The sequence below is a fragment of the Accipiter gentilis genome, chromosome 4, assembly GCF_929443795.1.
Source record: "Accipiter gentilis chromosome 4, bAccGen1.1, whole genome shotgun sequence".
NCBI lineage: Eukaryota > Metazoa > Chordata > Aves > Accipitriformes > Accipitridae > Astur > Astur gentilis.
In genome coordinates, this window is record NC_064883.1 from 40,473,748 (window position 1) to 40,762,105 (window position 288,358).

Consider the following 288,358-nt stretch of genomic DNA (forward strand, 5'->3'; position numbering starts at 1 on the left):
GCCTGCAGAAACAGATGCAGTTGTTTGCATCTCACCTGATACAGGACTTTAATCTTCTTGTTTCAATCTCCCTCTTGCTATTCATTCTCCTCCAGTATGTAGGTTCTGTTCCTCTCCTACAAGTGTTTCCTGATTTTACTCTTCTGTCATACAGCAGTACCACTTTTTCACACCAGGAGCTCTGCTTCGTTGCAGGATTTTAGTAGTTCATGATATTAAGCATTGCCAGATCTAGCTGCTCTGTGAGTAGGGAAGGGCACTGGAAAAGAAGGAGACATGACCCTTTGCTTGGCCTCAGTCTGATCATGTCACCCCATGCAAGTGTCGTGTATTAGTAGTGCTAAGGGGTTGCTACAGTCCTTTCAGCCATTTAGCTTTCCACCAATTCTCCTGTTAAATAAACACCTGATGATCTTTGTCTCTAATTGTGGCTCAAGCAAATGCCCCCTTCTCGGGTTTGCTCTTAGTTTGTAGGTAGGGACCTCTCACGGCTAGCATAAGGGCATTTTAGGACTTTATTATTATTCTCTGTGTGCTATTTTGCAAAATATTTACTAAGAAGCCACCCTTCTTTCAGTCCAGTTAGCAGCTGTCATATATTCCAGCTGGGAGACCTTTCCACATTGACCCTGTCGCTCACCCTTGGAAGTGTGAATTCCTTGGTCTGTAGAAGTGGATATGACCTTGACATCTGGTTTTTCCAAGCAGATCTTTTGTATCCCATCCCTTCGTGATTCCTGCGGGCAATTGCACTGTATCAATACTTCCTATTGTCTTCCACACTTTCCCAGCGCTTCTGTGAGCTTCTGACCATGTCCTCATTCACTAAAACAAGACATTCCTGCTGCTTGCTTCTGTTTGTTTGACACTCTAAGCTGATTGCTGAATAAGGAGTAAACAGCACAAATGGGAAGTCGATTTGACTTAAAATAACATAAATTGAAGGCTTGTTCTCTGTGGTCTCCCTGCAGTGCTTACTACCCAGAGAGCTGAGAAGACTGACTGCTTTCAGTTGAAAGTAATTAAGTTGGCCCAAAATGGGGACCTATCAGTTACAAAGGTAAGGACTATTTTTTTTTTCATATTGGTTCCTTTTCTTTAATTTGCTTTTTATCCTACATGTATCTACTGAGTTTATATGCATCTCTAGTGTTAACTGTTCATTTTTAAGACTCTGAAGTCCAGGAACTTTGCATAATAAGACATAATAAAAATTTTAATTGAGAAAAAATTAATAATCTCAATGAAGCTACACTGACTGACACTAACTAGTATCTGTTGGGAACTTCTTGGCTTCAGTGTGGGTAGCACCTTTATGTTCTAGGGTCATCTCTAGACATTTGTGGCTTCTAAAACTCTCCTGATAAGATTTTAGACAATCATCTTAAGAAAAATGATACAGTTATTTTGAGATATTTCAAAACAAAAGTTCTTTCTGACATGAAATTATATCACCTTAAATCTTTCCTTACTGTCATTTGCACGATTTTCTAACACTGTTGGAGAGATTTAAAGCTATTCTCCTGGCTTTAGAATCTCAGACTGAGTTGAAAAATGAAATGTGTTAAATCTGCACTTGCTACGTTATAAATACATACTTCTTTTGGAATTCCATTGTTGCTATGGTAATGCACAATCTGCAGTCTTTAACTGGATATATCCATCACCATTCATGTGTCAGAATGATTTGCTAATAATTATGACCCTTGGTACCTTCATCATTATACACCTCAGTGCAATGTGAAGAGAATTCTTCCTTGCATCACTCGTTTTCTGCTGAAAACAGTAGTAGTATAGTAGGACGTTATGTTTGCCTCTTCCTATGGAAGTGGTCTGCTGACAGGCCTTGAAAAGACTGAGGAGGAACTTCAGTTTTGTTTGCACAGAGCCCAGGCATGCAGGGAAGCCAGGATCTAACATTTCCATCCCCTTGGCACAGGTCCAGGATGCAGACCTCAGATGACTTTCTTGCCCCGAGGGCAACTGGTACAGCAAGGCTTGTAGTAAAACTCTTATCTCTGGGACAGAGCAGCCATGTCAAGCTTCCTACTGGGCATGGTCCCTGACCAGTGTTAATTCCTGAACCATGCCTTGGCAGTGTCTTGGAGAGTTGTAGTTAGCCTGAGCCAAAACTCTGCAGAGACTGTGAACAATTTAACAATATGGACAGTCACAGGACAGTGTTCGGGCCCGTGCCCTGACACTGTTTGGTTTGCTAGTGTAGATGAAAGTACTGTTTCTGAGCAACCTTTCCAACATGTCACCTTTTGTTCTGGGGAGGTGGTGTCTTGGATCTGCATCAATGCACACTTCACACCTGCTCGTCGTGCTTGCCTGTGCTCACCTTACATGGAGAAGCATAAAGCTAATTTCTGCAGCACCTCAATTAGAATAGCTAGCTGGGGATTAAATACTGTGTTGGCATTGTTGCAAGCAAGACTAATTTGGAAGGACTCTGCTCTTAGTACAAGAGAAATACAATTTATGAAAACAAGAAGTTGCAATTCACCTCTCATGCTTTTCTGATGTTTGGATCTTATTGCTTTTGTGTTGTGATATCCATAGGTCCTGTCAAGCTGTGTAGGCAAGCAAAGTCTCAGTGTGTATTCTGATCCTCTGGAAGTCATTGTGCAGATGAGATTTCATATCATTCTGCAGTTTCTTCCTTTTTTATTCAGTGCTCTGTCTCATCCATAAAAGATCACCTTCTCATTGGTTCTCCACACATAACGTGATTTCTGGTGCTCTGCTGTTATTAGTTAAAACCATGTGAGGAAACATGTTTAAAATGTTTTGTGCAGGAAATACTCTTGGTCAGTGCAATTTTGCTTTCCCTAAACAGAGCCTGGCCATTGGCCTTGGGCAGAACTCAAGTGGAGGAACACTGCTACAGGTATGTTCTGGGACACCTTGCCACCAATACTTTGCAGCATAATAAATTTGAAGCTGAACATGCAAAAATTATTTTCTTTGAGATCTTATGGACCATCCTGGAATTGACTGCTTATGATTGCTTTTTGGGAGCTTCACCTCTTTTTACATCTGCACCACCAAGCAGTAACAGGCTGATGTTTTGGGGCAGCCTCACTCACTTTGCTCCAGAAAGAAAGCGTTGTTACTGCCTACTGTACTGTCTGAGGCCCAACACACTCTATGCCAAGGGATAAATTCAGAGATTACTGCACAGAGAAGGCTCACAGAAAGTACGTTTGTAATTCTTCAGCACTCTGAATTCTTCCCAGTTCACTGGGAAGAACATCGAAGTATTTTCAGATTTTTACTGCTGAAAACACTTTTTGTTCTTGTGCCCACACATATCTGATAGAACTATGCCTCTGCCTCCTTTAAATGCTCTTTTAGCTAATGTACTGCATTACACATACTGTTGGAAAAGAAAATGAAAAGCAGACTCCTCTTGAAGCCTATTTGTACTTCTCTGTATTAATTTGCAGGGCTGACAAAAATTGCGCTATATGAGAAACAAATATCATTCCACTGGTTTTGCATATAATCTGCTATATTAAATTTTGATTGAGGTTATCTGTCTAACTTGTAGGCCTATATATGTAAATCAAAAGCATTAAGTATTGTGTCTGGCTAACAGCCAGAAAGTCTGAATCACAATCAGTGGAAAATACAAAAGAAATTTTCCCGTATCAGTAAGGAGGAAATTAGATGCTTTACAGGGCTTTGTCCATTTCTTCTGTGATTGTTCAGTACTAAGAAAAGTTGAGGCTGAACAGCATCATTCCAGTTAATGGAAATTTTTTTGTATATAGAAACCAATATAGAAAAAAAAAATATTATCTCTGAAGGTGCTTTGATGATTGGAAGGCTCTCTGGGCACTCAGAAACAAGAGAGGTTGTGTGAACCTTGAAAAATCAGCTTCAAGGTCTTTCATCAAGCTGTCCTGATTCAGAAAAGAAGATGTGTTTTTCATGTTTATACCTAATCAGGTCTCCCAGACACTTACTTTCTATGCAGAGATGACACTGAGTATTATTCTTATTTTACACTTACACTGTAGTCATGTAAACGAGAATCTGAACATACCTGTCACCGTAGTCTACAGTACAGTGCTGGCACTAATGCAAACCATGCGACGGGATTTGGGTCACACCATCATCCACCCATCTGAATTACTGTGGTTGCATCTGTTCTTGTGGTGTCAGTATTATGGAATATGTGGGCAACTGCGGGAGGACTATGGCTGTAGAGCCGTGCAGATGGGAGATAGCAAGGCAAGCATTGCAGATGGTGAAACAGGGAGCCTCTTGCCAATCCTTGCACCGGTCCCCATGCGAACCATACTATGGCTCTCTACATACCAAATGAATCCTTTGCGTGGGCCTACTCATTTCAAATGAAGACTTCTGAAACTTTTTGATACCCAGGATCAATTGTCAAGCTGCACAAGATCTGCAACTGAGACACTTTCAGGAAAGAAAACTCAAAAAACTGCCCCTGCCTTTGGCTGTTTGGAGAGAAATTAGCAGTCAGATTAAATTAGAGAAACAGCCTAGAAAGTTCCTGTGAAACTGCTTCTCTCTCACTTCCTCTCCTCTGTGTTATGGTCTGGATGAGAAGACATCTCACTGACTCAGTGCATGAATCAGTGCAGCAGCTCTGGAGTGACCAGCACATCAGCAGAAACAGTGTCAGCAAGAGGGAGAGAGCTGTAGGGCGGAATGGCTCAACCAGAGCATGCTGCTTTAAAACAGCACCATGTGCTGCAGGGCTTCAAGTGACAAGAGCGAATTTATTTCAGTAACCACTCGTTTACTAGAAGGCGTCTGACAGCCTGGAGAGGAAGCACAGCCACCTGACCACACAACCTCTCTCCTTCAGCGTAAACTTCTTCTCAGTCTTCGCTGCTGTTATGCTCCTGGGGACCTTCTGGGGACCAGAAGTTCCTCTCTCATTAACCTCATTATCTCACCTTACTTCAGCAAGTTAGGCTTTCTTGGCAGGCTTGCAATTTCCCCTGCAAACTTCCCCACAGAAGACCATTTTAATTGCAGTTTTGCTGCAAAAAAATGCAATTTAGCTGTCTGCAGGTATTTCTTCGTGCTGACTATATTCTGCTTGACTTGAAAACTGCTCCCTGCACTGTGCTGAGTGTCAGTGGGTAGCAGGTTGGAGTGTGAGTATGGGCAGACAGATGTAGGGGTGGGTATCCTCTCTGGCCTCTACAGAAAAGTCTTGTACAGGGACCACTGCATCCTGATACTGCATCATGTTTAATTACATTGCGCTGTTGATTAAGTTAAGGAGCCCTATGCAGCAGGGTTGAATTCAATCCAATAAATACAGTGAACAGGAACCGAACAATTGACTTCATGCATGCTCAAGAAACTGAGCAGCAAAGTGGAGAACAGGGAAAGATGGAGAATAAGAGGTGGAATATGAGGCAGAGCAGAAAGGGGCAGGCAGAAAGAGAACTGCAGAGACCAACATGGACAAAGGTTAGCATAAGAAGAAAATAAAAATAGCTGTGATGAAGCACGGTAGGTGCTGGGATACCAAATACAGGTAACAGCCAGGCAAGTTCTTGGCCATCCAGATTTCAAAATATATTGATTTTCAAGGATTTGTCTTTAAATCCTGGAAACATTCTAAAAAGGTTTGAGAGTCCCAAGTAAGAACATATGTATACACATACATAAGATATAATGTGGTTGATCTGAGAAATTACAATATTTATCCTGGTATAATACAGGCATTATTTATAGTGGGAAAGTTAGTCCCCCAAAATGGGGCTTCTGCAGGTTTTTGTGGCTGCTACAGATTGTATGTGTGAAAAATCTACATTAAATGCTCACAGTAAGATTAATATATGTCATCTGAAGAGAAAGAACAAGAGTTATTTTCACATATAGTTTTTTCTGTAATAAAATAAATGGGTGCTTAGCAATATTACTAACAACGAACTTTAAAGCATTAGCAAAAAATGCTGGGTTTAATAAAAATTTTAAAACCACCAGCAACTCACATAATTCTCCCCATGCACCACTTTCTTTAGACACACTTCTCCACTTAAATCTAAAGACGTTAAAAAATCTCTATATATTGCATGTGAAATTTCAGCACAAAAGTTAGCTGGTGACATATTATTTTACTTATGACAACTACAATCGATACAACCAAGGCTCAAAGCAAAGTTTTATGGCTATTTTATAAACTTAGGAATGTACTTTGGGAATTTATCATGGAAAAATTGACTCAACCTGTATTTAAGGAATAACTAGGGCAAGCTCTGTGATGGGGTGTAGCCCAAAATGCACATGCTACTTCTGCTGAGTTACAGCTATAGCTTGGTAGTGGGGAGCACTGAGGTGGTATTAGGCAGAAGCAAAATGTGGCTGGTGTGTTTGAGATGGTTTTCTGCTTTCCTACCCGAGGGTGCATGAAACCTCTAAGTACTTAGGGTGATATTCTCAAAAGTATTTTGGTACCCATTTGTCTGTGAAATTAGTAATTCAGATGCTTACATGCCTCTGAAAACACAGTTAGTAGTCAAACTGACAGGATTTAATGTGGAAAAAAATAATTTTAACTCTCGTTAAAAGTATTTATGATGTTGCTTGTTCATATGATGGCTGCATTTGTCCCCAAAAGATAAAAAAAAGGATAAAAACATGATGCCTTACTGTCTGAAATAACTGGTGATTCCTTTATTTTATAGCAGGGTCTTATTAATGCTTGATTTTATGGGGAGTCAAGCTTCTGAAGTCTAGCAGCTGTAGGATGATTTTGGCTTTGGGATGTTGGTTTTTTTTTTTTAAATATGTCTCTAATCCTCAGAGCTGCAATGAAAAGTTTAAAAATATGACTGGAGGATCAAAGGTCGTATTTTTGGGATCTTAGAGGATCAAAGGAGAAAAATAAGAATAACCCCACATTGTGGTATTATTGAAGTTAGAAATATGCTTAAGGCTGTATCATGTTGGGGGGGGGAGGCTGATTCATGGCGGTTTTTTAGGTTTGGGAATTTGGCCATACTGACATTATGTTACTTCCTGAAACTTATTTTACATTATCCACCATTATTCATATAAATAACCTACAAGAAGAAAAGGAATGAATTTAGATTTAAAATACTAAATGTGGAAAATAAATTATAATATTGTAGGAAACAATTCTGCATAAATAAGGGAATGGATTGTATATATGGTAGATTTTATTCCACCTCATGTTTGTTAATTTGCCAGGACATCTGCTTACTTATGATACCTAGTGCTAAAATCCTTCTAAAGAAATTCTACCTCTTTTTTTCTTTATTTTTTTAACTTTCAAGACCGTACTTGCGATGAAAAATGTCATGACAGTTTTTTGAGAGACATGTTCAGTAGTAATTTTCTCACTTCTTGATTCCAGGGCTCAGTCATTCCCATATCCCTTGTCAGCAGCACTTGGTTGGCAGAAGAGTTTATACAAATGTTGGGGGAAAGTGGCTGTTGCAGACCAGTTTCTCTTTTTTGGGGGGACTCCCAGGCTGCCCCAGGCACCATTTACTGTCTGGGGGAATTCTGCTTCCTCTGGCCATGTGCCATTAATATTCCTTTCTGATGCGGTGACAATGTTGTTAACCCCTGCGGTCTCATTTCTGGGTCTGTTTCCTTCCATGACGTCCTGTAGGAACATATAGGACAGTTATACATAACATTAAAGAAGAGGGTTCATATTTTTATTTGATTCTGTATGGTTTTAGAGAAGTGGCTACTGACTTTGTTAAATCCTGAGACTTCCATAAGGAGGGAAGTAAATCTGAATTCTTTTATTTCTTGAAGATAGCCATCACAGTCCTATATTTTTTTCAGAAGATAAGAAGATTTTCATGGAAAACACTTCCCCTTCTCCCCTCAATGCTTATAAATCATTTTATCATAGAATCCTGTAAGATTTGTTAGAGGTAACTACGGTGCAGACTCTGTGAATGCATACATGCACAGCTTTGAACCCAGTGAAAATCTGTGTTTAAGTGATGTGATCAAAGGTCTGTGGCTGTAACGGGTTTGGTCCAATTCTCAGATTCAGACAGCGTAAAATGGTGTAGAGATTGTCCAGGGAAGAAGAGTCACTTTTTTTTTTTTAGAACAAAGCCTCCGATTTTGATGCAGAACGTCTGTTTGTTTCTATGTGTATGAAAACCGCTGGCTGTTTTAAGGCAAAGACATCTCTCTCTCTCTTTGCGGTCCAAAAATCTCAGCCCTGAAAGCCTGCCTGGCAGCAGGGGTGGCACTGGCATGGGTTTGCTCTGTAGCTGCAAGGCAGCGTGCTCTGAAACACACCAGCAACCGGCGCAGCCACAGGTGAAGCGGATCCTGAAAGCTTTTCGTCTTCTGATACTCCGTAACGCCAAAATCGTTTCCCCGCGGGGCGTGATCTGCCTCTTTTCGCTCGGCCGAATTCGCGTTTGAAGGCTTTTTGGAGGGAGGGAGCGGGAAAAAAAAAATAATAATAGTAAAAAAAAATCTATGTTCAAGAGCGGACCGGGACCCTCCGGGGCTTGGCACAAGTTCCCTGGCAAGCAAGGAGGAGGGCAGCGCTGTGCTTTTGCCCGGCGGGAGTGAGCCTGGCCGGGACGCCGGGCTGGTCCCCCCGCCCAGCGCCATCCCTCGGGCCGCGGGGCCACTGCAGCAGCCGGGCTGGGCCGTGCAAAGCCGGCTCGCTCAAGGCTGCTGGCTGGCCCGGGAACGCTTGCGGGGACCGAGGGGGGAAATATCCCTCCTTTAGGGCACGACCGCGAGAAATCCTGGGGGAGGGAGGGAAAGGAACCGCGCCGCCTTTGTGCGTTTTTGGCAAGGTGAAACCCAGCCTTTTCGCCCATCCCAGTGCTCCAGCAGCCCGGGGGATGCGGGCACAGCCCCAGCTCCTCTCCTCCCCCCTTCCCCCCCCCCAAAAAAAAAAAACCCCAACAACAAACGGGGGGAGCCGGGGCGGGGGGAAGCGGCCGGGAACACGCGGCGGGCTGCGGAGCTGGCCGCGGAGGAAAGTTGTGTCGTGCTCGTCGTGCACTTCCTGGCGAACCGGCCGGGGCTCTCGGCAGCGCCCGGGAACCTCCTCCCTCCCCGGCCGGGCTCCCCGCGGGGCTCCGCCGGGCAGCGCTCGCTCGCCCTCCCAGCTTTCCGTGGGGAAGCCGCGCTCCCTCCGCCCGGCCCGGCCCGGCCCGGACCCCGCGACCGCCGGTCTGCCAGGAGCCTCGCCCGAGCGCCTTCCTCTTTTCGTTGGTTTTTTTTTTTTTTTTTTTTTTTTTTTTTTTTGTGGCGTTTGGGTGTTTTGGGGGTTTGTTTGGTGTTTGTTTTTTTTTTTCTTTCTTTCGGGGGAGAGTGCGGCCGGGCTGGGCGAGGGGAAGGAAACTTTCTCACCCCCCCAGGATGCTCCGGATATTTTTGAAAGGGCGGAAGAGTGAGAAGGCAAGCAGCGTTTGTAAGGGCATCTCATGCTCTTGAGAAGGTCCCCCCTGACACCTCGCTGCTGGGATTAAAGGCCGGAGCTGGAGAAACTCCTCCCCTTCCCTCTGCTTCTCCTATCCTCCCCCCTTACCCACCCCCACCCCCCCCAATTTCCTAAGGCCATTAAAAAAAAAAAAAAGAAAAGAAAAAAGAAAATAAGGAGCCTGGAGTAACTGCGGCCGGTGGGACGGTGGGGAGAGGTGGAAAAGGAGCTTCCCTCTCCAGATCCATTGCCCAGCACCACGCCTGGGTGAAGGGATGGGAAGCACTGCCATGGACAAGAAGAAAGATGCCTCCAGCAGCAGCAGCAGCAGCAGGAAAACATCCAGCCAGAAGAAACTCATGTTGCGAGTGCACATCCCCGTAAGTGGCTCCTGGCTCTTCCTCCCCTTCGGCAGCTGGCGTGGCTTGGGCGCTGGAGCATGTTGTTCTCTGACATGTAGTGCCGCGAAAGGCAGGGAGAGGTGTTTCCTGCTGCTGAGGTGTGGAGTTTGGGGGATGCTGGGCTGAGGGGTGCAGCCTGTGCAACAGGCAAGCCCTCCACATCTGGGGTGGGTTGGAGCGTGGTGGGGTCCTCTGGTCTCTGCCCCCCGTGCGGTGCTGGGAGCTCAGGGTGCAGTGTCTGTGGCACGGAGGAGCGAGGATAACTCCGGCTGCACCACTGCTTCCCTGCCCTGGGCTGTGGGTTTGGTTCAGTATGTCTCATCCAGTTCACACACAGGCTCATGGTACGTTTAGCAAAAGGTGTGTTCCCCCCCCAAATGCTGGTCTCAACATCCCCGGGTTTGGCTCTGGGAACTGTCCGTGCCTTGTGGCTGAATCAGTGTTTAATCTGACTCTTCCCTCTCTCAAAACTAGTCCACATTTGAATTTCCCAGGGCTGGGAAGCCCAGAGCTCTCTCAGATTTCGACACAAGCAGTCTGTTTATTGCTGAAAGAGCAGGGACAGTTGTACTGCTGTGGTGGAGCAGACCAGCGAGCCATGCAGTCTGTTCACCGACTGTTTTGTTTTGTATATCCGCACTATAAAGAAACACGCAAGAAACTCTAGTATATAGATACAGAATAACCTCAGACCAAAAGTTTCTCTCTATTCCCAGTGAGTACGAAAAGGCTGGCTGGCTCTCTCTTCAAGAGTTTACATGCCTTTCAAAACTTTGATTACTGTTTTTCTTTACTATTAGGATGTTCTTGTTATCTACATAACCATTTAGTTTTTTATTCTCAGTCCCGATGTGCTTTTGGTTTCAGTGCTTCTGGCAAGAAATGGCAGAGTCCCTGTATCTTTTCCTGTGCAATCTGTTTTGGCTTTTTTTTTTTTTTTTTTAAAAATCTCATTATATAAAAGTGGGAAACAGTCCTACACGTGTGTCTGCCAGTTCGCCAGGGAGCAAAAAGATATTTCTGGTTCTAAGTTTTTCCTTTGTTTTAGGGAAGAATAAGAAGTCAAAGCAAATTTATTAGGTGTCTTGAGTGTGTGGAATAAAATGGAGGAGAAATACATGTCTCTTCTGCAGATTTCATTTTTCTCTGGAGAGGAATGCAAGCCCAAGAGCTTAAGCCAAACTTCTGGAACTCTGAGTGCATTCAGTACTAGGAGAAAAGGGTCTGTTTCTGCTAACATGGGTGTTGCCTATGCATTTGTGACTGGAGTTTTTAGGCAATAAGCTTTGCCATGTTACCAGTAGTACTACTTCACAATAGGGATGTAAAATACCAAAAAGATAAAATGTACCACACCAAAGCGCCACTCACCCTGTGCACCTTGTTCCTTTCCATCCTGCTCGCTGCACTGAGTATGTCATCTCTTTCCATAGCCCCCCCCCCCCCCTCTGACTCAGTCTAGCCAGGAACTTCTGTGCAGCTGGATCTCCACCTCTGCTCTAAGAAGCCACATTTTCTGCCTGCTGAAGAGCCATAGGTAGTTTGGGAGATGCTGCAGTTGCTGCAGGATTTTTTAGGATTCATCTGGTGCTTTTGAAATACCTTCTGACCACCAGATAACTCTGACCACACTAGTACTTACAGCAATTTTCCCTGTTTTATGGTTGTGAAGCTAAGGTGGAAAAAGTGCCTAAGTAACTTGTTCACACTTAAGCAATATTGACAGAGGAAGACTAATGCTTTTTCCTAATTGCCTCCCTAAGCTTATAGACAACCTTTCTTCATGACTGTTTCCTTAGTTCTGTCTTGGATGGACCATCATTAGTAGTGGGCCATAATTTTTCATGTTCATTAATCTCTTGGCTTCTTTGCTATGCAGCTTGTCACCTAGGTAGTGGTAGTTATTCAGATACAAGCCTGCAAATGCCTGATATTACTCTGAAGTCAACATGAGTTTTATTGTTCACCCAGTTGGAAGCAATTCAAGATTTGGTAATAAGATAACACCTTCCATCCCTCCTCTCCATCCCCAAAATATGATCCTTCTGTTCCATTCTGCATCATTGTAGCATAATGCATCATTGTAGCATTCCTGAAATGGACTATTGGGCTCAGGATCTTTCAGGTTGTACCCACATTTTTGGTGGTTTTCTGTTATCTGGCAGAGTTTAAATATGACTGTGCTATAAGAAAGAACATTTTTCTCATTCTCCTCATTTGACAGTGGAATCTGCATTTGAAAAGATCCATTTAGACTGTTTTTTTTTCTCTTTCATAACGTTTTCTTGGCTGTTGTTTTGAAGCATCGTTCCTATTATTTCAGTGGCGCCTGTCAGTGTAGCTGTAGTTGTCAAGGGAGCTTTCACCAGACAGTAATTTTTATTTTGTTCATCCTCTTCTTTGTGTTGCTGTGAGATCATGTTTATTGCTGAGACATGTAATTCTTGCTCATTGAGATCTTCAAATTAGGAACAAGAGAAGGACTAACAAGGTCTGAGTAGGAGGGGAGAGAGGAGTCAATTCTGAAAGAGAAAGCAGTGGGACAGAAAGGTACTGCTGTGGTGCAGGGTATCCTGAAACATATTTATTAGTCATGTAGAAATGCTGACTGAAAAACTAATGACAAATATTGTGCAAAAAAAAAAAAAAGGTGAATAGTGCAAAATACGCTACAATTAGGTTAGAGGGTTGTGGAATAATAGGCATGTCTGAAAAGAAAGCTGTATGCTTTTCTTCCCTCTCGCACATATTTTTATTTTTTGGGTTTGCCTGTGACAGTGGAAAAAAGATGTATCAATTTAAGAAAGCTGGTTTTGTGTCTTGCAGCACTCCAGGGCATTTCTCAGGTACATCTTTCTCAAGCGAGAACAAGACATGATACAAAAATTCTGGAAACACTCTATTTTCACCTTCTTTCTGTCCTCATTCTCCTTCAGCACAAGTGGGTGATGCCCAGCCCTTGCTTCTGGGAATAGTGGTAGACCACTAAGTTCCTGCCAGTTGAGTTTCCTATCTGCTCTCAACTTGGTGTTCAGTAGCCAAGAGTAAAGTCGAGGCAACTGTATTCTGTTAGCATGGCAGGGAATTACTTGCTAAATTGTTGCACCAATTGAACAACTTTTTGTTTTGTTTGTTTGTTGTTTTCCTTGGAAATACACAACTGACTAACCAACTAGTAATTTCGATGGACCATAATATAACTGCAGGAGCCTTTGTAAAGTAGAGGTCATATATATATATCACCCTCTGTCTTTCCCAGCAGCACATTCTGAACTCTTGAAATTAGAGATGCCTAAATGGAAATTTCTGGTCCAAATACCTTTGAAAGCTGCTACTGATATGAATAGAAACCTTTGCTCTCTAGATGCATCACATCCGTAATATGAAGACATTAGCATTATAAAATTCCTTTTTAAGCCATTAGAAGTTAATGCTTGCACATTGCTTTGAACATTTCAAACAGTCTTTTCTAAGATGGGACGCAATTGTCTGCTGAGTAGGAGCTCACAGCAGTGAGATCAGTACGTTCTTTTGTCATTTTGCAAAATTGATCTGTTCTAATGTTAACATTACCATTGTAATCCCATGTTGCTGGAAAGAAAAGGAGAGATTCTGCTCTTGCTTACTTTGAATTTCATCTGGGATAATTCAGTCAGTGCCAGCAAAGTTATGTTGTATTTACACTAGTGCAACTGAGGGCAGACCCTGTCTCAAGAGCTTCACCATGGCAAGTGCCAAGCACCTGGTGCTCCCAGCAGGTGGAAATTGCAGAACCTTGGCACTTCCTTGGATTTTTCCCAAATACATCACAAGGTGACTTTTTATTTAAATGAACAAAGAGATTTTTTCACAGTATGGACAAAAATAACATCTGCAAATGAATATAAAAACATCTTTCAGTTCAGTGAAGTGTCTGTTGCCTCTGGTACTTCAGCCCTGACAGCAGAGTTGGTGCACTAGAGAGATGCTCTTGGAGATTATGATCCTTTATTTTCAATGTCACGCAAACAAACATCTCTGCACACTTTCTCCCATTTCTTTATCAACCTCTATGATTTTGAACGATCTCCTCAATGTGCAAATTTATTGCTGTTTCCAGGCCTGTTGTTACATTGGGATGCCAGGCTGAAACATCAGATGGCTTCAATATTTCTAACCCGATAGATGACAATGATGTTCTGACAGCTAGTGTTGGCTCAGGCTCTGCCCCTCCATCTTGCTTTCCACACTTGCAGTCATTAATGGCTGCATGCCTAATAAATCACTGTGAAATGATTTTGTTCTGTCACAGTTTTTTTGCAGGGTGCTTGTCTCCCGGTAATTGCTGGGTGGGCTGATGAGAATAGCATTTCAGTGTAGGGATCACTTTAGGAAGCTGCAGAGGAGGATTAAGCTGGTCAGTTCTTTCAGAGGAGGTGAGGGAGTCAGCTTCCAATGTGATCTAGGATTGAAAAAAAAAATAAATTGTTTTCTTGGGAAAAGGAGGTGGGGGGAGAATGAGACAGAGGAGAGAGAAATGTTTCCCTAAAATTAAATCTGCAACTGTCCTGCCCCTTGCTCTCATAGGGCAGACTCTGAGTTGTCCTGAGCCTCTGTGGCCTTGAAGTTTAAAGTTAGATTCCTTCCTAAAGGGCTGATCTATTAAGGGTCTGAAGGGCAAGTGGTATTTGCTCAGGAGTGTTGAGCTTGCACTTTGAATCTACCTGAAGGAAAAAAGAAAGGATTTATGTTTGTAGTCATAATAGCTGCCTCTGTAATTAAGGAAGTTCTTAGTCTCTTTGCTTTTAAATCATAACACAAACTGATCATCAGGTTATTGAAAAGTACTGCTTCTTTAAAACATCACTTTTTCTGGTAGGAAATTCTGCTCCTAAATGGTCTCATCCAATCTCCTTTATTTATACCTGTGAGCCTGTGGAGAATGTGGGCTCAGAAAAAATATTAATTTCCTTAGAGGAATAAGTCATGAATGTGGAAGGAACCTCACAGAAAGGTGGATGGTGAGACTTTTGGCCTCAGGGAATGTTACTCACACCATGCTTATACTGGAATTACTAAAACAGAAGAAAATGTCATGCTCCTAGGGGGATCAGGAGTGAAGCAGAAAGTAGTGATCTCCACCTGGGAGGTTCCAGTGCCTGTTCACACATCTGCAACATTCAACTTATGCCCAATTTCACCTGGGCACTACATTGCATTCAAGGGAGCTGCTCAGATGTGACCAAAAGCAGAATTTGACCCTGAAGACAGGATTCAACAACCATTTTGTTGATGATGTATGGACAGTCATGGCAGTAGGTTGGTGTGTCTGTGTGCTGGCTTGGCAGGCTAATGGGAGTAGAAAGGAACCAAAACTGAGTCAGCATGGCTGTTTGTAGACCAAATTGTGGACATTCATGTTGAGTGAAATACCGTGTTTAATTCTCATCCCTTTGAAAAAGAGCTGAATTTATATCAAAAGACATCCCATGCATAGGAAATAATGAAAGAGCAGAATTGGTTACAAAAGAAATGAAGCATCAAGGAAGACATCAGTAGCAGACAAGAGATGCCACAGAATATGTCTGTCTGGCATAGAAATAGCCCCTTTGTGGGCGACGTTAACCTCGACTGATCATCAGGCTTTGACGATTAGCCTGCTTTCAGGGCCTGATCTGGTTGCAGAGGACTGCTGTCTCAGTTTGCTACTATTGCTTGTGCTGTAGACACGCTGGAGAAAGTGTTATGGCCTAACAAATAGGGAGAGTTATGCATGTCTTCAAAGACAAAAAGCAGCTTGCATGTATCTTGAATGGAGTATGTTTTTTCTCCTAGAAAGGAGAACTTATGTATACACGTGAATGTAAGATGCCATCAATAAATGTATTATTGATGGTTTGGTGATGTAGTGCTGTGCTACTACTAAACTATTTCTAGTACTAGCAGTGAGTTGAAACAGTGATGTGTATGACAATTTCTGCTGCAGAATCATTTTTGTGTTTATTCTTTAGGTAGTTGTAGAAACTGGAATATAATGCTTCAGTTTAGTGTTTGCTTCTGTAACACTGTCTCTCTTAAATTGCTTGCATATAACTACATATGAAATTGTTAAAGCGTGAAAGCATTATTTACATGGTAGAGAATCAAAACACAACATGGTACTTCAGGTTTCGACACTGAGGATTCATAGAATAGTATACAGCGTCCTTTAAATTTTCATATAATTTAGCATGACAGTAAATTACGTTATGTAAGCGTGACTTAGTGGGATGCATAGCAAATGCATTGCAGTATGTGTTTCATGGTTGTCATTTATATCGCACTCCGTGATTGTTCAGACCTTATGGTCATTATTGCAAAGGGTCCCTGTGACCTTCTGCTCCAAAACCAGAACCTAAGTCATAAGCTGAAGACTTAATCTGTTTTTGCAGCCAGGGTGATAGAGCTATATGCCTTTTTTAAGCTGCTGGAGAACACATTCATAGATCTGGAGTTTCATTAGGAGGAAGTGTGTGCATTAGAAGCATTATCTGCCATGGTATGAAGCCTTTATCATCATTTATTTACACCAGGCATTGTGTGATTTTCAGTCATCTTTTCACATCAGTAATGCTGCTGGAACAATGAAGATAAGAATATACTCTGCTTCTGCAAGCTGAAGAAAGAAAAGCTATCTGAGTGATCAGAGTGCTGGCTTACAGTACTATGAAACACAGGATTTTCCTGCTCAGTTGTAGACTTATTCGTGGTATTTTGTGAATGACTGATGTTCAGATCTGGTTTGTGGAAGCTATGTGCCTGTTGATTCCTTTAGAAAAGTTTGGAAACTTGTTTTCTGTGGAATTAGAGAAATCAATACTTGTTGAGATAGATTAGGGGTAAAATTTGCATCCAAGCATGAAGAAATATTTCAATGAAGACAAGCTCTCCATAGAAAAGGTATAGTTGTAAGAATGTGATGAACTAAACAGGTGCCATTAGCATTGTCTATAGCCTGCCTAGTGGAAGAAATGGATTGTTACCTGCATGCCACTTATTCTGAATGGACTCCACATGGAAATCGAGAAAGACACCTGGAATTATGCACAGAATCCTGAAGCGTATCACGACGACTCTGTTTCTGCTACCTAGCCATAATCTTTGACAAGTTTCCACAGATTCAGGACTGTTCTATGCCTTTAAATAGTTGTGCATTTAATATGTTTGCTAAGCCCGTATTGTCTTGCTTTTGGTGATATGGCCTTTAAAAGGTGTAACTGCTAACAAGTGTTTTTATAGAATCATGAAATAGTTGAGGTTGGAAGAGGCCTCTGGAGATTGTCTAGTCCAGTCCTCCTCCTGACCCTGTGGTCAGCTAGACCAGGTTGCTCAGGACTGTGTCCCATCAGATTCTGAGTATCTCCAAGGATGGAGACTGCACAACTTCATTGCTCTGAAGGAATGCATTTGAGCAAGTGAAAGCTCCTTGAAACTAAATACTGTTCAGCCACTACACAGGCACACTGAAATTAACTCCACAGTTGGTTGGATCTTGTCCCCACATCTGGGGATTGAATTGGATTTGGTTATGTAATGTAGAGAGTTCTGGGAGAAGCATGCTCTGAGATGGGAGTTGAAACTGAAGACACGATAGTCCCAACAAAGCTTGCGGAAGAAAGGGACAGTAAGGAAGAGATTTTGAAAGGTGCTTAGTCAGTGTTATCACAACACATAATAGGAGTTTGCCAGCTTCTCAGTAGAGCATTGCATCTTCTGGAATGTGGTTTTCATCATGTATTGTCATTCCTTTTGCATAAATTAATTAGAGGGGAATTTGCTGTGACTGAGTATTAATCATGGCATCTGTGTTGGAAGTGTGATCTAAACCAAGAGGCATGAGGGAAGACAGTTCAGGGATAAGAGCAGTAAATCATCACCTAGCTGTCTGAATCTCTATCTGCTATATTGCCTGAGGTTGGGCAGAGGAGAGTCCTTGATGTAAGCTTTGCATTGCTGAAGGGCTGAAGCTTGAGGTCCACAAAGAAGAAACTTTTAAAGTATCAGTGAGCCACATTGAAACAGTGAAACATCTTATGGGATGTTCTTTCCATCCATGACTGAACGCTGTTGAACTGGATGTCTACGCATGCATAAGGATACATATGTTAGTAAAGACAAACTCTCTGAAGAATTTAAAGCCTTCATAGGTGTTACAGACTGGAGGCCGGCAGAGGAAACGATGTTGTCCCTGCAGTACTAATGCTCAAGTAGATGGTTAGAGTTTAAGCAACTTGCCTCATGTTGTACAGGAGTGTGACAGTTGGACTCATGAAGTCTTGAGACCTAATTAATTTATCTTAACCATAAGCCCAACCTTCTTCCTATCTTATTTGTCCCATAAGGATCCATGTACAAGCTCAGCCTAAGTCAGCAGTGATGGAAAATATTTTTCCGTTTGCGTTTTGAAAATACCTGCGAAGTGAAAGGATTCCAGTCTAACATCTACAGACAGTCGTGCTGTGTCCTAAAATAACACTGTTAGGACTCTTGGCAGTCTGATCAGGAAGACCAAGGGTTGAGGTTATTAGATAAATCAGAGGAGACTATATTAAATTCCAGCATCAAAGGTGGTACTTCAATGAGTGTGCCTACTTATCACACCCTCTATGTGGTTCATGTGGTTGTTGAAAGTTGTGAAACGCTAGTCTTTTTTTTTTCCGAATAGCTGGTGGCACATCAGTTGTAGAGCTCTTGAAACAAGGCATCTGGCATCTGCAGCCATTTAGCAGTCATCTATAAACTTAAGCTCATGAGGTTTGGGACATTTGAAACAGCACTTGACCAGCCACCTTCAACCTACAGCACCCTCCAAAGAGTTTGCAGGCATCCTGTCTGCATTCTGTACTCCACTGACTTGTCTTGTCTTTCCAGTTGCTGGAGCTGGGCTTTCCCCAGTACTGCTGCCAGCTAGTGCAGGAGAGAGAATTCCGGCATGGTCTCAACACTGTTCTTCTTGGATATTCCTTCAGCTAATGCTAGACCAACTTTACATTTTTATGGGGAAAATGGAGAGCTTCTGCCATCTGAAAAGTTGAGCCAACATTATTCATAAACATAAGATTTATAGCCTGAAATGAATGGGAGGTAGAAGATGTTATTCAGCTGTTCTCTTTGCCCTTTTATTTAGCTAGTTGATGTTAAAGGTAAATACTAATTTAATAGACTTCTTTTAGTTGGGTGATGATTAATTATACATTTTCCTTATATTTTTTATGTTTTTGAGAATGACTGTACGCGCTCTAAGCTATGCAGATGCAGGAGGGTACATGCCAGCATTTTTCTTTATAAAGTAATACCAGTAGTTCAAAAACCGCAATTACTTCAATTCCTTTTTTTCTGTATTGTGTACTTAGAGTTCTGGCTCCTTTCACTGTGGCAGACCTGTGGAGGCATCATCAGTTGGCATGCAAAAGTTGCTGTTAAATTAACTCTTCTGATTTTCAGCTGAAACACTGAAGTCAGTAAAAGAGGAAACATGCCTTACTTAACCATGTACAATAGTGGGCTAGTCTCCATTACTTAGTAAGAAAAAAATGTTTTTCACCCAGTATTCAGCAGCTGTCCTGGTAGACCTCAACCAATAGTTAACAAGGCAAAGCAAGCTGCTGTTCACCAGTTGGCTTTATTAACAGACTATGTGTATCCTCCTATCCCACCGCAATGCTGAATAAAACATGTTGTCTTACAATGCCTTCTTAGTTAGCCAACATGCTTTATTTTCATGGTGTACATTGTCAGATAAAACAAGTGAGTGGTAACTTGGTAAGCCTTGGTAATTCATTGACTTTTGATGTCCATCTGTCTATAATCTGAGATCCAAAAATCCAAGAACAGATGACTCAAGTTTACTTGAAATGCCATTCACAAGATTAATCCTTGAGAAAAAAAAAAGGTGTTAAGAAGCCTAGTAGTTCAGAGAGATGGGATTTTCAAAATAATTTAGGTTCCTTTGCAGTATTTGAAAATGCTACTAGTCCACTTGCATCAGGATGTCCTTAAATACATTTGAAAATTGAGCTTTACATCTTTCAAGCTTTCAAGTTGCCATTCTTCCCCCTCTGCTATTTACACCTGTATTACAAAACAGAAGCTGATTTTCCTAATTTTCCACTCCCAATAACATTCTCTTGCACCTGATACATAAAATGGAGACCCCCCCCCAAAAACCCCAAGTCAGAAGCTTGTTTTTTATGGAACAGAGATTGAAAGTAATACTAGGAAGTAATATGGGAAGAGATAAATAGCAGCTGTTCTCTTGATGATAAAGACTGAAACTAATACTGATACTTAGTACAGTGCAATCCATTGTGACACATGATAAAGTCTATGTATGACCTTATGTTTGACTGACAGTGACCAAGTATTACATATGATAAAGACTTCAGAAAGAAATTCCTTTTCTGTTCCCTTCAACTTTTCAATGTAATTTGAGAAAAAGCCGCAATCATTTAAAATTTGAGAGGATTTTTTATTTATGTATTTTTTACCTAGTTTTTTTACCTATTTATGTATTTTTTAACCTAGTTCTGCTAACTGCTGTAGGCATTTAATGTGTTTAGACTCACTGTGGATAGTTATTTCAAATTACTTTCCAATATAAATGTTTTTAGAGGAGAAATACATTTCACTGCCATAATCTACATGTACTTTTTGTCAGCATGTTTATGAAGCAGAGGTATTTGGGTTAAGAGGTATTTGGAGTTCTGCAAGTCAGTGTCAATATTGCTTCGTGGGCTGCTGCTTCTTGAGGTCACTGGAGGAAGACAGGAGGACACAGGGGAGCTCCTCAGGTTGTGAGAAGCTGAGGGGGTAACCAACCGAGTTTTTGAAATTTCTCCATGCATATCAGTTGTAAAACAAGCTTTTAGCTTTTACTGTATTTGAGTTGAAGTAACTGAGAAAGAGGCACACATGTAAAAGGAAAAGCTGGTAATACCAATGCCAGTGATCAGTATATGCACTTTAATAGATGAAAGTTGGAACACACAGGCTGAACATCTGGGGACATATGTCTGGTGATCACTTCTTGGAGGAATGGTAAAATCTAATTTCTCTGGACTTTAGCAACAAAATGAGAGGAAATATTGAGTGGACACTCAAAGGAAACATCCATTTTCAGAGAAGATATTTCTAAGAGTTCATTTCCAGAGAGCAATAGGTACCTTTGATTATGTTTTATGGTCTTGAATGTTCTGTGCACTTGAGTAGGTTAATTTAAAAAACATGTAAGGACACAAGTGCAGAGCCTATGTGTGTGAAGGGAAGCTGCCCTGCATGCAGCTGTTTAATATAAACTGAATAAATTCAGTGTGTATGTACAAGCTGGCAAATTGCTCATGTTGCAGAGAAATGAACTGTGATGGAAAATGCAATAGATATTTAATTATTTCAGAAAAACCCCACATTATGAATATGCTTCTGCCTGATGTTAAAACATCTGGATTTAGTTTCTAGCTGTACTAAGATTCTTTTCGATTTCATATCCTGTGTTTTAATGTCACAAAACAAATAGAACAACGAGCTGACTTTGCATCTTGACCTTTAGGCTGTTTTTATTTCTGGTGGGATTTGGGTTTTTTTCGTTTACAAGACTAAGTAATTTAATGTCCAGTCACCTGGGGTATTGTGCTAAGAGATTAATGCATATTAATTTGAGTCCTACTGTCCCAGATAGTTGTAACTAGGACTGACTTTCTTCCTTGTCTCTGTCTGCTTCCCTGCATACGGCTGTTGCTGTAGAAGGCCTCCAAGTCATGTCATGTCAAATAATGCATGGTCTTCAGAGCTCACTGGGGGAGAGAAAAGTCTGGGAACAATGTGAACAGGCACAGCCAGGCACTTCCACTAATTGTTGATGTGGACGATGGAATACAAAAGCAGAAGGAGGGAGGGGGGAATGGAAATGTGTCTTGGTGTGGAAACGACTGTATAAAAACAAATATGCCTGGGCTTGCTCATTGGGAATGTACATGTTGCACGGGAGAACTCCCACAACAGGAATCCTCTGCTTTCGTCTGCCCCTGCCAGATAATTTTAGAAGGTTTCTTTTTTTTATTTATTTACCTCTAGAGGCTTTCTTGGCTGTTTGGGGTTGTGGAGTTCAGCAACCACAAATTGTAAAAGGTAGTGGCAATTTACTGCCAAGCTAGCTTGAAATTATCTGTGAATTTTTGGTTCTAGTTATTTGGTATTGCCTAAATATTGGGAATGGGAAATTTAAATGAATTAATTATTAATGTAACATGCTAGTGACATTTAAAAATATATTCTGCTGAAGTGGAGTTAAATATCTAAGTGACTCTCTTCCATACTGTGTCCTCTAACACACAGCAGGCTGAAGTGCTTTGCAGATCAATTATATAGAATAAATAAAATAGAATACAGTGACATATTTGGGTTTTTTATTCATAACAAAAAACAGAATTTCCTCTCAAGAACTGTTGTGCTGAAATATCTACATTGTGTTTTGCTTAAACTCTGAAAAAATCAGGTAAAGACAATGATGAAGGGATGACCATTTGGTAGGAGGAGCCTGAATATGGAACATTTATCCCATAGGATGGGAGCTATATGAAATTACGAGCAATTGAAAATGAAGTTAATAAAGTTAGTGAGATTCATAAAGTAAAATGAGGAGATCTATGCTTTATCACACAGTGGAACTTCAGCTACACAAGGAAAGTACCAGCCCATGCTGGGATTCATAATCCTCTGGAGATGAAAAAACTCATTATATCAAGGAAACAGAAAACACAGGTGATACACAGGGCACCTGCATGTTCATCTATGTCTGAAAGATCATCATACTTATGCTGAAAAGGAGGTATTTCTGCAGTGAAATGCAACAGCTGCAATTAGTAATCAGCACGATGCAACACGATTGGTAAAAATCCAAATGCTTACTTTATCCATTTACTAAATGAATCGCAAATGTCTAACTGAACCGAGAACTATTATGGAGGCAAGAGGAAAGGGAATAGCCAGCAGAAACACCAATTTGTTGATTATATAATGGACCTATCATTAGTAACTTGATTATGCCAATGCAACTGCTTTTTCACCAAGACAGATACTTGTTCCTACCAGGGCTGATTGATCTTGAAAAGCAGTCTGATTATGCCAGAGTGTGTTTTAAATGGAAAATGATAATAGAGTTAAGGAAGATGGAAAACTATTTACCCTAGAAATATGATTGCTGATAGCATTGCAGAAAAGTGAGAATGCAGAAAGATAGGATGATTTATCCAAGGAGTTAGATTTATCCCTTTTTAGTTAAAATTATGTAAATTCAGTGCTGTGAAAGTTATCACGAGGACAGCCCTGAAGACGGATCATGGCTCAGAGCGCAAATCAAGTTCATCATATAAAATTCCGCACAGCAGTCCATTGTGGTGCTTCTATTTTGACAGGCAGGATTGGCCTTCCAGCAATTACCACTGAAGATATTTACCATTGTAGTGTGGAAATCTGACTTCCTGGCACTGGGCTGGGAACTTCATTTCACAGCGATCTCCTAAACATCTTTGCTGACTAAGACTGATTTTGAGTATGTTGCCAAAAGATCTTAGTTCCTCAGTCTTCTTCCAGTCTTCCAGTTTTCACATCAGATTTCTCTTTATTATGCGTTCCTATTTTGTAATCCTGTGATTTCTGAAAGCCACTGTAACCACCACGCAAAGAATCCCCTAGCAGTATCCCCCCAGCCAAAAGCACTAGCTGCTATCTCTAGATAGAGTTTCTAAAACCCACCACAACCACAGAATACAAAGACCACAAAAATCAGTGTCACAGAGTTCCATGTTGGGCCTTTATAGAAAGGATTTTTAGGTTTGTTTACATCCCCGAGACATAGGTAGACATTAGGGATGAATATCAGGTTTTTCAGAAATTTTGATGACTTTGGCTGCCCATGGGTGGGATACTTCATGCTAATGGGAGCCACAAGGCTCCTGCTGTTTCATGGAGGATACCCCTCAATACAATTAGCATTTTAGGGGATTTAAAGAATATTTTTTTGCCATAAGTGACCTGTTCAGCACAGGGGAGGGAGCAGCTAAGCCTGCTGGAAGATTTCCAGCTGTACAAGCTGCTCACTACTAGATATGCTGGGTGTGAATGTAGTGTTACTTGCCTCAGCGGGAATATTTTCCTCGTCATCACTGAAACTGCTATCATCCGTGGGGTCAGAGCTGGAAGCACCATTTCTGCGTGAGATGAAAGTGTTAAGAGTTCGTTATGGCTCTCTGCAGGTTAAAGGGATGGGAGAAGGAACTACCTAAAGCTTGTGAGTGTATGAAGTATAAATGAGCGAAGTATGGTGTACTGGTAAATACCTCGTCAACGGATACTGAAATATGAGGGTTTTTTTTCTATTTTGCAATAATTCAATTTGACAAATATTTAAGTTTCTTCTGGATGCTCTGCTGAGAGCTTTCTCTCCTTGCAGACAACTTTTACAACACTGCTTACCACAAATCTTACCACATTTAACAGTGCAAAATGCCTGATAAAAGTGGTCTGTAATGGAGATGGGGGAGTGAAACCAGGGTAGGCTAATGCTATGATTCCCCCTCTCTGCTATTCTGATTGTGTTACAACTGTAATTCTGTAGCTGTGGCTTCTTCCAGCGGTCTAAACAGGGAGGCAGGTAAGAGGTTGAACTCACTGTGAGCCAGAAAAAGTACAGTATCTCTGTGAGTATTGGCAAAGTGCCCAGACCAGAATAAATAAGTTCAGCCTTTCTCTTTCACATCCCCCTTGTAGGGACAAAATAGAAAAAGGCCAAACAGCATTCTGACAGACTGTATTTTGTTTAAATAGAGGCCTGGTAACTATATGACATCGAGACAGTTATAAGGCCAAGTCCTGTACTTTATATGTATTTATAACAGTCATTTAAATAAAGTATGCCTTTGTGCACAGGCTGAGGATTTGTAAATTCAAACTGGTTTATGTATGTTTGCATAATATATGAGTTTTTTATGTGTGGTACATATACTTGGCTAGATTTGTTTTGTTGGAGTCTTCATGGTGATTTAGTTAATGTTGTTTTCTTTTTTGAACATTGTGTCAGAATTTATCACAATCTATTTAAGAGAAAAAACCCTTCTTTTATCTGTCCCAATTTGCACACAAGGCCAGTTCCGAGGAAAGCTTGACTTTTCTGAGAAGCTTCCAGAAGTTCCAAGAAAGGTTCATTTCCATCTGGTAATTAATTAAAAATAGGCCTTAAGAAGTTCATCTTTTCCTTTCTAGGATATTCTGTTTTTCAGGCTTTTCAGCACTGCTGTCCATGAGTCTGACTGTGTGTCATTTTACACAACTGCTCAGAAAAGGATCTGTGATACCAATGGAAGGACAGGACTTACCTCCATTGGCTGGAGCTGGAGTTCTTGGTCTGGCACATTGGTTGGGCTGCACAGGAGATTATAACTTTGGGAAGGAAATTTAATTATACGTTCTGGCAATAGCCTTAAGATTTTCTTGCTCTTGACTTTTTATTGTTGGGAAACTAAATGTAAAGCAACTGTGACTGGTGCAACATATTTGTATATTTTATGTGTAACTTCAAAGCAGAGCGAGTACGAATGTTCATCTTGGTTAAGTCTTTTCCAAGTATTTGTATTCATTAAGCTGACCATAGAAATTCAGTCAAACATAAACTCAACTGTTGCTGGTAATTCATGATTCTATGATTCTATGATCAACAGATTCATCTAAAACTTTGTCCAGAGCTTTAGTTTCCGAATCCGGTCATGAATGTCTCATTTTCTCACCAGGCCAAAAATACACAGTCGATTTGGTGGTTAAAGCCAAGTCTAGCCAGACTGCGAGCAACAGTGTAACCTCCTAACCACAAGCTTGCTTTATCTTGGATCCAGCTGTGCTTCTCCTTCCACATGTCACAACTGTAGAGGAAGAGGATATCCTTGAAGTCTGCAACATGGCAGTCTTGACCCTAACAGACCCTAACACCCTGATGGCTTTGTTCTTGATCTTGAAGGGAGCGTGTAGCCCAAACCAAGCGCTCACTCCCCTGACCTTCTGGCAGTTACTTGGCTGGGTACAGAGTATGTGGAGTAAACTCTGGAACTGGTACAAACCTTCTCAATATGAAAAGCTCTGAAGGGCTTTAGAAGTTAAGTTTTGCCGTACATGACTGACATGTAGATAGAGCTGGGACAGAGATCACTAGGTGTTTCACTGGTGCTTAGCAGTACTACGAAAATTTATTCAGGAATTCAAGAAAATTACTTCATCTGGAATATCTGATAAGGAGGACTTTGCCAAAAAATGCAATGTGTGGAACGGAGTTTGGAGTCAAAATTAATTTTCTAAAGGAAAGTGTTGCAAGATCTTGAATGGACACAAGTGGTTTACTTTTCTGTGTCTAGAGAAAAACATGGTTTTCTTCATTCCATGTAAACTCAAGCGCCTCTGTAGCACTTTGCCTGCCTGCACTGGCCCTGGTTTGGAGGGGTTCCTAGTGAACCAAGTAATATCAATGCCCTAATTACTCTGAATCTGAAATGTAAAATATCACCAATCATTGGACTGTCAATTCTCAGGTACAGGCAAGATCCTGATATTCCCCAGTCTCATCTTGTTATCCATATGCTATTCAGTTTATCCTCTGTAGATCGTAGCTCTTATCGTGTAGATAAGTGTAGATTGTACAAGTGTACCCTCTAATGTCAACCTTCTGTGCACTCAAGTTTTCACTTACACCTTAAACAGAGGGAGACGTGCTTTATTTGAACTTGCCAATGAAGTGGACTCTTGGAGGATATCCAGGTTTTTATTGATGGGGTATTTGATCCAAGTATTTGTTTTAAAACTCTCCTCAAATGAAAGCCTGGTAAGAGAGCCAATATAATATAATAACCCTAATGCACTGCCCTCCTCCATCTCTCTCCTTCTGCAAATTTCAAAATGTTTAGGAGAAATGGTTGAGTTAATAATACCCATGTTGCCCTTGAAGTATCATTATTTCTGATTTAAAGCTTGGGAAGCAAATATGTAACAGGTAACTTGCCCAAGTCTATAGCAAGCTGCAAACTAGAGTTCAATGACTCCCTAGTCTTATATATGTAAGCTAAAAAACCCATCATGGTTAAAGTCAGACTGTTCTAGGTAATTTAGCACTGGCAGATGTCTTGGCCTACTCTACTCCTGATTCTGCACTGACTCTGTATGGAGCTTTTCATGTATAAGATCAACTGTAATGAGGGTCCCTTTGGCCTCAGCAGTTTACCTGTGATGAGGTCTGCCGCCAGACTCCAGTGTCAATAGATTTACTGCCTTCACTTGTGGATGAAGTCAATTGAGGCAGGATCAGATAGCACCATGAGCCTATGGCTCCCCATAAAACATCTCTTCTCTGCCATTCATTGTTGTTAAGGCTGATGGAAATAAGCCAGTGTTAAATAAGGGGTGGGAAAGTATAGCCTTGCCTTAAACTGAGTACAGCTGCTCTTTTGTTACTCGAGTTGTATGCAAGGGCAAGCAGTGTTTTGGCATGCTCTTGGCTCCATAAAAGCACCGCTGACGGAGCAACGGAAGTTACTCCCACTATTTTAAAAGACAGGTCACCAGACTCCCAAAGTTACAGCAGCTGATGCCTCTGGAGAGCCGGCTGTTCCCTAAGCCCTGGGGAGAGCTGAGGAAGAGCATATGCTACGAAGGACGCCCTCACCGTGGGAACTGTGGTTTGAACCTGGAAAGACAGTGACAGATGAGCTCAGCATTCTCCCAGTGAGGGTCTGTTTTCCTAGATGTGATAAAAGTAGTCTTCCAGGTGGCTGAGACAGGTGAAAGTAGGGACTATGGTGGTGGCTGGTCAAATGCTTGAAATACCAATGCTGTATATTTCTATGTTCCCTTTCCCATCCATTTTCAGAAAGTTTTTTTTTCTTTTCTTTCCTTTCTCTGTCCTGTTTTACTTGTAATTTCACTTTTAAAGCTTTTCCTTCCTCTTTCTGAGCTTCTCTTTTAAATCTATTAAAAATAAATTTCTTTCAGATTCACAGAAATAGCGTTTGCTTGCTTGTTTGTTTTTCCAGGCTATTCAGTAGGTTATGGAGATAATTTCTGCTTGTTGGTTAGTTTACATAGGTAGGATCATCTTGATTCCCTTTTGGAGTCATTATACAGCTCTTCATTGAATCTTGGGGCACTTGAGACTCATGTATAAGCAGGTGATATGGTTTTATGAGTAGTATCCCATGTTTGTCATGTGTATATGTATATGGGTGTGCCTGTATACGCCCATATTTCCATGTGTATTTTTGCATATAATCCTCACAGCACAGTTGATGTGAGGTTTTTGAGAAGGACCAGAAGCATGGCATTAGGGAGCAAGGACTTCTTATGACAAGTTTAGTATGTTTTGATGCAGTTTTAGTAAAAGAATATGGTTGGCATACTCTGAACACTGAAAGGGTCACTCTCTGACATGTAGCCGCATGTTGTGTACCAGTCTCTTTCCAGATTTGGAAAACAGTTCAGAATTAACCTTTCTGAATCATCCTATATTTTTATGTTCACATTATATGTAGAATGACTGCTTTCCAGATGTCCACAGCCCTTCCTGCTCTTTCATTCATTAGACAGCTGAACTGTTTCTGTTCTGCAGATCTGTCAGCTATTGGGTCTCCACAATAGGATCAGAACTTCTTAAGCCTAGAAAAAAGTGCTATAAATAATTATTATTCCTTTCCCTTCTTGCTCTAGAAGATGCATAAAGCAAGAAGGAGCCTTCTTTAACCTGCCCTTTATTTCCATTTCCTGCTCCTGTAAGGAAAATCCTGTAGGTAGCCCCCTTGTATCTTCCCTGTAATAAACTTCATCAGTCTGAAAAGTAGTGATGTTTCTTGTTCTCATTAAAGCTTTCCTCCAGAATTTCACTCTTTTTCCTTCCTAATTTCTAACTTAAACTTATTCACAATCCGTTTCCATTTTCTAATTTCACCCACAAAGTGTCCTTTATCTCTCTTCTCCCTTGTTGGTGTTTATCCACTTTATGTAACTTTGGAGAAGCATCGCATACACTCTCAGCTGTGAACTGTGAAACTAAGCAAGCCAAGCTCTTTTAGTCACGTCTCACAAGAGAGACTCTGTGTTCCCCTCATTGTCAAGATAATAGTCATTTGGTGCACCTGTTCTGAGCTGAATTAACCTTTCCTGAGCAGATGACCAGAACTGTACACATTATTCCAGATGAGTTTTCACAGTGCTAATATATATATATGGTATTAAAGCTTTTTATCTGCTCTGGAGGCTTCCTGGTGCATTCTGTAATCACACATGCTTTATCCATAGCAGCATTACAATGATAGCTCCTAGTTAACCTTTTGAGACAGTTACACTTCAGTTTGTCTCTATTCAGCTGTTGAATGCTCAAGTTTTAGACAAAATTATAGTCTATAAGTACATAATTTAGGGATTAAACTAAATTCATTACATTGATTAAATTAACCTGATTTCTGTTCCTCCACTCATCCAATCCTTCCTGTGAGATATTCTGGTGCTTCTGTTAGAGAGTGAGCCCCGTGGGTTGGTATCATCACCAAGGTGCCTGGCTTAGCTTAAAAATATTGAGGTTGTTTACTTAGATTTCAGTAAATTGTTTCATGGAAAGATTATTACTTCTCTTTGCACTAGGGACTTGAAATTCCTTGTTGTCCCCCATGCTGCCTAGGATGCCAGCAAGAGAGCGTTCAAGAGGCTCCTCCTTACTCTCCGCTCTGATAGCTGACGCTTGAGTGGCCCAATGTGGCAAAGAGAAACAGCAAGAGGATGTACAAGGGGTAACAGAGGGTTTGCTGTGTACAAACTAAATCTTGGGAGAACTTACTAAGAAATTGAGATCCCTCCCACAGCTGTCTGGCTTATCACTAGGCCGGAGTTGGGAGAGTCTCACAGAGATGCACAAGACAGAGCCATGGGGTAACCTGTGCTACCCCACAAGACCCTAACAGATTTCATGGTCATAGTGACAGGGATAGATCTTTCTGATTCAATATTGTAATTTTTTTTTAATTTGACAAATAATTTATTTTTCTAACTTTGCCTTCTTTATCCTGATTTTAGCTAAAACTTAGCTTGAAAAAAATGTACATCTGGGGGGAACATCTGTCAAAGTTTGTTGAATTATAGCCCACTAAAACAGGGGTTATGTTTGCTAAGTATTTGTGTAGCATTTGCTGTAGGTTGTATAGCCTATAGACCTCTCTATAGTTGCAGAACTGTGAGTGAAAATAGATCCGTTTCATGCAGGAAGACAAACTAATTATCTGACTAAAATGTTAAGACAGTATTAAATGTGTTTAGTTAGGGCTACTTCTGTCATCCTTGCAGCAGTAGTAGCTTTAAATTTACAGTAGAGTGATTAGAGCAAGCGGATGGGGTAGATGTTTGGTGGTTTGGCTAAAATAACATGACCTTTGGAACTAAGCCTGCTTATACGTTGGTCTCCTTCTGTTTAGGGTAACCTGCTTTTCACACTTCTTTTATTGACGGGGTATATAGTGCTTGAAAGAAGGTGAGCTCATTTGAAGTAGAAGTTGCTCAGATTCTGCTTCAGGGTCTTCCCCAGCTGGCTTTAGAGGCTGATAATGCTTGGAATAATTTTTAAAGCTTTGTTTCCTTTTTCTTTCTGCTATATTTTATAAACTTTTCTTAGTCCCTGCTTTCCAGTCTTACATCCTTTTTTAAAAAAATTTTCTTTTTGCTATCTGTTTTCTCTAGTCTCTTTGAAGGGTGTGAGCTGTCCTTTTTCAGTGGTGATTTTCAAGGGAAATAAAAGGTTAATGCAAGACCTGGGCAAATAATGATTCGTTTCCAAGGGTGCTACCAGACGAATTGGCTTTCAGCCGCATTGTGTGCTGAAAAGTGAGGACTTACAATTGGCTAAAGCTGACGGTGGGGCTGGAGCAGCTGTGGTATAGCAGGACGGCAGAAACTTGCAGAAACAACTGGTTTCGTTAAAGCTGAAAAAAATGTCGTTTTTCCCCCCTTCTTGTGTAAGTAAGTGCTCTGAAGGTTTTCTTGTGCTGTTAGATACCTACTGAGATGCAGCAAGATTTCAAGAACAAAGCTCTTTGCATATATGTAAAATAATGTAGTGAAGTGTTTAAGTAATTTATTTGGTAATGCTTATGCTTTAGTAAGGATTATTTTTTTTCTTTTCCTATGGATTTAGTGCTTCTAGAAAAGTTGCTGGATTAGCAGCCCTGTAGTAGTCCATTTATGCAGAGAGCAGGTACTGCCTAGCCCCTGGCCTGGCATTGCCTTTGGCTTACCTGCCAGTCTAGATCCCCTTGAGAGAACGCTGATGTCCGTTTCAGTGTCTGTTCACCCCGCCAAGATCCTGTGGATGTCTGAGAAGTTATGCTTTGCTGAAAGCTGTGATAATTTTATGTTGCAGAGTGTGGACCATTTGAAATTCAACCAAGTACAAATTCATCTCGTGGCAGTGAAGCTGATTTATGAGGGCACTCTCTGGGAGGGCTGCGTGGCATTTGCTGTGCCAAGGGAACTGTGTCTCTCTGGCTGGTGATTCTGGAGAGAAACCAGCTGCTGCTCTCTCAACTATTATTCCTACCAGCTCCTCTTTCTGCTCTGCTGCTATTAGGACCAATGTAGTTCTACCAGAGAGGATTTTCTTCTGGGAAAATGTGTATTTTATACTATCACCTAGAGTCCTTTCATCTGTGCTAGCAATGTTACTGCTGCTTCCCCTGGGGCTGCAGCACATACCCTGAAATGCGTCAGTGTGTCGCCATAAATGCTGAGCGCTTCGTTGTTTCCTTAATCCGTGCTGACTCCATCATTTCTGGGTATTATCAGAAAAGTGCTCACCTCGGTAGCAATTGCGTATGGTCCACTGGACTTCATGTTCTTGCCTGCGTCATCACATGAAGTGGTGTTAGAACTAGCTAGATCTTCTCCCCAAAGAGAGGAGAAAACAAAGGGGAAGGAAGAGCGTAAGTGGGTCTTCTTATCAGCAAAAAAGAGGATTTGTTTTCGCAGACTAAGCTGCTAATGCTGAATGATACAAAGAAAGAGGTAAGAGAGCTGCTAAGACTTTGAGGAGGGTTGCGGGAACAAAGTGTGCTCTCCAAGAGGGATACAAAAGACAAAACAAAGCAAACCCAATGCAGTTATGGAAAGAAAAAATAAGCCCCTCCAAGAGGAAGCTTAGCAGAGAAAATGGGCAGCAGTCAGCAAAGTTATGATGTCTACATCAAGGAAGCCAGGGCCAATAGATGCTGGTGAAGGTCATCCTCCAAGTAACAGAGATAAGATCCGTAAGCAACAGAAGAAAAATTCAAGAGGGTAAGGGGCCTAATTTTCCTTACTTTCCTCCAAAATAATTTACTATAGCTGCACTGCTTGGAAAAGTTACTGCATCAGGATAGGAAGTTCCCATATAAACTCCCCTGGCTTCCATTGATTGGTAACAAATAAGTTTCCAATGCCAAAGGTGAAAAATGTCTTCTACTGATGTTGTAGTTATTTCCAGAAAGAGGAAGAACTATATGAAATACCAGAAAAAGATATCCAAGCCGGAGTGTCTTTCTCAAAAATAGGTACTGAAGGACCAATAAATGGGTTTGAGTATTTAGCTGGGAAGCCTAAATCACTTTCCCAAAACATTAAAAGCAAGAAAAAAAATCTGCAGTCTGATGAGATTAGGTGAACAGACTGAAATAGAGGTGGCAGAAAATCTGAACTCTGCTCTTTGTTAAGTACGCAATGGATTACCCATGGAAAGAGAAGCTCCCAGTAAAAGCTGTGATGAGATACCTTAGTATTCCTGACAAATCTGAGAACTTCATAAGAGTCAAACAGGATGTCCTGAGTATTGTCCAGATCTTTGATGTATGAGTGGGACATGGTGAAAAGAGCTGGTGGAAAAAGCAAGACCAGCTTGCTTTAGATATTCACTAGGCTTTCTGGAGTTGGTGATGTCTGTTAATAAGCCATTTTACCTCATTTCTTAGCTTTACCTAGTAATAGTGGAAATGGAGATCTGAAACAGCACAGCCATACACAGGCTTGTGTATTTTGGTATTTCCCCCAAATTAAGCTTATTTTAGTGAACTGAAATTTTAGCATTTTAGAGAAATAGAAGTGCCACTGATTCCTGGCATGATCTGCCCTTGCTTCTTGCAATGGGTTTTGCTATATTTGCCATCTGAACTTCTCGTGAGCTGGGCAACACAAAGCAGCGCTGCTTCAAAACACAACAGTCGACTTGTTATTAGTAGCTTGTTTGTTTGTCCTCAGGCCTATTTATAAAAACAGCCCCAGGCAGGGAATTCTGCCAGCAGCCCAACCGCTAAACAATTACAGATCTTTTCTTGGAGCAGTGTGTTCAAATCTATGCAATAATTCAGCAGTAAACCATAGCCCCTGCTCACACCTGTGTGAAAGTAGCCATTTTTGTGTGCAGCACTTTTTTTTTTTTAAATAAAAACACAGTCTCAAAAAGTACCCATGTTAATGCATATAAAAATGGAAAATTTAACTTACAGCCATCACTGCCAGTTTAGTGAAACCAGGCCTAGTAAGATATGCAGAACTCAAAAGAAATTCACAATGGTCAAATAAATATCAATCAAAAACTATACATAGGCTGCAAACTCAGACAAGGAATTCAAGGGACTGGTACTCACAAAGGGCCAGGCTTTCCAGCTCCCTCTGGTTAGGTTTAAGCAAAAAATAAAAGGAAACCGCTCTATGAGGAAGAAGATTCATCTTATTTTGAAAGGACAGGATAATATCTGGTTTTAACAGTGGTATGATACTTCACAGATTTCAATTCATGACTGTGATAGATGGTTGATTGGTTTTGCATGGTTAGTATTGCAATGCAGATGGGATGCACTCTTTAATTAGTGGATGTAGAACTATAGGGACCAAACAATAGTCCCTTGGTGGCAAAAATATGCTAGAAGTAGAAGGAAGCTTAAACATTTTGATCTGGCTTTTGGTTTTGTTCAGACTGCTGTAACAGCATAGCAAGAAGGTTTTACGAGAATAGCGTGTTAAACAACAGACAGTAAACAAGTCTAGTAAATCTTATGAAAGTTGGGAACATTCAAACGAGACTTTTGGGGGGAAGTCCTCTCCAATGGAGATTGCAAACTTTGCACAAGGCTGGATCACTTCTTGGTACAAAGTACAGAAGTCATGAACCAGAACATCTCTGCTTGGAGAATGTATATTTGTTAACCAGATTGGTTGTATTTCAAGGGTTTGAAATGTTCTTTCTGAACTTTAAAAATGTGTCTGTGCTTGCTAGATGTGCCACAAAGTTTTGACAGTTTTGCATTTGATTTATAACTTAAGCCTTAAGGAAGACCTAGAATTTGGGATTTAACCCCAAATTGCTGTGGAACTTGTTAAATCTTTAGGTATTGGGTTTTTGAAAACTGTTATTTTATTGTCATTTTACTTTATCCTTCCTTGGAGGGAAAACAAAGCAAACCTGCCTGGCTGCTGCCATGGAGAGTTGTGGCAGGGACAATATATCCCTCAGGTGACTTGGGCCCAGATTATATAAATACACCCTTGAAACATTTAATCCTTCCATTGATGTCTGAAGATTGAGGCAAATACTGAACTAGCTTAAAAATCAACTGCTGTGCATAGGACAAGAGTTGGAAACTCAGAAACCCTGTCTCCTTTTCCTGTGTACATATATTTCTGGAAAATATGCTCTATAAAAGGTATGACGGAGGCAGAGTCGCTGCACCTTCAGCGTGTACAGCAAATTGGAGGGATATGGAGCACGGATGGTGGAAGCCCACAGTATCGTCTGCTGCTTCTCCTACACAGCAGCCTGGTAATGTGAATGAGAAAGACTGTATTTTAGAATGCATACTCTGTCCCTGTTCACTCTTCAGGTTAATGAAAAAAGACTAAAGATGTCAAATTTTGGATGCCATGGCTCAAAAATAAAGTCATCCGGTATTGAAAAGTGTATATATGTCTTGAATTAGGAGGTGAGGGAGTTGGAAGGAATCCTGTAGCATTTGTATAGGCTTTTTTCTTATGACTTCTTTACTTTGTCATGTGCAAGCTAGTATATAGTCTTGGACTAAGGAGCATATGCAGACTCTAACAATAAAGTATTAAGTTCTGCAAAGTTAGGGACCTTTTTCTCCACCCTCCACCCCCCTTTTTCCTTGTCTTCCTTGGAGTTTAAAAATGGGGAGCTGAGCAGAAATGTAGCTCTCAGTCTCAGTTCCTCCTTTTTGCACAGAGCCCTTGTTGGATTGCCCCGATCTCCCTTCCCGACAGATTATTCAGCCACTCTTGTTTTATATAAAGGGTTAAGATCTGATGATGTTGAAACCAGTCTCCTGTTTACAGTCATTGCAGAACTGTAGTATGGAAATTTCCATCTGCAGCAAGATTTAAAAAAAAAAAAAAAAAAAAAAAAAAAAAAAAAAATCCCTGCTGATTTTGTGAACATTTAGATCCAAATAAAGAAATAGTGGCTGAATCAAGCATATTAATTCTGATTAGCACATACAGTGTGTTCAGCCAAAGCGGTCTAAGCTAATAGCTCCCCATACTCTGATGAAATTAGCTTGCTCTGCTACTACAGTCGGCAAAAGTTTTCCAGTGTCAGCACAGGAACCACAGTTTCACTTGCAGAGGTACCTGAACTGCTTAACTCTGATAATCTTTGTATTGAGGTCTTCTAAAGTGCAGTGCTTCCTTCTTTAGGGAGATATGATCAAGGTAAAAATTTATTGACTTTGTAACGATTGCTCGCAGTGGGTTAATTTTTCTTGTTATTTGGCTCTTTCATCTGTTTAGGCCATGGCAAGTGCAAGGATGTTGATACTTTTGGAGAGTAGAGTTCATAGTGCAAGATATCTGTGATAGATTTATGTCTATGATTTGATTGTTTCAGGAAGGAAAAAAAGATCTGTGGATCCTACAGGCCTTTTGAAGAAACTAGACAGTTCCTTAACTTCTCTAAAAGCAAGACCTGTGCTGTCTCTATTTCACACGCTGTTTTTTACACATTTCCAGGATTACAAGGGGTGTAATTTCATGTAGAAGTTGTGTTGGATTTTCCATATCAATTCTGAGCATGCACTAATAAAGCACTTACCTCCCTGCAACCACAGCTGCCTTTCTTGCTCCTTCCACAGCCCAGCGGTGTAACAGTCATGTAATGTTTGCATTGGGCACAGAAGAGTACACTGCTTATATTTAAAACACTGAAAACTTTAAAACTTGGATTGAAGATACTGATATTTTCTATTAACACCTGAATTTAAATTATTGTTGCTGTGTTAACTTCCTGACAGCAGCAGATAACAAAAAGCAAACTTTATGACAAAATACACAGTTGTGAGCTTGGGAAGAGGTTCTTTCCCAAGTTGATGCTTTTCAGTTGTGTACTTGTAAGGTTTGTAACTAACTAATTGGGCCATTCTGAGAAGGAGCATTTGATATGTTTGTGAAACTGTATTGCTGGTCTGTGTGCTGCTGAGAGGCAGGAATCGACTGATCCCTTTCTTGTGGGCTCTTTGCTTAGCGCTCAGTTGAGCACTCTTGTACGCTGGCTAGTGAGCTTGGCAATCTCAGGATCTTCAGGCTGCTCTAAGTGACTGCGTTTTTTCATGAGAGCAAAATGGAGGGTGTTCCACTTCCTCCTATTTTGCTTTTAGGACAAGTTATAATTCATCTTCTCTTGCCTGTGTAAACCCCAACCCAAAGTTCTGCATAAGCAATAACAGTCAAGGTTAATAATTCAACACTAGAATGATTTATATTTTCAGGGGCCTTTACAAGCATTACACAGCTAACTGTCACAACACTTTTGCTGTAAATGAGTGTTATGCTCATATTTTAGCTGGGGAAACCTCTTGCTGAAGTGCAGAGCTGTGTTGGAAGTACAACTGGTGGCATTGGGATGGATTCCAGCAATGCCTTTTGGCAGAATAAGGCGGGATGCCTTGGGTTTACCTGGCAGGGGAGAATATATGATAATGCATAACCTCTATACTTGCTGGGAAGAGCAAGCATCCCCAGACAGCATCCAAGGAGGCTGTACCGTGTGTGTTTTTAACTGTGCACTGCCAGCTGCAGATGATCTCCTCTTGGATAGGATGGAAGATGGCTGGGTCTTTCTCTGTTGCCGTGTTGATTATGTGTAGAGGTGTTGGCCTCGTGCTTGCTAGCTTGGTGGTGCAGGGCACGCTGGAACAGTCAAGTGGGATTTGCCCAGGGGAAAGAAGAAACACTGTGAGAGTCGGTGTCAGAATTTATTTTTAATCTGACTGCCTTTGGGCTGCCAGTCTCCACATGAAACATTATCTGTGGCACAAGGAACACTTCAGTGATTGCTTTTAGGCTGTTTTTTTGGTCATGGAGTTGTTCCCCTGGTAGCGTCCTTGTGGTAAAGGTAGGTGGACATTAAAAAGAATGTGGAAGTGCAGATGAAATTCCAATGTAAACAGTATTTCCACCTCAGTGCTCACCTGGGTCTCACAGGCACTGCCCTCGTCTCAGGGTGCTTTTCTAAAGGATGCTCTGCAAGCTACTGTGTATCAGGATAACACCCTTTTGCCATTACTGAAGGTGGACCATGGTCTCTCCAGCTTCACCAGTGGTGGGGAAGGCAGTGGAATGGGAGGAAGGTTTCTGTGTTCCTTGATATCCCTAAAGCCACAGCTTGAAAGAACAGAAAAATCTGTTTCACAGCTTTTTTTCCAGAAAGTTCAATTGGTTTTGCTTGCATACACAGTCCTTCTAATTTGTATAGAGAGAAAAGTCTACAGTGGAAGAGAGAATATCTTAAAAATGAGACAAAACCCACACACAGCTCTGGGGGAGGTTGCAAAAAGTTTTCCAGGCTTTTTTTTTGGAGAGAGATGCACTCATAAGATCCATCTGGGTCTGCATGCGTGGGTTTGCATGGTGAAACACGGGCACATCAGATTAGAGGTGAAATCCTGGCAGTGGTCAAGCCAGTGGGATTTTTGCCAGTGATTTTAATCAGAGCCAGAATTTCACCCTAGGTCTATAATCTTGTGTAATCTCCCTTTGAAGTCACATGGATTTTTAACCAATGTCTTATACAACACCAAAACAATTCACTACCCACCCAATATTGTCTGTTTTCCTGTGTAACCAAAACTGAATGTTCCAATTGTGTTTTCCAAAAACTGAGTTGATACTGAATTAAAAATATGGTAATTTTTTTTCCTTTTTTGAAATATGGGGTGTTTGTACAGTCACTTCGATGGTGTGGGTATATTATTTCTTTTAAAACCCTGGTTTGACCTCTAACTAACCATGCTTTAAGCTTGAGGTTGGGATAAAGATTTATGTAGATCCCTTCCAACCTGAACTATGCTCTGATCTTATGGTCCTGTTTTGGATGCTAGAGAAATGCCTTTTAGACTCATCTGCTGGTTAAGAAACGGATAGGCTGCTGAAAATGCAGTTCGTCTCCTTAAAATGAATATAATTATCAACCATACTTCCAAGTAAGAATTTCTGAGTTTAGGTTCATACCTCTGCATATTTGGGGCCCTGTAGCTAGGGCTGGCTCTACTGAAATCTAAGAATATTCCATCTCCAGCTTACATGGACTCAGAATTTCACTCTATCATCGGTGCAACCTCTGGGGTTTTTAAGACTGCAGATGTGTTTTGAGCCTGCTGGGCTAAAAGAGAGAAGGTGAGATGGAAACACTTTCAGTACAATAGTAAAATGCTTCCGTGTCAGAGTGAATTAGAGCAGTATCACACAGAAACTTTATTTTGAGGCCAGAACTCCTGTGTTGTTTTGAAAGGGATTGTTTCTTTCAGATCATGAAAGACTATGAATCTTTGGAGGTTTTCAAGACAAGACTGGCTAAAGCCCTGTGCAACCTGGTTGGAGTTCACTGTTGACCCTGCTTTCAGCAGGAGGTGGGACTAGAGACTTGGAAGTCCCTTCCACTTTGTGCATGATTCAAGATCACAAAACAATTCAAATCTCCTTGAATAAGCATTGCTAGATCCTTGTCAAACACGGACTGTAAGTTATCGGGTGATAGTACATCAGATGGTCTTTCTAGTGCAGATTGTTTTTAACTTCTGTACTCATGGAGGGCTGATAGCTAGATTTTTGCTTTAGATTTAAATTCCTCATCAGATGTTCTACCTGTAATTAATGTGTTTGAGCCTTAAATGCCAGTTACGTTCAGAATTGGAGATCACCAGTGGAAGGGATACAACAGGTCAAACACAAGTGCTTGGGATTAATGGAGAAATTACTGTATAACATTCCTTGGCCTCTGCAGAAATCCAACTACATGGCAAGAGCAGCCTTTGAGGGATTTATGAATCTCTCCTTGTTGCTGGTTGCATTAAGGTAAAATCCTGGTTATTCTGGGTGCCAGGCCATATGTAGACATACAGTGAAAGAAAAATTTTGCTCAGAGGAGTTTATATTATTTGTGGTCAAAGCTGAGGAAGGGCTTCAACAGAAACAAACACAGGAGAAATGACTTACTAGAACTCAGAAAGTATGTCAGTGACAGTAATGACTTAATTCAGTGTCCTGTTGACTTGATTATGCAATCATCCAGGATTTAGGAATTGTAATCTACATCTGGGAAGATTTTATACTCCCCAACAACAGCATCTTATTTCAGGAGTAAAATTGCTGTTGACCTAGACAGTTTTATATACACAAACTTTCATTTGCAAACAGTTAAGGAAAAATTTCTGGCTATATTAATTCATCTGTATTGTCAGTTTAATAAGTTACCTTTTTCAACCTTATACCTTGGTGTTTTGCGTTTTGTTAAAAATAATCGGCTGGCAGTTCCTGTTTCTTTGTGGCTTCTTCATTTGCATGATTTTTATCTTAATCATTTTTTAACCTTTAATTTCCTTTCAATTCTCTCCATCTTAGAAGAAAAACCTCTGCCTTTACAGATCAGTCAGGTTTGAATGAACTTGCAAGTATCGGTCTCAAGCTAAATTTGCTGTAAAGCACATCATTTTAAAGCTATGAGTTTTCTTTGGTGAGGGTTAACTTCATATTACTTTGAGTTGAATGTTCCAGCCTGGGAATTGTTTAAACTGGCAGATTAAGAGGTTAATGAAGAGGACTGTCTAAAGTACTTAGGAATGCAAGGTTTGCAATAGCAGGTGAAATAATTTGTCAGTTAAATCTGGTAACCTGCCTCCAGCAGTTGTCAGTCTCTAATGCCATGGTGAAAATTTGTTCTCTTTTCTCAGCCTCCCTTGTACAATTGGGCTGGTTACTTGCATAATGAATTATAAGATAACTGTGGGAAAGCATAGATTATGTTTTAAAAGAATAATTAAAGTCCTTACAGTGCAAATTTGACCCATATTTGGAAATTTTGATTTTGGTACAGAGACTTTCAGACTGTAAATCTGGTTTTTGTTCTCAAAAAAAGTGGGACAGAAAGCTTTATCCAGGGCCTGTTCTCTAATTTCTCTGAAGTACCGTGTTTTTCTATAGAGGTCAATATAGTTCAGAGAAAAAAAAAATGAGTTAGGCTTGGTGATGTCCCCGAGGACTACTTTAAGACAATAATTGGAAAACAAGAGATGACCAGAATTAGAAATCAGTGGATCAAAATTTGTTTGGTGGAAATAAGGCCCCATTTCTAAATGAGATGACCATGCTGCTCACTACCACTTTCTGGCATCCAGCATTGGTAACCAGAAAGTTAAAATTTGCATCTGATATTTGGGCAGTTGGGGTCAAAGGAAGAATGTCCTGCTTTCATGACTGCCAGCCTGCTATCCTCCACATGCCTGACCTGTCACCACCCTGGGCCTTTCTTGTCATCATCCCGAGCAATGTCTTCATCAGTCTGGGACAGAAGGATAGACATATATAACAGTATAATTTCTTTGTCTAGCTCCTGAACTCTACCTAAACAGGAAGGTTTGGGGTTTTTTCACCCATCCCTGTCTTATTTTTTGTTTCCAGAGCGAGCACAGGCTGTAATCAGTCATGTGGCTTTTCTTTTTCATCATGACTGTCAGCACCTGAAGGAAAACCTTAAATTGCCAGGCACTGCTGTAAATCGGACAGGTTGCTGCATGGCTGGTTGGGCATTGTGTGATGCCTGTGCGTCTCTAGCTAAAAGCAAAAGGAATAAAGAACTATGCTGAAATGAAAGCTTTTCATTTTTGGCTGGTTCAAATTTGCTTTCCTCACTTCTGCACTCATAATAAAACACTTTTAAAGATAGTGTTTATTGCTTTGACACTAATCAGGCCAATGTTTCTGTACCTTGAAACTCCAAAACTTGCTTAGCTATTAAATGTCATACCGTGCCAGGGTCATATTTCACCCTTGTACTCTCAGCACCTATTTATTATATAAATATTATCACAGCAAGCCCACTATGGTGGAACGGGGCTTTCATCAGCATTTCTGCTTTCATCAGTGTTACCCAGACAGCATATGAAGAAAAATCTATAAGCAGCAAAGCAAACAAGGACAATGGTGTGACTTGGTTTTACAGTACAGTGACAACTGGTTCACCTCTCCCAACTCCAGTGTGCATCTTCTCATGGATTATAGAGCTGGTTGCCGAAGGGTGTGTTGGCTGAGGAACATTAATGAGTCAGGACACTTTTTGCTCTTGAATCTGTGATTGACTTTATGGGCAGTCTTTGTACTGCATTCTCACTATTAGAAAACTGGGGAGTGCTTGTGTATTTTGCAAGAACACCGAAATGTAGCTGAAGTGTTTGGTGTACAGTTTGTGTGGGATTTTAGCCTTGTTGGAGTGTAAACATAGAATAAAAAAAAGACCTGATCAGAAAATCTGCTTGACCTGTTTGTGAGTTAAACTTTGTACCTTTTCTGGAGCTCTCTTTCCCGAAAGTGATCCCTGGGTTTTGCTGAAGGGAAGGTGCAGTTTCTGCCAAAATAATGCCATGCTTCTGGGGCCAAAGAATAGGGAATTATGCAGACAAGACAACTTGAGAGATGAAAAGGTTGGCACCTATAGGACCTTGCCCATTCACTGTGGGAGCAGAAGACTGGCTAAAATGCACTATCCACCAGTCTCAAAGTTCTGAGTGTACAGGGAAAATGGAGTCGATGTGATTGAAGGAACAAACAAGAATGGATAACATTTGTTCATGCACTTCAGGGGCTATTTTCTATGTTAATTATGTAATTTGTTGAAAACTACGGACTTTGTATAGAATCCTGTTTGTGGAAAGTTGTTCTCTAGCATGAATAATTTGAATACATAAGCACTGAATGAAAGGGGGAAAAAATGGTTACAAATTTTGTGATTGTAAGAGTATGTTGAAGACTATAGCATGTGAGAGAGCTATTAGAGCCACTTAAGAGCAAGACTATTCAAATATATATTTTTCTTTCCATTTGTGATATGTGGTGAAGGGAGCCAGGTCTAATGTTATGAAAACTATATTTAATTCCTGCTGTGCATCATCAGACAACTCATAATTGTATTGTCTGTTGTGGGAGAAAACAATTGAAACTAGAATGGGTTTGGCCATTGTGAAATCAAAGCCAAGGTCTTAAGCCCTATCTCTGTGATGCACCTTCTGGAAGCATTTGCTTTCCATTCTGGATCTTAGGAGATGACTCAGTCCACCCTCTTGCACTAAAGCAGGGTAGGTGTAGCTAGACTGGACTGAGGTCATGGATGGCCAATAGGTCACACAGAGCCAGCAGGACTGATGAAAAGAGGGAATGCCTGCTTAAGCAGCACATGGTGCTCCCACAACCAGCTCTCTCATCATGGTCCTGCACACAGACAGATGTACACGTTGAAAAGATGCCTCTGCTGAATCCACATGGGAGGAAGAGATGACGCTACGGCCTCCCTCATCCAAGACCACCCTTTCCATGAAAGTGGAGTGTGTGGGACGTTACAAAACTCAGATCCAGCTTCCAAGGCTAACAAAATCAGGCCACCTCTAGCTAAGCTCTTTTTGACAGCAGCATGTTCTGCAGCGTTCCTTGGTAGTCTCTTAAACTTTGTTGTCATCTTGACAGGAAATTATCCTTAGTGCCCAACCTAAATCTTATTTCCTGCAAAATAAATTGATTTATTTTTGTTCTTGGCTTAGTGACCATGGAGACTATTTGTCCATTGATGTGTTATTTCTTGTCTTCTCTTTCCTAGTCTTGAAACCCCAGTTCTATCAACATATAGACCATATTTGATAATTCTCCTCTTGTTCTCTGGACTGTTCCATTTTGGGGCACTGTGTTTTGAAGAAGCTCTGGACAAACAAGCTACAGAAGGGGACTCCTAAAAGTCTTATGAAGTGGAAAAATTGCCTCTAATGCTGTCTGAACTCTCTTCTAGTATACCCGTTGTGACATTTGTCCTTTTTTGCAGCAGTTTCATGTCACTGACTCATCCTCAAGTAGTTATCCTTTCAGCAGCCCAGCCAATAGCCACCTGTTCCCTGCTTCATATTGAGGCATTTCCTTCCTCCTTTCTCTGGCACTTTGTAGTTTATAGTGTTTCATTTCATGGATGAGGACCATTTCTCAGTTTGCAAGATCATACTGGTTGCTGTCCCTAAGTAAAGCTCAGAAACCTCATGCAGTCTAAATGAAATTATTTCATAATTATTATGAAGTATCTTCTCTAATCTGTTATCCAGGTAATAAATAAAAGCACTGCTGACAACCAGGCCAACAGTAATGCTATGCAGGAGTCTTCCAACCTTAGTGGCAAGCCATCACTAGTTACTAGTTCCCCTTTTGAGGGCTTTTTGAGAGGAGGCATTCTCACGGTCACTTTTATCTATACCTCATTTCTCTAATTTGGTTATGAGAATGTCCTGTGTGGCAATCTAAGAAGCTTTACAGAATTCAAGGCATATTGTATCTGCTGTTTCTTCTTGGCTCAGAGACTGTTTACTGCTTCAGTTTAAATTAGATTAATTTGTGATTTATTCTTAACCTACCCATGTAAGATATTTATCTTATTCTTGTTTGGGTAGCTGCAGTAATTCATTGGTCCCCCAAAAGAATCTTAAATTATAAAATAGGGTTGTGCCTCCTGCTCTGTAATTCCCTCATTTGGATGTTGAAAAATACCAGTCAGAAAAAGAAAAAACTCCAATGCAGTCATATTTATTTTATATATATATATTTTCTAATACATATTTTTGGATGCTTTTGTTTACTGCCTGTGTACAAATTGAGAAAAAAGACTTAAAGATTTCCTCTGCAGACCTTGGTGGTCCCACAGGTGACTATGGCTATTATTTGAGTGGGTAGAAAGTGCTTCCCATGCTGGTGGAGAGCAGACCGTTATTTCCTTTGATGACAAGAATGTTTGAGAAGCTTCTATACACAATTTTTTTTCTCTCTCATTCTCTCCCTTTCATTAAAAATGACCGAGCTTTGTATTATTGCCAGTCTAAGACTGTTCTATCATGTAACACCTCATACATCTCTTGAAATAACCCCTGGTTTATGTCTGCTCTGGCATCTTGCAGCATCTGTGTGTAAACCATGTTTTCTTGACTAGCTTTATTTTTCAGTTCTTGTGTAATATGCATGTGCCACTTCTAAGCTTTCACTGGGTCCAGGTAAACAGAGTAAGGGTCTCAAAAAGACAGCCTTGTCTGTTAATTTGGGACCTAGAGAGGGTCTGGGATGTGGAAACAAACCTGGAGAGGGGCTTTGGTGGGTGGTGGGGAGGACAGCAGCCTCGTGCTAAGCAGGTAGGCAAAGAGGGCTTTGTGGAGCCCAAATGTTGCTGTGTGGTCCTTCCCTGGGTTGATTCTAGCTATTTGTGGTAAAAAACCAAACACAATACTTGGCTGTTAGTTCAAACACTAGTTTAACTGTATGTGTTTGTGTGTGTGAGATGTGAACCGCTGAGCTATCCTGCCTCTGAAAGTGGAGCCCTGCTGCTTGAGAAGAAAGCTGCTGTTTCCCAAAATCTCCTGGTGTGTTTTTGCCATGTTGAACAAAGAAATAAGGAGCATGTGTACATCTTCATCCCTCTGGGCAGCTCTCAGCCCTTAGTGAATTGCAAGCTTTTCTTATAGTTTTGTTTGAAGTCCTTAATTCTGTAACCATCCCTAATCCTCACCTCACCAATTACCCAGGTGTGACCACTTTTACTCACAGAGGCAGCCCTGTTAGCAATGCTGAACACAGAATATTTGCATTTCTCTAAGAAAAATCGCTGCAGAAAGAAGAATGCAGGTACAAATAAACTTCCTTGGGAAAGCAGCATCAGTGTAGGCAGTAAAGAAGTTGAAGTGGAACAACGCAGTAAACCCAACGTTGATTGGATTTAAGGCTCTAATTGCTTTCCCTTGTACATGAGTCTCATATCTGTTGTTAACTTTAATGAGACTTATGTGCCAAGCCTGCGAGCAGAATCGGTCCTTAATTCATCTCACTGCCCAACTGTTTCATTAGAAAGTATTCCCATGTCTTTCTGTTGAAATTTCAGTTGACAGTATTGACACAGGCACAGACCTCGCAATGAGGAATTCGCTGCGGTGAGAAACGGTGCCTGGGTAGATCTGAGACATGTGCCGACTAGTGCGTCACTAAAGATCAAAAGCTCGTTAGCTCCTGCTCGCTCCTGCAGTGGCTCTGGGTAAATGACTTTCTCTGTTTTTCTTTCCTTAATTTCTAAAAAGGAGAATAATTTGTCCTTATCTCCTCAATAGAGCTATTGTGAAGATGAATTAGAACGTGTTTGTAGAACTCTCTAGGCGTGAGAAGTTTTATTTGCATGTTATTGTGAACTCCACTCCTTATTAACCCGATCAGCATTTCTCTGAACTTTGATGTTAAACTTTGGCCTACAAATATCTTACGCAATTCTATAAGAGTGACTACTAGGTGAGCAGCTTCACCAAATTTTTGTAGTGGCTTAGTGAGTATACTTGTAGTAACGATCTCATAAACCCAGGATAATTGAAGAAGAACCCACAAATCAGTCGCAGCCTGGAAAATCCTTATTTGTGACCACTTTCTGCCTTCATCTTTGTAACATTTTTAATTTGTTGCTCTTCATTTTCATGCTAATTTGCCCTGTGTGTTGCAAAAGCTACTTCAGACTGTTGGCAGCTCAGGAATGGGAGCAGACCTGTCACTCCTTGGCAGCAGGTGAATGCCTTGTCCCTTGAAGAGCCATCCAGATTCATGTTTTCCAGGCAGCCAGCAGTTCAGCCAGGCCTCTTGGCTGCTGAGCTTTTCTGGGGGAAATTCCCAACTTATTTTCAAACTTCTGAATAGTATTTTGGCTTCAGAATTTCCTTCTGCTCCCACCAACCCAATGGTTTGCCTGCTGGGCTGCCTTGCCTCCAGAATTTAGACTTCTTTGGCTTGAAGGTGGCATTATTCAGGAACTGCTCAAAAACCTTACAGCCACATAGGGCAGGCAACAAAGAGAACCAAATTACCATTTTAAGGTGTTGAGGTACTTGAGGAAGGTCAGATGTTTTTCCTGAAGTCTTCTTAGTTGCTGTAATTGATGTAAATATTTCTTTATCTTTATGTAAGATGTATTTGTGGTCAAATATGTTCTCGGATATCAGTAGGGAAACATGACCTGTGGACATTGCTGTTGTTGGCAATATAATGCAGGTTCTGGACTGCTATTAGTATTAATACTATATGGTATTTGTTAACAAACAGTACTTGAGAGTCATCAGTTGTTGGGAGGTCTGCTGTGGGTTGTTTGGGGCTGATTTGGCTCGTTCACCATCAAAGCTTAAGAGCCTTATCATTTGGGATAACATTAAATTGTGTTCTCTAAACTAACCCTGCACTCTTTCAACTGAAACAATTATTGTGAGTTGAGTTGGCGATAGCTTTTTGGCAAAAAATTTTATTTTTCCACTAACTACAACACTCTGTTCTCCGAAGTGAAACATATTGAATTATACATGGACTGTGAATCATGTTTTCCTTTTCCTATACTCTTGCTACATTCCTACTTAGAAAAATAAAGTAAATTACAGATTGTCACTTCCTTTTGTAGATCTTACAAGAAGTGTCTTCAGTCAATAGTATAAATCTCAATTGTTCAACCTCTGGCCAGTAACGATGCCTATAAAACATTATGTGGGTGCCTGAAGTGTTTCTCTCAGTTTGGACTGTTTTTGTGGATATGGATGGTAAGATTGGGGGTTTGCCTTGTTTTTCTCATATATAGCTTTACTGGGGTGTTTGGCTAAAACAACCGTCAAGAGTCAGGGAGGTTCTGAGAGCATTTCTGTAATAGCTATTGGCACGTAATATTGGAGCAAATGATAAATGTGGTCATTTCTGAATGGTTTTGCTCTGTTGGTTTACATCAGAGTAAACGGTGGATGGGCATATGTTTTTGTGAGGACCGATTCAACTGGTTGGGTTAGTTTTTCATCAGGATACAGAAGGGACCCCTAGAATCACTGGGAGATATCCTAGAACTGCTCTAGCACTCTGTGGAGTCCCTGAGAAGACTCTGAAGGCAGGAGCAGCTGGGATGCCACCGGCAAGGCCTGACACTTGGCTTGCATGGAAGCTGCATAGGGTTTTGTTGCGCTATTGGCAGGCTCTAACTGGAGGTGAGTCCAGCTTAAGTAGCTGATAACTCCATGAGCTTTTTTTGGTCCTTTCAGCTTTTCTGTTGGTTGGTCTAAGAGATGGACTGGGGACATGTGCTTGTTTGGGAATGCCTCTGTGTGGGCTCCTACTGGTGTGTTGGGCCAGGGTGCAATTATCTTCAAAGCTTTTCTTCTGATAGACCTGTGTCTGGGGAGCAGCATGCTTCAGTTGATCTTGTCCTCACAGTCCTCTAGAAGTAGATGTGTGAGCTTGAGGTTTTAGCAGAGGTGGTGATAAGAAAGACTGAGATTAAGCTAGATAATCCTGACTTTCAGCCCCTGAAGGACAAGACACAAATTTTACTTCATAGGCTTCAGCTACACTGGAAAAACACTTAGACTGAGAGAAGATGCAATCATGTTGGAATATGTGCATTTTAGAATGTGTTTGTGATAAATTGTATCCTGTATGTGAAGCTAGAGTGTGTGCCTAAGAGATGGGGAACTGATATCTAATGAGGATGAAAATTAAACGCTTTGTATTTTATATGTGTGTTAGCTGGCAGAACAAAATGATGAAAGGACAGAAATAAGAGGGAGTGAAAGAAGTGATAATGAGAAACACAGGCAAATGTGTTATTGCCAAAGTTAGCCAGCTGAATTGATAACAGTGTATCAATAGATTAGCTAAATAAAATTAAGTACTCCCTAAAGTTATGTGCTTTAGTAAATTGCAGTGCACCATAACCAGATGAAGCCAGTTGGCATACTCACTATTGGTTAAGGCAATGATGGCATCACTGATATAATAACTTCCTTTCATATCTAAAAAAAATCCTGTATGATGCTGCTTCAAGAAATCTGCTTTTCCACTGTAGGGAAAAAAATATGTGCTTGCTAATGGAGTAACCTAAAAGAGAAGACATGTTCCCAAAGTAACAATACAATTTCTTAAATAATTGAGAAGTACTAAAATAAAAATAAAAATCAGAATAAAAAAGTTCTGTAATATACCTTTTAAAAGTTTGTAAGAACCATGAGAGATTTATAAGGCAATTGAAATATGGGGGGGGAGAAAGAGAAGAGAAATCAAAGAAAATTGATTCCTGATTTTGTCTTGGGGTCCTATTCTTCTCTCTGCAGTTAGCTGTTTTTCTGTCTCATCTTGTTCCTCCAGTGCAAGCAACAAATCAGAAAGTTTTGGTCAGAAGAAATAGCAACAGAATATCAAATTCAGTTGAAATATATTAGATGTTAGGACAGTTTTGTGATGATGCACTGGCATTATCCTAGGAATACTGTGGGGTTTTTCCAAGGGCATCTGTGCATCCCCACTTAGGGGATCTGGCATGGAGCTGTGAACTTCTTATTGAAATGTTGCACAGTTACAAAATCAGGCCTAAAAAGCTGAGGTTCCTGAGATGGCTTTGATTTAACCTTTCTGCGTGTGTAATGCAGATAGCAGAAAACTGTAACTCTGCCATTTGTGAAATGACAGACCTGCTTGTTTCTGACTCTTCTCTTGTTTTCCATCCCTTATATATCTTGCCCCATACTTTCTCTCCTTAGTGTCCATTCCCCTGGATGTTCTCCTAGCTGCCATGCCATTTTTCTGTATCTCTGTGTTCTGTTCTCTTGCTTCTATTCATGTGGACTCTTTTTTATCTCTCCACGCTGTTCTGTTATTTGCTGCCTTCTCTTGCCCTTACTTTTTGATTCTTACGACATCTCTGTGCCTCTTTTTCACTGCTATGCTTTCTAGTCAGGCTTCGTCTTCCTCCTCTTTGTCTGAGATCAGCAAGGGAAGCATAGAGAAAAGATCTTTTTGACATCAGTTTCTGTACCTGGGACTGCCCTGATCACAAGAGAGGCGAAGAGCAATTTAGAGGTAAGTCCTGGCTGAGTTCTGTATCCCCAGATTGGGATATGCAGAGTAAACCAAATGTTACGATATTTTTCTCTTGCAGTTGTCTAATAGGTATGTGTGAGCTATGGTTCTTTCTCATTGAAGATTTTTAGCTTCTCCTTCTCTGAAATGCATAATTTGTTCTAGCTTTGGGTAGATCACCAACATTAAACATCTCAGTTGTTCACCTGACAGGAGAGGGATTGGGACAGACTGCCCTTTGGTGGCTCTGTGAAGGTCCACATAGCCCATCCCTGCTGAAAAAGATACAGTGTCCCCTTGAAGGGGGAAAATTTAAGCTTCTGTTCCCTTTCACGCTTAGGCTCATAGGCTCTTAGGGCTTGGGTTTTTTTCCGAAATAAACTGGTAAGCGATAAATCGTCTGCATCTTTTTTCTTTCCTTTTTTTTTTTTTTTTTTAAGCTAGCTGACAGTTGATTTCCTTCCTCTTTCTCTTTGAAGATCTGAACTCTTCTTTTGTAGTTGTTTGTTGAACTGTTGGCCCAAGGTCTAGTAGAGTTCTCAAACCTTCGCAGCTCTGTGGTTACAGAACATATAAGATCTCAGGAACTGCGAACTTGTGCCAGAAAGTAAACAGCTATAACAGCAGTACAAAGAGCAGGGTTTTCTTTATTCTTTTGCACACAGATTGGTGCTATCCACATCAGGTTTGGGGCCTGAATTGCTTGATCTTGTGTTTGAAATGTCAAACAAAAATTGTTTGTGGTTAACATAGTGTGAAACATTCATGTGTCTCCAGTTGTTCTCTTCACTAACCTTTTCACGGTGCTTCAAGCTTCCTCTTTGGTCCTCACAAGTTACATAAAGATTTTTCAGTGAGTTTGAATTCCTCAAGCGCAGAGAAATAGGAGGCAGAGAAATCAAGCTAGACTGGCCTCGCTCTCATTGGCAATCTTGCCTTGCTATTGTCTTTCAGAAACTATTTGTTTGATCATATTTGTCTTTAGTGGTTGGGAAAACCAGCTCTGGGGTTGCTTTAGTTGGCAAAGGTACCAAAGGTATCAGTAGAGAACATGTTGTGCATTATGTATGCATGGTGCCTTTTTATTGGCTATTATGAATCAAAGAGGGTTTGTATGAATTTCATTAGATGCTTCTGACTATCCCAGTCCAAATTAATATATAAGGATTTTATATAAGCAAACACAAGATGTGTTGAAAGAATATTGGTAAGGTTACAAAGTCAGCACCTCAAAAGTTAGGAAATGTTTGGATACAAGTAGCTTGTCCATCTTAACGCATCTGTAGAAAAGAAAGGACTTTAAGATGGCCCTGTATAAGCCTGTAGCCTACCGTTGCAGTTGTGCTAAGGTACCCTGCAAGGCCTTCAGCTTCCTTGTTGGTACATATACTGACATTGGGCTACCAGCTCCTGTCCTCTTTTTGAAGAGGGTATGTCAATCACAAAGAAGAATAACGTATTTCCTGCAAAAGGATGTCAGGCAAATTGAAGTGTTCTCCTGTAGCGCACAGGTCGTGTAGAAGCTGTGACAGATGTCAGCCCTGTGTTTTCTCCTCTGTTGTTTCAGATGGCAATAAGGATCTCTGTTTAGGCAACCGAATGCCATCCTTCATATCCATTTACTATCCTGAGTTTAAACACTAGGTCATATGTAGCCACGTGTGGTGAGACACCTGAGCTTAGGTGTCTTAATCTTAGTTGATTCTTGCCCATAACGTCAAATGACCCAATCCTGTACCTTTACTTTTGTCAGGAGGAATCGATTCTCTTTAATTTTTTGGAGGGGGGCAATAGTGAACACTCTTCTGCCCATTCCCAACAAAGCTGTCTTGCTCCCATCCTGTGCTTCAGGATGCGCTGTCTCTACCTCATGACTGCTTCTTAATCCCACTTTCCATTCTGTGGATGTCTGAACTCAGTTTCAATCCCCTTGCCCAGCAAGTATTAGATTCTGTCCTCTACCTCTCAATCCCTTGCTCCTTTGAGATATTTCCAGACACCATAGCTGCTTACTAGCTAGTCTGGCCAAATTCTCTCCCATACTCCCTCTCTTCTTTTGAGGATGTCAGTTACTCAGTCCCACTGCTGCCAGTGCTTGTCCAGTATAAGTGTCAAAGTCCCTGTATAAAGTAACTGTTCTCCTTTTTGTAAGGAGAACAAATGTTTGCCTGGTGCAGTCTGCCCTGCCAAATCAAAACTCTTTGACCCAAACCAAGGAGGAGCTAGAAATCTCCCTCTAAAATTCACCAGGAGATTGTTTCTTATACAGAAATGACATATTTTCTGCAACATTTTTTTTAGAAATGGCTTTAATATTTTGGCTGAAGTTTTCCCAGCTAGTTCCTGTTTGGAGCAGACGCGGCTTTGGAAAATTTCTGCCCTTTCTCATTACAGTTTGGCAAGGCTTAAAGGCAACTTAAAACAGGTTGTTAAAATAGGAATTGCCAAATAGTACATTCAGATGCAATCCCTGTTTTGAGCATGTGGCTGTAGCTGAAGCCTTATATCAAGTTTATGACTTTTCAACTAGTTTTGTAAGGTATTAGAGCCACTGACTTGCTGTGGAGCTTTCTGAATAGCTGACACAGGAACTGCCTCTTTGTGATTTTTATAAACTGAAGAAGTTTAGTAGTGGGGTAAGATTGCTACGGACTGCTCTGTATTGTCCTGTTACCTCATTTCCTCAATCGAAAAAAAGATGAATTTGGCCTGAGAGTGTAGTTTAAGCAGCTGAATGTTTGTGGTTACATCTGGAGGAACAAGCTGATCTGGTGGTTGCTTAGAACAACAAATGGAGTGTCTTAGAAAGATCTGTGTGCAATGGCACTTGTTGCCAGTGAGCATATTGTTGTGGGTGTGTATATGTGTGTGAGAGATGGAAACTTGAAGATACATCCCTGAAGTGCTGTGCTTGCTTTTTGTTCAATGTGAATGACTCCAGTTCTTTCTAAGAGGTGCTCATCTGTCAGCATTGGTACTGGCCATCTCCAAAGGTTTCAAGCTAGAAGGGTCTACAGAACATTATTACACCCTATACACAGCAACACACAACAGTCCACAGCACATTTCACAGCTTCCAATAGCAAGGCTTAGACCTGTCATTAAAATCAAAAGCCACCACCATAATGTGCTACAGGAAAGGGACTGGAGTAATCAAGAGTTCTGTCAGCTTTTTACTTTGAAATTTACTTTCCTGGCAGGAAGAATTTGTTAGATAAATTTCCCAGGTGGCCCTGGAAAAGGGACCACCCATAAAAAGATGAAAAACAACCAAACAAAGCACTTTCATATTGGGGCAGGAAGGAACAAAGAAGAGGAAATCCCTTCTGTCCCAAACCCCTCCATTTGTTTTAACCTTGAGCATGTGAATCACCTCTTCTTCTCCCAGTAATCCAATATTCAGTCCATGCAAGGACATAATGTTTGTCCTTTCAGTACATGAACCTCAAACTCTAGCACTAAGTTAAAAAACCCTATTTTTGTAAAATTGAAGTGAGAAATGGATTCAAGAAGAAGGTTAGCAATGTAATAAATTAGTGGACGTGGCTAGTGTTCAGCTTTCCCTGGATGGCTCTGAATCACTTGTCTGGGCAAGATGTCGCTTGGACAACCACAACTGAAATTATCACAGACAGATTAAGCAAAGGCTAAGAGATTTTTGGGGATGCTGGCTGGGCTAGCTTTCAGCTGGGTGTAGTCTAGAGTCTGACACGATACCTGAATCATCATTGACTGGAGTAGATGTTGGACTTGGACCTGGGGGAGGAAACTCCACTGTGGAAATGCACTGCTAATATCTCTGTGGTGGTAGGAAAAAATAAAAGACCTTGACATTCCTGTAGACGGCCACATAGCATCGTACTGCACTCCTGTCTATGCTAGAAGGTGCCCTGGATCACTCTTTGGACAGGATGTCTGTTAGGAACAAGTTTTACAGAAGAAAGGGGAATGGTTATTATTCTTGCCTAAAAATAAGCACAGTATTAAGCTTCATATTACATTTAAATATAGTCCCAGTCAGTGGTCACTTCCTTCCATGCCCTTGAAATCAGCATTTGAAATGGTGTTTTCCAGGCAGTTATAGGAGTTTAATTTTCTTTTCCCAGTTCCTTTCTGCTTCCCTTCCTCTTGCCCTAGAGAAAATAAACCAAAATAGCTCTGTATCTACTGATGCTTGAGATGTTGTCACTGTATTACACAAAAATCTGACTTCACAGTCTAGCTTCCAAAAGCAATGAAAAGATTATGTTGCAAAGATCAAGGTAGAGATATTTCTCTTACTCCTTTCACAGACATAGTGTCCACTGATAAAATGTAAGTGGAAGTCTGTACTGAGGGTCCTAAGAGAGGTAATCAGGCTCTAACACGAAGGAATGAATTCTGTAGAGAAAAACCTTGCATAAAAAAGCTTTAGCTGAGGTGGAACACAGTTTATTACACATGCCTGTGTCCTGTCAGAGTTTCAGCAGGAGGTCTCCAAGGACCTCCTGGAACTTGTTAAACATGGGTTTTTCAGGAGCACTAGACTGGAAGGTTGAAAGACTGGGAAATTTCTTTTCAAAAGCTGCTTTGCAATCAAGAAGAGAGGCAGTGGTCCTGGAGAAACAGGTATCTCCAGCTGTACGTAGATGGAAATGTTTATTCTGTTTCAGGACATTATAACTGGCATATTATGCCACACACCATGTTTTCACTTCAAGTGCTAGGAGGGGGCAATCGAGGAGTATTTTGTAGCTGTGATTTCTCCTTTTTTTTTCTTCCAAAATAGCTGACAACTCGTGCATTCTTGAAAAAAAAATGCTGCTAATAATACATGCACATAGTAATTAACATATTCTAAAATAAATAAAATTCTCTTTTCAGAATATGTTGATGAACTGTAGGGGAAGATTATGTTTGGCAGGAGCATTGCAGAGGTATCAAACAGCGAGGGCAAGGTTGAAAGACTTTCTGGAGTGCTTTGCATAGCCCTCAGCCACTATCTGTTTGTTGATAAAGATCCAAAGGTGATATTTGTCATACTTACTCCTAGTATCATGGCCAAATGGTCCCTCAGGTTCTTTGATGCTTCCTTATTTAATACCATATTATTATCTTTATATCATAATCAAACTAAATGATACTTGTTACTGTATAATGTTCTGTTAAAAGGTGATTTATCTGAATAGCATATAGTCTAAAGAAGCAGCAAAGAACAACCAGGAGGGGAGAAATGGGAGAGGTGAGGAAAAAGATCCTATATACAGAAAAGTTGTGAGAACAGCCATTAATGATTTTTCCTTTTCTTGGTAAATATAAATAAAGAAGAGTTGTGGTCCTGCCTTCTTGTTCTAAATTGATACCCCTGCATTTTGCAAAAGTAGCTGCACAGCCTGGTGTGGAAAAGTGATTCTTGCTGATAAATCAGTGCAGTAAATAAGACCTGCCAGACTGAAGCACACTTTTGCCCAGGGCCATCCGGGAAGTCAACTTCGAGATTGGGGCTGGGACCCGCATCCACCACCAGCTGCCTGGTCCTGTTGGAAAATGTGTATAGACTCATAAACACTAGAAAAGGAAGGAAAAGACATTTTATCAAACACATAAGAATGTGCTTCAAATTACTGAATGTTGCCCAAGAAACAAGATTTCAGTCTCCAGCTTTCAAAACAGATGATCTTGCTGTTTATGGGACTTGTTCCTGTTCAGAAGCTAATCTAGTGCTGACAGCCGGAGGGAAGCGGTTGGGCACTTGCAGGGTGATTTCTGTAAGCTCGGCAAGCTTTTAGACATATGTTATCCAACACAGCACTGTAACATAGTGATTAAAACAGATGCAATATAACGAAGTGGCTATGAGTTATGGAAATGCCAGAAGGTTTTCAAGATGTAACTGGACAGGGTGCTCAATAATCTCCTCTAGGCTCCCCTTCCACAAAAGATTGGACCAGATGATCTTTCGAGGTCCCTTCCAACTTGGGCTATTCTATGGCTTGGGGAATGTTGAATCAAATTGGTTAATCTTTTAAATTGATATGACATAATTTAATATTTCGATTGCAGCCTTCAGTATTTTTGCAGCATAATTGTAGTGGTTGTTTTTGTTAGAAGTGATGATAGATACGAAAGTGGGATATTTCTGCTAACTTCTGGTTTTCTTCAGGGCTGGTTCTTCAGCTGTACTGCTTGATTTCACTGAAGTGAGGTGCAGCTGGAAATTAATCTCAGATGTCTGCAACCTAACAACGTCAATGAAAATGTTCTTGGTGGGATTTTCATATCGGCACACCTTGTAATCACAAATCCTATCCTGCGAGAATTAAAATAAGTGCCAGGAATCTTCTATGAAGTAGGTTGACTGGGTTATGTCTGTAGATAATGAGAAGTAGCTGTTGAGTAGTAAATTGAAAATGGTGATGCCTGAAAGACAGAAGCCCTTGTAAGCAGAAAATGAAAGGGCCAGATGATTCGGTGATGTTAGTAGGTTATTTGCCAGATGAGATATTTGCCGGTAGAGATGTCCCCAATTTGGTGCAGTAAACAATAAATGATAGATGAAGAATGAGCAAGAATGTTGAAAGGGAATTTCAAAGGGAAAAGTCTCAACTAGGCAGCCAGTCTATGCAACCAGTGGATTGGAAATACTGCTGGTACCCTGCCAGCCTCTGGGCCCCTGCTAATTTGAAAGGTTTTAACGTTCATGTTTTCTTAATCTTCACACATAGGCTCAGCTCCCCAAGAAAACACTGACAGTACAATTATTAATATCATGGTGTGTCCCTTCCTTAGGTAGGAGGATGGGATTTGAACTGGGAAAGGAATTTAGTAACATTTCTTGAATTGAGCCCTGCAGTACAATAATGATGCATTGGGCCAGTTTGCTGAACAAACGTGGCAGGTTTGGGGCTTGTGGTGCTGCCCCTAGTTCAGACTGGGGTGCTTGGGGCATGTCTGGAAGCCCAGGTGTCTGTGGAAAAAGACTTCAATGTGAGGAATCAAAAAACTGGTGCTTCGTTTGTGGGTTGTAGCTGTTGCTGCTATTTCATCTGTGAGTTTAGGCCAATATTGTGTCAAACATACTAAGTTTAAAAAAAAAAAAAAATTTCTTCCAGTTCCATGAAAATGCTCAAAGTATGTTAAAAAACATAAAATTTAATTCTTCTTAAACAAACCTAGCCAAGATTTGATTGAGAGACCCATTAGCCTTTGGGGCTGCTGGAGTTTATCTAAGCGGTGGCTGGGAATAAAACATGGATACCCTGTCAGCCTCAACCACAAAGCCATTTTTCATCACTTAAATATAGATGTAACAGGGAGTATGGGCCATGGGAGGTGGGAAGACCTAAAAATATTCACATGCAACACTAGCTTTTATATACGTATCTGTAGCTATATATATAGTGTATATTTTCAGATAGATATATTTATTTACACACATTATTACTCCTGTTGATCAGGATGAGGGTATGAATAAGACAAATCCAGTGACAGATTATACCCTTTTCTTTGCAGGGTGTAAAGTTTACAGCCTTTAAAAGGCTTCCCCTTTTAAACTATTTCATGAACCTTTTAAGTGAAAAAACCCTTCTTTTATGTATGCCTTAGTGACTGCTTTGTGTGTCTTAGCTTTAAAAAGAAAACCAAACCAAACAAAAAACCAAAACAAAACCAGAATACTAAAGAAACAGACATAAGCTTTTCTTCTGCAGTGATCATTTATACTTGTATTTGATTTTTAAAAATTGTGTTGGTTATTTGTTGGGTTCTGTAAAATCAAATTGCATTCACTTTTCTTTAGGCAACTTTTGTTTCTAGGATGTATTTAAAGTGCTCTTGCCTGTGGTCAGAGAGTTTAAGAGCATGCTTTTCTTTCTGGTGGGGGTACATTATTTTAAATTATTACTGACATGGCAAAATTAGGAAGTAAAACCTAAACTCTGTGTGTGCTCTTATTTGTTTTTTTGTTTGTTTGTTTTATTTTTTGTAACCAAGTCCCTGTGGTGGAAATCAAACATTTAATCTTAAAATAACTGCACTCTCACCGGGTGCATCCCATATCCAGAATTGCTATTTGCAAGCTTCTGCCTGTTAAATAAGCACTGAACTTTTATCATAAATGACATCTATTTCAGACCTCATTACCACATGGCTTCCTTCCACTGTGCTAGCGGATGCCACAATAAAACAGTGGGGCTTTGCCTCCAAGCATCTTGCATCCTTTTGGGGAGGGAACGTGGCTCTGATGAGAGGTCCTTGAGCTCCAGCATCAGCAGAAGGGAGTCGAGTGCCCCAAGCACCAGCCCTTTCCTTCATGGCTGCTCTGCCAACAGCCCCAGCCCATGCCAGAGCATCCTTCCCTGAGAGCTGGGCAACCCGCAGGTGTTGTGGCAGCAGATGAAACAGCCTGGCTCTCACGTAAGTGGTCCATCTGTATTCCAAAAATCCTTGCAATCATCTGTAGTTACAGTCCAAAAGTCTGAATGCTCTTTTCGATAGGAACTGGCATAATAGTGTGGATGTAACTATTCCTAAACTGTTCATGCCAGTCTACAAATGTCCATGTTGCTCGTACCCATTACATTCAGCCCCCAACCACTGCATGTCTCTAAATGAAAATGAGTGGGTAAAGTGGTTTACTTTATTTTCATTAAGTTGACAAATATGTTTACTGCATTCTTTATGGTGAATTTGTGACTCTGTGTCAGGTTTCTGCATTGTAATATACTTATTTAAAGGTATTTATTTTTCTGGCAGTGCTGACCTACTTTAAATGCTGCAGGGTGCTGTTACCTCCATTTTTTTCAGCAGCTGGTACCAGCAAAGATCTTTGTACTTCAGCTTCTAAACCTCTGATGACATTTTAACTGCTTATTACTGTATGTAGGCAGCCACTTTATCCTTTTGTAGGTGGGCTCTTGCTTCAATTCGGAGTTAATGGTTACTATTTATTGCACAGTTTAAACCTGCGTGCAGCAAAGTTGCTACGTGCTTGTAGTGCTTTAGAAAACCCAGAATCCCCAATGTGAAGAACATACTGTCCCTAGCCAGGCTGTGCAAAGGTGTGAGTACGTGGGTAATTTACCTGTACCCTGGAGCCACGGGGACAACTTAGATGAAATAACATCCAGCGTGACTAAGTCCTAAGATGGGTGACAAATAGTCATGAGGTTCAAAGAAAATAAAACATGCTGTGCAGCGTGCAGGAGCATCTTAATTCCTGGATAGTTGTGCTGTGATGTTATCGTAGTGGGATGTTTTCTTTTGGGTAAATAATTAGTGCTCTCCAGAGAGCTGCAAAGGTGCTGTAGCATTATGTGTACTCAGCCACCAGCTCTAAGCCAGGCTTAATACTATAGACAGTTCACGTGTGACTGGTTTTATGTGGAGCTAATTACCATCACCTTTTTCTCCTTGCTGCCTCATTGTTCCACCCCATTCCCCTGGCTTTTTTGGCACTGACTCCCCCATCCTCCTTGCAGCTGCAGCCCCCAAGAGCAGTGCACGTTGCTGAGTGGTCGAGCACGAAGCAGCCTGAAGGCACAGGGATCAAGGAGGCAGCAGCAAAGCTGAGGCATCTCTGTTCGTGCTGCTCTTGCCACATCCTCATGAATTGCTGGTCCTTAGAGGTCCCTCTCCGGGACCAGTGAAGCTGAAAAGGCATATTGCAGAATACACGTTTCATGGGTCCCAATAAAGAGTCTTGGGTATGCTCTCAAGATATACAATGATTTTTTTGCTGAAGCCCATGGTTGGAGCTCTTACTCTTAACCCACCAGCTCCTACTCCCATGTGGTTTTCTCCCATTTCCAGATGCTGCAGTATCATCCTTCCTCTGTTGTCTTGTGGGACTATTTCTGTTCCACAAAGGGTGTTTCTCAGCCAAACCCTTAAGGGGTACACTAGAAGCAGGATAAGACCCATCTCCTTTCTTTCAGGACTTTTAAAATTCAGTGCCTTTGTTAGAGAGGGAAAGCGCTGGGCTCTGTGAGCTGGCCCACAGGGTGTAATTCAGGTCACTGATCACTACCCTTGAGTTTTACACAATTCTGAATCAAAACCTCCCGGAGCATGGGCTGATACCAGTGTTGCAGTCCCTCTGAATGCCTTGGGCAAGGCTGAATGAGGGACCACCAAGTCTCTGATATTAATTTTGCTCTCCAATTTATTCATCCTCGGAGATCAGGACATCTCTGAGGGACTTTACCTCCGTCATAGAGGATTAAAGTCCAAAGTGTCAGTCCTTCGCTCCGTGAGTTATTGAACACCATGTCCTAGCCCAACCCTCATAATTCTCCCCCATCACTCGGAGACCTCTGCTGATCCCAGACACAACACAGCTCTGTGCTGGCACCTCTCCAGGAGTGCCTCCAGCCTCCTCCTCCCGACCATGATATAGGAAAGAGGCTACATCCCTCCATCTGCGTAGCTCTAGACAGGGGGACAAGGTGGGAAAGGCAGTGGGAAGGGTCAGTGCGGAGCGGGGCACAAGGCTGCTATTGTGCAGCCTCCAATACTGTCATTTTATGAACACCTAATCATTTCAATATCACTTGCATTTGAGTATATATGTAAATACAGAGAAAAAAACCAACCCTCTGCTCTAGTCCTGCTGAAGAACTAGATGTATTAATTCAAGCATGCAGATGTCTTGCTTTTGGTACCCGAGCTGGCCAAGGCGTCTCTGGCGCAGTGTGATCCACCTTCATTGCAGAGGCTTGCAGGGTGCTCCCTCCCCCGGGAGAGATGGGTTTGGTGTTTCTCACATGGTTGCTCTTCTTCTGGCTTGTCAGCAGTGAGTCAGGAATCCCAGCTATTCGGTTCATTGCTTGGTAGATCATGCTGAAAAATTGCAAAGAAAAAACTGTGATTCTTTGAGATGATAAAGGAATAAACTGTGGATTTTGTTCTTCATGGGATATTTTTCTCCGCTCCGCTCTCTTTCCATTTTGTACTATCTCTGCCACCCTGATTGCCAATTTTGCCTGATTTGGGGGGATGGATGCCACAGTTCATCCCTAACTCCTGTTCTTGGGTCTTAATGCTTTTTTTTTCTTATATGCCCTTTTCCAACCTTTGCAGATCACAGCTGCCCTTTGCCAAACATCAACTCTTGAGAGACAACTTTGGGTGTCCTGCTAAGAGCTGGTGTAGTTTACGGTGCAGTTCAGGAATTTTCTCTCCCTGTTTCATCTTTTCCTTGGTCTCTGCTGGTGTCCCAACTGCTGCTGTGGCTTTTCCTGCCCTTCAAGGAGTTGCTTCTCTCACCTGAGCATCCCCCAAGTGCATTGGCTTCTTGGCTGCAGGCTGCTGTGGTGCACATCTGTATTGCGTGTCACTTTTGGTTGCTGCTGCCTGCACTCAGTAGGAGCGGGGATAGGGCAACCCTGAATATGATGACTGCATTCCTTGTAAAAATATGAAAAATCTTTCTTAATTATGCACTGAACAAAAGCCCTGCCCTGCCATGCAGAGCTCTGGCTCGCCATGTGCTTCAGTAATAGCTATATGCTGCCGTGTTTCTGAGTGGTATCTTCACAGACAGTAGCTCTATTGATTTCAAGGGACTGTTTGCCTAGTAAGAACAAGGAAACTATAATGAAAGCAGGCCCTATGAACTCATCTAATTTATGTAGTACTTATAAAACCACCAGATCTTTGTGGAAAATTACAGAATATAAATAATACCAACCAATAGCCAGGCAGTTTCAGTATCCTCTGGGAAATTGTAGAAGATTGCTGTACTGCCAGTTTCAAATTTATGATACTTCAGGCTTGTACTTGGACCAAAAAGATGAAATAGAGTTGGTGTTTTGGAACAGCTCAAGGGAATTGTGCAGGAATTCTGTTCAACCAAATCTGACGCTGATTGAGGGTCTGGCTCTGAATTTTTGCAAACCAGAACTGTGAAACTCTTCAAATGGAAAAACAAGGTACAGCTGGTACAACACTGACTCTGTTTCAGTTGAGCAAGTAATTTTGTAGCTTTATACTGGTGAAAATGTGGTAGTTGTGAATCTGCTTTCCTCCTGGTTTGGTCTTTGGGCCAAAAGTGAATGTTTGATTCACTGCCAAAGGCACGAGTGGGTTTTGCTGGTTTTTCTCTCCCAGCATTACTGCCTGGTAAAGTGTGAAAATCGTATGGTCAGTCCAAATATGTGAGTGATCTAGAAGTGCTCCAAAACAAAATCTTTTTTAAAGACATGTAGTTATAAACTGAATAATAACTGCTGAGCTTGAAATGCAAAGACTTAAGAATCTGAAAAAAGACATTTTAAATCTGAAAAGTTTATTTGCATGGGATGTAGATTATAAAAGGCATTTTGTGGAGGCTTATACATTGTTCTTAACATATAAAGAAACAGTTGGAATTTTGGATCCCTATTCATAGAGACTCCTAGAACTTGTCAATAAGGTACAGTAGAAAACATAATTTAATGACTTTATTTGGGTGATTTTTCATGTTGCACCATCTTGTGCAAGATGTTGTACACTAACTCACCGCTGCTTTTTGTCACCAAGGCTGCTGCATTTGAGTCCCGAGCCTTGGCACCTTTGATCAGAGCAAGTGCACATGAAATCCCAATTTGAAACCAGATATTTATTTAGAAATCAAGTTGGTTTTTCTCAGATCTTCACTAGTTGCCTAGCCAGCCACATCTGAGCACAGGTATTTGAACTGGGACTATTTCAGTCATAAAAGAGGTTTTAATTAACTAATAAAGAATACATCACTATTTACAGAAATGTGATTTTGACACCTCAGGCCTGTAGATTCAAGAATAGCTTGGGCTTTTTTGGCAGGACACATCAACATAAATGTGAGTAGTCATTAAATAATGGTAAGAAAGGACAACAATAAAACCCCTCTGCCTATTTTTCATCCCAGAAGGATGAAAGAAAACAGCACATTATTCAGTGTTTTTCGTGGATGTCAGAAACTGGACAGAAACCAAAACTTAGTTCAGCAAATATTTATGAAACGGTATCTAAACCATTAACTGTTCTGCTTATCTGAGATGTAGTTGTGCAATCTGTTTCTCCTGCTTCGTGCTCCTTATCCAAAGGTGGGGGAGGAATAGGCATGTTTTTGAGGTAGAATTTGTGCCAAATCAGACTTTGAGACCAGAACCGGTTTTGCAGATTAATTTTAAAAAAAACCCAGCTTAATAGGTCTGGGTGATTCTTGAAATTGGCTATATCAAACTGAGCCCTGTGAGTGATTTGAAAGGGATGATTTAGGGATATGGGACATTTTCCTGGCTGTTAATACCCCTTTTATTCAATCTGATCTCTAATCGGAATAATCCTTTAAAGTTAGCTATACAGGGAAGCATTTGAGCTGAACCTTGTTTTGCAGTCTGGCTTGTAGGAGAACTTCTTTTATTCCAAGACGAATGCAGTCTTCCCTTTTGCCCTCTCCAGGTCAGCCACAGATGCCTTCCTTTCTCCTACAGCTCAAGTGGGAGAGACACAAATGTGTTTTGCTTCCTCCAGCTGGTTGACTGGTTTCTCTGGTACCCCTGAAACAGAATTTAAGAGGAAGCTTGTTTATTTTCTTAAACTACTTGTATATTCTGCATGCGTAAAATATTCATTTAGCTGGGGAAAAACCTTCTGAACGCTAAATATTTGTTCATTTCTCTGTTAAAAAGGGCTGTCACTGAGCTTGTCTTAAAATAGTTCGAGTAATAGCTGCCATTTGCAAGTGAACAGTATGTACCATTTTCAGCTTTTTTGCTCCAAAGGGACTTGTTTTATCAGATGCACTTAGCACGCTGAGGGAAGGGAGGGCAGCGGCCTTTTCCTAGTATGTGCTCTCTGCCTGGCACACGAGGGGCATCAGCTGGACATCACCTCTGTTGCTACTGAAGAAAAACTGCCTGGCTTCAGTGACATTTATTATTTGATTTATACAGAATTAAGGGCAGTGTTGGTTTTACCCAGTTGCAAAGGGGTGCAGGATCCTGTGACGAATAGGATAAATAAATTGAGAGTGATGCATAAGCGAAGCCCACCTCACTGTAATGATTTAGTGACTAGTAGCCATTAATTAAAGCAAACCCTCCATGTTAAAGAGTATTTCAATATATCATCACAAATGTTATTTTGAAATGGCCAAGAAAGGATTGGCAATGCTTCATGGCTCAGGATCCGGCCACCTGTTTCTCCAGAGAGGTGTCAGTTCATTGCAGGAGTATTTTGATGCCTTTTGTTAAAATATTGGAAGCTGCGGAGATGATCTTTCTGCTTTTTGCCTCCGCGTTATCTTTGTTCTACCAGAGGTGACCTCATCTGTGGCAGCTTTCGATAACGTCTTGGCCAAGGATATGGCCCCATGGTCTGGGGGGGTGATTTCTTTGCCAATAAAGGACACTGCGAGATTGCTTGGTGGAGTAATCAAAGCTGAACGTGATTATAAAGAGGGATTTGTCAAATAATCCTTGATGAAGAAGAAAACTTAGATCCCCACCGTCCCTCAACTCCTAGTGGGAGAGTTTGCGTTGCTCTGCTAGCACTTGCTCACATGATACCCTTTCAAAATCTCTGCTATTATCTTTACTTTTAACAGTAATGTTACACTTTGTGCTCGGACACTGTGTTTTCCCAGTGAGGTCTTTATAATAAATTACAAAGTCAATTAAGTCTTCCTCTGTTCATGCTGCAGATGGGAGAACTTAAGCCTGGAGAAAGAATGTCACTTTTGTACAGCTACAAAGTGGACTTGTGGTTAAGTGGGGAATAAGGCTGTTATGGTGCAGCAGATACTCCAGCAGTTGAAAATGCATCTGCTGCTCTGTGCTGCCTTCCCCCAAGTATTAGATACTGATGCAGATGCAGCCTCAGTTATCTGAAACTTCTGCTATTGAAAACAGGATCCCTTTTTCTTCTGATCCCATTAAAAACGTCTGCGGTTATTTGAACTCTCCAACTTCCCCGGTGTACCCGCGACATTTAGCTAATGCACCCAGTACGGCGCTTAATTACCTGCTTGCACCATCCGTGTGCGTCGCTGGCCCCCGTCAGAGTTAATGTGGCAGGTTGCTGCAGTCACGTAATCGAATCCTGCGATGCCTAAAGCATTTTTGGCAGGGAGCCTGCAGCGAGGGAGAAAACCGTCGCCTGCCTTCTCCTGAGTTACCTACAGCTCCTGCCATCCTCTCGCAGTGCCGCGATGGGAAGGAGGAACACACCCAACCCTGGTCCCCATCTGTTGCAGCATCAGCTTCAGTAGCAGAGCCCGAGATGTTTAAATGCGCTTGCCTTTAGGGAAAAGCTTTGAATGCAGTTCTTCAATGGACGTTTCCAGCCAGACTGCAGGATTTTTCAGAGCTGTAAGTCAGAATGGGGCTCGATTGTCTGTGGGTTTCTTTGCATTTCTTTTTTTTTTTTTTTTTTTTTTAATTTATTTATCTTAGCAGGGGGAATAGGTTTTGCATTCATTTAGGTGGATGCCTGAGTGCACTGCAGAACTCTGCCGAGAGGCAGGCATTCTTCGGGCTGTGTAAGAAATGCATGTTTCTCGGGTATTTGGGGTTTTTTTCATCGTGTTTTGTCTCTTTTGTATGCATGGCTGGTACAGGGCTGTTGTCCTGGTTTTAGAGCATTTAATTACAATAGATATTCCAAGGCTGAACAAAATGTTCTTTTATTTAGTTAAAGAATGTAGCTTGGGTTTTTTTTTTCCTTGTATAACTTTTACTTAGTGTTTTGGAAAGAGAGATTATCTTTTGGGGGGTGTTTATTTAATTTCAGCCTAAAACCATCTGGTCTCTGCATCCTGCAATGCCTTGTTTCTCATACTGCTCATCTCAGAGCAGCCTGAACTGCTGGGCAACTAATTGCTGTGGCTAGTCATTGCAAACCCCAAATCGCAGGTTTTTAGGAACTCCTGTTTTGCTTATTGATTTTAATTTAATATTTGATGAGATTTGTCAGGATAAAGAGGCATATTATGGGCTTCATGCATTCCTCTTGCATTTTTCCCTTTCCACTACCAGAATTAATGCTGAGCACATGCAATTAGCGCTGCAATTAATGGACCTGTGAGATAATGAATGTCTAATAATAACAAGGCTGACTCTTTCCTGGGATCAGACCTGAAGCCTGAAGGGTTTAAAGGTGCTCCGTTAGTGGGGTGATGGGAGGGGTTTGGTGAACAGCAACTGAAATTTATTCTAGTATAAGATGCAGGGTATTTTGCCAGCATCTTGTGTGTTTTGCTTGTTGGTCACTGTGTTTTAGCTGCTGTTAAAGGCCACAGGAGAGATTAGGTACCTGCCTTTGGGGAAGAGATTTCACCCTCAGCTCTATCCCCTGTATGGGCTGAAGAGTTGGGAGTCTAGGAGAGGCTGGAAGGCAGAGGCTGCACTGACTTTGAGCACCCTGGGAGGTGAGAGAAACCTGAAGTTGCCAAAATTGGGAGTCTGTGGGGGCAGGAGCATCTGTCAGAAGAGGGAACGACGGGCAGGAGGATGAAATGGATCCTGCTGACATGGGGCCAACCCTTGATCCAAAGGGAGGCAGCAGGAAACCCAGCAAAAGAGGACTCTTTTGCACTTTAATTTAGTCTATTTTTATTACTGGGAGTGGAATAAAAATATATTTATTCTGAAAAATGCCTCAGTTTGAAATAAACACACCCACCCACCCACCCCACCAAAAGCCACTCCATCAATCTGTACTAGGATGTCTGACACTCATCAAGAAGAAATTAGGAGAATGAAAAGCAGTATTGTTGCAAACCTTTAAAGGCAAAGGACAGAGTTGGTGGAAATCACCTGTAGCCAGAGTTTGCTTCAGGCAGCAAACAGCCACTGGTTTTCCATCACGAAGAGAAAATCCCTGTGTCATTTCAGCATGTTTGGCCACCCAAGTAGGTCCAGTGACAAGCTGATTTGGAGCCAAGAAATATTTAATCATCTTAAATTTAAAAGAAATGGCAGTTAAAATCCTGTAAGAGCTTGTTGTTATGCCTGTATACACACGTTATATGATTATATATGTTTGCCATATATATTCTCCTATATGAGAGCATGTTTTATATGTGTGTAAAAAAAAAACAATGATGCCCTGTCAGATGAGCTCTGCACGTCTACATCTGGGAGGACATAGTCACCGGTGAAGTTTGTTTCTGTTTCTCACTGTAGGTGCTAATGCTTTTGCTTTTAGAACTGATACATGTTTTGATAAACTTATCATCTTGGTCTGATGTAAGACACTTTTCAAATAGGTATTTAATGACTTCTAGTGCCTGATTGCAATTCTAAGTCCAATTTCCATTCCTAATAGAGCTCAAAATGAATGTTAATAAAACTTGGATTTAAATTCTTACTAATAGTTGTACAGCTATTCAATATGTAAGGATAGAAATCAACATTCTTGATGAGAAAAAAATAAGCAGTATTTTTTTAGGGCCTTATAACTTGCATGAACTTAATTTTTGGTAGTGAGGAAAAAAAGCAGTATTTTTCTATGAAAATAAAAAGCCAAGCAAGAATAAAAAATTCTAAATCAAAATTTCCTGCTTGTGGATTTAATTCACCTTGAGAAAAAAAATTGGTTTGGTTGTCTTTTGCTTAGTTTTGTTTCCTGCTTGGGTGCTTGTTTGATTTGTGGGAGGTTTTTGGTGATGCTCCTTGTCAGGGTGGGTGTCCGTACCAGGGTGAGCCGCGGGCAGAGGCTCTCCCTGCACCTTGGTTTGGTAATTCCAGTGTGAGCTTTATTTTTTTGTGACAAATGGGCTTGGACTGTCTGCCACATGGCTTGGAGCAACAGCCAGTTATAAAATGGCCTCTCCTGCGCCAGGCTCATACTCTGCCCATCTGTCACCATGTCCAGGGTGTCCTGCTAACTTGGAAATGTTTCCCACACTCTCCAAGCAGGATCAAATGCTTCCTGACACATTTTGATGCACAAACTGCCCGCCAAATCAAATGCAGATTTGCCTGTTTCAGCTCACCAGTGTCTGCTGGGTTTTAAAACCATTGCATAGGGCAGAAATTACTTTTGGCAACATGTATATGTAGATATTGAGCCTAAGTTTTCAGTTGGATTTACCTGAATGTGTGTTTGTCTTTTCTCCACAGCATGTTCAGGTAGGTCCATTGTAATCATGATGCTTAAATGGGCACATGAAGAATAAGATGGTTAAAATCAGAACACTCTTACTAGAGGACCCAGAAGTGAATATGGCTCATTCGTAAGGCTTTTTTCCCTGCACTGGATCTAAACTAGGAACAATTTCGGGGCGGGGGGAAGATACCAATGAAAGCCATAGATAGCCCTTGAAAGAAGCCTGCAGTTTATTTGGGGAAATATCGCCTTAAAATTTTAGCGTTACATGTACAGTAATTAGAAAACACTCAGTGTGTGTTATTTCTGTCCTTCCCTTTCCATATGAAGATTATTTCCAAACTGGACCCACTGCAAAAACTTATTTTCAGTGATGGCTATTTCAAGTGAGAGTGAGTAATCCCTTTGTTGTGTTCTTCCATTTGTCTCATTGTTCACAAGATTTTCCAGATCGGTAAATATTTTATCCATCTTTCTTCCAGAGATGGTCATTTGTGTCTTCTAACACCTTTTTCTGAGCAGAGCTGTGATGCTTTTTGAAGCACATCCCTTGAGACAGCCTTAATGAGTGCCCAGGAGTTGGTGTGAGGAGGCCTGGAAGTATGAGATATACTATCCCTTGGACATTTCCCTTAGATCATGCCAATTCACTTAACAAACATGCTTTCCTCAGAGGTTGTATAGCCGGCCTGTTTTCTTAAAATTTAAATTCTAGTTGTTTCAGTTGGACACAGTGGTTCCTTCATTTTCACTCCAATGGGTGCTCACCCCATCAAAGAGGTCACCCTGTTTTCTACACAGCAGCCAAAACTGTGTAAAGAAAAGGTACATCTTAGTAACACTTAGAAATGCCAACAGAGCTTAGGACCTCATTGTGCTGCCCATTGTATGGATGCCTACAGTGTGTCTAGACTGCAAGCAAAGACATGATTGAAGCTGGGCTTAAATTAGCCCGTCTGAGTCCTGACACCCATACAACGGCGGGAGCGAGGAGCTCAAAGTGAGCTAAATTGCTGGGGTATTTACTCAACCTCCCGTGGGGATTTTGCAGCCTACGCTAAGCCGTGTGTTGTCATGGCTACTCTTTTATCGGTGCTCTGTGGAGCTGGGTGAAAGTGAGCTGGTGTAAACCATGCTTGCGATTGCCATGTAGACATGCCCGTAGTAAGACACAATCCCTTGTCTGGACAGCTTGCTCTCTAAATAGAGGACAGAAAGGAAAAGAAGTTATTTTATTCCCACTTTATTGGTAGTAAAGGGGGAGAGATAAGAGGCAGGGTTCATTTATCCTATGTTGAATCAGCCAAAGTTTAAGCAAGTTGTCCAGCCTCTCCCATACCAGGCAAATGGGAGCAAATTGCCCATTGGAGATGCTGGCTTTTCCCTGTTCTCTAGGCTGGACAAAAAGTGTGGGGTAGATGAATAGTGTTTTGCATGGCTGAAGCTAGGTGACAGATATCCCATCCTTGATGGCTTCCCAGAGGTAAACCAGAAAGCCAGAGGACAGGCAATGAAAGTCTCATCACTTAAGTCCATCCATGAAGCTATTCTGGACTGGATATACAGTTTGTAAAGCAGTTTGGATTCCCACAGGATGAAAGATGCAATGTAATTTATTAGTATTACATGGCACCGCTAGCTGGCAAAAATAATAATGGTACCAAATCTCAGCATCTCTCAGCTCAAAGCCAAGGGTGAGACCTGAAAGATATATAAGCTGGATTTAGGACAGAGTACTGTACTATGAACGTCATAATGTTTTCTAGATGATCTCTCAGAATTTGAGCTTTATTCTGTCCTTGAGGGCTTTTTATGTTGCCAGCTTCAGCAAAATGCACCTTTAAATATGGAGTTCAGGGAGTGAAGAATGAAGACATCCATTCTTTTGGGAAAAAAAAAAAGTTTAGCCTATGAAATAAAGCATATTGTATATATTGATCTCTTCTTACACGTGGTGCTAAAACTGTAAGAAAAGCTATAGCAAAGTGACTGTAAACTTTGTAGATGTGAAATTGTTCTCTGCAGCTGCAGAGTGATGCAGGAAAATGCATCAGAAAAGCATGAAGAGGGGAATCTTCCCTCGTAGTGGGCTCCATGTGTTGTCCCCTTTGACCTCCTATTCAGGTCTTCAGCACACCAAGCACAGAGCCATCCTGTTCTTCCTTTCCTTGCCTAATTTCCTTTTTGCTTCTACACTTTTTTTTTTTTCTTTATTTGAGGGGCTACTTGATCAGAGCAGGTCCCTCACTTGCCTGGCTTTCCAGCTATAAGCTTTCTTCTGATTGTTAAGATTATTCACGGTTATTAACTGACAAGAATGTAAAGAGGAGGCAACAGGCAGCTGTTTTGCTAAATGCAGTGAACTGCAAAAAAGAGTTGCAGTTCAAGTATTTATAACAGAGATTTTCCGCCTGGTGTGATTTTTAGTCATATATATGCAAGGGAGAACCCTGCAAGTCCGTCTCGGATAAGGCCATCAGCTGGAGGTTTTCAGTTCTGGTTTTGTTTTGTTTTAGTCTTACTTGAGGAAATGTTTTTTTGAAGAGATTTGGCCTATAGATAGTGGAGAAAAACATAAAAAATGTAAACCACATTGACTTTTAAAGTAGCTGAAGTGTAGAGAAGATTTAGAAAGCCTCATGATGATCCTTGCTTTGAATCCCCTACAGATTGCCCCCATGCTGCAGCATCTCACGTGTTTTCATTACATTATGGCAAAATCATCTTTTGCTTCCTGCAGTTCTGCTATTTCACTGTTGCTGAAGTTAAGTTTTATAGCAAATGCGTGCTTTTCTCTGCAAATACATTGGGATCCTGTGTCTTGTTTATGTAAGACAGCCATATAAGTATTGGAAAGCAATTCTGTTGGCACTGAGTATGTGCTATCTGAAGGGTAAGATTTCCAGTCTCCTGCAGTCCTTCCCTATAGTCATGTCTTTTTGTTGTTTCTTAATTCCCTCATTGCTCACCTGACCACATTTTCCAGGTCTGAGGTATGTTATCTTCTCCTTTCACCTTGTGTCTCTTAAGTTTGGGTGCTTCTTGGAGGAAATGTCTCACCAGAGAAAGGTGGTCTTCAGCTGAGCACCCAGGAATAGCACTTAATAATGAGTTTGTGTGTGGATCGTAGTGTCACAGGGAATATTGAGAATTTTGTTTTCCTCCCTGACTTGCTTTCTCTGCTCTTCTCTCACTTTCTCTTTTATTTTTTTAAAAATGACATTTTGTTATTTACACATTTGCTAGATTGTCCATCTGCCGTTGTAATAAACATGCTGCCAGTCACTGCGCTGTGTGGTTCGTGGTGTGAAGGAGCTGACAAACCAGGCTGTCGTGTGCATGGGGATCGTATTCAGGCTTTGTCAGAGAGCCCCTAATGTTGGTCTGGGATTTAGTGATGAGGTGGAGAGCAGTACCCTTCATCAGAGCATTTCCATACAGATCTCTGGACATTATGAACATTAGAGGGCTCCAGGCAGAACTGATTGCATCCCATCCTAGGCTATCTGTGCTCAGCTCATCTGCAAAGGCTGAATCACCAAGAAGATACAGTGGTGTTCCCTGGCAGGAGAGCATGAAGCTTGAAAGAAAATTTCATTTTTTTCGTGAACAGCGTAGGAATGTGTTCTGGTGATCTAAGTCTGAGATTGAGAACAAAACAAAAAACGATCCACTGTCTCTTGGCCGTTCTTGTTGATGAACCTTGTCTACAGCCTTAGAAGAAAAGAGGTGAATTTGCTGTACGCTGCTGGACATTAATGCTGTCAGGATCAGTCAAGAGGTTTAGAAATGAAGAGGGGTGTGCTGGAGGCTGCCGGTATCCCATGATCAGGATAACTCAGGAAGAACAGCTTGGAAGACAGCTGTTTTCAGGGAAATTTCAAGGACTTATTGGTTTCATAGCTCTCTTTATCCCCTTCCCCTTGAAATTCTTAGTTTTAGTAGCTCTTTTGGGCCATGTGGTGGCAATCCAAGCCAGGTGACCCATGGGTGAGAACGGGAGAAGTGGCTTCAGTAGCTCTTTAGTACTGTTTCTTGTTGCAGCTGAAAGAAATGCCTTGAAATTACATGTGGGCTGGTTTTCTTATGCAAAGTTTTCGTATGCGGATTTTTTGATACAGGACATCGAATACTCACCAGATGGATGGGGATTTTCACATACTGAGATCTGGGTTAGATTTCAGCCAGCCAATACTCCCTAACTTTTTAGATTATGCATCTTTGGGACTGAATATTTCCCATTTCTTCCAGGCACATCATTTAGGCTGATTTACCCTCTGTTACTTCAAATCTGATGCTGTATCCATCTTGACATTGAAGTGCGCATAGCTGGTCCTGCACAGTCACCTGGGTGACTTCTGGACCATGCTGCCTCTTGCATCTTCATGCTGCGGACAAAATCAAGCCTGTATTTCTCATTTCTACCATCTCAAAACTCTCCAGACCCACTCAATCATTCTTTTTTAATAGAATAGTCTTAAAAGTAATAGCAAACAAATAAATTGGAATAGCCTTGTGAAGTACAAAGCTGGCTTGCACAAATCTAACCAGCTTTGTACATCTGTTACTGCCCACTCCCATTGAGTCATACCGAGACTTAGTCACCAGCATGCTCAGTCTCACAGTACGACTTATATATCTGTCTCCAAAACACATGCTGCAGTCTAGATGGTATGGGGGAGGGAGAAAAGCAAAGCAATGAGCAACCTACTCCTAAAGGAATAAAGCAATGTAGCAAGTCTTATTATACTATACTATGACTAGTATATCAAAACAACAAAAACAAAAGGACAGAAATTCCTGTGCATGTCAGTTTTGAATCTTTCCTTGTGCAATAATTGAGTGATTTGATATAAATCCTCAAAGGCTTCTAGAAAGGGTTGTTCTCAAAAGAAGAAAATTCTCTATTCAATCAGAGCTACCAAGCTATGCCCTCTATTCCACAGAGTTCAAACTTTGGATTCTGCTCACAGGCTATTAGCATTTTTAGCGTATTTGCTATTCAGAGTTTTACATAGGCTTGTAATAGGTACAAATCCAAGATTGAGCTAGAAAAAATCTGCTGGGGTGCAGACTGAGCTGAAAGAAACCATTCACAACTAATGTTAATAAAAATCCTGACTTTCTTTGTCCTTGGTAGGATAGTTGAAGTAGTTATAGCTCAGTAACATTAGCAGAGGAGGAGACACTGAGAGCCCTGTTAAGGTGTGATGCTGAGGAGTGCAGCTTTTAGCAATTTTTTGTAAGATCAGGGCTTTTGTCAGCACTCAGCTTAATTTCTCTGTATCTTGTTTTCTTTGTTTATTTTATTAAAGGAGCTGTCTCCCCATCTTGAAAAGCTGTCTTAGTAAAGTGTCACCTCCTGCTTGAGTTATGTTGTAAAAAGAAACTGTAATGTCTGGCAGGCATTTCACATCCTTAAATTTGGTGCAATCCTAGCGCATATATAGAAGTCAGTGAAGCAGAAAAATAATATCTCATAGGTGACACCATCAGTAGTCAGGACTGCATGATGCTACCTACGCTAGGACTTTGAAGTTGCTTATAGCTGAGGAACCCAGTCTCTCAGCAGAGACAGACCGCAGGGCTACCGTGAAACTGTTCTGACCTGAGTCACCTCTGAAACATGGCCAAAGAGTTGACCGTGTTCATGGGACATAGACCCACCACCGTGGGCGGAGATTTCACATGACCATGTTGTTCATGGCCATGCCTTGCGTTTGAAGGGACAGTTGCAAAGGATGGCAGCAGGGAGCTGTTTGTGAAATATTCTTTTGATACCCAGCCCTGAAATTTTGGACCACTGTTGAGCAGGGCCATAAAAAGGTCCTACTTCCACCCAAAATACCTTGGAAATTGGTCTCTGACCTTTCAATCACAACATGCCCCAGAGTGCCTTGCTGGCTCCTTGGCTTCAGCCATCGCAGAGAAGCTTTATCAGCCTAGCTGCCAAAGTAGCCTTGAAACAAAACAATAATTTAAAAAGTATCCTGTTTATTCTGTGTTGTTTACTGGATTCAAGGCTTTAGTGGTCTGTTATTTAAGGTTGCAGCCTGCACAACAGAATTGCTGGAAGCCCTCTTCTGACACCAAGGTCTCCAACTGCAGCAGCATCCAGACCAGCATGTCTGGGCAAGCCTTTTTGGCAGGAATCCTCGCCAGTAAGAAAAGGAACAGTGAAACTGGCTGGAAAAGGTGAAAAATGGCTTGGCTAACCAAATCTTGCTCCTGTTGCTATTTGGCTATGCTATGCCAGCCAATATATTTGCTTTCTGTATCCTAAAATGTGGTTTTCCTTCCTATTCTCCAACACAGTTCTGAGAAAAGGTTGTTTGTTTTCCCAGAATATCAAAGAACAAAAATTTTATTCTTCCTTCTTTTTACATAATCCTAAGTATTCTGATACAAGGAATAAAAGGAAAGGGGAAGGAAAAAGAGCTGGAGTTAGGATAGATCACCCTCTAGATGTAGGGGTAACCAAGACAAGAATCACCTTAGTGTTAGTCTCACCTTTGGAGGAGAAATTAGTGTGAAGAATATGTAACCTTCCAGATTCTGTTCTCCCCCCACGGGGAAATAGGGAAAGAAGGGGTAGAGAAGGTAAGTGTGCTTGCAGACTGTATTATCCTGACTTATACCCTGCAAAAACTAAAGCAGCAGACAAGCCTATTAACTACAATAAAGTCAATGTAGTTGCTTTTTTAGATCCATTAACCTCCTGTGCTATCAATAAGAAAAGTCCTGGAAAATCACCTGTTGAGAAGGTGGTGTGGGAGATTGCCTCCCCAGGAGGGAGCCTGGCTGGTAGCGGGAGCACCGAGCCGTGGCTTTGCTGTGTCACTGCTCTGCTGTCCTCTGGAAAATGCTTTGATGTCCCTGGGGCTGTATTCTTCAGCAAATATAACAGGACCTGCCATGATAACCTCTTATAAATAAAAGTGGATTGAAAACAAAATAAATCTGAAGCAGCTTTGTGGCTGTAAAGTAAATCTAAAGTGCTCAAGAGGTCATTTTTTTTCTAATTGGGGATGGTAGGAGTGATATCTGGCTGTCAGACGGCGCTGAGCGATGTGAAGGACTGACTGAGGAATAGGAGCATGGCAGGAAAGCTAACACAACTTTGCAAAACAGACTGCATACTCTTAATTCCAGGTTAGCAGCGCTAGGAGCTACAATCTCTGGCGGCCTTTGTTTCTTACAGGGATGATCATAGGCTGTGGTCTCTACAGAATTTGTTTATCTGAGGATATAACGCAGGACTGATGGATACAGGGAGTGATGCTGTTTGTTCTTCAGCCAGGGCTCTGCAGTCTCAAACGAGAAGCACTCTTCCTCGTACCAACACATCACTGTATGCCTTTGGCAGAAGTTTTTTAAATGTCTCTCCAGAACCATGTGATTTTCCAGGACACTTATTCCAAGCACAGTAGGCAGAGCTGGAGAGCTGTCTAAGAACAGTTTCAATCCCAGGTTAATGGCAGAGTGAGCCTTCAACATGTATTAGTTGGCATAAGATCAGAGCAGTCAGATATGTGATAAGAGCTGAGGCTGCACCATTGGCCCGTCAAGAAGTACTGTGGTGTGTTGCAACGCTTTTGGAGTTGTTTTGTTGTGTTGTTTTTAATTTAAAGAGTTGCTGTATCATGAACTGCATCGTCACATGTACTTCTGGATGAAGAGGAACACAAGAAAGAAATAGATATCTTGTCTGTATTCTGCAGTGATACATGCAAAGAGAAAATAAGCATCTAATATTTCCTTGCTTAACCAACAGATTGGAATTGAGAGAGCAATATTTGGAGCCTGGCATTTGATATATTTTTTTTTTTTCCTTCTGTAAATGGATGCCTTTGCATATAGAAAGTGAAAGATGAAAAAATTGTTAGGTAGCAGCTACAATTACAGACTTTATCACAGGACTAAAAGTCCTAAAATTATTATCCTGTTTGAAATGTCCTCCAGCCCTGTATTAACAAAGGAGCCCTGTCTCCTGCTGTCCAGAGAGGTATAGCTCCAGTTATTTCTGCTTACAAGTAGAGATCTCCTGTTCTGCATTTAAAGACAGATGAAATAAGCATATCTCCATCATATCTGAGAGTTAAAAATTAGAACAGAGTTATCAACTGGGTTTCATGATATTTTTAGACTTTAGAATTTAATAGATACATGTTTTTAAGCTTGGAATTGTAACTGGGAACTGAAATTTAGCTCCTAGGAAAACAGTTGTACCTACCTACCCCCTCCTGTTTTTGAGGGTTTCTGCTCAAAAGAAGTTATGGTTTCTTTCCCAGCTGTTTCAGGTTTCCTGAACAGCTTTTTCAACTCTGATTACTAGATGTGTGTCCCCTTAAAGCCAGTTTCTTCCATCCAGTCTCCAGCCTTCCCAAACAGCAGGTTTTCTCTCTGTGGATTACAACAAGTAGCAATATAGGGCCGCTAATATGTGGAGCTCAAAAGAGGTTATTTCCTTGATTTATTCCATGGAAAATGGCTTAGCCCACATCAGATTCCAGCTTCTGCACTACCGAAGATGGGTAGAGGAAAATGTTGGTAAATCCTTTGGCTAAATTAAAGTAAACACGAGGGGCTATGTTTTTGTGTAACTTTCCATTAGGCTCTTAAACTTCTTCACAGAGATCCTTCACTTCAGTCTTGCAGTAACATATGAAGTAGGAATAATAATCCATTTATTGACAGTGTTTATAAATGCCATTTATGGCTGAATAATTTTTATATGGCGTATGTAAGTCATTTTGTCTTAACTAATCAAAAGAATAAGCAAATTAATAGAGAAGCTTTTCTTTAAGGTCCTGCGGTGCCTGGTTCAGCCTCTGTCAAATCTTCATAACAGTGAAAATCTAAACCAAACAAATTGCCTCTTCTTTTGGTTTTGAGGTGTTTGCTTATGTTTTCATTTGCAAACAAAGGTGATGTGAAACACAGATGCCGAAGCAGGGCAATGAAGGTGAAGTTACATAGTTGGGTTGGTGCTTTGTAGTTTGGGCCTTTGTAGGTAGTCCCCATTGAGTTTGCACAAATAGAGCTGGGAGCATACTAATTTGTCATGAATACTTTGGTTTGTGGCCTAATGATTTGGGGCCAGCTTGGCCAAGCCTGGCTGCTGCCAGGTTTTTTTTGTTGTTGTTGGGTTTTTTTGGTTTTTTCCAACTTGGCATGAATTACTCCCATGTGCTTCAGTTCCAGTAATTCAATATTTTGTTCCTTATTTTTGTTGTTCGTTATGTAACCAGAATATTTTAAAACACTTGTAAGGATTATGCCCGAGTTACACATTTTTGAGCATATTTTGGATTTAGTATGATTACACAATGTGATGTGATTAGACCTGTGGCTGCTCTGAATTCTGAAGGCAAGCAAGCCTTGCAGACTTCCCAGCCGGTGCTAATTTTTAATTAAACTCTATTTAATCTCAGATCAGGTTTATGTGAAATTGCTTTTTATTTATGTTTTCAACTATTTTAAATGAGATGCAGATGTGGTGGTAGAGAAGCACTGAATCATTACTTGGAAAGGGTGATGCCTTGCATCTGGGAGATTCTGTGTTGGGGAGGTATTTCTGACATTTAGATCAAGATTTGGGATCCAAGACTTAGTTTTTCAACACACAGCATTAGGCAACCCCATGGTTTTGGTCATAGAATTACTCATTATCTACTTTTTTAATCAAACATGCTAAACTTGACACTAATGTAATTTCCTTATGCATGTAGAAAGGAGCTCTAAAAACCCCATGGCTGGAACACAAAGTATCATAAACAGAACAGACGGCAGGAGGTAGAATATAATTGCAGTTTGTTTTTGTTAGTTAAAGATGAGCATGTGTGCTTTTCTTACGGCTTTATTGTCTTTAGTTGCTCAGAATTGGGTTCTCCTCTCTCATTTGTGCAAGTGAATCGGTTATTTCCTCCCCAAGCACTGTGTTTTTGTTTTCTCCCTCTGTTATATATGTTACGTATTTTTCAGAAGATTGACATATTCTCATTCAGGTTTTGTTTATTGCCATAAATACTCTTTAAACTAAGATTATACACCCCACTAAAGGCAAGATAGGCCATTTGCGGAGAAAGTGGCTGTATTTAAACTGTAATTTCCCATGAATTTTTCTGTGGGATTTGGGTACCTCCCCTTGAAAGTTTTAGCACAGGACTTTTGACTTTGGCTGCACAGGTGCTTTTTCATGGTGATGTAGTGCAAGCGCTGCTAAAGGCTCCCTATTCACTTGTTACTTATATCTGCCATTGGTTTCACAGCCAAAAAGAATGATCAAAGCCCATGTTATTGCTTACCAGTAATCGCTATGGGTAAAGCAGTGGGCCCTTTGGAAATAAAACCACGGGCTACAATCGTGGGATAGTCTGATGGAAGGAAGAAGACATTAATATAGGACTTCAATTTTTCTTCTCTGTCCTGGCAGGATCTCAGCTCATTTGCCATGCCATTCTTGGACGGTGATGTGGAGAGCACAGACAAAAATGCTTCTCGCAAGGTAGGATATTTCTAAAGCTTCACTTTCACCGTAGTGTTTGAGTGTCTTGGTGGTAAACACAATTTATTAGCCTTAAAAAAGCCTGGGATTTTATCTTTCCTGCCATTCCGTTAACCTGTTGAGAGTGATGCACTAAGGCAAATGCAGTGAATTTTGCAGACCCTAGCATGATGGTGCTTATGCAGTATAACCTGTAAACAGTGCTAACCTCTGGTGATATTGTTTTAAATACTGCAGATGCGTGTAACACTGTTGTAATTCAATGAAGTGATATTGCATAACTGTATTCTCGAGAATACAGTTAGCTAACAAAAAAAAGTTAGCTACAGAAATACAGTGCCCAAACAGGTGTCCGGGGATGTCGGTATGTTTTCCTAGAATTGCCTCCGGATGGTTGCTCTCTGGTTACGGAGGTTTTAACTGTTCAGTGTCCTTGTTCTATCTGTCCTTGGCATTGGCAAAATGAGCTACCTTCATTTGCTGAAGCCATAACGGTAGGGTCTTCCTGTAAACAAGGTGGAAAGGTTCCTTCTTGATGTGGGATTAACTCAAGGTTATCCTTCTGGAGGCATTGCTATGATGTGTTTTTCTGATGGCCCACTATTAAATTAAACTAATACATTCACAGAGTTTGCATGCTTTAAAATGATCAGGCGAGCATATTCAGTGGATGACATTAGGGATGGTTATACAGCGCCTACACAATCTTCAAAGTAATAAAAATTGTGGGTGGGATCTGTCATCTTCAGGTCCCGGCCTCATCATTTTCACAAAGCGTTGAAGTACAAGCTGGTCTGCTAAATGTAAGCCTCCTACCAGCCAAGTTACAGGCTTGGTGAAGAGAGGTACTCCTCCGAACAGTAGATAACCCCAAAAGCTGATCTATAGCTACGCAGCAGACCAGTTGGACTTGTCACAGTATTTACAAGGCTGTGGACCTCTGTGAAGATCAAACCCGCTACAAGCCATTTGTCAAAGAGTCTGCAGTTATAGTTCAAGGCAGGTGAAGCAATAAATATCTCCTTAGTGAAGCTAATCTGCATCTAGAACAATAACTTAGCTTTGTTGACAGCATGAGTTTCTATCCCTTTGCACCTTGCAGCAGAGGACAGTTGTTTAAAAAATTTCTGCAATCCATCAGTAATTGCATATATTTATAACATTGGCCTTGTTCTTTTCTGCATTGGACGACTTAAAACTGATGTAGGAGTCACTGATGCAGAGGAACTCTTGTAGATGCCAGGGAAGCTAAAATATACAGTGTTACCAAAACTTGCTTGTTTGGAGGGTTTGAATAAAGTGAACAATGTGGTGGTTTTGGAAAGGGTTGTCATGCTGGAAAAAGGCAGGGGTTTCTAGCTAAAACTTGATTTTTTCCATTTATCACCTCCTTTTCCCAAAGAAAGGTGAGAAAACTGCATGAATCTCAGTCATGAATAAAAAAATACACCAAAGCTAATCTCGCTCATGTGTAGTATTACATTATAGTGTTTCATGACTTCTCCTTTACCATTTATGAATCCCCTGTTTTTTCTCTTACTGGTCTTGGGACTCTCTTTTGATGAGTGCTAGTCGTGGGAGAATTGGAAGAACATTTCAGTAGTTGCCCCTTTTTGCAGGCTTAGTAAATGCTGGGTTTCTTTCCCCAGGCTTGGATCAAGTTCTGCTTATGGAAGTGCAGTTAACTTTGGAATAACCATGCAACTGGGGCTTAACATCTGAAATTGCATTTTTAAATGACCTTTTTGATTGAGTGTATAAGACCTAGAGTTTTTTCTAACATAAGACTTGGAGCTCTGTTCAACATCCACAACACAGTGGTAAGAAACGAGCTGGCAGTGCCCAACTTCTGATAAGAAACAGATCATCTAATAAAATCCATTGCCACACATCTCATCCTATATATCGTTTTCCTCAGTGTGAAGGATGGGATCTTTGCTGCTATTGAATAATGAGTAGCATTAGACTGCAGTATTTATTTAATTCTAAAAGTTTGCCAGTCACTACTGATGCTACATAAAGAAGTCCCCAGGTTACTCTTCACTTTCAAGTGAGATGGTTTTTCTTTGTTCAAGTTTGAAATCACAGTATGGTGTGAAACTTTTGTATACTAAAAGCCAGTATTTCATCAGTAATGTGTCTTTTCCATTCACCCATCATGTTGGAGACAGGCAATTCATCAGGGATGTCTCTCTTCCTGCACTTAACTCTTCTGTCGCCTGGGCTATAGATTAAGGTAGAGAAGAGTAGTTCATAACCCATCTGTCCAATCTGCCATTAATTTAATTCTCCTGTTCTTTGTGAAAGGCTTTTAGAAACTGAATTAACATTTTTCACAGAGATCTTCAGCACTTTACCATGCAAGTGTCTCTCAATCATTATCCTGTGATGACAATCCTCATGACATAGCTAAGAAACTCAAGTGCAGAATTATTTGTTCAGGTTCACATAGGAATTTTTTGGCAGGGGTGGGAATGTGACACACATTTCCTGAAGTTTAGCCTTAATCACTTCTCATTAACATGGCTACTATTATAAATGATGTATTCTTTCCTTTATGACCAACGGCAGGAAGGGGATAGGGATACTTTTCACCTTCCTCTGCTGAAGATGGAGAATGTAATATTCTGAAGACTCTTGCGTAGAAGTTCTTGGCGTGATGTGATGGAGAAAGGTAGCTCTTGTGCCTGTGGCAGGTATTCTGGCCCTTCTTATTGCCTGAAAAAATGCCTTAATACTTGTGCTGGTAGCTTTGTCTAAAACAACTGGTAATGCTGATTGCCCCATGCTCAAAGCTAGGACTCTCCAGAAATGGCTTGAATCCTTGCAGAGAGACCTTAGAGGATCATTAAATACAGCAGTATAGACAACTAGGAGCTGAGAAGCAATTAGATTTACTGGATTTCCTTGGTCTGGGAAAAGACGGTGAAAGAGGGGCAGTTTAGAGGCCTTGAAAATCATGAGTGATGTGGAGCATCATTCAGAAAATAATTCTGGTACAGTGTGGCAGGGCAGCAGTCAAGGATGAGTGCCCCTCTGCACTCAAATGGCTCTATGAATTTTAGAGGTCTTAACACCTTGAATTTTTATAGATCTTTCATCTAAAATGTAGGTTAAAGGATAAGGTGTGGAAATTACAGGAAACCGACAACCGTTGCTTTCAGCTGAAAGCCCAGGATTGCGAATGATTAGAGAGAAGAAAATGACACAAGGCGAAAATTGTCCATGGGGAGGCAGCTAGCAAATTATAGATGGAGGAGGGAGGAGGAGGAGGAGGAGGAAGAAAAGAAGTTTGAAGAATGATATTGATCCATTCCTTTATGGAAATAATAGAATCGTCATAAAAATATAGAATAAAGCTTGGAATAGAAGCGCGCATTAAAAATTATTTTCTCTACATGGGGAAAAAGCTGATGAGATGTTTATCTTAGATGACAATGGTGACTCTGTCCTATTAATGACTTAAGTGTATTTAAAGCAGAAGATGCTAAAGCTAGACATTTTAAAAGTAAATCGAAACAACTCTGATAAAACACCCTTGAATGAATTGGCAGACCTTTCTCTGACTAGTGCCGATTTTGAATAAATCTTGGAGCAGAGATGAAGTTCTGAAAGACTGCAAAAAACCCAAATTACTGTGTTAATATTTACAATGTTTGCAATTAGGGTAATTTACAGGTTTGTCAGTCTAACATTAGTCCTGGGCAAAACAATGAGATATCTAATGTTGAATAGTTAATGATGCTATTATAACAGACTCATTTGGATTGGAATGAATGGTAAACAGTTCTTATTGAACAAATGCGGGGAGTTAAATGAATTATAAATTTGGTTGGAAAATGTCATAGTATCGGTGTCATGTATATAAAAAAGTAGCACAAGACATTTTGATTTAAGAAACTGGAATGATACTGAATAAACATGGCGCCTATTAAGTGAATAAAAACCTGGCTGATAAAATAAATTGAGACTCATCAGTGGAAAATTTTGTTTCTAGGCAGACAAAACATTCTGTTGCTACACTATATCATACTTTATCAGTGACTTGAAAGAAATACAGGCTCATTACTGATACAATTTGTAGTCTATACAAAAATGAGGGGCAAGAGAATAGTAAACTCTGAGCAGGAAACTCCAATGTAGAATGACCTGAATCACTTAAAACATATTTTTGCAAACAAACAGTCCATCTCAGTTTGGCCAAACTGTGATCAGTTACACCTAGGAGGAAGTAATGCAGACTTTATTTTTGGGAAGTCTGTCACAAAGCCTTGATTAGATTTTGAGAATAGCTGTAGGTAATCAACTGTACATGGATTCTGGATGTGACACGGTGGTTAAAAGATTAGTTTGGTTTTTGGATGTACGAACAAAGGAATAGGGTGAAAAGTAGAGGGTTTGTTACAACTGTGTTTGGCACTGACTCACAGTTCTGTTATCAGTAATGCAGGAAAGCGTTGATGAACTAGGATCAGAAAACATCCGAGGAGTGACTCCAATATTAAAGGACTTCAAGGAGCGCTTTATCCTGCTTCTGGTCCCAGCATTGTTTTTGTTTTGTTCAGTGACTCATGGGAACTGCACGAGCAACCCCTGGAACAGGGAGGAGAAGCAAAAAATATGCCATTTTTAGCCTCCCCTTCACTCCTTTTTTTTTCCCCAGTCTTTTAATTATCCATTTCTTTATGAGCAGTGAGGATGGGGAGCATGTCCTGGATGGTCCCACAGCCTTGGCATGGGGCACCTACAGTGGATGCAGTGAGCCTCAGGGCAAAGGCACATAGGACAACCACTGCACTGTCATGTGCATGGCTCCTTCCCACCCACTGCTTTAAAATAAATGCAATTAAGGTTTAGGAAGTGGACAGGGAGCCAGCCCTGCTTTCACCTTTCTTCAAACCTGCTTCTGCCTTTGAGCAGCTCTGCTCGCTGCTGGAAGCCTTACCCCGACCATCCATACAGCAATGCAGAGCTCTCGGAGCCTGCCAGAGCAGCCAGCCGCATCCCATTGTATTTTAATTTGGAAAAGTGTCATTGTACTTTAGTTTTGGGAAGTGACATCTCTGATCCTGTAAAATATGTTGTCATCTCAATTGTAACTGCTCATGCAGAACCAAGGGAACTAGTGGTGGTGAATGTGACCACATGGTGCCTGGAAGAGTAAGTCCTTCATTACCTTTCAGTCTAATGAAGTCAGCTCTTGTGTTTCTGTGAGCTCTTTTATTCCAGCAGCATGAAAGAATCATCCAATTAACTTTATCAAAGGGCTTTTTTATTGAGATTCTGTGGAAGGGCAGGAAACAAGTAAAGACGTCTATCTGGTGTATCGTCTCTAATTGTGTTTACTGTCCCTGTCAAGGATGGTGGGAGGTGATTCCTTTTCTGTTACTTGCCTGTCAAAAAACTTTTTAAGTGAAGAGGCAAAATAAAGGTCAAATAACTCACTGTTGTAAAAGGAAACAGAACTCAAATGCTCCATAAATATCCTAACTATTCGGTGTTGGAGAAAAAAGGAATGGAGCTTAGGAGTGTTTAATAACTTTTGCTTAAAGTCAGAAGCATTTTGAAAGGCTGTTTAGCTTGAGCCCATTTGTATTCCAGACAGATTATTTTTTCTGACTGTTCTGAAAAATGACTCTAAATTCACCAGAAACTGAACCAGAGCCAGAGATTTTTCAGGGGGGGGCATCCTCTCGGGAAGGCTGTGTGCCCAAGAAAGGACCTGTTACTGGAGCACCCTAGCAGGGGAGCAGAGGACATGGGTGTGAAGAGGTGCGGTAGCAGGGACACGGGCGATGCCTGGGTTTCCCCGGCTCCGACAGAGCCTCTGCCTGTGCATGGTCAGGGTCTTCTCAGCAGAGCTTGTTCATTTTTCTGGGCACATTGCTTTGACAGGATGCTTCTCTTCCCTGCAGTTAAGTGGTCCTGAAATTCTAGGTTGGGAGCAGAAATGGCTTCTTAGAGAGGACTTTATTTGGTAAAACAGAGGGATTAGATTTTCAGTACAAAGCATGGGAAAGAAAACGACACTATTGGGAAAATTTTTTGCCTGTGAGTGAGAAGAGGCAGAACTGAGATGGTGTGTGGACAAAAAAAGACTAGTTTGTGGTGAAGTATGAATAGTTTGGTCTCTTTGGATATTGCATTGGGGATTACCATATGGTAATGATTAAATGTAGGACACTTTAATCTTTCTTGTAAAATAAGATGAAAAATTGCAAGTCAGGTAAGAAAATAGATGAAGGGAAAGATGGCAGCCTGGTATTGAAAGCGTTGCTGTTGGGTGGAGGGACAAAACTGGCAGGGTTTCTCCAAGCTCGGTCCTCAGTCTTCGCTAGTAAGGCTGAGACAAAAAATAGAAGTATACTAACCAAATCTGTTGATGATGCAAAGAGAGGTGTTTTCTTCATCATAGGGAAGGACCTTATACAGGAAGACCTGGATGACCTTCAGGATGGATAATTCTTAACAGCACAAGATACAAGGTTGTTCACTTGGGGTATGTCAACAGGAGCAATAAAGAAATGAGGTCAGGGAGCATTCTCTTGGCCCAGAGATGAAGGGCTTGGACACAGTCCTGTTGCAGAGCTGAACTCTTGCACCCACTAGAGCAGGGTGGCCACGTGCAACCTGGGACTGTCCCTGGCTTGTGCTCTGTCCGAGCCCAGGCGGCACCTGAGGAGTGCTTACAGCACAGGCTAAATCCCTGTCAGATGGTGAGTGAGCAGGGAAGCTTTAAGGACAAGTGCTCAGTGGTTTGAGCCTCTTTCCAGCTGTTTTATTCACCAGTATGGGGTAGTCTGGGACTGGTAGTGGTTTATGTTGGGAATTTGTCATCTAGGAGTTTGTTGAAAATGAAGGTGTGGGTCTGCTGGTCCGTCACAGGGTGGCTCTGAGCCATTAATGTGCGTAGCTGGGAGAAAGGAAGAAGAGATTAGGAAGAGAGAAAGATTCCCCCATCCAGGTGAAATGACAGGGACCGCTTTCAGAATGCTATTTCTTGTGCTTAAATCTTCCAGAGCTGCCCAGCTTGGAGCAAGTGCCACAGTATCACTTTAAGTTTCATTCCAAAAATTGAACATTAAGATGTCAAGCACTGTAAGATATGTCTCATTTTGTTGCTTTATTTTCAACAGTGGCCGGTTCTGGATGTATTTTAGAAATCTGTCTAAGATCATTTGGTGTATACAACAGAGCAAAGTCTCTCCCTGGTCCCCAGCTGAGGATCCTTTTGTGCTTTGAAGCATGAAAACTGGTAGTGTCTTAAAGCATTTTAGGATATATTTACTCAGTGCTATGTAAGGTAACCAGTTTAGCCTTGAACAAGCGAAGTCAGTTGCTAGAAACAGCACATCTGATGCAGCATGGGGCTGTGCTCGGTTGCTTAACCTCACTGGGGAGCACACTGCTGAAGGCAGAGGGTAGGGTTGCATTGGCACTATTACCGAGCTGCCAATTTAGCCCTATTCCCACTGCACTGTTCTCTGCAGACCTACAGTCAGGAGCTGACATTTCTCTCCAACGTAACCAGTTTTAAGGTTTAAGAAGTCTAAGGTTAGGCATAGAGCTCGAAGATCCCATATATGCTCTGCACAAAGCCAACACAGGGAATGTTTTTTGTTGGTTGGTTGGTGTGTGTTTTTTTTTAATTAGTTGAATAGTCTTCATACTTAGAGGAGTTTTTCAATTTGTTTGATTAGACCTTATTTGTGCATTGACTTGTATTGTACTTCCATTGTGAGTTTGGATTCCTTATCTCCAAAGGCCAATTATCTGGTCAGGGTCAAATAAGCCATATCGCCACATGCATTTATTAGGTATGTTCCCTATTTATGCCCATTCTCACTGCTTTTCCTGGACCAACACAAACTGATGTACAAGGTTTATTAATGTGAGAAACCAGGGTGCAATACTTTTTTTTGCTGCTACAGCTCAGCTGGAGGAATAGTTATCTTTCCAAAGCACATGTGGGAGTTTTGTGCCCACCTGCCTGTTGTAGCTTCAGGAAATGAGTCCAAAAAGCATGAAGAACAGGCTGATAATCCATCTAGCTGTGTAACCTGCCTCCAGCACCACTGCCAGAGTCATCACACCAAATCTGCATAGGATGGTGGGATTTATTCTACAGCAGAAATTCTTCCCCATTTCCAGTTGAAGTATGAAAATTAACATTGCCTTGTGACTTTTATATATGCTGCGATAACTGTTATTGCTGCTGATTTTACTCATAGAAGCACCTAACCATCATTTAAAATTCACAATCCATTAGCCTCAAATAATATTCTAAGAAAGCGATCCTGTTGTAATTCCCAAAGCAAAATCACAGGTATTTATCCGCTTTGATGGTGGGTGTAACCTGTGTATAATTAACATGTGGAGCGGCTGGGGAAGAATTCGATGTAGTAATTTCCTTTAATTTAGTAGCATGCACATGTGTATTTAGCAGCGTGCCCCTGGTGCTCCAACAATTAGCTGATTCATCTGCCTGGTGTGATGGAGAGAAAGCAACTGGTTGTGATTGCAATAAATAAAAACATCCCGCTGCTTCTGCTCAGAATTTGAGAACAATTTGCTTTCATGTCTGAGTTGTGCGTACAAGGGAATACTGATGTTATTTGACAGATTGTTGCTTGACACTTTACATTTCTAGAATTGCTTTAGTGTACGAGGATACCATAGTCTTTTAAAAGTGTCTCCTAGCAGTGTGTCGTTATAACCAACCAACCATGCAAAAAAAGATGACATGAAATATTAAGGGTGGCACCAGAATGACGTCCTTCTCTTGGCTTTACAAATGTCATAGCTTGTCACTTTAGGAAAAGCTATAATGAAATTGCCATCCTGGAAACAGTCCTAAGTTATAGTCCTAGTGGCAGATTTGTATTATGATTTAAATGAACTTGAAAATATTCTTACTCCCCAGTTGCAGGCAGTAGATTTGGCAACAGACCTCTAAATCGCAATGCAAAAGGAGGTGCTGTTGCACTACTTGGTTGTTTCCTGAACTGTGTGTTTGTGAAGAGAATGACATATAAGTAGTCTCAGATGATTTACAGATGATATTTTAGTAAAGTTAATGAGCTTTTATGAAAAAGCTACCACTTTGGGACTATTTACCCATGACAAAAGTGCTATTTGTTTATTAATTTACTTATAGCGTAGTTATTATTCCAGGTCTCAGTCAAGGGGTTGTGCCCTAGTATTCTTGATAAACACTCACCGGGAGAAGGTCTGTGTGGCAGAAGACTTAGAGTGGGAATAAAGGAGATACGGTCCTCATGGCAGAATAGATACGTAATATGAAATGAGTTTTCAAGATTGCACACAGAATCCATGACAGAGCTGGGAGGGAAACGGGAGGCTCAGACCGTGGCATTAAGCTTGAAACACTATTTTTTTCTTCTCTGATGGTTACTGTCAGAGTGTTTGGTACCCAGTGCTTCAGTTAGAATTGATTTATCCTTTCCAAAAATTTCTCCTTGAGGGCAAATGCTCCTCTAATTCTTCCGCAAAAGGTCAAGTATATTTTTGAGGTATTTTTGCCTATGTTGTCAAAAATAAGTGTGCAGGTACAAAAAGCGTTTGTGCATCCTGCCAGACATCTCTGTGCTGTGCAGGGGGAGCACAGTGCAGAATTCAGTGGCTGTCCAAGGCTGTGCCGTGCCAGCACGTCTCTGTGCCCCTCTTAGCGACCCACACTGTTAGTGTCCCTCTCCAGACCACGTACTTGCCTTTTAGGTCAGAAACCTTCCCAAACAGGAGAGCATGCTCTCTGCAGGCCCTTCTGCAATTCCCATGGAGCAGGACCCATTCCAGCTCTGTCCCATCCCGAGTGGAAAGAGGAGCTGGTCCAAAGTGCATATGCAGGAGACAGAAAGGATTATGAGACGTTGGATCCTGTGTTATGGAGGGAGGAGGTATTTGGCCATCGTGCTGCTCGTACATATTTCTACAAGTGATTTGGAGCTGTGGCTAAATGTTATTTTGAAAAGGGAGTTAATTGCATGTGTGTTTTAAACTCAGCTGACCATTTTTAGCTGGATTTGTATACACAAGCCCTTCACAGACCCAAAGGAAGGCATACTTACCTATGAGGCTTTCATTCATCTCTTCTTTCATCTAAGTCATCCTAATAAAAGATGCTATTTTTCTGTACAAAAACTCCCATGGTAACAACGCCCATACCTAACTAGACTGACTAGACTAGACACATCGGGTGACAGGCAGAAGTTGCTGTCTGCTCCGTACCTCCTGGTTTGTGTTGTGTAATTGGGAAGAGAGGAGCAGGCGTGCAAAGGGCTTGAAACTCGGCGGCACGCTTGTCGTGGTTTAACCCCAGCCAGCAGCTAGGAAGACAATTAACTCTACCCCAGCTGAAACCAGGACAACGCTATACCCATGGGCACATACACCGTGGCCTTTGCTTACGCGTTCCCTGGAGACGTGAAACCCACCACTGCCTTTTGCCAGGAACAGAGCTCTTCATTCATGAGAAATGCCCCCAGCTAAAAAAGCAGCCTCATACCCACAGAAGTACTTTGTGCATCCAGAAGGAAATAAACCTTACGTATAGCCCAGGCACAGGCAAATCCCACAGAGGCTTTGGGTCAGCTTCTGTTAATTGTACGTGGGGATAATTTTATCTTTGCTCCTTTTCTTTGTTTGTTTTTCTGGATTTTTATCCCCCCTCGCTGGGCAAGCCCGCACAGTGCAGTGCTGTGTTGTGCACAGATATTCAGGCTAACTGGAAAGCCAGCACAGGTTCCAAAAGAGATACAGCTGTTAGAAAGGTCGTACCCAAGCTCCGGGACAGGGTAATTAGCAGGAATGTAATCGCTCTAAAATGGTTCCTCTATTTTCGGGACCGGACTTGCAATCCCACAGTTGTGGCTGTGGCTGGCATCGCAGAGACCTGTCAGGCGCTTGGGAGCTTGTGCACTGTGCTGTGTCACATCATGCGATGGAGATTTAAGTACTGTAGACCGGTGCTTAATTCGGGAGGAAGACTTTGGGGCACTATGTTTCCTTAATGGCTATCATTCATTACCTTAAATAAATTCATTGCCAGTCATATTTCAGTTGTCCAGGGAAGGAAGAGGGATGTATGGCAAATAAAAGCAAAGAACATCCTGCATTATATGTGTGAGAATAAAATGTATGCACACATGTTGAATTTTTTTGTGAAATTCAGCGTGTCCTTAAGAGCAAGGGGCAGCATGGAGCCCCAAGGTGGCACACACGCATCTGCGTGTCAGTGGAGGCAGGCGCTGGGGAAGGTGAGGTCTGGCTAATTCACCACCTGAATAAACAGGTTTTGACTGTATTGAGACAAGTTCAGAGATCCTGATAGCCTGAGCTGAACTGAATTAATGGTGATTTTTTTTTTCTTTTTTCTTCCTTTTTCTCTCCTCCTCAGGTGGAAGAAAGCTACTCTGCCGGAAGTCCGTCAAAAGGCCTTTTCTCAAAAGGGCTCCAGAACCGACCTTCCAGCCCTGTTTCTGCCCCTGTGAGGTCCAAACATAGCCCCGGCTCACCCAAAACAGTGTTCCCCTTCCCCTACCAGGAGTCTCCCCCACGCTCCCCACGCCGAATGAGCTTCAGTGGGATCTTCAGGTCCTCCTCCAAAGAGTCCTCCCCCAATTCTAACCCGTCTACCTCTCCTGGGGGCATCAAGTTTTTCTCCAGATCAAGAAAAAGTAAGAAATTGCTCATGTTATTTCAGGAAGATACACGGTACCTCTGGGCTTGGCCCATACTTTACCTGCGGTAGTGAAGTAAGTGCAGATGAGGCATGTGCTAATTGTTCGTTATCGCTTTCACTGACCATGTGTTTTGGGTTTCTGACATGCTGGCCATTAGGGTATGACCTCTGCAGGGCCGTGGATACCTACACAAGGCTGAGGAGGGAAATCACGCTTCAAAGCTTTGCTTAGAAATCCTGTATCCATGTTAGTGGGAGTTTTCTGGGTGGTTTCACTGAGGCTGGTTGGACGTCAGCACCGGGACTTGAGAACAGCTAGAGATGTTCATGGGGTTTGTGGTAGAGATGGGCACAGAAAGGATGTCATCTCGGGAGCTAAGGGAGACTCGCTTCTGTAGATTCTATAGAGAATTTCAGCTGTTTTTTTAATTGATATTTCTTTGCCCTACTGTAGGAGGGGAAAGAGACTTTTACTGGATAGAAGTAAATGGTATGTGTTTCCAGTCAAATGACCATTAAGGGAGTGTTTGAGCTCCTCTGTCAGAATATGAAAGGCATCATAGACCTCCATGGTTCAGAGCACCTGCCTGCTTTGTATTGGGCACAAATTTTACCTCTTCAGCAGCCCGTGGGCTAATACACCATTAAGATTCAGAAATAAGCAGGGTTCAGAAAAGGCTTTGATTTTAAAACTTTCTTGCTGAATAAAGGTTCCCAGTGCTGGTCTATAAACCAAACCTGGTCTACCCAAGGGGTTAGTGGCTATAGGCAGGGGACAGAGTCACAGGGGAAAGAGAGGAATAATATTTTGCCACTGGGGGTGCTGGATTGTCAGACCACAGTGAGTTTTCCTTCTGTGAGCAGAATAAATAACTCCATGATAAATTGTTGTCAAATCTTCTGTGACAACATAGATACAGATTTAGTGATGCATATATCTGTGTTTGGCTATATGTTTCCTGCAACATACTGAGAGCTTTCAGTGACTTTTAAATAGTGTAGAGGGACCTTCTTGTTTTTCTTCATCAGAGTTTCTCTTCAAAACGTCAGTTTTAGTCAGAACAAGTAATTCCATAGTGACTTTTGTGCACAAGAACACAGCTATACAAACCCATATAGGATTTTTCTTTATGCTTATCAGAAGTTCTGTTGCAGCTTAATTGAAATGGCATCTTTTCCAGTCCTTGCCTCGCTCTAAAACACCTTCAGGAGTTTGAAAGTAGCAGAGTCAGTGTTTCTGAAGGACTCCAAGTAGACCCCAAGCATCATTTCTATTCAAGGGCATTTGTTCTTCTCTGCTTTAAAGTTCAAGTAAGCTTTTTATGTTCCCCTCTTTTTCAAGCCTCACAAAAATTGACATCCATTTAGGTCCATAGGTTTAAATATTACATAGGCAATATGCCGCTGATTGAGTACTCAGAGAAGGGCTCACTGCTGCGTGAATAACAGCAATATACACTGCATAGCAAAGCCATCTTGTGACTTTTTAAGGGAGTTATCCAAGCAAATAGCACTGTTTAAGTCCTAGCTAGGTACAACAGAATATTAAATAAAGGAATCTTCCAGTAGTCAGCAAAATCCTTTTGATAAGGTCACATCACTGTCACAGGAACAGGCTTGGAACAGGGCCACGCTATTTTTGAGCTAACAGAAGATACCCATGACCCTGCTGCTCCAAAGAGGGTTGCAGGAATTGCACTGGGCTTGGGTGTTCGTGGTCTTTTGTTTTTCAGGCAGGAGGGACAACATCTTGGAAATGGTGTGATGATTAAAATTGCTGTTTAAATGGATAACTCTTTCCATTCTGCAGCTTTTTGCAAAACAGAGCATTTCTTTCCAGGTGCTTTCACATGATTTAGCTCTCTTACAGAGAGACTAATGCAAATACATACCCTTCACTACCATGTTAAAGTTTATTTTATTCAGAATGTGCTAAACAGGGATCGGTAATGAATTATGCTCTCAGGGTTTACTATATTTAATTAAATTTTACTGAGTTTTATTTAAGAAAACCTTTTCAGAACTTCAGGAGATGTGTGGATTAGCATTTCTGTCATATGTAGTTTTTCACAAGCAAAATTTTTGCATTCTGGTACTTTGCAAATAAAGAATAACCCTATGTACTACAAAACACTAAGTTAATTGGTTACGTCCCACTCAAAACAAAGTCTCTGTGGCTTGAACAGCATTACCTGAGTGACAAGACTCCTCAGATGCTCCTCAGACTAGCTATCTCAGATCTTTGCACATACACTGTTTTGAAGAGCTCTGAGAAGAGCTAAACCAGCATGTGGTTCCACATTTCTGAAGTTGCCTAAATGCTTCACTGCTCAAAATTGTCACAGCCTACGTGATTAAAATCCCATTTTCCCCAGCAGCTTGGGATACCTGTGTTAAAAGTGAATGGGACTTAGGTTGCTTTGTCAGTTCTGAAACTGTGAGTGCATTGAAATCAGATGGACTTGCCATGCTTGCCTGCCTTTACATCCCTTCTGGTGCTGGTTTAATAGTATTAAAATGAAAATTAGCTGTGTGCTGGGCTGCACTGGGAGGACCATCACCAGCAGGTCAAGGGAAGTCACCCTCCCCCTCTGCTCAGCACCAGTGAGACACATCTGCAGTGCTGGGACCCATTCTGGCTCACCACTACAAAAGAGACAGGGTCATATTGGTCCAGCAAAGGGCCAGTACATTGTTCAGGGCCTGGGGCATGTGGTATGAGGGGAAGAAGAAGAAGAAGAAGGAGATCTTTTTGCTGTCTTCAGTTACCTAACGGGGTTACGGAGAAGGCAGTGCAAAAAGTGCAAAAGGGCAGGAGGCAGAGAGGGGAACTCCAGGCAGGTGTAAGAAAAATGTTCTTGATGTGGATGATATGGCATCGGAGCAGGGATCCAGAAGGGCTGTGAAATTGCTACCCGTGCAGATTTTGATAAGTCAACTGGACAGGGCTCTGAGCACCCCAATTTAATGTTGAAGCCCTGCTTTGAGCAGGGAGGGGTTGGACCAGAGAGCTCCAGAAGTCCCTCCCAGCCACGGCTCTTCTGGGAAACTCTGCACTGGAGTCTTCCCTTTGGGTTTATATCAAATCTGTATTTTATCCAGGGAATCTGCAATTAAAAAAAAAACACCACCAGATAAAAGTTCACAGGGGCTTAGGGGTTTTTTGTCCCCCACTTTATCTGAAATGAGTCTGTGCTGCACTCCTTTCCCTATCATCATGGAGCAGTACGTGGGGGAAGTATATGCAGCCTTTGTTTTAAATAACATAGCCCGTCTTCTCTCCACTTCCTCCTCCCACGCATTGTTCAAAACACAGACTAACCTGTTACTCCGCATATTCCTTGTTTTTCTTGGAAGCAACTTCTTCCTAGCTTGTTTTCATTTTAAAGGCTATGTGTGGTATTTGCAGCCCTTTCTTTCCCATATAGTTGCTCTTTTCCCAGCTAAGTTATTTTGCCTTCTGAATATACACAGTTTAGGAAGGGCATTAATGGTTAGGGTAGGACAATATTAAAACAGAAAGTGATTCGCAGATGTAAGGCTTAAAACATTTTCCACGTAAGGCTGGGAGTTTAAACCTTTTGCTCATCTTTAATATTTTATCACTTGTTTTGGCAATAGCCGAAAGCTCATCTTTGTGACTTTCCCCTCTGGTTACCCCAGTTCAGCATCTGGTCATAACCCCACGGCTCTGATCTGACAAAAGATTGCCCTTGAAAGGAAAAACACCTTCCCACAACATGTACTTGGCTGCCAGCCACTTCAGGTATTTTGTAAGTACAGCTTTGAAACAGTAAACTGCTGGCTGGGGCTTTGCGTCCAGCTTCCCACCTTTGAAAAGGCAACAAATCCACCTTGGCCCCCTCTGGAAGAGACTCTGCGGGGACCTTTTTGGGTGAGGTGTGTTCTTGGCCATTGGTGCAGCCCCTTCAGTTTGGGAAGTTCACCACAGAAGAATCCAAGACAGCTCTTTGCGTGCTGGGTTTCTGTATGAGTGCTTGGAAATGTAATTCTCGGCTTTTTAATTTCTTTTTTGTCTGAGAATCTTTTTGCAACAGCACTGTTAGACTGACAATGGAGAAGTGAATATGGATTTGGGGTGAATTAAGCTTGGCTTTGAGGTGGTGCAGATGATTTGTCGATGCTGCCCCCCCCCCACTATGAAGCTTGGTAGATGCAGTCCCACCCAGCGCTGCCCACCTTACACCGCCCAAAACCAGGTGCCTTCTGCAAGCGGAGACTTGGCTCTGTGAGATGTGGAGCTCAATACCGGGGTTTTACCCATGAGTATAGGCACATGAGCAGCCACGGAACACTGAACAATTACATTTTAATTATTTGTAGACAATTAGATATGAAAAAATGAGTAAATTGGAGTTTTCTAGTTTTAGAATAGCTCTTGTGACCTGTAGCTGGCAGGATGCTTCTACAGAAGCTGACATTGATTTCCTAGATGTTTTTCAGGGACAACAGGAGCAAAGTATGAGAGAAGAGGTACAAGCTGAGAAAAGTGACTTCAAAATTGGCAGCCTTGTGGAACTGCTTCCAAGTTTGTCTTAGGTTTGCTCAAAACTGCATGAACTGCTCTCCCGAGGAACAGCTCGGGACCTGATGCTTTGAGATATTATTGAGTCTTGTCTGTGAAGGGAGTGCATTTATCCTGTGTACAAATTTACGTGAGAAAGTATAATGCTAAGAGAAAGAAGAAGTGGCACAAATCTACTCTCAGTAAAGCAAACTGAGGTGATCCAAAGTAAATGCAGGAGGATGACCCTCACTGGAGGAAAACACAATTCAGATTACACTTTTCTTGCATGAGCTCTCCCTTCAGAGCCAATGCATAAACAAATAAATGAGGAGAGCTTTATTTTGCTGAGTGGAAATTAGGGAGCTACCCCTGCAGAGAGGCTAAAATCAAGTACCCTGAATATTTTATTAAAAGTAGATGGTTGTATGAAATATAAGTCATTAAAATGTAGCTTTTTCCATGGGGGTGAATGCCTCATTTGAAGGACAGCAGGGCATTTTCCAGTCCTGCTTCGCCTCCCTAAAACATCAGTTCAAGTAACAGCAATACTCATGACACATTGATGGTGCTGCCGGTTTTAACAGCAAAGGAAATCAATTAAAAGGTTTCAATTGACCTAAAGCTTTGAATTGCAGTGGGTGGGATCAAAAGATAAATTTAGCTCAGAAGTAAAGGTTGTTTATGAACTTTGAATCGAATATTAAGCAGCTTTCAAACACCTTGAAGCGGGTGGTCAGATTTGAATCACAGTGAATTTGCACTATATTTGAGGAAGGAAATGTTTTTCAATATAAAGTTTTAATTTTCTGTTGTCTTTTAGTACTTTTTCTCCTTCTAAAATTCAATATTATTAACTGTGGTGCTCCAAAATAATCCATAAGGAGGGCTCTGGTGCTCCAATAACAAAGGACCAGAGAGTATTTTTTTCAGAAGACTGTGAAATGCCATACAGAGAGGTTGTCATATTTTATTCATTCTAATAATTTATTTTCTTGGAGAACATCTTGTGGTTAGACTATGCCCTCTCTAAGAAAAGCTTATTACTGTACTAATTTTTACCCATAGGTGGAGCAAGTAGCTCTTATTTGCAATAGCCCAGGGAAGAAATGGGGAACACTCTGTAAGGTTTCATGTTGCCACATTCAGCTCTGCTCCCCTGAAGGCCTTCTAAGTGTGGCTGATCTGTGCTAAAACTTTTCTTCAAGCTTTATACTGAAATTCATTTCCCCCCAAGATTTTACTCCATATTTATGACATTTAGGTAACAACTTGCAGTGGAGTTTAGTCTGAGACAGGCTGTTGTGGAGGGTCAGCAGCGAGGCAGAGGCATTTCATTTACCATTGGCTCAAGCTATTTCCCACCATTACTCTTTAGAAATACCTTTCCATGACACTCAGTGCCATGTGATGGGATGTCCTTCCTCATGCCAGCTGCTAGAGTCTATATTTGGATTTTTCTTTGTTAAATCAACATATTCATCCCATAGTCTTGGACACTCTCAGCCTTCGGATCACAACTGTAGAGATCAATCAATTATAACCTGCATCAGGATGCCAAATAGCTGAGGCCACTTCCATCTTCAATTTTTCATCTGTGTTCACAGTCTGCCTTCTGAACGGGGAGGCAGGTGGGATGCCAGAGGGAAAGGTCATGAGGCAGCTTTGATTTGTGGCTGTGACTACCCTCGCGATGCAGGATGAGGGGAGCAGGTTGGGGAAGGATGGGGCTGCGCCGTCCAGGTTCACCTTGGGAGGGTGGCGTAGGCTCTTCCACCGTCATCCCATAAAACATAGGAAAGGAGCAAAACCATTTCATTTGTCTTGCTCTATTTTCCAGTACTGCTGTGCAAAAACATCTAATCATAATTTTTCAAGCTTACTTTGTCCACAAAGGCAGACAGGGGAACCGACACTGTTCCTTTCGGTCTCATCTACACTAGAAAAATGTTTTTTTGCAGACAACATGTGTCAGCATGGCTGCAGCTGAGCTGATACCACACACAGCTTTGTATGACCAAAGACCAGCCACATTCAACACCATTTCTCCTGCCAGTAACTGACATCTGCTGTCAGCAGCAGACGATTCTTCTGGCTAAAACGTGCCTATGATGATTGGTCTTAGTTTATTTGGAGATATCTTTCAATGAACTTCCCTTTTCACCTTAGTTTCCCATGGTCAGTGTTATCTGCATAGGTGGAGTACATTCAGTATGCTTTTATATTCTTTACTACTCTTTCTAGGCTAAAGGATTTTTCAGACTATCTTCAAATTGCTAATGATTTAGAAGCAATGATGAAAGATAAAAAAAAGGAAGTTTTTCAGTCTCTAACTTTCATCTGTAGGGTATGGGACAGACCTGTGACCACATTCATTCCCATCTTCTATCTCTATCCTGGGGTTTAAACTATGGAACATGCTATAAATGATCAGACTTTTAAATAACAACCAAGTTATTATTTCTTGTGATGTACAGGCAAGACCTTAGTTTTATATTTGCTCTTTTAGAGACTGCTGCTGGCATGCAGGGGAAATTGAAACTACAGTTTGAACATCTCTAAAGGCTGATGAACCCTGCTGACCTTTCACTGCTGGTCTTCTTTGTGTCCTTTGATAAGAGAGGTCTGCGGGGCAGTGCTCATGTGCAGGTGACTGTTCCACCACAGGTAGTAATGTAAGCAACAGTAAAGCTAAAGAGTTTTGAAGTCTCAAGCTATCTAATCACAGGAAATCATTTGGAAATAAGTTGTGGGGGATTTTTTTGTCGTTGTGAGTTGTGGTTTTTTTTAAAACTATCTGTAGTTTAAAAATCCAGGAATACATGTAGGAGAAGATTTTCAAACATATTTATGTGTCCATTTTCCGCTTAGAGCAATCATTTCAGAAATTTTTCCCTAAGCAAGTATTTGGTTATAAGTGCTGGAGAATTTGTGTTTATTTTAGTGGGTTTATTCACAAATTTAATGTTAAGTACATTGCTTTATCTGAATCTTAGTGAATGCTTGTCATGATCCCATTGAAAATGCATTGTGTATCCAAGCTCTTTTGATATGTGGTTAGTCTGAAGTATTATTAATCACTCAAAGTATCAGATCCAAGCTTTACAGATATCATGGGTTCTCAGCTTCTTAGATAAAGTGCATGGAAAATACCTCAAAAATGGGCTGAATAAATGTGATGAATGTTGAATCAATTGGTTTTCTGATCTGGAAAAAATATGGAATGAAAGAACCTGATCACAAGGCAGAAGAATGCATGGTTTGGGGAATATACTGTATGTAGTAGAGTAAGTAAAGTACAGTTAAATCCCAGGCTCAGTCCAGCAGCCTGTAACTCTTATGTAGCCCTTGTTGGGTCAGTGTGAGTTTTGACTGAGCTTGGACTGAATGAAAACACTGATTTTAAAAAGAAAATAAAACCCATGACAATGATGGTAAATCATTGTGCATTGTGAGAGTCAATAGGGTGAGGTGTTGATCACTCTCGTGTCCCGATTTATGGGCTTTGTGGAAATCAGCCTTTGCTATATGCACCCTTTGGGGCTGTGAAAGCATCTTGAAGGAGAGCCCTGGTGATAACCAATTATTAGACTTGAGAGGGTTTTAAAGACTTCACACAGACTCTGCTGCTTGCCTGCATGGATAACTAGATTTGTTCCCTGGTTTCACTTGTGTATTTTGTTTTCCTATTGACCATAAAGCCAGCTGAAGATAACATTCCCATTCGTATGGGAAGTAAGCACGGTCAGACACCGCAGTCTCATAGCTGAGCTGGTATAAGCCATCATGTGAGCTTCCAGCATCTGCTTTAGTGCCATGTCACTTCCAGCAGTCACTGGCAGAGTCATGAATTGGGCAAGGAGAGCCTGTAGCATCCATTTTGATTCAGTCAGGAGTTGGCTCCGACCTTACAGCAACTTGGGTAGTGATCATCCAACTATGGAGTCATTGTTGGCCCATTTGGTCTATATAGCAAATTTAAACGCAGGTTGGTTGTTACTGGGACGAGGAGATGTGGAAAAGCAAAGAAAATATCTCCTACTATAAAGCTCTGCATGGTGCCAGGTTTAGGATTTTTTTCCTCATCGCCATACTAAGTCAAATAAATACCAGTCCGAATTAGAAGGTCTAGCAAGAAGCCTTTTTGTACTTGCAGTTTGACAGAGGTGAAAGGGCTATGGAAATGGTGTAACACCAATGTTATGTTGACGTCACTGATCTAACTAATTCCTATACTCCTAAATCTGTGTAGTGGAGCTAAGTCTTTCCATGCTGCTCTCTAGTTGACTGAAGTAAGCTCATGATTCCTTTGTCAAAGCAAAGGAGAAGATGCCACTTTTAAAAATGAATTGGTTTAGGTTTTTCTATCCTAATGTGTTAATTGATTTGGGTTTTATAGTGCTTAAAATAATGAACACATCAGCTGGTGAAGCTGGAAGTCATGTTCTTAGTTGAAAATAAAAAGACGACAGGCAAAGTCTTCAACTCATGTCAGAAAATGGGTCTTGGGTCTAATTTTTGGACACTGACCTATGAATAGTTCCCATCCCTCAGAACCTTTAAAGAAATTCGTTTGATAATATGTGTATCGGGAGCCACTAACTGTTATTGCAGGTGCTTTGATAATCCAGCAAAGCTTCTGACCAGCTTCCCTGGCACAGTGTGGGAGATACTGAATGAAGGATGACACCATGCAAAGGACCCAATTCAGGTTCATAGAAGCATTTTATTACTCACAAGCACACACATGCATGTTAGCTGGAGGTCCATGCTCCCCAAAGTTTGCACCATTTTTGGATTTGCAGGATGGGGATTGTAAAATGCTCGGAAGCCCTGTCTGTGCTGTGCCAGCCGGTGTATGAAATGGTTTGTGCTGCTAAGTGGGTGTGTGTGGATGCTCTGCAAAGTAAAGCGCAAAGGATGGGGCAGCAAGCTGAGGATTCATGGTGGGTACAGTGTGAAGCTGTGGTAAGCAAAAATGTAGTGAATGTAATTTTGAGAGTAATGTCCTGAATAGAGGCCCTTCTGAAGGGAAAATTTTAGTCTGTAGTGTCACCTGTACACTACTAGCAATAATCTGTAACTTGTATTCTCTCCAGATTACATTCTCTTTGGTCCACTTTCTGGATGTTAGAACTTGTTATCCATCTGAAGAGCTAAACCAGCATATCTACAGAGCATTGCTGGAAAGGTCCAAATGTCGGGAACTAACTGATTTATGACAATCCTAAAACCAGCAGTGGTGGTTGACAAATGACAAACCTAAAGCCAGCAGTGAGCTTACAAAGGTCCCTGTGCCTGGGATCCCCAGGATGGATCAATAGACTTAACTGCCCTCCCCTCCCACCAGGGATGGCTGGTTCTAGCATGGGGCACTAAGTGTTTAATGGAATCTAAATTATCTTATTTCAGCTTTAAAACAAAAAAAAAAAACCAAAACAAAACAACACAAAAGGTTGTGGATTGTGTGTAGGTTTGTGGGTTTTTTTCTTTTTAAAAGCAATTGTTTTCTTTCTCTGTAGGCTTCTGTTATGCCCTTTTCTGGTAGAGTTCACCCAGTATTTGAAGACTCTGTCTTTAAAAATATTCTTGTCTTAGATTATGGAAATTATTAATCTGTGTGTACTTGATACACTAAACAACTACTCAGAATCTTTAGTGATCAACCATCAAAACAGCTCAATTTCTTAATTAAATTATTTTGAAGCTTGCCTTGGGGTTCCTATAAGCACACTTTATTGGTAGGCAACTGCGGCAGTTTGCAATGGGATTTCTTTGTAGTTTGCTTCTTGCAGCATCTCCTGCTGTTTACGGCTCTCAGAACCTGAAATGTAAGTGCAGCTTTGAAAGAACCGCATAGATGTGTGACACAGGACTGCGGTGACAAGGGCATGGGGATAGCTACGCCAGACAGTGCCGCACTGTTTAAGCCCAAACTGCATCTCCCTGGGAGCTACTATATGACTGTGAAACATAGGTGCCCTCCTGTGGGCATCCTGCTGCTCCTCCTTGCTGTATGGAGAGGCTGGGATTGCCTTGCCTGCCTGGAGATGCTTTGGCTTAGGTTTTGAGCAGGATGCTGAGGACCTTTTATTATGCTTTCTTTTTCTTTTCTTTTTTTTTTCTTCTAAACCCATTCAAACAGCAGGGAATAAAACATCCCTCCCTCCAACCTGCATAAGCAATAATTTTGCAGTTGTTCAGGAAACCAGCTTCTCCTTTCCTCATCCCAGGAGGGTTTGCCATTGCCCTCAGGTCAGGATATGGCCCTCAATATCAAGATAGACATTTAACTGCGTTGACAAATGCACAAACCCTAATGCAATTCATTTTTGGCTGGGGAAGGCATGTAAAGGTAAGCCATTAATCATATACTCTTCAACAAACACTGTAATTTGGGAATCCTGAGTGTTTCATTTCAGGGTCACTGTGAATGTATCAGCTTCATCGCCTGCCTGAGCTGGGCAGAAGGTTTGGTGTCAGATTTGTTTGCTTAACCTTAGTATAAGGTTTCCATAGCTCTTCATGTTCACGGTCTTTCCATGGAGCTGTTTAATGGTGAGAGAACTGTGCTTGGCAACCTGAGCTGTAACTCCAAAAGGATGATGCTGTTTGCAGTTATGCGGTTGCTCCAATTCCTCTCACACGCCGACGTGCCCCCCATAGTGCCGAGCAGCCGAAGGCCAAAACTGGCTTTAATCCATGCAAAATAAAACATCTAAACGCTGTGAAAGTCAAGACTTTCTGGAGGGGGGGTGAAAGAATTGCACGTGAGCTAATGCGTAACACTGGAACAAGAGTAGCTACAGGTGGCAAATAGTGCCCATGTTATTTATTCTGTGTTTAGCATTTATAGTAAGTGCCTCCCCCTTTGTGTTTGCTAGAGAAGGGGTGAGCTTGGCCATGCTAGGTACACCTTGAAGGATTTCTGAAAGACAAGAAGCACGAACAGTGGCTGAAACATGTAGCCAGGTAATAAAAAAGGGGTTTGGGCATAAGAGTCCTCAGCGGGGCAACACTGGCCTAAGCTTGTTGGGGAGAGCGAACCTCAAAAATTAATTGATGTGAACATTTAGATAAGCAGTTAGCTGAATTTTTTCATCTTTTAGAAGAAAGTATTGCTCCTTTCAGCAAACCTAATTAAAATGTGGCTTCTGCCCTGCGAAGATCAAATTCTGCTGTATTATGTGTATTTAAACACATCTGATTTACTACATCTGATTTTCTCAGAGTGACACAGGAAGATTTGACCATTGGGCTCTGAACACAGTGGAACAATTTCCAGACTTGGGTGCCTGAAGTTAATAGTATAAATCCTTGCTGAGATACCTAAGCCAGTTGACTTGAGGAAAAAAAAGGACCTTCTTAACAAAAAAAAAAACCAAAAACAAAAAGAAAGAAAAGAAAAGAAAAAGAGAATTAAAAAGGAAATATTTTGGCTAATGTCAGCAATATTTGCTCGTCACTCTTATGAAGGTGGTGAACAATAAGGAACAGTTTCCTATGTGGAGATCTAAGTTTTACTGTGTTGGGTTTTGTCCTTCAAAGCCAGAGGAAAGCCCTTACTTCAAATGCAGTCAAAGGTACTCTCATTGACAAAAGCCTAATTATGAGCCTTCCCTCCTCAAAAATGTAAATACTAAGTAATGAGGATTATCACCAATCTGACATCTTGTACATTCGCTGGCATTCACAGAAATCTTTCAAGCAAACGGTGGGGATTAGCGCAAACCAGTTTGTACAGCTGTCTAGATTTTGTTGAATCAGAAGCCCAGTCTGCAGAAAAATATGTGGATTATCAGCAAATTCTTGCTTGTGGTAAGGGAAAACAGGCAGGGAGAGATGTTCTGAATTTAGAGAAATGGTCAGAGGCATGGCTATGGGGTAACAGATACGGGCTTTGCTGCAGGAATTAGGAACATTTTTCTTTTTCCCTAGTATTCATTGTTGTAGAAACAAAGACCAAGAAAGAAACTGAGAATTTAGCATTTTTCTTAATTGCATTAATGTATTTAATTAATAGCCATCAGTTTGATATTCCTTTGTGATGGGCCATGATTCCTTCAAGTTTGTTTAACAAAAATGGACTTACGCTCCAGTATTATCCAGACCACTGGGGCAAAGAATGTGTAAAAAAATATTAGAGTATGAAAATGCAAAAAAAATTTAGCATGTCTTATTTCTGTGTGTTATATGGAACATCTCCATGTAACAACCGTAGCACATATCCGTGCAGTCAGATAAATCCTGAAAGACAAGACCCCCCTGGATTTTGGGGGGGGGGGGGGGGGGGGGGGTGGAGCTTCTCTGCAAGGGAGATGCCATCAGGGAGGCTTCTGCCTCATGGTGATTTTTCGTTTTTTCCTTTAGCCCCAGAGTTTAGGGGTGATATGAAGGGAGGTGAAATCTCAGATATTTTTTTAAGGGAGTAAGCCCTGGTGGTAATTTTAGGATGTTGGCTACTCTGGGATTATCCCCAGTTTCAGAGGATGGTGCTGGAGGAGCACGTGGCCATTACAGAGGGTGAAATTTGGGGTGAGGTACCTCATTACATGTGGCTGTGGCAGGTGCTGGAGAAGCTCTGGGTGGCTGCAGCCACCTCGGTGACCCAGGAGAGTTTGTGTGGCACCAGGGAGCCACAAGTTAAGAGTGAAAATCCTTGGGAAACTGGCCTTAGGTCAGCTCTTGTTCCAACTGCAGTTTCTTGGCATGGGTTTTGTTATTAAAGACACGTCACTGCAATTAAATCACATTACAGTCAAACAAGCTGCTGATGAGCGCTGGTCAGAAGCCACGCTGCTGTTAAACTGACCCATCATTTTGGGATGAGCTTTGAGGCAGAGTGTCTGGAGCTTTGTTTGGGGTAGCTGGAAGCCACTGTGTCAATCACAGGAAGCCCCCATAGCCTCTCTGTTTGGAAAGGTGGGATATGGAGAGAGTGAACATTGTCAGTGGAAGAGCTTACAAAGCAGACAACTGTGCTGTAGAATGGGAAACTTAAATCTGCTGCATGCAGCTGCTTCCCTAGGGAGTCCAGCTACATACCCAAGGAGCAGGAATGCCAACGGAGCATGGAACTGCACCAGCTGTGCTGCATCTTTCACCATAGTTTGGCTCTAGTTTAGCCAAGAGAAGGTCTAGCTGCCCTAGGCTGGGCTGGGAGTCTCACCTGTGCTTGGAAAAGAAATTTGGAGAGCATGATTCTCAGGATTCACAGCATCATTTTCACTCTTTCATTGCATTTTGTATTTAAGAAGAGGTGTGCAGCTGGGAGGAGGTGAGTTTTTCTCATGCACTTGTGTGTGTTCAATGTGAGCATCCTGGCACTGCCTCCATGCATCCGCTTTTGCATCTTCAAACCATGCAAGTGCTCTTACGGCTCCCAGCCACAAGAGGCTTAGGGAAGGCAACAGCAAAAGGCATCCTCACAAAATGAGCCTGTTGAGTCATCTCCACCCTTCTTTCCACTGCCTACCGCTTTGTCCATTCCAGTTTTAAAATTGAAGAGATGTGATATTTTTTAAGGGCTCGTTTCTGCTTCAAGCTTTCCGTCTGTTTTTTTTGACAGCGTCAGTAGTTTTCCACATAAATTTTTTACCAGTGATTAAATTGCAGGATTGGGAGTGCTACGACAGAAAGCTGTCTTCTCCCTGCAGAGCTGTTGAAGCCAGCACAGTGTCCAAAGTCTGATGTGTGCTACCGCTGTGATGAGAGGGGAAACAGAATTATGCTGTGTAGATGAACCTCACATGTTCACTGCTTTGTGGTTGGCATCAGTTGGAAGGAGTTAGGAGGTTGCGGTACGTGTTCTTGTTGCGTTCAAGCTTTGTTTACTCTCTTGAGGTGATGCTGTCATGATGTTTAGTGTTACGATATGTGGATTTTTTCTGGAGGAGCAATTGCAAGGAGCAGGAGAGTATGCCCTTTACTTCAGTGTGGCTAAACTGAGTCACTCCCCAGTGCAGAAAGGCTCTGTGGGAATGGGGCACTGATGTTTGGGATGGGATTGCTGAAGCAGAGAGTTCGATGCTTGCATATGCAAAGCCTGTGACATTATTAAGTAAATAAACCAAGTGGCACTAAAGGAAGTATCTAAACAGCACATCATTTCCTTTGGAAAATAACCCCGCAGAGTGCTGATATCTGCTGCTGTGGAGCACTGGGATAACTGCATTGTTCCTCACTTAGGAACCATGTCAGGGACCAGACTGGAAAAATTATCTGCAGTGGATTTTTTTTACTTCTCTGTCATCTAGCTGCCAGGAAGAAGAGTTTAGTGCTGTATTTTGTATATGCACTTTGGTCCTGTTTCTGTTTCTGCCTGAAGATCTCTCTCAAGTCCTTCCAAATTCTTTACCATAAAAGATAAAACACTACAGCACTTCACTAAATGGCATCCAGAACTCTTTCTTCAAACATTAAGGCACAAGTCAGATTGGAAGCAGGACAGCAGTAAGGGGAAAGGCTGGGGAAAATTTGCTTCCCTTCGGAGTAGCTGGATTTTTGCCATCAGTGAAAACCTGGAATCTACCCACTGTAACGAAAAATTAACAGGTGCTTAATAATGCTCTTTTTTCCCAAGACTCCATGGATACCCACCAGTAATGATTTACTGTAAGCACTCCATGAAGAGCAATGTTAAATCTTCCTGCTTTCTGCTTTGGAGGTCACAGAGAGACAGCTGAGTGAACTTTGGCGGTGGCAAATGCAAAGCATAAAATACTGTCACTGGGCCACAGTAAAGAAGGAGCCAAGTCTTAATCACATAAACAGATTCTCATATACTTCCCCCATGCTACTTTATAAAGTGCTTATATAACTGAAAAGTTCAACCTTGGAAAAAGAAGGCTAGAAAAACATTTTTACGGCTTCTTATTTATGGCTTTACTACGGTCGAGGAATTAGTTTGCGTTTTATAAAGCCAAAAAAAAGAGGAGGAGAGAGGAGGAAGGATCTGAATAAGGAGAGATACTTGCATGGCACTCAGAGTATTAAAGAAAAACTAAAATCCCTAGGAGTTACTGCTGTCAAATGCAGACATGCAGGCAAATCCTCAGTATCCAGGCAACATCAACATTTTCTGTTAAGCTATTGCCAGTGCCACTGACAGCTTTTGCCACTTTATGGTCACATTAAAAAAAGAAAACGCCTGACATCATTGAAATTCTTAGAAATTAGTTTCTCATCCATCCAGCAGATGTGAGGCTCAGCAACACACAGCACATGCACATCTTGCAAAAATTCAGAGGGAGAAAACCTTTGATGAGTTCATGGCTAGGAAGGTGTGCGGTTCCTTGTTTTTCTCTCAACCTGGCACTTCATTTCCCCTTAAGTTTCTTATTGTCTCCCTTGGACACAGATGCTTACTGTGCATTGAGGAATGGTTCACATTTGATTAAGCCATTTATAAGCAACTTCTGCCACTGCACTATAGGTTACAGGATTAGAGGAGCCTCCACCTCTTCTTTTGTAGTTCTTTTTTGCATAGTGCAAAAGCCAAGTGGCTAAATGAGGTTAGGAACTTCATTAATATAGTAGTAATGTTAATATATGAAGGGAAGAAGGCCTTGCATTTGCAGTCTTAGAGGGGTAATGTGGGACTGTTGGGGGCAGAATCCGTACAGCCCAATGGGCTCAGTGCCGGGACGCTGTAGGGACTGTGCTGCAGGGTAGGTAAAGAAAGGACACTGGTTTCCTGTGTCCGCTTACTGAAATGCAGGTATTTTTGCACGGGATGTGTTAATACAGCAAAGCTGAACCTTTTCTTGCAGCTGAGAAGTTAAAATTGTATTGAGGAGACAGCCTTGTTCTTTGCTGTGGCCCAACACAGGGAGCACTGAGTGCTCTCCAGGCACAGCTGCATGTTTTGTACTCTTGGAGCAAAAGCAAAACTGTCTTTCACCTTGGGAAGTGCCTTGTGACAGCGGCCGAGAAAAGGTCAATAAGACACAAAGAGCTTCCCAATCATTAAGGTCAAGTAACACAAAAATCCAGTAAAACTTGTTGCTAAACATGAAGATGTTTAGCTCGCTGCTTGCCAAATAGCTAAAGCACATTAGGAGGAGATGCAGGGGGAGCTGCTAAGCTGCAGAAAGTCCTTTGGACTCTGCTGGTGCCCCATGCCTTCCCTCCCACCCCAGATTTGTGCGGGCTGTGGTGTGGCAGGTTTGTGCAGGCAAGGAGTGTAAAGACCGGGGCAGGAGCATCACCCTCTGCTTCCAGCTCCCCCAGAGCTTCGTGCGCGACCCTGAGCGGATCTTCTCTGGGTTTTTGTGAAGTTTCATTAATTACTGTAGTTTAAGACTGTGAATTTTGTAGCAGGTGACTGTAAGTAGGGAGGGCTGAAGGATGCAGGGGGAATTTGAAGCGACTGATCTAGGCTGGTGATGCTGAGGGCTGTGACTCAAAATAAAGACCATCAGGACCTTCCTTGTCAGTGCTGCGCTTGATGCAGGAGCTCACGTTACAGCTTTTAACACATTGTGCAGGAAAAAAACCACTCAGAAGTTAATATAAAGACTTCTTGAGAAACTCCGTTTTGCTGACAACGAGCCTGGGTTTTGCTGCTGAGGTCAGTGGGAGTTTGGTCTCTTGGGCCGAGGGTTGATGCTCTCTGCCCTGCATTTGTATTGCCCCACTCCAAGCAATTCCTGAAGACACAGGGGGGTTGCTGTTTGCCTTTGAACACATAGGCTTGTAATGGATGTTGGCAGCAAATAAACAGGAAGGAAAACAAGAAACCTGCGGTCACCGTAGGTCTTTGTTTTCTTTAAGATTTTTAATTATCTTTCTGGTTAATAGGGGTAGAAAAGGGGTTGGTCTAAGCATAAGACACTTGCAGTGTGGTAACACACAGTGTCTGAAGATGGCTTTTCATCTGAAGCTCTTGCAGAGATGATGTGAGTTATCCCTGGTTGTGCAGGTAGCCCAGTAGCAGGGCTGAGAATAAAACCAGAATCTTAACACCATACTCAGCCCCATTTCAGTGTTCCTTCCTCCCCTCCTCTGCCCTATGGGTATTTTGTTATGACTGCAAACAACCTACCTGGTTTACAGCAATATGTAGCTTAGAGCAATAGTTTCCATTTGTGCCTATTAGGACAGAGGTTTTAATATTTTTTGCACCAGTGACATGCTTGCTTGTCAGACTTGCTAGGCCTTATTGCTAGCTGCCAAGGTGGTAACAGAGTATTTTTTTTCCACAAATATGTATTATGTAATAATAACAAAAGCATTCAGTCTGTAACACTGATAGGTTTTTACAGGCTGGTTTAGGCAACCTTGACTCTGAGAGCCACAATTGCACCGGGCTGCATTATGGAAAGCTCATAGGACTGTGTTAGAAATGTGACGCTGAAAACGGAGACACCTGCGTGAACGACTAAGGATGCAGGATGCTTCTGGGGCAGACCAAGAAATTCAAAAGTTGGGCTTTGTGCTGTTGGATATATCCAGAGCTCTGTAACTGTAACACTGAATTTCTGCTTTGATTCTTGATGTGGAATTTAAATTGATTAATGATGTTAGAGCTACTTGGTAGAGTGCTTTCTACTTTAAGTACTGAAGCCACTGCAAGATGCTGACCTTTGACAAGGTTTGGGAATCTGATGGCACTGTACAACAAGTTCTGGTTATGTGTGATACTAGTTTAGATAATTTTCAAATGACTTTACAAGGTACAAATAGTAGTGTAATTTGCCCAATGCATTGCTAAGCTAAGTCACCACTAAAAGAGATTTCATGGTTCCAGAAGTCTCTCCTCAATTTAAGGCTTGACGTGTTTTGAGGAAGTGAACTGGGAAAGATGCTGGCTGCAAATTGTCAGCCTCAGAACTGTTTCGAGCTGGGATGTGCCTGAGCACTGGTACCTGCCCTCTGATTCACAAGGGCATCTTAAAACCTAAATAACCAAAGAAGCGTTGCACAAGGAGTTACCGTGAGGTTGCCTCTTCCACACGGTCTCTGGCTTTCAGGCGTTCCCCTGGAGGACATAGTTGACAGCCTTTAAAGTCTCTTCCCTTATAAATAACTGTTGTGAAAAGGTTTCAGACTCTTTTTTCTTCTGCCAGGTATTGTGTGTGCAGACTGTCAGGGCTGGCTTTTCCAGGAATATTCTCTTACTGCCTTGTAGCTCCCAGGTTTCCAGCCCTTCTGTCATCTAGGCATAAAGACTCAAAAAGATTTCTCTAGTTCATGTCTGTGTTGGTCCCAGCCAACCCACTGGGATTTTTTACACAATCCTAAATATAACAACTCTGAACTTCATAGTGCTTGGTGTTTTCACTTGCACAGTGCACGAACAGGGAACTTTTTACCATCCAAGCCATCCCACATGGTCCCTTGATTCACTTCCATCATAGGCTTGTGGCTCCCCCAGTTGCAGCAGCTTCCCAGCTGGATGCCATGGATGTGTCGGATGCTTTTTTCCAAGTTACCTGTCTGCCAGTTACATGAATTGGTAGAATCATCAAGAAATGGGAAATATTGGGGCTTGGATGGTTTCTAGCTCATTGTAGCCAGTAAAACAGTGCCAGCTTTCCTTTCCATGTCCACTGTCTCCTCCTTTGTCCTTTCTGTACCCTGGCAGATTGCTAAGGTACCTCTGTTACCATCTCAGTAATCTTCAGTAAAGTTTCTTTTGCTAACAAAATTGCTATGTTTAATCTGGGTACAAAAAATCTCCCCTCCCCCCAATCAAACCAAAAAAACAACCTGGAAAGAGAAACCAGAACGATTTTGATTGATTTCCCTTCCAGACTTCATGTATGTGATAACAAATGTTTCCTCCTCTATACTCCCATCTGCTCTGGCAGATCTTCCATAATCTGGGCGACTAATTCTAGTAATCTCTTTGGAGCTGGGGCATGTGAGACAGCCACCTCATGCACACGGTGGTTTAACACAGTGTGAACAATATGTCATGTTCTTGCAAAGGAAGGAGCAGAGCTGTCGAGTCCAACAGACCTCCGTCTTGTTCTGTTCCTCACTGCCCTCGTGCCAGCCTGCTGCATGGGGACTTTTGGAAAGTCACTTCTCTTGTGCAAAGAAGCTACAAACCGTGGTATTTACCTCCCTTCTGCTGAAGATGAAGAGGTTCTATATGAGATCTAGCTGGTGGTGTTTCCCTACATATTTGTCTTGGGAAGTTAACAGAGCTAGTTTGCCAGTTGTTCAATTATTATGACATTAAAGTATGCAATGTACTTGAGTTTATTCCTTTGCTTACAACTAACGACACTTCAGAATCATTACTTCGTAGGCAAAGTAAGGGTAGAAGATGAAGATAGATCTTCGGGGGGGGTTGTGTGTTTGGGTTTTTTTTTTAAAATCCCTTGTATTGTTTCTTAACCACCAGATGAAGGTGCACTGTATTTGCTAGAGGTGGCTTGAACAACTAGACCAAGGCTGCAATGCAAAGAGGCTGTGCAGGGGGTTGGATTTCAGTGCAGTGCCTGTCTGCACACAGTGGATTCCTCCCTTTCTATTATAATCCCCTTGCTGGAGCAATCCCACTTGTAATGACAATGCAGTGTTGGGTGATCCTTTAGGAATTTCCCCTCTTGGCATTACGCCTGTGTTTAGTTCATCAGATTGAGATCCGGTCCTGTACGATGTCCTTAGTCATTCATGTGAACACAGTGTCGGTGGTTCTATAATAAGTATTTAAACCCCTTCCTATGGATACCCCAGCTAGTCATTGGGATTCTGTGAGCTTTGAGCTTGAGTGCAATGAGCAATTCAGCTCACCCCTGGTGTAATGCTGCAAGACCCTGCTTTCACTGTCAACAAAGTGACGTTTGCAATAGTTTATGGAAGACATCCATTCTGTGTAAACACCTGCATTAGATACCCCTATAGGTATCCTGAACGTAGACCTCAGGCTCTCCTGCACCATCAGAGCAGCTAAGAGCGGGAGAGGCACACATATGCAAACTCCTTCACCCTTGGGGTTAGGAGTTCATGGGGAATGGTTTCTTCCTCTCGAAGTTGCTGCTCTCTTGCAGCTGAACCAAACGAGGTCCCTTTTTCATCACTGAAGAACAGGAGCGTTGTCAGTGAAGTTGCTGGAGCCAGGAATGAGAAAGGCTTCTCAAGTGTTAGCTAAGCATTTAGCTTTTCAAGGTGTGGTTCAATTTTCTCTTCAGTCAGCTTTTTGGTGTTGTCTCACATGTCTAATAGGATGCTGCTGACCACCATGTCTAATTTTATGTGTATAATATATATAGCACATATGTCTTTATTATATCCGCTGTGGCATAGGAATGGGTCATTTGTGGGATGACCATCAACCCCAACATTGCATTATCAGCATTTTTTATTGTTAGGGAACACTTAAGATTATTTTCAACCAAGAATAGCAGATAATAATAATGATACCAAGCCAGGAGAAGAGTCTCTTCGTTGTCATATTTTGTGCCTAAGCAAATTTCTTGGCTTTTGCTGTCAGATTCGTCTGCTTGTTGTGGGGAGCAGAGGGATACAGAACTTGAAATTACATTGAAATCTCATCATCCCACCTAGATTTTAGGATGACAGCATTGCTTCCAACATGAGTGTTTGTCACTGAAATTGTATTTTGTGATAACCATGTTGACGTGAATGTTAAAATTGCAGTAAATGTGTGTGAAGCTGTTTTACTCCTAATGCTCCTACTAGCTAATGAATTGCAAATGTATGGCTGTGCAACGAAGGATACTCACTAGGTTTGTATAGGGTTGACATCTGAGGACAGCTGAGGATTGGTGCAAACCGTTGCTGATTCACTGAGTTTTCCTCTTCTCTCCAAATAAATCTCCTAGGGCAGAGTCAGCGGAGAACTGTATTTCTGTGGACTCATGGTGCTCTGATTTTTAGTCTCTTGTGTTTGGGGGTGTTCACTATGGGATAGTGATATCAATTTCACTCTTCAGGTACTGGCCACCCGTAATGTATCACTTTCTTAAAGTAATTTTTGGCTCATTAATTTGCTGTCATTCATGTTGCGACCCATTCATTGCTGGTTGAAAGACTTTCTTTAAACTGAAGGGGATATTTTGTTCAGCCCTACAATGCCCATTTTAACTTTAACATCATTTAATCTGTTCCAATCTTCCATGAGAAGTGAGGAAGTGGGAAAGAAAGAAGAAGAAGAAGAGGGTGAAAAAGAGATTTGTGATGTTCCAGTGAATTATATCTCCTTCTCAAGGTTTTGTGGATGGATCTGTTTGAAAGACTTGAGAGAAGCAAGAAAGAGGAGCAAGAAGAGATGAGAAAAGCACAAGTGGAAAAATGCTTCTAAGGAACTTTATTGCCTTTGCTATTTTTTTGTAATAGCTACTGCTGAGATGTTTTCCTTTAGCTGAGAACTTACTAAATTTTAGGAGTCGTGTTGTCACACCAGACATCCTGTACTTGCTGGATCAAATACTGTTTTGCTGTTTTGAGCACAGCCAGATTGTGATGTATATAAGAATGGCTCAATTTTTCACATTATGAACTGAAATTGCTAAAGAAGTGACTGCTGGAAACATATGCACCACAGTTTATTAGTAGGATGTGGGGAGATGATAAAATTATCATTTGGATAGGATCATAGTCATCGGTCCCAGCTTATGGGTCTTTTGGGGTAGGTGCTCTGAGCCTGAAATACAGTGTTTTTCTTACTAGAAATCACCAATATGCCAACACTACCATCACTGTTACTCCTATTACTGCTGGTTCATATTATAAGCTCTGGAAAGGTAGGATAGAAAAACATCACAAAGACGCCAGGATGTAATTTCTAAGTAATTTGCCAAGAGTTCTGGGGAATCTAGTGTGCACCTTTGGGACTGCTAAAAAGAAGTAAAATTAAACTTTCAGATTTTTCAAAACCAATTTAGTGCCAGCCTGACAGCTTCAGAGATTGGAATCTTTCTTAATGCACAGTGAAAGCAGCATGAAGTAGTATAAAAAAAGGGGATAAAGACAAAAACTTATTACAGTGAAACACTTGGTTATGATTATGGGAAGTAATTGAGCCCAGCTTGGAGTCATAAACTTGCAATTCTTTTATGGGATGTGAGCTGGACTTAGACCAGATGGAGAAAGTGGTAGTTTGTATTTCCCTTTGAAAACGCAAGCTGTATGCTCTGTTCAACCAGCCTGCAAATGGTGTTTGGGCAAAACAGGCTTTTTGTTATTGTGCGTTGCATCACTTGTAGTCTTGAGTGGGGTTTTTTTTAGAGCAAAGATCTCTTTTACATATTTATTTGCGTGCTATTTTGAAATATTTTCCAAGTTTTCTATTTATATATAATATGATTGCGGTTTAAATCAGTCTGGTGTTGTGAGGCTTGTAAGCATGTCCCGGCACCACTGACAACGATGGAAAATGTTTAATTTTGCCAACATCAGTCTGTAGAATTTAAAAGAGAAAATTAGAAAAATTCCAATTTAGGGAAATTTTTAAGCACAACAAGGCAGAGAAATGTGATCCATGTAGAAATGCAAACGTGATTCATGCTTTACCTTTCTAAGGGTGGATCTGAACTTTATTTCTCTGAGCAATGACAAAAACAGAAGGAATTTTGAACAAGGAAATTCCCAGCAATGAGGAAAGCGAAATACTTAGTTCTGCTGATTTGCAGTCAGAAGCCAGTTGAAGCATTAATTGTCATTAAGGGGATACGTATTCTTTTTAGCCTTCTTGTTTAGCACTAAATAAGCTCTTTAATTTCAAGGAGGGGAGTATTGTTTTTTCCATTTTCACACCAGAATAAACCCTGATAGGACTAACTGGTCCCCGTTGCCTGCCCTGCACTCCGCTGCTACATTTGTATTTCAGGTTAAAGCTCCTGTCAAAAAGTCAAGTGAGGAAATGGTTCAAAATATCAGCATTTAAAGTATTTTCACCATGGCACAGAACTGACACCTCTGTGAGATGGATGAATCAGTTTGTGTTTCAAAACTCTGACATCTGGGTCAGACAGCCCATGATGGCTGCACTTGGTTGGTGTGGTGGCATTTCCCCTATTTCCTATATGGTGACCAAATCTGGACACTCAACCCCTAATTCTACCTCATAGAACAAATCTTCACATCGCATCCAGAGACAGGAAGATTTTTGTTATGTTTCTGCTTGATGAGTCACGTTAAATCACTGGGGACAGGTACAAAAGGTGGTTTTATCCTGAGCAATGAAGAACTGAAAAGCAAGAAGCATCATAAAGAAGGAACCGGGCCACAGATGGGGCTTTTTCAGGTTGGATTGCAGATGACTCCTGCAATGAGACTCCTCTCCTTATGTGACCCTGTGAATTAGTGAAAAATGCAGTAGAAGGTGGTTTGTCTTTTCTACTTTATGTACTCCAGCCTCCCTAAAAAAAAACCCAACAAAACAAAAACCCAAACAAAACCGGTGGTTTAAGGGGATGGAGGGCTGGGATGAGCAGGGGAGGACTTTGCTGGGATGGTTGGGCACACAGGCAGCTGATGGGATAAAGGCAAGAATTAGTGTAAGGGAGATTCCCAGGAGATGTGGGTGGTTTTTTAGCTCTTGAGCCTTTTTTAGGGTCTTTTTTGGACTTGACACTAGGTCATCAAAGTAAAACTGTCAGAGAAACAGGTGACTTGGGACAAGAGGGTGGTGGGGCTGGAGGCAGCTTGGTGAGTTGTCAGCATGGAGGCTGCTCTAAGGCCGTGAAATGGCTCAGGTCCGGCCAGTTTAGCACATCCAGCAGGACCAGGGAAGGATTTCACACTCATACACAAGTGTTTGTTTGCTCCTTCCTCCCAGATAATTTTATTAAGCTGCCCAGTGCTTGGTACCATTCAGAATGAGCCTGTGTATGGTTTTTGGAAGGGGATGGTGTTATTCTTATGCAGCTCAAGAAACATAATATGCTATAACTAATTTGGGAGACTTTAAAGTAGCTTGACAAGAGTCCATTTCATGGTTGTTTGGAAGGGATTTGTGTTTTCAATCTCCAGAACATAGATGGCCCCAAAGGAGCTCTTTGAAGCCCAGCTTTTTATTATTAGTTTTATAAGATCCTTCCACTGGAATCATTAAGAAGATGTAGTATCTGGTGTAAATGTGCTAGTATCTGTTAGACCATTAGCTGTGGGAGACAAAATGATCATACTCAAAGTACTTAGTGCTTTTTTTAACAAATTACTGTGAAAGTCAGTTCTTAAACAGCATTTCTTTTTCTGGTAGCTCTGTGCAGAAACATTAGGGTCTTGCTGGTTTCCTTAATAAGGGGAAATGAGCCCTCCTGGTGCAACGGGCCTGCTTGAAAAGGTCATCAGTGACTATTTATCCTTGGCCTCTATCAAAAAGGGGGCTGTTTCTGTGCTGAAGCAATACCAATTCTTATCTCATTAAAAAGGGATTAAAATTTTTTGGTTTCTGATGACATTGAGTCATTCCGAGCAGTCCTTTGGCCACTGAAGAATGAGGAATGCTTCTTCTAAGGAGGGGAAACTTGAGGTCCAGATTGCATTGGTGTTGTAGGCAGCGCTTCTTGTGGTTTTGGCCAAGTAAAGACTGGAAAGGGAACTGGATAACTGTCTTCAAATATGTCAAGGGCTGCTCCAGAGCAGAAGGGAACAATCTGTTCTCCGTGTGCACAGTGAATAAGGCAAGAAGCAGTAGGCTTAAATTGCAGCAAGGAAGATTCAGTTTTGCTATTGGGGAGCTGGTTTTCAAATGGGAAGGACTGTGAAGGTCGCTGCTCTCATGGAAGTAGGTTGAGAGGTAGCCCATGAAACGTACTTACAGGGAGAGCCAGAGCTTGTCCCACTATGGCTACTGTCTCAGTTGTGGTGGCATGAGCGTGGCAGAATGAAGGGAAGGTACAGTGAAGATGAAGCTTGCAGAGGTAAATGTGGTGGTCACACACGGCCAGATGGGGTGTGAAGAGCTTGACACTTCCCTACAGCTACAGTAAAACAAATATTTAAATAACACTGAAACTTTCCCCTGCCAATCCCTCAACATTTCTCATTGCTCCAACTGCTTCTCCTCTGCACTGGGTGAACAATGAGCCTCAAGCCTCAAGGGAGGGGCTGGAGAAGGGGCTTTCCAAAAGCCCTGTGCCAACAGGCTATTTTATGTAAAAGATTGTTATTTGGTAAAAAGCATGGGGATCTTCACTTGCAGAGCTAAGACAGGGCCACAAAGATGGGGGTGAAAGAAAGTAGGAGGACAAGTCAGGAGGGGAAAGGTGGGGAACAGCCTTAAAGTAATTATTGTGGTTCCTCACTTCGATATCAGTGAGAGCCTTGTCTGGAAGATAATTATCTTGTTAATAATTTGATTATTTTGGTCACTAGGTGGAAGAAGAAAGGTGCCCTTTGTACTGCCTTTTTCCACATTCTCCATAGGGTAGACTGAGGGAAGTCCCTGGTAGCTGAGGGTGGCAGAAGATCCTGCTGTCATCTCTGCGTCTTCTCTTGGGGTCCCTGAAATCCTGGGACATCCTTGCATTGATGCCTTGGAGGCAGCCATCTTTCTGAAAGACCAGACCTTGTAAGGAATCTGTGTTGATAAAGGTCTCTTCTGCGGTATTCATGGCTGTTCTTTCTTTTCCTTTCTAATGATATTAAGTCCCAGGACCAATCATGGGCACAAAGAAAAAGGCGTGCTTCTTTGTAGAGGAAAAAGGTGATACGACCTTCAGTTCCCCCCCAGGGATTAAAAAGATAAGACTCTCATTACTCATATAGGGTTCTAATTTTGAAAAATCTGAGCCTCAAGTTCCAGTGATGTTCAGAGGAAAGGCTGGTGCTCTGTGACTTTAAAAAAATCTTTTGATTTAACAGAACATTTACTGTAATTTTAGGAAGGTTGGCTATGATAGTTTGACCATGCCTTGGTTTGTGCTTGCACCCCTTTCCAGCTGCTCAAGATTTCGCCCGTGCTGATCAACCCTTTCCTAAAATAAACAGCTCTAAATGTACAGACTCAGAGCCTAACATAATACACCCCGGCCGGTTGGGATGAGCAACAGCCCTGTGAATGTTTGTCTCATTGAAAAGACCACGAGGTGGATTTCAATTGTGTTACAAACAGCTGTCCCGGGTGCCTTTTGCTTTGCAGATGGCAAATTTGAATGGAGCAATCTATGCAGACCATATAGGTATGCGTAACACAGTGAGGGCATGTCGCTAGAGAAAGTCCAGCTCATCACTCTGGTTACGGTTCCAGAAAGTATCAGCCTTCTTTTTATGAATTGGCAGAACCTCGTTCCCATTAATCCATTAGTCATTAGTCACAGAGGGCCGAGCGTTTCAGAGCTCATCAACAGGCAGCTGGACTATGCTGTCGCTGCGAAGACCCAGCACACATGAATCAAAATAGTTGGGTGATGTCATGTCACAGTGCAAGTGTGCCCGGGACGCTCACTGCCAGGAATTGTCTGTCCAGGGGTGGTTTCCTTTTACAGCCTTTTTAAAGAGTCATCATGCCGAGCTGCACATGACAATTCCCTTCAAGAGGGCTTGTGGCTCCTTTGCATAGTTAGTATTTTTTGAACGAGGGAGCTTATCAGGTGGTTCCTGACCTTTTCCGCATGAGCTGATCCACTGGGAAACGTTGCTTTGGTCTCAGAGGCTTCTGACCACTGACAGATAAGAGCTCCGGGGCTGCAAGCTGGGCAGACTTTGAACTTCTCCCCGTGTTTGCAGATACTTCCAGGCGAGTTACTGTATGCTGGAATTAAGACTGGAAGTGCCTGGCGTGTGAGGTTTGGCAGCCTGCTGCGGAACGGCTTTCCACAAAGACCACAACCAAGCGCCTCGGAGCTGAACCGCCAGCGAGCTGGACTTTTTTTGCAGCCACACGGTCTTTCTGGAGCTTTATTTTCTCATACCTGGGCGTTTGGTGTAAGCGACACCTTGGCTTGCCCCTCGTGCTGCTTTTTTTCTTCAGTCCTGGGCATGACCGACAGCTGCTGCCACACGAGCGCATGCTGCAGCTCATGAAGCGTTTTGGTAGCTTTAGAGGGAGCAAGAAGAGAAAGGAGCAGTGCAAAAGCTCGGAGAGACGCCAGTCCGATCCTCGTGGCCTGTTCGGTAGGGACCCTCTGTGTTACCCATCTAAAAAGGAGGGACATTAGTCTTTGGGAGAGGGCAGCGAGTGGGGGATAGCAAATAATTAAGCAACAATTTTGTGCTTCCCAATTTCATTGACTGAATCGTGCAGTTGTTGTGTGGAGGTTATTTCTATGTTGGTTTGCACCAGAGATGAACATCTGAGCTGACACCTGTGACACACATCAGATATAGCCTTTAGGAAAAGAATGATGGAACAGGAAGCTTTACAGTAAACGCTGTGAAATACGTTCAAAAGGGGCTGTCGGCTAATGTTACTTTAATTGAAGAATAGTAACTAAATGCTAAGCTAGGGCTAACACTGTATATTGAAAGATTAATTTTAAGTAGAGAAAAGTTGCATATCAATCTGATAAGTAATGCATTCAGAACCACCTTTCTGATACTGTGGTTACCAATATAATTGTGTTTGAGTCGCAATTAGGGACCATTCTCTCTTAATCAAAAGCTTTTCCTGGTCACTGAGTATTAAGTCTAATACAGGTGCTGAGCTGTGTGTGTCAGAGAGTATCTATGTATCATATAGGGATTAGCTGGCCGGGAGACAATAGGTTTTCCAACAGGATCTGGCTGTTTTTCTTAAGGATAGTGGAGAAATATAATGTTTAATGCATTTCCTGTATGGACTAATGGTAGCTGTTTTACAACTCTGTGACTCCCCAAAGACTATGAGTGCTGCCGTTGCTGAGAGATTCTGTCCTGTGACTAAGAGGCTTAAAACTGATGTTACACTGAATTAGCCAGATAAGGCACAGTTTAGAGAGGCTGACTTGTACAATAGGCAAGGCTCTTTTTTACTCTTTATTAGTCAGGAGTCACTGTGTTAAATCCAGCAGAATGATGAAGGTATGAGTCCTGTTGGACCATATGGATGGTGTGGAGAGGTACATCCAGATTTAGTTGTGGGGAGTGGCAACTGATGGATGGGTGGCTGCCCAGAAAACCTGTTTTTCTATTATTTAATGTTTTGCAATTTATTTAGTGGTGGATTGTGTTGTTTTTAAGATGTCCTTCTGGCAAATGCTTCTCCTTTTGTTCCTGTTTTGTACAGTTAAGTGTTTTTAAATCTAAGGTACTGTGCCTTGTTCTGCATTCTCCTAAACCCATCTGAGGGTTTTTGCTGGAGTGGTAGTAAGGTCAAGGTGATGTGAATTAGATAAGACCCAGGTCTTTGGAGTTTCACAGTGTCAGCAAAATGCACAAAGACAGATAAAGAGAGTTTATGCAAGAAGACGGTAAAATTTAGATTACAGATTGCCCAGATTTAAAATTTATTCCCAAATTTCTAATTAAAACCCCTAAATTCTCACCTAGGCAGAAACACCCATGCGATTTGTTGACTGAGTGATTAATGGCACTTTGAGCCACTAATTTGCTCTCTTCTTGTGGTTTCATCAATGAGATGGGAATAGCTAACATCTGCAAAAGGATTTGCTGCTGGAAGCACCAAACATAGTGTTGCAAGTCTGCTTCCTCAGAGTCTAACTCTAAACCCCATCCATATCTTCCTCCACAGAGAAAATTATTTGTCCTGCACCAAGAGTCAAAATAAAAGCTTTACATTATTTTCTAGATTTAATCTGTATCTTGTAGCTATTAGGCCTTAATAAACACTTTCTGAGCAACTCTCAAGGGAACCTCGGGTGCTCAGCAGGTTCTATGATCAGTATCTAGTGGCATCCAGGAGCATTGGTAGCAACCAGACTTGGTGGCTCATCAGGTTCAGTCACAGACTGGTGCATCCCATTTAGTTGCCGTCTACCGTCAGGGATGAGAAATGAATGACAGCAATCCAACATTGGCTTTCCCACCCTGCTCTCCCAGGGTGACCGTGCTGCCATTGCAGCCTCCCGGTTGCTGAATGAGCTTGGATTGTATTCAGAAAAGAGGTGGAAAAGGAAAGAAGAGGAAAAAATCCCCTGATGCCCCAGAAAGGGGTGCTCTGTCACCTGGACTACTTGAATCTGGAATTTCGAATTTTTCGTGGCCATCTCTGTAAGTGTTTTAAGGAAGAGTCCTCCGGTTGTTGTAAATAGGATTGGGCCAGCACAGCTTCTCATCTTACCCAGGGTAGATACTGTCAGGCCACTGCAACTGAAATGATCAAGTAGTACATTCTTCTGTGTATCAGTTGAGCTAAACCCCATCCTTCCTCTGCACCGATGAAGAGGTTCGCATCCTGGTAGAGAAGTGAAGGTTGGCATTGCCGAGGATGGGCATCTTTGTAATTCCCTGGTTTTGGAGCCTTATGGTCCTTTTATGCCAAGTGAACAGCAAGAGGAGACGTAAGTATGGCCAAACAGAAGCAGAGGGCGCACAGGGAGAGGAAGGAGAAATGCATGAACGAGCACCAGGAGCAAATGAGAGCAGGGAAAGCTGTGGGGCGAAGGCAGAGAGCCCACAGCTTTGCTCCAGGAGAGGAGCAGCCAACAGAGAGACCTCAAAGCTTGAGCTATCCACCAAACAGCAGGGAAGCTGATTTATGCAATATGATTTTGGCAGGGCTGAGGACTGGGATTACCCAAAATTTCTCTGGATCACCACCGCAGACTTTCCTCCTTCGTCTTGCAGTTGCTCCTTGCCTGTGCAGGGTTGCTGGCCACTTCTCCCCCTGCTGGGTCTTGCTGCAGCCTGGTGTGTTGTAAATAGATAGGCTCTGTGGCATTTCTGAAGGGGACAACTTTTTGGCCCCAGCGAGGCTAATTGCTCTGCCCTTTAAAGGACACCATCTATTCCGTGAAGGATTGAATGACACATGCAAAAGGTATAATGTTAAAAGTGTTTCTTCCCTACCCGAGCCATGAGTGCCCAGCGAAGAAACTGCTCTGCAGCACACGTGGCTGCCGTGACCCCCGGTGCTGCCTTATGCCCAGGCGTTTAGCCTCAAACCACTCATTTTGGAGGCTTTTAGCTGCCTGGAAATGCCGAAGAGCTTCTCCTTGCCCATGCTGCTCCTCTCAGGGGTCTTGTTGATGTGGATTTTAATTCACAGGGGCAGAAACTGAGCCCCGACAAGCTGGCTCCGAGGGGCTCCAGACAAACCTCAGTGCTCCTCCTTGGCCCCAGACCTGTCCCACCTGAACAACACTCTCGAGGACAATTTCCCTGCCAGCTGTTTATAATTTAGGGGCAAATTAGGACTAAATTAGAAGTGAACCTGCTGAATGACTCAGACCCCAATACGTACACGTGCAAACGTGCTTTGACCCCCCCATGTACACGAATCGGGCAGTCCCAGTGTGAAGGGCAGGGGCTTGTCCCCAAGTCACTCCGTTATTTGCTGTCGCCACACTGGTGGCACTCAGTGCACGTGTTTTATCCCATGTCCCTGCTAACTGCTGTGGGGTTGAGGGCTGCTGAGTCTCTAGATTGGATCTGGGAGGTGCCATATTTTAGAGTATCTTTAAATACTCGAGCCAAGGGGGAATGTCTTCCTCTTTTGGTCAAAAATGCACAGGTTGTCTTCCATAGCTTGCCATGGTCCTTCCCGGACACTTGGAGTTGGGGGTGAGTATGGATCATGTGTCAAGCGGAGAAATCGCACTTTTTCTTCCCGACAGCGGAGATGTGGCAACTGCATCAGAGATCACCACGTGGAGTTAACATGCCATAGGATGCAACCAGCTCAGACAGCAGTCCATGGGCAACAGCTTTCAGCAAACCAAAGAGCAGGCAGTTCACAACCTCTCCAAGTGCAAACGGAAACCCAGGGGATACTTCAGCCTGGTTCACGTAACTGTTTATCAGCACAAGCCAGGTTGCAGATAGTTGCACTGAGAAGAGGGACAGAAAACGTGTGGGAGGAGGATGGAGAAGCAATTGCGAAAGGAGACAGGACTTGATCTCCTGCTCATCCAGTCTGGGCAGCTGTAGCTCATCCAGCGCTTCGCCCCAAAGTGGGTGATGCTGCTTGTGGGAGGACCGGAGCTGAGATACTTATTTTTCTCATTCTGGTGGGATGTTTCTGTTATGAAGCAGTGGGGGAGAAACCATGGCGAAAAATATTTCTGGAGAAATAAATGAGAGTGAGGGGGTCGCTGCATGTTCCAGCAGCTGCCGTAAATGAACTGAGAGAGCAAAATCCTGTTGCTCCTGAAAAGCAGCTTAAAACCACCAGCATCAGAGACTGCATATGAGAAACTGAGACCGCTTTGGTTTGTTAATAATTTTCTCTACTGTTTTTCATGCTCTGTTGAGCTGACAGTGATTTTAGAAAATGTGCAGCCCTGGCTGATCAGTACCAATTAATCTTGTACTACAGAGAGCTCTGAGACCTGGAAGCTGTGAAATTTCTACAGTTGGTTGTCAGGAAGGAGAAAAGTGGTGACGAGTGTGATGAAATGTTTGAGACTTTTTATTTTTCCATTTTCTGCTTCCTTATAGTGACTGTGCTGGTGCTTTCTGGCACATCCCAGCTTTGTACACAGCTTCAAAGTATTCTGAATGGGGGGAAAAGGATGGTGCCCATGAAGCAATAGAATCAGCAAGGTATTTTCAAGCAGGTACAGGTAAATTCAGATAGTAATAAACCCCAGAAAACCTCCACTGATTTGGTGGATATTGAAATGGAGGTACACCGAGCAGAGTGCTTTGCCCTGGACTCTTCCCTTGCTCCCTTCTTGGGGCAGAGTGCAGCAGCACTCTTCCTCTGCATCCTTCTTTGTAGACTTAAAGAAGCCTACAGACTCTTTACACTCACACTGAGTTGTCTGAGAATGCAAATTCTCCAAGTAATTTATTTTCAAATAAAGTTATTTTTGTCTGAGGGGCAGGTTATACATGTGAAAATACAGTATGTTCTCTTGAGGCACAAATTTACAGATCAGTGCTGCAAATGAATCTGCCCACCGACACTTCTTCCCAGTCCTGCTCCAGGCAGCTCTGTGTATCTTGTTGCAAAGTTTGATCAAAAATACTAATACTACTATACATGACTGAATTACTTAGCATTGACGTGCTGTTGTCAACAAAGTGGTGGGTGAGACCAGCAGGGCCAGCCTCCCTTTTGGCAGGCTATTCTACAAACTGTACAGGTTTTCCGCAGGGAGAGCTCCCATCTGGGAGGCGTCCATGTGGTTATGGTCCTTGTTGGTGCTTGGGGGTGCAGGTAGTTGTCCCTCAGGCACAGCAGCATCATAGATACTTCAGTTTTTTACTGTCTTAAGGATACTTTAATTCTGCTATTCAATTCTGCTATTTAATTCTGCTATTCAAATAGTGTCATTTGGAACACCAGGATGAATGTTATTCCTGAAAGACAGAGAGAAACTAAAAGCAAATCTTGGGATTGAATCTAGGCAAAGCTGTGAAATGCAACTATGCGGAGGGGTTCATTGAGGTGGAAAAGGAGAAACTGAGACAGAAGGAAGCTGGGCACTGCCTGCGAGCAAAAGCGGATGCACACACTGCCTGTTTCTGAAAGCAGACAATATTTCTGTATTTATCTGTATTTTTTTCCATCCTTCAGTTCTGCTACCTTCAGGTATCAGGTCACTTCTGATATGTATATAAGGCTGGAAAACTAGCTTAGTTACCTTGTGATATAATTAACTGTCATCTGATTCATTTTTGAGGTGAAAGAAAATAGTGTCGATGAGACTTGCATACATGACATTTCAGCTTAAAGAATGCAGCCTGGAGTGTCTTCATGCTGAATGCTGGAGGGTTGCAACCTACATGCCAAAAGTCAGTGGAATTCCTGGTTTCCGTGCATGATCAAAATTGCACTCTCACCCTTATTGCACCCTCACCCTTACTGCACCAGGTTTTTTTCCTCCTTCTTCCACTTGTACTTGTCAAGGGCTCTGACTTTCAGAAGAATATCTGTATGAGAAGCTGTTATCCTAGACTGACTTCCTACTTGATTTGAATGTGCTAAGCTAGACCACAATTTATTTATGCTCCCATGCATCTATATTACAAATCCTGTTGCCAGGCTTTAAAAGCAAATTTCAAGCCCATATCTGTTTTCACAGCCTAAAATTTCACTTGACAGTAGCATTTAGGTAGGTGGGTACTTTTGTTTAATTAGAAATCAATGTTTTGGACTATTGACTCCTTGCTCAAAGTTTCAGTGAATTGCCCAAGAGTGCAATTTCAAAGATGTTGTTAAGGCAGTTTGTTTGTCAGGTTTATTGGATCAGCAAATCCCAGGAATTACCAGGATTCAGCTGTTTTCTACTTTCACCTTTATTCTTGTCCAACCTAAAGCAGTTCAAGAACTTAAAAGTGCTTGGAGTGGTGGGATTTAATGCCTCAAAATTGTTTTAGCCATTTTATTGTCATTACAGAGTCATACTGAAACAGAAGGCTTAGGTCTCGAGAGATGAAGGGTTGCTCTGTGAGATATCATTGAGCGGCTGGCAGGCTTGGCTTAGAGGCTTGAATGCTCCATGCTGGAAAGGTCACACAGCCTTACTTGGTTTAAGGACAGAGCCTAACGCTGCATCACACGTTTGCACTGAAGAGTTCCTGTCCTGTCCTTTATCTGCTCCTCCTTAGATAAAGTTGGGGCAATTTAGCTGGAGGAGGCATGATAGGATTAGCTGACATTAATTACGAGCATCCTGTTGTTTCCTCAGAGTTTTTTCCATGCATCTGAAAACAGCTGCTTCCCAGTGCTGTGTTCTCCGTGGGGTAACAAGGACCCTTTTGACACGCTCAGAGCTACAGTCACTGGATTGTTTAACAGATCCTGCCCATCTGGCCCCACAGTTTTATTTCAGTCAGTGCAAGAATTACGATAGTGTACACAGGATTCTTGCAACAATCCTGCCTTTCCTGACTGGCGATGCTCCTGGAGAGGAACAGATAATTTGTGACATCTCTGCTGCTTGTATGTTGTATAATTAGAGATAACAAACAAGAATGGACCAAGAAATCCATTTGAGAAATATAGATGAGGGAGAAATGAGATGGAAAGTCAACTGGAGACATGAGGGAGACAAAAAGTTTGCAATGGAGATGTTTTTGCTGCAATAGTGCCAACAAACATCAGGTGGCTGTTCAGAGGTGAGGATTATACCAACCCCCTTGAGAGAAGGACTGAGTTGAAAGGGTGAGAAGCTGGAATAATGCTGACATTTCCCAAGGGATGTACCTGAGTTTAGGGATGGTCAACACCCAGGGATCAGTATGGGGACTGATAATGTTCATTAGTGACATGGATGGTGAGGTGACCCTATGCAGCAGAACACGCTGGGCACTGAATGACTGTCTCCCAGTGAAAAGGACTTGGGGGTTGTGGTGGATATAATCTGGAAAATAATAAAAAAATGTGCTGTTATCATCAATAGGGTTGACTACATACTGGGCTACATTAGGAGGAATGGGGCAATCCAGTCAAGGCATGTTATTATCCCCCTCCACTTGGTGCTGGTGGGGCTGCACCTGGAACAGGGTGTCGCAATTGCTGGTCCCCCCATCAGAAAAATGCTAGGAACCTGGAGAGGGTTTCCCTGGAGGGCTACCAAGGTGTTTTGGGACCTAGAGCACATGTTTTGAGATCTGTGAGGAGAGAATGAGGAAACTGGGCTTTTTTTGTCCAGCAGAGAGAAGGCTAAGGGGCAATTTAACAGCAGCCTGCAACTACCTGAAGGGCAGTTTCAAAGGCGATGAAAGATAAGAGTTTGTGGCTGAGGAGGGTCAGACTAGATGTTAGCAAAAGCTCCCTCAAGAGGGTGGTGTGGCACTGGCACAGGTTGTGGCCTCTCCTTCCTTGGAGTTTTCAAGACTCAGTGAGCCAAAGCCATGGCTGACCTGATCTTGCTTGATACCAGACCTGCGTTGACTGGGAGACTGGAGAAGCAGCCTCCAGACATCCCTTCCAACCAACATTTCTGTGATGCTCAGCTGTTCAGTTGCAAGGAAAGCTGAAGTTGCAAATATCCTGACTGTGCATCTTTTCCCAGCCAATTCTCAACATTCACATACAACTGCTCGTCTTTTAATAAATTTTCAAGAACTGAGGGACTTCTCAGGTAGAGGCAGCTGGGGCTGCTCGTACAGCTGATTTGTATCAGCAGACCAGCAGAAGGAGACCACTGCAAAGCCCAAGACCAACACTGACTCATTTATTGGGCCAACAAAGGCAGCAAGAGGTGTGTTTCCTACAAAAGCCTCCCAGGTTGCCTTCCAGCCATTTCATATACATTAAGTGTGACCTTGAGAGTCCTGGACAGTTATTAATGCCCCCCTGCGGTGAGCAGTGTCTGGCCACCCCTGGCTGCTGCCCCACTTTGGGTAGTGTTGATTTACCAGCTGGAGGAATTGCACTGGGACTTGGTTTGTATCAGCTATCTGTCACTATAGTAACTCCTCACTTAACCAGTCCCTGCACTAAAAATAGATCACCTTGATCTCAAGGAAAGAAAACCAAAGGAAATCAAAAAGGGCAGTGATAGCAAGAGCTGTAGAGTCAGCTACTGACTGAAGACTGGAGCGTTTGAAACCTCTTATAAATAACCTATCATGTAACAAATATTTGAGGGAGAATCTATTTATCCAGAAACCCCACCGTGTCAGTGGGTTTGACGCTTTAGCAAAGGGCATGCATTACTTTTTATCAGAGGGATGCGTTTGCAGTTATCACCCAGCACACAGGGGATGTTGAAAACTGTGTGGGATGTTGCTTAGCTCGGTTAAGACGTGTAAGGGATCTTATCTTCTGAGTAAGCAGATCTGCAGCTCTGTCATTAGACCTGATAGCCCTCTATGCTCTTGTATGTAAGTTATCAAAATCCCTACTCATTTATGAAATTGTTACTGGCATCTGCAGAAATCTGCGAGGGACACAAACCTGAGAAAAACTGAATGCTGTTAGCGAAGCCGCTATCTCATGCTGAAGTTAATGGGAGCTGAGTGTTTTGGCACCTGATAGGGACAGGGTTCTCTGTAAGGGAAGTGCAAGTGATACTTGAGCTTATTTTTCCTCCAAACACAGCTAGTGCTTACATCTGCAGGGAACGGAATAAATCCTTGTGAAGATCGGGCAGTAGGTGTGCAGGCAAAATAGCAACAAGACAAAAAGCTTGCTAAAGAGCTACAGAATTAACTGAAAATGCCTTTGATGGGAAAAGAACTGAATTTGCATTAGGATGGCTAGTATATCACAGTCAGTATGTATGATGCTCAAGAAAGGGTTAAATTAGCTTCCAGAGATGGCTGGAATTAGCATCATGTTTTCAGCGTTATCAGTCAGCAAGACTTTGCTCTTGATAAAAGGCCAGATTATTTTAATGACCTTTTGGGGCTAACAATTTGCAGACATAGCTGATATTGAAATGTGTAGGCACTTAACTGCCCCTGCCCTGTATATTCTGATGCTTATTTTTATTTAGTATTATGAAAAGCATTTTTTATGTTTAGTTCATCTTCCTAGAACCAAGAGAAGCAGCTTTCAATAGTGACATGCACCATCTCAGGAGAATACCTGTGCAGAGGGGGAGGGTGAGAGATACTGCTGACCCCCAAACTCCCACCATTCTTTTCAAGCTTAAAGCATATTATTACAAGGCCAAAAAATTAGAATTAGTTCTTGTTACATTTTTTTACCTCACTTGAGATCCACTGCTTTTACACCATCTGGGGATATGACCCATATTCTTCACCTCTTCACTGGGTCCTCTTTTTAATCAGCTTTGGAGCCATGAAGGAACTGCGTAGCAAAGTAAGTAGAAATCCTAAGCGCACTCCCAAACAGGAGGCATGGAGGTGTGAAAATGGATATGTAGGTTTTTTAAACAGAAGAAAATCTTTCATTGAAAAGGTCCTGTGATACAAAGCCCATACACCTACCCCAGGCGTGACTCTGGCCCTCTGGCACTGTATTTTGGGGAGCAAGAGGATGTTTGGGTGAATGTCTCTAATACATGGCTGTTACTGAGAAGGAGATGAGAGCAAATGAACCTTGGTCACTGTACATGCTCATTCAAAGACTTGTGCATTCATAGTCAGCCAAGTCTTCTGGAGGTGCTGGTTGCTGTTATTGGAGGTGATAGCAGTACATACACCAAAAGGGAAAAATTCCCCCAAATTACAGGAGTTATTGCCAGCAAATGCCCTGTTTAGTGCTTTTACTCCCAGCTTCAGCCTGGCAGTGGGTTTGGCACGGATACAAAATTTGCTGTAGGAATGAGCAGGGTTCCTAGTACCAGTATTCTCCTGATACGATATCTTCATGACAGTAAACTGATTTTTACCTCTCATAGCTGGCAAGACAGTTAGAAGTGTTTCTTCTGTCTCTAAAGAGACTGCTGCTTCCATGCTGCAATAAAAATTTCCTACCCCAGAGTAGGTGGCAACTTTCAATTGCTGTCAAATTTGGGTTGTTTTCTTCCTTCTTAAAAGGATACCAGAGTTTTCTTTTCTGTCAGCCATGTCCTTCTTTAAAACTTTATGGAGATCCTTCCTGGTAGTGGTAATAGGAAAACTAGAGATTATGTGAAGGCTATATGAACTGAAACCCAAAGGGTTGTAAAACAATGGTCTTATTGTAAATCATTACACATTTTTCCCAGAATAAACACCAGTATGTGTTTATTCATACTGGTACAATATGGTACCAGTATGGTTCAGAGCACAAAGTGAAACAGCAAGTTCCCTACAAGAAATCGCAAGAGCATAAACTAACCTTGAGATGTAGGAGATTAATATGGAAAAACTGTAATACTCAAGATTGACACAATTAATCCTAACTGAGGAGACTCATAGAGAAATGATTACGCTATGGGAGTGGGTCGCCAGCTGAAATGAAAGCCTACTACAAAAAACATGAGTGAGCAGCACTTTTAAAAATTTAATTATGAAACTGTCTGGGAGATTGAGAGGTGCTGCTTCTCTGTCAGAGGGAGCTGGTGGCTGGTCAGAACCTGGAACAATACGCTTGGTGCTTGCTCTCAGCTGAAAATTAGAGCTGTGAGGCTACATACATGGAGGGGAAAGTCAGCTCAAACTAGAAAAGAATTAGACTGAAGAAATGATAATAGCAGAGGTTTTGTTCTCTGTGCAGGGATGGGGAATAGCATGAGTCTCGTTGCAGCTGAAGAGCTGCCAAGGTAGATTCACAGCACTGCCTCAGCCCCGGGTGACCACATAGACATGAGTGTGCTGCTACTGCAGTCCCTGCTGTGCAAAATAAATCTAAGAAGCCAACTTTAAATTAGCTAATAGTTAATTTAAAGGAGAATAGTAGCTTCCTAACTGCCCTGTAATGGAGTTAATTTACCTTGCTTCTCAGGCAAGTTTCGCAGCTGTGCTGACACGGCTTATCCAAGTGTTGTGTTTAGAGGTGACTTGGATACGTCTTCTCTGCATTGCAGGCAGTGCAATTCCAGCTTGCTTTTTCCTCCCCAACTTCTTTACTAATAGGAGTCAGGAATCCACCAGGTTTGATCCTGTCACTGCTGTTGCAACATCTCATAACCATAAGCAGGCCACATAGGTTTGGACTTGACTCTACAGGCTTCTGAAAACAGCAGCCCAAGCACCATGTTCTAGATTCCAAACTAAACACAAAAAGGAGGGTTTGACCTCAAGAGGCATTAAAAGCTCACCAAGAGTTGGTGCTTCTGAAAATCAAATTTAATGCCTGATGTGTTTTTACATCTAGTTTGAAGGCCTTGTCACAGACCCTTGACTATTTGGACTTGAGCACAAGCACATATTGACACACTTAGGTGGCTGAGAGGTTTTGGTTAATAACATGGGTAACTCCTTGTCATTGTGTTATTCGTTCAGTTGTAGATCTTGGAGTATCTTTAAAAGATGGGCACCATTAGTATCATTTTACAAATGGTAAACTTTAGGCTATAGAAAATTAAGTGTTTTATCATAATCATAGTGTGGATAACACTAGAATAAATGCACCTTCTGCTTAGGTGTGTGGTTACATTACTATTTTCACTGCTTTGAAACTCATTTTCAGTTAGAACACAAGAACAAATGTACAAGGTCAGGGCAATTATCCATCCAGATCAGTCTCTTTTTGTGCCAGTAACATGGGTGCAGGGAGTAGTATATGTACAGGAGAAGAAGGTAAGGACGTTTCCCATTGTACTCTCCCAGCCTTCAGCACTTTGTGGCTCACGTCCTGAGCTATAGCTGGTGTTTGGTAGACCTTGATGAGTTTTTCTTCCAGGATCTTGGTCCAATTGCATTTCAGAATCAAAATTCTAGCCTACAACAGCACCTCCTCTGCTGTTTAAGAACATGATGTATCAGAAGTATTTACTTGTATTTGTTTTGAGCCTCCCACCTGCTACTTTCATCTGATGCTCTCTTCCCTGTTTGCCATCTCCATCCCATGCCTGATTTTACAGGCCTCTGTCATATCCTTTCCCTGCAGTCATCTTTTCCTAAACTGAAGAGTTACTCCATAGCTTTGATCAACCTTACCAGCCTTTCTGCATCTTTTCTAGTTTTACTGAGTCCTCTTTGAGGTTGGTCAATAGAAACACATGGTCATCTATTGCAGTGTGTAGCTTCAACTCAGTCTGCACCTCTGTATTATGAAGCTGCCTTTGACCATAGCCCTTAAGTGCCCAGTTAAGACAAGGCCACCACTGATGCCACCTGGGGCCCAAGCACTAGAGCTTGACTCAAAAGGAGGGTATTTTATTCTGCAGCCCATCCATTTACCTATGAAGACTATCCACGCTTAGCCAGACCCCTCTGGCATGCAACCAGAAGACATCTCTTGGCCACCCAACTGTCTGCTTACCTGAAAAGGAGTGTGCTTGGCCTTTGTGGTGTAGTCTTCTCCTATACTGATTACAAGGAATGGGTACATTTGCAAGGTGGGACACATACACAAGGGGAAAAGCATTTCCTGGCCTACTGATAGGATTAGGAAGGTAGCTTTGTAAGAGCTGTGATAAGGATAGTCAAGAATAATTCACTGTCTAACAGATGGGAAAATGATAAATGTGAGAAATGTTAGGACATGATTTATCTGTCTGGAAGGTTTAACTCAATACCTGGAAATTTTTTTGCTAAGAAAGGGCAGAAATCAAACTATGACAACAAATTAAACTGTGCACACAAGAGCCTATAGTAAAATAATTCTCTGAAAAGTGGAGTTGTGTATTTATTATTTCCTTGGCTTGTGCCTAACTATCTAATCAGTCTTTGTACATGTCAGCAGCACATCCATAATAAGAAAGTGCTGTGTGGATTGTGTGAACTGGAATTAGAGATGTGATAATCAGCCAAACCGTTGGAGACAATGTAAAGGCTGCATGGCATTTGCATTCCTCTAGCCGAGGAAAAAAACCTTATATGTGCAAATGAGTTGTTGGGGTTTTTTTTTCCTTCCTGATGTGTTATAACCATGGGCAAATTGCTCTCAGAGCAACACTTCCCCGACAGCGTGCCCGTTCACACTGGGGTGCCTCCATGCCTGGTTAGACCTACTCCAGTATGGTGGTGACAGCTATGCTATATTCAGTTAGTATGTAAGGTGATGTGGCAAATAGAGGCATACAGATGTATATATGCCATGGAAAAAAATTGCTGATGTATAGGTAGACCCACAGTTTTGTGATGAAGAGACCACAACTGGGATTAGAAAACCTATTTTCCCATCTGTAGAATGCTGATAATATTGATCAATCCCATCAAGATGTTGTGAAAGTAACTAATAACTACAGAAATTATCTCACTTTGTGATTCTCATACTACCTCAACGTCCTAAATTGTTACCGATTCCTTATGTAAGCAATCTGCCTGTTGCCCAGTTGTTCTTTTGGCCAGCCTCAGGGTTTTCTGTCTAAATCCTCCTTGACTCTTATCTTCCCATATTCTGATTAGCATCCCGGTTATCAAGGTATAAGGAGAGACTGAAAGCAAAAGGCTGATGTTGCAGAGGGAACGTGTGAAGTGCTGAGCAGATAAAAGCAAGGCTAGAAGCGATGTGTAGGACAAGTTCAGCAAAGTCTGATCCTAAATTTAATCTCAGCTCTGTATGGCTACCACACCTTTCCTGCCTGGAGGAGGAGAAAGGCATGGGTCTGCCACTGGTGTGTTGCAATTCAATCCCTGTGTTCAGCCACTGCCCATGCCTAGTGTCCCTTCTTGCTGTGGCAAGAAAATGAGGCAGAAATAGGTGAGACTTGAAATATACAGCTTTTTCACTTTAAAGGTTTTTGTGACAAGAGCTGTCCTGACATACACCCTAGGGCAGACATAGCTTATCAAAACTATTCTTTAATGTATACAGTTTTAAGCTGTTCCTGGAATATAATTATCTGTACTTGTAAAATGATCTTGCTCTATACATTAAGAGCATTCTCCTCCCAAAAGCTGTTAATCAGCTAAATTCAGCTGGCAGAAGTTCTGCCTGCTTTAACATTTCAGATAACTAAAAGTTAGATTAAGTGCCAACTCGCCTGCCATGGAGCAGACTTCTGTCCCATGTTGGGTTACACGACCTGACACACAGACCTTCCTCCCATGAAAAGCTGGATGTTTAGGTTCTCTGGACTACAACTTGAAAGAGGGAGATGGAAAAAAATCCTATATGCAGGGCTAAAGGCGTATGGGACAGGTCTGTATCCCTTTTTCAGTTTCTAAAATTCAGGCTCATTATCCCAGACTAAACTCACTGCTTAGACCATACTAAATGCTGTGTTTAAGTGACGGGTGTCAGAGCTCATCCCAGCCCAACTGGCATCTTGAAGAACAGGAAATATGAAGAGAGCTTCAATGTCTGCAGTTTAGGAGACAGTTCGAAGAGCACATAGTTAAGGAACTAGAACACACTGTTCGCTGGTGGATTGGACACAGGAACTCACATGGAAATCTTGGATTTATTCCATTATCTAGCAGCAAAAGGAACGTTTCAGGACAAGAAGATGCAGGGGAAGCTGATTATGTTCTTTGCAATAATATTCTTCATCAAAGACACTGAGAAGATGCCTTCTTGTTAAACAGAAATACGAGATGACAAATGTAGTAATACACTGAAAAAGTAAGAAGTCTCAGCTCTGTGTTGGTTTCTTGGGCATTTTGAAGGATCTAAGAACAAAATAGCTGAATTGTATTCAAATGCAATATTTTGCATGAAAGTGATATGATGATGCAGACTGTTTCCCTCCTTGCCCTCAGTCTCTTAGACCTCCTTTGAACATTGAGAAAAGACTTGACAAAAATCTGACTGATGCAATTTTGAAACCCCTAATGAGAGGCATTCAGGAAAATTAGTTGTTACAGGAAGAGGAGTTATTGTAGCGGATGAAAATTGGAGTTGTCTTCACTGTACTGGTAGCTTGAGTTTCACCCCAGCTGACTCCTACTCACACACAGGAGTTTCTAACGTAGATTAAGAGATGTTTTAACGCTGAGCTGCTTTGCTCAGCGGGGAGTGGGTTGCTGCTGACATTCAAGCTGTAGCAGGGAGGGTGCAGCTAAATCACAGGGGTGCTGCTGCTGCTCTTGCTGAAGTCAGTAGGTCTTTTTTTTTTTTTTTTTTTTTTTTTCTCATTCACAGGGAAGAAAACAAATATAGTAAATCCTGGCTAACAGTGGCAGCGAAGACAGCGAAGAGAGGGCAAGGAGCACAAATAGTCCATTTTCAATAGGGTAAGAAGGTAACAAAGGGATGTTACGGGGGACTGTAGCAGGACTGGTGTTAATAATAGGAGTATTTGAAAAAGACTAATTGGATCTACACGTAACATTTTTTAGTGTTACTTACCCAAACCAAATTTTCCCTCAATATTTCAATTGGGATGTTTTAGTGTAGCAGTTCTAAAGAGTCTTTATGATCCATTTTCTCTATCTGCCATAATGTACCATGGTCTGGGGCAGCAACAGTGTGTTCAGTCTTCATTCCACGTTTTTACAGAAGATGATGAGCCTAAGCCACAGAGAGATGAAGGAATTCAGCCATGATGGATTCAGTATCAAAACCAAAACTGAAATTTTATTTCAGAGAGATGACCCTAAGACCTGCTGTTTCAAATTGCACTTCCCTGCTCAGATGAAGGGGACCTATCTGCTGGCTGGCTCACCTTGGACAGTGTAGTTTATGTGAAACAAATGTTCCTATTTAAGTTAGCATTGCTGATCTTCCACTTTTTGTTTTGTTTTGCACGTTTGCATCATACATTTCATTTGCCCTGCTTGTTGCTTGAGAACACTTCTGAGGGTAGGCCAGACAAACTATATCTCCTCCTTGGGTTACAAAGCAAGTAACTCAGGGGCTGATTTGCTCTAGGATTTGCTTCAACTGTATCAGTGTCAGTTTTCTCTCTGTGTATCCAAAGACAGTGTTTTGTATTCAGTTATCTTTGCCCATGTAACTGTCTTCAGGTCTCCCATCAGTACGTGTTTCACGTGGGCAGGTGCATTTGCAGACGTCTCTGCTCATTTTTCCAATTGAAAGAGTTTTGTGAAGGGTAGAGGGACAAACACTGACTTCCTGCTGAACAGTGATTTAGTTACTAAGGGTAATATTTTGGTAATAAGGTCTTTTTTTTGAGTTTACCAAATCTTTCATAATTATGTGCTTTTATAAACAATCTTTTTAGCTTTACCCATTTGTGGAAAGGACATTATTTCAAATAATGCCTAACTATAGCATTAAATGGAGAATATCTTAGTTGGTTCATTTACTTTGTTCAGATTATTTTTACCTCCCAACACCACTATATGGGTTCAGCTTTGTAAAACATCACACTCTCTGACCCATTTGATCCTATTAACCATAGTGGGATTATGTTCGTGTTTGGTCTGTTCCCAGGTGCTCAGCACCTTGAATGAGCATGGGGACATATATGGAAGAGGAACATATATATCTAGCTGTCCTATAGCTCCAGCAAATTCACTGGGGGTATCCAGAGTTGAATTTAGATGAAACTCTTCATTTCTGTGTAGATCTTTTCTGAAAACATTGAACACATTAGGAATTTGTGCAAACCCAAGGCTGTTTGCATCTGTCTCTATATCTTTATAAACCACTGATCTGGCACGGCCATACCTGCTACGTGTGTGTCTGCACACATCCTCATACATGCGCTGCATCTTGCATGCAGAAATAGTTACGCGTGTGGGAACTTCTCATCTTTGATCAGCAGCTGAGGAAATGATGACTAGTTCTGCCCATGCTGCTTTTTAGAAGATAGATGTGAACATGTTAGAGGAATGAGATAAACAGTGGAAGTGAATTGCATGGTAATAATTCATGTGTAAAACATTTTGCATGTGAAGGGTCAGCTCCATGTCTCCATAAATGCAAACCCATTACAGATTTACATCCAGTGGATTCACATTTGGGTCCCTTATTGTTAGGCTCTTTATCTCAATTGTTTCGAGACCTTCATTCAGGATATTCAGAGTAGAGCTTTTTATAATTTTGAAAAGACTGAAACATCTGGACATTCTAGATGCTCACCCAAATGCTTTGGTGTGCGTTGTGCTCTTGACTGTATGGGTCTCTCCACAACCTGTTACTGAAAAGGGCTCATTTTTAGTGCTAATGCCTTACCCATTATCCTTCCCCCGGTCTGAGGAGCTCAGTGGGAAGGACCGGAGAGCCAGATGTCTTCCCAGGCCAAGCAGCCTAATAACTAATGTCCTACATGCAGCCTCTGTAAGGGATCTGAAACCTCGGAGAAGTTGTTGGGGACACTCCATCCCCTACACAGCTTCTGGTGTCTCACAACACCTTCTTCCAACTGCCCTGGGAGGACACAGGGAAGAGGAACTGGCAGCCCACCCTTTGGCCAGGCAGGATTTCAACCAGCATTCCTTGTTGCCATTAAAACCTCATCGATAGCAGCTATGAAAATTGCATTTATTTTTTTGCTCATCTGTTTCAGGAAGAGATTTTGAGCACCAGAGTAGAAGAACCATGCAATTAGGGTCTGCGAGAAAGATAAAGCCAAAAAATAATGAGACCTCCCTTGAAATGAGAGCCCATCACTAACTCCAAGATGAGCTCACACCTCTTCCATCCTGATAAAGGCCACCCCTACTTGAAGAGCTACTGCTGCTCTCTCATGGAAACATGTCTGGGACAGAAAGCATTAGCAGAATGCCCATCTACGCCTTGTGATTTCATTGCAGTCACCTGTCTTTGACAGATGGGTGCAGTGATTTTTGTGTATTTCACAATTAAAGGGATAACTTGGAGTCTAGATACTTGGGACAGAAATTTGTTTCTGGTTCTGTAATGATTTCAAATCTTCCAGGTAATTCTTTTTGGTTTTTTTTTGGCAGGGGGGGTGTCCCACTTTAAAGCTCTTTCTCTTCCTGAATCCACACAAGCAAAGTGGAAAAACAGCAGGATTATACTTGGGAAATGAGAAGAAAGTTCAGAATAAGCAAACTGAGAAAGCCTGTTTTTCTATACTAGCTTTTGTTGGTGTCAGAAGGGAGAGGGGAGAGTAAGAGCAAGCAGAGAAATTCAGGCAGAATGGGGTTTTTGTGGCTGCTGCGTCCCTTTAAATGTGAGATTATATTTTGATTTTGGGAAAATTAAACAGACTCACTGAATAATCCTTAGTTTCACAATGACAGCAGACATTGCTGACCACACAGAGAGGAAACCAGCACATTTTTAAGGCATTTCAGTGGCCCGCTTGGAAGAAATCTGATGGACTGTGTGAGTGAGTCTGTCTCTGATGTGGTGTGATTACATACAGCCACCCCACAGGTGTAGAGAGTAGGCTTTAATTTAGTTAAATCAGGTAACCCTGTGGCAGGGAGCTTTCAGCCAGCCACCTGCATAAATACCCCAAGGTGTTGGCAGGTTTGGTGGCTGTATGGCTGCAGTTTCACATTTCTTGGTTATGGTACAGACATGCTCTTTACTGCAGTCAGCATGTTGTTTGCCCAGATTTTTTTTTTATATTAGGAGGTTTAAAAGGATGTTCAAGAAAGTATACTGCTGAATTTCAGATGACTAGGACTGCCATATCAGATTGGGGTGTTAATGCATATACTGCTTAGAACAAGAGAGGGGAAATGCAGATTTGAGATTTTCTTCCTTGATCAGAGTTTGCTGAGTGATCTTGGATAAATCAGATAAAAAATATTCCTATTCAGGTGCTTGCAGTTCACTTCCTAAAGCCCTGTGGAGATGCCAGAACAATTTTCAGTGTTACAGAGTGTCCTCAGCAACCCGTGAATCTAGTGGGTGCTCAGTGCCTTAGCTAAGGCACTGGGGAAGTTATTTAAAATAATACTATGGATTTGAGTGTCCGGTCCAAGTTTACAGTTCTTGCCTTAATCTCTCTGTTTACCCAGCTGGCAAAATCTGTGGAAGTAAGAGCTCCCTACTGTGAGGCTGCATTGGGTAAGAGTCCCGAATCTGCCTCATTTTGCAAGAATTTCACTATATTCACCATTACGACCAATTTTCCCTAATTTAATTTATCTAAACTATCACCATCTGATGCACATTAATATAGGATGATGATTTGAAGATTCATTGATCTGAGATGAATATGAAATGTTGGTCAATGCAATGTAAGGCTTTCAGAAAAGCAGCTGGTGTTTGCTCTCCCATGTAAATCTCTGCTGCATCCCCAGTGAGTTTCGGATCATCCTGCAGTTCTGGGAGTGAGTCTGGAAACGTGGTGTCCTCTGCTGTAGGTATTTCCTTAGGGAGAGGCAGCTGTGCTGGAGCTCATGGACTTTATTTTACCAATGCAGTCCCTGAGGGCGAGGCAGGACGGAGAGCCCAGAGTCCGAAAGTCAAAGGCATGCTGATGCTTCCAGAAAGGAGGTGTTGGTAGCACAAGTAGTAATGCAATGTTGTCACCAAACAGGAAAAAAACCCCAAACAAACAGGTTTTCTCCCCCAGAAAACAGGTTTCTGAGACTTCTCTGAAAAGGAGGAGGAATGTCAGACTCCCAGAACTGGAAAGAAAGGAGCAGAAACTTTGAAAGCTTTTTGTTAGTGGCGGGGGTTTTTTGTTTTCTATTTCCTTATATTTCATCCTAATGATTTAATGGGCTGTGGAAGGTACATGGGTGAGTTCTCACCCTCTAATCCACTTGTAAAAATCTTAACTGGTCCTGTCAGTGCTCGTTAGCTGACACACAGCTTCCTTTATTTCAGCCTTTCACCTCCTGATAGAAGAGCTTTTCAGGTAGGGCTCTGGGTTGGTTTCCTGTCCTGCCTCCTTTGGCATGTGCTGAGCGTGACTTTTCCAGAAGCAGGAACGGTCTGGGTCCGGAGACAACGTGGATCAATCAAACTCATATGATGCTTGAGCACTGGTGGGAACCTGAAGTCCATGAGCTACGGGTCGCAAACTTGTAGGCTTTCAAGCTCCTATGGTTTTATTTTGTATATAAAATATATGCAGTTAGGCTTTCCTGTTGTCATATGATTTAAACCAAAATACTATGCCGGATTAGGCACAGTATCTTAGAAGTGTTCAAGAAATGGTGCTTTAACTGGTAACACACACTAGTCTAAAGCAATGTGGCTGTACACAAGTTATTGGTGTTAGTATAAGATACTAATGATATGACCCATTGTGCTTTTCAGTGAGTTATTCTGTATCCAGGTGTTATTAATGCTGTAAGTAAATGTAAGGTTTCACTGTATTAAAAATCACAGCAGAATTTCTGGGCTTGGCTTTTCAAACACTGTAAAGGCTTCCTCATGTGAATAGCTCACTGAGGGACTATTCATAGCAGTAACTGCTTCTATCAGCTCCAAGGATTTCTATTTTATTTTGCATAAACCTTGCCATACAGACAGGACAGGGAGCAAAGCATCTGTCCTACTAACATTACCGAATTCAACTTTTTATAGCGGATAATGTTGAAATATGGGTGTGGAGACAGATGAGTCAGAGGTGGCAATCCGCAGAGGGACTTCAGGGCAGAAATGTACGGTTATTTCTTACTCCAGAATCACATTTGCCTGGAATTGCTGTTACACCTTTTTTCCCCACAGAAGATGCAACAGGAGCTGAATTTACTTCCCTGCTTGCAAAGCATCAAACCATACTTTTCCTCCTACATTTCTGCTGTTTAAAACGAGCAGAGTTACTTTAATCTTCTTTTTTTTAACCCTTGTTAAAAACACAGGGTTTGTCAGTCTGGCAGGCTGGGTTTCAGCATTTTGTATGACTAAATGTTAAATTCTTGCTACTGTTTAGAGTATTCGAGCCTGGCAGTTATCTGTAGATGTCTGACAAACACTAGCTTGTCTTCAACTGCTCTCACAAGCAGCTTTGCTTGATTTCTGTGAGGATTTTTTTGGCAGCCACTTAGATCTAAGAATACATTATCAGCCTCTGTCCAGATCCCTGTAACGTGTAAACCAGGCTTGTACCCACGCTATCTGGAGGGAGCGGTCTGTGGAGCAGCAGCAGCAGAGATGATCCAGGGTTATGGCGAGCATTTCGGCAGCTGTGGTTGTCTTTGCCCCTTCGTGGAGAGCATCTGTGGCTGCTCAGGTCACCAGCATGGACCCAATGCATCCATCAAGTTGATAAAAGGAAAAAAAAAATTGGTTGAGGCAAAGCTGCTCCTCTGTCCCAGGAGCATGAGCACCCAAGGCTCTTGCTGGGGAAGGGGAAGGTTTGAATTCATCCCTCTGGCCCTCAGCCATGCTTTGGCTGGTTTAGCCCGTCTCTGCCCCTGTCCTCGCTGCTACGGAGGCCAGCGATGTCCCTTGCAGAGCCTCTCTGTGGCCTGTCCTCCCCAAAGCGCATTTGCCCAGTTGTATGGAGACCTTTTGCCTCCATGTCTGGTGGGTTTGGCCATGACAAGAAAGTATGTGCTAAGTTCTCAGTGAAGAGCAAGAAATGTAAAAAATCAGGTTTAACCTCAGGGTCCCTCACTTGGGCTTGCTCTAAGCCCAGGTGTCTCTTTGCTATTGAATGGTATAATATTTATCCCGCTACAGCAAGACTGCCAAGCCACGTGGCTTGGCAGTCAGACATGCACGTGGATTATTCTTTGGCATATTTAGAGAGGCACACCTACCAGGCATCATGCTTACCCACATTTGTAATCATCTTGATTTAAACAAGAAGGATTACAACATTCAGTTTTCAGTTTCAGGCTGCAGGAGTGATTTCAATTAATTAAATGGCACCAGGACTAGTTTGGGAGTTGTGTGAACACGTAAAATCAAATATAAGGGGATCGTGGAAAGGCATCTCAGTGTGGCTGTGAAATGAGTGAGACGCCTTCACAGCCCCATTCTGTTATGCATTTGGTGGTCAGGATTTAGAGCAGTGCTGTTATATGTAGTGGCAATCAATTAGATAAATATTGTATGAATTTAAAAATATTTCCACTGTTTATAGGATTCCTCTTGCTGGCTTCTTATAGCGCTGAATTCCATAGTCCTTCCACTAACGCACATAAATACTCTTTGTACTGGCTGGTGGGACCGTAATTATGCCTTGTCGTTCTCCACATTATTGGTGTATAAATCCTTCTGTTTCCACTGGTGATGTTTTTTGTTTGTTGGTTTGGGTTTTTTTTAATATTGTAGGCATTAAATCTGCCTTTCTACCTTAGTTTCTTTAATATACCTTACGGGACATCAGAGAGAATGGCTTTGTTTTCTTCTTTTTCTTGGACATGGCTTTATACTGAAGTCCCCAAAATTAACTCTTCTAAGACACAGTATAGTTTTACTCATAGGAAATGTGAAAGATGTCCAGCCTGGGTTTCTACATGTAACGGTTGCAAAACTGGGCTCTAAAAACCCAAGTTATGATCTTTTTCCCCTAATTTATTTACGTACATGTGTACACATGTGCAAGTACACACAGGTACAGGCGGCTGGAAGGTGGCCTGTAAGTCTAGTAATTAATCAAATGTCACAGCCAAATGAAAATACTATCCCTGGCCATAACCTAGGTAACACACATTGCTATAGAAACCTAATGCATGCATGGAAAAGACCAACTGTACTTAAGGAGGGGGAAAAAAGCCAACCCTGAATACAGTAGTTTAAGTTCTTTTGAATTTTAAAATATTGGGGAGTAAAAGTGGCAAAGACCGTGCAAGCCAGATGTGAACAAATTTCTTTGGAAGTTACTCTGAGGCAGGGACTGCACGAGCAGATATATAGAATAAGTTGCTAACTTATCTGGAGTCTAAGTAAGGTTCACTGGAAATCTCTCCATTGATTTTTATTGGGAATTAGATCAAGGCCTTTGCTTGTGACTGAAATGAGACAAGGAATCAATCACAAACCATTTCTCCTCTCCTGAAGTACAGCTTCACTTATGAACAACAATGATTAAACGTATTACCCTATTGCCACTTTTTTCATCAATTTTGAAGACGTGGAGCACATATTTCAGTGTTGCTAAGATGATGCAGTAGTCTATTTTACATTTCCCCAGTATTTTTTGTGTAAAATTCAAGAGGCTTCATACATATTCATAGCGTCACATAGCAAGTCATAAATCACCGCTGTGTGTTAGGTAAGAAATGTCGCTAGCATTCACAGAAAGGGAAGCAGAATCAGAGGAATCAGCTTATTTGCTGTAGGAGCTGGTATCCTCTTTAATTTCCCTCCTTTTTATCACCTACACCATTCTTTCAATTAAACATTTTACAGGTATTTCTGATCAGTGATTTTTGTGATCATAACTCATAAATACTTACTGGTTTTATGAACATATTATGTACAATGTGAGTCTGATTCTTGCTTTGTAAATAGGTACAAATCGGAGTAAGTCGAGATATTTCTTTTTCATATGTGTGTATAAATGAGAAAAGAAATCAAAAGCAATTTATGAATCAGAATTGCCAAGTCTAAATTTGTTGCAACTTATTGAATCCATAGTCTTTAGTGTCCCTGGCTTCTGGAATCATGTTACTTTATGAAAGCTTTCATTTTCTTTCTTTAAAAAAAAGGAAACAAAAATAAAAGCGCTTTTTTTTTTTTCCCCTTCCTTGGAATTTTATAGCCCCATCCAGGTGCAGAGAAATATTGGGAAGACTTAATGTCTCAAAAAAGAAAATGCAGATAGGAGCCCTGACATTTATAGGTTTAAATACCATGGCACTTTGAAGGTTTAGCTGGTGATTTTTTGTGGCATTTGAAACCAGTTTTACTGATGAATACAATATGTACATACAAATTTTGTGCTCATTACAGTAGGACCATATGCACTAAAATAGCTGTATAGTTACAATGTACTTTTGTTTATTTAATCCTGGGACATATCAATGGAAAATCAAGCATCTAAAGCAGAAGTTAGCTTCATTGTTAGAGCTGCATTTCATGCATAGCTCTAGGCGTGGTACTTTTTGAAAATACTGCCTCTTGTTCTTGGTTGTGCAACATTCAAGCAAGGTAGCTGAACCGCGTGTGATGCCAATAAATGAATGAGTTAAAATTGGATCGGCTTGTAAAACATGTACGTCTAATCCAGTGTTTTGGTAGCTCTGCTGTGGCCATATCAAGGCCACTTATAATAACACAGCTATTGAAATGCTGGGTTATATTTACATTCTAGGTGAGGAACAGCTTGTTGGTGTTGCTATACCGTACTCGGAGTGCGAGATGCAGCGTTTGTGCCAGCGGATCTGAACATACCCTGAGCAAAACAAGGTATTTGGGACCAAGGTTAGCTTGGCCACTCTATGGTGTTATGGCCAGCAGAAGCTACATTATTCGGAAACAATGGTCTTCCCTTCTGTATGTAGTAGATCCACACACCCTAAGAATCCAGGCCCAGATTAGTTGCATTGGCTTATTAATGTATAAATGACCCCCTGTGAATCCCAGAGGGAGGTTTTTTGGAGAAGCGTTGAACAAGGGCAGCAGCTCAGTTTGGAAATCACAGAAACACCCACCCTTATCTTGAGCAGAATGGCTGGGGACATTTTTAGGCCTCCTCACAGAAATGGAGATGGACCCCAGCATCCTCAGCCAGAAAGAATAAAGTCTACATTAGAGGCAAGGCATAAAGATCCCCTGGGGGTAGGACTGGAACAGGGGGAAATGAAAATAGTGCACGTGCTTTATTTTTGAAATGTGTATGTTTTACAGCTGCTAATGTAAGGAAGAAGGTTTCGTGACATTTCAGTAAAATCCAGACCATCTGTTTCTGTCTGCAGTGCAGACCTGTGCACTGCAGCTTTCCACTCGTGTGGGAGAACTGGGAAGTCCAGGTGCCACTTGGAGTAAGGAGAATCTGTTTCATTATCCAAGTGGGATGAAATATATAGAAGATGGAAAGCAGGTCAGATCTGAAAGCTCCCTAAAGCAAGACAGTTTGTCTTTAGGGAAAAAAAAACCCTAAACAAACAAAGCCATGATTAGCCACATTACAGACTAGAGGCATCCCATGTGTTACCATCATGATAAGCATGTGCTTTTCCCATGAATTTCTGTGCCACATTCTGTTTTACGCGTTATCTGCAAGTTGGCTTCTCGTGAAGCCAAATATTTGAGCAGGAGTCATCTCCATGGTGTTAGAGGGGTCCAATTAGCAACCGAAGTGCAAACAGGGGCAGCTGAGTCAATGGCAGAGGTTGACCCCAGCAGCCTGCCAGGAAGGGGCAGCTTCGCATTCCAGCTCGGCGCGGTGGGAACTCAGCCAGCCCTGGCTGCCCAGGAAAAGTCATGAATTAATGCATCTCTCTGCCGAGGAATGGGGATATGCTGACGGCATTGCTGGGGCCTCTCAGAAAAGGAAGGTAATGGACTAGTTTGTGCTTCTGCCCCCTGTTTGAAGAGCAACTTTTAGCCACTGGGAGCATATAAATCATGGTTTAATAAACCGAGATGTGTAGGTTGTTATTTTGGTCTACATCTTATTGCGGATAATGCTCTACATATTTGATGTAAATGATACAATGGGTCTGACTCCAAAAGCGAGTGTGTAGCTCAAGGGATAAATTGCATCTGTGTTCTCAGGGGAATGAGAAATTCTGCTCTGATTAAGTCTAATGGAAGCTAATTTCTGCAGAGCCCCATATACTCTACTACTGATGTCTTGCCTTTGTCGAGTTTTGTTTTACATTATTAATTAACCATACTGCTGTTTCCAAGCACTTGAGACCCCTTTGAAGTTGCAGTTTGATCAACTGATATGCAGTGTGCTACAGGTATAAACAACCTTACTGCATTAAACTGACACTTTAAGTAGTTCTGTGGCTGGAGAACTTACCTAGGAAGAACTTCTCCATGCTGAATCATGACTCCATGTTGCTTTAGCAAAGCCTCCACCACCAAATGTTGGCTTTGGTCTTTAAAAATGCCTCTTGTTCTAAGCAAATGTATTAATCACTTTTAAGAGATGAAATATGCATTGCCACATGTTTTAAGGCAGTTGTATTGGCAAATAACTTTCTCTGCACAGAAAAAGCAAACTGCAGCCTGGAAGGGATCTATAAAGTGGTTAATAATCTGCTGTAGAAGAGCTCTATCATGAGGTTTTTGGCTTTTTTGTTTTTTTCTGCAAAGCGCTCAGTAGTTTGGGATGGCATAGCTGATCAGCGGTAATATTGCAGAGCTGAAGGGACATATTTGTAGTTGATGCCAATTCTCCTGGGATCTGCAGAAATCTGGCTCTGTGCTTTCAGCCATCTGACCTTCCCACACTTCGGCAAGCACCAGTTCATGCATAGGTGATGCTACCGGTCGCAGAGAGGATGATGGTGAGAGCACATTGTGCTCCTGCTTCCTCTTCCCCAGCAAATCATGAGAGCAGGAGCACCATGAATGCCGGGATGCTCCCAGCAGAGAAGGCGAAGGAGGAGGTTTGTTAATAGACTCCCATAATCCCCATGGGGATATAGGAGGACATAGCAAAGTCAGCATTTTCAGCACAAATCGGCCCTGTAATCTTCACGAGGGAATGAAATCCCCCCCCCCCCCAGGAAAGCACCTGGCGCCCAGCAAGGTCCTTGTCTCTGCTACTGATGTTGTCAAAGACACTTGTTTTCTGCCAGTGCAATTGCAGGATTATTTCCAAACTTAGTCCTGAATTTGGGTCCTGTTCATCAGGTGCTGGAGGAGGGATCGATGGATGCAGAGGAGGGGTGGGGGAAGAGAAGAACTGGGCAGAGTGCAGCTCTGGAGAGAGTGGGAACAGTAAAGAAACACCTGCAAGCAGCAGGAAAGGGGACCCTCGCCCTCCTCAGCATCGTTGCTCAGTAAAGAGGAAGGAAAGCCTTCTGGGGAGCCAGAAGAGCCCTTGACTAAAGGTTTTGGATCTGCCTGAAAGGTCTCTGGGAGAGCCCAGAGCTGAGTAAAGGAGGGATGACATGGCCATGGATGGCTGTGAATATTGAGGCATTTCCTGCACCCTTCGCTTCATTTATATTGCTGGCAGATAGTTTCCTTGTGTTCAGCACACATTTCTCCTGTCTTGGTTTAATTTAGTTGAGGTAAATCCCCTGTGTCAGCCAAACCAAATGGCTCCAAGTGCAAGAGAAGAAAGCCGACGGCTCCTTCGGGAAGGGGAGGAGCAGAGAAAGGAGATCGAGGGAAAGGACTGAGCCAGTTTTCCTTGATCACGTTGTGGCACGTGACCGGGAATCACAGGGTCCCCACTTGCGTGTCCTCCCATCTACAGCAGCCGTCCACATGTCTGTCACACTCTGACACTGGATCTGCAGCAACTGTTGCTTCAGCTGGCTGCTGGCATGTATTTATCATCACTGGTATTGAAAACAGAGCCAGAGCAAAATGTCATTAAAACTCCAGCTTTAGACATCAGCAAGAGAAAAATGGAAAAGGATTCATCAACGTGAATGAAAACAATGTGATACATATTCTTTAAGCACAGGTTTGGGATATTTTCTTTTGGATTTTGATTGATTTCAGGTGACAGATCAAAGGAATGAAATAAGATACAGTTAGTAACATATTCTATTGTTCCTGCATGGATTTATTTCTACACATTTCTTGCATGCTGCCACTGTACATAGGTGTGCGGTGGCTGGGAGCGCTTTCACCACTGGTGGGATACAGGGCATGGGGAAGGAAGGTCATCGATTAGAGCCGTCATGTCTCAGCAATGACAAAATTACATAATTATGTCTGTCAGGGATCCTTTTTCCAATTGCATACTGCTGAGGGCCTAGCAAAGGTTGTGCCTTGTTTACCTTGGCCATTTTAGTGGCTAAGCCCGCTCTGGCTGATACCCTTTTTGTTTCTGTAGCACTCACCTCCTCCTGCGGCCAGCTGTGCCCAAGCCCCCCATCCAGGTCTGATTATTTTCCTTCACATTAAATAGTTTTGATTCACTGTCAGAGCCCTTTAATTTCATTGTGGCTTTGTTCGCCGAGACGAAGCAATGCAGAGTAACACAAATAATCATATTTTTGGTGAAACTGCTCCCCCGGCTCCTGAGCTGTCAACCTTCCTGCTCTGCTTGCCCCATACCAGTAGTACCAGCACACCCAGCTCCTGTCTCATCTTGGTTTAATCCTACTACCACTCTTGCTGCCACAGTTGAATGGAAGTCAGTGCCTTCTCCAAAAACTGTGTTTGCTGGTCTTAACCCTGTAAAGTTTCAAGTCTGTGCTAGGAAGTTGCTTTCACCCAAACTCCAGGACTTTGTGGGGTGGCAGAACCCGGCACAATCTGTGTTTGGTATAGGGCTGAGCACTCCTTTTGCATCATTGGGACAGACAGGGCTAAAGCAAATGCTGTCAGAGATCCCACACTTGGCTCCGCATAGTGTGAATACCTTGGACGTAAGCTCTGCAAGGCTAGCGGCCAGCCACGTGATGGTCCAGAGGTCTCAGCTGGCCTGGGCTGGTGTTCAGCTTGTACCAGCCGTGGTCCAACACTGATACAGCTGAGTTTTTCCAAGACAGATCCTGTTCAAGTTCAACAGAACTTCAGGGTGATGCTTCATGTTCAATCCTGCATCAAGAAAATAGTGTCGGCTAAATACCAGCTACCTTCCACAAAACAGTGATTGAATTGCTTTTACAGTGGTGAAACTTTGACAGAGTATATCTGTTCTATCAATGCAACAGTTTAAAAAAAGAGGGAGAAAAAGAAAAGCTTCTTGGGGCCACAGCTTTACAATGTGATAGAACAAGTGGTGCAAATGAACTGCTGAAGCCCCCTGATGTGACAAGAGCCTGTAAGGATAAATCTTAGGGAAACATTTGGAGAGCCATGAGTGTTATTCAGTACTATCCTGTCCTCTCTTGAAAGGAGAACATTGCAGAACTTCCTGATGTTCTTTGCAGTCAATCTGTAAGCTTTTGGTAGGAGTTACGGATCATATGTTCATGCTGTCTCTGCAGTGTCATCTTCTATTTTTCTGGAGGTGTCAGGAACATAATCAGCTGTCAGAAAAAAGAGAGGCTCGGGAAAGCAAAGGATGTGGTTTTCTTGGCAAGTACAGTCTCCTCATCTTATGTCCTCTGCATCTGGACTGGAAGGACCAGACACCAATCCCCTTTCTCGTCTGGTTTTTGCAAGACCTGGCTCAGCTAATGAGCTATCAGCCACAAACCCTTATCTGGATGGCTCTTTAAAGCCAGCTGGTCTTTTACCATCTGACTGATTCATTTGTGTTGAGCAGCAGCAGATGACTCTCAGCATCAAATACATTTTTGCCAATGTTCAGTAGACTAGGGTAATAGATGTGGTTTACTACTTGCAGAAGTGCCTGAAAACTTGTCAAAGGTCTGTTTGTGGAGGCAGATTCAAACTAAATGGCTTTCTGAGTGGGAGTCCTGGGTATCTAGGGGATATGCAGGGATTGGGGTAGTGATGCTCTTGTCCAGAGCTGCCCATGCTTCGAGGAATAGGTTGCAGCACTGCCTTCCTTTAACAACTGAAAACAACCAGCTTTCCAGTGCAAGAGTTACTCGTTACAAGGAGAAAACAGCTCATAATTTATTTTCAGAAATGAGGTCAAAATAGTGCAGCTGGGGAGGGAAGTGACTGACGCAGCGGGTCGGTAATGAGATACAAAGCCTTTCCCTGCTAGGTTAAATCCAGCTTCAGTCAGCAGTGACTGAAATCTTTTATCATTTGACAGTTGTTCACCGCGGCCTTTGCGGTGTTGGCTTTGCTCCGTGACATCTGAGTCAGGACTTGCATAACCAGCACCCTGCTCCTGCATCGCACGGACCTGCGCAGGGGGCTGGGGCAGGATAGCAGAGAAGCACCCACTCCTCTTGCCGGGATCACCCTTGTCCTCCTGCTCTTCAGAAGGTTTTAGGTTGAACGTACTTTTTTTCCTGGTTCGAAGCCCTGAACCCTGTCTGTTTCCAGCTGTGTCGGTGGACAGGGCGGTGGGGTGGAGGTTGTGTTAATCATCTACTCTGAGTTGAAGAGCAGCATTAGAGCGGCTCTGCCAGGGCTGTTGCAGCAGCCTCACCAATTGCTCGATCTGGTCCTGACTGGTGAGGCCATCCCTTCCCCAGGAAGTCTGGTCCTGCCCTCGGGTTCCCTCCTCGCAGCCTTCTCTGAACCTCCTTTCCACGTCTGCCCCTGTGTACACAGATCCTTGAAGGTTAAAGCCTTAAATAAAAGGGCATAGGTGTCTTCTGTACATTGCCCTTCCTTGACCATTGTAGAATTACAAAAACCAATAGGGCAGACGGTCAGATCACTGCCCACAGGTTGTTCTCTAATACACATCTTCTAGGAATGGACGTAGCTTTCTTACTGATCCATCTAGGGAAGGAGATACTGAGATGAGATATTTAAGACCTGCTTTTCTTCTCTGGCACGTTAGCCAGTTGGAGTTGTTTCTGCTTTTTCCCCTTGTAGTATGTTAACATTCATATCATAGATTTTTCTGCATCTCTTATGTCTGAGCTTTCAGATATTGCCTGGTCCTAGTCAGAGAGGCAGCAAACTTGGAGGAAGGGCCTCTTCACATGTACCTGCTTGGAGATGCACTGAGCTTTTTCCTGATGCAGTGGAAGCACCAAGCACTCTGTTCACCTAACGTGATTTTTATGGCTGCTTAATTTGCCTAGCATCTGCAGTTTAAAGTGTGCTAGTCCTCTGGGTTTGTCTTGTACGTGAACAGACACGGCTCAGCCTTCCTGAGTCTGAGGACTGAAGCGATGGCTGTGAAATCCCTAGCCCACTCTAGAGTATTGACTTGAGTGTGAAATAAGGATAGTTGAGAGTGTCAGTGTGAACTGCCTGTCCACCGCTGATGGGCTGAAGTCTCCCAGGACTTAGAGAGACACCTGCAAAAGGATGAGAACTGGTGTCATGGGAGGGAAAGGCAGAATGAAAGGGCAAAGGTAGATCTCCTTAAATACATCAGATTTCCCCACTGAGGGAAATCTCTGGCATGAAGGTGTCCCCTGCTCCAAAGAGTCTGCTATTTAGGTACTCTCTTTCAACATGCCGAGTCCTTTTGCCTCCTACTGTTTTCATACACTTTATAGCAGGATGACAGCTCTGAGGAGTAAAACAAGCCAGGAATGTGACTGCTGTCACGTGCTGGAGGCATGCTCTAATAGTGACCTGGGATGGGCTGTGGGTTAAAGCTGGGCTTGGATGACAAGGGAGGGGAAGGATTTCCTGGAGAGGAAAATTGCCTGGCCAGCCCGTTGGAAAAATGTAAACGTGCTCTACTGAAGGGCACTTGTGCTTTTTCCTGCCAGGAGCTTGCAGCACCCCAGAGCTGGGTGTTGAGAGGAGGTATCAGCTGCGAACTGTTGTGCAGGCAAGCGAAGGAAGCCAGCCGGTGGCGTGCTTTTGGGGGTTGGTATTGCAGGTGCTCTGGTGAGTAGGCAAGTGGATGAGGAAGGTTTAAGTCAGCCTGCAAACAGAAGGTGAAATAAGAAGAAAAAAGGAAATGTGTGAGGGATTCCTCTAACTTATTCTAATAGCATCAGTCTCTAGTGGACCCGAAGTGGAGTGTTAGATGTAACATTTTAGCAGGAAGCGTAGAGAGGAGAGGAGATGCTTGGTCTGCAGAAGAAGGAGGCAGATCAGGAGTCAGGAAAGCATATGTGGCTGTGACAGGCACAGGCCAACCTTGCATCATGTAGTTGGTGCAGAAATACCAGAAATGTGTGTGGTCGATATAAACACTTGGCAATTCAGATATAAAATCAGACCGGGTGTTGGTTGATCCAATGCAATGGACGTCAGTGAAGTTTAGTCCCCTCCCGTGAGTTTGAATTTTACTATAGGCAGGTAAGGAGAATAAGATGATGGAGTTTAAGGGGCCTCCAAAATGATAGAATCATTAAATATCCCAGGGTGAGTGTTCATTTCGTCTAACTGATATTTATCCAGGTATGTGTTTACAGTTCCGTTTAGGCTTTTGTTAATAAAGTAGGGATTCATTTCTTGCTGAACTCTTTAAGTAGGATGGGCCAAAGTGGTTGTGGCTCTGTTGAGCATGTAGCATGCTGGCTAACCATGTTTGACTTGCACAGTTGTGGCATCACCAGCATCTAAAACTTTGTAGGCATACCTTTTAGTATACCTCGGGTAGCCTCTTGGGGTAACTCCTGGCTCCATCCTGAAGTTTTGAGGTACAGATGTGATATCGCTGCTCTTCAGCCTCATTTAATTGCTGGGTATCACGACAGTACTTACTTTATGGGTAGGGGTGTGGAGAATCACAGCAAGAGGACAGGGCTTCATTTGATTTTAAGGTTACCCAGCTTCTGTGCTGGGAGAAGAAAATAAGATGGTAACTGATTCCTCATATATGGAAAGTGTGGGCTTGCCAGTGGTAGATAAGTCCCTCCCAATTCAGGGCGTATTTTAAGTCTTGTGATATAGTTGTGGGTTTGGTACATGGCTGTGCAGCCACCTTCTCCCTTTTTTTCTCCCTTGTGCCCTCAGCCAGATCCTAGATGGACAGCTCTGTTCATAGCAATCGTTAGCAAAACTTGGGCTGTTGTTTTCTGTACACTTCAAGTGGTATAAACCAGCAATGCCACTGTACAAAGTGATTCTGCTTTCTTCCTGGCCCTTTTCCTGCTGCCCTCATCCTTGTGCTTGTGTTTGTACTGCATTGGGAGACCAGTCTGGATTAGAACTAACCAGAAGGACAGAGATCTGAGGTTGGTTGTAACCTACATCACTTCGAGATCTAATCGTGAAAGGCAGAAGAAAGCCGGTGTTGCGTGGATCATTTCATGGGAAGCAGAGGGTTAGTCTCAGAGCAGGCTAGTGTCTAGAAAAAGCAGCCATTTACTGCACTAATGTTCAACTAAAAGCATGATCCAGTACCAATGAAGGCAATGGAAATTATACTACCCAGTGGCATAAGGAACAGGAGCAGGCCCATAGCAATTTATTTTCAATCAAACAAGAGCCATGAAGTCATTAGTTATTTCTTCAGAAGGCTTTGGTAGGTGTGCTTAGAGAGCACTGTGTCATGTCTGCTGTGCCATGTGTGCACAAAAAGATTAATTCCCAGGTTAGCAAGATAGGAATTATGATGAGACAGAAGTCTGAGTCAGACACAGTGGGGAGAGGAAAATGCCACAGGCTGAAGCAGTGCTTGGACTCCTGTTGAATTTGAAAAGAGCTAGAATGAGGGAGATTTTTTGTTCTTTTAATAATGAAAAACATGAATTTCAGAAGCAAAGAAATGGCAAATTACAGCTTCATTCTCTAGCTACAGCTTTCCTGAGGATTTGGAGCACTTTGCAAATATTTAATTACTCTCACCTCAGTGCCCTTGTAAGCATTGCAGAAAATAACACAAAAGTAAAGTGTGCTGCAAGACTTGCAATCCAGCTGTAACTCTGATGCCTTTACTAGCACCTCTAGAGCTATTTTCTTCATTGTAAGAGTAGGAAACTGAGGCTAATGTGAACTGATAAATTAAATGGAGAGCAGGTCCCAGGACCTGAGTCCTGAAGACTCTGCTCCGACAGCCTTATAACCTGCTATTCCAAACCTCAGAAAGTGGCACAGTCTGAACGCCTGCCTTCTTGCTGCGCGGTCGTGGCTGTGTGCAGCATTACAGTACGCATTCCCCTGGCGCCAGCCCTGGGGCTTTCATGCGTACACTGTAAATGGATATCCTAGTGGTCTTTATGTGCATTAATATTCTGTCTTTCGGTTACACAGAGAGTAGATGTACTGTGCAGATGAAATCACCCACAGTGATTTCAGTGGGGTTCTGCAGGCTCGGATTTAGACTGTTCTTTTCATTAACTTGGACCTTTAATGACAGATTTGTAAAACGTTTGGGTTTTTTTTCAGTTTCTATGGGGTGTGTCTCTCCTTTAGCATGTTACAGAAATAAGGTACGTGGTTAAGGCACTGATGCAGAATAAGCAAGCTAAGAAAATCTTTGCCTCTGTTCCCTCATTTTTTACATTTACATTGGATGAGCATATCATAAATCATAGGAGAAGCAACAACTTACCCTATTCTGCAACCCCCCAAGCAGCTGCTTTTGAAAAACTGACATTTAGTGCAGTGATTAAGTATGAAATCCGTAAGTGTGAAATTAAGCATGAGAACAAGCAAGTAATTACTTCCAAACTTGTCTTTAGATGTTGTGCATACAACATTCCCCCTCCCACCTTTCCCCCCTTAATTTTCCTCCTCTTTGCCTCTCAAAATGTAAACCCTTCAGGTCGGGCCCTGTGTTATCTTTTATGTTTGTGAAGCACGTTGCACGCAGTGAGTGCTACCAGAAGCAAAACACGAACGATGATGATGGTAACTGTGCTTTGGAAGCTTTGCTGTGCAAAACCAGGGAGAGGGTGCCGGGGCAGAAAGCAGTTACAGCAGCCTCTAGCAGAGGACAGGGTGATGGAGAGACAGACAGTGCTGGCCACTGAAGTGTCACCAAAGACAGCCAGTTTGCAGCTTTCTGTAACGGCAGGGGAGCATTTAGCTCAGCTTGGCTCAAAACAGCAAAGAAAGCCTAGATAGGACAACTGAGGTTAATGTGGAAAGAGCTGTTAAATGTTAGCTTTAGCAGCCAGACGTCTCTGCTAAAATAGAAAACAAAAGTTATTTCATTAAAGCCTCTGAACACAAAGTACTCTGTGAAAGTTTAAATGCCAGGTGGTGTATTAAGTAAATAAAGTAGCTCTGCTGTAGGCACTGTTTCTCACAAGAGCCGGCTCTAACCAGCACATAGTACAAGTGACCATGTGAATCTCTGCCATGTGATGTAGTGCTATGCCCGGCTAACGTGCTGATATGGGGCTGGGAAGTCAGAGGAGACTTTTCTTTTAGCAGTTATCAGTATGTTGATAAGGGCCAACTGTTGCACGTGGCTTATTTGCATGGATTGGCTTATGCTCAGTAGTCATCTAGTTTGGATCAGAAAAAGAAACTCACGGTTTGCACAAATGTCATGTGTCTTTCCAGCACAGTTTGAATGGAGGTATTGATTTTCATTTTAGTGACTTTTTAGATAGGTATCATAGTACTGCGCAGTTAGCTTTTGCTATACCCCAGCAGTTACCCCCAGGCAGCGGTTGCAGAACGTCGTCTCCCATTATCGGCGGTCCTGGGTTTGTGTACAGCAGGAGCCGTTTTGAAGGTGGCACTCGTCAACTGCTCTGGCTCTGCTCTCAGTGGCAGGACTGCAAAATCAGCCAGGTGATTCAGAAAGTGAAAAGCTGGTATTTGCAAGCTTCTTGACCCCATGCTTTGTGGGTGATGGACACACAGAAGGATGAAGCATTCTTTGCTTACGTGTGCTTCTTATAGAGATGCACGCCCAAACCTCCTCCTCCTGCTTCTTGTGGTTCTACAGGATGTTTCCCCATCGTGCTGTTACCTGCTGAGGATCACTGCTAATACTTTGCTCCTATCACTGGCACTTGTGCTGCCGAGGTATTTGTTGCCTGTTTCTGACAGTGTGTGCTGGCCACAGCCATATGGTGCCTGGTAAAGTCTTGGTGCTGAGTCTCTCGATGTAATTACCATGCTGAGCTAATTGCTCATGCCTGGCTCAGGTACTTATTCAGTGGCTGCCTCAACCATGACCAGGACCTCTGCATTTATCACCTGTCAAGCTGTCAAACAGCACTGGAATGTGCATTTGGCTGTCTCAAAAAAAAAAAAAACAACCCCCCAAAAAAGCCATTCTTTGCCATCAAGCTCCTGGGTGATCTCTGTTTCTTTGCTATGAGTTAGCTGTCCACAGTATTCTCTCCAGTATTTGCAAGACAAAGGAGAAAGGGTGGCAGAAAATCAGGAGTTAGAAGCCAGGCTGGAGCCTTCCTGCCAATGAGAACTAGAAAAATCCCACTGGGAGGGATGCTCTACGCCAGGATTTCTGGTCTGTTTGCTGCATTTGGATCCCATGTATCTGTTGCTTTAAAAGCAACAAATTCATAATTGTATACGTGTCTGGATCCTATGTTCTACTTCCTGAAGCTTGCCTATAGCCCTAAGAGCCCAAGTTCACAGCCCTTGACAGCCACCTCTCTCCCAACCATTAGGCCCCCTGGTCAACTCACATACCCTGAGAGAAATTTGTCTGCTGAATAAAGGAAAAATGCAAGTCTGTTGAAAACAGTCAATGCAAACCCCAAAGCGATGAAACTCATCTAGTTGTAGAGAGTAACTGTTAAGAACTAAGTGTGAAAATGCAGAGTCACTGTGGAGGTTTCAGTCTCAAAAAGGTGCTAAGCTTGGGAGGAGAGGGTAGAAACCGCCTGCAAGGGTGCTCGTGCAGTGGGGCCAGGGGAGCTCTGCAGGGTATATCCCCCACGGATGGGAGCCTGTCGGACTGATCCAGCCTGACAGTGCAGAGGCGATGACTCCTTTGGTAACATATCCAGAACCTCGCAGCGCAGCCTGAAGAGGCAAAACAACACAAAACCGAAACCTCGCAAGGCCTGCAAAACCCCCTTTATCTGAGACTGGTGGTGTTAGCCTGCTTGCTGTTCCCAGGTGGTGGGTATTTAAAAAGCTCCTCTAAGGAGATGAAATACTATTTCGGTTATGTTCCGTAAGCCATGCTGACATAACGTGTCAAGTCTTTCCAGATTTGTCCAGTACATCTAACAAATGTAAGATAACCAACGTACGATTCTGGGCAAGGTGGAAGATCCTCTGACTAAGCAGCAGCGCAGGAGAAACCTGCAGTAAACCCTTGAAAGGATGCAGCGTTGGGAAGGTGTTTCTCCTGATCAGCCTTTCCTTATAAAGGGGCCTCGAGATCTTCAGAAAGAAGAACAATTCTCAAAATTTTACTAATTAAACTCTTCAGCTCCTGATTTTCTCAGTTTTACAAGGAAAAGGTGTTAGTTGTTTAGGCATGTAAATAGACCACAAGTGGAGTAGAACAGGCTGAATGCTGGAAACTGATACGGCTTTGTCTTTGGTTTTACAAAATGAAATAGCTTCTAAAGCAAAAGTTGGAGCTGTCAGGTTCAGGTATTTCTGTGGCTGAGACCACGTAAGGAGCGGTTTCCTTTACTATGTTTGAACTGATATAAAGAAAGTAGATTTTTTACTGCAAAAATATGCATTTCCCTGTGAAACTTTTCAGACAGTGTATGATATTTTAATGACTTAAAGTGTGTATTTTTCTCTTCCTTTGATTAATAAAAAAATCTGAAAGATGATTTTGGAAACAAGTAATCTTCCCATTGAATGGTGTAACAGCTACATGAAAAGACATGGAGTTGTTTCAATAAGATGGAAACAAATGTGCTTACTAATGCAGCTAAGGTAGATGCTGCTCAGCCGGAACCAGGGAGCTTAGCTGAAGGACTGGAAGGCCTGGCCATTACACGGGTGACGCTCTGTTGATCACAGATACAGGCTATATGCTTTGACAGTAGAAGCTATAGTTCTTGTAGGGCAGGAGGCATCCTGAATTGGTGTGTAAGTGAAAATGCTAGATACGGCAGGAAATTTCCTGGGCACTATCTGTCGTATTTTTTGCTACAGAACCTCAAGATTACTTTCCAGGCTTAGTTTTATGTATTTTTTTTAAAAATTAACAGCTATTTTACAACATTTAGTGTCAACATCACCAGTACTATTTGAATAGAAACAGCCAGTAGCCATTTACCTGCTGATGGGTTCATAGTCTTATTGCCATTAAGCGGCATTAAACTTCATCTCACATAATTTGCATCAATTTGCTTATGTGTCAAAATTAACACAGTATTGTGTCTGAAGAGTGAATCAGCTTAATGAACAGTCGGCTCAACTCAGATTCACTTGTGCTGCTAACTACTTAAAATTCAGCAGCCACAGCCTGCCGCCTTCTCTGTTTCGCTGCCAGCTGAAGAATGGAAATGAAAAGACAGTGTTGTCCTGGGAAGGAATCAGACAAAAAGTGTCACATGGAGCCACTGCAAATTGAAATTCCTTTTGTTTTTTCTGAGAAGTTTCAGTCTAAATGGTAAATTAATATATCCCTATATATAAACTTGGAAAGCTATTTCAGCAACAGCTTTTATGTGTTAGCAATGGAATTATCTGCGTGATTGGGCACAGGATGAGAGAATCCTGGTGTGATCCCTAGGAAGAGGTACACTGCAAAAGTGATTTGTATTTCATGGCCAGTAACTCTCACCACTTTTAGCAACTTCATCTTAAGTGCACAAATACAAAGGTAAAGTCTGAGAGCAGGCTGCTGGCTATATCCTTTGAGCCCTCAACAAGGGAGTGTGACTTTATTACGAACCACCTGAAGCCACCCTTTTGTAGAGGAGCATTAGCACATCCCTGCAATCCCGAGCAGCAGCATTTGTGGGCAGGGGCTCCGAAGGTTCATGGGGGCAGGGGGTGTTTTTCTTTCTGGAAAAGGGCTGATATAAAAGGGAGGCTTTGGCAGGAATCACTGGGCTGTGAGCAGCATCCTTCCTCCCAGCAACTGACAGATGCATCCTGCCAGGTCAGGCATGAAATGTAGGTGACAGAACTAATGTGGGTGTCACCCAGGGAATGTAGGAAATGTAGGAGGGCAGCCACCCTTCTTCCCTTGGGAGTACGCGAATGACAACGTAGCGCTTTATCCTTTCCTGTTATGGATCAGTAGAGGGCTGGTTTGGATCCGAATGCCCAAGTAGGTGGGTGGAGAACTTCATGCTGTGCAAAATAAGGGCTTTATTTAAAACGAATAGTTGCAAATACCTAGAGAAACAAGTGAAAGCAGCAACATTATCTTGATGTGTTTGTGACCAACTAAATACCAGCCAGCGCTGCGTGCTAACTTGGGCCAAAGCCATGGGCTCTGCTCTTACAGCAGTACTTTCTCAGCACTCTTGCATCCAACCTGTGATGTGCGGCTAGATCCCAGCTGACGTTGCTCAAATACAGACACAGAACTGCATGCTGGGCCATCACTGCGTGCCATCAGAGACAACACTGTCACAGGGAGGAGGCAGCCAGAGATAGCCTCATTTTGCTCAAAATTAAGGCTAGTGGTATTTAGTTCTGTTAGGATCTCACGTACATGTTCTGAATAAAGTTATACTATAATACGAAAGTTGTTTTACATTAATGCAATTTTGCACCATGTATGAATATATTCTTATGAATACTTATTCATATGCATATTCAGTTTTGCGAATGTTAGGACTTATGATTCACCAATTACGGAGACCACAAAGTTACCCTCTTTTTTCACTCTTGATTTTCCCCAGAAAGGAGATGCCAGGATGAATCAGAACAAAGCAAAACTCTCGGACCGTTTTAAAACTGGACAGGGACGATGAATAGAAAACAGAGGACAAAACCTTGTGTTAGCCAGTGACACAGTAACTGATCTGCTAGATTTTTTCTCTTTTATTTTTGGGTCTAAAATTCTTGGTTTGTGTTACAGAAAAATGAAGAGCTATTTAGATTCTCAACATGAAAAGATCACATTTCATTATGCATTTCATTGTCTGTTGAAAGAAACTTTAGCGTAAGAGATAATTACTTACCATATCAGTTCATCTTGTTATCAGAACCAGTAGATTTTGCAGCCAATCTCAAAGATTGTTTTCCAAAATCCTACATACATATTGAATTTTTTCAGCTTCATTATAGAAGACTCTAGAATTGTTGGCTAGTTTTCACTGCTTAATTGTTTTATACATACTTTTTCCAAAATGAACTATTTTCATCCATGGGATATAGCTGTATTTTGTATCTTCAATGGACTCCTTTTGTAGTAGAACAGAGCAACTACTGCACATACATATAACGATATATTTACACCAATGCTGCCTGTTCAGGTGGCAGTCCAATAGGATTAAAGTTAATACAAATTTCTGTTACTCCTGAACTGATTTTGGTCTGGGTATATATTACAGATTTTCATTCTTTTATGTGGCAGGCTTTTATAAAATACTTTGTAGGGTTTAGGATGTTGAGCTGTATCACAGCAGCCAAAAGTCTTTTGTTTTAATAATCATAAAAATAAGATTTCCTATGGGATTATTCTTTCAATCTCAGTATTGTACAAATGTAAATAACATAGATACCACAATAATGCTATGAGGTAGGCTTTTAAATACCAAAGATTGAAAAGCTTAATTACATAATTTAGTCAAATACCCTGCAAAATAATTATAATTTTCCCTCCACCTCTGTGCAGCACCTGAGTCATGGAAAAATTGGATCTCAAATATATTAGGGTGTGCCTGATGGTGAGTACTTTATGTTTTAAGTGCCTACTTGAAACAGTCAGTTCTAAGGCTGAGTGCTCCCAGGAAAGTTACTGAAGTCACAGATGCTCTTCATCCATAAAAACTCGTGACAAGTGTCCAAGGGTGGCACTGAAAAAGAGGTTCACCAACAGTGAATGTTCTTATAAAATGGAAACCACACTGTCTATCCTGGCTGTGCTGTTACACATCTATAATGAGGTGGCAATAGTTTTCATAGGATGTAAGAGATGTTATTTTCTTGGTCTCCTTTGATCCTCACCGTCCTGTGTCCTATAGATGTCCTCTGCACTTGGCAGGCCGGTCTTGTTAGGACAGTGAATATGTGGTTTCCTTATGCCTGGTAATAGCGCTTTTGGCAGAGCTTGTTGACACTGGAAATGGTTTTTTGCAGACTTGCTGAATACATCAGCGCACAGTGAACACATCCCAGCAGCAAGACTTTAAGGTCTAATGGTGTTTTTCTCCCTTTTTGTGGTTTTACATTCGCATCAATTACAGCCACCATCCACCTCAAACCCCAGTCTGAGTGCTCAGGAAACATTTGTACATCCATAAAAACACAGAAGAGCATCTTCCCCAGAACTGTTTATCTAAATTTGTCTGTAAGCAAAAACTGAACAGGCAAGTTAGGTGTCCTTTTAATCCTTCAAGATGTGGAACACTCCAGTCCACTGAAATCAGCAGAAGTTGAGGACATTCAAAATACCAGGATTATTCTTCTTGCCTCACCCCGTGGCATGTCACATTAGCCAACGTTTGTATCTGCCTACAACACCCAGTCTCCACTGGATCTGTGATTATTGCTGCTTGGTTGGCAGAGCTGCAGGTCTCTTTATGAAATGAAGCGGAAGTCCTTGGAGGGCAGCTGCAATTCTGGAACAGGACTGAAGAGAGGGACTGAGTAGGGGGTCCTTTTTGATTCCAGCAAAGCTAAATTTTTTCAGTGAGAGTTAGGATTTTCTTTGAAAGAAATAAACGCATTACACTGCACCACTAAACCCACTACAAATAAAACATATTAGAGCCTAATTATTTTGCAGATTTCTTGATGAGTGATTCTACTCTCTTAAAGTTAATTCTCTTCATATGTAAAAGCCATCAAGAAAGGTTGTTTTCGATGAAGACTGATAGGTAAAGAACAGTTACCTAAATTCCTCCTTAATTCCTTTAACCATATGGTAACTCTTCCCCAGGTATGTCAGGAGTAATAGTTTCTTAAAGTAATAGATCCCTCCCCAAGTTGTTGGATTTCTAGTCTTCTGAGTCTAGCATCTTAGTTATTACTGAGTTTTATTCTTACTTTCCATCAATACAAAGTTTTCTTTGAAAATGCTGTCTGTGAGGTAAAATGTGACACTGAGAGGTAATGAGTATAAAGTGAGTTGTACTAATGCACTTTACCCTGGGTTGGAAGGAAGGACCAGTAGAGGCTGCGTGTACACCAGTGCAAAGCTTTTGAATGGGAAAAAAATCTCTGGTGCAAAAATCTCTGGTGGAGCCTTGAAAGCTCACACCGAGAAGATGAGCTAGACTTATCATGAAGAAGCCTTATCATGTTCTCAAACACTTTTTTTGGGTGGCTTGGGATTTTATGCTTATTAAATGCTATCTTATCTGCTCCCTTTCGATGGACTTGAGTCCTCTCTGGACTAACTGATCATCTGCACAAAATCAGTACAAGAAGTGAACCAAATTCAGAGATCATATAGCCCACTTAAAAATATGTAGCTCTGTTCAGCCTTATAGTTTTTATGCATTTAAGTCTGTCCTGATTTATGCTGGCATAAGAGAATCATCCTTTGTTTGCTGACGTACATATAGATATAACAGGAAACACAGATGTTGTAACTTGAATTTTATAATTGGTTGTAGATGTCTGCTGTTTCTTAATGGATAATAAATATAGCTTAAATGATCTGTTTGATTACAATTCAGAACTGCCCTAAGAAAGTAACCAAAAATACAGCTGGGGTAGATAACAAGTGTCAAATAAAAACAGGATGCTCACGAGAGAAATGATCTGCTGCTGATATTGATTTTCAGCAAAAGATATGAATAATCTTTCTCCTCAAGGGCTGGGGAAAACAATTCTAGTTTGTATAAAGGCATTGCCAAGAGCGTTATAGAAAGCAGACTGAGGCTCGTGGGAAATATGCCCTGTTTCGTTTTGCCTCTGCTCCTAATTTTATTCTAACTGTTGGCTGAGATACTGTTAAAATAATGAAAGAAAAGAAAAAGCAACCATTAAAGCTCTTGAGCCATTTGCCATGAGACAGAGGTAATCCCGAGACTCACAGGAGTATTAAAATTATAACAATAAAGTAATACCAGTGCTGAGGATCATTTTAGAAATAAGCAATCAGATACGAGGTTAATACAACACGAATCTCCAGCACTCTTGTCTTGCCACTTGGCCTCCCTAAATGGATCAGACTGTTCAACCAGTTGAATGATTAAAAGAGTTTTAAAGGCAAGGCAGAGCAATTCCCTTTTATAAATGAGGAGGTGAGATACCTACTTTTAGTCTGGGGAACTGTGATGCAAAAATACATGTTAACTGTAAAGCTGAGATTTCTGTCTACTTTTCTTCTGAACTGATCTTTGGTAATTATTCTTGTTTACAGCCTCTGGCCTCTCCTCTTCTCCATCTACCCCAACACAAGTGACCAAGCAGCCCACGTTTCCTCTTGAATCCTACAAGCATGAGCCTGAGAGACTAGAAACACGGATTCACTGTTCTTCACCTCCAGACACAGGGCAGAGATTTTCTTTGCCTCCATCTCAAAGTGCAGCCAAGCCTCCTATCATGACACCAGCTCCCTGTGCTACCTCAAAACCAGTAAGTAAAGCATGTGTCCAGTTTTCCACTGGGAAACGTACAGGGTTGTGTGTTAACTGTTTCTTGTATTACAACTGGTGGGCTAGAGCATGTATGTCTGTACTGTGGAACAGAACGAGAACAATGTCATGGCCCTTTTACTTGAGACTTGTCTCAGCTTTCCCAGTATTCAGCTGACAAGGCACTAGGACTCCAAAGGTGGTAGCTCCCCTTTGGATTTACCCAAATAGGAACTCGTTTTTGCACTATTCTCAAACAAGTTTTGCAGTAGCTATGGATCCCAGCATACACTGCTGAGATGCCACTTTAGAGAAGGATAAAATTTTATTTAGGATGGTCTTTTATCTCCCTTATGAAAAGCTGATGAGAGAACTAGCAGCCAAGGAGAGCACATCAAAAAGAAATTCACAGTATGAGCTGCAGGGGTTCTGAGTTCCAGCTGCCTCTGGAGTCTGAGATGACTGAGACAGCTGGTGTCTAATGGCACTAGTTGCTATAACACCTCCTGCCCCAGCTCAGAGAGTAGAGAAAGAAGGGCAGCACTACCAGGGTATTTTTCCAGCCCCCCACGTAGTAGAGGTGACTTCATAAGGGTGGTTTCTTCAGCTCCTGGGAATGCATGAACTCAGCAGTTCCTGGGAATACATGAACTCCAACCTCTGATACTCCCCGCCACAACATCCGCGCTGCATGCCATTGTGCCTCCTGCCCTCACCCTCGGCCAGCCTGAGCCTCAGAGGCATCGGTCTTCTTCTTTTCTTTTCTCCTCTGCTTTTTTGCTCCTTCTTTCTTTTCTGTGTTAATTCCTTTGCATTGACTGTATCTTTCTGTTTACCATTCCCCTGCCTCATGGAACTAGCAGACTGTGATCTGTCACCAGAGTTAACTACCCTGCATGTGTCTTTCCCAGATTTTCTTCTTCATTTTTTCCCCTCAGAATATAAAATCTTTGACATTTTCTGTATCTAGAAATCTAGACCTGTAAAGGACATAAAGGTTCATGAGGTCTGTTTCCCTGTTGAACGACTACAAGTTCTGTTTCATTCCAGTTCTTAGTAATTTATTTAAAAGCGGGAAGTTTCCTCCCACTTGCCCATGGCAAAGCTGTTCCAGGATCTGAATATGCTAACATAGCAATCCCAAAACCCTTTTGCTTTTGTGTTAGGTAGCTCCACAGTAGCAGCAGCCATTCTTATGGTGAAAGTGTTTAGGTACATACTACTTTCAAGTCTTTCACACACATCCAGTAAAACACATGCCCTATTTTGGGGACCCCTTCTGTAATGGTTAGGAAGTCTCTGATTTTCAACCGATTTTTTTCATGGACAAGTTATGACCATTTGCTCTTATAATCAATAGCCATTTTCATTCATTGTTTGTTACATCCTGTTGTACAAGTAGCCAACCTTTGTTTTTCTAGGTTAAGCAAGCCAAGCTCTCCCTACAAAATACAGACTTTCTGTTCTGCTGCTATGCAAAAGTAAATAATTAAAGTATTAAATAAAATTAATGCTATATTGATAGTTAGGAAACTCCAGCAGTAACTTTTCTCCAGCCAACTCACTGCCTTTCTATGTAAGTAGTAGTCTTGGGATACATAAATTATGAAACTCAAAGGCTTGTAGGACACAAAAATATTTTTGGTAGGTTTCAGTCAATATCAGCCATATTATTTGCCTATGCATGTATTCGTGTTAGGCAGCTACAGAGGAGTCTTTCGTACCTATTAGAATTGAAATGGGGAAACAACATAATCTTAGCACATTCCACTGACTAAAAGACTGAAAAGTTTGTTTTGTTTTTAATTATTTGCTGATTTGGAAAATATGAAGTTGAGTAGAAGATGCCAGAATAAAGAAACAGAATTCTCAGCAAATATTTATCAACTGTTGTGTTTGTATATATGTACAAGAGAGAATCTGGATGGAAACTCAGTATGTCTGACTCAAATATTTCTCGTTCAGAAGATACAGTAATACATAGGATGTATAGCACCTGATTATCTTTGTTTTGTACCCGCTGTACTCATTTATATTTGAGAACAGTGAGTGTGCAGGGCTGCTAGTGAATCATTAGTTTTTTGGTTTACTTGGGAACAAATGTCAGCAGCTACAGATCTGTGAGGAACAGAGGATGTTTAATTCTCGACAGAAACCAGGGAGAGAAATTTGCCATGCTCTTCTAGTAGGAGAAACTGTTAGAGAAGAGAAAGGCTAAGTTTCTGCAGAAGGGCATGAATCTGAAGCTGATGGGTGTTCACTCAGGACTGTGTCTTTTGATCCCTATAAGTTATTTACCTAGCATTCCTTTACAAATATGACAGCAGTAGACCAACATTCTTGAGTACTGTATTTCAAACATTTATTGAGCTGTGTGTTAATAAATACATTTTCATAATACACATGCCATAAACAAATCTGTAAAAGGCAAACTCAAATTCTTGTTTACTTAGATCACCATTTCTTGGCATAACAATTCCAAGTATCTTAAAAACACACTATAAATTATATGACAAATGGTTTCATAGTGGCCATGCTGTTAGATGATCAGTTTAATGACAGGGAAGCTTCTATGTTGACTTATGAAATGAGAAGTTGACTCTTACCTACAGGGTTCTGTCAACTTAAATCCCATTTACTTATTACATTGTTTAACTAGTGATGATAATATGTGAGATCCCAGGACTATTCTAAATGATTCATGATTGCTATATATATTGCAGTAGCAAAGAGGAACCCTTGGACCCAGACCCGGAATTATTATTAAAAAAACCCACAGAACAGCAGATAACTATAGGAAGGTGCAGTATCAGGACTTGGAACTAACCTTAGCCCATTTTTATAATTAACTGCATTTGAAGCTGATTGTGTACTTGTTTTCTATATGTCTGAGACTGTGGCGCAGAATGGTTAAATCTGTTCAGTAAGAGAGAAGGCATGAAGGAAAGAATAAAAATATTTATTTCCCAGCAGATGTAATCAAAACCTTTCATGTTTTAGTAGCACTTAGAACAGTGTATGTTTTGATGTGACTTTTAAGCCTTAGATTCTGGTGAGGGGGATAAAAAGTGGGAGACAGTTCCTGACAGAGGGAGATCCTCCTTCAGTGAGTATCATCTCAACCCAGTATACAAACCTCAGCAATTAACCTCATGCTAAATGGATGTCTGTGATAATCACTAAGGTCTGGATTTATCCCACCTAACTTTAGAAACCTATCTGAGCTGCTTAAGTTGGGAGTATAGTAGCTCTAGTTGTCTCCGTATCCCACAGAGAGGCATTTGCAGGGGATGAATCAGATCTTCAGCCTTTTGCGCTGACTACATAGGGAGTGACTCCGGGTGTTGCATTTCTAACTGAGGCACTTGTTGGGTGCCCAAAGCTAGATGTGATGAGGCTGTGACACACTGTTGCAGCAGCTCTTACAGGCTTTCCTCTGGGTGTGTAGCTGTTCCTAGTGGTTGAGTTAGAAGGTTATAATGAGAAATTCAGCTGATAAGAGATCAAAGCTATACCAAAAGATTATCGTGCACTGCATTAAATGGGGAAGGAGCAATTTGATTTTTCACAGTATAGTTCATGACTCTGTACTTTGGCCTTGTGTTGTTTGGACTGTGTAACCTTCAGGCAGTAAGTGGTAAATGATAACTCTTCTCTAATGTGACATTACTAACTGTGAAAGGAATGTAGAGAGGTTGCAAATTCAGTAATGAACATGTTTGCCCTGTTTCCACTTTGCCCGTATTTTAAAGTAGAATGTAGTATGTTGAGTTTAATGTGGTTGTATTCTTTTCATTTCATCCTTTCTTCTTCTACTGATGCATAAGTCACTGTGAAAAAAGCAGTATTGCCTGTCTCCTGCAAACACAAGCATTTTTGCGGTACATCATTTCCTGGCCTTTATGGGTTTCCCCTTTCCCAGCATGAGAGGAGTCCAAGCCAGAGAAAGAAGATGCTAGCTCCAAACTGAGGAGTTGCCTTTGAGTTTTCTTTTGGTGACAAACAGGGTTGGGGCTTCCTCTGCTCAGAAGAAGTAACAAAGCCAGATCATACTTACAAATGGCCCTTTCCATATGATTGTGTAGTTAACCACTGTTCTCCAAATAACTTCTGAGCCAAGTGCTTTCCCAGAACGTTCTTAAAAAGAGGGCATCTCAGCCAAAAGGTAGTCTGAGACTTACTCTAAGCTTGTGTGAGCAAGTCCTGTTTAAACTGCAGATATAGCACTCAGGAGGGACTGAAAGAGTCCCGTCTGTATTAATTTTACACAGTCCTTGCTGCTTCAGCATATGGAAAAGGAGAGACGTAATGTGCAGCTGGGACTTTCTTCCAGTCCTAGCTACAGAGAGGGAAATAAGATTGTTTCTGCAGCTACCTGCTTGTTAAACAGTAGCACTTCCCTGCAAGACTATTCATGCTGTTTCTTAGCCAAAATGTAGTAAATTCAAAACCAGGGCTGTTAACTTGTTCAGCGTGAAAGGCTATTACATCACACCCTGCTGCTGGCAAGGAGCCTGGGAACCAGGATATGTGCAGCAGGTCCTTCAGTTTGGCTCTTTCCAAAAAGCCATGCCACCTATCAGAGCTCCATAATCTAGCTGGCTGATTAAAGAGATTTAAATCTGATGAAGAGAACAGAAAAGTGTTCTTTGATTCTGATGCTGTCTTAAAAAAAAAAAAAAACAACAAAAAAAAACAACCATGCTGGGAAAAAAGGAATCCAGTCTGCAAATGTACAAGAACTCCCTATTTCAGCATTCATGTGGTTTAAGGCTATATATTAGAGTGCCAAGACATCACTGTGATTCAGCTTTGATTTACACCACAGTAAACTGATCACATGAACCAGAAACGCTGTCATTTACCAGTGAAGAAAGCTCTTGCAGCGTTGTTATGTCCAGGCTAGTTTTAAGTGCCTTAATACCAGCACTCCTTTTGGGAGACAGACCTGTTCTCTACTAGATCCTATGGGCTGTAACAAGCTATCATTGTTTAAACATTTCTCTCTACTGGAACTGTTGCTGTACACGTGAAAGTGTGTTTAATGTAAAAATGGTATATATTTGTCCAACAGTTGGCATGTATATAATTAGTTGCAAACTTAGTAAAGGAATAAGTGATGAACTATGTAACAATTACATACAATATTAAAGGAAAAATGTTTTGAGCCCACCTGATTTGATTTCAGTCTCCTTTGACAGAGCATCACAGTAGCTCCACTGAATTGAATATAGGCTCACAGGAGAATTATTCAATATGGTTATAAAGTCTGTAGTGTGATTCAGTGGGACATAAAGAAGAAATGAACCAGTAAACTCCTTTGGAACTAAACATCACAAAAATAGAAAGCTTCAGCTATACCACACTACTTCTCTTAATTACAGCTCCCATTTTAGTAATACTCTGTTTTCCTGCTTCACCTTCTCCCTATTAGTCATATCTTTTGTATCACATTTGGTATTCTCCTTCCTTTTTAGTATTTAAAATATGCAACAAAAGTCTTACTATCCATTTTCTACTGGTTAATTTGTTTTTTTTAAAGCTACTTATTTGGTTTAGAAGAAAAAATGTCCAGTCATGCCCTCCTGAAACATTGGTTTCCGAATGTATTTGTATTCTCATTTTGCAGTGTTCAGATTCGTGGCAATCAGTCTTAGGATGCAGAGAAATTGTACTGCATAAAGATGATTTTTTTCTGCCCTAAGGAAATGTGTGTCTGTGTCAGCCTGTGGCTTTTTCTGCAGCCACAGAGATAATTTGATCAACTATCTATGGATTCACTCAGTGGACAATTTATTTTAATGGCATAAAGTCCTACAACTCCTGTACCTCCCAGTCCTAGATCAAAAGGAGAAAGGCTAGGTGGAAAAGATGAATAGCCAGAATGCTGAGTCCAATCAATTCCCAGCTGCTTTGCCAGCTCTCATAAGGCTATAAGTAGCTAAGGCAATTAAAACTAGAGCATCTATGAGTCTTTTTTAAGATACACATTGGCCAAAATCATGACCCCAGCATCCCGAAGACAGAGTTAGTGGCTTAAAGCTAAGTTACTCTTATCACCATAAGTCCTGCACGATGCATGGTATAAAAAGGCTAAACCTAGGGATCTGGCCTCATGTGTCTACATAAATAGATATCTTTTGAATAAGTAACATGACGTAAAGAGGGTGCTTTAAGTTTGACAGCCTGGTTTTACCCATTGAACTGATTTCTTATGGCACAGTTTATTTCTGAATTTTAGACTTGTTGATTTAATAAGCATCCTGTTATTTTGCTAGAAGATTGAAACTTCTCGTAAGAGTAAGCTCTATTAGTGATTACAAGCCAGATACATACTCTCTGATTTAATGTAAAGCTGCAGCTTAATATAGGATCGCTGACAATTTCTTACCAGCTATATCTGGGCAATTTTGGAACACAAAAATTATTTACCATCTAGGCTGTTTATTCACAAGGCAGTAGTGATTAGGAGAATGGAGGAAAGATGCACAGTTTTGAACCTGTTCTGTTGCACCATGCCTGCTTATGTATTGGGCTACAGTGAAAATACAGCTAAGAATAAGCAAAAAATGCTTATGGAAGGGAACTCTACGAATTCCTCGCCATCTTCATCTCTCTTAGCCTGGTTTTGTCTGTATTGTATTTTTAGATACACTGACTTTAATGGCTAACAGAGCTTTAAAGAATGTAAAAAGCTGGCTGATACCAAAAGGAAATGGACTACGTAAAGCAGTGATACTCCTTTCTCACTTCCTCACAATGTTCCCCAGTCCCCTCCTCTGACTGGATGAAATAAACTGTTGAAGTTCAGAGAAATAAAGGGGACATCACAAACAACACTTGCTTCTGTACGGCTTCTTGCCTCCAGCTTTCATATTTTATAGTGTCACTACCTGCTTGTGCATGAGGAGAGCAATACAGCTCTTTAAAAATACAGCTTGTGTCGGTGGTTTTTTTTTTTAAGATCACAATCAAGCAAGTTTGGCCATTTGAAAGTCAGCTGCATGGGCTGCTGACTCAGAAGAGGACTAGATACCATCTTGGCAGCAGCTTGGAAAAATGTTTCCATTGTGCTAGTGAAATGAATGCAAAATATTTATTCTTTGAGCTTGTTCACAACAGCACTCTCAGCTGGAACTGAGGGTGGGGCCATGTGGAAGACATTTGTAGGAAGACAATAATGATTTGTACAGTGCCCAAGGTAGGCATAATCTTATTTTATGATTAACAAAGGACAAGGCTCCTACCATATGGGGCTTATAAGCTGAAGTGTAAACCGGTGAAGTAATCAACAGAGAATAAAAGAGAAAAGGTAACGGAGGCAGAATGTCAGCAGAAGAGGAGGAGGGGGCAGAATTCAAGAGAGGAGGTTTTAATTTAGTCTTTTTGCATGTTTAGGGTTACAGTAAATTGCCAGTGATAAGGTTAATACCTTAGACTTTTGAAATTTTTATCTGTCATACTTTTCACTTACAACTGCACAAGCCAGGGCATCTGCAGTATGTAGAAAGTCTTCTTCATTGTACCTTAGAACAAAAAGTTACTAATTGCTATTTTGTGGTATATGAGCACATATGATTCAGGCAGAAAAATAAACATGATTCTTGCCTTGAGGACCTTATTGTCCAAGAGCCTGATCTAGCAAAACAGGCCAGGCAAATTCTAAAACCATAAGAAAGCATTGGCTTAAACAGGATTGTTCCTAAGCACTACTTCCAGTATATGCTTGCAGAATAGATTTTAAGTGTAGCCATAAGATAGCTAGCAATGACAGAAGGCATTGAAGAAAGGTAACCTGAAGGTTACAGCACTGAGTTTGGTTGAGGTTGCTATGTATTTATGTTGCTGAATCTCAGGTGCTGTTTTGTTTTGGTTAATGTCAGTGTGATGATGGCCTTGATCCAGGAAAGCACTTAAATGTGTGCTTAATTTTAAGTATATTGGTAGTCCTGCTGGAGTCAACAGTACTACAGCACTTAAAGCTATGTGCCTGCCAAGTCACATTGCTGGATCAGTGTCTGTGTACAATTTTTATTGTCTATTAAAACACTTACGAATGACTAGCAGAAGTACTGAAGATGAGAAAGGAAGCTGATGGACAGACAGAAGATGAAAAAAAGAGTTGGGGAAAACATTAAAGGTTCAGAAAAGACTAAGTGAGGGAAAGAGCTTGGGTATCAGAAGAGAGCTCCTGGCGACAATCGAAAATAGCTAATCACTGAGTGGCAGGGAGAGCAGCAGGTGCAAGATCGCTATCTGCCTGCTGTTGTGTGTTTGGCCTTTCAAGCTTTGGGTGTTGGGATTGTATTTACTTGGAAACATTCGTGGTGTGTACTACCTCGGGATCCAGCTCCTTACATAAATGGAAACAGCTATTGATGAAGACATGGCTTATGAAAGAAGACAAAAGATTCCTCTCCTACCCCTTTCCCTTAAGCATGCTGATAATGACCGCATAAGAGTACATCCCAACAGACCTCTTGCACACAAGGACAGGATGCTGCCAACGCTGATTTCTTAGGGAGCACTGTGAGGAATAGTTTCCACGGAGAGTGCACAACTTTCTGTCCTGGAATATGTCTTCAGAAAAAGACAGCAAAATGCCACCAAGCATGGCTATGGTACAGAAGGACATAATACAAACTGGTCACCAAGTAGTTTCTTCCATCATCCAAGATTTTACAGGTACAGAGGTTATATTTTAAAGAAAAGGATGCCTTCCTCAACCTTCCTTCTTTTTCTCATGGACTCAAGCATTTAGCTGTCACTGTTTTAGAGAAGAAATCTTAGAATTCAAAGAGCGTTTCAGTTGCAAAGTCATTAAGGAAAGCAAGAGTTTAAAAAGGAGAGTAATATAGTGCCAGTAGCTGGGAATGCTTTGGAGATCAGAGAGAGCTGGCTGCCACCATCTGCCTTAGCAGAGATCACTCCTGCAACTCTAAGTCACTTGGTCTCCCAGTGCCTCAGTTTCCCATTTATAAAAAATGGGGTTATACTACTCTAAGTCAAAGCAATGTTATGATGATAAATACATAAAAGTTCTACCGAACTCAGATATTTTTAGAACAGGAGCTGCAACTGGCTTCAGAGAAGTTAACCACAGAGAGCATATGTTGTATTTAAAGTTTGTAGCAACAAGCTTTTACACTGCAGACTGTAATTGTGTATAGGAACCTATCATGTTTTCAGAGCACATCAAGATTTACACAAAAGATCACTGTAAAGTAGGATGCTCTTCTGAGCCCTAGGGCAGCATGTCAAGAAATCATTTCAGCTTTTTGCAGACATTTAACTACAGACTGAATCTGCATCTAAGCTTACATGCTTGTGAACCTAGTGTTTGCCATATCCACGCTATAAGTATCCACTGCCTGTGAATATGCTTTTGTATCCACACCTCCACAAGCTCTGCAGTAACATAAGCATGGTGGCAGGCTTGCTGGAGGTGTATCCCTGGTCCTTAGCATGGAACTAATTTGGATTTTTTAAAATTCTAGTTCCTAGAATACAAGGAAAAGCCTTACCAGTATTTCCATGTCTCTTTATGATGTTGTTCTTAGTCATAAAACATTTAGCTCAGACACTTGATATGCTTCTTTTTTAACACAGTCCTTGCTTCCTTACTTCCAGATGATGTCAAACCACAGAATCAGTACAGAGGACGATCTGGTTTCACCTGTAGTGTACCTGAAATGATGGAAGGATACAGTTAAGAGGCTGTCAAAAGGGAAAGTATGCATGACAGAAGGAAGTATCCATTGCATGTTGCTGTCATTGCAGATTTCCTTTGTGCATAATGATGAAAAAGAAGCAGTGCACAAAAATTAGGCCTGGAGTGATCAGCAGTAGATCTGAAAGTAATTCAGGAAGAGGGTTATGCTCCTCAAGCTAAACAGATTCAGTGCCATCTGAAAACCAGCTTTTTGACAAAAATTAATTTGGAGATTACAGGTCAACCATAGGCTCTGTGTTGAAGGAAGTTTATTAATATATTGGTTTGTCTACACATAAGAGTAGTTACCTTGATATAATAGACTTCACAAGTTTTAATGGGGCCACTGATGGCACTCATGCCTGGAGTTTGTCAGCTGTGGGCTAGGCTTGAAATCTAATGTAAACACACAAGGCCCGAGTGCTACGAGGAAGTCCTTCTTAGGTGTTTAAAGTCCTCCTAGAACTGCACTGAAAAATACTTCATTATCTTTGCCTGCCTCTTTGATATAGCTTTCAAATACTCCTTCTGGAGTCCTATAGAGTATTGAGATCCTCAGTCATGATAAGCTCTGCAGAAAGTGGCCATCTATAGTGCAGCTCATTTGCTCCATGTTTAGCTTGCAGTTACCTGCTTCTTAGTGCTGTTCATGCCACAGAGTGAATTATTTGTTCAGTCCAGGTCTATGTAAATTTCTTGAAGAAGTTTTATTGAGATTATGAGTGATTCAGCTCTGAGCTGAAGGTTGTCTCTATTTTTCAGTAAACCACCCTTGTAATTCTGACCTACATCATCCTGCTAACATCTAGGCTCAATAGATCTGCTTCCAGCCTTTCAAAACTGCTGATGATCATGAAAATTACATCTTAATGGTAGGCTACTAATAGGTTACTAGAATTTTGCATAGTTTACTGAAGCCTGAAGTAGCAATTAACTTCAGGCTTTGTTAGGGTAAAGGTGTTTCATTTTAAGTTTAAGAAATAGCATCATTGAAAGCTGGTGTAGTAAGTGTTTGCACAGTGAAGTCACTATCCATGACCGAGGCTTTGAAATACAACACTAAAATGAAGAAAGCGAAATGGTGTATAGTAAATGTGTTTGTTTAAATCAGATTTGGCTCTGAGTATTTTTTTTTAAATTTGTTATTCTCAGTGGCCTCTCTTCTGCAGATTACTCATCAGTACTCTGGCCTCAATCCAGCTAAAGTACTTAAGTAAGTAAGTGCTTAACTTTAACTAACACAAATAATTCTGTATTCAATGACAGTGAATGCAGACCCATGAAAATATGAGCTCACACTTACTCTTCTTTTCCATTCACTTTAAATTAGTGGATGCTTACCTGTTTTCTACCATCTGTTCTTTGGGGCTTTTTAAAGTCATAATAAAATATCTACTGTCATCATGCTTATCACCTGATTACAGCAGCTCTCTTTGGCAATAATTTCCCCTTGCCCTTAACCGTGGCCCTCAGTTTGATAATAGCTACATCCTATTTCAGAAAGACTAAGGACCACTCAAGCATATGTGTGAAAACAGCTAAAGTATATCTTTTTGAGCATATATGATAACAAACTTTTAAGACAAGAACACTTAAAAACTCTGGAATAGATTAAAACTAAGTGGCATCCCTGTGTTTGCAGAATCTGGTAGCACACTTGTAACATCAGTCTACTAGCTCAGGTTAGTTCCTCACAAGTACGTAACTTTTCTGAACTTTGTGTTCAAAAGGGCAGAATTTAAATTGGGCTGTTTGATGAATAACGTGTCATGCTGATAATATTGATTCAGACTCCACCTATATTCTACGTGAGTAATCTGAGGAATGAATATTGGCCACAAAGGCTTATGTAGAGAATGCCTCTGATACTCTTGACTCAAAACTCTGCCTTACCTGAGTTGCAGAGTGATACAGGATCAGACACACAGCTAGAGATTAGAGGTTATGTAAACAAATCCTGCCTCTTCTCCACTTCTGCCTTGACTACTCTGTAAGAATTTAGCTGGAGATCTAGACAATTCCTTGGTCTTTTACTTCCTTTGAAGTTTAATTTTTAGAAGTGCTTAACTCTACTGTCATTGGTATCTTTTTTTTTCCTTAAAGCTAGGTGCTGCAGGACACTGTTCATGTGTAAGATAGGTTCTTTGTTTCTGGTGTTAGATCAAAGGAAGTTTTGTAAATCTCTCCTGTTTCTCAATTAAGTCAGTGACAGAACTCACTGGGATTAAACTGCAAATTCATTTCCACACAGATATATTTAGGAAGGGCTCTCCACTGAAATGTGAAATCACTCTGCACATTCAGTTCACATGTCTTCAGGGTAAACAGATTTCAACACTCAGTACTGTAACTGCAGTGAAGATTTAGTACAAATGCAAGTTGTCAATTTCATCATCTTTCCTAGTGCTGAATGCACTCCTATTTTCCTTTTTTTTTTTTTTTTTTTTCCTTTAGGATTTGGCTAAATTTGATTGTTGTTCCATTTATATTATCTATTTAAATGGTAGAAACTACAATTCCTGGACAACTGCTCTGTTCATTCTGAGCTTTTCGAGATAAGGAGAATTTTGTATCAGAACCAGGCCCAGAGCTTTTCACTGGGACTGACCATGTTCTCTAACCACCTGATAGACTCAGGGACTGCCACCCCACAGTCAGCCTTTTCACCATGCAGTTAGCATTTTTAAATACAGAAGGGATCCGAGATGGGACCCTAATCTCAGCCTCACCAATTCTAGTGTTCTAGTGATATCACTGGTATCAGTTATCACACTCTAGCAGAAAACAAGTAGGAGTTTAATTTACAGTTTAACCAGCAGATAAAACCTTTTTTTCTAATAACTTCTGTCTTTTTCCACTTCATGAACCAGACTAAATTAAACCAAAAATAAGCAGTAAGTGTTTTAAATTAATTTTGCACAGATTGCAACAGAATAAGCATATCTATGACATATCTAAGTTGTTCATTGACAGCTCATCAGAAGAAGACCTGTTAACTACTTGAGTTGTATAGAACTGTAATTGTAATAAGGAGCACTAGCAAATGGTGGGAAAATTACCATTTGTAGTTTACTCTTGCATTCAAAATGGGTTTGCCCTGATTTGCATTTAGATGGGAATTCCTTCTTGTTGCTCTTCAATCCATTAGGTTTTATAAGGTAAGTAGCTTTTTTTTCTTCTGAAGTACTTCAAAGGGCATTCAGTTTTACTGCTGAACTATGAGCTGTGCAGATGGCATCCCTAGCATATCGGTATTAAGCCTTCATTAATCAGAATGAAAGGAAGAGTAGAAAAGTCAGGAAAAGCTTTCAGAAAGGCAGCCTTGAATTTACCTGGAAATGCCTATTTCTAAATAAAGCATGGGTAAAGTTTTTGTTGCAATGCTTGAGTAAGCTGTTCCACACAGACTTGTCATTTGCAGCAGCATTTCTTTTCTTAGGTTGCTCTTTCTACTCCTACCCAGTCATCAAAGATGAATACATCTTTATTATTATTCAAACAATATTTGCTTTAGAATTTTTCTAATTTAGAATTAAGACTACTTGTTTGGGGGGGAGCGCAAAGCAAATTTACATTTGTATTAGATTGTTAGTAAACTGGCTTTTGTACAAAACTTACGTATAATGACTTCTCATTGAATTATCATACTAAGACTAAATATATTTTTCTAAAGTTTGGACAAAAATAGAAACAAAAGAAAGTAAGTCTGGAAAGGACATTAAAAATTCATTTTCCCCCACAGCACAATCAACTATATGTAAATAATTCCCAACATATTTTTTTTTTTCAAGCTGTTGCTAAAAACCTCCCGTGACAGAGATTTTACAGTTTTTTCAGCAAAGCGTGCTGGTGCTTCACTGCTGTTATGTTCAGAAAGTTCTCCCAAAGTCCAGCCTAAGACTTCCTTGCTAAAGGCTAAGTAGATAACTACTTATCCCATAACCAGTGGACCCAGAAGATAGTTTATCACTTTCCTTCTTGCAAAACCATGGTATTTGGAGACTTATTACATTTTCCTTCAGTCCTCTTTTTTTTTTTTTTTCCTAGACTAAGAAACTGGGAGGTTTTCAAGTCCTTCTTTACAGGTCATGTTTTCTGAACTCCTAGTTCATTGTTGTTGCTTTTCCTTGGACTCTCTTGGTTCATTCTTGAGTTCAGTGCCCAAAACTCAATGCAGTATCCCAGCTGGCATCTAACCAGGGAATGAGTAGAACAGATTCTCCATGTCTTACCTATAACACATTTGTAGACAGTGTGATTTTTCTTCCAAGAATCTGACATTGTGTTTCATTCTCAGGTCTTTTGCTTGCATGACTGCTGCAAGCCAATCCTTTCCCATTTTATTTTTGCATTTGATTATTGTGTAACGCGCTCTACTTACCCATATCAAAGTGCATCCTGTTTTTCAAAGCATTGCAGCAATTCTCAAGATCATTTTAAGTTCTAAGGCTATCCCTAAAAGAGCAGCATCTCTCACCATTGAGCCATTTGAAAATATGATCAGGTTATTCATTATTCCTTCATCAGATCATCAGTGAAAACACTAAATAATATTAGATAGAACACAGACCTCTGTGGAACCCTCTCTTAAACACTTCAAGTTAGATAAAGAAATCTTACTACCTTCCCTGTGAATATTGTTGTGACCTTTAACAGTCATTTCATCTAGACTATCATCTGGCTTGCTTGCATGAGTGTCATCCAAGATAGTGTCAAAAGTCCTGTTAACTCCTGCTGCATCTGCTTACCACAAGACTTCTGACCTGTTATCAAAGTGACAGATTGGCTTGGTATTGTTTATACATGTTGGCGCTGTTACTGGTGATTTTTCTTTCCTCTAACTACTTAAAATGGGTGTATTTGTTCTCTTATTCATCTTAGAATCAAAGTTACCCTGAGTAGTTTATAGTTTCTTGGCTCCCTCCCCAAACCTTCCCTTACAGATAGTTATGCTAAGCAGAATGAACCTGACCGAATGGAGATGTAGACATCTAGTCAGTACAGTGACTGCAAATCATTTTATGCTAAGTAGTTGTCTATAACAGACCATGTGAATGATGTCCTAGAAATGTTTGTTTCTCCACTGGTTGCAAAAGCAGCAACCTACGGTAACTCATTCAATATGAAAAGCTACACAGTAGGTGTCGTTCAAAGCATTTTGATATAGCTGGTCTGATGACTGCCACTGATAGATCCCTATCCCAACAGATGCATTCCTGCTAATTCAGGGAGACAAGATGGCAGGAAACTACATCAAAAATAACTTTCTGCTGATGTTAATTGTTGTTCATAACCCTGAACCGTCCCAACAATTTAAATACTTAGTGTGTTCTTATGGAAATAATGGGATTCCTTCAACAGGACATAGGACTAAAAGGACTTCTAGATTATCAAATAAGTTTTAACATATTCATTATAACTGCACATATAATTTACAGGGCTGATTTTACTTCTGCAGGTTATTAGTCACTCCCTTTACCCTAGCAAGCTAAAGAAAACAGTCAGAGACAAAGTAAGCAGTTACCTATTAAAATTTATGTTCTAGCCTTCCCAGAAGTCCTAAAACTTCTTTTGTTTACATCCACCTTTTTATGACTTTTGCTGTTGTATCAACCTTGAGTTGTTTTACTTTGCCTCTACAAAGGTTGCTGGCACTGCTGTATTAAGCTTCTGTATTAGTGTTATGTTGTAGGTCTATGGGTTTTGGCATAAGTAATGTCCTTGTAAAAAAATGAACTGAAACCTGGCGAAGAAGAAATATATTGAAGCAGTTTTGGTTTTGCATATATTTCTCTTCTAAACTTTTATATATAAAATTTATTTTGCTTAGCAGTATTTAGTATATGAAGTATGTACTGTCTTGTCACATTGGGTATCTCAAACAGTTAAAATGGGTTACCTGACACACTCTTGATAGCGAACATTTAAACCATAATCTAGACAAATGCCTTAGTCATAGTAAGTAGAAACCTCTTGTGGCAGTAGAACTAATAGTCACAATAAACAGATATTGAAATGTTACAATATATAATATCATCTTCGTGAGAAATATAGGTCCTTTGAAGGACAGATCTTTTCCCTATCTTTAACCAGTAATCCTTTTGTAAAATGGCAGGCAGAGTTTGTAGAAAGAGGTAATACCTGGGACTGTTAAAAATATCTGCTAATTTGTCTAATGCTGTAGTAGTTCATAATGAACAAGACAGTGTTTTCACCATTGATTTAAGCTGACTTAAGAGTGGGTTGTTTCCAGAAGGTGTGGTCCCACTGTCACTCCTGCCCTTGATGCTCCTTGTGCAGGTGCTAGCTGATACAACTGCACAGTGAGTTGGATCAGGAACTGATCTGGATAAAAAACAATCTTTTATTTTAGTCCCTTTGTTTTTCAGCTGCATCAGTTTCCTGTTCTGATTCACTGCGTTGCCTACAAACCACAAGGATCTAGAATGCAAAGCAAGGAGCAAAATGAACGCCATGACCAGCAGCTTGTTCCAAAATTGGTTTAAACAAATTGTGAGGCTGCAGGCAGAATGAAGGATGGAGTTTCAGCCTTTTGTTCTCTATTTCCTTTGGGGTTTTTTGAGCAGTGTGGATGTTACAACATAGCTATAATGTTTCCATTACAAATCTCTGTTACATATTAAATTACTGCCTTTACATTATCCTGAGTTTCTCATAGTACTCTTGGTCTGAACGTAGATACTGCCACTGTAAACCCCTGATCTTGCAGTAAACTTGGAGGGTCACAGTGCAGTGTATCTCATTGCATGAAATAGGCTTAACTGACTTACTTCTTATAAACATATCCATGTTTTGTAGCAGGTGAAATGCAACGTGCACCTTTGAAAACTCAGTGTCACTTCCAGCTACAAACAACCTTGGAGTTGTACTTCCTCATGGCTGGTGCTTACTAAATAATTATGGGGAGTAAATACTTGCTGTTTTAAGAAAATAAACAAAATCATGACAGTTATTTCCAATCAAATATGTCATCTTACTCTTCTCTTGGTTAGCAAAAGAGGTTAAAACCTCTTATCAGTATCAAGGTACATGATAAGGAAGATAAATTATTTAGAGCTTTTAAAGATACCTCCCAGAGATAATTAAAAGCTTCCAAAGCATTTTAATTAGTAGGCTGAAAGTACTATAAATTAATATGAACTGCTTTGATATCTTCTGTGGCTAGTCAGTTGAGACTATTTATTGAATCCTAGCAGACTTTTAAAAATACAACTAGGAATGAAATATTTCAGGATTTTCTTTCCAAAAGACCTTTACAGTAAAGAAAAACTGGATATTGTTAACTTTGTCTATCCTTAAAAGTGTTCCGAGAAAGAGGCAGCTTGGGAAAAAGAAGCTGTCACTAGTGGTCAGCTTCCTTGCTTGAAACGTCTCTGGACTTGAGAAATGACAGACCGCTTTCTGTTTTCCCATAATTTTAGGCTCTCTCTTCCTATCATAGCTTTAGTTCTAATTATCTTTCATACTTTCCTATGTTAAATGCACATTACTGTGCTATCCCAGATCTATTCAACCTTCCCTCCTTGAAGGACTTACTGAACTTTCGAAGCTTGAACCTTTCCTTAGGGACCAATAGATTTTAAATGTTCTCTAATGGGTCCTGTGACTCCTTTGGAGCACCGTGCATGCATGTCTGCCCACAAGAACTGTTGCCATTGCCAAAGAAAGAATCTGTTTATCCACGTCTACAGCATCCATGTGTGAACTGGTCCTGCTGGGCTTCCTAAACAGTCAGTGGGGACCTATTCATTATACTTAGGGAAGCCTAGCTATAGCTTACCACAATCTAAATGATGAATCTGTTCCAAATATTTCCTTATTTCCATTGATTCTGCTGTAGCCTGGCTTAGAAGCTCAGATGCAGACTCGTAAAGCTGGGTGCAATAGTTCCCATTCTTTCCTCCCACGGAGCAAACTCCATCCTTCAGCCACTGTTAACAGCAAGTGGTTTGGGCTGTCAGCATTATGTGCTCAGGTGCTGGAGGGCAAGCTCAGGGAGGCAGGCCATCTCACACCCAGCGCGGTCGAGAACAGCTCCGAAACTGTCACTACTGCTTGTAGCGACGGCAATGGCGGGGCAGTCGCTCTTTTTTTTTTTTTTTTTCCTTCTTCTTCAAGAGTGATTTTTGAAGTAGGATCACCTTGTCTGATCTGCAGCACAATGTAAACTAGAATTTCACTCACTAGTCCCTGGGTCAAGTCCCCCCTAACTTCTGGCTGAGCTGCAGCACGTCATGAGGAGGGCGCTCAGCCGCAAGGCCGCCTCCCTCCTCCTCAGGCGGCTGCTCCGAGCGTTAGCGGCCAGCTTTGATGGAGCCGCGCGACTTACACAGAAGATGCCGACATTCGGGCTAATCTTGAATTGTAACTTCTCGAGCGTTTCAAATGGAAACGAGCGCGTCTGTTCCCGGAGCGGGTACCTCGGCATGGCGGCTCGGCCCAGTGCGGGAGCTCCCTGTCACACACGGGGGAAACCCCCTCAACACCCCACCCCCCCAAACCCCCCCGGAGGGCAGTGGAACTGCCGGCTTCCCCGCTGCTGCCTTGCAGGTGAACGCGCGGGACCATACCAACCGCGTCTCGCGAGGGGGGGAGGAGGGCTTTCCTCCCCTCCGCCTCCTCTTGCACGGCTCTACTCCGAAGCAGCCAGGCGAGCAGCCGAGCCTGCAGAGCGGGCTGCGAAAGGCGGTTGGCCTGGCAGAGCTCTTGGGACAGTAATCCTCTCCCTCCTCCCCCTCCCTTTTTGCGCGCGGAAGTGGTAGTTACCGTCCCCTCCCGCTGCTAACCAACGGGCTCGACTGCAGCAAAACGGAACGTACCAAGCCCTCCACCGGGGGGGGGGGGCCGGGGGAGAGGCGGCGGCGAGGTGTGGCGGGAAGCGCTGTCCTGCGAAAGGGCGTCCGGCCTCCCTGCGGGCCTCACGGCCGCCAGCGGCCGCTGCCTCCGTGCGGGGGAGAGGCGGCGCCCTCCGGGGGGCACGGCGGCGGGGACCCCGGGGGCCGCAGGGTTAATGGGCTGGGCGCAGCCGCCGCGAAAGGGGGAGGAAGGGCGAGTCCCGGTTCCTCCCCCCTCAGTGCGTGTGGGGTGTGTGTGGTGGGGGGGGGGGGGGGGGTGCGTGAGAGGCAGCCCACACCGAGACGTGCGTGTGTGGGAGGCCGAGGGGGCAGCAGCAGCCGCCGCCGCCGTCGCCCGGCCTCAGCGCCCGTCCCGCCTTCCCCTCTTCTCCTCAGCGCTCGGCGGGAACCGCGCCAGCCGCCCCCTCAGCGCCGCCACTCCCCTCCGCCGCGCCGGGCTGTTCCGATGCCGCCGCGGGGCCGGTGAGTCCGCGCCTGGATGCTCATCTCCTTCTCCTCTCTTCCCTCCCGCAGGCGGCGGCGGCGGCGGCAGCGGCGGCTCCGGCTCCCTCTCAGCTCCCGGCCGCCTCCGAAGGGATGCTGGAGAAACTAGAGCTCGAAGATGAAGGTAAAAATTCAAGGAAAGGGGGGCCCGGGGGGGGGGGGGGCGGGTCGGTGGACACCCGCACGCCCAGCGGGGGTCTGGGCAGGGGGAGGGGAGCGGGGTATCCCCGACGAGGAGCCCGCCGCGGGAAGGGGGTTGCGCCGTGCCCGGGCCGGCCGCGGTGCCGCCGCCCGCGCTGGCCGTGTCCTTGCGGGGCGGGTCGCAACCTTCCCTTCCCTTGCCTTCCCCTCCCCTCCCCTCCATTCCCGGCCCGATCCCTCTGCGGTGCTTTTGTCCCGGTGGCTGCAGCCCGGGCTGCGGCTGCAGCCCGACTCGCACGCCGCCTCGTAGCACATGCCTGCGCCTGCCGGGCCGCGGCCGCTTCGGCGGTGCGTGCTTTTCATCTGCAGTTCCAGTCAGCCGGAGTCCCTGGCACTGAGGGGAAGGCAACCTTCATGGCATCCCCTCCTCCTCCTCCTCCTCCCTGTAAAGCACTCATTCTCCTCGAATACGTCTGCGATACCAAATATAGACTTGGAGAGCGAGGTGCGAGCAGTGATGGAAAGCTTTTTCAACTAAAGCTTCTACTCCTTATGGACATGCATACATCTGTTTAAAGCAGACAGCTGTAAACTAAATTTTCCGTATGTGGCTGCCCTCTTACGTTGTTCTTTGCTGTCCTATTAAGAGCTGCGGTTTTAACGGAGTGTGGTGTTCTTGATAGGGGAACTCCTGGCAAGTTTTTCTATCTTGGAAGCACTAAACGGTGCTGTGGAGAAGCATGAATGTTTTTTCTCGAACTTGCGCAAAGCATTTGCTTACCTCTGAAAGATCTATATTGAGTATCTTGAGCTTTCATTTTCAGAAAGGATTAGATTAGTGGATGCAAATGTGGACGCATAGCTAATCACTATGCTCGGTGTTGTAAAGTGGCTAAGAATTTATGGGATATGTTTTTCCGTAGTTGGTAACTGCTATTGTAAAATATGGGACAAATATTTAAGGAAAACTTTGAAAATAGTAGGCTGAGTCATTCTGTGAAAAGAAATTTTAAGCCAGCGTGTTAATAAGCCAGCTTCTTGGTTACTAGCATGCTTGGTTACAGTTGTGGGACTGGTCTGAAAAAGTAACACCTTTTATTTTAAGCTTTCTGTGTGTGAGAAAAAGAAGCTCTTAACAATTGGATTCTTTAAGCTTTTTTTTTTTTTAGGAGTCCAGACAGAGTTTGAATTGCAATGAAATACTTGCGCCTTTGTGAATCTTGAACATTAAATATGAATATTTGGTGCAAGGGGTTTGTTGCTAACTTGTAGCTTTTTTTCCTCACCCTGTTTAACTATTTTTTGTGAGGCCTTCATTTTATGCTCATGGAGAGTTGGAAAGTTACTGACTTAAGTATTTATTTTTTTATGTAAAGCTTGTGACTGTCAAATAGGAGATCCTAAAACCTGCTGAATCACTAATAGTTAAGCCATTTTAAAAGCTATTTTAAACATCTTATAAATTTAGATATCTGAAAAGGATGTCTAGTTTAAAAAAAAACACAACGACTTAGTTTTGAAATAGCTTTGCAGTTTTAACAGTGTAACATAGTGTTATTTGGAGACACTTGAGTAGGCTGAATATCTCTGTGTCTTGGGTTATCTTATTGCAGTGTTCTCTGAGTTCTTCGGAAAGTTTGGTAATTTTTAAATATATTTTTCCCTAGCTCTCAAGCTTCTGTTTCACTTTGTCTCTTAATTCATTTAGCTTTAAAACTAAGGCTTTGTCTGTGGGTACTCAGGGTGGGTGGGCGAGAGCAGTTCAGGGATCTGTCAAAAGATAATGCCAAATAGCAAACCTGTGACCAGTTTAAAGTAGTATGTGAATTTTGAAAGGAAGCAGTTGCTTTACTAGCCTTTCAGACTTAATGAAAACCTAGTTCTATGTCTAATTTTAAAGCCAAGTGGAAAGGATGTAGAATGCTGTATTCAGAAGGTAAGATGTAAGTAAAATTAAGAGTGTGAATGTCAGACAAAAACTTACTGTCCAGACTGCTTCTATATGAGGAAGCCTATAGAAGAAGAATCATAGAAAAGTAAGATGCAGATGGAAATGCGGCAGCTTAGTTGCAATACATATTTTATGACCTAAATTTTTGCACTAGTTGCTGTAGTTGTATTTGTGCTAATATTGGGGGTGGGGGAGTAAAATGACATCTGACAGTGTTCACTTTTTTGTTGGATGGCAAGTCCTAAGGGCTCAGGAGTTGAGAAACTTATTTGAAATCTTGATACAATTTCATTAAGTGGCTGTAGCCACACTGTAACGGATGACCTTTTGCCAAAGTCTCTCCACTGATAACCTAAAATTGTGAGTTAAATGAGAGATTTGAAACTTGTTTTGGAACTGCTTTCCTGACTGCCTCTACTTTTGAGTATTTGCTCTTGCTAGCTTTCCAGTTTCTGTATCCATCAACAGTTGCTAACTATCTTGTATGTCAAATCATGCTGCAGTTTTCTTGAAACAGAGAGCTTAATAAAAAGAGCTGAAAAATGAGGCTCAGTGTGTGCACCGAATGCCATTCAGCATGCTGAAATGAATTTTTGTTTGTCACTCTCCTCAAAGGTTACACAAATGAGAATGTGAAAGAACAGAAGGCGTTCGTTTAATTTGGATTCTAATCAGGAGGGTTAAATTGAAAAAATGGTACTAGAAAGATTTATAGTCCCAGTAGTACCATAATGAAATATACAGAGTTTAGCCTGATGATATGATTTTTAAATTAAATGGTATTGTCAGCTGAAGGACAATTTTGTTCATTATATGCGTTAAATACAAAGAATGTATATAAACTATTTTGTACATAATTAGCATGGGCAGTATTAGACATCATGTTATTGTCGCAGAAAGAAGTGCTGGTCATCTTTTTGGTTTAAAACATCTTTACTTCATATATCTGGCTGGATTATCTAGGATCAGTGCAACTTCTTATTGGTGGGCCACTAGTTCTGTCTAGCATTAGCTTAATAATACTGCTCTTGTGATGTGTAAGAGCAAATCTTAGTGAGATGCTGTTGAACAGCATCAACTGCACTACAGCTGAAATAGGACCAGCTGAAATAGGACAGGCTGTAGGCTGATTATGTGCATAGAGGAGAAGGACTGGATAGGCCAGTGGATGTTTGTTTTATTCAGGACTCCCTAAAGGACATTTTTCCCAACAGCAGTCAGAGCAGGAAAGTAAAAACTGTCACATAAGAAGTTCAGAGTCTCTTTTTAACTGAAGGATGCTCTGTTTAAAAATAACCAGAAAAACTTATTAGAGTAAAATATTCTGAACTCATCCTGCTCGGTATTCCTTGGATGGGAGCGACCTACCTACGTCTCCTCAAAAAGTATGAAAGCTACCTGCTGATGGGTGCGGAGTTTCTCATTGTAGCCTGAAATAGATTAGTGCTGAGAGACCTCTCATGAATGTATATAAATGATCAAAAACTGGTTATCCTCATACATATTGTGGGTTTGCTTGTTCAGCTCTAGTGTTTGTGCAGTCATGTTGCTATATTAAGGTTGTTTTTATTTCTGATCGATGACAAGAGTAATTCTGGGTTTTATTTTATGGAGGATACGATGAGCTTGGAAAAAAGCAAGGAGAAATTATTCTGAAGATCTAATATGACAAAGAGCTTTAGCTAACAATTTACACTTACTAGCTTTAATTTGTTAAGCTAGAATTCCAGAAATGGTTGTGTTCCAACAGCTACCTGTGCTGTGAGAGGAGAAACTGGATTAGAGTAGCAAATGAGTAGCAAATGCATGCCTGTCAATTGTATTGATGTAATTGGTATAGTTTTAGCGTGTTATTTTGGAAACTAGTTTTGTTGCAAAGTTGGCTCTCATCCATGTTAATCTCTTCCATTTACTCAGCTTGGGTAATAAAGTAGTAGCTACTGGAAGCAGAACTAACTACTTTTCTCTAGCATCTGGTAACTCAGGCAATCTTTCCGAGGTGTTTTCTGCAGACAGAGTTAACTTAATTGCAGGGTTCTCCTGTGTCTGTGCTCAATTCCTAGTCTGGAAAAAAAATTCTGCAAAGTGCGTGCAGCAATTGTAGCATCAGCGTCATGGGACTGATGTGCTAGCTCTTCAATGCTCTACTTCCCTGGATTGTTGCAGAAAGCAGGATTTAGAGAGTTATTTGATAAACAGTTTGTGTTAGAGTGGAATCTCTCCTAGTAATGCTCTGGCCTTCATCTTGCTCGTCCTGTATCATCCATCTCTTCTGTCACATACTCGTTTCTGGCTGTCTCCTGAAAGAGACTTTCACCAGTAATTGCATCTCCTCTTAACTAATTGTTGTGTCTGGGGTCATTCCTTCCCTGCTCTACAGATTTTCTTGTTGTTTCTTGTTAAAAGTAGTTTATTATTGAGCTCTTCCTGTCTGCCAGCCTCCTGCTGTCAGCTGAATATCTGAATCATGGTATGAAAACAGATGTCACTTCGGGGCCAAAAATAGTTAAAAGAAGCTTGTAATAAAATGCATGTTAATGTACATACTAGATTTTGTTTAATTCTTAAGACTGAAGGATCAAGTGTTCAGGTTAGGATATAGTAAAGTTAAGGCATCCTTTTGCAACTGTAATTCATTTCTAATAAACATTCATTATGTGATTGTTAAAGCTGATGCTTTCTGGAGTACAGAAAGGGCATTTTGCCCACAAGATCTGCTTTGAGATATGAGGGTACTTGGTGATAGTGATACGGGATGTTTCACATGAACTTTTCCACAGCAGATGAGAATCCCAAGTGGACCTAGCAAGAAATTATTAAGCAGAGATGATAATTGGTATTAATAGACTTCATATGGTCTTAGAGTTTGGGATTATTTTCTCTTCCTGCTTTAGAGTTACTTTGTGGTGTGATATGAGGCACAGTAATAGATTCTAAAAAAAATCTTACTGAGTGCTTTTTGTCCTGGCTATCTGATCTGAAGTAATAGTGAACACTTGTATCTGAAAATATAGACAACTGCTTATTCCACTGAATTTACTCAGTTTATACTTTTCCATCCTTCAGCAACAAAGAGTATCAATGGGATGATGGGCTTTCCTGTGATGTACTTTCCAGAGTTAAAGAATAATGTATCTGGGGTATTCAAATGTTCAGCTTTATTAGTTTATGCAAGAAATTATGATTAATTACCCTGCTGTCCTAGGCAATCTCAGGTCCTTTGTCTGCCAGTTTACTATACAGTAACATCATAGATTTTTTTTTTTTTTTTTCTCCTGGAAATTTCCACCTTCAAAGTTGAAAGATGAAAATAATGTATAAAATGATAGGTAATTGAAAGTATAAAACAGTAATTGACCAGCGCAAAAGAAGCTATTGGGAGTTTTGTGGTCTTGGACAGAGACTGTTCCCACAATCCGCATGCACGTCTTTACCTTGTGCAAGTATTGCATGTGGTTCTTCTTGTCAGCCCAGTGCTTGCTGTCTCCAAGCAGTCCTAACTTTTCCTGCTCCTACATGAGGTAAAACTCCCTTATTCTTAACAAGGTGTTTAGTCTTACAATGAGGAAGGCTCTACTCTGTCTTGACTAGGAAATAAGCAGTTCATAGCAGCTAACGCATGCAGTCTTTCTCAGGAAACAAAATTTTTTAAGCCTTACCGATCTGGGAAGTGATGTTTTAGTACAGCAAAAAATATAGCTGTGTTACACAGGGCATGCTCTTAAAACTCTCTGCTTTGGGTCTTGGGGGATGCAGGAGCCTCTCAATGCAAAAGCTTTCATAAAATTTTAATGTGGTCAAAATATTTATTTTCTCTAACTTGTTCTTGGAAACAGTGAAACCATTCTAGCTGAGACTTCCTAGAAAAAAACTACGGAAAAATGCTTACCATGGCAATGAGTCCATGTAATTGCTTTGGCAAAGCTGCAAGCAGCTGAAAACAGTTTTACAGTAAGTGTTGGGGCTGATGGTGTCCAGGTAGTGTTGCACCTGCATGATTTGCAAACTTTATCTTCTGAGTGAAAGCCATTATTGGCCAGCAGCTATCTGTGAGAAATATTAAGACAACTTGGTATTTTCCTACACTTGAAAGACATTACTGCTTCAGATACATACATGTTAGTGTCTGGGCCAATGTGAAGTACTGTTTTACAGTAACCTTTACTAGCTTCTCTTGCTAGTGCTGTTGCTTTCACCTGCATTAGATGAGGGACAATGTCAACTCTGCTAATAACTTCCATGCAGAACTCCCTTGATGCAGAGGCTGTTTGGTTTGATAGTGGGCTATTGTGGTTGGTAAACAACAGCTTGATATAAGGTCAAAGACTTTGGACAGTATCATCTCAACTTCCAAGTGTCCCGAGAACCCCCTAATTTAGAGTACAGCATTGTGTGCTTGAGCAATGGTAGACGTGGAAGATGTGACAATGTCAGTGTTGCCTTTTAGATCACTACAAGATGCTGTTACTTGCCTGTGACTGCTTTGCTGAGCATTACCAGGATTGAGTAGGGTGACTATAGAGTCCTTTCCTCAAGAAACTTCTTAAGTGGTGGTCTGCAATGTTCTGTCTGATACACCTCTCCAATGCCTTGCATACTCAGGGAGGACAGTATAGATGAAACATTGGTATTGTCTTGGTAGTTTGATAAGCTCAACTGTTGAATTTGTCTGTTGTGGTCAAGTCAGTGCTCTTGGAAAACTTAGTGCCTTGGGGCATGACTGAGTACTAGATGTAGGTGACTTGGTTTAAACTGAAGTAATGCCAGTGTCACAGGAATGATAGAATATTTGTGTAAGTTGGCTCAATATAGCTGTTGCTAAACAATCATAAGAAGGCTTACTAATCATCTGCAACAGACATGACTGTCCTTTAAGATAGGACTTTTTGTGATGTGTCCTGTGTTTTTGATAACTTGATGGTGGATAATCACAGGGCTTTGTCTGTGGAGCCTTTCTTTAAGTCAGGTCACTTACATCAGCACTGCTTTTTGTTACGAGCTGTCTGCAGTTACTTTATTGATTTGAATATTTTGACTTCCAGAACTTACAACTATACTAGCATTGCATGGGTCTGGGGGGAAGCAGATTAAGACCAAAACATCTTAAGGAATGTAGCATTTCTAACATAAGTACAGGAGTTGTTGTTACTGTTTTTTGTAACAGTTCTTGCATCTTGAAACAAAATGTACCTCTCCATACTGAGACTGTTAGCATTTGGATGCATGTTGTGCGGGCTTTACTGTGGCTTCTCTGAGTAGAGAAGCCTGACAAAAGGAAAATCTGGGAGTTTAGGGGAAAATTCTTCTGTGGAAGGGTTGCACCAATGGCTAGGATTAACATGTAGCCAAAGCAGTTAATACAAATAAAAGCATAACTACGCTAGAGCAAAGTTGAATTTGACTTTTAGGTGTTCAGCTTGGCATCTAGACAGAGCTTTGGAAAGCTTAAATAACCCTATCCTTCTAAGAGTAAACCACATCTAAGAGGTTTTTGAATGTGATGTAGATATCTTCAAGGTAGCTTTTGAATAGTATTTGAATAAATCTAGCTTGGTTTTAGATTCTTTCCTCCTGTGCTGAATTTTATATTGATTTTGCTGTTTTATGTGAACCAGTTTGGTGAATTTGCTGATTTTGACTGTGGCAGAAGTTAAATGGCACTCCAACTTTTGTCTAAAAGCAGTTTTCATGTGCTTTAGACTAGTGATTTTATTTGTGAAAATTTATTTTTGCCTTTTTTAGGGTTTTAGGGTTTTTTAGGGTTTTTTTAAGTTGGGTTGGGTTTTTTTTTTGGTTGGTTGGTTTTGGGGTTTGGGTTTTTTTACAATATTATTTTACTTTTCTATGTATTGTGACTGAGTATTTGGTTCTGACACTGAACATTTTAAGCAGCAGAATCCAACTTTTTTTTTTTCCTTTTTTCATACCATTCCCTTACACTGTGGTATTCTTTGCTGCTGCTTAGTTTCATGGGTTTCTGCTGATGCAAAGACACAGAGGAAGAAGATATCTGAGGTGCTGGAGAAGGGAGCAAACCAGGATAGGCATAGAAAAGGGCCATTCTTGAGACCAGGAATATAGAACTTGCACTAAAGGAGGAAAATAAAAGGCTTTGCTCATTTATCTTAGTAAAAGGAAAGCCAAGAAGGGATGTGATAACACTGTATGTATGAAAACATCCTGTAAGGGGTGGGAAGGGGATAAACACCAAGGAGGAAAATTAACTGAAGAACAACGTTGGCACAAGAACAAATGGCTATAAGCTCTTCCTGTATACGCTTTGAAATAATATTCTAACTTCCAGCATAGTTACTATAGGAGTGAATTTGTAGGATGGACTTCTAATGTTTTGAGTCACTTCAGGATGGAGCGGGATCACTCAGTGAAAGGGATTGTGTGGTTGCTGTTAATAAACGACTCTGAATGCCATAGTGCAGAAGCTGAATGCTTTGCTCTACACAAGCAGTTACATGTATCTCTCCTGTCATAGTCTTGCTTGAGCTCCCTGGTATTTTTGAGTCAGTTCCTTTAAAACAACCAAACAAAAAAACCACAACAGTTCTCTGTATGGACATCATATGAGTTCAGAGGAAGATCAGCTTTGGTTGAAGTTGCCGTTTATCTGTGGTATAGAGAATGGATCAATAGAACTTCTAAACTAGGTTCCAGAAAACTATCTGAATGTGCTGTATTGAATGTGTGTTGGGTCTCACCTGCTTTAGTTAGGAAACTGCTAATTCTTTTTCTGTTAAGCTTCCAGCTATGCCTGCCATTAGCTAAATCTCTTAAGTGGTATATTGAAATGGAACACTTCATAATTTATTAGAGTGTGCATATAGATTTATAATTTCTAATAAGAAATAGCAGTAATGCTATTTAGAAAATTTTGGCATGCATAGGGAGGGAAGGAGAAGAAATGTGTAAGGGGAGACTAGAGAGAAATTAAAATGTAAATACTGAATTATTAAAATCTTCAAGTTAAGATGCTGTAAGTCGTCATTCAGAATTTGAGACCCAACAGTTTATTAGACATGACAAAACCATTTCTTCAGCAAACATGGTCCAAAGTCCTTAAGACTTAAGCCTAAAATTTTATTTTTTCCTTAAAGTTTTATATAAATGATGCTTTGAGTTCAGATTTGTTAGTCTTCAGTAGAAGATCTCCTAAAGGTTAGATATTTGCCCTGTTCAGTAAGGATACAAATGTGGCTTGTGAAGATGCTGTGTACTCAATTTGAAAATACTTGTCTTCTGAATAATACTTTGGTTAAGCTGCTTGTTTAGGTTTGATCTTAAACTAGTTCCTAAAAGACTTAAATGGCTATCTCTTTTATAAAGTATGTGCAAACTGTGTATGTAGTAGGATTTATGCTTGCTTTAAAGAAACAGCAAAAGTTCAAATTGTTTACCGATCTTTCAGTGTAGATGCTAAGGATACAGGCTGGTTTTTTTCTTTCATTAATTGCATACCTTAAACCTTCCTTGAATGCAACTCTCCAGCATATGGTTGCTGATATTAATAATCAGACACTTAATACCATTTTTAGTTTCTTGTGTTTTGTGGCCTGCGTCTCGCAATCTTGAAGAGCATGCCTGCATTCCAGACGGGCGACATCTTAAATTAGATCTTTGTTTGGGATGCTTAGGGAAAAATCGTAGTGCTTGTTGTCAAGGGAAGATCTTGAACATGTTTTAGAAAATTCTTCAGGTCAACTTATTCTTTATTGTGGTGAAAATCTTAGAAGCATTATTAGGTTGCAGGCTGAAGTTGCTACCTTTATGCACAAAACCACAGTGATGTAGCTCTCCTCAAAGTACAAATCTTTAACTTTGACTGAAAGTTGATTTAAGTGATAGTGGGCTGTTTCAAAAGTGTTCAGTTGGACTTCTGATACTGTTTACCAGTTAGTCCCTAAACAAGGCAGCTCTTGCTTGTAAACAAGTAAGTTTCTCTGCCTGCCTGGACAAGAAACTTCAGAGTTACTATGATTAGCTCTGGAATGTGAAGTTTCTTAAGCTGCTCATCACTTTTGTCTGCCTCAAATCTCATGTAATATTTGTTTATCCACACTGCCAATGGAGAGCTACAGTAAAAAAGGAGTTTTAACTTCTCAGCCCATTTACCAGGACTTACTAACTCCAAAAATGAGAAACAAAATCCAGTGCAAGATTTTGAAGTGTGCAATGAATACAAGGAAGATTGAAACACAATCTGAATTTTTCATTGTTTCAGGCAGCTATTTATATTGGTTTTCTCTTACAAGTCTTAGCTACTACTGAAGTTTGAAGAAGTGGAGATATTTAAGCCTCAAAACAGAAAAGTGGATCTTTTGAAATATTCTCAGGAACTAACAGTCTTTTTTGTTCTTCACTAAAGCAGGATGTGCTTATGCAGTTGTGGACACTTGTCTCATTCCATGCTTAGGATCTTTACAGAAGGAGACTGTACGATGTCCTAAGGTTGCTTCGTTCTGTCTAACTGGCTTCTGGAATGCATTAATAGCTCTCTAACAGCTGGGGTGGGTTTTTGGTTTGCTTGTTGTTTCATTTAAGCAAACTGTGCCTTTTCTTCCCTACTTCTGCTATAGCAAATCAAATTAATAACAGGGTAGTTCTTTCTCAGTAGTAGTGATATTTAGTCACTCCCCTGATTTGCACTTGTCCAGTTAAGTGTTCCTGTCAGATTCTGGTATTCTCTGAAACATCATATTAACTCCAAACCACTTATGAATTCAGTTTGAAGATACTGTGAGGTTTAAAGTCTTGCAACAATTTCTAACTCTTACTGCAAACTCTTTGAAGCATGTTCTATTCCTGTTTTGAAGATCACTAAGGAGAATGCTGGATAAAAGGAAGCCCCAATCCTCTGAGACTCTATGACAATGTTTTCCCTGTGAAATGTCAAGCTACTGGTAAAAGCTCTTCCAGAGTGACTTGTAGAAAACTAAAGACATGTAGCATGAATTTGCATTCCATTCTGCACTAGCTGATTTGCATAAGGTGGACCTTGCAAATGTTCCAATTTTGAGAAGAGTTTGAACTGGACTTCGTATCTTTTTGAAAAGACAGTTGTCATCCAGTCTTGCAAACCCACTGAAAAAAAGACATCTTACTAGTTTTGCTGCAGCTGTGGTTGCTTGCTATGCAGCTACCTTGTGGTGATTCTACAGTATCTTTTCCACGTGTAGTAGTATCCATGCTTGCTTTGAAATCAGGGTCTCAAGCATACTGTGATTTTTTATTTTTTTTTAATTTTGTGTCTGCCCTCTTTTTTTCCATCCAGTTGATCACTTTATTCTGAGTAAAAACTGATTAGACTGAACTGTTCTTGACACAACGGTATTGGCTTTCTTCTTTGGTTTTGATGAGCTGCTTTTTAAGTACTTAAAATACACAGTTTTTAATAACTTGCTTTGATATGTACCTAAGAATTCTGACTGATTTTGAATTTCTTTGGCTTTCCTTTTGACTGGTACTGTATCTTCTCCTTCATGAACTTGCAGAGTTCAGGAATCGTTGTTTTTGACTAGGGTGACTCCTGTTTACACACATAATAACCTGCTGTCTCTGCATCAGACAACCCTTTGTGACAAGAGGAGAAAACATCTCAATTACCTTACTGATCTAAAGTGACTGAACAGTTGCACAAACTCTAGAATTCAAAAGACATACTAAAAAGTGTGCAAAAAAAAAAAAAGTGTAGATGCAAGCAGTCCTGAATGTTATGTTCGAAAGTGTCTTAAGCAACTAAGAATACAGTTCTTGATTGGATATGTTTTAAGATGTGTTATGGTTTCTTCTAGCTTGTCACTATTATTAGAAATGATTAACCATTTTCTGAAGACTCAAGCAACAAGACATTGTGCATTTACTTCTCTATTCATTTTTATTTACCTGTTAATGTAGCTATTCTCCCCTCTTATTTTGTGTAACTCTAAACCCTCTTCCTGCTTGTAGGGTGAGATACAGTTAGCAGGGTGGAACTCACTCACTCTAGTGTTGTCCCTGTGTGCTCACACTTCTTTTTAAAATCCTATTCTTCCTGTCATGTCATGTATTCATGCTTTAATATGTAATTGAATTAGTCTTGGATCACTGAAGAAGCTTCTGATACTCATCTCTAGATACGCTTCCTATCACTTCTTTGTATCAGAGTACCTTACATCTGTAAACTTACTATGATCTTTCTTTAGCTGCCAGCTCATGCATTCCTTTAGATTGGGGTGGGAAATGTTCAATCTGCAACATGCATATCGTATAGCCTGTGGCTGCATGAATAATGCTACTGTGTAACTTTAATGTGTGGTCTGCCAGGATATTTTAAAGCTCTTTGCAGCTTTCAGAAAAAAAAAAGAAAAATCTTGTCTCTGTCACTACATCCTCTCTTTTTGGTTCCTTGCATTTCAAATCCTTGCAGCTTGTGATGGAATAGTCAACTCCTATTACTGTCATCATATTACTTCCTATGCATTAGACTTTAAACCTGTTTGGGTTTTTTTCCCCTCTGAAATTAGAAGTAATCCTTTGCTAGCTTTGGTTGCCATCTCTCCAACGAAGTTGTGCCGAACATGTTCTAGAAACTTAATGATGATTTATCTCTTGCCACTTAGAGTAGGCACCCTTATAACCATTTCTTCCTACTTTTTCCATCTTTTTTTACAACTCAGCCTTATCCTGTGACTGATTACATGGGTGGTTATTTTGGTCGGGGTTTTTTTCTTCTGAGAAAAGTTTCCTCTTGAATAAACAGAAATCAAATTATACAGTACAACATTGCTTCTTTTTTCTGTGCTTGCCCTTCTTAAACTATGTTAGTATTCTTCTACCAAGTCTGACATTGATTCAGCTTCTGGTGTCTTGTTTCTTGTCCGCTGTTTTCAGTGTTCTTGGCTCTTTAGCAGACAGCTCAGCAGACTGGAAAGTCATGCCCTCTTAGGGCATTATTCTGTGACAAAATTGCAGTTGCTTGTTGTTCTCTCCCAGTCCCTCAGTTCCCATGCTTTTCACAGGATATACCATGTACTTTTTAATTTGTCTTTGTATCATTCAAACCTATCTAAAAGTCTAACAAATTAGTCATATTTCTCCTAGAGAAGGTAGGTTCAAGTAAAGCTGTTGCATGTGATTACAGCAACATACTGTTTACAGCATAGTACTGGATTCCTTTTCAGAATCTGTTCCTGTCTTGTCCCTTAGCTGAGGAATGCTGGTAAAATCCTAACTGAGTATTTGTTTTCTGCAATGTTGTTCTTGAAACCCGTCTTCATTCAGACGCCTCCATTTCTCTTAAAAGTCATGTTCCAGGGTCTGTTGGTGAGCTTGTAGAAACATCTGAGGAATAGTTTGTGGTTCTTGCTATGTAGTGTGTCTCTTGTTCTTGAAGTGGATTAACTATATCCATTCTGGATAATTTTTAGGATCTGTTAGAGGTGTTGTGTTAATGACTTTTACACTAGGACTATTACCGTTTCCTTCATTGTGAAAGTTGTGGGAGAGGTTGTCAAGGATATTAAGGAACTTATTCGGGAAGTTCAGACTGGGGGTGAACAGAAACTTTATAGCCAGTTTTGGTGACAACTTTCAGATAAAAATGCAGGCAGAACAATTTACAAGGTTAATGATATCTTTCACCTATTGTATACTCTGCCAAGGGTTACCTGTAACAGTAGGGAGAGAGGGTAACTCATTCTGGCTTATTTAAGTGATTAGTCGCTGTGGTGTCTTCTGCACCATTTGACATAGCTAACCTGATCTAATGGCTAGCTGCCACAGCAAGGATGGTGTCCTTGTACTGTATAGCTTCTAGTGTAAGGAAAGAGGAGAAATAATCTGCTTGCCACACGGCTAGATATGGGAGCTGAATAGACCTAAAACTGGCACTATCAGGAAGCTGATAACTTGTGACAAATTCAGCTTTTCCAGCCAACTTGTGGAACAGTTTTATATAAATCCAGAAGCAATGCAAGGGAGGGAATGGAACCACACAGCCAGTGCAAAGGGATCAGTGGCTGCTGCTACTATGCTGCGCTGCTGCTTAGGCTGCTGTGGAGCCTCATCTTTAGACCTGGCCTTTGAAAAGGTAGAGTTACTCTCTATTTGCTGACAAAGGAGTGTTGGCTAGGGATGTGAAAAAATTTCTCTTTTAAATTGCAGCTTAAGCCAGAAGTACATGAACAACTCTCCAATTCCTGTTTTCACTGTGATGATGTGTGTTTGTCTAAGGTGTTTTTTAAATTTCTGTGTCAAGAAAAGACTATATATACTATTCTGCTTGATTAAGTGATATAAGAGAGAATAGTATAGAGTGCTTTTGTTGGTATAACACCTCGTTTAGTAAAGTTTATCAGCATAATTATACCAGTAAACTTCACCTAATATATTGCTGTTGGATCAGTTCTGTAGTAAACATTGGGATGAAAAATATCTTTTGTCTCTTAACTGTAACATTTTAATTTTCTAGCATCTGAAATGTGATTTTTCAACATACTACTTGACTTTTCTTATAATAGGAGTGTTACCTGGAGTAACCTAAAGTACAGATATGTATGTGTGCAGTAACTGAAAAGAAAATGTTTTTTCCAGTAACTAGGTTATTTGTTACACGTGAGAATATCACAAAAGTACATTTCTACTTCCTTTCCCATTCCCTTTTGTCCACCATCTGAACTGGCTGAGAGGAGATGGTTATGCTAATAGTAGTGGAGCTGAAGAGTCTAGTGTTGGGTGCTGGCAGTGCTTAATTCCTGCTGCTCTAAGAAAACTCTTAAGCTTTTAAAGTTGCACACTTCCCCAGACTGATTCTGATTAAAAGTCAGGGGGGATGGTGGAATTATTGTGTGCATATATGGTTTCTGTCTTCTCTAATTTGTTCACCTAGCTAGACAGTTAGCTGAGTATATTTTTTACATACTGCTATTGGCTGGTTTTTCCTTGCTTTTTAAAGGGCTTTTAAAATTTGGCACTTAACTTCATAGTAAACTTAGAAATGGCAGTTATACAGTTGTTTAGGCCCATAAGAATGGTGCTTGTGTGCTTCAAATGCTTGAGAAGTGCTAGAGCTAACAGCTTTCAATCTAACCATGAGGAGCAGGGGTGCTATAGAGAGCTGCAGTGGCATGATTGTGGTCTGTGGTGGAATTAACTCTTTAAAGCAGATGAGAGAACACAGTTTCTGTGGAACCCTATGTCTTCCTTTCAAACACTCCTGGAACCAGAGACTAAACTTGAAATATGACTGGATACCAGTGCAGAAATACAAGGACCATAATATAGCTATAATATAAAATAAATAGGAAAGGTCATATTTTGTAGTGTTGAAATTAGGAAGCACATGTGGTCCAGGATCTTGTTTTTGGGGCCAGTCCAATATGAATGTAGAACAGAAATACAGTCTGTGGTTTGCAGTAAACACTTCTGAGGAACTTTCTGTAGGTTTTTATGTGGCAGTATTTGGAAGCTTTGCAATATGTGTTGACCATACATGTTACTGCATGTTCCTGTTCTTCATCTGCAGAAGCTTCTTTTTTTTTTCTCCTCTTTCTCTTCTTTTGAAGGCCTTGAAATTCTGAGAGGAAAGCTACAGTAGAAAAGCGCCCTGCATGGTGGCGAAGGTATGAATGGAACTGAAGGCATCTGTTCAGTAGATCTCTGAGGAAATGGCTTCAGTAATGCTGCAGAAGTTTCCCTTTCATTTATGAGGAGTACTCAGATGATAGTTCTACCTTAGAGCTCTCTAAATAGACAATTATACTTAGTACCAAGTCCCACTGCAATCTCTGAAGCAGTATTGCTGAATAGTTATTCTGCTAAAAAAAAAAATAAATTGTGAGGTTTTTGTAGATAATATTTACTGCCTGAAATAAAACGTTAAAGCATGTCTCATGTTAGTGAAGGGTGGGAGACAGGAAGGGAGTGAAAATCATTTGGTCTTAGGTGAGTAAGATTGGGGAGTGGCAGAAATATAAGCAGATTGATTTTCCATTCTTTAAAGAATCTCTACCTGTAGGAATAAATAAAATGCTGATGCAGAGAGATAATTTACTCTGTAAAAGACTGTATGACAAGGCTCTTAACTTCAGGTCTTAAACTGTCAAAAAATCTTGTAACCTTTCAGGTGACTTATGTTTGTGCTTTATTAAAAATTGCAGAAAACAGCACTAGGGATCTGGATTTTTTTTTGCCTTCACCTATGACTTGGGGAGAGGGAGTGCACATGGAGAATGTCCACTTGCAAAAAAATAACTTTCACATGAATCTTCAAGAAATAAGGTTTCATGAGTGAACGCCCACATGGAAGTACACATTCAACTACTTATTAGTGGATTCTTTTCCTCCCTTCATCCTGCTCTAGATTAAGATGCCTCCTTCTGGGAATCTGCTCTGTCTGTGAGCCAACTAACTTCCAGATCATGAGCTGCAGAAGCTGAGGTTTGGCTGGAGGCAGTGTCCTAAGTCTTGATCTAGACCTAAGCTAAGGTCCTGCAAATGTACTCCATAAGGCTTATCTGCAACTGCCTTTGCCATGCCAGGGCAATCATAATCGTCTTTCCATCTTCCCACACCTTCCAAGAGTTGTTGCAGAAACAATATGAGAAAGGCGTACGCTGGGCTTCTGACGGAGGGAGAAGGATTACAGTTGATGGGAACGTCAAGGACAGATGGTGTTTAGCACAGTTGCAAGTCCAGTTCAGCTTCCAAGGAGGAGGAGGCCTTGCTAAGGAAGTCCCTGATCTAAGAAGTTGAGCTGTAGCATGTAGTCCTTCTCTGTGGCCCATCAGTGTGACACAGCTTAGGACATCTTAAGCATTAAATTGTGTAACTGGGGCTTCTGCAAATGAGGCTGCTTAAGTAAATCTAATTTTGGATACCTCAGTCACTTCCTCGAGCAGGAGCAGAGATTTTATGTCACTTCTTGTTCATGTAGTACACCGTTGTCTTATCAACATCTGAATATGTTACTGACTTCATGGTGAAAGAATGGCCAGTATATATTCACAGCTCCTGCATGTTGGGTGAATCATCTCCTATGCAGATCAAAGATGACATGCAGAGACTGAGGAAGATTTTTAAGTCAAGCTGAAAGGCATCTGTTCTTGTCCATCCAAAGGGAGTACTTCTTTGCAGGTACTGGATAAGACTGCAGAAGCTTAATAGTAGCCAGAAAGGATGAGTGTTTATTGGAAAAACAAGTAAGACTGGAACTAGAAAATAAAGAGGTAATAAAGTAGAAATACCCTAATGGAGATTAGGATGTTTATATTTGTATTTGCAACACAGTGATGATTGGATACAACCAAAAGCAGTAAGTTTGTCGTCTGGAATGTGAGAGGAACGGTAAAGAAGACTACACCCTGCCCACTTGTGCTGTGCAGGAAAGACGGGTGTGAGTGTACCCCTGAGATATGCTAAGCCTTCAGCTTGAGAGACCTTTTCTCCTTTGAGCAGCTGTATATACATAATGCACATACAATACCTGTACAAAGAATTAGGCTATGGCATCTGTTTAGTAATCCCAAGTAGTTGAAGGTGTTAGAAGGTCTTAAATATCCTTTCCAACAGACACTTGATGAAGTTATGTAGGACAAAGACTTAAATCAGTGCTGCTTATGTTTTGCATGTTTAGTTAGCAACTAATGAAACAGAGCATTATACTTACTTATAGTATAAGGATCCCCCGTAGAAATAAATCTCAGTTCCAGCTGGACAATTGGATCCTTGTTCAGATCCTGCTAGGGTTTCCTAGCTATTTATATGGGTGTTAAACAGTGGTCACAGATTGCTATCTTGTGCTTCTGAATCTTTCTAATTGTAACTTTCCAGTGTCAGTTTGGGTTGCTTTGTGGTGCTTTCTCTGAGTTGGAAGACAATGTAAGGTGAGACAGCACCTAACCAATCCCATGTACCTTAAGTCGGTGAGGATTGTTGAGGTCCAGCTGAAACTGTGTTTGGAGAGTTGGGAGTATATGGTAAGTTGAGAGGAGGGTTTATAGGCCCACCTTCACTGTGCTGGTCCATACAGAGTTCTTAACTGTGGCTGCCATTAACAGCCTTACCTGATTAAATCTGGCAACATGTCCTGCTTCATAGTTACTGTGCTTGCTATTGTGATACATTAAATTTGCATAATGTTGGTAAGTTGGCAAGACTGTATTGAGCAATGATGTGCTCTGCGAAGAGTGTAAATTTTTTCAGCTAAAAATAGTTGGTTGTTTTGTAGTTTATCAACTATTTGAGGTGTCCCTATGCTTGTTTCTACCTGTAGTATACTTAATTGTATATAAAGTCTCACAGTTAAAGCTACAGACTCAATAGGAAGTACGGATTCAGAATTAGAATAGTAATGTCCCTGGGTACATAAGGTTGTAGTAGTTTCTGGGTACTCGGTGAAGGTTTTGGAGAATGTCTGTTTCAGTCAGTGTGGGGAATAGACTTGGTCTGCAGGTGATTCAGTACTATTGGACCGCTGTCTTGCTTGCTGCAGCAATTGGAATGTATCTACTGAAAGAGGCAGGGGACTAAAACTGGAAGAAATCAGTTTCATCCTGTTCTGTTTTGTAGTGCTGGGGAAAGACATGACAGTGTAGCATCTCTCTAATGGTTACTGATCACGTGAGTAGCCAGCCCTAGTTACCCGTGATTTGACTTAACCATTTCAAGTGCAGTTCTTGTGTACTGTCCCATGGAAAAAGTTGAGATTAAAGTAGATACGGACTCTGTCACTACACAGAGGGACTGCATTTCACGACCATAACTTTCTAAAGACCAGAGTTCTTGGTATGTCATCTAAATGTTCTTGTAATATTGTTTTTAATGCTTAGTGTCTCATCCCCTCCCTGCTTCTAGTTTGTGTATTTAACAAAACAAAACCAAAAAAACCCAACAACCCCTCCCCAGCAACTCCTCAATCACAGGGTCATTAAATTAATTTTGTACAGACATTAGTTTATGCTACTGCAAAAGTTAGAGGATGATAATGTTTTAGTATATTATGGAGTTTCTCTGTCCAAAACTACCCTTTTTAACCTCTTCTATACATGCCCTTGATGAGTCAGTACCCATTCCCCATTGGGATCATCTCATAAAGGTTGCTTCCTACCAGCATTGTCAAAGTCTGTCTGCCTAGTCCCTTCCCTATCAGTTTGCTCACATGGTTTCCTAATCTCTTATCAATTTTTCCTAGCTCCTGCTATTTTTACTTCTGGTCCTGACCTTTATAGGAACATAAACCCAACAAATTATTTTCTTTTTTTCTTCTGCTTTGTCCTAGTTCGAGACTCTCCTCTGTATTCCTATGGAACTTCTATTTCACATTGCTTGTGTTTCAGTGGGAAAAAGGTGGTTTTATTTTGGGTTTGTTTGTTTTTTATATAGAGAGTAATAAGAGTTGGAGATGAAAGGCTTGCTTAGTATATAGAAGAGACTGCCTGTATCCTAGAGTAGCCACTTGCAGAGGAGGTCCAGCTTTGATTCTGTAGAATTGGACTAAAGAAGCTGTGCTGAGCCACTCTGTGGAAGCAACAAATAATTTGTCCAGTGCTAGGTGATCGATTTTGAGCAAATCTAGCAAAAGAGGATTTTGAGTTTTTTTAGCTTCCTAATATGAAGTTCTTCAGAGATCAGTAGGTATTTCAAGGTTGTTTTGTTTGTTTTCTTTTTTCTCTCCACTCTTCAAAAGTTTAACATGTGACCAAATTTTTGTGCATTATTGCAGGGTCTAAAGGGTGCATATCTGATGGAGGGGCTAGCCTTGATCAAGTTCAAGGTACCTGCTGTAAAGAATGGAGGGCCAAACTGCTTTTAAAAAAAAGTTAATGTACCTGAGCAGATCTGAAGAATGTATGCATATGCACCTAAACTCTGACAAATGCAAAGTAATTTAAGTTAGTATGCACTGGATTACATGTCCTTCCTACAGACATGCCACACTAAAACAATTCCAGCCAAGTGGATCCTATTTTTATAAATAAAGCGTTGGATTCGTGATGCTGTATGTGAAGTAGCCTGAAGAGAACAGAACTGATTACATAACTTGCCTGCTGCCTCTTTAGAAAATATGAAATTACTATGTGAAAAATGGACTGGATAGGGATGACATTGGAGAAATATTAATTTAAGGAGATTGAGTTAGTCAAGCCTGACACTACTTAAGTTTCAAACTGGCTTCCTCTGTACATAACTAGAGTTGAGAAGCATATTCCAATCGTTTGCTGTTAGAAAAACAAGGTGTTTTTTGAAATATAATTCTTCAGTATGGAAGTCCTTTCTCATCAAGGAAGAACAATACATTTTGTCTTTGTTATATTTAATATGAAAAGAAAGATAAGTGTGTGAAATGCAAAGTGCAAAACTGACTGTCTGTCCAGATCAGAAAGTGTGAATTTGAGTTTTACTTTAGGGTTGTCTTTCTGCAGTGGTATTCAGTTGATGTGGCATGTTTTTTGCTTTTTTTTTTTTTTAAGGTACTTAAATAAAACAACATAATGTTTTTACTTACAGCACTTGAAGAATCGGAAAGTGACATTTATGTGCGATTCATGAGGTCACACAAGTGTTATGACATTGTTCCAACAAGCTCTAAGCTTGTTGTTTTCGACACTACGCTACAAGTGAGTATTCTCCTTTCAGTCTGCCTTTGCTTGCAGTTCATTTTTTTTAAATGAGTGTTTCCTGAGTGTCAAATGAAATTTGATCTCTTGAAGAGAAATTCTCCCATAATGCTGTGCTTTGACTGTACAAAACCATATTGTTTCAACTGTATCTTACATGTTGTACTAGAGGAGGAGCTGAGGGAAGACTTCCTAGCAGAACAGAAATACAGGATATAATTGGTTTTGCAGTTGGAATCACTATCTAAAAAACTTTCAGATGAGCCCAAACTTATATTGGCTTCTTCATGGCTATCAGAATTTACATAAAGACATTTTATGTAAAGATCCCTCTGCAATAGTTAAAGAGTATCCAGGTGTTTTGAGCCTGTTCCCACTATATTGGTAAGACAATTTAGGACTAAAATAGATGGTTTAATTATGCAAATTATTACATTCTCCAGAAAATTTTTGTTTTCATTTTCTCATTTTGCTTTTAATCAGGAAATCATCTGCTAGACTTTTGGCTCTGTCTGAAGAGTTTGTTTGCCAAAAGAAGGCATTAGCTGCCTGCTATAGAAACAGACTAATCTGTTCTGCAGTGTGGTAGAAAGCTGTGGCTTTCTTTTTGTTTCCTGGATTTTGAATTGGTGTTTTTTGGCTTGCTTTGGTTTTTGTTTGTTTCGGCGCATTTTTCCTTTTAAAGATGCTCCAATTCTAGTTTAACTAAGCCCATTAAGTAATTTTGGTCTGGAATGTACTGCTCAATTAGACTTCAGCTTTCCACAGTCAGAGGCAACCATGTAATATATACTTAGTCCCAAAATGCTCACAGAACCATCTTGCATATCAGATAATCATATATAATGCTAGATTGAGTGCTATGATCTAAGCGGTGGAAAGCCTACATTGCACAAGGCAAATTAATGGGGTGGATCAAGAGCACTGCACATGCATTAGTCTGTTTGTACAATGACCAACAGCATCCTCCTTGAATTCTGCAGCATGGCTAAAAGAACTGGAGCTTCAGTTACTGCTCAGTACAAAAAAAGCAACTTCAACTTCAGCACTGGACTTTTTCAATTATCCAGGCATTTCGCTGGTGAGGGAGTTTCCTTCATCTTGAATTTATTTAGACTCTGAGCACGCTGAGGCTTCAGTGTGTTGCCTCTGATACCTTGGCTGAGTCCTTAAAGGTAAGTATCCTATCTAGTACTAGTGTTATGTTAAAACTTGAGCATGGCTGTGGTTAAGATTCTGCCCATGTGCAAAAGGACATCCTGCTGCTAGGGGATCTGGTAGCCAAGAAGGCAATGCTGAATGTAAGCTGGTCACTGGTGTCTCACGTCAGATTATTTCCTCCTTTACCCAGAAAGCCAGACTTCTGCTGGAAATATTTTATCCTTACGCACCTTGGTATCAGTGGAACAGTCTTATTTTCCTAGGGTTCTTCCATGTGCTTTACTGGTCACTGGATTTTGTAGTGAAAAGACACCTGATCTGTGATTAGAGGTGGAAAAAGGTAGCCTGTAGTCTTAGGGGAAGAGCTTTCAAGCACACAGACATCAGTTCTACAGAGTTTAAATGTTCATATTGTTAATTTTCTTTGTATATTCCACTTCTTGACTGTTTTGATAATAGTCTTTCAACTACATCTTCTCTTGCGTTTCACCAGTCACATGGATTCTGATTCTGCAAGCACTGTAAGCTCTAATGAAGAGTATCTGTTACATTTAGATATAATACTAATGAATACTTTTTGCTACATTCCTTTTCAGAGATTTCTTTCTCTGTCTCTCAGAAGGTTGCTTCTTTGGGAGGTTGATTGTGTTGACTTTTTCACCGTCTCAGAGGGAAAAAGGTCTGCAGTTTTTCCTTTCTTCTGCCCAAAAGAGAGTGACTCTCCACTCTGAACTAAAGAATTCAGACTCCTTTGACCGGAAAGGTTGAATTTGGGATGGTAGTGTTTACTGTCACTCTCTCAGCTCTTCTCAAAGACTATTAGCTTCTTTTTTGATTCCAGGGGATATTTATTCTCACACTATGAGATAATCTGTTGGGAGTTGGTACCTGCAGTTTGTTGGCATGACCCACAACCTGTTGAGTTCTCAGCTGTCAGTAGTCACCTGGGTCAAAGGCTTGAGCTCAGTCACTGTTGCAATTGGAAAGGTGAATTTTACTTATTCCATGAACTAGTTAACCTTGGGGCCATGGGGGCAGGTCACCCATTCCTTCTGGATTCCCAAGGTCTCCTGATGAATTACATAAAATCTTGCCAGATAACCAGTTTTCATTGCCGGAGCTGCGTTGGGATAATGCTGTTAACATAAAGAAGTTAGAGTTTCATCTTCAGTTGGTGAGCCAGCATGAGGTAATAATTGGAGAAGCAGAATGAGTGAATGAACCTTGTGAATTTTCACCATAAAGGAAAACAGGTAACTTAATGGTAATGGAAAAATTTTCACCAACACTCCACCAAAATCCCTGTCTTATTTGGGATCCCTGATGATGGTCATGGATTACAACTGGAGGAGAACAAGGCATGCCTTGGTCTATGATCATGGGGTCATATTCTCAGTCTGCTTCTCCAGGTATTTGAAGGCAGTGGTGGTAGAAGGGAAGTCTGTAGTTATTCATTCAGACTTTAGTATATGACAAATGTGGACAATATCTTGAACCTGGATTACTGGTGAGGAGCTTTTTTTCCTCTGAAGTGTATTTTTTTTTTTTTTTTTTTTTACTTTGCACCATTACATTTAATCCAAGTTGCATTACTGTTAATTTATAAAGTCATAATATTATTGTAAAGCAGTAGTCCTCTTCCAGCATTGGCACAGTCTTCCAACTTCACAGGTTTCGCAAATCTAGTAAATTAGAGGGTTATCTAAGAAATCATTAAACAGGTTGCTCATCCTGGGCTACACTGCTGGGAGGACTTCTAAATACTTCCCTTCAGTATTTACCTTTGTAGTTCTTTACGTAGCACCTTGTATTAATGTTCCACCTTCAGTATCTTCAAAACACATTATATTTCTTCAGCTTGATCAGTGTGGCTGGTACACATACATGTGTCTGGAATATAAAAATTTAATTGCCCTTTTTTTTAAAAAAAAAAAACCAGCTGAATAGGTATATGGTGGAGAATGTACCTAGTAAGGGTAGTCAAACAAACACTTCTAAAATATAGGGGTTTAATTTTTAATATATAAATTATTTATTTGCCAGTACTTCAGGACTTTGTATCAGTTCTTATTTTGAAAATGTAGTACACAGCTTCGTGAAACATTCAGTGTCCATTAAAGCTCTCGAACTGAGAGGATTTTGCAGATATTTGTCTTTCTTGGATCTATTTCACCCCTAACCATATTAGTGTTTCTCCTAATTTAAAAAACAAAACAAAACAAAAGCCTGCTGCCTTGAAAAAGTTCTCCAAAGATTTGAATTCAGGTTTTTAATAATGCTAGAGCTAAAACAGAATATATAAGGGCTCACTTTCATTTCCTTAGTATAAGCTAGTAGCAATCAATGGAAGAAGAAGAAAAAATGGAGCTGTGTTGTGTTCTAATGGCATCCTTTGAAAGATTCTGCCGTTGGATTTTTATTTGACAACAGTATCCCGTCTCCCTCTACTGGTCAGCAATCACAGCACACATCATATGTTTTTACCCTGGAAAATTATTCATGAGATACTGTGGAAAGTATTCTAAAACTGTTGTTAGCTGTGGGAGTTGTTAACTTATATAATATGGCACAAGTCATACTGCTGAAGCAACATCTATTCGTAGAAGTAAATGTTTAGTCTCAATGTCTTTGAGGATTTAGTGTAAAAATTTGTAAGGAATCTTGCTTTAACCCTGAATAAGAGAGGAGCTGGTAAGGTGCCATGACACTGGAAACGGAAAGAAGGCCTTCAATAGCAGAAATAGTAGCTAATAAAGAGCAGGAGTGGGCTGACGGTCTCTTCAGTCCTTCTTATTTGTCAGTCAGAAGGCACAGGGGCCTTTCAATTCCAGCAGCTACCAAACATCTTGCTGCTTCTAGGGCTAGCACACCAGTCTGGTCTTGCATGTCAAGAATACACCTGTGCAACTGGCACCTACACTTGCCTATTGTGAAAGCAGTGGTATATGTCATGCACTTCCGTTAGGCATCAGATCATATGGTAAGGGTGAACTGTGCTGCGCTTCAGCTGGAGAATGTGCCACTTGGCACAGACTTGAGCAACATCTATACTAAATAAATAAAATGTATTGAACCAAGGTCTGTTTACCTGCCTGAGGCCAACTGGCACAGCTCAGTTTGCATTAGTATAGCTTAGTTTATATTTCCCCCAATACAGAGTATCTGCATCTAGTCTGCCTAATTGAAATGGTCCCTAGCCTGTACTGAACCCTGAGAAGTGGCAGATTTTTGTCTGGGAGAGTGCTAGATTTAGACTGACAGTGGGCTGTTCTTTCACCCTTTTAGTTTACTAATACAGATGTAGCCTGTAAGTATTTGCTTTTCATAAATATTTATAGAATCATATTGAACTCGCTTCTGTGCTGTGGCTTTTCCCTGCCTGTGACCCATGAATATTCCTTGTTCATGACAAGCTTCAGCCTTTTGCTTTTCCTAGAGAAGATATCATCTTTGCTTGATGCACATTAAAAACTTCTTTAAAGTCTGATCTGACCAGGAAGGGAGTCAAGAGACAGTTAGATGTTATGAGCTATCCTGTGAAGTTTGGAAATTTGACTCTCTGGATGGTGGAGAAACCGGGCAAGTTGCAACAGTGTGTGGCTCACAGTGGATAAACTGTCTTTTTCTAATCTCTTGTGCATCTCCCAAGATGCAAACAGTAAGAGAACAAAGACTTCACAGCCCTTTTGAGGGGGTTAGGATGTTGTCCCCTGAAGGGCTACTTGTGAATGAGCATTCACTTATTGTTCTTTTTCATTCTAATTATTCAATAAATGAATCTGGTTTATTTTTATAATAGACTTAAGGAAAGCAGTGAGCTGAATGCAGATTTACTGGGTACCAGCTTGTGTCTTCAGGAGAGTATTTGAGTACTCTACTAGTGTTAATGTATTTAATGTGGCAGTGATCTGGGGAAATAAGATGACAGCCAGATCTGCCTTTACTTCGTTTGTTGGTTTTAACTTGTATCGGGCACATACAGTAACACAGCAATCTGATCTTTTCTTTTCATTTGAAACTGCTAATAATGCTTTGAAGGAAAATAGGAATTTTAGTAATTCCTGTATTAAAATGCCAACAAAATATAGCACTTTGTTCATGTTGTATCAGTTGGCTTACTTTTGTCTAACTAACATCATCATCTGCTAATGTGATTTCACTTTTTTCTTTGTTACTGCATATGTTTGTTATGTTTTCTTTAGAGACCAGTGCATTTCCCATCCCCCCCATCCTGAACTCTGAATTTTTAAAGCAAATGGCTCTTACCTAGCTTATAGCAGTCTCCGAAGCTTAACTCTATAAGCTTACTTAAGGCCAGATTTTTGTCTGACCTTCATACAAATTTATTATTTTGTTTTGACTTTGCCCAGCCTACATAAAGATGAGAAGGATTAGTTTATTTTGTAGTGCAGAGCAATTAACCCTCCAAGAGGAATGTAAGAGGTAAGTATAAGACAGGGACTTCCCTGCTGTGTCAAGCAGCAATCTGCAGTCCCAGGAATGGTATGTTAGCAAATGTTGTGGCTGTGTCTTGTGAAGTTTGTATAAGCTTTTGTGGGGTGAAAAACTCTATCTAACCTTTGGCTAAGTGATATTCTTACCTGTTAAAAGTAAATTCATGTTTTAATATTAAAACTTATGTAGCTTTTGCTAACCATGGCCTTGAACCTGTTTTTTAAAGTATTTGTCCAGCACTTTTCCATAAACATGATTTTTATTAGTTTATGTGGAAACAGTCATCAAAATAAGCTTTCAAAATCCTAAAGGCTATTTCCTTTTATATCCTGAAGAAATCTTGGACAACTGTGTGATGTGAAGGTTAGATTATTTAACCTTTCTGTTTAATGAAATTATCTAAGTTGGTAATGGACCAGATGTTATCACTAATGTAGGCTTTTGTCAGTAATGTCATGTGCTATTAAGAGCTCAATACTTATTTTTCTATCACATAACTAGAAATATATTTGGAAGAGTCTTCTGGAAACTTTGTTAGTGGTTTAACAAGCTGCAAGTAAATATAACTTCTAACTTCTGCAGAGCATGCAATGGATTCCACATTAGAAGAGTGGAAGAGGACTTTGTATTTCTCTTCCTTGTGCTGACTCTATTCAGTAAATGGATTTATTGTTCTTGTTCCCTCCAGGTCATTCTTGACTGGGGTGTTGCCTCTCTCCAAGGTAATCAGATAGACCAGGCTTCCAGGAAGAATACTGTAGAATCTTTTGCTTCCAGAAACACACAGCAGACTGTGGGTCTGCTGTCACAACAGAGTTCTCACAGTATTACAAGAGGGTTGACTGTCTCTTCCTTAATTGGCTTTGAGGTTTTTCCTTGTCAAACTTGCTAAATTTTAAACTAATATACTGTCTGCATTTCTGAGGAGTGTGAACACCCCTCCTTGCTTACCAGTCCCACAGAACTGTAAGAGAATAATGTAATTTAGCTTCTAACTGGCATGTGGGCCGAGGCAGTTGAGCAGGCCACATAAAAGCTCCCTTCATTGAGATCAGGCTGGAATCAGTACTATAATATGAGAAGACTTGTGTTTTTTCAGAGCTGCTCCTGTTGCTTGTACACAACAAGCATAGGAGCTTAATTCCTGCAGCTCTCAAAACCAATAGGAAGCATTCATTCCTGGATCTTGGAAGAAGATACTATGAATTAATTGTACCAATTAAGCAGAAATTTCTTGTTTTACACAGGGTGTAGGTAAGGTGTTTGTGCTCGGCTGAGTGAAAGTCATGCATCATTCTTCTTGCCTTCTTCACCCCACTACTGCTTTTTCTGGCAAGATCTTAATCTGTGAAAGAATTTCTGTACCTTCCCAATGCAGCTGGTCCCAATGGCTCTGCCAATGAGGCTTACCTAATGTCTTACCTTTAACCCATTGTGGCATGAAATCTGGCAGCAGAAATTCTGGCTTGAAGTGATTTTTTTTGAAAAATTTTTTTTTTAATATCCCCCCCCCCCCCAACAGAGTTGTGCACTTTTTTCTTTTTTTTTTTTTTTCTTTTTTTTTTTACTAGAATGCTTAGGCTCCCCTCAAACAGCAGGTGGAAGTAAGTATCAGCAGTACCTTATTGAGATGGAGTAACAGTTGACTATAATCATGGACCAGCGGCTGTCATGGATGAGCAGACCAGAAGAGGTCTTGATTAAATCAGCATGTGTGTGGTGGTAGAGGGAGAAGGAGAGCCCTTAATTGCCAGCTGCAGTATGGGCATATTGACACAGAGTATCAGTTGAGGTCTTGGTTTGGTGTCTTCAGTTGGATTGCAACCTTTTCGTGTGGATGTGGTATGGGGAAGACTTCTGCATGTGGACATAGTACCTGCTTTCTGGGGAGAAATCTAAAACATGTGCCTGCATACTTTAACTTGAGGATAAGACCCTACCTATTATTTCTGGGGTTTGGCTTGGGTTTGAAGGGTGTTACTCCATCAGCTCTTAAATTTTATTAAGCAATCTATGGCCACTAGTAGTACATCATCTACCAGGAGTGTTCCCTTTCCATCTCCTGTGAATGGAGAAGAGAACTGAATTTTTATCTGGTTTCATGTAAGCTTTCCAAAATTCAACATGAGCTAGAAGAGCTGCTTGCGGATGTTTTTTGGTTGGGGTTTTTCAGATGTTAAAGCAAATGTAGCCACTCAGTTAATAACAGGTTTGTCCAATTTTTCTCTGCTTTACTTGAGGGTGTACTAAGGTAAAGGAGGAAGTTCTTCTCTTCAAGACCTGCTTGGCCCTTGCCCTAGGCAAAAGTCTTTTTTGTTAAGTCCTTAAATAGCCTTTTTTTTTTTTCTTTTAAAGACATAGTCCTTCAAGGAGGAAATACTTATACCAAATTCATAGACCAAAGAAGAAAATAATTAGAAAATAAATTTGAATGCAACTGTTATCACGCTGAGATGGTTGGTTGTAGTCTTGCATACAGTTTAGTCCCTCCAGACAGGCCAATTTATAAAAACTGAACTATATATATGCACTATAAAAGAGGTTTTTAACTTTTCAAAATAGCTCCTGTACAGGACTATAGTTTTCTGTGACTTAAAAAGATGTCTGGATGGGACATTAAAGCTTTATTTGAAGACAAAAAAAAAAAAAAAAAGGAATTGCAAGTTAATGTTTAATATCCTTCCCAGTGTTTTGTTGGCCACTTCTTGGGAAACATAAAGAGAGCAATTCCTGTGAGAACTTTAACTGTTTCCTGATAGTAGGTGCCATCCCTAGATTGCAAGTTAGGAGAAGTGTCTTTCAATTTCCTCTTGACTGCTTGGAAAGCTGATGTGGAGATTCTGTGGAAAATTGGTCCACCTCCCTGAAATTTCTTTGCTTCACATCTTCTGTTTGGGAAGAATTACTTCTCCTCAATTGAAGGTGTTTAAATGTCATTGCCATCTGGGTGTGAATTGCTTCAAAGCAAAAGTGCATGACGTATTTGGAGAATATATAGCTTGTACAGCTTTTGTATTATCAAGGTGATGATCATGGGATTTGGGTGTGAATGCTGGAGTCCTTGATTCCAATTTAGTTTGCAAAAGTTTTCAGGCCATAGAAATAAATCCTTTGAAGGTGATGCTGACAGTGTGGAAGAGGAGGGTTGCCCAAAGAGCTTTCTGTGGCAAAGTTGTATTTTCAACTTAGTATTGTGTTTTTTCTATGTTCCCAAGTACTGTATCACAAGCCACTGTTCAGGTGAAAATTGGGTGGTTAGACTTCTCCGGTGGACCGTATTGCATTACCTGGGATCCAAAGACTTTCAGTAGAAGCTGAGAGTGAATAAGGGCGGGCGCAAAACAGTATGAGCACCTCCCATCATTGTTGAAGAGTATTTTTCAGATAAGAAAGGGTTATAACTTGCTGGACTTGAGAGTGGGCTTGCACGCTATTTGACATGGTGTTGGTATGACTCAAGTAGTTAGTTACCTTGGTTTGCCTCTTCACTGGCTGCATTGTCAAACAAGTACACAAAACCAGTGATGAATTCCTTGTTCAAGATCTGCCTTACAGCCTCTGATACAGAAGAAGCACTACCTGATATTCTAGTGATGTGAAGGAGTAGCAGGGGAGACGTTATAAACCTGTCTTATTGCAGCTAGATCATCAGGCTTGCCTCTCTCTGGTAGCAATAGTTGGGACTCTTCATTTTTTTTTCCCTCTCTTGGAGATATGCCAAGATTTGGGCAGCCAGAGAACTTGCCATGCTACTTAAAGAAATATAGTCCTGTTTATGTTGGGCTAGAAACTGTTGTCCCATTCCTTGCTTTTTTCCATCAAAAGCATTTGAGAGTCAATGTTGTAGTTTAAGCCCAGCTGGCAACAAAGCACCAGGAGGCTGCTTGCTCGCTACTCCCCCCCACCCCATGGGATGGGGAGGAGAATTATAATGAAAGGCTTGCTTGTGGGTCAACACGAGGACAGGGAAGGATCACTCACCAATTATGTGCACGGGCAAAAAACAGACTCAACTTAGGGAAAATTAATTTAACTTATTACCAATCAAATTGGAGTAGGATAATGAAAAATTAAGCCAAATCTTAAAACACCTTCCCTCCAGCCCTCCCTTATTCCTGGGCACAACTGTGCCCCCGATTTTCTCAACCTCTCCCCACCAGCGGTGCAGGGGGACGGGGAATGGGGGTTGTGGTCATTTCATCACACGTTGTCTCTGCTGCTCCTTCCTCCTCAGGGGGAGGACTCCTCACTCTTCTCCTGCTCCAGCATGGGGGTCCTTCCCATGGGAGACAGTTCTCCATGAACTTCTCCAACATGAGTCCTTCCTATGGGCTGCAGTACTTCACAAACTGCTCCAGCATGGATCCTTTCCATGGGTTGTAGTCCTTCAGGGACAGGCTGCTCGAGCACAGGCTTTCCCATGGAGTCATGGCCATCTTTGGGGGCATCCACCTGCTCCGGTGTGGGCTCCTCCACGGGCTTCAGGTGGGCATCTGCTCCCCTGCTCACCTCCACGGGCGGCAGGGGGACAGCCTGCCGTCTCACCATGGGCTGCAGGGGCATCCCCTCCTCTGGTGCACCTCCTCCCCCTCCTTCACTGACCTGGGTGTCTAGACAGGTTTTTCTCTCACATCCCACTCCCCTCTCTGCTGCAGGTTCCACAGCATGGTTCCCCCCCGCCCCCCTTCTTAAATATGTTATCACAGAGGCACTACCACCGTCTCTGGTGGGGTTGGCCTTGGCCAGCAGTGGGTCTGACTTAGAGCCAGGGAAGCTTCTAGCAGCTTCTCACAGGAGCCATCCCTGTAGCCCCCTCCCCCCCCCACCAAAACCCTGCTGCACGAACCCAGTACATGTCAGTCAGCTCGTAAACACATTTAGACCAAGGGAGTAAAGTGTTAGGTTGCCCAGTTTTTATGCAGTACAAAGGTCATAGCAGAGGCCTGATGGTTTTCCTGTTACAACAAAGACCGGTTGTACTACTCTTGGTGGTCTTACTTGGTAAGAACTATTGAAATGCAAGTGTTTAGGCTCTAAGAGAGAAGTTTTGGGGTAACTTTCTTGTGCCTTCTTACTGTAACAGTGAGAACAAAGACTGTATTCTAGAGTGTCTTTGTCATATTTGCTCATGTTGTGAAGACATACATGCTCTTATCCCTTGAAAATGGAAGACTTTTTCCCCTTTACAAGGGACGCCTCGAAAAGGCACTCCGTGGCTTGCTGTTTAATACTTAGAGCGTGTGAGTATATGGGTATATCAGTTTAACTTTCTACGGTACTTCTTCAGCTGTTCTTACACAATTTGCTAAGACTGAATGCCTTCCTCTTGCAAATGTCTTTCACCTATGTATGAAACTTTGTATTTTATTGTGCTAGGAAGGGTTATTGTTCATCAGGGATCACCGGAAATACTTGGTTTTGATATCATGGTCCACATGTGAATTTGAGACATGTGTTCCCTCTAAGTTTTGTAGCCCTTAAAAATCATCATGAGGTAAGACTGGGAATTTGTCAACTTTATCCAGTGAAAATGACAGTAAGTGTTCTAGTTCACCTTTGAGCATCCATCCATCAGGAATCAGAGATGATAAAAGTGTCAAGGATCAGCTGGGTCCTATACTGCTTTTGTGGGAGCTCTGTGCCAAAAAATAAAAGATGGAGCTTCTTCCTTTCTTTTCTGATCTGATGGAATAGACATTTCTTGGGGTTACATCAGGGGATTTTCAGGTAAGTAAAGCTAACGCCCTGGTGTTGGTTTATATAGTGAAAGATAAAGCAAGGAAAGTACACATTTATGATCTTGCCCTTGGATGGCAGTCATACCACAGAAGTTCTGGCAAATCTTTTAACACTGTCCATGCTACTAGTCTTTTGTGTCATCATCTTGCTTGGTACTGGAATACCTGAAGGTGTTCCATAACTATGTTTCTTGCTTCTATTACCTTCTGGATTTCCAGGTCAACTTTGGTATTGAGACAATGGTTCTGAGTTGTATGTCTTTCAGCACGGTAGCATTCTCTACTCCACTCAGCACTGACCTTTTAGCACCAGGAACTGTGACAGCTCTTCTCTCTCAAGGTCTTGCCAAAGACAAGAACCTTTTTGCAAGGCAAATGAAACAAGTGATTTCAGCTGCTGTGACAACAGCAGCAGTCACCTTACTTACCTTATGGGACAGTCCTGGAAGACAGGTTTAAAACCCACTGGTCACTTCTGCATGTAGGTACAGTTTTCATAACATAGTGTTAGGTAAAGCAAGATAAAAGTGTGTGTGTGTACACACACAAACTTTTTGGAAACAGGCTCATACTCAGTTTTCCTTTCAGATGCTTCCCTCATTGATAGAAGTTTACTTGAGAGAGCATTTCTGCAAGGGCTTGTAAGATTACTGGTCTGACATATTATAACGAGGAATGTCCCTTTCAGTATTTCCCATCAGTGAGGAAAAACGTTTTCTGTAGTCTGGTGAAATCTGTCTGCTACCACAGTTTCCAGTGTTACTGCCTGGTAATCAAGCTATTTTGGAGCTCACTAACCGTAAGGGACAAGGTTTTCCAAATATTCTACTACCTAAAAAAATGGACTTCCTATGTTATGGGTCTAACTCGGTTTTTCTTGATAATGACTGTTACACTGGACGAGACTACATCCTCTTTAAGACTTATTGTGGAAATATTTGCATGGTCCACAGAAGCAATGACTTCCAGAAGTCCTGTCTAACCCAAATTAGTCTGTTCTTTTATTCAGCATATTCACAGTAAGTGTAATGAGTTCCTGTAGTAAGAAAACCTTGTTCCTGTTTTGCTCACTGTAGTGTAATAGCACCTATTGTTGAGGTGATCTATCATACACGTAGAATTTCAGTCGCTGTGTTCCTTTGCTATAACATGACCCTTCTACTTAAGGGGCAGAATGTTGCAGAAGACAAGTAGTCACATAAAGTGAGATTCCTTGTCAAACTGTAAACGTCTAAACATCTTACAGTCAGTGAGGGGGGAAATGGCATCTGTGGGATACAACTTAATGTCTGTCTAAGGCTGGTGAGTCATGCCGCAGAAATGACTGTTTCCTCTGGTTGTCTATGAAGAGATGTGGTGCATATTCAAGGTCAGCATGTATGTCAGAACAACCTCTAAATTTGGGCAGATAAATCCCATTTTTAATGGTTCAGTGTGTTTGTTAGGACCACTACATGGTTAATAAGAACAGAAGTGCTGTGTTTAAAGAATGTTTGTACATGGTGTTGGACAGCAACAATCTATGGGATCTGGCTGACGAACAATGGTTTATGAAGGTCAGGCCAGTCCAACACTCAAGATCAGAGAAAGAACAACGCTGGTGGGGTCGAGAATTAACAACACTGTTGGAGGTCCAGAGATGGGACGTGGTTTAGATCTTCAAAGGCTGTAAACTATATATAATCAGAAAGGAAGGTCCTTGTGGGTATTTTCTGCAAGAACATCGCTGAAATGTCTAAATGTGCTGGATGGAAGCCCAGTTCCACACCCAAGTGCTTTGGCTGGCTACCAAACAGTACTTTGGGCAACTGAAATTGGTAAACCACAGAAACTAAAGGGGAGTGTGAGTGGATGAGTGTTTGTTTGTGTTCACAAGCAGTTTTAGCAAATAAGAATGAAGTTGGGTTTTTGCTTTGTAATTATTTAAATAAGAGACAAGTATTAACATTAAGAACTGATGGCATTGTTGCTTTATTTAAAAGGTAACTGTATAACACTTTCTGCTATAAAACTGAAGAAAACAGGAATGTCACTTAAGCTGTGGTCTAGGACAGCCCAGAGGGGCGAGTTGAAGTATTTCTTTACTAAATTTTGGTGATTTATTATATCAAATGTTTAATATCCTAATACCTAAGCTGAACTCACTGTCTTTTATGAAGGATTTAAGTCTGAGCTATCTCAATAGCTGTATCTGTTCAGCAGCCCTCAGTTTTTCCTAAATCTGTCTTTTAAAGCTAGACAAGACACTGTCTAACTGAACATTCTTGAGATTCTTGGAGACAAATAACTTGCAAATAAATCAAACAGAATCAGGGCAAGAACTGATCCTTTGAGGAAACATTCTTTTCCTTCTGGGTTGTCTACAGGCTCAGCTACTTGCCTAGTATATCTTTGGAATTGTGTCTCTTGAGGTATCATTGCTGAATCGAAAACAATACCTCAATTTTATCATCTTGCCCATCTGAACATTGTACTAGGTGGTGGTCTTTGCTGCTACTGTGTCTGAGAAAAAAGTAGTAGCAAGAATTTGGAGGTTGCCTGAAGTCCTTTAGTTAGTTGACTCTCCACATCTTTTCTGCTGTGGGCATGCTTCTTTTCCAGGTTATCAATTACACAGTTTGTAAACTTGTTTGAGGAGTTCTGTTGCATGATTCCTATCTGACAGAAAGCTATTTCCCCCCTGGCTCTAGTAGATCAACTGTTATCTTCTTGCTCTGATACAACTTGAACATCTTACTCTTGCAGAAGACTTGGGTTATAAGCTGACTGACCGTTAACTTGTGTGACAGCTATTATTATCAAAATACATCAAAGCTGTAGGCTTTCAGCTTTAGGCAGTTTGAGTCTACTTTCCTCTGTTTTGCTGAAGAATGGTTAGAATTTATTTTACCCCACGGTGGAGTTAGTCTGTGTGAGCTCACTTCTGTCTTGTATCTGCTCCCCAAATAGCTCACTACTGTTACCTTTTGCTGCATTAACTGTAAGTGTGATGCTGTTATGTGGGAACACTTCATGTGTCTGCCTGGAGGGTTTCTTTATGGTTTCAGTCTTCCTTATGAGTTCATATGTTCCTGTGGTGGATTTGGTAATGTTTGTTTTGCCTGACTCCTGCTTGTGTTATGAGGTGGCTAAATACCTCTGGGACCTTTCTGTTTAACCATTTTCGAGATAAATACTACGTGGTGTGTATCTTATCGTCTTATTTGTGGTCCTGGGTATTTTTTTCCCCATATGGCTTCTTCAGTATTAATGCAGTTTAGGGGTGGCTGTTAAGCAGATCATTATTCCTCTTCATTGATGATATGGCAGAAGCATGTGTAAAGTCAGGAGGCAGCTTTGAGAATTGTAATCTGCTGAGGTCAGGAGGGTAGATTTCCTTCTCATGATCAGAGAGAAAGCAGTCGGGCTGCATAGAGGTAGCAAGAAATACAGATTGCTTTCAGAAGTCTAATCTTAGATTGGAGTTCATGTACAGTAGGATAACACCATGTATTTGAAACATTCACTGCAAATTACTGAAGTGTAGACAGAGGTGATGTGTTCTGGTGCGGAGTAGAAGTCTTACTAACTTTTAGAAATTTAAACTGCTACATTATAACACCAGGTAGAGTCTAAATGGAGGTTCTGTCAAATATCATATGATACTGGTTATCATATGGATGCCTTTGCAAACTTTTCCATGGAGGTTGTAGCTAATAATGGCAGACTTACTCTTTTTTTTTTTTTTTCCCCTACCTACATTTTTGTTTGCCTCTACCTTTTTGGATGCTGATTCCATTGACTGTGAAGCTCTTTTATGCCAGCATCTGTTGTGGAGAGGAGCCCCTTGGCACATAATTTTAAGTAGACACTTAAGATACCACTGTGTAATCGTGGTCTGTTCAGATTGCAATCATCAAGCAATTGCAATTGCTATTTCTGTATTATTTGGACCGAGGACCAGTTTCATGGATGTAGAGATACAGATTGGCTAAGTCCTAGATTTGTGCCAGGTCAAGACCTGGACAAGAACCATCACTTCTGTATTGTTTTTCCATGTGAAGACTATTTAGTGGTACAGGCAGGACAGGAATGATAACATGCTCAAGCATATCACCAGATCAGGATTTTGAGGTGCACTAGAGCCTGACTGCTTCATGCTTCAGAGAACTAGTGTTCACAAGGAAGTTTTTCTATTCTTTTGAGAATGAGACTATAACCTTACAACCTCTAATTCAGAAACTGGGGAGGGTTAATTCATTAAAAAAGGAAAGCATTTGGTTATATTTCTTTAGCAGCAAAACAGGCTATCTAGTCCTTTTCAGTCATAGCTTAGTCATATTTAAAATAAACAACCCGTTTTAATTTGTATAATTCATCAGTCTAAAAGCTGGAGAGGAAATGAGACTTATTGTTTCAGTCTTTTTTTATACAACTCTTACTACAGTGAACATTAACTAGAATATAACACAATCTTTAAGTGTTAAGCTATATCTGTAAACTGGACACTTGCGATAATTCATTACAGATTTATTAAACATGATTATGGGGTATAACTTTTATGGATGATATCAAACAGGAATAAATCTGAGGTTGTTTTTGCTAAGCTTTTTTCTAAGCTTTTTAACCATTTTAAAAGTAAAAGGCTTGAAGTTTTTGTTTGGTGTGTGTAGTCTTTGTTCTAGTTTGAATGCCACCTACCTGTTTGTACTGCATTTTTTTCCTAGTAACTGGGGAAACCCTTCTGTTGGTGTCTGGTGTGCTAAATTAAGAGCAAAGATTTGTTTAGTTGTTCATTCTTCTTGCAGGTAAAGAAAGCCTTTTTTGCCTTGGTGGCAAATGGTGTGAGAGCAGCTCCACTGTGGGAAAGTAAAAAACAGAGTTTTGTAGGTAAGTAGTTCTAACATTAATCGGGATGACTTGAATTTCCAGGGTGCTTTACTATTGCAGAAGGTAGTCTGGGGCTAGCCATTGTCTAACGTCCTAGAGCTATACTGACAAAGAGGGTTTCTTTTTCCTCCTTGTGACAAGTGAAATGTTCCCAGCTTTCATAGTGTTGCTGTGCTTTGAGAATCATGATTATTCTTTTAGATCCTGACCTTTTGAAATTTGGTCTCAAATATGTGCATTTCACTGTATTTAAAAATAAAGGTAATGGTCACAAAAAGGAAGTTTAAAAATAGGAACTATAAAAAGGAAGAATTTAATGTTACAGTAATATACGTGCAATATGAGCATGTCTTTCTCTGCACGTTATCAGTAAGGTGCACTGAAAAATCTTTAAATACCGGAACTAATGTTGAATGCTACAGATATGTCCCATATTGGGAGAAAAAACATTAGATCTATGTATTGCTTTTTTAAAAATTCATGTAATTAATTGCCACAACAGTAACCTTCCGAAGTTAGATCTGTGTTGCAGTTAGAAAACAGGGTCATAGTCACAGTTACAAATATTATTACTTGACCTGGAATGTAAATGGAGGATTCTTGGAAATTAATAGTAGATTCTTTACAAAGCATTTGTTAAAATATTTTAAATCCAAGGGGGGTGGAGCAGTAGTTTCATGCAATATATCATAGGAATGGTGTGTCTTTAATTTAATTTTCTGTCTGTAACTAAGTTCTAGTGATATAAAGCTGACCTCCAGATTAATTTTTCCCTTCCCCATTTATTAGTTTCTTCAGTTTAGATGTAAGAGTAGTAAACAGTGGAGCAATTACATCTTCCCAAATGTAGAATTTGAAAGCTCAAAAAAGATTAGTGTTTTCAGGTAACTAAACTAATCATCAATACTATATTACAGAGTTTGGTGTTGATGGTTAAAATGTATATACTATGGATGTAGTATCTCTTTTTTTAAAAAAAAAAGTCACATTTCAATACAGACATTGAGGATTACTGTGGAAATTATTATATGAAGTTCTTTAATAAGTAATATTCAAGAAAATGCATCATACTGTTCCTTCATTTGAGTCTGAGAGTCTGCCTGACTTGGCAAGTACATAATAAGAATGTGTCTTACTCGAGAAGAAAATGGAAGGCAAGGATAAGTCTCCTATTCTTAAAGACGTTCTAAACACCTGCTTTTCTTTCCATGCTTTTGAGGGTGGATGCAGTCTGGATTCAAGGTTTTCTTTGAGTCAGATTGAGAGAGGAGGAGAAGCACATAGGTTATAATTTTTAATATTGTTTCAGAAGTGTGTTTTTTATTCTGAAGTGTTGTATCAATGTGAAAGTGAATATACATAGTTTTGGAATTCCACTGTTGATTAGTCCAACACAAATAGTATGTTACATGGATTTAATGTTTATTAAATTACATACTGTGAATATAAATAGAGAAAATAACTGGAAGTTCTATATGTTAAGTATATATCTGAAGAACCTTTTTTTTATATATATATATATATATATCACTTTTTACAGGAATGTTAACAATTACAGATTTCATTAACATACTGCATAGATACTATAAGTCTCCAATGGTAAGTATGATGTTAAGCTATACTTTTATCATTTGCCATACTGTATAGAGACTGAAATATCAGACTGAAAGATTGATGATGATTGTTACTATTATTTAAGTCCTTGGAAGCTTAGATATATCATGGGTATACTCACTGCGGGGGGGTTTTTTGAAAGAAAAGATGACATTGTGAGCAAGGTAATACAATGGTATCTGGATACCTAGGTTCAGTTCCCAGCTTTAGCTATGAAGGTCCTATGAGCTTGGGCAGGTAACACAATCTGTCTGCTTCAGTTATACATGTATAAACATGAGTAATTTCCTTAATGAGTACTACCATTTATTATGTTTTGTGTGGTGCTTACCATAATGATAGCCTTCATTTTAGATACGAGGCCCCGCTTAGTTTTGCAACTAATGAATAATGCATTTGGGATGAAGGACCTGGCTTAACACACTTACTAAAAACTAGTTGCAATATAAAAAGTATGAAGGAAAATACCTGATTATTGATCACTGTATGCATTTGTGTTCAGGTTGTTTCAAAGCACATATTTCAATAGCAATCAGAGCTCTATATAAATGGCAAACATCAACCAAAGAGCATTTGGGGAGGATGTCTAAGTTATGTGAAAAAGTTCATTGTATTTAAAAATCAAGTATTTAGCTATGTGTGGTTCACATGTTTTATATAATCACCTTTGTCTCATAACTATGATAGAGCTATTCCAAAATGAACGTGCAGTTAAGTGGAATGCTAGCTTACAGAGGCTTGAATGCATTAAAAGGTTACTCTGTTCTTGGAGTGATGGTGTAGAATAAACAAGTTAAACTAGTTAAATATATGCAAATATTTTAGTTACATGGCTGAGTTGCCCAATCAGTTGGAGATCTGTTGACTTCAATTAACTGTAATTTAAAATTCCCATTGGCAGTCAGTTGATGAAATTCCCTAGCTTTCATGTTCATACAAACATTTACATCCCTTTCTTGTTCCTGTCAAATCATAATTCCCCTTCGACCAATTAAAACATACGTACTACGTTTTACTAGCTAAAAAATCAAGAACAGTGGGATGAAGCAGACATCTAATCTATTAGGCTTCTCAAAGCTCATGTTAATTTTTTAAATTATAGTGAAATTCTTGTCAGATGCCAATAGTGTGGTACACTGTCCTTTCTTCTTGTTAAAGAATTTTTTCCCCTGGGTATTTACAAGAGGTGGTGGGAGAAGCAAATAAGAAGTGATTGCACACTGGTAACTTCCTTAAAATGGTTTCCATATTGTAATGACCCTCAACCTCAATACTGCCAATTTTTCCATGTAACTTTACCTAAAGTCTGACTATTGTCACTCCTGTTTACATAGTCTAACATCCTATTCCATAGTTTGTGCTTAAAATAGCAGCACTAAGGAAGAATAGCTGAGAAGTGACATTTGACTTGAGTGATTGATGTGTTCTTCTATTTAAAAAGAAAAAAAAATTGAAATAATGTTTCATGAGGGAATGCCCTAGTCTTAATAGGTAAAATTATGCTGAAAATATAGTTCTTAAGTTCTTAAGTCATTCTTTCTAAATCCATCAGAACACATACAGTGTGAAGCATGTCGCTGTTCATGTACTAGATAATATCTTTAAATGACTGAGAGGAACATCCAGGTAGTTTTTCCCTATAGTGTGGTCCAAGAACTAGGTTTAGCCTCATCTCATCAGCCTCTAAAGTGGTATCCCATTCTTCTGATCACTTCAGTAGATCTTCTGAACTGCACTCCACTGTCTTAACTGCCTTTTTTGTCAAGTGTCCTAAAAGATTATTTAACTTACATGGGTATCTCTTACGTTAGGCAAAAATGATATATTTGAGTAGTCCAATTATAGTATATCAATTTAACATTCCCTTACACTCTTCAAAGGATGCTAATTCCAGAGAGTAATCTAAGTGTAGTCTCCTTCAGCTCAAAGATAAATGTAGTAGGCTTTGTAGAGACTTCTACCCTTCACCTATAAAGTCTTCAGCTTCTGCAGTGTTTGCAGAGGTACCTGACAGAAGACAGAAGTAAGGCATGACAGGCACCTTTGGCCTAGGCTATAGCAAGTGCAATTACTATTTCAAGTGGCTGGCTTGCAGCTTGATACCTTTAGAGAAAGGTAGCTTTCACAGCTGAAATCTTTTTAGAAAACCATCAGCAAGATGGAAGGAGCTGCTCTAGAGAGGTTATACAGTCTTTTGACAAAGAACTTAGTGAAATAGCTGCTAAACAGCTGGAAGTTGGTGATGTGACCATGTCTTTTTTGGTTTTATTTTGTTTTAAACTTCGAAGACTGGACTCTTGAGAGTAGTTTGATGTTACTGTGGATCTGATCCGATGATAAGCTGCCATCAAAAGGTGCAGACTTGCTGCATCCTTTGTCCAGTATCTTTGCCTGTTCTTTGTGTGAGCCAATTGAGGAAGCTAAACCAGCAGAAAACTAACATTTTTGTAACTTTTCTTTGCCTGTTTCCTGGGACCAGCTGAACACAGGTCAGATGAGCAACATTGCTGGCACAGGAGAAATGCTGAGACCGTGCATGGCTTAGATGCAGTGTCTGAAAATATTTGAAGAATGTAACATCAGTAAAAGATTAAACTGGGGGGGGGGGGGGGGCGGGCAGAATACAATGTCAGTTCTTCTGATTGAACTGAGCCATTAAACCAAGTGTTCTTGCTTGTTTATAATCAAGTAACAGTAAAATTCATCTCTGTTAGCATTAAGGAGTCAAGTGATCAGGGTAAGCTTTTTACTGGTTTGGGTGTGTGAGGAATCATCACAGGGTTTATGCTGCCATGATTGTTTTAAGGTGAGATAAATTACTGAGGAGATGTCTTTGAGTCTAAAAGAGATCTAGACTAAAAAACCTAGGCAGGTAAAAGATCTTTCCTGTCCCCTGAAATGATAGGTCCAGTATGGTACTCTGCATTGAGCAGGATTGCACCCTTTCTTCTTGTTATTGCCAAGAAATGTTATTCTGGACTGTTCTTATTTTGTTAGATTGCCTGCAATGAAATGTAAAGAAATTATTCAGATATTCATAATATCATTAATGATGTTGGGTTTAAAATTAATACTTCAATCTAAACTTTCCATCTACCCATTGTAGGTTCAGATTTATGAATTGGAGGAGCACAAGATAGAAACCTGGAGGGGTAAGAATGTTTACTACTTGGTTGATAATTTTTTTCACTATAGTGGATTTTTAATTAATCATAGATTTAGCTTGTCTCTCTCCACATACTTTTTAATTAAAGCAAAAATATTAAAAGCTTGTCCATTGGCTCCTGCTGCTTGTTTTTCTATCTGAAACAGTATGTGGACTGGGCTATATACTACTTTGCCACTCGTTCGTGATTAGTACCATCTTGCTCTTTAAGAAAGAAAAAAAGAAACTGGAATAAGGCAGCATGTATGGCTGTAGAGTTGATAAATATATGTGGAATGGAAATATATCTGAGCTAGGATGCAGAATGAAGAGATGACCCTATTTATTGCATGAACTGATGGATGAGCAGCAAGCAATGCCCGAGTGAATTGCATGATACAATTAGAAATTTATACAGCATGCTGAGTGTAAACAGAAGTGCTGAATGCAGGGAGGAAGCTTTATGTTAAAAAATAGACTATATGCCTTGAAATGATACATAGAAGTACTCCATGCAGCAGACCCCTCACAGAAAAGGAACTGGTAAAGAATTATTTGACGCTGTTGCAGTGACCCCTGGTGGTAATGAGTTTAGTCCTGCTTTTAAAACTTTCAGGTTTTTAATGTCAATATAGAGGAATGTGCATAAGTGGTAGAATAACTAAGGTAACTGTACCTATTGCTGTCTTTCTTCCACTTAATTTTGTATGAATGGATTCATAAAATGCTTTCATAAAAAAGCTGATGTTTTCATATAAAGTGGTAATGGTCTATTAATTTTCTATACACAGAGCTTTATTTACAAGAGACATTTAAACCTTTAGTGAACATCTCCCCAGATGCAAGGTAGGATTCTGCTTTTCAGTCTGCTTAACTTGAAATAAACTAACTCCATCTCAACACTGAATTTAAGACTTTATATAATAAGAAACAATTTATATTTTAAACTAGAGTACAATAATGAAGGACAGCCTTTTAATATAATCAAAAAGGTGTGGGAGCTTTTTTTTATTGTGAGTGAGGACTTTTAATTATTCAAAGAAGAGAATTTTTAGTTAAACTTTTGTCTTTTATTAGTGTAACTGTTCTGGTAAATGAACTAGACATGGATCAAAATTAATTTCCCAAAAACACGCCAAAAAGGCAACACGATGACCCTTCAAACCAGCCTGCAAGTCATGTTCGTTTCACAAAAATCAAAAACTGTACAGCGCCTTTCAGCTGTCTTGTTCTCAGTAATCATGGTAGTTGAAAACTTACAGTACTTTTCAACACAAGTGACTTCCCTTAACTAAAAGAAAGACATTATCTGGGTGTTTTGTTCTGCTTTACTACTAGGTTGTGTTCCTTAATATATAAATGACTGCCTTTTCTTCTTGATGGAATTTGAAAGAAATAGTTTTTAAACTGCCATTATACATTACTTACCAAAGGTAACTTGAGAGAGAGCTTTAGCTGATCACTTAACAACTTGAGTACTACTTAATCGCTGAACTGAAGAGCGGAGTTCTGATTCTTGCTTTCAGTTTGTGGAATAAGATTGGTTATGCCCTATTAAAGGAAACTGGTGAAGGGAGCTCTAGTGATTACCTCAAAGTAATGCTATACTGTATCCTCAGTTGAATTGCCATTAAGTCATGAATAAGTCCTTCAATTAAGTCATAAGGAATGTATTTTGAATGGTAGCTGGCTGCAAAGAATATTGTTAAGACAACAAAGTAGTACAATTGCTTTCAGTCAAAGGTGCAGCAAGAGAAGTATTGCAATAAAGAAGATGCAGTTGGACATGTATGAAAGGATACAGCAAGTCAACTTAAGACCTGATCCAGAAATGGACTTGGGTTCTGTGACAATCAGACTGCAGCACTTAAGAGTAGTTAAATGCTTACTCGAGCAGTGGAATCTATGCAATGGTGGGAATGGTGGGATGCAATGGTGGGAATCTTGATACCACGTATATCAAATGGGGATAGTTCATCCCTGTAATAGACTGAGAACATACAGTTTATTATGTATGAGAAGAAGTCTACTTCAGCAAGTAGGTGTTTATCAAATTTTACTAACTTTATTACTTACTAGTTTATTGCAATTGGTGGTCAGCTGTTTTATTATAGTCTTACTAGGTCCAAGGAAAAAAAAAAAACTGTTACTTGCAAGAAGAGCAGACTTGCACAGGTTGGAGTATTGCTAAATCATAGTCTGCAGCATCTGGAAGAATGTTTCAGATCTCCTGAGAATAACTTTTTGCCAATCCCCCATGATAATTCAGTGAAGTTCTAATTGTTTTGGCTTAATTGCATATATGTACTTATCCTAGAAAATGTTATAAAAGTTTGGCATTGAGATGCATTAAGTGCAAGAACACTATTTTTCACTGTTTGTCTCTGAACAGAAATATTCATTCTGAGTACAGGGGAACTGTAAGCACAGCACTCACTGGGGAAAAAAATTTACACCTGTGAAGAAATATTTCTGCTATGTTTTCTACCACAGAAAGTCACTTTCCATCACATTTTCTTACTGGTTTTAGATGTTCATAAGCATATCATTGTTGATGTGTTTTACTAGCTGCAAAAGTTTAATTTGAAATCCATTAACTTCTGTTTTCTATAACATTAAAGGTAATGCAAATAATTACTCATCATATGTACTTCATGGGAGTTTGTAAATATGTGTATATATTACTTGACATTACTAGCTAGAACTCATCCATTTAAAAAAAAAAATGTTTTTCTCCTCAGCCTTTTTGATGCTGTATATTCATTGATCAAAAACAAAATCCACAGATTGCCAGTTATAGATCCAGTCAGTGGAAATGCACTTTATATACTTACCCATAAAAGAATCCTCAAGTTCCTCCAGCTTTTTGTAAGTATTTAAAATTACACTTTGCTTAACTGACTTTTTTTTTTGCGCCCAGTAGACATCTTTAATGTTAAGTAATTTAAGTTTTAGTATAGAAACTTTGTGATAAACTTCCATATTCATTGTCTCTGTGCATATCTTTTTTTTGATAACAGAGAAATTAAAGCTTGATATAGGACCTGTACATTACCTTTACTTTGTTTTAGTCATTTAAAGAAACCTAAACACCAAGGACTTGTCTTGGCTATATGAGTAATTTGCTGTCCTTTCTGGAAGATCTACTCAGGTTCAGAAGCTTGTTTACATGAAAAGAAAAATGAATTGTGTCCCAGAAACGAGATTATCATAGGCTACAGTGAATAACGTTAGTCACAGGAATGAATACGAGGCCAAACAAAGGAACAAGAGTTCAAAATAAGCATTCAGTGTGTAGTATGTTTTGCTGTCTTCTCTCTGCAGTTTCAGTGGGTATGGCATAGCTTAGGATCCAAAGCTTTTGGTGATCGGTTACTCCAAAAATAAATGAGAAAAAAATTCAGTTACATAGTCTTAATTTAGAGTTGCTTTGAACAGAAGTTAATGCATCTAGATCTGAGCTTGTTTTGGCTTTATGTTAATCTAGTAGCAGATTACTGTAATATGTAACAATCATTTGGAATCTGTAGATGGATGAGTGAATACAGATTTTTGTGATTATATATACCAATCGTGGAAACACAGTAAGTGTACAAGACATGGTAGGTGCAGAAAACTGCACTGTAAAAAAATTCATTCTGACTTTCCTAGATGTCAGAGATGCCAAAGCCTGCCTTTATGAAGAAGAATCTGGATGAACTTGGAATAGGAACTTACCACAACATTGCCTTCATACATCCAGACACTCCTATCATTAAAGCCTTGAATATATTTGTAGAGAGAAGGATATCGGCATTACCTGTTGTGGATGAGTCAGGTGTGTGTTGGGTCTTCTGTATACAAAAGTGTGTTAAGATAAATGGTGCTGAACCCTGGATTGATGGGTGGGGGGAGGAGAAAGAATTAAAAAAAAAAAAATAAAGGCAAGGGGAGAAGGGGAATATAAAGAAATATTTGTGCAAGATATAGGTTGATAGGCTTGGAAGAACTCCATGGTTTGGTAGATTGTTTGGGGTTTTTCCCCATCTTTCTTTCTTGACCTGTCTGTTTTCTTTCTGTATAATTATAAGTCAACAAATAAAAGCAGGAAGCAAGAAGACTAATTTTGTATTTTAAGCACTTCATTAACTTTTGTTTTTCTTTTTAGGAAAAGTTGTAGATATTTATTCCAAATTTGATGTAATAGTAAGTATATCTCTTAAAGTCTATTAAATATTTTATATGCAGTAAGCATTTGCAAATTAATTTGTTAATATGTCACTTTTGGCTGTTTTGTTCCTTAGGCTTTGGTTAACAAACTGAATAAAATATTCAATTCACCCTGCACAGCATTTTTTATTATTATTTTTTATTTAAGCTATCCTTAGTAATACTACTTGCACATAGGCATCTACTGCTCTGGATGTTACCCAAAACTAGATCTGGCTGTACTCTTACAAAAAGAGGGCATAGGGTTTTTTATGTTTGTTTCTATTTTTGAGATAGGTTTTTCTTTTCCCAGCTGCTGCCATTCCACAGTCTGTTTTCAAAAAGAATGCAAATTTCTCCATGCAGTCTGGGTACTTTGTATGACTTGACCTTCTCAGTGAATTGGCCCGTGCTTTTGTGTGAGTCTCTGGCTTCAAAGTATTGCATCTGTATTCCTTTTGGTTTAGATCTAATTCAGGCCACTGTTTCTGGTTTTCCCTCAGGAGTGCAGCAGTGTAGTCAGATTCATGCCATGGTTTGCCAACCTCAGAGAGCAAGGGCTTTTCCAGTCTTGTGGTCTTCAGAAATTGGAAAAAGATATTTAGGTTTTTTTATCCCTGACCACCCCTCCACCCCCCCAGCTGTATGTACCTGCCTTCTAATTGGAACTTTTGATAGATACCTTACTTTTTTAGAGATTTAAGTGCCCAAGTTGCTTGTTTCAGCAGCCTGCTAGTGCTAATGAAGAATCCAGATGTCTGAAATGCTGCATAGAATGCTTTCAGAAGTATGGAGAATAGTCCCAAATGGAAATACTTTAAGCATATAATATCTCTAGCTGTTTCTTTTTGTTCTTTGGGATTCTCTACTGTGTAAGATCCTTTTCTGCCATAAAAGCTGGTCAGGGAATAGGTAGTAGCTGTAGCAAAAGTGGTCTAACGTATGAAAGACAATGAAATTTCACAGTTGGTGGGTTCAGTGTTTCAATTTATGTTGTAACTGCGTTAGACTTTGAGGCAGGACATGCTTCCTTTATTTGCCATTCTTTTTCAGAAAGACACCAAAAAGAAGAGGGTTCCTTATGTTTTTCACTTCTTTTCTCATTTTAAGTGATGGGGAAACAAAAATTATAGGATTTTTCAAGATGCTGGATCATTTCTTTGGAAAAATTATGTACTGGGGTCAGGGGAAAAAACCACCACAAAGGCTTTAAGATATAACTGTTTGCTCCTAGCTAGTAACATGGGAAGGAGTTAGGGCATCTACTGATAATTTGAGATTTTCCTCACATATACTAGTTTGTTTATTAAATAGGGCCGGGGGAAAGTTGCTATTCTTAAAAGATAATGACTGCTGAGGCTTCCAGGTTTTCATCAGTCTGCTTCAACCTGATCGTCAAGCTTTAAAAGAAGAAGGAGGAGAAAGAAAATAAAAAAGTATAAACTTATCTTCCAATAAACATAGAATTTGCAAGATTCAACTGGTGACATTTAACTTGAAACCATGTGGCTAATTGCTTACTTAAATCAATGTTTTAAGCTATGCCTGTATATACAGCTGGCTAAGTTGATAGATTTCTTTCATTTTAATAGAGTTCTGAATTAATTTTCAGGTTCTTGACAGGAGAAACCTGGGAATGGTGTGATGGTATAGAAATAGCATTATATTATACTAGTTATTTTGTGTAGGGTGACTTCAGTTTGCAGAGGCTTTTTTATGTTCTCCTAGTGTCCTTCATTAGGAATTAATGAGTAAACCAAAACTGCTTGTATCTTCATGATCATCTCAAACCTATCTTGTCATGTTCAGTGTAATTCAATCCAAAAACTTGACCAATCACAGTATATTCTAGCCAAAAATTAATTTCATTTTATTGCTTGGTCCAGTGCTTTCATTTTAAAGGTCTGTCTTTGTTCTTCCTTCAGTGCTTTGGTACACAAAATCAAGAGGCCAGGATATGCCAACACTTACCAAAATATCGCTATGATTTTGCCTACAAAGAAAGCTTTAGCTGGTCTGGACAAAGTCCTCTTGCTACAAGGATGGTCCTGTTCTTAAAATGAAAGTTGAGAATGTCAGCTTTCAAACTCTTTTAATCTTCTTCCTTTTAGTGGTGGTGATAGGTTTTCATTTATATTATTTTTATAGTACTTATTAAAATACACATACACACACATGCAAAAAAAAATTGTCAAATGGCAGTGCCAGCACAGTCCAGGAGAGGGAGTTTGAGCCCACAAATAAGAAAGGTGAAGAAAACCTCTAATTTGTTCTCTTAGATCTCCACTAAGATCTACTTCATGGGTGGTGTTCAGAGCAGTTGGTGTCCTCCCCTATCTTATGAAAAACAAACAACAAAAAAATGTATATTCTTAAAGCATATTCTGTATATTCTAAAGTCTGTAGAACTTCATGTTTACATTTTCTACTCATGGCAAAAGCAGGATGAGTGACATCAAGCCAAGTATCAGATAGCAAAGTAAGGAGACTTTCATTGGCCTAATGCATATCACAAAACAGTTTTATCAGTTAACCCAGTCTGTCATATGGTGTTTAACACAGTTGCATGCTTGACTGTTCCCAAAAACTGAAGCTGAAGAGCATCCGCTTTATTTAATGTGTGACTTGGAATAGACTCAATTTACACTAGAAATGTGTATCTACTTGATGCCAAAATATTTACTTTATTGGGTACTTTATTACTAAGTACTGAGATGTGTTATGTGCCTTGGGGGTTTTTTTTGTTTCTTTTTGTTTCTTTTTTTTCCAGAATCTTGCTGCTGAAAAAACATATAATAACCTAGATATCACGGTGACGCAAGCCCTACAGCACCGTTCTCAGTATTTTGAAGGTGTTGTGAAGTGTAGTATGCTGGAAACACTGGAGACCATTGTGGATAGAATAGTGAAGGCTGAGGTGAGCTCGCTTTGTATTTTCCCCTTTACTGTAAGTTAAAAGTTGTATTACCAAACTAATAAACAGTAGAAATTTATCCTTTTCAAGTTATTTTGGTTACTTGGTGGAAGTATTTTTTTCATAACTACATGTGTTGGGTATTGCTTTGCTTTATAGACTTAGATGATAGGTGCTTAGAGGGATATGCAAAATATTGTACAGTACATCTGTAATAATAGTTGGTTATTTGCATTGCTGTTTTATGACATTAACTGAATTGAATGCAAAGCTGCTTTGAAAAAATCAAGTTTATTCCAAGCCTATCGTAAGTTTTGCAGAGAAATAATTCTTTAAATTCCAGCTTACGGCTAGAGTGGATTGGCATATTGTTCAGGAAATTTAATGGGTACAATTAATTAATGCATACAGAGTCCTGCACTGCTGTCATAGAAATACTGTGAAACAGGGTGCGGTGGGTCAACCCTGGCTGGACACCAGGTGCCCACCAAAGCTGTTCTATCATTCCTCCCCCCTTCAGCTGGACAGGGGAGAGAAAATATAACAAAGGGCTTGTGGGTCAAGATAAGGACAGGGAGAGATCACTCAACCAATTACCATCATGGGCAAAACAGACTCAACTTGGGGAAAATTAATTTATTGCCAATCAACTAGAGTAGGGTAATGAGAAATAAAACCAAATCTCAGAACACCCTCCCTCCACCACTCCCTTCTTCCCGGGCACAACTTCATTCCCAGATTCTCTTAATGAGCCCCGCCAGCGGCGCAGGGGGATGGGGAATGGGGGTTACGGTCAGTTCATCACATGTTGTGTCTGCCGTTTCATCCTCTTTAGCGGAAGGACTCCTCACACTCTTCCCATGCTCCAGCATGGGGGCCCTCCCATGGGAGACAGTCCTCCACAAACTGCTCCAGCGTGGGTCCCTTCCATGGGGTGCAGTCCTTCAGGAGCACACTGTTCCAGTGTGGGTCCCTGATGGGGTCACAAGTCCTGCCAGAAAACCTGCTCCATGGGCTCTTGTTTCCACGGGGCCACAGGTCCTGCCAGGAGCCTGCTCCAGTGGGGGTTCCCAAGGGGTCACAGCCTCCTTCGGGCACCCACCTGCTCCTGCGTGGGGTCCTCCACAGGCTGCAGGTGGAGATCTGCTCCCCCGTGGACCTCCCTGGGCTGCAGGGGGACAGCCTGCCTCACCAGGGTCTTCCCCATGTGCTGCAGGGGAATCTCTGCTCCGGCGCCTGGAGCACCTCCTCCCCCTCCTTCTGCACTGACCTGGGGGTCTGCAGGGTTGGTTCTCTCACATCTTCTCACTCCTCTCCCCAGCTGCAGTTTCTGTGCCTGCTGCCACTTTTCTCCCCTTCTAAATATGTTGTCACAGAGGTGCTACCACCATGGCTGATGGGCTTGGCCTTGTCTAGTGGTGGGTCCGTCTTGGAGCCGGCTGGCCTTGGTTCTGTCAGACATAGGGGAAGCTTCTAGCAGCTTCTCACTGAAGCCATCCCTGTAACCCCCCCCGCTACCAAAACCTTGCCACACAAACTCGATAACACAGGGCCAGAAGATACACTCTTGTGAAGAATCCTTCACTAACTGCTGTTGTAAATTACTTATCTGTGTGCTTTCCATTCTTTTGGTAACACTTTTCTTGTTTGTTGGTACTGGGAACTTTCTTAGACATGGAGGTGAATGAGTATGTAGGTCTTCCTCCCCTGTTATGTCTTTCTGCAGAAGAAAATCAGTATTACAAGTTTCAGTTGTCTCCAAGGTGTGATCAACTCCATTTAGATGCTTTAACTTCTTCAATGACAAAATTTCTTTTTAATCTTCAGGGCTGTAACCATACATACATTTGATATGAGCAAAACTTCTACATTGTTAATAATCTGCTAGAACCTCCATTTAGCAATGTTTACTTGTAACTTTCTGCATCTGCTTGATTTTCTTCCTGAAATTGAATAATTTTAGTATTGCTGATATACAAATTTCAAATTTAGGTAATTTTATTACTATGTTAAGAAGCTTTAGACATTTGGGTTTTAAGAACAACTCCTACCGTTTCGTTCAGTCTAAACATAGCGTTGCAGATGGAGTGACACACTTCACTCATAAGAGAGAAGTAGCAATATGTTTATTGATATAAAACAGTGATTTAACAAAGTTTGACAGTAAATGTGACAGTGGTTTAAGAAGATTCAGTGGCAAGGTTCACTTGATACTTACTGCATAGAGGACAGGGTCAGACAAAACTGTCAGGGAGACCCTCCCGTTGAGTTATGAGGTTCAGAAAGGACCCCCTTGCTTTCTAAACTCCTTCTCAGGGAGGAGTTTAGGTGCAGCTGGATCCACTCCTAGTCTCAGACTTGGTCAGTGGTTTATGTCTAAAGCATTGTATGTGCACAATCAATCCTTTATATCACTTAGCTAAGATTTCAAAGTTTAGCATGCCATTAATCACTGAGAATTTGTTGCAGCAAGGAATCTTTCCATCTCGAGGAGTCACCTTGAGAGGCATCCCTACGCACGGGGAGACCCTGGCATCCTGCTGCTGTGCAGGAGAGCTCAACAGGCCCTGGGCTGTCCACTATTTAAGGAGTAAGATAATTGACATAGTCATATTTGCATACCGACTACAGATGTTAGCTTCTTCCAAATTTGGCTTGAGTTGGACATTGACCAGCACTGTGGTTAGGTGGGCGCATTGTTCAAATTAGCCCTTGGTTATTGTATTGTTATCTGTCTTCCCAAAATCCACTTTGAGATGGATGCAGCCATCACAGCAGACACATCCACTGGTGATTATCACTTGATCAGGATTATGGGAAATACAGGTCCTGCTTGGGGGTGGGAGGGGGGGAAGCACACTGCCACACATAGTGAGATTATATGTCAAAATGAGTCAGTCAAAACTAAAGCTATTTTTAGCTGCCAGACAAGTGCTTGATCTTACTGGAAGTGAAACAATTACATTGTCCATTTTTCTTGAATTCATTACACTGAGAGAAGAATAAAATTATTAAATATGTCCATATACAAAAACTAATAATGCCATCTAAAATATCACAATATAGTTTCATCAAAAAGAAAATCAACAATATTTTCTTGCCCTCCCCCCTTCCCCCCGTTCTTTCCTCCCTGTATCGGGTGGGTATGACTGTTCAAATAATTCAGAGCTCTTCTTTCCTTGTATCTGACTAGCAATGAAGTGGTTGACCTCAACCATAAATTAACAAAGCTATTAAATCAAGACTGATAAAGCTTTCTTGCTGTCACCTCTGTGAGAAGATGAGAGAAATTCTTTTTACTTTCTTCACCATTATATCTGATTGCTTGAACTTAAGTGAATTCTCTCTCTTCACTATTTTAGGTAAAAAGTAAACACGTAGCAGGCTCTCAGCTTTTGACAAACACCGTTTTTAGGATCGCTTACTTAGGAGCTGGTTCAGCTGTATTGTTTAAGTTATACAACTCTGTGCCCACTTGCAGTAGGCTCTGGTGCCAGCACTGACATTAGGGCACTCTCCTGGTTCTGCAGCGGTCTTTCACTGCTGTAGCCTGCTCTGGCCAATAAGCCTCAGGATATAGGAGTATCCACCTACTTTCCCTACATTTAGGACAAAAGTTTTGTACTATAAAATATTTCCTAGAATAGATTTGTAAGGATCATTATTTTAAAATACAGTCTTACTGTTGATAAATCCTTCTTCCAAGTTGTGTCCATGTGTTTATTAACTCTACAGTGAGTTTGCACAGATAAGTTGAATTTTTTTTTTCTGTCTTCATGCAAAATGAAGATTTTAAAACCAACCTGGCAGTCAGTTTCAATTGTGTAGCCCTGGGAGAAAAATTAGGTTAAACCCAACTTGGACATGTGAAGATATAACAAGTTTTAATGCTGTACCCCTCTCTGAGAAAGTATTTTTCAGAAGGAAGCCTCATTTTATTACTGTATCTTATTTTTTGAGATCACAGGCTGAGTTGGGCAGAGCCTGTAAATTGGGGAGAAGTGTTCGATGTGAGTGCCACTTTTTGAGAGCAGAAGTATTTTAAAGACCTAGATCTTGGCTTAGCTGTCACTTCCAATCTGATTTTGTTGCCATGTCAGATAGCTGTGTGCTTTTGAAACATGTACTAGTTTTCAATGATGTAGGGCAAGCATGTTTGTATTGCTGTGTGAGTTGGTGTTGCTAACATTTTGAACCTTTTTTTTTTCTACTTGTCTTCATACTGCATTACTTTAAGATTTTGGGTTTCTTTGCTTCAGCTACTACTTTAAGTCAGGCAAATGAATTTCAAAATATTTTCCCTGCTTGCAGGTTCATCGTTTAGTGGTAGTGAATGAAGCAGATAGCATTGTGGGTATCATCTCCCTTTCTGACATTCTACAAGCTTTGGTACTCACACCAGCAGGTATGGATGTTGCCTTCTGTCCTTTGCCATAAGTCATTTGGGAGTGTGTACACCCTACTGGTTTTAATCTATTTGGCAATGACAAACTTTTGATTTTCAACTTATGTAACTGTTTGATCATAATTCTTAAATACACTTTTCATTTCACTTCAGGAAAAAGCTGACAAAATATTAACTGTCAGTCTTTTGTTCACTGAGGAATGCGTGCAGAAGCTTCATGAAAAAAAGAAAAAAAGGTCCTGATTAATGTTTTAACAGGAAAAACAGGATGAAGTTGAATGTTGTATGTATAGACAACATCTACAACAGGGTGCCTTCCCCACCTTCCTGAATTTCTGTGCTCTGGCCAAGTGCTCCTAGTGTAGATGCGGCTGTGCTTTCCACTAGCTCTGCAAAACCACCTCCTGGGAGCCCTGCAGTTGTCCAGCTATGCTGTGGGTTTTGGTTGGCACAACTATGTCAGAGGCGGTACCCCAGATCACCAGAATTATTCCAGTAGAAATCTCTAGTGTATTACTAAACACGATCAGGTTCCTTTTAACAAGAGTATCCAACGATAGGTTTATTTCTGCTACTTTTATGTTGGCTGGTTGAGTGGGGTTGGTTTGGGGTTTTTTGTTGTTTTGGTTTTTTTGTTGTTTTGTTGTTGTTGTTTTGCCCAAGTTACTAACATGCTTTGTGTTCTTAATTGTAACTTCACTTTGACCACATAAATGACTTCAGTGTCACAAGAACTAAAGCAAAAGCCCTCTTTTGGTTTTGTAAGGAAGACAAAAAACGTCTTGAGGATTACAATTTTGCTTTAAAAAAAAACCCTCACACTAAACAAACAGAGCTGGGTACATCCTTCAAATAAGGAAATCTAAATGTGAGCGTAACTGTGATCTCTTACTTGCACTGATAGATAACATGATAATGTAAATGTCTTTATATATTTAAAAAAAAGTTAATGTGGCTTTTAAAACAATAAGGTTTCTCCTCTGAAAAGAAGTAATCAGTGAGATACTGCTGGAGGTATTATGTTAGTTGATCTGGTTCCTTTTATGGACCTGGAAGAGCAAGTAACCCAGCTTTCTGTGAAAGGTATAGATGAGAAATCAGCCCAAAGGCCTGGGTCAAATGGGCTTATTGCCTAGAAGGAGATGGAGGGACATATGTCCGTCCTAAGAGGGAGATGTAAAGACAGGCAGATGGTGCCTCTCCAGGCAGAGGACGTAGTTTCCCTCATGAGGAGGGTAAAAGGATCCAAGGAGAGTAGAACTTAACTGTTAATGGAGCAAAGTTTAGACAAAAAAGATGAATCTGGATACTGGCAAACCAAGAGCTTTGTTATACTGGAATTACATGGACACTTAACTTGCAACTCTTGTGAGCTGATATCAACAGTGCTCTGTAATTAAAAAGGGCAGTTCCTGCTCCCATACTCTGGGCCATGTGCTTCTGGTGTTTAGTGTGTGGGCAGCACCCATGCTCATGAGATCCCTCTGTGAGCTGCTTTAACTCATTGATCAAACAGGAAACTGAGTCAGCAAAAAAGCTGCAGTTTTGTCAGTTTGGCACACTAAACTGGCTCACAGAAGAGTCTAGTACTGAGTACAGGGGTTAGAGCAACAGAGGGGGCAGGATTATGCCACTGGAAGAGATGAGGTGAGGGAAGGCATTTTTTAGGAGTAGTTAGGCGTTATATTGCAGTTCCACAGGCAACTGCCCGATTTTAGATCGGCATTTGTCTCATGAAGTGAGGATGTCTGCAACGTAGATCTAGTTTTAGAGTCCAGAGTGTGATATACCTCTTAAAGTACGTGCTTAAGAACAACCAGATAAATCATGCCCTAAAAGTGTCTATTTCTCTTCACAGACTAGAAAGGAAAATTTATTGACTGGCAGGAATTAAGACCAGCCTACATTAGGGGCAAAAAGTATCGGTTGTGGTGTGAAAACTGGATGTGTTTGATTATACATTACAAGTAGTAACTCCAGGTTGCTGGCACGAGATTTTTGCTCTCTAGAGTTGGATGCTGAAGCCAAACTCACCATAGGGTTCAGTTGTTGCCCAGCACGTGGCTAGTTTGAGCACTTGGAGAAGAGGCTAGATGCAGTATAGTCCTGCTGAACAGGTCTCTTGGATCCCTGCTGTAAGCAAAATCTGCCTCTGAGCCAGGAAAAATGGGTCCATCAACAAAGTATAGTTAAACTGAATTCTTACATCGTTTGTTCTCAGGCAGGACTTCATTTTTTGAGGCTATTATGATGATTAAGCTTGGCTTCTAAGCTGATGGACAGGTTTGGGGTGTGGCTTTTTGGTTGGGGTTTTTTAAAATAAATTTTTGTGCTGGGGAGAATCTTCAAAGCCACTTTCAGTAACTTCCCGGAAGAGTTACTTAGACTACCTTGCCAATGAAGTTCGAAGCAATAATGGTCTCAAGGCCTTTCTCACTATGTTTTAAGTTAGCATTTAGCAATCCTGCAGTATGTTCTTTATAAACGGTGTCCAGTACTAAGACTCTGATAACGTGGTCAGACACAGTTCCAGCATTCAGAATGAGCAGTGCTTTTCCTGAAGCCAGGTGCTATGTGCATAAGGAAATCACGCATGCTTTCCTCTTCTGTTAACAGGTGCCAAACAAAAGGAGAATGAAAGTGAATGACTGCTGTGAATGTATACACGTTTGTAGGAGAACTCGAACAAAGTTTCTGGGTCAAGTTTGTCTCAAGAACAGTGACTGCAATAGAACAGAGCAGGATGGTTGAGAATGTGTATTGGGACTTAGTGATGGATGATGAGTCTATTCCCCCCAGTGATGTCGCAAAAAAAGCAGCATGACAAAAGCTTATGTTAAAATGTAGGCTTGTATTTCAAAATGTCTTCAAAACATTTGCTGGAAGACTTCACATGATGTCCTTCATTAAAATGCACTGTATTCTGAAACTTTTTCATTTTGTATTTGACAGAAGTCACTGGTCAGCAATGGATATATGTGACATAAGGCAAGTGTATGGCATATTCATATCATAGTGCCTTATGTCAAAATACAGCAATATGTCATCACTGTTGCCCATCACTGTCAAAGGAAGTATTGTGCTAAATGAGACACTGTATTTGAATGTGAAAGTCTTTAAACAAAACCAAATCAGTTTCAGTTCTCATTAGATTTGTCATAAAAGCTGTAATTTGAATATCGGTAGACTTCTTTAAAACTTCAATGACAGTTTTGTGTTAAATGTTGCATTCTGAACCGAGATGTAAAACAAGACTGATTTTAAAAACAGCTTTATTTATTTTTACTTTCATGACAATTTTTTACACATCTTTGGTGGATAGCTAAAATTTCACCATATCCATTAATAAACTGTTGATTGTTATACAAACAAGTGGTAGATTTTCTCATTATTTAAAACTGTTGCAGAAGCTGTGGCCCATTGATCAGTCCGTATCACTTGAGTTGAAGATTCCAGAAGCATGGATCGAAAATGCTCTGTCCTGTAACACACAGGCACCATGGAGGAAATGAGGTGCCAGGGAACAGTATTTTCATCTGTATTAAAGTGTAAAACGATGTTTGTACAACAAAACCGAAACTTTTTATTGTATATGATTTGTACAGAAGTGGAGGAGTGAGGAAAGCTGTGGGGTATTTGCTCATGTAAATGTACTGTAAAGTTTGAAGATGAGACTTTTATAATTGTAGATTCTTGTAGATGGAAGAAATTAAACCCTACAACATCAGTTTGTTTTCAGCGGTTCTTGCCAAGTTCTTTTGCATGTATAAATGTACGTGCATTTTGATTAGTGTAAACTAGGTGTAGAAGCATTCTTATTTTCCTTTGACTTTAAAGGTGGCTTATGCTAATGAAATAATGCAGGCAGTACTACTTCTTACTGTGTTTCCAGCCTGAATACTGTACTGGAATAATGCAGCAAATCGATCTATTATTTTCCAATTATAAACATTGAGGTAAAAGGTTAACAGTTTTGTTTGCTTTTATAAAATGTGAGATTTTTAATAGTAATCAAAACCCCATTCTTCAGAACTTTTTCAGTAAGAATTTAAATTTTGAACTCAATGTGTGAAATTTTTCTTCTTCCTGGCATCTTTCATGTATAAAAATATTCCTGTAGTATGTAATGGAAACTGTTCTCTTAGACTTTATCTCTATTTATTTCTTACTCTGTGAAAAATATTGTCAAGTCTTCTCCTGCACCTTTTCTGACTAGGTAAATACCAACTCTGTTCCCTGCAATTCGGATGGTATTGAATTGAAGTAGCTGGTTTGGCCTAACAACAGGGACCTTTTAGGGTCTGGTGCCGATTGCTGCCATCAGAGGTGACATCAGCACAGCTCCGATATTTCTTTGTTGGGGAGATGGAGTGATAGAAACTAAAAATAGTGGCTCTCATTCTTTGTGGGGTGTGTGGAGGGGATAATTTGTGGTAGATGAGAACTTTGTATTAAGGGTAAGTGGTCGGCAGTACTACCTGCAAATGCCACCCAAGCCCCACAGATTGCAACGTTGTGAAAGCCCGAACAGGGCTCCAGCACCTGCACTGTGGCCTCCTCTAGGAGATGGGATGCCAGGGAGTTGCCTAAATGCATCACAAGATCTCTCTACCTATCACTGTATGTGCACGAGCATATTCTTCAGCCCTATATTCAAGGGATTTTTGAGATAAGGGTTGAACCAGTGGTAGGTACTTCTTTATATATTTTAATTTTTAGCACAAAGCCTTTTGGCCCTGTTCCATGCAGACAGCTTTGGGCCTGTCTGCATAAATTAGTATGCAGAAAGCCAGAATGAATTTGCAGGTTTTGAACAACCATGTACTTCCTATTTTAACATTATTACAAGTGCCGTTGACGTGCTGTGGACACAGGACTAGCAAAATCATAGAAAGCAGCCTCTTGAGTGATCCAAAACTGTATTTAGAGAATTTCCACCCTTTCTGGAATTCAGTTCTGAGCTTTGAATTTGTGAGAAGTAGAATTGCAGTGGTGACTCCGCAAGCATGAATAAACAGCAGTGCTATCAAAAAGGCACTCGGCTTGTACTGGCACAAGTACCAGTGCTGATGCAGTAAACACAACTAAAGAAATCGCGTCCCTTGTAATACAGATCAGTTTACTACAGAGCTAGAAAAACGCTTGTTCCAGCACCAGGGAGGGACAGGAGTAAGTCAATGAGGGTAGAGAACTGAGGGGTGACTCAGCAGCACTGCCGCATGTACCAGATTAAAGTGACAGTGCAACTAAAGCTTTGACCTAGGACTTTGCATGGCTTGCGAAAGGCCTCAGCCATGGGAAAGAATGAAAAAAAAAGTCATTAAACTCAAGTCCTTTTACATTTTTTTTCCTTTGGACAGGCAGCAAGCAGTACCTATAGATCTGAGACCACAGCAATGGCTCCAGGCGCTCCCTTTCCCCAGACAGGAGCGTGCTGCAAATGGGGATGGCAGTAAGCTTCCCCAGTAACTCTGCTGAAAGCCTGTTCAATAGCGTAGATATCTGTCCTGCGGATGTGAGACACTGCAGAAATGGATTCTATTTCAACCAGCAGGACTGTAAAACACGTGATTGATTCCTGTGCTTCCCTGTGTGTTTTCTTGCCCAGCAAGAGAGGTCTGTGAAAGATAATTATTCTAAAAGGCTTCTTGGTCTTGGAAGGGAAGAGATTAAGTCTGGGTTTTAGTATTTTTAGCTGTTTAGGTGTAAGAAAACATTTCTTAGTGGACTTCAGCCCTCAATATTTTTCAGTAGCTGGAGGTGCTCTGAACTAATTTAGGAAAAATCACGCTTTGCTGGCATTGATCGCTTGACTGATGAAAACATTTTCCTGTTTTACTTCTGGAATTCTTCTAGTTAGAAGGTCTGAGATCTTTAAGTCCTGCCCCCCCCCCCCCCCCCCCCAGTATTTGCTGTTTGCTAGGAACTGAACTACAATTCTTGCATATCCGAGGCATATTCATCATCTTTTTACTAAGGAATATTATTCTGCTGGGAAAGTTTGGGTAACACAGAAAGAACCAGCCTCACTTTCTGAGGCCTGAGCTCTTGTCCTCACAGCAGACAAGAGGAATCTGACTGAAGTGGTTCCAAGACTACGCATTGCTTTGAGAACACTCCTTGCCATCTTTGGAGAGAGCACAGGGTAAGTTGGGAGTCTTTCAGTTTTGTTCCAACTGGAAGTGAAACGACATGTGCTTAATGCTGTCACACAGCAGGCTCTTGAACCGTTCATACTGAGCTCTCCAGTCACTTTTAGAAGTAACCAGTTTACTTCCAAAGTTTTTATGAACTTTCACCCCTTATGCTCCCATATTGAACGCTTATTAGGGGCAATTTCCAGAGGAAAGCGTCATCAATTTAATACTACCCTTGTACCCACATAATGCATTTATGCAAAAAGAACGTTCTGCAGACGCTGCTCTTTACTCTTAACTTCAGGTCTTAATTTAAATGTGGTTTTGAAAGTCACTTTCTTAGTACCCATTTGTTCCATGATGATGGCAGTCAGACCTGTTCCCGCTGAAGTGAGTGGGAACAGGAGGTGACTTACACTCGTACATCAAACCCATTCCTTCAGAAAAGAAGCATCTATAGCATGCATCCCTGCCAGCTGCGTACCTGGACCTGTATGGCATAAGCCTGTGATGTCAGTAGCCCCTGTGAACCAATTAGTTCCTTAATTTGCTTCTACTAACATTTTGCCAGTGTTCTATCCGAATATTGCAAAGTACTATTGTTGTGAAAATGCAGGAGGGAGTAGGAACAAGTGTAAGGTTGAACTGAACGTACTTTGTAACCTCTGTGGGCAGCAAAGTCTATGCTGTACATGTGGAAGCATGCCCACTGCAAACACTGGACACACTTCAAAAAAACTCCTCGGGAAGGTCCTGATTTGCCAAAGGACAGAGCACGTAATTATACTGGTAATTGCTGTTACAGGAATTGAATGTGCAAGTCGGAGCTGTTCTGTATTTGGAATCTGAGGAGCAGAGTGTTCATGGGTTTGTATGTACTGTATTATCATAAAAGATACTTGACTGTTGAGTTACGTTTACTACATGAAATCCATCATGGTTTTTCTTCCATCACAGAAAAGCAGATATAGGCAACAAAAGACAGACATGTTCCATTTTTGCAGCCTCTCTCAACGTCTGTTCCTGATCTCGCTGCACACACATACTCTATTGGTGCTTGCAGTTCTCTCGTCTGGTATTTTCTCTTTCAGAACCTAGGCTGTACCTGATGTGCTGCATTCATTGACCATGTTTGTTGTTAACTCATTTACAATAAAATTAATGTAATTTATCATCTAAACTGATACATAAGCTGCATTTGATTTGAAGGAGTATCTGGTGAAGCGAGACATAAAGCAGGCCTGGAGTACAGCCAGTGCATAGGTGCATGGTGTACGTCACTTGTCCCAAAGTTCTCTGAACTCCTTTGTAGTTCACAGCACAGCTTGCAAACACTGTAGAAATGAAGCAGCTGGAGTAGGACCAGGGAATGCACAGGCAAAGCCCTAATCCCTAATGCTACTGCTGCTACGGAACACTGCACGGTGAAATCACAACCTGAAGGTTACACTTAAGATTGTTGGAGGGGGAGAGAACTTGAGCAAAGGGCCACTTAGTGTGTGAAGCTGTTCAGCCCCAAGTCTATAAATGGCAGGAGTTCAAGTTTAACGCACAATGCCCTGATTAGATTTTCACAGCTGAAGGTGTGCTCTCCCTCTGTGTCGAAGCACTCCAGAAGCGCTGAACTTCACCTGGGCAGAAATGCAATGACAGCCTTACTGCGATCCAGCTCCTCTCACCTCTGCTTAAGCTGCTACCGCTTGAGTAGCAGTATCCCAGAGTGCTCTCGAAAGCCACTCGGCAGTATCACCAAGTCCTAGAGCATGGAGAAATGTTAAAATTCCCTGAAAGCTCTGTATTTGTCTGTATTTTGAGTGTCCCAGTCAAGATACAATGAAGCACTTATGAGATCCTGATGGAATGAGGAATTAGCCAATTCCTTCCAAAGAACAAGTGGAAGAAAAGAAAGTCATAGTTTTTTCTGCAAGTTTAAAGAACACCTGTGCCCAGGCAGGATGAGTTCTGTGTTCCTGCTGCAACGCAGACTGAGCAAGCTTGGAGGGCATCCTAAGGTGGGACAACTCTATTGCAGTTAGAGGCAGTAAATAAAGCAGCTGAAGGGGGGGGGAGCAGAAACCCCGCAGTAGTGAGCTCTCCTAAATGAGTACAGAGTGACGGAGTGCAGGTTAATGGAAACAAGATCAATAAATAGAGAAGGGTCCAAAAGGTGAGTGGGGTAAGAAAAAGGGAATACGGGAACAGAACCGATCAAGGGAAGTGGGGTATCAAGGAGGGAGCAAACCCAGAAATGCTCACAAATGAAAAAATACTGATGCTTGCCACTCTATGTGGAATGGTACAAATATATTTTCTGAATATGCAGATTAGGTTTCAGCAGAGTGAAAAGCACAATGCCTGAACATAACAGGCAAGTCATAAGAACTGTAAGGATATGGAAGTTGAAAGCACCAACTACCACAAACTTCACCTGTTTCCAAGTCTACTGATGTCATTGGAAGGGAGCTCTTAACTCAGTTCTTTCAGTCCTCTGGCTCAGTAAATAGCGCAGATTTTGGACCATGGCATGGTTCCAGAGCGAGCCAGTGCAGAGATGACAGCACCGCTGCAGAGCTACACAACGGATGGTCCTGCAGGATTATGGCTGCTGCAATCCTCCCATCTCTTAAGAAGACTTAGGTCTTCTAAAACACGCAAGGCAAAAAGGGATACAGTGAGCTACATCAGGCAGGACTGCCCCTCCACACCTCTTGGCGAGCTTTCAACAATATCTGTTCACAAAAGCAGGATTTCCACGCATTACTCTTTCTGCAGGCCCACCAAATCCATCCGTGTGGCAGGATCGCACCAATCCCTGTGGTGTGGTACTCCAGAGCTGCAGTGAAGTGGGAATCTGTACTGTAGTGAGTGGAAGAGCTGGACATGGAGAAGGAGCATGCAGAATGATATCCACTGCAGCCATCACTGACAAAGTACGCCCCCCCCCACCTTTTCTCATGAAATAACTATCCTTTTGTCCTGTACCTATTTGCTAAAGGCCATCATATCTGCTGTTTCACAGCTTACCAGTACTTAGCCTTTAAGATCCTATAGTCCAAAAGACGAAGGGTATCATCATCAGACTATCCCCAAAAATGCAGATACCTCCTTAAAGCTTGTCTGCTTCTGAAGAAGGAAACTGCTTTTGCGTATAGCTTTCATTTGCCTTTGTTCCCTGCCCTCTTACCAGGCTAGATGAATGCTAGCACATGGGAATGAATGGTTGAGATCAGGGAGGAGAAGACAACCCATCTCCCTTAACATCATCAAGCTGTTGGGTGGGTTTTGTACCACCGATGAGTTGTACATAATCGCATGTTAGGTATCAGCGTACCCCCCAAAAAGACAAGATGCACATAGAAAACCCTATTTTGATTTCTAAGCAATGTCCACTTAGCAAGAAAAAGTGGAATGGGTAAATATTACCAAACGTGTTCAAACCAAGTAGCAGTAGAGGGGGGAAAAGACAAGTTTCCTGTTCGTGTCTTTCTCCCTTAAATTCTGCATCCACTATGTGCCGAAGTCACCACTAGCACATGCAGCGCTCGCTTTTTTCAAAGTGGGAAACTCGCCACCGCTTGGATCTCATAGTTCACGACTTTTTTTCCACACACACCCCTCTTCCCTTCACAGGCAACTGCCAGCACTTCATAGCCGCTCAGACCCAGCGTTTCCCCAGAAGTTATCTGCGTGCAAAGGCAGCACCGACACGATTTGAAATAAACGCCGCAGCCCGGCGCAGTGGCCCTTTTCGGGACAGGCGGCCCGGGGGTCGTGTCCTTGGAGCCTCGGGCTCTACGGACTGCGAGCGCGGCCCGGGGCCCACCGCCATGACAAGGGCAAGCCGGCCGCCGCCAACGGCCTGCAGCGCTTCGGGACACGAAACGACGCAGGAGCAGCGCCGGATCCGACTGACCGGCTCGTCGTGCAGCCGCCCTTCCCTCTGAGGGGGCCGCCGCGGGCGGGAAAGCGGCCGGCGGTCCCCTCAGGAGCGCGGCAGCCGTTGGAGCCCGCGAGCGGGCAACGGACCGAGGAGGCGGCCGCGCGCACGCGCCGCTGCCCGTCTCCCCTCCGCCCAATCCCCGTCCTCGCTCGCCAGCCCCGCCCCTTCTCTTTGAACGCCGATCTAGTTACCGCAGCCGCCGCTCTCGGCCAATCGCCGTCCGCGCTGCCGCGGCGCCGCCCAATCGGCGGTGCGGCGGGTGAAGGGGTGGGGGTGTGTGTGTGTGTGTGTGTGGTGGGGGGGGAAAGGCATGACGCAGCGAGTTTTTCCCCTCGCGGCGCCTGGCGCCGGCTCTCGGCGACGGCGAGGTCGTCGCTCCGGCCTGTGACGCTGTGACGCACAGGTACGTGAGGGGCCGGCGAGCCCGGCGGTCACGTGGGGCGGGCGCTGCCGTTGCTGCTGCTGCCGCCGCTGCCGCTGCCAGGCGCCGCGGGTCCCGTGCGGTCGGCCCGCCGCTCCGCCGCCCCTCCTCCTCCTCCTCCTCCTCCTCCTCCTCCTCCCTACCCCCCCCCCCCCCCCCCGCCGCATGTCGCTGGCGGCGCGCCCCGCTCCCCGTCAGCCGACCGTCGACCGCCGCCGCCTCCTCCTCCACCGCCGCGACCGCTGCCGCCGCCGCCGCCCTTGATGTGGTTCGGGGCCGGGCGGGGAGAAGATGCCGCCGTCCAAGTCCCGCAAGATCGCGATCCTGGGCTACCGGAGCGTGGGTGAGCGCGGGGCGCCGCCGTGAGGCGATGGGGGGGGGGGGGGAGGAGGAGGTGGTAGTGGCGGGCCGTTGGGGCGGAGGTGCGGGCGGGCCGTCCCGGGCTCCGCAGCGCCCCCCCCCCCACCGGGGAGTGTGGCCCGGTCCGGCGGCCCCGGCCGCATCGCCCTCCCCCGCGGCAGCAGGTGCAGCGGCGGGGAGGGAGGGCCGGGCCGCCCCGCTTCCCGCCGCCGGGAACGCGCAGCCGCGGGCGGGCGGGCCCCGCCATGGCGGCGCCGCAGAGCGCTGCGGGCCCGGGACTGCGGGAGCGGGGCCGCCGCGCCCTTGAAGGGGAAGTTTTCCTCGCCCCGCTGCCGCGATCCCGGACGGGCCTTCCCTAACGGACACCGGGAAACGGGGGCGGGGGTGGCGGCGAGGAGGGTCCTGCCACCGGGGAGGGGGATGCCGGTGCGCTGGTAGCTCTCCCTGAGGTGCCGGTCGTGTCCCCCCGTCCCCCTCCCGGGGAACGGAGCGGGGGGGGGGCGTGTCACACCAGGCCCCTGGGACCGGTGAGGGATGCGGTGCCGACCGGGAGCGCTCCGGTCCCGCTGGCTTCAGGGAAGCTGGGATCAAACCGCCTCCAAACGCGGCCCTGCGCAGGATTTAGAGCCGGTTCTGAGATGCCGAGGGGAAAACCGGGTTGATTTGTTCCCATTTCTGGCCTTTTGTTTTTCTTTTTTTTTTGTGTGTGTGTGTGTGTGTGTCTTTGCATTAGCGTAGCGAAGCCGACTGCCGACCGGTTGTACTCACTAAGGCCGTGGGGTTGTACTGACTCTGTGGTGTCCCCAGCACGGGATGGTGTTGCTCAGCAGCACGGTGCTGCTGGTACAGTCCAGCACCCTATGTGGAGGAACTTCCTGGAAGCGTCTGGCACAAGTCTATAGTAGCTGATAGGGTTTTTGTTCTATAACTGCCCACACCTGTAATCCTTTCTCCTCCTACGTTCACCGTTTTTGATGGAAAATAGTTTCAGATGTTTCAATGTTTGGGCTCCTAAAGCGGAGGGGAATAAGCCATACTACAGCCATCCTAATCGATCAAACTTAAAAGCATAGATCAATGTTGAAGATAATGTGTGGTTGGAAAAAAAAAAAAGATGTTAGAGAGATACTGTGCTGACCTAAGAGGGGTTTTTACATGAAAGTAGCGGCTAAATCAGTAATCTGTCTTCTGTTATGCACTCAGCAGAAAGAACCCTTAAAAAAAAGCTTTTTTAAAGATTAAAAAAATGCTAAGTAAGGGGAGCTGTTTCTTAGATTTTGTATGTAACTGCAGCCTGACTTTGAGATGGGGTGGCGTAAAAATTATAATGAATTTGTATAGTCCTTAAAAGGAGCAGTGAGTAGTAGATTGGTCAGTTTGCATAGTATATTTGACATCGCTTGTTGCAGTCAGTTTCATTGTCTGTCTTGTGTGTTATGTTTTCTCTTTTGTCTCAGAGCACTAGTGGAAACGAGCAATGGGCAGTATAAGTGGGAAGGAAGAATGCTTGAAATTCTGCCCTTTAGAAGTCTCTGATGGGGCTGGGTGTACTCTTGAGCTTTGGTCTTTTGTCTGTTGACAATGACAAGCAGCAGTCAAAAAATCAGATGATAGTATATACTATATAGTATATACTCGATTGAGGAAAAGTAGAAGAAATAGTATAGTATTGTTGATCTACTTGGTGATGTTTTGAGTAATAGTACTCATACGGAAAGGATGTGCAAAAAGCTAACGTCTGTTAAGACCTACCGCTGAACTTCTTCAACTAAAGTTTCCCTGAGTAGTGCAGTATTAGGCTTGATGGGACAAGATCGGCTTTATTAGGACAGCTACAAGTTGTATGAACGTAGAATTAAGAGGGGGGAAGAATTCTGGTTAACTGTAGTTTTCCTTTTATTCTCCTTGACAATTTTGTGTTACCTCTTAGGTAAAAATCTTGCATGTTAAAACTGCAAAGTTACTCTTCTTAAATATGGGAGCATTAAATTTTTAGGCAAATACTTATGTAAAGTTCAAAGCTGTTAGAAAAACAAGGAAGTTAAACCGAGATTTAGGTCGGGTCCTCTGCTTATCCAAGTATGCCTCCTAAAGTCTAGGAGGATAGTGACTTAGTTTGGCTTCAGAGAGCTTTTGAGTAAGTCTTGCTTTGTATTACAATGGCAAGAACGTTACCTGAACCCTGGGTAAGAAGGGATCTAAATCTCTTCTTAGGACAAGCTTTTGGGTGGTAGGAAATGAAGAGCATTTCCTCTGGGGAAAATGCAACCTTTGAATAGAGCTAACGTTCATTAAGGCGGGGAATAATGCCAAAATCTGAAGGGCTTTAAGAAAATGTTTTCTAAATTTCCTTTTATAATTAGGGAGCTACATTGCTTTGCCATTAACATTAATCTCGACCCTGGAATGAGGGGGGCTAACGCTGGTAAGTTGTAAAATGTTTACAGTTTTATAGGTTAGCATAAATGCTTAGGTGACCTGCTCTGTGAAGTTGCAAGCTCTACTTGGAATCTGTGGGGTGTTTGAGATTAAGCTAATTAGAAAACAGTGAGCTTTTTTTTTTTTCCTGTGTCTCTTTCAGTTATGTGTTGAAATAACCAGGTTTTGATGACATATTTCAAGCAGTGAGCTGTTTCCTACAGTTGATGATTCAACAATTTTGCGTATCTTTCAGGTTATGAGTGTGTATAGTAATGGGCAAGCATGTCCTCCACGGGCATTTGTGAAACAGAATCTGAATCTTGTACTGGCTTCACGCTAAGCCCTTGTTTCTTTTACTTACGTTAAATTTTATTCTTATCCTAGTGCTCTTGTCAGATAAACTAGAGGTTGGGAGTGGTATTCTGATATAATAGTTCTCGGAATAGAAAATTCAGGAGTCTGCTTGTTTGAATACACTCCCTCTGTCTTTCAACACCACCATCAACCCTTTCATATGTGAAACTAGTGTTCTTTGCAGATGGGAGAGATCACGGTGGAAGCCTCGTGAATTCCCAGGCAGACACACTTTCTGAGATGCAGACAGAGTATTTGCCAGGAACTTCGGGACTTGTTTTTTGGTGAGGAAGGCCAACTATGTGTGGGTATAGCACACAGGTTGTGGCATGACGCTAGACAAAAATCACACAAGAATGTCTCCTTTGGGTTTTGCTCAGGCTTAAATCAGTTGTAAGAAAGTTACATTCCATTATGTAAGTGTGCTTGCCTCAGTGAGGGTCTCAGTAGAAATCAGATGGATTTCATCCCAAAATCTGATAGTTTCACGATGGGAGGAGCTCGACTTTGATTATTGTTGTTTGATAAGTGACCAGAGCGGACCAGCTACTTGAGATTTGATTCTGGGAAAAAACTGTCTTATGCATGATAAAGCATAACATTTTTCAAAGTTACTGCCTTCACTAAAAAGAATCTTCGTACTTGTATTTTGGTCATAATTTAATATATCCCAGATATAATTGGAAATAATGGATTTGCATGGAAATAAATCAAGCAAGACTAAGATTTTCTGGATCGCTTCAGAATAACGGCCACTCTAAAAAGCAGCATGTAGTTGTCCAGAGTGCTTTATGCTCAGTTTGGTTCTTTTTTGTTTATAGAAGAAATATGTAAATTCAGACCACAGATGCCTGTATGAAAGAAGAAGCTTCTTAGATCATCTTGTAAAGTACCTTATTACTGGGATTCTTGGTATTCTATTGAACCGATGGATTTAAGATAAGCAGGGAGGTGTTGTTTGGGTCAGCTTCTTCAGTCGTAGGTCACGATCTCAGCCTGACTTGGGTTTTTTTGCCTTTTTTATAGCTCAGGTTGCTGGTATTACAGATACATGTGCAGAAACTGGAATCCTGTTTCTGAATTTTACGTGTTTGGACTGGTGATCTGAAAATGCTTTCCTGGTCAGTTTATTGCTCTGAGGGGGAAATCCAGTTAAGTTAGTGGTGACTTAGCTATTTTCTTCCCCAGCTAAATAAGTCAACTCTTTTGTGTAGGTGGAGAGCAGTCCATACTGCAGGCAGAAGTAGTTGTGGTCTGTGACTGCAGCGTGCAGGTAGCAAAAAAACCTGTAACGGAACAAAATTATCTGCCAAGGTTAGGTTTATATGGAAAAGCTTCCAGGTGGCTGTATTAAGCTAAAAAGCACTTTTCCCCCCTCCACCTTGCCTGAAAGCAAGAAAGACAGAAAAAGCAGTACCTTTAATATGTACTTGTAAACAGTAAGAATAATTGTTAGGACAAAACGTAGTTACTAGTTTTGAAAACTTGAGTTATTTGAATATTAGGAGGTTTGTATTGTAAAATGGAGTTAAGGCTTTGCTTTTTGCTTCTGAAAGATGGCATCTGTTCGCACAGCAGTATACCGCCCTGAGGAGGTATCCCTTTGATATTGGACGGAGGGAAGTGGTAATTTTAGCAGGCAATAAATTGCCCGTGTAAATGTCAGGAGAGAAGGAATGGAGAAATTACTGCTCTTGTGTGCTGCAGTTTGGTTTACAGAATTGGTTGTGTCTGCAGCATTGGAAAGCCTGAGATTTTACAGGAAAATTGAGAGGTTCAGGATCCAGCTGATACCGAAGGTTAAAATTCTGCCGAGTCCCTAACAAGTGCCAAGATTATTTTCATAGCGCTTCCCTCGTTAGGACTGCATGCGCTCTGCTGGGGTGCAGCAGTGCTGCTAAAAGGAAAGGTTGCAGCTACCAGGGGACTGAAATGAGGCTGGAAATGCCAGCTTTAATTGCATTTTGGTGTGAGTGACTATGCTGTTCAACAGTGAAAGTTGCTACAGCGCATTTGATCGCAGTAGCTGGAAGCGCTAGAGGCAGCATGTTCAGCTGTAATATCAAGCCACAGTAGGGTTATTTGAGGACACCATTTCAGGATTAACTCTTAAATTGCCTACTCTGATCTCTTAATGGTAACACTTGCAGGTTTTGCTTGTATATGTGAGTGTTTTGGTATTTGATTACTCAACTTAGAGTTAATGTTGATGGGAGAAACCAAATGAAATGTAGATCCTGTAATTTATAAGCTATATAAAGTTGAAGCTCTTCATTTAGATACACTACACTGCCTTAAGTGTAGGTTCTGGGTAAACCAACCACCTCTGCGGTACACGCTGCTGTGGAAACTTAGAATAACCACGCGTTGGGGATTAGAAGAGCAGGCTAAAATGTGATAAACTACCGATGACTATTAACTTCCTGTAGCTCTCCCGAAGGTGAAATTCAAGGGTGTATTTTAAGAACTGCTCAACTTAATTGTGTATTCAATCCAAATCAAAACAGCTTCTCTGTGGGATGTTCATAATGCACTCAAGCTCTGCAAGTCCTGCATGAGTCTAAATTGCTTGGTGTCATCTCAAATTATCCTAAATCGGAAGCTGCAAACATGAAGCATGGTATGTAAAAACACAAAGCTGCCCTTGTCAGTCATGGATCTGTTCTCCTTAAGGACTTGAGAGGCTTCCCTTTGTTTTCCAAGGCCTATATTTGAAGTGAACGACAAAATTGTTGTGAATTTGGTAATGTAAGAAACTAAAATGTGCTTCCTGAATTTTGGGGGTTGGTTGTTGCTTAAAATTTCTCTCTTCCAATCCTAGTCAGGACATTTGCTTTCCTATATGGTTCTTGCACACTGATGGCAGCTATCTTGCAAATGGGGGTATATGGGATGGGGAAAAAGGGAAGAATGTGGAGAAAGCTTCTTATATGTTGTTTAGCAGACCACTTAACAAGATTTATGATCATCAGGTTTACCAAAAACATGAATGTGGGCCATTAAAGATTGTATTTCCTTCTTGAGAAATACCAAGTACAGTGGATGCTGAATTGTTTTTTTTGGGGGGGAAGGATGCTTGTATTGAACTTGTAACGAGGGAGTAAACTGAGGCAGTTTTTGAACAAAGTGCTGAAACAGGCTTTCAGGTGCAGCTTATCTCAAGTTATCCCCTGCCACTTTGTTTTTAATTGCCATGTAATGAAGGCAGATGCAAATGAACTATGTAGGGTGGGGCTTGGCTTCCCTTCCCACAAGGTGAACTAATCCTGCACCATGGCTGGAAGTTCCACCTTCCTGCCCCCACCCGGGTGCTGGCACTGGCATGCTGGAAGCCTGGTCACCAGCTCGGGGAATTGATTTCTTTGAAAAGTAAAGCAACCAGAAGGAAAAGTTTTCATGTCATTCAGCTGGTTGGCTCTGTGAGTACAACCTGGACAGAGGGAACAGGAGCTCTTCTGGGGGAGGGTGCAGCAGGCTCGTTGTGGCCGGGCAGACTTTACTTCAGTCAGACGTATTATGAAACCACATCTGTAAGTATTTTCCTCCACCACTCCAGATAAGTGTGAGTGGTGGTTTTTGTAAACTTTCAACAGCGGGCCTTTTGAACCGGAGTAGTTCTCTTGATGGAAAAGAGATAGCCTTGTAAAGGTCGTGAAATGTGCATTAGGGAACCACGAAGAAATCAAGTTTTTCAAGATTCTTGTTTAAATAGCCTTCTAATCTAATCATTACATGCAGAATCGAGGAAAAGTGAGATGTTTGACCTGGGGTAAATCTAAAACTTGTTCTGAAGTCTTCAGATTCAGATGATGCTTCAAGTGAGATGATCTGGAATTTTCTGGAAGTGCTTGGTAGTAAAGATGCTGCAGTGGATCAAAGCCAAAGCTCCAGACTATGATCACAGAATCATAGAATCATTTAGGTTGGAAAAGACCTTTAAGATCACAGAGTCCAACCGTAAACCTAACACTGCCAAGTCTACCATTAAACGATGTCCCTAAGTGCCACCTCTGCATGCCTTTTAAATACCTCCAGGGATGGGGACTCAACCATTTCCCTGGGCAGCCTGTTCCAATGCTTGACAACCCTTCTGGTGAAGAAATTTTTCCTAATACCTAATCTAAATCTCCCCTGGTGCAACTTGAGGCCGTTTCCTCTTGTCCTATCTCTTGTTACTTGGGAGACCAACACCTGCCTCAGTACAACCTGTACAGCAAACTGTAAGGCATTCAGAATGATTGATTGCCTCCCTACTTGGAAAGCCAGTGGAAAACAAATGTAAATGTTCTGTTGCTTTTCAGAGTAATCTTCAGTGTTTGCTAAGATACCCTACAAAATACCTGTTTCCTGCAAATACTGGTTGACTCCTCAACCTGGATGACTCCTACTTTAGTTGTAAGCATTTATCAACACTGTTGCAGCATTGAGATGAGTCACAACTACTTAATCTTTTTAGATGCACTGCTTCTTCCTCAGTTTACCATATGCATTTTGATCACTGTACGTGCAAATTTTAAGTATAGTTGGATGAAGGATGTGGAATCAGACAGTGGTGAAAAAGGTAGTGGTATAAACAGATGATACAAGTTCTCAAAGTGCAGATTTTGGATTATCAAGCATGATGTGCTGGTCAAGTTGAAGACAGGACAAGCAAAAAATAGCTTGAACCTTGGGGGCTCCTGCAAAAGGGAGGTCTACTTGGAATTTCTTATGGGACTTCTTACGTGCATTAGAGAACTTGCAACTAGAACATGAGGAGGAAATTTATAGTAGTTTAATTTGGATGAAATCTTCAAGAGTTTGTGAATAATGGCCAAAGGTTAATCTTTTGAGGCATAAGACTAAGGAACAAAAGACCCTAATGTGTGACTCTCAGAAGAGTTGTGGTGCTTCTATATTAAGTAGATAAGAACTGAAGAAATCACAATTCCCTGATAGATTATGCTTTAAACAGTAAAGTTTCCTTTCAGCTCTCTTTTTTTAGTATTACACTGAAGTCTTAAAGAATGAGGAGTTAATACTTCTGGAATGGTTACCAGTATTCTTAGGTATTTTAGATTACAAGAACCAGAACAGCATGCATGACAAATGTTAGCTAGTTATTTGTGTTCTGTGGAGTATTGAGTTAAATGAATTTTAATTTGGAAAAAGAGGGAATACATAAGTGGTCTTCAGCGTGTGGGTGTGAACATGTGCAAGTGTAATACAAAATTATGATATGAAAGTGTCTCTTGACAACATTGTCTCCTGAGTTAGTGGGGTGCATCTGTCTAGCTTCAACAACTTGTCAGATTGTATTGCCAAAACTTCATTCAATATGTACGACCTCCTTTAAAGGTACTCTTGCTATATGCAAAAGAGCTGGGATGCATAATATGTAGGAAAACTCCCATTAAATCTGTCCTACAAACTGTCAAAACAATCAAGCACTTGACATTAAGGCAGTAAAGTGTATTTTGCTTTAAGGCTTGGTCCTCCATTAATAACAGATTTTTGGTGTTCCAAAATCTGTTTCAAAATTAGCATTTTTAATTAGAACTGGAAGTTTCTGCTTTGAAATATGCATACAAACAAGCACCGTGTTTTGTAGTTTGCTGCAGTACCTTCTTCTCCATTTCTTTCTTAGAAATGTCTGTTTCTGATACATGTTCTGCTTCATCTGTATGGTTTGACACTGGTGAATAAATTCTGAAGAAAGGTGTTAGTTGTGCTGTTTTAACGTTTTTTCATGTTTGGAGAAAAAGGTTGTCAAAATTCTTGATAAACCTTTTGTGGTTACTAAACTTAAGTCTAAAAATTCTTTAAATGTGAGGTAATTCAAGTTTTACTGAACAGTAGAGCTAGGAAGAACAAGAAGGTGTCTGAATGTTTCAAAATCATGTTGTTTATATGGAGTGTATCAAGGAGTCTTAGGACACCTAAACCATTTTTCTGCTTGTTCTTCCTCAACTGCAAAATACCTTTTATCCCCAAGTGTGATGGTAGGAGAGAGGAAGAGCTAAAGTGAAACTTCCAGAACTGTTTCAATGACTAGCTTGTTGAAATTTCTTCTGGGCGAGTGTCTTGGATGGTGTTCCTAAGCCTAGCATTGGGTTGTCCTTTTGTCGCAACCAACTGCTATGAACAAGTGTAAGTTAATGATAGTACAGAAAAAGAAGATGATGTCTTCTCTCTTTGCATTTCCAGGCAAAAAGATTGTGATCTTAAAAAGCCATTATCTTGTATACAATTTATAGCTAATGATGAGACTGTAGGATATACTTTTCTTTTTTCTGAAGATGGTCATATGAACATCCCGTTATTTTGACATCCAGCTGCTTATGTGGGCATGGACTGTACATCCCAAAGGTTGAAAAGGTTTAAAGATGGAGGTTGGTAAGGAGAAAAAGGGGTATATGGATCTGAGTTTTAAGGGCAGCTTATTGTGGGGAAAGTTGGTCCATACCTGTCCGTTTCTTACAGCATGGAAGTGTGGAAACCAAAAATGAAGTTACGGGTTATTTCCCAAGTAGCCAAGCTATGGAAGTAAGCAACTTCTGAAAGTCTTTGCTGTACCTATGGTAAATCTTGGCCCTTGACCTATTTGCCTGTGATAGTTAATATTTTATCCATTTCTGCCAAGTAGATGTGATGTACTTAGTTTCTTAGATACTGTTTAAAATAGACTTGAATTTAAGATTAGCTGGATGAATTTACGGTTTAACTGGATAATAGCAGAGTAAAAATTGCTATTCCACTTTGAGAATTTTATTTGTGTTGATATTCAGACACTTGTGCAGCAGACAAATACAACGTACTGCTCTGTCTCTTGAAGGCTGTTGGCCTGAAGTTGGGTTGCCTTAAACTGTAGCTTGATACTCAACTCCTTGTCCTAGTTGCATGGTTGTGCTAGTGGAGTGCTGGGAAGTGAAGAGTCCAGCTTCTGTTGGCAAGTGCTTCCTTAGGTGCTGGAGCTGGACTGGCTGGAAGACACTTCACTTGTGAAAGACAGTCTAAATGAAAAAATAGTTTAATGTCAGGTTGCAAGTGTCATCCTCGGCTACCTCCCTCAGCTATTTTCAACTGGTTGGGAAAGGGCAGGGTGAGGGTGTTGGGTTTTGGGTTTTTTTTTCAAGTACTACTTTGTGAGCCAGCAGGTTGATACACACTGGTTAGGAAGGTAAGAAGGCCAGCTGGCTGTCATGACAGCAAGAACTTTATAGTATGGTATAGCAAACAAGGGTTACCTATTCTATTTTTTCTGCCCTGTGGCAAAATCAGCTATGTCATGTCATACCTGATGGATCTTTGGCTTAAATTCCCTTAAAATTTCCCAAGGTTGGGGGGCTCTAATGATTCTTATGGTACTCTGCATGGTGTTATCCTTACCCCAGAGTCTTTTTTTCCTGGTGTCTTACCCACATCTGTCATGCTGTGATTTAAGTATATTGTTACTTTGAACCTTCCTTACTGTTAACAGATTATCCTCTGTATTCAGAGGCTACTCTGTTATGTTGATTTGGTAAGTGTGTAAATGAAGAAGGCTTGCATTCAGAGTTAGTGGGGAGGGGTTAATGACTAACTCCAGCTGTATAAAGTGCTATGGTATGAAGATGGCATATAACAGATTGTAGCTTTCTTCAACCCTGATTAATAGAGAGGAGGAACTTCACGTGTTAAGCAGAAGGAATGTGGAAGATGCCTATAAAGTTAAGTCAAAGATGTAGAATTGAACTGGAGGAGAGACAACAGTAACTTATCAAAAGTTGTTCTGAATCCTTTGGGGGGAGAGTTTTTCTAGAGGAAGGTGGAGTTCAGGCATACTGTTTTTTATGTTGGCATGGTCATATATAGATCCACAGCAGCCTTGTGCTAGCACAGGAGAGTTACAAGTGGTCAAGGCTCAACTGTATGATCATTAATCAAGACTGTCTTAGTGTCTACCTATGCATCTGTTGACAGAGGTATGAGTTGACCGTGTCCTCTCTTCCTGGTGGAAGAGAGAGTCAACACTAATCTTTGTCAGTATCCCTAAAGACCAACTTCTCTGTTTTGTGCTAAGAGATGTTAGTGTTGTCAGGGTTGGTACTGCAGTTCCTGATGCTTCATGCAGCTTTGGGAACTTTCAGCAGCGCAGGTCATGGCAGGTGAATAGTGCTGTGTGCTGGCATGGACATGCTGTGTGCTGCCTGTAGCAGCACTGTTTCCATGAAAGTCAGGTTTTGACTGCCACGTGCATTGCTGGCATTTGTTGACATTGGGTTCATCAGACTTTGGACCATCGGTGGGGGCACAGAGTTCGTTACATTAACGGACTACTTCATAATCAAGTATAGTGCTACAGGCTGAAGATGCCTTTTGTTGCCGAGATCTTCTAGTGATTATTATGCAGTTAGATTGAGAGATATATATTTAATAGGTTGTAAAAGTAGCCTGCCTGTAGTTATTGGAACAAATCAGTAATATCTTCAGGTTTTGCTACAGGTTGGCAAATAGCTCTGTGGACCTTCTGTCAGAGTGAGGCTGAAGTTTCTTAGCTATAGCTGCTGGATATGTATCCCACTATTTGCTTGGTAATGTTACCAAGAGAGGGGATATGACCATTACTACTTTGTCACGATTTCGTCCCATACCTGCTCTCTGTCATCCTACTACAAGGAAGAGAGAAATAAATCTCTTACTATTGTTCTTGCAATTCCAAGAAGATCCTTGAGACTCTGTTTTGTATGTGTTTCAGTAGTACTGTCAAAAGGGTCCCTTTCTCACCGTTTCAGCTGCATTTCTGACAGTTGACTTGTCATTACGATATGCTCAGGGTCAAGCTCCTAGACTTGCCTTTTTAAAATGATGCCAGGAAAATTTCACTGGCATTTTCAGAGACTTAGCCCTCTGCTTGGTGGTGGTTGTAAGCAATGATAAGGTATGGTGGCCACAGCATTGGCAAGTCAATGCTATGGCTCTACTCCTCGTAAAGATCTTTACAAAGGAAGATCCTTAGGGAAGACCTGCATTTCAGTGAAACAGTACTGATCTGTTGAAAGGCTGAGGCCTTTCATCTTGGTAAGGGTTCTGTGCTATTAAAGTTTTCTCTGTTACTGGTGTAGATCAGGTGGTCTAAAAACATAAGTGAGGTTTGCAGTGAAAGGAAGAGGAAAGAAGAGTTTATCCTGTGTTCTTACTGAAATGTTAAGTTTAAAATCCTAATTCGTACCTGTGTACTCTGTCATGTTTGATGGCACATTGCTTTACCAGGTGGTCAGTAGTAGCATGTAACTTAGTGTGGCTGGTGTTAACTTCAGCCAGTTGTGTAGAAAGGAAAAAAAGGAAAATGATGGCTACAAACCCCTGGTAAAGCTGCTTTATCCCATGTGGTGTGCACAGAGTAGAGTTCATTGGCTTCTGCTGTTAAATTCAACCATGCTGCAAGTGCAGTTAAGGCAGTATCTGTGTAGTGGATGGAGAGCTGGTGCTGGTAACTGCAGTTGGAAAGACCCACTTGTTGAAGAAGTGCTAAAATCTGCTAGTCCTGATATTTCTGGCTTGCAGAAAGGTAAAGTTGTATACCCCAGTGATGTTTAGCGTCAAGAAAGACCTGACTGGAAGTTGGGAGTTCATTCCCTTGTGTTGAAACTGAAACCTTCAAGATGGAAACGGGGAATGCATGGAATGCATTAAAGCAAGAGATATGTGTTTTTATTTCTAATGACATAGCATTTAAAACTGATTTAATGAAGAAACAATGACAGTTACTGAAAGTATCTTTCCAAGACATTTCATGTTGTACGTACCTCATGATCCAAGGAAAGGTCAAGTTTATTCAGATACCTAATTAGCTGCTTGAAGTGTGTGCATAGGGAGAGAGGACTTGGCTGCTACCCAGCAGTACAAGCTGAATTTTGCCTCTTCAGGGGGAAATCAGTACAAAGTTCAGGCTCTTTCCATCTTAAGTGTATCATAAACTGAAACATTAGAGTCTGATCTTTAAGCTTAATAAGCTTCCCTTTACAAGTGCAATATATCAAGTTGTACTGCCTGACTTTTAGTTTAGGAATAAATTTGCTAATTAAGCTAGCAGCACCTGCCTGATAAGTTGTCTCCGAATTGCTACCGTCACCTGAAATATTTTGGGCATGGTGCTGCGGAGAGGGAGGTGGGAAGGTGCTGCAGGGATGCACAGTTTCTGCAGAAAGTCTGAAGGGAATACAGAAGATGGTATTTATCTCAGCAAATATTGGTTGACTGTCTGGGGTATGAATGTCTGAATTTCCTTTGCATTTAGGAGACCCCAGGATGCAGTTCCCCTGAACTATTTAAAACATCTTGGATGCGGCCATCTATGCATGTATATACCATGGCCAGGTGAGATGTATGCCACAGAACTTTTCTGGATTTTTTTATATTTTTTTTTAAGCCTGGTAACAGCTTTTCCATCTTTGACAACTGATAGTAAACACATGGAATTAAAATTGGTTTGCCTCATTAAAAGGGAAACATCAGGCAGACTGTGGCACTCTTTTTCTGCCAGCAAGGGTAACAACCAGAGGTAACTGGACTTTGCAATAAAATAACTGAAACATTTCTTCTGACATCGGGAAGTGGCAACTAAGTTGTTGCAGGAAAACAATGGAATTTTTCTTTACATACTTGGCCTGGACATCTAACACGTTGCAACAAAGCATAAGTGAACATTCAGGGATGAGCACTGCTGCAGGATGGAGCAAGCTTGCTGTTACATATCAGGGAATAAAGCACATGCTCTCTTCTTGCTTTCTTGCTTTCCCTACAGAAAATATGATCTAGGTAGCATTATTAGGACTCTTGGTTTGTGTTTTGAAGGCTCATGGCTGCCAGCCTAGCAAGGGCCTGCAGATATGCTTATGAGTTCAACTGACTGCTTTGAAATCCGAAGAAAATAAAGGAAGCCATCTGACTTCCTTTCTAAGTGATTGCCCCTCAGATTTCTTCTGGCTTGCAGAGGAATACCTTTGATAAACTTCAAGAAGATTGTGCAATGCAGAAGGAAGCGAAACAAGCATGTGTCCTTTTCTCCCTGCAGGCTTGTCTTCTTGGTGTTGCGGACCATCATGTGAACCTCCTCTTCTACAGGAAGAGTGGTTCTTGCTACAATACCTTGCCTTAGACTGTCAAATACATTTCCTTATACCCTAATATAAAAATAGATGAGGAGAAGGTAGGGAATAGGATAGAGTGCCACAGAAGTTGAAAAAGAGCTTATGTTGTCCTGAAATGCTGATCTGCTGTTTGGTTTGTCCTGAAGGTCTCTTCTGTTCCTGAGGTCCCTCACTACATTGCCAAAAGATGTCCCACTGAGGTCCTCGGACTTTTGCTCTTACAGGTTTAGAAAGGCAGATCCTTTAGTCTGTCCTTCAGAAAGCTCAGACAGCACCCTGTGAGAGGAGTGCCACCACTCTTCGTGTTGCAAATCAAGCATCAGTATCATATGAGCAAGTGCACCAGTTGAGCTCTGTGTCAGCAAGAGTTTTCTCTGTAAGCATCAGAAAATAATTTTTTAATCCTGGTATCATAATGTTGGTGTCACAAGGAAATCACTACAAAATGGATAAAACTACTGCTCAAAGTAGATGTTTATACATGATAATTCCTCATGAGTAAAAGTCTAATAGTAGAATCAAGTTGCATCTGAGTAAAACAGACTACTCATTGTATCACTGCCTCCAGAGGTTTAGAAACAGAATTCTATATTGACCCAGATGTATCATTTTTATAGTCATTAGAATAATTCACCGAACTACGTAGCAATGGTCGGCAAAATAGCAACTACATAGCCATAATTAGTACCTGGGGGAAAAATATCTTAATTAAACATAGCAAGTTGCTAATGATGAAGCCTGAGATGAATGATGAGCTGGTGATGGATTCTGAGATCATCTACTATCTTGTGAAAACATTTTTGTTGAAGAGTGATGCTATACTTCCCTTTGCTACCCAGTTAAACCTCCACCTGCTCCCAAGAAGTCGTTCAATCGCTTTCTGTGCTCTGAGGACAAATAGATAATCTGTACTGTGGAAAGGCTGCTGTCTCCATTTTGTGCATCTTGCTAGTCTGAATTAAAGAAGATAAAGATCCCATGTTCAAGTTAGAGTAAATCTCAGTATGAAAACTTCCATCTCTGAAGTGTAGTAGGTTGAGCATAGCTGTGTGTGAGATATTGAAAGCTGGGCACGCGGTCAGTCTTACCAAATTTAATATGACTGACAGCATTTCATTATGAAATTTCTTGAACCCTTCTGTGACAAAAACTAAACTAGTTTGTTCTGTAGGTAAGCCTGAGTAGATCTATGCAGAGACTAACCTAGGTAAGATGCTAGGCTTGTGGTAGGAGTGGATTAGATGCTGCCAGCAGTTAAGTGTTTAATAATTAAGCAAAGTACATAAGTAGGCATTTTAATAGAAAAAGATGGGTTAAAGAAACTATGCGTCTAAAATTCTAACAGAACAGATAATTGCAATTCTTCGTTAGTTGTTCCTGACCCCATCAAACTGTTTACTGATTGCTTATGCAGATGATTTTGAGTATTGAGAAATTCTTCCTGTTGAGATAAACCGCACTGTGCTGCCAGTGGCTGTCATCGTGGAGATGCCATGTTAGAGGGCAGCTGCAGAATTGAGCTTGCACAACGCCTTGCTTGTGGAGCTGTTGTTTGACTTGCTCGCTGGCTAGTTGCATCATATCGGTCTCCTGGGTTGGGGAGGGGGGGAAGTTGGCTGCAGATGAGAATTTCATCTGGGCTTTCCCTCTGCCTATTGTAAGGAGAATAAGGATGTGGGATGGGGATGGCAGGCAGGTGGTAGTGCACCGAAGAGAGGGCATGGCCTCTTCGGGGATGCCAGCTGTCCATGAGCCCACACATGCTCAGTTACTCATCTTCTTGGTAAACTGCCTAGTGTTGTAAAGTTTGAATTTTAAGGCTAGGTTAAATACCACAGCTCTTGTCCAAGAAGTAAAAGGATGAGTAAAAACTCGATTTGGCAATTCTTTTGCCTTGGCTATTGCAATGGTGTTTGAAACTGATGTGCTGTGACTGCACTAGTCAGAGTGTTTATGGGATGTTCCACTTTAGGTAGCGAGTGTTCTATTGTATGAACAGAAATAATGGCTTTATTTTTTGAAATGGTTCTCTGTCTGAAAACCTGTTCCTTTCTGTTTTGACAGTGGAATACTTTTCTTTACCACTCCAGCATCATATTGTAAATAATGAATTGTGTAAGCAAATACCCTTTGGGTAGTTCTGGACAGCTTGATATGGGCTTTCAGCCACCTGGGACTTGTATTCTAAACACTTGTAAAACCTGTTCTTCCCAGCCTTTACCCTTTGTCCTGTCTTTCCAGGGAGAGGGAGGGTCAGTAAGTTTGGAGAATTTTACTTAAAACTGCTCTGCCATGGAGTATCTGATGCTTTGAGTTACCACAGCAGGTACAGCTGGAGGAGTCACCCTGTTGCCCTGCCCCCAGTGTTGCCCTCGTTTGATGCACTTGTTTCTTCCAAGCCATTTTAAGCTCTCTGGTTCTGAACAGAGTCAAAATGTTAAGCCTTAATCTTCTCCAGTCAGATTTTGCAAATGCCTTTTCATCTTGAAAATCACAGGTCTCCATCTATTTAGTGAACTGCTTCCAGCAGACTTTGTCTTGCTTCTGCTCATGACGCTTCTCCTTTTGGTGTCAACAGATGTTTATTTTCCTAAAACTTGAAGACAGTGGATACACTAAAAGTACGAGCGTGGAGGATGCTACAACGAAAAGCTTAGCAAACTAAAAAACATTTGGCATTTGATCCAAATGAGGGCATATTAGAGCTGAGCCTTTTTTTGAGGTATGCACCCTTGAGTAATCAGTTAACCAAATTTTTTTTGCTGGTGTCAGGCTCTCTCACCCATTCAGGCTGAAGTGTGCTAGCGCCACATGCACATCTAGACTGCAGTATCTCCCCGCATCCTCCTCCCTGCAGTGCTCCGAGATAGAGATAGCACATCAGTAGATGCAGTTGCGTGCAGTTCCTTGGTCCGTGCCTCATGGACGTTATGTTTATGTTGTAATTCTCTCTGAAAATGTTGCCTGATCTTTCTGGGGGAAGAGGAGATAGGAGCTAAATTGTCAACTTAATTTTCTTCTCTGTCCACCAGCATAGGTCAAAAGCTGGAATAAAATCTGTCAGACAAAGTTCAAGCCAAGCTGTTGTTGACATGGTCCTGTGTGCTTCTTGAGCATGGGCTGAGACAAGGCAGTGGGGTGTTAATGACTTAGGTTTTAAATTTCTTGTGTACCCTTTGGAAGACTTGGTTTAGTGGGATAGTGTTGCACGCACTTGTCCTGAGAGGGTATGTGGCTGAATCCAAGACTGGAGAGCTTCCCTGTGGCTCCTCTAGGAAAACAGGCATCCTCTTGTGATCACAAACACATCATTACTGGTAGCCTTCTTACAAAGCTTGGAGGAATTTAGGAGGAGAGTGTTGGAACACTGGTTTTGTCTGTTTTTCTTTCCTCCTCTTTCACTGTTGGGAGGAAAGCAGTAATTAATACAGCTGGATGTTAAATGCAGCATTTTCTGTTGGCTCGGACTTATTTCTAGTATTCAGTTTCCAGACTTAGTGCAGTCAAGTCTTTCAGTTAGTTTAGGATCCTCCTTAGGAGGAAAAATGTTCAGTGATGATCTATGCTTAACTTAGCTCTCCTTATCTTAAAGATGTAACAACCTAATATAGGAATAGTTAACTTTGTTTTAAAATGGAGTGCTTAATGTGCTGGTATTGGCAAAGAATCTGGAAGCATAAACTCTGGGTAGCAGCTTCATAAACTTATAGCTCAAGAAGAAATAGCTTAAAAGTTCATTCACTCTCTAAGTGGTGTCCAAGATACACAGCTTCAAAAAGTTGCTGGGATGCATAGTCTCAGTTCTGAGTTTGTCCTTATTAGGATGATTTCAGACGTGCATGGTTGCTTTGTTTCCCCCCACCCTTGCTGGCGCAACAGTTTAAAGCTCATTGTTCTCTGCAAACTCATGCACAGTGAGTATAACACCTTTAGTTGCACTAAAGTTGCATGTATTGGAGAATGGTATCCAAGAACTTGATTTGAGAAAAAGCAACTCTTAAAAGGTCACGTGGTGGTTGGTCTTTTTGGGGGTTGTCTGAGTTTTTTAGCATTGTATCTTGAATAAACTGGCATGACTGATAGGAGACAGCAAAGGGATAAGCATGGCAGAGCTGGACGGTGTTGTTAAAATAAACCAGGTGGTGAGTTGATGAAGGTTATGGCTGTTGGAAATCCCCAAATGATGATGCTTGTGTGACACTTTCTTCCTTCTTCCTGGAGGAGTAAATCCTGGAAATGTTGCAGTTAATGAAGGAATTGACTGCACATGTAATTATAAATATTAAGCCAAACTTCCCTTGTATCACTTTCTTGCTTGTACTTTGTCTGACTTGCAATTTTTAGAATGTCTTTAAGAAAGTGACTTGCTAAGTATGCTGATAATAATAAAAAGTCAAATGTGAGTAGGTCAAGAGCCTTGTATGATGAAGCAAGAATGGGGTGGTTGGAAGTGGAAAACTGTTTTTTAATACCTCCTGAAGGAATGCTTAGGAAAGAACTTCTTCTGCAGCAAAGTATAAACATAGCATGGTCTGAGCACTGCAAGAGAGCAATCTTTATCCAAAGCAATTAATTCTTGAAAATAGTTTTACTATATAGTTCAACCACAACATTGATTACTGATGTCATTGAAAGTCTTCCACTGAGTAGGATGGTCTTGAGTCTAAATTTTGACTTGAGGTCGTATTTTGTTTGTGCTTCTTGCCAATGAGAAGAGTATAAAGGAGCATGAAGAATATGCTTATGTCCAAAAGCAGCTAATGCACTTGGGAATCTTTATAAGAGTGTATTTGTCCAGTAAACATCGTGTAATAGGATCTAGTAGAAGATGTGCTGTAATGGAAATCATGTTAAGGCTTCAGTAATGCTTTGAAAAGTCTTCAGTTGCAGAGCTTTAAAGGTGCTTTTTATGGTCAATGTATGCTATCTTGTAAAATCTTTCAAGACTAAATTAGTTTTAATTTTTTCAATCTGCTATGAAGTACAATGTTTTGTATTACTCTTTACTGGAGGTGTGTATGATCAGATCAGCATAACTGAAATTGAGACTGTTGTCTGCAAAAGTAGCAGTTAAATTGCTTTCCAAAGAAAAAAATCCAATTATGCCCCCTCAATCACTGCTTAAAATACAGCATCCATTGGTCTCTTGTAGTGTGGCATTAAGAGGATTAATAGGAGAATATATTGATCTAAAGAATTTTGAGATCATCCTTTTGTCATGGGAAATATGTCCAATCTCCTAGTCAAACCAAATTTGGCTATTTATATCCAAGTTCCTAGTTTCCTGTGCAGCGACTGAAAATTATTTCTAGTTTTCCTTGCTTCTCAACAGAAGAACCTTCCAAATATAGCAGTTTGTTAAATTTAGTTTTATGAGGATTGGACACTGCTACTTTTAGATTGGTTTTAAACTGGAGGAGGCACTTAAATTATGCTATGTTAAAACAAAAGCAGAACACATGCCGAGTAGCTTTTGCACTATTTTTCAGGAGACCCAGTTACTAGGAATAGGCACTTACTTTAAAAATAGGTCAGTTGTCATGTATAGATAGTTTAAATGAACCATACAAATGTCATACTGGCTCTTATAAAAACATTAGTGTACCTACTGGTAAGTGTAAAATGATAACAGCCTGAAGACTTGTTTCAATACAGATTATCTTTTCCTTGCTTTACAGGAAAATCTTCACTGACGATTCAGTTCGTGGAAGGACAGTTTGTTGATTCGTATGATCCAACCATAGAGAACAGTAAGTAAATAACTGATAAGCTGCTCTTCTGTGCCTAACTAACTTTTATCATAAGCCACTGTGGTTATACATACTACTTACGTGGACTTTTACATATTAATATTAATTAACTGTTAAGTTTTATGAGTCCTTTAAACCAATGCTTACCAAACTTACAGAATTGCAGCATGGAAATAGCTGTTTGCGTATTTCTCCAGACAGCTAAAATGTTTTTAACACTAAATGAAGGAAAACCTAATCAATCTGGCTATTTGCATCTCCTTCTTGTGTTATATGTATGTTGTTGGACATCTGCTTCTCTAATATAGTTGAGGCACTTCAAATTAAGTATGTAATACCTATGTGAAAATGTGTTGCTACACAGAACTGTTCCAAAGTCTCAAATGTCTCATTTGATCAGTATATCCAGATGAACACAAAGCCAGCAATACCAGTGAGGAGTAAATGACTACCTTAGAAGGTACACATGCTGTGGCCATGATAACATGATAATCGTTTAAATTACTCATATCCAACTGCTTGATAACAAGCCTGGTACACAGGCAGCTTGCTGCAAATACTGAGTAACTGACTTCAGGTGCCTCTTTTTCTCTTAGCAGTTTTTTTAATATTAGTGCCTTTGTGAATACCTAGCATAGCAGGTGAGTAAAGATACTAACACCAAAAATGCTGCCAAGAGCAACAAGTCACTTCAGAGGCAAGTTACCCAGTATTCATTACAATCCAACCACCTCTTTCTGAGCTAGCGATGGTCATAAAGTACTTGAGCAGCTGTGGTGTTAGGCTGAGTAACTTGATCGTACTGGCTCACTTTAATTGTGTGGCAAATAAAACTTTGATTTCATGATCATAACCCTGGAGTTCTTGTATTTCAGTGACTTCTGAAATGCAGTGGTAGCACACATTTTTACTGTTTTGAAGTTGTGCAGTAGAATGTTAAGCCTGTGTGACATTCTGGAAGTTTGAATGAAGTATTCGGCAGACCAAGGTTTCTTTTGGATATATATGGTAATAATTACAAATCAGTAGCTATCAGGATATTATTGCTTAGAACTAAAATTCAGATGCTACTTTTTGAAAAAATCTACATTTGTTTTAGTGAGTCAGGGTGGATAATTTGCCCCTTGACCTGAATGATCTGTTAGTCCTTATACAGATGTCATTAATATTAACACTTTCCATCAACCCTTTTTACTTTGTTAAAACTATATAAAATGTTTTTTTTAATTAAAGCTGCTAACAAAATACTGGGGATTAAGCTTCTGTACTTTAAGTCTTGATATCAGCTGGGACAGGTTATTTTTCACTGTCTGTGCTATATAAATGCAAATTATTTAAAGTAATCTTTTAGTTTTATGCAGATATATGGGAACAAATAAAGCTTGAGAGACATGGGAATGGAGTTTTTCCAAAATACTGCATCTGTAACTTGTTTTAGGATTTTGATACCTTGGTACAAGGTTGGCTTGTTTCATTCTTCACAAGCTCTTCTTGTCCACAGAAACCTATTACCTGTAACTGCTGTTATTAACTCTAGTTGTGTCTCTCACACTGGTAGCATTTCATAACTGTATGAAAATACACTCTGGATGAATTCTGCTTTTATTTGACTCTTGCACTCTGCACTGCTTGCTTGATCTGACTTCGAAACATTGAGCATGTCATGGCCATGAAGACTTTGTTGGGCAAGGTGTCTTGAAAAGGCATAACTTTTCACTTGATTTCTAATTTGTTTGGAAAACAAGCAGCATTATTGATTTGGTGAAAGTCTTATGATGTATGGTATGGCTGGAGGAATTTGTTTTCTGAAAGGTAGAGAATTGAATGGCCCTTCTTGCATCAGAACATGTTGCTGGGAAGTAAGGGTTGAAAATGTAAAACATGTGTCCTGAGGTTCAAAACAGGAGGAAATCTGTCCTGTCTTTAAGCCCTGGGAGTCCTGATAGAATGTTTTAAAAATACTTCTGTGAAGAACAGAAGAGATAACACATTCTAATTTAACATTTTAAGATACCTCGAAGGTATCTTTAAGAGGGACATGTGAAACTAGTTTTGATGGCATTATTATAAAACCTTTTTTTGACTACTTAATCTTTTTAAAATGTTTTTTCTAAATCTAAATCTTTGATCAGTCCAGTCTTTTGACACTCCCAGCTGTATGTTTCTGATTCTGTGCAGGGTCATAAGACACAAAGTATGTAATCAACTCTTTTTATTGTTTTCCTAGCTTGAAATTACAAATGTGGTTAACAATGATGGCAAAAAGGGTTGACAAGTCCAGGTTCCTGTACTAGGGGCCGTGTTGGAAAATGTTGCATTTTTCCAGTGCTTTATATTGGGTTATAAAAGCTTTTCAGTTTCATCTAGTGATGGGGTCTACTTTAGTGTCACAAAACATGGGAATGAAAAAAAATACAGGCTAAAGAATAGTCCGGCCTATGTAATTTCTGTTTTGTCTCCAGAAAATTGTTACTGATAACTTACTACAGTATTCTGCCAGCACTGATTAAAGGGTAGAAAGCTGCAGTACTGCTGGTAGCTTAATCTTCAGAATTTTTGCTTCAAATAATGAAACTTGCACAAAAAATTGTGTAAAGCTAAATTGTATAGAAGGGGAGCTGTAGTTAAACTCTTAAAGGAACAAGTTGCATAGCGTATAAGCCTTGAGCAATAGGAATAAGACCTAATATTCTAGTAGTTTCATTTTTTCAGTGTGAAAATCACTACCTTCTTTGGCAGCGGTAAAGAGAAAATAAGCTGTATCAGACTTCACTTAGTGTTTGTTAAAGTCATCACTGCTTCACTGCTCCGTTTTCCTTTGCTTATATTACATTAGAACCAGAAAAGTTAGTTTATGTAAGTTAATGAGCATGTTGAATTCAGTTGCTTCTCCTAAACTTGTGTATCAGGAAGAGTAACTTGCAGCGTTTTGTGGCAGCAGCAGAGGTGAGAGTTAATTGCTTAGCAAAATAGATTTTCCCTTTCTGAATGTCCCAACAGGAGTGACACCATGATGGGTGGCTATTCTTGAGACAGCCAGGTTGAGAAACTAGTGGAACAATTACTTGTGGGAGTGTTGGAAAGACAAGGAAGATTGTTGCAGAGCAGGAGTGTGTAGAGGGAGTCTGTATGGGCACTGAGCTGTATGGGGCTCTGAAGGCAGATTAGCTCGGATGAGCTAAGACCAGAACAATTTAAAACTCAAAAATTTTACTGCAATAAAAACTAGAATCTTAATTTAGAACTTGAAGCAAATAGGTTAGATAGAATAGATAATGAAGATGTGCACACAACTCCACCCATCCCCATCTTTGCAGGATGTCTTTTTGGTTATCATTAGTTCAGTGATTTTGTGTTGCAGGAAAGCTGACTTGACTGCCTGAGTCTCTAAAATGTTTTCTCCAGCTCCTCTGAGGCCTGCCTGGCTGCCTTCTGCTTTTCCTTGCAGCTTTGGAGAAGCTTCTAGCACTGTGCCATAGCTCTGTGGTCTTCTTTTCTCCCCTAAACAGGCTCAGTAGCTCCCTAAGGAAAGGAATAGTCTTCCTGCAAGGGCTTCCTACCTCCATCCTGTTTTTTTTCAATAAAATTGCGGGTAGAGCATATTAGAAAGGTGGGGGGGCCTGGAGGAACCCTAGTAGTCGTGGAGGGGATACCTATACGTTTAGATGGGTCTGCTAGAAGCATCTTTAAGGCTAAACTTTTTCCATGCATGTCATGGCAACTGCAATGGAAGGCTGAAGTATGCTTCTTCCCAGGAGTTGCTGATGAGCAGCATTCTCAAGGGGTGGAAATGAGGCTTCTGAGAAAAATTAAATACAGTTCTGTTGCATTACACATCTTAGTGTTGTAAAAGATGTCCTGACAGATAGTGACAGGCATTGACTTTGGAATGAAGACAGGTAGAAAGGGGTGCAAAAGGTAGTAACCAAGGAACCCTTATGAGGTGGTTGTATTTAGCTACCAGCCAGTTGCTCTGTGGGAATAATGTTATACCAGTCACCTTTACTCAGTAGCACTATTGATCTAAAAGCCTGCATTCATATGCCTGGTACTGCTTTCTTTATCATAATGGCTTGTTTTCACAGGAGCTGTCATTTTAGTTTTATATCCAAATCACTTCATTCATGTTGGTGTAACTGAAATACAGTTGATCTTAGGGTGACGATGATCAGCAGTTGAGGGAGTTGCTGCTAAGTTACACTTCTGCTGAGCTGTAGCAGCATTCAGGGTTGCACTCTGCACATAATTTTTCCAGAACTTTCTGTGATGGCAGAGTGGTTTAGTTTCTTTGCAATGCAGCCGTTGACTGGTGCACCCTCAACTGTACGCATGTATCTGGTGCTGCGTTGTTCACTGCAGCATTGAATTCTCCAAGTTTCAGCAGTGCATCAGAACTGGGAACAATTGTAGGTGAAGGTGGGGTTTGCAGCTTTCTTCATGTAGCTACACTTGAGTTATGCCTTTGCAAGGTGTAAATATGTCTTGTTCTGAGATCGGTGTGCTTCATGGAGGTAAAACAGGTTTTACCCATGCTTCCGCTGATGAGCAGCGTTTCACAGATGTTTGTGTTATGACTAGGACTGCAGAGATTGTTCAGGTCTGCTGAAATCTGTCCTTGGCATACCGGGAAGAGCCATGCTGTGCAGTTATTGTATTATTGGTTGTTTGTCTTGCTCATAGGCACAGCAGAAGGCAACGTGTCCCAGGATGATAGGTGATGGAATTGGAAGTGGAGACTTCCTCTGGATCAAGGGGACCTGTGGATTGCTAATCACATTTAATACAGCTGCAGGTTTTTCCCAAGATTAAATTCTTACCAGGAATATTTTTTAAAAACTTCAGCAAAGAAATGGGAGTCACTAATTATGACCACATCAAAGCAGATTTGTGTTCTTGCAGTGGGCTGTTCCTAGTGCTACAAGCCTCTGCACTGAACTAACAGTTCTCCTCACCCAGTCTGTGGTGACTCCTCCACTGTTTCCCTTCCGCTGGCTCTGTCACACTCTGCTTCCAGTACCGATGATGATGATGTCTTTGCTGGGTCTATTCTAGGCTTCTCGAGTAGTCTGAAAAAGCTGCCATCTGTCTCTGTCCCTTTTTAAATATTAACTTCATGAGGCTCTTGAAGCTACTTTGATTGCAGAGTGCTTTGATATGCATGTGAAGTGTCAAGACACCAGAGAGAGACTGTTACTTTTAATATACCTGTTAATGCAGTATGTCTCCAGATGAGTCTGTTTTCCCCCTGACTTGAAGCAGTGATACGGTATATAGCAGCGCTGCATGTTAACATCTGTTCAAACAAACAGTTACTTCTGTCCCCACCACAGTATGCATCCAAGGCAAAGAGCTGTTGTGGATTCTTGCTTCATAACCCTAAAATTCTGTGCAGCGATGACAACAGTGTCCAGTGACTTGAGTGCAGCTCGTATGCACATGTGCTAAAGCAGCTTTCTTGGGGGATAGACAGGGTAAGGTAGGAGCTCTCTGAGGCTCCATTTCAAATTGCTCTTGTTGGTATTGTAATGGAAATGGTAGGTATGCTTTACACTGTTTATTTAGATACTCTGCGTTAGTTTGGCATTGCTGTTTGAATTGTTCCTTTTTTTTAAAAAAGGGTGCTTTGATTTACTAGGTGGGCTGAAACCTCCAGTTTCAGATATTTCAGCCCACTTACTCAAGACAATACTCGCATTGTGGAGACTTGACAGGGCAACAAGCATTGGCGGAGCGGAGGAAAGTTGGCAAACTTCAGCTTCTAGGAGACCCTGTACAAAACCCAGAAGGCGTAGGCAGGAGACCGCACAGTGGGATCAAGAACATTCAACTTTGCAGCTACGCCAAGCTGTTGGACGACTTAGAGTATGATGAACAGGTCACTGCAGTGTTAGCAGTTTCCATACTCATCACTGCAATGAAAGATGAAGCTTCATAGGACTGTTAGTATTTGGGAAAACCACCTCAACCAGAGGACAACACAAATTTTACTCAATATATTAGTACTGTCCAGTAATTGTGTCTTAACTGCAACACTAAGGACAAAGTGAAGCTCTGAAGCCAGGTCAGTGTGCTCTGTTAGGTACGTGTAGTACTTGGTAGTACATTATTCCCACAAGAGCCGTAACACTGTTTGCTTTTGCAGTTGCATAATACAAACACTGAGTAAGATTCCTCAGCTCACAGTGCATTGGCACTACATGAATCTGAGGAAGAGAAGCAATTCTCATCACTTTTAGGGACTGAATGTACTTCCTGACTGAGGACTAAGATAGGCTGGTAGCTATGGAAAATGTGAAAGCAACATGGTGAACTTCTAGCTAAAGTCTCATTATTTAAGTTTACTGTATTCATAAGCTTGGCTCTGTGTGTTCTAGCCCCCGAAGTTTGGTTTTGGTGTTTGTTTTTTGGTTGTGGGTTTTTTGGTTTTTTGGTTTATCCAGGTAATTTATGTCATAGTATTTACCTTTAGGAAATTGATCTTGCTGCTTGGAAACTGGGTAAAATGTCTTATTATAAAGTTCAAACTTAGCTTTGATGCTAATTGTATTTTAAGTGTTTTCTGTTACCACAAATTACAGTTGCCTGGAAGTCTCTTAGAAATGCATGTAAAAACCCTTTTTACTCTTTCCTTTTAAGGAAGTAAAGGAGAAACTGCTGCATCCAATGTGAGGAGAATCTTGAAATTTTACAGTAAATTTCTGAGTGTTGTTATCTGCAATACACTAGTTAAACGTACAGCCACCTGATCTAGGCTTTTACTGCTACTTTAAAGCCTGTAACTAAAGTTCTTTTTCTTAGTGCCTTGGCTGATGGTGATCCCTTCCTTGTGTATAATTCTGACATGTTTATGTATTTCTTGTTTGTTCTAGCTTTTACAAAACTGATCACAGTAAATGGCCAAGAATATCACCTTCAGCTGGTTGACACTGCTGGTCAAGTAAGTTATCTTTCTTTCTTTGGATCTTTCTTCAGAGTTAAAACAACAGGTATTCATACTCCTGTACAGCTAAGTTGGTAACAACCATGCATTCAAAGGTGAAGGTTAACTTAAATGATTCTGCGTTATTGTTTAGCCACTAAAGAGCAATATTTCTGTAGTGTTTATTTAAAGGCTTTGTTTTGGTTTCTTGTTTGGTGGTTGGTTTTTTTCCTGTCTGTTGAACATAAGTCCAAAGAAGTGAATAAGGAACTGCTTTAACTCTGATGTACCAGAAGTTCATAAGTAGCGTGCTTGATATTTATGAACTAAACTAGCAGTCTTGCTTTAGATGGGAAATGTCACTTCAGTAAACCATGGAGAAGTTTTTTATGACTTTTCCCTATTTGTGTACTCCAACTACACCACTGTGACTTTTATCCACAAAGTAGTCATGGGGAATAGACAGAAATGCATATAGGTAGTAGTTACTGAGCTACCAATAAACTACTGCAGATTGTTTACGTTTTTATGTGATGGTTCATGCGTGCTTCTGAGCCTTCACGTAATGACAGGGAGCACAGGAGGAGACAGTGAACACATGTCCTGTAGTATGGTCAGTAGTTTCATTAAGTAGGGGTGTTCATTATATGGTGCTGCTTGGCTGAACTTGCGCTGCATGTTCCATGCACAGGAGTGCTCTGTGTTTGGAAAGACTCTGTGTTAGGAAAAAAAAAAGCAGAACAGGGACTGTTAAACCCCTGTATTTTTATCCTAAACTTTTTACTGCTTACATGTTCTTACCTTCTGTGATTTCTGATACTATGCCTTTAGGTTTTTTCAAACTGAGAAATGTTAGACGATGTTGGCGGTGTAAAATAAGCCGCCAGTACTTAAGACTTTAAAGCTTCAGGATGCTTGCTCATAGCTGGGAAACTATTCAGAAGGGTTGTAACCTTCTAGGTATGTTTATTGCTTTCTTTGAAGAGAGCTACATGTTTTAAGAATAACGATGCTGTATTTATATGGTGTCAGCTTGTGGTGCTAATCAGCAACACTATATCCACTTACAATCTGTCAGAGGTGTCTGAAGGGATTTAGAAACACAATACTGGCCACACGTTCTGGGGCAAGATTGTTTGATGGAGAACGTTCTGCAGAGGAGAGCAAGGTTGAGAGATGGGCAGGGCGAGAAGTGTGAGCAGCTCCATAGGTTTCACTTTGTGCCAATATAAGTGTGCTTGCCTTACATCTCCAGTTGTAGTGTAGTGATGAAAGTAGAATTTCTCTTTGAGGAAGAAGTGGCCTTCTGGGAGGGCAGTGTAACTTCACTGGTGATATACCTCTATTGCTGAGGTTTATTTTTAGGGTTGATTTAATGTTATACAGTATTGTAAAACCAAAACAACTTCTTTCCCAGCATGTGGTTATTTTCAGATTTGATTCTTCCTGTGAATGACTTGAACTTTGAGTTCTGACACCCAGGCTTAGAGGGGAGAGCTGATGTTGGGTTATGGAAGGTGTGGCTTGGACAGATTTCTTGTCTCAAGTTTGTCTTGCTTGATGATCCATAGGGAGTCCTTATGTGTATACAGCATGGCAAAAATTACATTGTAGGTTTGTTACATGCTTGAAAACTGGGCTATGACTTGAAAAGTTACAGCTACATTGCTTTATCACTTGGCAAAGCTCTTGACTTAACCCTCAAGTTCCAGGAAGCATAGCAGCTTTTCTTCCTTCTTCTAACAAGATAAAAATTAAGTAATGAATTAGAAACAGTTGAGGTTATGGCACTTACTTTTCTTGGTACTCCTCTTCTGTCCTGTGCCTCTTTATCTTTCATGGTTATCTATTCAGCTTTGCGTAGTTCAGTTAAACAGGAGTCTTGGTACAGGATCACAGAAGAGGAGTGCAAAAGGAAATCTTACCTAACCCCAAATTCCAGCTGGGGCAGTCCCGAGAAATTCCAGGTAAAGTCAAACAACTACAGAGTTGCACTTTCACCTGTTTTACACGCAGACTAGTTCAGATCCCTTCTGTATTGACTTTGGGATTACGTGGCCAACTGAAGTGGCAGTTTGGCATTTTAGTGAAGATGGGGGAGGGCTGCCCTCACTGTGTAGCAATAAAGGCAAATAAGGGCATCTTTTGTCAAATGCTCTTCTTCAAACTATTTTGGCTGAATCTGTGAAGTTGATTTATGAAGGGTTTTTCCTCATTTACCAGCTGAGGAAGTTTGATTCCTTTTGGCTGTCTAGATTTAAGCTGCATGATTGCACTGCTCCATCTGTTCAGTCATGACAATATACAGAGAGGTTATGTGGTCTTAAGCTAAAATTATCATCTTGAGAAGCATAGGTTTAAGAATTTGAGAACTCGTACATTAAGAAGTGTGGCTCTTGTCAAAATGTAAATGTTTCTTGGGAATATGTATTAGAACAATTTAGACTTTTAACTATTTTACTATTTGTGTTGCGTTACGGGCAATATGTCAGTCTGTTTCATTTACCTATTCGGTCAGTTCCTTTTCTACAGGGGTAGTAAGTTCCTGGTGTTTTGTTTGTTTCTTTTAATTAAACACTTGTCATATAATGTAAACTTCTAGTTGTCATAAAGCAACTAATAACTGTATTTCTTGCATCTGTAGTTGGTGAGCATTAGTTAGTAAGCCACAGTTAATTCACTTCCTAACAAATCCCTTAGGTAATTTAGATGTGATCAGTGTCACTTGAAATTACGAACTGGTAGATCCTGTCGTCAGCTGTTGAAATTAGGAATTTGAAATGTATCACCAGCAAGATAAGAAGCATAATTGCTAATTAGTGGTAGGACAGAGTGGATGTTTTGTACTAATACAAACTGATAATTAAGCAGGATAAGAGGATTGGGAATAGCTTTAGCTGATCCATAGTCTTAGAGGGAATAAACCAAAAAAGCTGTGGATTAAATTTTAGAGTATACAGACTGACTCAGCTTTCTCTTAATTTGGTAAAGATTCTACATCTGACATTATGATGAAAAAACTTAATTCTGAAAGTACTACCCATACAAAATGGCCCTGCACCTCACGTCTTACGAATATGACCAACTTCTCTGGTAGTGAGCTGCTAGCATCAAGTTCTGAACTGTGACAGTAAGTAATTTTAAATGCAATATTCCTTCTACAGGATGAATACTCCATATTTCCTCAGACGTACTCCATAGACATCAATGGCTACATTCTTGTTTATTCAGTCACGTCAATAAAAAGGTAATAAAATCTGTTGTGTTCTTCTGGTTCAGATATTAACCAGATATATTCTGGGTTCACCTCGTGCCTCTGCTATACTTTCTTTACATGTGTTTAATTCATTTAATCTTTCTTTCCCTTAAAAGTATAATGGAAATTAAAATTAATGTTTTTTCAGAAATTTCCCCTCAGATCCAAATGTCACAGACACTTTGCAGACTAATATGCAAGGTACCATGTAAGAAATGAGACAGTGCTGAACTACGTTGTTTGAGTTGTAAGTAAAAGTACGTAGAATGATTTCAGGAGTAAGTAGACTTTATTGTTCTAGTGTCAGATACAAAGGCATACTTAAATATGAACCTGAAGGGCACTGTACATTTATGTGAAGTACCCAATTAGTTGCTAGATTGGTCCCTCAGCCTTGTAGCTCACTGCTGTACTGAGATTTCTTTGACTTCTTGTCTTGGGTTGTTCTGGTTAACCATCAGAAATTTTTATATAAATAGCAATATATGACTTTTGGCCTGTAGACTTACTCTTGACAAGCTGCAGCAAATAATCTTACCTGAAAATTTTCCCAGAGTATCTATTTTGTCGTTCCTGTTAGCTGCTCATTCTGACATGAGGACAGAGTCCATTGTAGCTGAAGTTAATTTACTTGCAGGATGCATCTCAGCCTTCTTCTAAGGCATTGTTATCTTCTGTCATTTTGTCTCTTTCTCTGGTCATCTTGCTTTGTTTAAATACTGGTCATTCTTGAATAGATCTTAATTTTCTAATATTGTACAGCATCTTTGTTTTGACAGTCAAAATAGTCCTATTTTCTTAAATTTTTGTTTAAGTAAAATGATTAAGACCTTAGACCTTTCATCAAGTAGAAGAGAAGTTGATGCTTCCTTTCTACTTGCAAGGAAGCTCCTCAGCTTTTTGAGTGCTGAAGCATTCCATGTCTTTTCCTCTGAACTGGACAAAACTGGTTGTCTCCAGTGTTCTTTAGTAGACCATAATAAAATACAGGCAAAACAACTTCCCTGTTGGCTCTTGTGTGCTTCTCCAAGAAAGGATACAGTCTGGTTATAAACTTCCATTGCTTGCAAGGTCTTTAATGTTGAACACGTTTTCACAGTCCTTCATTCCTGGTTTTCTTCTTTAGTTCTGAAGTAGTGAAGGGCAAGCATGTGTGTTCTGGAGGAAGCGCAACAGATGTTAGGCTTTCATGTGTGTCTAGAGATACTAAGCTCCCTTCCCTCCCTTCCCTCCCTTCCCTCCCTTCCCTCCCTTCCCTCCCTTCCCTCCCTTCCCTCCCTTCCCTCCCTTCCCTCCCTTCCCTCCCTTCCCTCCCTTCCCTCCCTTCCCTCCCTTCCCTCCCTTCCCTCCCTTCCCTCCCTTCCCTCCCTTCCCTCCCTTCCCTCCCTTCCCTCTTCAGTGTTGGTGCTAACTCACATGAAATAGGAGTTAGTATTCTCAGCCATAAGTGGACAATGTTCATTGATAAGTAGTACTGTGAGAACAAAAATGTCTTTGACTAAAATCAACATAGACGAGTTGGAAGCTTCTACGGCTTGTGCTATTCCCTGGTTGGCAGCTAAAGGGCATGATCTTTTTCAGCTACTCCAGTTGTTGCCTCAAGATGTCTTGAGCTTAGCAGCACAAATGAGGAAATGAAAATCTGTTTCCTGTGGTAGCATTCGATCAGTTAAAACAGAAACCAAATTATGGTGAAAATACTGACAGAACAAAATATGTTATGACTGTAGGTAGATAGTCTTCATCAGTATTTTAGTCTTGATGAATTTATTCCAAGTTTTTTTCATTTCTTCCTTTAAATTTCAAAGTATCAATGATCCTGTTTTGTTCAATTCCTTATGTTCCGTATCAAGACAGTATTTAGGCAATAGGAAAGATATTCCACAGTATTGTGGTAGCTTAGATGACTTGCCCAGGCAATCAAATTACAGTCACCATCTGTCTTGACTTTGACAAAGTGTGTATATTGATCTGAGTATTGAACCAGCAGGGGTGAGAGCTTTGACAGCAAACTTAATAGAAATGCCCTTTTAAAATTATCATCTTCCCTGCTAACCTCCAGTGGGAAGTTTAAATGGGACTAGAGTAAAAGCTAATGCCCTACATTTTTCATATTCCCAGGCTCTCAGCAGCAAGGTTACTGGAAGGCTTTTGCTCTAGTTCAGCTTAATTAAATTCCAATTTTGTATCTTGCTAGGTTCCATGATGTGTAACACGTTTATCTGACAGCTAGTCAGATTTTTTTGTTGTATTTCACACATTGTACTGTTTGCTGTAGCCCTATTTGCTTGACAGAACTGGAAAGGACCTCTTATGGTCTCCAAATCCCTCACTGTTTTGCGACTTGATGTGATAATGCTCTCTTTGGATTGGTTGATTTCTGTCTTATAGTGCTCCTTCTAGCCTTATTAATTTGAAAAGCTTTCTAGGACATTAAATTGATCTGGTCAAGCCAATTTCATTCCTGGCAGTTCTTAGCAACTTGTTTCTGTGTCAGAATTGTGTTTGAGTTTAAATAGCACTTCTCTTGATTTCCACCCTGATCTGTTAACAAAGATCAGTTGTTTATTTGTGCTATTTTTACTAAAAGTGGAGCTCATGAACTATCCTAGGCAAGCAGATAGGTACACAGAATTGGGGAATGAAGAGTCCAAGTTGAAGAACACCACTTTGCAGGATTGTGCCCTGGAACCTCAGGTGAGGACTCGCCAGGGTGCTGTGCCATGGCATGGTGTTTTTTGGGCTATGCTGGGAACAGCACACCTAAATAGCAGAAAGGAAGCAGTGATTGTACTATGTTAGTGGTTTGGTTATCCTGTGGCTAATACGCTAGATCTTTAACTGTTGCTTCAGACTGAGAAACAGTTCTGTGGTCTGTAGCAGAATTTTTTCTGTAGCATTTTTATTCTTCTTTCAGTTTGCAGGATCACCTACTTCTATGTGTACCAATGCCTCTTAACTTTGTCATAACCAACCTCCATTTCACTCTTTATTTTTGAAATAATTGTAAGAATGAAAGTCCAAGACAAGTTCTCAAGACCAGAATTTCACTAATACCTTTTCAGCATAAGCTCTTTGTAACCCTAAAGTCCTTTCACTGATTCCACATTTTTATGTAATCTGTAGTGTCGTACTTGAGTTACTAATAGTAAGTTGTGCCAGACTGTCACGCTTTTGTTTGCAAAGAACTCATTTTCTTGATAGGATATACTAAAACTATTAGCTAAACATGGAGAAATATTTTGTTCTACTCAGTTGCGAAAACTATTGGGAGTCAGACAAATTGATCTACTTGACAGAAAATCCTTCTTAAATATGGTAGCATTTATTGTTCCAGAAGTGAGAAGTTTTAATGATTCAGATAGCTTGAATAGTGTTTTTAGGCACCAGTTCTTTGAGAGCTCTGAGTTGGAAGTGTGTTTGAGTGCCGCTCTGTTTTTAAGAGTTTCAATTCTAATTGAAATGCAGTGCAAGTCAAGACACTGCCTGTAGCTAATGACCTTGGAAGTTGGAGAAGTTTTGGTCACTTTTTTGTTGTCTAGTTGTGTGTCTTGTCTGTGAGCCTGTGCCTCTCTCTCAAAACAAATCTGAATCGTGCACTTCATGTACCAGCATTTTTTCCATAATGTTATTAGAGGAGCACAACATCTGCTCTTCAACCCTGTTTATAGCTTGTTCTCAAAAGTACTAGATGTCAAATGCAGTGGATTTTGTTAGTGAGGTTTTTGGCTTCTTATTATTTCACAGTACTGCTTCTTACCTCCTGTCATCCAAACTTGACATACATGGTAGGTGAACAGGCAACAAGTATTTGAATAACCAGTTTCGATACCATCTTGCAGATCAGTTTACTCACTTTCCATAGAAAATTAGAATTTAGGCTTCTTTGGCTTTCACATAAATAAAACTAAAGAATTCTGTATGAACTAAGTGTTCTTAAAATAATGTATTCTTTCAAGATGGAGTGTGCTTAACTAAATTTTTCTTTGAAACTGCTTTAATTTGATATGCTCATCCAGGATTGTTGGACTCCAGTTAAATTTCTTACTGCAGATACAAACCAGATGAGAGGTGGGAGAGGCTTTTAGTGATTCTATGCTAGATGCATTGGTCCTGGGTAATGTTATTTATTTCTGCAAATATCATAACTGGGGAGGCATAGGTTAGTCTTTGCTGCTTCTGGAACCATTTTGTCTGTTGTACACAAATCGGTAAGACTTTCAGCATCTTTGTAGTTCTGCCACTATACATAGAGTAAGTTTTAAACACAGCAACCTACATATGCATTTAATTGCTTGTGTATCGGGTATTAAGGATAAACATTGGAGTGCATGTGTGACTTCATCCCTTTATTTTGCAGTTTTGAAGTGATAAAAGTTATCCATGGCAAGTTATTGGATATGGTGGGAAAAGTCCAGTAAGTAGTGACACTTTCATCTCATTTCATTGCAGGCATGTTACTAGTACTTTGTTCAGTATACTGTAACTGTTCTGAAGTTCTGAACTTTCTTTCACAGAATACCCATTATGCTGGTTGGAAATAAAAAAGACCTGCATATGGAACGGTATGTGAACTCCAGTACGTGTGAAATGCAAGACAGCAGCCGGCATTCCTGTGGCTGCAAAGCGCTAGTTTTGTTCTTGGCTTTCTGTAACTAAAATCAAATTGTAGGTTAAAATAAGGTACTGGCAAAGTATTTGTGTCCAGAAAGCAAACTAGGAGCCATGAACTTTTGTTCTAATGTTGACTTTTGCTATAAGGTTCCAGGGATGGTCATTTAACACTTCAGTGTTTTTTTTTTAAATAAGTAACAGAAGTGTATTTTTCACAACTGTAAAATACCAGATGATATTACAGATTATGAAAACAAAGCAATACTGTGGGACAACTGCTCTTCTGGGTCACATAGCAGTTTTACCTGGCCCAGTAGTGTATTTGACAACAGCCAAGAGCAAATGCTCTGGATCAGACTTCACAAAACATTCTTATTACATGCATTTATGTGCTTCAGTACTCTGCGGTCTTTCCTGATGTATCAAATTCCAATTCTTTTGCAAGTTATAAAGAAACATACTTTTTTTTCTTCTTCTTCTTTGTTCAGGGTGATCAGCTATGAAGAAGGGAAAGCTTTAGCAGAATCCTGGAATGCAGCTTTCTTGGAATCTTCTGCTAAAGAAAATCAGGTAACGGATTTAAGATTCACTTCATTCAAATAGCAATGTAATGGAATGACTCACAGTTTCACTTAATAAAGGAAGCTAAAATATTTGCATGTATTCTACAGATATTTTGTGTGGATGGTTGGAAACAAAATGGCTGTCTACATTTAGGTTTATGTATACAAGTTTTTCCATGCAACTGTAAATGGAAGGAGGAAGTGAAGAACTGAAAGTTAAGCTTCACTGAACATAGCAGAACACTTACTGACAAACTAAAACTCGAATCCACGTGGTGGGTGGAACAGGGTCTGTGATCTGCTGCACTTATCTTAAATAGGGGGTCATTGTGTTGGCAGAGGAGTGAGTTGGTATAAGGGGACGAACCTCACGTTTTAAGGTGCTAGCTAGGCAATGCTCTGTCTCCCTAATGTGGGGAATAATTGTTTTGTGGGTCTATGGCAGGGGGTGGGGGGAACAAACAAAAATATTAAGAGTACAGCAGAGGCTGTCAGACACTATTGTGATACAGCTGTAGTGAAGATGCACAATCTGACGCAATATAACCTGCACACGTTTGCACTTGTTGGTTTCCTATCACAGAAAGAAAGTGTTTAATTATATGTTAAATAACATCTTATTCTTGGTTGCTCTAACTAACTTTCTTTTAAAATGCCTCCTAAATATGTTCTGGTATTTGAATTGTTCCTGTGGCTGCTAATAATATTTTGTCATTGATTTGACACCTTATGTATCTAAGCTACAAGAGCCTCCTAGTTTGGGCTTGAAGTAATGGATAACTGCTGCAGATTGGGGTGGGAGGTGTCTTTTTTTTCCCTCTCTCTCTCTCTTTTTTCCTTTCTATTTTTTTTCCTTATAGGTCTCAACAGGGTCAAAGCTTTTTGAAAATACAGACATATGATAAGGTCAAAAGGACATTGTCAGGCTAGTTTTAAACAAATGAATCCTTATACAGAAGAAATGCTTACATTGTGTCATATTTAACCTAGCATACTGCATCCTTGGCCTCCTTGATAACGTCAGCACAAAAGGGCAATCCTATAGCTAGGACAGGACCTGTTTAAGCAGCCATTCTTTCTGTCTTCTGTCCCCAAAAGCAAAACAAATAGCTTTATCCCATGTCTGTTGTGAACAATTCTACAAGTTACTTGAGTAAAGTTGGATTTTCCTTGAAAGAAAAAATTGCATTTTTTTCTCCAGATATGGAACAGTTGGAGTTAGTTTATCAGTAGTTCTGTATCTGCCTAAGACTTGCATTAACCTTGTCAAAATTGGGCATGATGAAAGGATGAAATTTCTCAGTATCTTCTCTGTACTGCTGGAAAGCTTCAAAGGCATACCCAGGGAAACTAAATTGACAGTCTAAAGAATAAAACAGTTAAAAGCATCTGATTCCCCCCCCCCCCCCCTTTATTTTAAATTACTTGATACCTCTGGATTAGGCAAAGCTATTGCCTGTATTCTTTTTCTTTTGGCATATGTTTGCAATGTGTAACAGCGTAGCAATTAATATCTAGCAGAATATCCTACTCATAACTTTTCTGAGGTTTGTATTGTTTGTGGTTCAAGAAAAAAAATGTTGGGTATATTTATGCAAAGAAGCTGTGAGTTTTATATGATGCTTGGCATATCTTGCATATTAAATTGCTGCACTAACAAAGTCCCATTGACTGCCATGTATTTGTGCCTGTTCCTTAGTCTCAGGCTGTCTATAGAAAGTTATGCTGCCAGCTGAAATTTTCATATCAAACTTTATAGGCTTCAGAGAAATCAGAATGGCAGTTGTATGTCAGATATTCAAAACTCTGTACAGTCCTGTACAAATCCCATGAAAAATCAGAAGCTGTTGTTCATTCTTGCTGTCAGAGGTGTTCTTACCAGGTCTTCATTCCAGCAGGATCCTTCAGAATAGTGATGGCAGGTTGCTGTAAAATCTTATCACTGGATTTAGACGCAGGTTGTTAGAAACAGGTGCTTGAACACAATTCTTCCTTCGTGCCTCCTACATAATACGCTTGGTAAATTAGTCTGGCTTCAGAAGGCCTCAGAAGTTTGGGAGATCAAATGTCACTTCTGAGATGGGTGCTCACAGCATGTGACCATCTTTCAGGCTCTCTGGCGTGCTTCCTTTGGAGGTTTGGGATGTATGAAAGAAAGTGTGAAGGAGCCCGAAACTGGGACAGGTGTCTTAGTCTTCTTGCAAATGGTTGCAGAGAAATGTTCACCTCTGAAGAGGTGTAAGATTGAGCTTTGAGAGCAAAGTGTGGAGTCTGGAGCTGTGAGGTGCTAGGGGGAAACAGGAGATGCCAGGCATTGTAGCATCCCTTCTTATGAGTTAGATCGGGAGCACTTCTGAGCTGATGTGGGGGTTTTTCCTCCAAGTCCTAATGTGGCAGGATCAAAACAGACCTCTATCAACGCAGGATATCTTATCTTACTCTGAAACTGTCCCCGGTTTGGGAGGAGAGGGTTTATTTTGAACTTAGTAACAAGGTGTGTTGTCTTTCTCCTGGTACTGAACATTCACTTTATGTAAGCTAGCATTACTGGAAAGAGAAGTCTGTCAGCACTTTTTTGCTTGGAGGTTCATCCAAATCATCACCTGTACTGGCTTGGTACAGCAAATGTAACTTGCCTATGAAGATAAAGTCTAAACTCCTTCCAAAACTGCTTCAGATTCTGTTTGCTTTACAGAAAGCTAATTTGATGCTTAAAGGGATGAGATGGACTGGATTGGGAATTTAGAGCTTAAGAATTTCAGCGGAGACCTCAAACCTTCCTGACTAGGGGGAAGTCCGTTAATCCTTTCTGTATGAAACCTAGCCATCTCTATTTGGTAGGTGTGGAGCAAAAGGATGGCAATTTCTAGTATGCTGGTCTGAAATTGGTTTGCTATGTTATGTTCTTTGCAGTAGCAAGGAGTATGTCTACTTGCTACAGGGGTTAGACCAAACTCGATCAGCGACGTGGTCTGTCCTTTGTAACACTTCTGTTTGCAAGGAACTGCTGAAACCACAGAAGATATTCCCTATAACAGGTTTTGATAGCAAAGGTCCTTTTCCCCCTACAAGGGGGTGGGAGAGCATTGACTTCTCCCTGCTTTGGCCAAAACAATATCCTTTTGGAGCATCTGTGAGAGTCCTAGGAGCATAGCTGTACTCTATTGGGCAACTAAAATAGTTCTGTAGATTAACTTCAGCAAAATAGACCTATTCTGCCAGGAGTTATGAAGAGATACCACATTCCAGAAATGGCATGACTTTGAATAGATGGAAAGCGATAGAGGCAAAGATCAAAGCTGTGGTAATGATACATGGTAGCGGCTGGCAAGAGTTCTTAAGGTCAAATATATTTGAGGCTATGTATCAGCTCCTCCAGACAAGGGTGACCTGGTAGGACTTTTGGAGGAGCCTGCATATCAGCCACACGTCAGTTATCAAGGGAAATCCCTGGGAGTTGAGAAGGCAATTCTGAGACTTAATGGAAAAGACTTCTTTTAGATTACTGATGGGCTGTTATTGTCATATCTTCTCAAGCTGCTTAATTATTACCAGATATGTTGAACTGCTTTGGCTAACTTCACGAGCTTTGAGCCTTTCTTGTGGAATTCCCTGCTTTGTTTCACCTAAGCCATAGTATAGTGCTTCATCGTAATCCTAGTACAATAAAGCGGTAGCTGTTTGAAATAGAACCAGAATCCAAATTGGTCTTAAACCCAGCTGAAGCTGGGAGCCAACTTTTACTGGAATTTAGGGAGTAACGAGCAGCCAAGTTGTATTCATCCAGCTATGTAAAATTCATTAGATAAATTTGTTTTAGAAGGGGCAAGGAAGTAGCAAAAAATCTACTTCTCACTCTCTTAAAAAGCAATTGCTTGGGCATTGCTTCTTTTTCAAGAGCAGCTTCATCTTCAAGCTCAGAAGAGGCAGTGCTCAGTAAATGCTTCAGAGTGGTTTGGGATCTTAGCCCCTCTCCAGGGGTCTGACACGTTTACCTGGGAAAGTGTGTTTGGCCTGGCAAAGGATGGAGGGAAAAACCTCTCTTCTTTTACCTGACTATTGTTCAAGTTCCTTTGCCCGGTTCTGTGCCAAGATAAACTAGTAGTATGAGCAGTTGAGAGTTTTGTCTTTGAAATAATAGAACAGTTGCATAGTTGAAAAATACAGCATACCAAAGGATGACTCCGGCGGCTGTGGGCCAGTTGAGCCTCTGGTGTCTCTTGCACGCTGCTAAGCTCTCTAGGCAGCATGTGTTGCCCAGGCTAACATCTATTTTGTTTCCTCAGGGAGAAAGGTAGAAGAAAGCCAGATGGCTTTCTGTAGGCTAGGTGTGACCCACATTCTGTAATTGGACCATATGGAGGCAGAGGCACATAAAGCCTGGCTGTGTTCTTTATTCCTTGTCACACAACACAGCTTCCTGCATTGTTTAAAAGCTCATTCTAAAATTCTATAGGATATTTGGGCTGAATTACAAATTCCTGAGCGTTAACTGTAGGACAGTGATTAAACCTCCTTAGTGAATACATATTTTCTGTGAAATGAATTAACAAGCCCTGTGAACTCCTACATCTTAGTGTCTCAGGCAGCATGTTCTTGACAGAGAATGTACAGCTTCTTGGTTGACAGAATAAGTTGTGGAGGTTTTTTAATGGGTGCTTTGAAGCCAGGTTTATCAAGAACTTGTGCATTAAAATGAAACCATTGAAAATTTCAACTCGAAGTAAGGAAACATTGGTGCAGCATATTTGTCAATCAATATATCACCGAGTCTTGGTTAAGGGAAACTTTTCATTAGTGGAACCAGCTTGATAACAACTGCGGTCCTGACCATGGTTCTCCTGAGTCTTAATTTGCCCAGGAAATGTGTTGCATCATTACTGGACTAGAGAGCCACTTCTGTCAGATTCTGTTGGGATTGCAGGGAAACTCCATTATACAGAGGAATACTCTATTTCCAGCTGATGAATAGTTCCAGAGATAGTACTGTGCACAAACAGTATAAATATGGAAAACTTTAAAATTCAGTCTGATCATTTTAAGATTGCTTTAAGATAGTTGTGGGGCTACTTCAGTCAATGGGATTAATTTGGAAGTGTTCCAATTAAGAATTATACTTTGTGCAGGTGGAAAAACATCTGTCAGGTCAGAACACATAAATCACAGGGTGCTCTTCAGCCTGTCGATTAAAATCAACAAAACCCTCTTTTTATCGTCTTTCGTAATGTGACTGCTTTTATATAATGACTATATTTTCCTTAAGGAGCATATGCTTGGAATTCATGAAACGGATGGCTAGAGGTTAGATAAACTTAAAATGGCATGTCTGAGATGATCAGGAGACCATTTCCAAGTTGAAGATTCACATGCTGAAGTACTGATCATACGGTGAATCTTCAGCTCAAAAATATGTAGAGAAGAAAAGCACTTTCGAATTGTCCTTGACTGTAGTATAGACTTATTCTTCTTAAATTACTCCTAGGCAATCTCAGATGCTGCATGTTGTAGTTTCTGCATATTGTGATGGAGGCTAGTGTAGTTTAAAAACCCTTAAAACCCAAGTGAATGCTGAAATACCAGAGTAACAGTGTAAGGTATTTACTACAGGTAGCATTCATGATGTTGTCCCAGACACCTTACTCTCCCTGTCTTTCTGTGTCCTTAAAGACAAACAATCAAAACCCCACCAAAAACCTAACTACACTTAATCAATCAAATTCTTCTGTAAAATCTCCTGAACCACTTAAGTGGTCTGACATCCTTTCTTAGTGTCTGCTTCAGTTGCAATTTCCCATGAAAATAAGTTTGTCTTTCCATCCCAAGATTTTTAACTTGCACTTACTAGCACGTGTGTGTTTGGGGAAGTATCGCCCTTCTGAGCTCACGCACTCTGTTTCCTCGCCTGGTGCTTCAGCAGGGAAGAGCCTTTTTCACCAGACTGCTTTATGCTCGGTGTGGAGGGAGGAGATTCAGCGTAGAGTAAGTGGAGTTGATAGCAGAACAAGTGACCCCGACTCTGAGGGTACTTGCTGCCTTCCCTCTGAAGGAGTGAAGGGATCCGTAGCGCATGTGTGGCTTGTGATTTTGCAGAGGGACTCTGTGTAATCCTGTATGCTCCATACAGTAAGCTAGAATGTATGAGCCTGACCATGTTAGCAATGGCTATCCTGTAGTTCGAGCTGTTTAAAGTATAAAGCCCCTTTCTCTCAGAAGGACTTTATCAAAGGATATTGCTTAATATTAGGCAATGGCTAGTTGGGCTCATGTTTTCCCCTCGTGTTCTTGCACCGTGTCTTGCAACCTATAGGTAAGATGAGAAAATGAAGAATATTCAAGTAACTCTTATGCTGGGCTGTGCAAAGTCAGTGTTTTGAGCTGAAAAATCTGCTGCCTTCTGTGCAAGTACTTGGAATCTTAAAGATTACTTAAAGGAAATAAATTGGTTTATTCTCTGGAGCAGCACAGCATCAGAATCTTCAATGCTGTCAGTCACTCAGTGCAAGCTTACTATTTAAAATAAAACCAAATTATAGTTATTAGCTCTGTTGTGAGTATGGCTCAGTTTATACTTGCCCTTCCTGCAGTGATGGAGAAAATATCTGAGGATTGCTGTGGAATAGGGCTTTGCACTTTTCTTCCAAAAGGTTGTGTTCAAAACTGAACTATTTTCCCTCTTTGATTTTGGAATAAGCATTGGATGTGCATTTGTCTGCTGGTGTAGCCAGTAAAACTGCTAACCTTTTTTAAAATTATTTTTTCAGGGATTGGGCAGTTTCTCCTTACCTACTAATGTTGTATTCTCTCTTTACAGACTGCCGTTGATGTTTTTAAGAGGATAATTTTGGAGGCAGAAAAAATCGATGGGGCAGCTTCACAAGGGAAGTCTTCATGCTCAGTAATGTAATTCCACTGCAAAACCTGAAAACACTGGGAATACATTCTACCTGAAGAAGCAAAACTGCCCATTATCTTTAAGGATAAACTATGCTTCTTTTTTTTTTTTTTTTTTTTTTATTTTTATTTTTTTTTCTTCTGTTAACCTGAAAGATAAACAGTTGGTTTGGAGCCTTTCCCTTCAGATTATGTTAAACTCTGACTCCTGTGCAAATGGCTTCACTTCCATTTTCAAATTTTAAGCAATCATATTTTCAATTTATATATTGTATTTCTTAATATTATGACCAAGAATTTTACTGGCATTAATTTTTCAGTGTAGTTTGTTGGTTAGAATAATCATCAAAATGATGCATATTGTTACACTACTATTAACTAGGCTTGGATATCAGTGTTTCTTTGTGTTAAATGTATACTTGTAAATAAAATAGCTGCAAACCTTAAATGCTCTGTTTATAACGTTTTGTTGATTATTCCATATCAACTTTTTTTTTTTGTATGAAAAATGTTCACCTGCTGACCTTAAGAGGAGGTGTGAGATCCTTGGAGCCAGTGGATGGTTTGACTATTGCTCGGGAAGTTGTTTGCGAGTGATCCCAACCATTTTTTGCTGCTAGAACTCAGGCTGGCCAAGTAGCTCAGCTGTGCTTTGTGCTCGTTCGTGGGAAGGAGACACAAGTGACACCTTTGATTTGGAGGGGAAGGTTTGGGTTTTCAGTCAGACAACCTGCACTGTATTTTTCCTCTGTAACCTGTTAAAGAGTTGTGGAGTAAAGGGTGTGCAGATCTGTCCCAAGTAAGGGGCCAGCATACACCTGCGCTCCAGACTGTTCACATGGACTTGTAACTAGGAGTGCTGTCAGGATGGAGTGGATTTATCCAGGTCACAAATGTAAACTTGTTAAGAAAACAGAAATGTCATTTAAAATAAATTGCACGTCCTGAACAAATTGATGTGGGTTGTTTATGATGCATTCCTGTATTTTTGCATCTGGATAGCACTGATAGAGGTGAGTGGTGTCCTGGCACCTGGCCATTCACGGTGTCGGGGTCCCAGCACACCTCTTGGCAGCTTCCCCGAGCCAGTTGCAAGTTTTTGCTTGGCTTTTGGACTAGGGGCTTAACAAGCTTTAGTGTCTTAAGTCTGGAAACAAACTACTTCAACTATATATTTTTAAAAAAATGTGCAGTTGACCTACTTTGTGTTTAAAAGCAAAACCCCAAACAACAACAAAACAAACGAGGCTGATTTGGGGCATAGTTAATTAAATGAAGTGTTTCTCTTGCATTTTTGTGTCTATTTGAAAATTTAATTTCTGGCAGGAGTAATATGAAAGGGAAACTTGCAATGTTTTTGCAACCAGAATTAGCTTTTGCATTTTGGTCTCTGCTGAAAGATGCAAATTTAGCATGTCTAATTTCTTCATTTCTTGTACAGTGGTTCCCTCATATTATATAGAAAATGGTCTAAAGCACTCAATTAACAGTGTATGTAGAAAAACTTACTATTTTCTTTCGTCACCATGAGATTAACTGGCTTCTTGGCAAAACAAGTTGCCTTTTTTTTTCCATTTAGGATATTTCCCAAAGTTTCTGGAAACTCATTTCTATTACCTGAATTTTCATACCCTGTGTCACATACAGGTTCTGTAGCTGGGTGATTGTCATCCATGACAAATTGCTGAAGTTCAGCAAAGTCGGAGTGCTCTTTCAGGGAAACCAGTATGTGCCTTGATTTCAGAACCAGACTGATCTGGGGCTGTGCACTGGGTTTCCTTCACAAGAACCTGCAACAGTGGCATGAGGGTAGTTTGGCTGATAATGAAGTTGCTGAGGATTTGGAAAATGGTGTGTGGAACACAGGAACAATATGCATCTGTTTGGTAGTATCCTTCATTGCTTAATCGTGAGGTGATAGATGACTTGTTGCATGACCAGATTCTGTGGCATTGCATCATGGACACAATGTTGTGTGGTCTACATCACACGGTAGAAGTTCTGGAATACCAGAAACCTCAATGACCACATTTACTCATTTTTTTTGTAAAATAATGGCTGCATGTGTACTGGTGATCAGTCTAAAGCCTGAGATAGCTGCGGCATTGGTGCTTGAGGTGTGCCAGCTGCTAAGGCTTTAGAGGGGATGGATGAGGAAATGTGCAACTTGATAGTCCTGGGCTAATCAAGGTCCTACCTTCCGGGGTGAGGCTTTCCGGGGGTTTTAAAGGCAAGTGCAGGTTCTCTGGATGATTTGCAATGGGAACTTCCAAGACTTCACATACATGTATTGCTCTTGCATTTTCTGTAATAGCTGGTGAATTGAATCCATCAACGTACGTTGTTTTCTTTCTACTGTTGCTGGCTCGTCCAGTAAGAAATGTAAATTATTCCACTTGTCCAAGCTTTTCTCTGCTAATAAGATCTAAAGACCAGCCATATGCAGGTCTTGGAGTTTTAATGAAATACACAGTCAAGTGTGATCAGTGAACTACTTGTCCTTTGCTGTACAGAGGCTTCACTTGGCTTCTTGGCACCCTCCAGCAGTTGGAGTCTAACAGAGGCTGGGGCAGCCTCGTGCTTCCTTATACTGACTTAGACTTGGCACGGGTTCGGCTCTTCACCATGAGAGCCCTAAAACGGAGTGGTGGGCAATCTTGGAAGCCCTGTGTTACGTACAGAAGCAAGAAGTCGGTATCTAGCAAACTGCTGCTTGCCTGGAATTGATGAATTTATACAGCCTTGTCTGGGAGCTGCCCTGATCCTTTGGAGGCTCCTGGAGGATTGTGATAAGTGGTGCGTGGATTAAAAGGTAAGTCATGAAGGAAGTTCTCTGGCCCAGGCTAGAA

General features: G+C 41.1%; 2 protein-coding genes across 3 annotated transcripts; both read left to right on the top strand.

The window, feature by feature from the left end:
- Positions 1 to 9,614: 9,614 nt before the first annotated feature.
- Positions 9,615 to 236,023, top strand: PRKAG2 (protein kinase AMP-activated non-catalytic subunit gamma 2). Its single transcript, XM_049799132.1, has 16 exons — positions 9,615 to 9,819; positions 77,807 to 77,878; positions 89,295 to 89,574; positions 160,302 to 160,516; positions 179,617 to 179,710; positions 200,174 to 200,283; positions 216,425 to 216,506; positions 218,047 to 218,105; positions 221,227 to 221,272; positions 222,057 to 222,111; positions 224,007 to 224,133; positions 224,917 to 225,082; positions 225,413 to 225,450; positions 228,224 to 228,370; positions 232,679 to 232,772; positions 235,389 to 236,023. Exons 1-16 carry the CDS (start codon positions 9,715 to 9,717, stop codon positions 235,418 to 235,420), a joined length of 1,722 nt encoding a protein of 573 aa, XP_049655089.1. The 5' UTR covers positions 9,615 to 9,714; the 3' UTR covers positions 235,421 to 236,023.
- Positions 236,024 to 243,259: 7,236 nt separating this feature from the next.
- On the top strand, positions 243,260 to 285,957 carry RHEB (Ras homolog, mTORC1 binding). Of its 2 annotated transcripts, XM_049799129.1 has the most exons (8): positions 243,262 to 243,613; positions 263,195 to 263,266; positions 270,136 to 270,203; positions 273,350 to 273,432; positions 277,802 to 277,858; positions 277,959 to 278,006; positions 278,544 to 278,625; positions 285,430 to 285,957. In XM_049799129.1, the coding sequence occupies exons 1-8, from the start codon at positions 243,562 to 243,564 to the stop codon at positions 285,520 to 285,522; spliced, it is 555 nt and encodes a 184-aa protein (XP_049655086.1). In that variant the 5' UTR covers positions 243,262 to 243,561; the 3' UTR covers positions 285,523 to 285,957. The 2 variants fall into 2 exon arrangements, with proteins under 2 accessions (XP_049655087.1, XP_049655086.1); XM_049799130.1 differs by lacking the exon at positions 277,802 to 277,858 and having other exon boundaries at positions 243,260 to 243,613.
- The last annotated feature ends 2,401 nt before the right edge of the window (positions 285,958 to 288,358 follow it).

Coding starts and splice junctions, on each gene's coding strand:
- RHEB (XM_049799129.1), top strand. CDS start 243,562: ATGCCGCCGTCCAAGTCCCGCAAGATCGCGATCCTGGGCTACCGGAGC. Junction 263,267..270,135: donor TGATCCAACCATAGAGAACA/GTAAGTAAATAA, acceptor TGTTTGTTCTAG/CTTTTACAAAACTGATCACA. Junction 270,204..273,349: donor TGGTTGACACTGCTGGTCAA/GTAAGTTATCTT, acceptor TTCCTTCTACAG/GATGAATACTCCATATTTCC.
- PRKAG2 (XM_049799132.1), top strand. CDS start 9,715: ATGGGAAGCACTGCCATGGACAAGAAGAAAGATGCCTCCAGCAGCAGC. Junction 9,820..77,806: donor TGTTGCGAGTGCACATCCCC/GTAAGTGGCTCC, acceptor CTGTCCTGGCAG/GATCTCAGCTCATTTGCCAT. Junction 89,575..160,301: donor TTTCTCCAGATCAAGAAAAA/GTAAGAAATTGC, acceptor TCTTGTTTACAG/CCTCTGGCCTCTCCTCTTCT.